This window comes from Bos mutus, chromosome 29 (assembly GCF_027580195.1).
Source record: "Bos mutus isolate GX-2022 chromosome 29, NWIPB_WYAK_1.1, whole genome shotgun sequence".
In the NCBI taxonomy this organism is placed as follows: domain Eukaryota; kingdom Metazoa; phylum Chordata; class Mammalia; order Artiodactyla; family Bovidae; genus Bos; species Bos mutus.
In genome coordinates, this window is record NC_091645.1 from 25,370,075 (window position 1) to 25,606,939 (window position 236,865).

The 236,865-nt window shown below is 40.0% G+C and overlaps 6 protein-coding genes and 2 pseudogenes across 16 annotated transcripts; 5 read left to right on the forward strand and 3 right to left on the reverse strand.

Moving 5' to 3' along the window:
- The first annotated feature begins 13,582 nt into the window (after positions 1-13,582).
- Positions 13,583-30,273, forward strand: SPTY2D1 (SPT2 chromatin protein domain containing 1). Its single transcript, XM_005900677.3, has 6 exons — positions 13,583-13,817; positions 22,959-23,073; positions 24,147-25,670; positions 27,254-27,428; positions 28,584-28,661; positions 29,603-30,273. The coding sequence occupies exons 1-6, from the start codon at positions 13,758-13,760 to the stop codon at positions 29,694-29,696; spliced, it is 2,046 nt and encodes a 681-aa protein (XP_005900739.2). The 5' UTR covers positions 13,583-13,757; the 3' UTR covers positions 29,697-30,273.
- A 2,603-nt stretch (positions 30,274-32,876) lies between these two features.
- On the reverse strand, positions 32,877-47,864 carry MISFA (mitochondrial sheath formation associated). 3 transcript variants are annotated; one of them, XR_011463117.1, is made up of 3 exons: positions 47,725-47,864; positions 38,203-38,694; positions 32,877-37,389 (listed from the first exon to the last, which is right to left on the reverse strand). XR_011463117.1 is itself a non-coding variant. In XM_070365256.1 (3 exons), exons 2-3 carry the CDS (start codon positions 37,886-37,888, stop codon positions 37,297-37,299), a joined length of 162 nt encoding a protein of 53 aa, XP_070221357.1. In that variant the 5' UTR covers positions 37,889-38,694; positions 47,725-47,864; the 3' UTR covers positions 32,877-37,296. The 3 variants fall into 3 exon arrangements, 1 of the variants encoding a protein (XP_070221357.1); XR_011463118.1 differs by having other exon boundaries at positions 32,877-34,719; positions 35,385-38,694; XM_070365256.1 differs by having other exon boundaries at positions 37,820-38,694.
- A 189-nt stretch (positions 47,865-48,053) lies between these two features.
- Positions 48,054-105,513, forward strand: UEVLD (UEV and lactate/malate dehyrogenase domains). Of its 5 annotated transcripts, none has more exons than XM_005900678.3 (12): positions 48,054-48,186; positions 55,795-55,879; positions 63,296-63,361; positions 68,804-68,967; positions 74,958-75,093; positions 75,797-75,915; positions 80,301-80,403; positions 87,650-87,820; positions 88,847-89,020; positions 97,918-97,981; positions 100,248-100,371; positions 102,129-105,513. In XM_005900678.3, the coding sequence occupies exons 1-12, from the start codon at positions 48,145-48,147 to the stop codon at positions 102,294-102,296; spliced, it is 1,416 nt and encodes a 471-aa protein (XP_005900740.1). In that variant the 5' UTR covers positions 48,054-48,144; the 3' UTR covers positions 102,297-105,513. The 5 variants fall into 5 exon arrangements, 4 of the variants coding, with proteins under 4 accessions (XP_005900740.1, XP_070221350.1, XP_070221352.1 ...); XM_070365249.1 differs by lacking the exon at positions 48,054-48,186 and adding an exon at positions 55,220-55,316; XM_070365251.1 differs by lacking the exons at positions 48,054-48,186; positions 68,804-68,967 and having other exon boundaries at positions 55,807-55,879.
- A 679-nt stretch (positions 105,514-106,192) lies between these two features.
- LOC102278814 (NADH dehydrogenase [ubiquinone] flavoprotein 2, mitochondrial pseudogene) lies at positions 106,193-107,825 on the forward strand (annotated as a pseudogene).
- Positions 107,826-108,196: 371 nt separating this feature from the next.
- On the forward strand, positions 108,197-149,893 carry TSG101 (tumor susceptibility 101). Of its 2 annotated transcripts, XM_070365252.1 has the most exons (11): positions 108,197-108,355; positions 113,203-113,287; positions 115,475-115,540; positions 119,017-119,180; positions 125,805-125,931; positions 126,035-126,061; positions 129,260-129,326; positions 132,093-132,184; positions 146,429-146,631; positions 147,858-148,097; positions 149,551-149,893. In XM_070365252.1, exons 1-11 carry the CDS (start codon positions 108,314-108,316, stop codon positions 149,638-149,640), a joined length of 1,203 nt encoding a protein of 400 aa, XP_070221353.1. In that variant the 5' UTR covers positions 108,197-108,313; the 3' UTR covers positions 149,641-149,893. The 2 variants fall into 2 exon arrangements, with proteins under 2 accessions (XP_070221353.1, XP_070221354.1); XM_070365253.1 differs by lacking the exon at positions 126,035-126,061.
- Positions 132,221-197,406, reverse strand: LOC102274105 (L-lactate dehydrogenase C chain). 4 transcript variants are annotated; one of them, XR_011463116.1, is made up of 8 exons: positions 197,132-197,406; positions 196,876-197,010; positions 191,190-191,307; positions 184,672-184,845; positions 180,495-180,668; positions 179,087-179,204; positions 151,309-151,417; positions 132,221-135,298 (listed from the first exon to the last, which is right to left on the reverse strand). XR_011463116.1 is itself a non-coding variant. In XM_005900683.3 (8 exons), the coding sequence occupies exons 2-8, from the start codon at positions 196,999-197,001 to the stop codon at positions 163,452-163,454; spliced, it is 999 nt and encodes a 332-aa protein (XP_005900745.1). In that variant the 5' UTR covers positions 197,002-197,010; positions 197,132-197,406; the 3' UTR covers positions 156,999-163,451. The 4 variants fall into 4 exon arrangements, 3 of the variants coding, with proteins under 3 accessions (XP_070221355.1, XP_005900745.1, XP_005900748.1); XM_005900683.3 differs by lacking the exons at positions 132,221-135,298; positions 151,309-151,417 and adding exons at positions 156,999-163,616; positions 169,949-170,072; XM_070365254.1 differs by lacking the exon at positions 132,221-135,298 and having other exon boundaries at positions 150,479-151,417.
- LOC138986208 (WW domain-binding protein 2 pseudogene) lies at positions 163,655-164,912 on the forward strand (annotated as a pseudogene).
- A 4,535-nt stretch (positions 197,407-201,941) lies between the features above and the next one.
- Positions 201,942-211,538, reverse strand: LOC102274962 (L-lactate dehydrogenase A chain). The gene is made up of 8 exons (XM_005900688.2): positions 211,382-211,538; positions 208,966-209,115; positions 207,368-207,485; positions 206,253-206,426; positions 205,417-205,590; positions 204,656-204,773; positions 203,282-203,405; positions 201,942-202,702 (listed from the first exon to the last, which is right to left on the reverse strand). The coding sequence occupies exons 2-8, from the start codon at positions 209,089-209,091 to the stop codon at positions 202,538-202,540; spliced, it is 999 nt and encodes a 332-aa protein (XP_005900750.2). The 5' UTR covers positions 209,092-209,115; positions 211,382-211,538; the 3' UTR covers positions 201,942-202,537.
- Between the last annotated feature and the right edge of the window lie 25,327 nt (positions 211,539-236,865).

Here is a 236,865-nt window from a genome sequence, read left to right on the forward strand (position 1 = left end):
CAGTTTGTTATGCTCCACACAGTCAAAGGCTTTAGCACAGTCAATGAAGCAGATTTTTTTTGGAATTCTCTTGCTTTATCAATGATCGGACGGATGTTGGCAATTTGATATCTGGTTTCTCTGCCTTTTCTAAATCCAGCTTGAACATCTGGAAATTCTCGGTTCATGTACTGTTGAAGCCTAGCTTGGAGAATTTTGAGCATTACTTTGCTAGCATGTGAAATGAGTGCAATTGTAGGGTAATTTGAACATTCTTCGGCATTGCCCTTCTTTGAGATTGGAATGAAACTGACCTTTTCCAGTCCTGTAGCCACTGCTGAGTTTTCCAAATTTGCTGGCATATTGAGTGCAGCACTTTAACAGCATCATCTTTTAGGACTTGAAATAGCTCAGCTGGAATCCCATCATCTCCACTAGCTTTGTTCATAGTGATGCTTCCTAAGGCCCACTTGACTTCCTACTCCAGGATGTTTGGCTCTAGGTGAGTGATCACACCATCATGGTTATCCTAGTCATTAAGATCTTTTTTTGTATAGTTCTTCTGTGTATTCTTGCCACCTCTTCTTAATATCTTTTGCTTCTGTTAGGCCATACCATTTCTGTCCTTTAATGTGCCCATCTTTGCATGAAATGTTCCCTTGGTATCTCTGGTTTTCTTGAAGAGATCTCTAGTCGTTCCCATTCTATTGCTTTCCTCTATTTCTTTGCATTGTTCACTTAGGAAGGCTTTCATATCTCTCCTTGCTATTCTTTGGAACTCTGAATTCAGATGGCTATACCTTTCCTTTTCTCCTTTGCCTTTCACTTCTTTTCACAAGTACTTTTAAAAAGACAGAAATTATAAAGATACTATTTAGATGTTTAAAAGTTAAATACTAGGGAGGCATCCAGAAGGATAGAGTATGGTTGCTTGGCAGGGGAGGGTGCACTCTGAAGAGTATGGGGAGGAGTGGATAAAAAACTATTCTTACTAAAAATAATCTTAGTATTTAATATTTACTAATTTTACGATAAAATTTAAAACCAAATGCATGCAGGCATTGTACTCAGTTACATCCAATTCTCCGTGACCCCATGGACTATAGCCAGCCATGGGATCTTCTGTCTACGGGATTTCCCAGGCATGAATACTGAGTGGGTCGCCATTTCCTTCTCCAGGGATCTTCTGACCCAGGGATCGAACTTGCGTCTCCTGCATCGCCAAGTGGATTCTTTACCACTGAACTGCCTAGGAAACCCTCTTTCCCTACTCTTATTCTAAAGGCCTGCACCAAGAGATGTTAGGGCCTAATTTCAGGGCCACATTATGGCTTTCATGGGCTCTAGGCACCTTTGCCTTCATGGTTCCCTTCCTGCACTAAAAATGTTTTTTAATTATATTTTATGACTTCACTGATAGCAAAAATGGATGCATGCTAAGTGGCTTCAGTCGTGTCTGACTCTGGGCAAGCTAAGATGGATACACAAATATTATGTATTGTATTCTTCTGTTCAGTGGCCATGGCAAAATACATGGCCTTTCTTCCAAGTAGGCATGGAGAGAGAACTCTTTGGTATCTCAATCTCTACTTTTAAGGACACCAGTCCTATGGGATTAGGATTGCACTCTCACGACTTCATTTAACCTTAATTACCTCCTTAAAGGCCCTATCACCAAATACAATCATATTGGAGATTTGGGATGAGTTTGGTGGGAGAGGACACAATTCAGTCCAGAACATTTATTTTTAAAAATATGTATTTATTTGGCTACATGCGGTTTTAGTTGCTGCACTCAGAATCTTGTAGTTGCAGCATGTGGAATCTACTTCCCTGAATGCATGCTACTCAGTCGTGTCCGACTCCTAGCAACCCCATGGACTGCAGCCTATCAGGCTCCTCAGTCCATGGAATTTTCCAGGCAAGAATATTGGCATGGGTTGCCACACCTTCCTCCAGGGGATCTTCCTGACCCAGGGATTAAACCCAGGTCTCCCGTGTCTCCTTTGTCTCCTGCGTTGCAGGCATATACTTTATCACTGAGCCACCTAGAAAGCCTGATCAGGAAACAAACCTGTGCCCCCTGCATTAGGAACTTGAAGTCAGCCACTGGACTACCAGGGAAGCTCCCATAACATTTATTAAAGCACCTTCTTTAACCTAAATTTTTTTTTTTTAATTTTGATTTTAGAAGAAATTAAGATATTTTTGGAGAAAGCAATGGCACCCCACTCCAGTACTCTTGCCTGGAAAATCCCATGGACTGAGGAGCCTGATAGGCTGCAGTCCATGGGGTCGCTAGGAGTCGGACACGACTGAGTGACTTCACTTTCACTTTTCACTTCCATGCATTGGAGAAGGAAATGGCAACCCACTCCAGTGTTCTTGCCTGGAGAATCCCAGGGACGGGGGAGCCTGATGGGCTGCCGTCTATGGGGTCACAGAGAGTCGGACACGACTGAAGTGACTTAGCAGCAGCAAGATGTTTTTATGTGCTCATGAAAAGACTATGGGCCCTAGGCATTGTACTCAGTCCAAGGAATACAGACTCCTGCTTGACTGGTTTAAGCCTTTTAATTTAATGACTTGGAAAACAAAGGTGAGATTGTGCTGACTGGGTTGTGGCACTCAGTAAAGCTGATAGTAGGGTCACACCCAGATGGAATCTCTGTTAACACTATAGGAGAGTGAGTGGAATGGATGCCAACAAAATAATCAAAAATATCCATTGCAGATGTGAACAATTTACAGAAGAAAAAGAAAAATGAATGGTTGATTAGCATATGAAAAGACTCCAGCTAGTAATGGAAGATAGGAAAAATAAGACAACAATGAAATATTTTTAACCCATCAAACTGGCAAAAATTTAAGTTTAATACTATTCAGATCTGATGTATAGAGAAAACAGTGCTTCAATATATTATTGATGGGAATCTAAATTGGTGCCCGCGTAGTAAGTCCCTTCTTCAGTCATCCAATTCTTTGTAACCCTATGGGCTGTAACCTGCCAGGCTCCTCTTTCCCTGGGATTCTCCAAGCAGGAATACTAGCATTGCCATCCTCTCCTCCAGGGGATCTTCCCTACCCAGAGATTGAACCTGCATCTCCTGTGTCTCCTGAATTGCAGGCAGATTCTTTACCACTGAGCTACTGAGGAACCCCATCTAAATTGGTAGGTAAAATTAAATAGTAGGGAGAACAATTAAATAGTGGCTATCAAACTTTTTATTGTGCATACACTTCATCCCAGCAATCCAGTTTCTAGGTATCTAAATATCTAACACAGGAAAACATGAGGAATATTTATTTACACATTAAAGCACATATGAGGATACTCACTGCAGAACTCTTTGTGATAGTAAAAATTTGTTAAAAGCCTTACAGTTCATTGCTGCTGCTGCTGCTTAGTCACTTCAGTCGTGCCCAACTCTGCGTGACTTTAAGGATTGTAGCCCGCCGGGCTCCTCTGTCCATGGGATTCTCTAGGCAACAGTACTAAAGTGGGTTGCCTTGCCCTCCTCCAAGGGATCTTCCAGACGCAGGGATCTGGAAGAATCCAGGAGAAACCTCGATCTCCTGCATTGCAGGCTGAGCCACCAGGGAAGCCCCTACATTTCATTAAGTTTGGTTAAATAAACTCTACAAAATACATACTATGAAATATGATTTTTTACTATAAACAATTAAAAGATAAATATGTACTGTTACAGAGAAAAGCTCCAAATGGCGTCATTTGTGCCCAGGACACCAAATGTAGATTTAATACCTAAACTAACTGTAGTTTTGACTTTTACCAGAAATGAAATCTTAACTAGTCTTTGGAATTTTCTGGTCGGCACACAAAGGTGACCTGTCACCTTTCCCTCGTCATTCCCATCCTCCTCCCGGAAGAAGAGGTAGTTTGCTTGATAAAGACCTTGCCCATTCCCCACCTCCCAAAAGTAGACATCCTGGCCTTAAATTTTTTTTTTCTTTTGCTAAGCACTGCTTTTAATAAAGCTAGTGGATGCGATGAAATTCCAGCACAACTATTTAAATCCCTAAAGGAGGATGCCATCAAGGTTTTGCATTCATTATGTCAGCAAATCTGGAAGACACAGCAGTGGTCACAGGACTGGAAAAGGTCAATTCTCATCCCAGTTCCCAAGAAGGGTAGTACCAAAGAATGTGCTAACCTCTGGATAGTCGCATTCGTCTCCCATGCTAGTAAGGTCATGCTTAAAGATCTTGCATGATAGGCTTCAGCATCATGCGAACCAAGAACTTCCAGATGTCCAAGCTGGGCTTAGAAAAGGAAGAGGAGCTAGAGATAAAATTGCCAACCTTCACTGGGTTATAGAGAAAGCAAGGGAATTTCAGGAAAACATCTGCTTCTGTTTCATCAACTACGTTAAAACTTTTGTGTGGATCATAACAAACTGTGGAAAGCTCTTAGAGAGAAGGGAATACCAAAGCATCTTACCTGTCTATTTTGGAGGGCTCCAAAATCGCTGCAGATGGTGACTGCAACCATGAAATTAAAAGACACTTGCTCCTCGGAAGAAAAGCTATGACCAACCTAGACGGCATATTAAAAAGCAGAGACATTACTTTGCCAACAAAGGTCTGTCTAGTCAAAGCTATGGTTTTTCCAGTAGTCATGTATGGATGTGAGAGCTGGACTATAAAGAAAGCTGAGGGCTGAAGAACTGATGCTTTCAACTGTGGTATTGGAGAAGATTCTTGAAGTCGACTGGGTGACTGAACGACAACATAGCTCCCTTGCCCCACCTTTCTTCCTATAAGAACTTTGCAGTTTGTGACGACCCTGCTTAGAGCACCCATCTATTCATAAGATAGGATTCTGCCTGATGGACTAATTATTGATTAAAGCTAACTAGATCTTCAAACGGAGAAGGTGATGGCACCCCACTCCAGTACTGGAAAATTACATGGACAGAGAAGCCTGGTAGGCTGCAGTCCATGGGGTCGCTAAGAGTTACAACTGAGCGACTTCACTTTCACTTTTCACTTGCATGCATTGGAGAAGGAAATGGCAACCCACTCCAGTGTTCTTGCCTGGAGAATCCCAGGGACAGAGGAGCCTGGTGGGCTGCCGTCTATGGGGTCACACAGAGTCGGACACGACTGAAGTGACTTAGCAGCAGCAGCAGATCTTCAAACTTACTTGGTTAAATTTTTTAACAATACTGGTATGAAAAGAGCTCTACAATGTATTTTAAACTGAAAAAAAAAATTTATATATATACATTCATACAAAGGATGATCTTATTTCTGTAAATATATCAAATCATGTTTCCAAATATACCTGTTCTAGATCTGTATTGATATGAAAATATTATATATTCTATGTAGATATCTATTTTGTACCCTAAATATGTGCATTACCCATATATTTTACCTTGGATATAATTGTGAATATAAAAACATATCAAAAAATCTCAAGCAACATGACTCTTCAGGTAAGGGGGAGGGGAAATTGAGTAGGGCAGATGTGGGCTTTTATATTATTTGAAATTTTTTCACATCAAGCATTGGATTCAAATACTATGCAAACAGGAGGTGGGTGGGGAAACAATGTTGGAAGGGATAGCTAGGGAGTTTGGAATGGACCTGTACACACTGCTATATTTGAAATGGATAATCAATAAGGACCTACACATAGCTTATGGAACTCTGTTCAATGTTATGTGGTAGCCTGGATGGGGGACGGAGTTTGGGGTGAATGGATACATGTGTATGTATGGCTGAGTCCCTTCTCTGTACATCTGAAACTATCACAACATTGTTAATCGGCTATACCCCAATACAAAAAAAAAAAGGTACAAATAAAAATCAACTTAAAATTTTTTTTAAACCCCAATACTGTGCAATACATGCATTTAAAAAAAAAAAGTAAAACAGTAACTGGCCTAAGGACATGTAGCCCTTCCAAGGCAGGGCTAAGATGACAGCCTAGACCTGCAACTGGCAAAGACAGTTCATTCCATTATTCCCTGTTCACACAATCTGATTTCCCTTCTCCCAATAGTCGCCACCCTCCTTGCACATCACCAAATGTCTTCAAATCCCAAAGTCATTTGTTCTTCCTCCCACCCCATTAGCCCCCGGTCACTGTCCTCCCCAGGTCACACTGCTGAAACTGCTTAGTGAAGCCCTGCCGTCAGGTTGGGTTTCTTTAATCACTAGAGGAACTCTGAGTGCTGAGACAGCTAAACACAGAGGCCTGCCCCGCTCAGGCCTCTGTCTCTCATGAATGGCAATACACGCACAGCTGCAATCATGCAGTGCTCCAGAGGGGCCACTCCAGACAAAGGCTCCTGAAAGAGTTACCTCCTGTTTGTAACATGACTCTCTGGAAAGGGGTTCATAAGGCTTTCCTCGAAGGCCATCTGAGGATCAAAGACATTCCTGTGTTTGAGTGCACATTATAAAGTGGAGATTGCTACAAAACTATTGGCTATTTTAATGTTTTGTAAAAATATGAAAAAAAAAAAGAAGATGGTGTATTTTTGAAAAGTGGTACATGTATAAGGAAAAATAGTCAAATGCTACCAAACAGAATGAGCTGGAAAGAAAACCTTCCTTCCATCCTCCCACCAGTGACTGACTTTTCCAGAGAAGCAATCGTCTTCTTTCTTTTTTTTAATATTTATTTATTTCTTTTGACTGTGCCGGGTCGTACTTGCACCATGTGGAAAGTGGGATCTAGTTCCCTGACCAGGGATTGAACCTGGGCTCCCTGCACTGGGAGCATGGAGTCTTAGGCACTGGACCCAGGGGAGCTGCAAAGTAATCATTTCTAACTCATCTTCTTGACCCCCATTCCTTCAGAGATAATCTTTATATATACAAGCATGCTGCTGCTCCTGCTGCTAAGTCACTTCAGTCGTGTCTGACTCTGTGTGACCCCATAGACGGCAGCCCACCAGGCTCGTCTATCCACAGGATTCTCTAGGCAAGAATATACTGGAGTGGGTTGCCATTTCCTTCTCCATATACAAGCATATGTGTGTATAATATCTATATTCACTATTTTTTTAACCCCAGCAGGGGCACACATTGCTCTAAATCTTGCTCTTTTCACCTAACACTTAGCTCAGAGTTCATTCCCTCTGTGTACATATATATCTGTCTTACTCTTTGTAAGGGCTGCATAGTTTTCCACTTGAAGGCTATACCAAAATGTGTTTAATTAGTCTCCTACTGATGGACATTCAGATTGCTTTTCAAACCATGATACAATGAGTAATGTCATTCAAGTGTCTTTGCACACACATGTGAATATTCTGGTAGAATGTTTTCCTAGAAAGGTAATTTTTGTGTCCGAGTAGTTGCATTTGAGATTTTTGACTGATGGGACTAGGATATTGTAGTAGAGCACGAACTGGAGCCAAGTGCTGGCTTATCCTCTTACTAGATGGATGAACCTGGACAAAGCCCTTAACCACCCCATCTCTAAAACCACAGTTTCTCCAGCTCTATATAGGACCTCCCCCATAGGGTTGCTGTGAAAATTCAATGAGTTAATATACGAAAAAAAAAACTGCTTAGAAGAGCACCTGGCGCATAAAAAATAGCACTAGCCTTCATTATAATTCTTTGTCATATTGCCTTCAAAGAGGTTAAAGTAACATGTTCCCACCATAGTGTCTTATTTCCCTAGCCCTCAAAGAATCCACCTGCAATGCAGGAGACCCCGGTTCGATTCCTAGGTCGGGAAGATCCACTGGCAAAGGGATAGGCTACCCACTCCAGTATTCTTGGGCTTTCCTTGTGGTTCAGCTGGTAAAGAATCCGCCCGAAATGCGGGAAACCTGGGTTCGATCCCTGAGTTGGGAAGGTCCCCTGGAGAAGGGAAAGGCTACCCACTCCAGTATTCTGGCTTGGAGAATTTCATGGACTGTAAGTCCAGAGTTGGGCATGACTGAGTGACTTTCACTCACCAACACTGCTCCTTTTTAAACTTCTGAATTTGTTCAATCTGATGGGTGAAAAGGGGATCTCACTGTGATTTTAATTTTTCATTTATTTTTTGTCCATGTAAAAAACTGAAGTATAGTATGTTGTATTCATGTGTATAGCAAAATGATTCATATATATATTAACATATTTTTCCCATAAAAATAGGTTATTACAAGATATTGATGATAGTTCCTTGTGCTACGTAGTTGGTCTTTGATGTTTACCTATTTTATACATAGCGGTATATATTAATCCCAGATTCCTAATTTATCCCCCACATTTTCTTTGTTTTCTATGTCTGTGAGTCTACTTCTGTAAGTTCATTAGTATCCATTTCTCTCTCTTTTTTTTTTAAGATTTCATAATTAAGTGATGGCTTCCCAGGCTCAGCTGTAAAGAATCTGCCTGCAATGCAGGAGATGCAGATTCAATCTCTGGGTCAGGAAGAGCCTCTAAAGAAGGCAATGGCAACCTATTCCAGTATTCTTGCCTGTGAAATCCCACTGTGGTGAGCTACACAGTCCATGAGGTCACAAAAAGAGTCAGACATGACCTAGTGACTAAACAATAATATAAATGATATCACATTGATTTAAATTTTCATATGAAAATTCAATTATGAATTCAGTGACCTTCTGAGTCTTATTCATACAGAGCTTCCTCACAGCATTTGACATTTGAAGCCTAGACCGACTAGATTGTCCTCTCTTCCCAGGCAAGTTTCTCTAGGGCCTCCTGGAATGCTGCACTCTACTCCTGTGGTCCTCCTCCTGCCTCTCTGATTGATCTTTTCCTAAATTAATTAATTATTATTTGGCTTCACCTGGTCTTAGTTGCAGCATGCGGGATCTAGTTCTCTGACCAGGAATCTAACCCAGACCCCTGCATTGGGATTTTGGAGTCTTAGCCACTGAACCACCAGGGAAGTCTTCTGATTGGCCTTTTACTGGCTCCTCTTACTCCTTCTCTCCTGGATTGGCTCTCAAGACCTTCTCAACATGGGTTTACCTATTTATCTGACTTTGTGTGTATTAGTTGATCAGTTGTGTCCAACTCTTTGCCACCCCATGGACTGTAGCCCACCAGGCTCCTCCATTCATGGAATTCTCCAGGCAAGAATACTGGAGTGGGTTGCCATTTCCTACTCCAGGGGGTCTTCCTACCCCTCAGAGTCAACCAGGGTCACCTTATATTCTTCTAAATACATCTCCCCTACTTGTTCCCTGAATGCTTTCATATGCTTTCCTGCCCCTCTGCCTTTGCTCATGTTTTGGCTGGAACTACATCGCCTCTAGAGTTGCCAGATAAAATACAGGACACCCAGTGAAATTTGAATTTCAGATAAACAACAAATTGCTTTTGGTGTTTCAGATAAACATTTTATTTGTTAAATCTGGCAACCCTACCCCCAGTACCTTGTGCCCCTAATGCAGTAATACTTTGTCTGACTAGATCATTGTATCTAGTGTTCACACAAGGACGAGAGCCCCTGCCTGGCAAGCTCTGGGCCTTTTCTCTCTGCACTGTACATAAGGCTGAGCACACAATGGTTTCTTAGGAGATACTTGCTGAATTCAGTGATATAAATTTTCTTTGGGTACAAGAAAACTTCCTTCCCTCTTATTCCTTACCTCATTCCCACATCCAGTAGTTATTTTTAGTGGTTTTTGAGTAACCATATATTATCTAATCCAAGCTCTCTTATGAAATTATCCTTAATTTCACATGTATTGGGTTGGCTAAAAAGTTCATTTAGATTTTTACATAAAAGGTTCATGGATTTACTGAAATATAAACAAGTGTAGTGACTTCCTTGATGATCCAATGGCTAAGACTTTGCACTCCCAAAGCAGGGGGCTCAGGTCAGGAAACTGGATTCTGTGTGCTGCAACGAAGACCTGGCACAGCCTAATTAATTAATTAAATAATTAAAAAAATAAAGAGGCAGTCTAGTACGGTGGCCAGTCTCTCACAGATTTAAATCTTGGCTCTCCCATTGACCAGTCATACAGTATTAGCTCGGTTATTTCATCTCTTTGAACCTCAGTTTTTTCATCTCTAAAATAGGATCAAGTACCTTGCCACAGGCACTGATGATTAAATCAAATATTATCATATTGAGTATTGAGGGCTTTCAATAATTTGCCCAAAATGTGATTTTTTAAAATGGTAGATCTCTTTTCAAATTGTGGTAAATTGACATAAAACATTATATAAATTTCAGGTGTACAACATAATAATTCAATACTTGTATATATTGTGAAATGATTAGCACTTAAGTCTAGTTGGCATCCATTGCCATCAGTCAGTTCAGTTCAGTTCAGTTGCTCAGTCGTGTCCGACTCTTTGCGACCCCATGAACTGCAGCATGCCAGGCCTCCCTGTCCATCACCAACTCCCAGAGTTCACTCAGACTCACGTCCATCGAGTCAGTGATGCCATCCAGCCATCTCATCCTCTGTCGTCCCCTTTTCCTCCTGCCCCCAATCCCTCCCAGCATCAGAGTCTTTTCCAATGAGTCAGCTCTTCGCATGAGGTGGCCAAAGTACTGGAGTTTCAGCTTTAGCATCACTCCTTCCAAAGAAATCCCAGGGTTGATCTCCTTTAGAATGGACTGGTTGGATCTCCTTGCAGTCCAAGGGACTCTCAAGAGTCTTCTCCAACACCACAGTTCAAAAGTATCAATTCTTCAAATAAAATTCTTTTCTAGTCCCATTATTCAGTTCAGTTTAGTTCAGTCGCTCAGTTGTGTCCGACTCTTTGCAACCCCGTGGACTGCAGCACGCCAGGCCTCCTTGGCCACCACCAACTCCTGGAGCTTGCTCAAACTCATGTCCATCGAGTTGGTGATGCCATCCAACCATCTCATCCTCTGTCATCCCCTTCTCCTCCTGCTTTCAATCTTTCCCAGCATCAGGGTCTTTTCCAATGAGTCAGTTCTTCCCATAAGGTGGCCAAAGTATTGGATTTTCAGCCTCAGCATCAGTCCTTCCAATGAATATTCAGGACTGATTTCCTTTAGGATGGACTGGTTGGATTTCTTTGCTGTCCAAGGGACTCTCAAGAGTCTTCTCATTCCCATTATAGATTGTTGCTTATTTCTGTCAACAACAATGAAATTGGGGGGGGGGGCACACAATACATCCCATTATAGCCAGGTACAGTCCTTACGTGAATTATTTTACAACAATCCTATCATTATTACTTTACTATCATAGATTAAACTGAGGTACAGAGAGAGATTAAGCACTTGCCTCATACAATACCTAGGAATCAACAAAACTGGCCCTTGAACCCTGATATCCATCACCATCAGCTTATGGAGTGCTGAAACGAGTTGGAGCTGGCCCAGCAAATGTTAGAGGTCACATACCAGGCAGATGGGATTATAGAGAAGGGGCCTGGAATAGAAGAGAGCTTGGTTCTTCTAACAAAATGAATCTATCTGATGACGTTAAAGATGAGGGTGCAGGTAGATCATAGCAGTCCTTTCAAGCCATGGTAGGATTAAGATTTTGTCCTTTATCCTAAGAACAATGGGAAACCATTGAAGGATGACTCTGCCTACTGGATAGAGAACCACTAGGAGAAAATTTTAAAATCTATGTTTTAACTTTTAATGGATAAGGAATCTGACATGTTAGTTTTTTCAATGTATTGATATTACACTCAAGCTTCCCTATAACCCACAATCCCATGAGGGTGAAATACTTGTAGAGTTGGCCTTCTGCAAGTGAACTATTTAAAACAGATTGATATGTATTTGCAAGGCAATATGACGAAGGTCAGTGTAGTCAAAGGTATGGTTTTTCCAGTAGTCATGTACAGATGTGAGAGCTGGACCATAAAGAAGGCTGAGTACTGAAGAACTGATTTGTGGTACTGGAGATGACTTGAGAGTCCCTTGGACTACAAGATCAAACCAGTCAATCCAAAAGGAAATCAACCATGAATAGTCATTGGAAGGACTGATGGTGAAGTTCCAATACTTTGGCCACCTGATGTGAAGAGCTGACTCACTGGAAAAGACCTTGATGCTGGGAAAGATTGAAAGCATGAGGAAAAATGGGCCAGGGGGAGGACAGAGGATGAGATGGTTGGATGGCATCAGCAACTTGATGGATATGAGTTTGAACAAGCTCAGAGAGATGGTGAAGGACAGGGAAGCCTGCTGTGCTGCAGTCCGTGGGGTCACAAAGAGTCGGACATGACTTATCGACTGAACAACAAGATGGCATAGGCTACCGTGGGCTATGCTGGACTCCCCAGATGGAATAAAAACCTTGCGAACTACAGTTCTGCCATTGGACAAAGATTTAATCTCAGGCTGTTTTTTGGGCAAACTTAAACAGGGAAATGTAGTCAGGGTCACACCTCAGCCTTAAAACTTAATTGGAAGAGGAAGATAGAGAGGCTTTGCCTAATACTTTTAAATAGCTGTATTGAGATGATTTTTTAAAAGATTTATTTATGGCTATTCTGAGTCTTCATTGCTGCCCACCGGCTTTCAATAGTTGCAGTGAGCAGGGGCTACTCTTCCTTGCAGGTGCGCAGGTTTCTCATTGCTTGTTGTGGAACACAGTTTATAGAGCACAGGCTCAGTTGCTCAGTGGCCTGTGGGATCTTCCTAGACCAGGGATCCAACCCCTGTCCCCTGCATTGGCAGTCAGATTTTTAACGAATATACCACCACCAGAGATAATTTACCCTATTGAGATAATTTACACACTGTAAAACTGACTTGTTTTAAGAGTACGATGATTAGTAAAAATATAGCCCAGCCATCAGTATAACCAGTCTTGGACCAATTTCATCACACTGGAAGATCCCTACTGCTTGGCTGCGGTGGATTCCCACCTATTCTTAGCCACAGCCAGTCTGCCTGATTAGTGTACTTTACACTAATTAGAAATGACCTTAGAGACCCCAAATAACCCTTAAGAGGAAGCCAGGACTGGACTCCCAACAAATGTGAAATTGGGCCATATATGTACATTTTGATCAGTGCACCAAATATATCCAGGCTGGGTCTGTGAGAAATTTCTCCATTCAGCCACTACACAAAGCACAGTTGGCTGCCCTACGTGGGGCTTATTATCGAAAATGAAGCAAAAGCAGTAAGCGGGCGCCTCTATACATCACACGCCTGTATCTGTGTAGGAGGTGACCACACACCCTATGCCGGGATGCGAAGAATCAAGCGTTCCCAGGACAGGGGACCAGTCGGTGTCGTTCGCATCTGCGCAGCCTGGCGAGTGCCTACAAACGCCTAACTGTAACCCCCTGCTCGAGACCTGTCGGTTCTGCTGTTGAGGTACCGCCGTCTCGGACCTGAGCGTCCAACCGTGACCCTCAGATAGCCGGTAGTAACGCCTCACCCCGCCCTCGCTCTAGCGCACAAGAGTGCACACGGAGCACGAAAACAGGCCTTGCGCCAGCGCCTCCAGGGAAGCGGCTCTTTCCGTTGGCCACGCCCCCCAGTTTACAGGTCGAGTCTCCTTGGTCCGGGAAGGGCTTAGTCCCGCCCCTTCGAGCGGACGCCAGCAGCCACGTACCACGTTTCTACGTGTCTCGAGCCTGAAAGCGGAAGTTACGCCAAAGACTCGCGAGGGAAGCGGCGGGCCTGAAAGGATACTGGCCTCTGGAGGAAAGTGGGCGGGCAGACGGCATTGGAAAGCGCCGGAAGTGGTCGTGCAGAGGAGGGGTGGGAGAGAGGCTGGCCAGACAGATCATTAGGCTGTTGCTGGTCGCCTCGGTAAGGCGCGCTTTCCCTCCTCTCCGAGAGGCTGGCCCAGTCCTCCTCCTCGACCAGAATGGACTTTAGGGAAATTCTCCTGATAGCTTCCAAAGCGCAGGGTGTCAACAACGTGCCGGTAAGTATCAGCCGGGGCGCGACTATAGGAGATCCTGGTCTTCAAGTTCCGAGTGTGTGGTCCTTGGAACTTCCAGGAATCAGCACACCGGCTCCAGGATAAGAAAGATCTGGACGCCGTATTTTTTCTTTTTTTACTTTTGGACATGTACTTCTGGGTACAGGGGGGTGAAGTTACTGGGGGCTTGAGATAAGCAAGCGAGTGCGTGCTGACGAGCGGATTTGGTTTGTTTCGGCTTAGTTACCCCTACAACTTGAACTTTGCGTTTAGGGTGTTTTAGAGTTGCGTGAAAGCTGGAGAGTAGAGCCGTGCCTGGCACGTAGTGGAATCTAATGCTCGTAGTTTCTAGCTTCGGCATAAACTTCAACCCAGAGGTTGGGGAGTTCAGGAGTATTAGGGACTTGGCCTGATAGTTTTTGAGCTGATTTTCCGCTGATCTTTGAGTCAAACGTTGTGTAGTTTCCCGAACAAGTTTTTTAACTTGTGTCCCCCACCCACTCAGCCAACCAGGTGATTGAATTATCACCTCCCTAGGAAGGGAGTGTGAGTGGATTCCACGAAATTTTGGCCAACAGAATGAGAGAAATAGTTTCAGTTTCCGTTTACCTGTGGTCTTCCAGATTAGTTGTTGTTTGAAATCTAGGTCCCATTTACCCTGTGAGGTTCGCTAATTCGCTGAGCGGTGTAAGAGTTCAGTATCTAAATGCGGTAGTGGTGGTGAGGGCCTGGTTTGCGAGGGTGTACCTGTTTTGCATAAACTAATCATTTCAGGATCCTCAGATGGTACCACAGCCCCAGCTGTAAACCGATAAATTGCATTGTGATACCTGCGGTTTGAGCGACGAGGTGTGGAGCTCAAACGGCGCTCTTTTTAAGTCAGTTCAACTAGATCTTACTGAGCTCTCATCATGTGTTCTGCATGTCTTAGATTTTTGTATACTTGCAATATTTTTTTTCCTCTCCTGTGCTCATTCTTTTACTCTTTTGAAGATATTGATGTAAAAATAACTGGTAAATAAAACCGATATTGGTCAGTTTATTGTATGTATTCGCATCCCATCTCAAATACTCTGAATGATCTTGAAGTTATGAAACCTTGAAAGACAGAATTATTTTCAGCCTCTGTAAATTTCCTAGGCAAGTCAATATTGGATCTAGTAGCATTTATCTTTGCATAATTGGGTCCATATTTCTTTCTACGTCCTCCTCAATTTCAGTGGAGGTCAAAGAAAGATAATACTTGCCCTGAAGCCCAGGACTGTGGAAGAATCAGAACCAAGTTAGTTGTTTCTTCTAAAAACCAAAGATCGCTGACAGAGAAGTACATATTTCTAGAGTGGGAGATTTCAAATTATGTCTGTATTTCAGAATATATACATTACTGATCTATGATTGGAATAACAAAGATTGGAAGCAGAAAGGAAAATGGGTGAATTGGTGAGGTCATTTAAAATTTAATAGATGAATATAGGCATATACTTCATGAAAGTATGTTTTTCCCTCCCACTCGCCCCAAAAGCTAGTGAGCCTGGAGGTTTCATTTAGTTATCAGCACTATAATCCTTATCTTTTTACTTCAGATAACAGTAAAACACAAAAGAAATTATTGAGGAATAGAGCAAGATTGTGTTAAATTTCATCCATGATCTTAAGTCATCTGATTGTTTTAAGTTATATTGTTTATCAGCTCCAAGTGAAGCCTTTTAGCTCACGCTATGAGTTCTGAAATCTAACATACTGCACAGTGTGAGAGTACTACAAAGCAAGTATCCTTATAAACCAACATCCAAGTCAAACAGCATCACAATACACACACACCACACACACGCACACACACCCTGCTTCACAAATACTGAGTTATCCATCCTTCTCTAGGGCTTGGTTTGTATTTCTCTTTTAGCCATCTTTGTCCCCACCTTCCATTTGGATCGTATCATAGTTGACTTTGAATTTCAGTCATCAAGTTCCTTTTTCACATCTTTGTTACAGAAAGGAAATATACTGGCGTTGATTAGACTAAAATCCAAGGGAGGCTAAAATCTGAAACACCTGTACAGCCACTTTGAACTCTTTATTTAAAGAAATGTCTACTATATCTGACTTGAAAAGCAATGAACAGTTCCCATTTGGGACAGCTTTCGTTCATATTGTTTCTTTTTAAGAGAAATAGTTATCTGTAAAAGATTTTGGTTAAAACCAAAGGAGGATTGCATCATGCCTAGAAATACCAGGCGTGCTGTCTTTTCCCAGTGGAAAACTGAATACAAAAAAACCCCACAGCTGATCAAGGTGATGTAACCAGTCACTGTTATTAGCTTTGTTTATATATAAAGGAGAAAAGATATTTTGGGTAACTTTACCCTTAATATTTTTCTCACTGAGTTCCTCTAGCAAAAGCAGGTTTCAAGTAACTATAATTGATGTCTTGTGGTGCACAAAGCAAGATACATGGTTTTTCTCACAGTCAGACTGAAAACTGTCCCAGGAAAGATACTGTAACTGTGGTGTGACCCTCAAATCAGAAAGTAAAGAGGAAGCCTTCATATGGTATTAGAGATATAAGGATTTGGGGGTCTGTGGACCCTTGAGGTGAACAGTAAAATGAGTCAGTTTTCCATATACATATAGCCACTCTTTTTTAGATTCTTTTCCCATATAGGTCATTACAGAGTACTGAGTAGAGTTGCCTCTGCTATATATGCATGCTCAGTCACTCAGCCGTGCTGGACTTTTTTCGACCCCATGAGCCTTCCAGGCTCCTCTTTTCATGAGGTTCTCCAAAGATACTAGAGTGGGTTGCTATTCCCTTCTCCAGGGGATTTTCCTGACCTTTAGATTGAACCTGGGTATCCTGCATTGCAGGTGGATTCTATACCGTCTGAGCCACCAGGAAAGCCTGTGCAATACAGTAGGTCTTTATTATCGATTTTATGTATAGTAGTGTATATATTTCAGCCCCAATCATCCAGTTTATCCCTCTTCCCCATTCCCTCTGGTAACCATCAGTTTGTTTTTTACATTTGTGACTATTTCTGTTTTGTAAATAAGTTCATTTGTACCATTTTTTTAGGTTCCACATTTATCATGTATTTGTCTTTCTCTGTCTTGACTTCACTCAGTATGATAATCTCTAGGTCCATCCATGTTACTGCAAATGGCATTATTGCATTCTTTTTATGGCTAAGTAATACTCCGTTGTATCCAATCCTCCTCTATCCACTTCTCTGTCGGTGGATACTTAGGTTGCTTCCATATATCTTGGCTGTTGTAAATAGTGCTGCAGTGAACATTGGGTGCATGTATCTTTTTTTTGCATGTTATCTTTTGAATAATGGTTTTCTCTGGATATATGCCCAGGAGTGGGATTGCTGGATCATATGGTAGGTAGTTCTATATTTAGGTTTTTTAAGGAACCTCCATACTGTTCTCCATAATGATTGTACCAATTTACTTTCTAATCAGCAGTGTAACAGGGTTCCCCTTTCTCCATACCCCCTCCAGTATTTATTGTTTATAGATTTTTTGATTATGGCCATTCTGACTGTATGAGGTGATATGTGATTGTAGTTTTGATTTGCATTTCTCTAATAATTAGTGCTGTTGAGTATTTTTTCATGTGCTTTTTGTCCATCTGTAATATTGCCCCACGGAGATTCTGTTCTCTTTCCCATCACTACCTAGGCAATCTCTTTATGAATAGTAAGGATAATAACAACAGCAATTAGCATTTATAATGCTTACTTTGTGCCAGGCACTGTTCTAAGCACTTTCTATATATTAATTAGTTTAATCATCATAGTAACCATATAAGGAAGGTTGTTTTACAGATAAGGAAACTGAGGTTCAGGGAGACGAAGAAACATTTCCAAAGTCACACAGCTAATAAGTGGCAGGGCTAGTAATGGCCGAGCAGAGAATCTAGTCCAGGCAAAGTGGCTGCAGAGTTCTTTCTTAATCATGACCCTGTGTTGAAAGAGGAGAGTCTATTGGAAATGGGGTGATGAGGAAGGTTGTCATCTATAAAGCCTGAATCCATCTAGTTCCCTACCCCCAACTCCAACCCAATAGAGCCTTAGGCAGCAACCCCGTTGTTTTTTTGATGACACTTCTCACTGTACAGTAAAGTCTGATGGGAGAGAAATTTAAAGGCTAAACTAACAGCATTTGAAAACTGGTGAATAGAGATTTACAGGCTGTTTGGGAGAGTGCCAGCATGGTTAACGGAAATAGGGTCTGAGACTGGGGGAAGGTTCTGTGATGGACTTGTTTGGAGTAATGGCATTGGCTAGGAAGCAGGTGGAAGTTAAGGAGGGGCATGTAAGAATGAAGTTAGAGCTAGAGATGAAAGTGTTGGGATTAAGTTAGAAGTGAGGCACATTGTAATAGGAAAACTTTTGCCCCAGAGTCAGGAGATCTAGATTCTAATTCAGTCTTTGCTACAAATGGTATGAGTGATAGCCAGTAAATATACAGTTGTCCTTTTGGGGCCATTTCTAACATGAGGTTGAACTAGAGACTCTGAGGTATCCATCTGAAACTATACTTTGTAATCAGGTATAGTTTTATAAACAGTAATAGTAAAATTTATATTTGACCTCTTAGCAGTCTTGAATAGCATGGTTTTTGGTGGTTTTATTTTCACTCTCTTAGCCACCCAGCTAAGCAAGCCTAATGCATATCAGTGGTTTTCCAGGCTGCATTCATTCCTTGACTACGATGTATTGAGAGGATTGTAGAAGTTGTATAGTCGTTAAAGTTAAGGATATATCCTTTGAATATTTCTAACTCTGATTTCTAACCAATGATAAATCTCTATATAAAAGCATCAGAATATTTGTTTTTTACAGTTACAACAATATATTATCTCTCGAGTAAAGAAGAACTTTCAAGAAGGAATTGCTGTTGATTCCTATATATTAATAACATATTTGGTGAACATGTATTTCCACACTGAAAACTCCTGATTTTCTTAATCTGACTGTGACAGTATGGTTTCAGTGCAAGGAACACGTATGTTTAAAGTGACTTAATGTTTTCTAGGTCTCTTGGCTTCAGAATCACAAATCTTGGCAGAATCTCTGATACTGCATTTAGATGGCATAAGCTTCACTGTTGTGGATCATTCACTGGGGCCCAGCGGAATGACTGAGTTGGCCTGCAGTGTAATAAAATGGATACTCTTAGGATAAAAGAAACTCTTGTCCAGCTGCTTTTCATGAAGCTCAGACAATGAAACAGCCTGGTGCCTTGAATCAGATTCAGAATTGATGGGTACATCTTGATGTGTTGCCGCTAGAGCTAAATGTGACCATCTGATGTGGGAGAAAGTGCCAAATAGTTCTCCTGCCTTATTAAATGGCATACAGTGTAATCCCAGCCTGAAGCTTTCTTTTAAATACGTGGTTCTCTGCTGGGCGCCCCATGATGGGGAAGGAAACTGTCTAATAAAATGTTCTATTATAGGAAATCTTCTAATACCAGGGTCTGACTGCAACCCCTTTTTCAAAAGTCTAGCCAGCTCAATGTTAAGAAGGTCTATAGTGATAGACCCAAGAGAAAGGAAAGCATTCGTTCACAGAAAACTTTGTATACATATGTTCACAGAGCCTTATTCATAATAGCCAAAAAGCAGAAACAATCTACATATCCATTAACTGATGATTAGATAAATGTGGTATAATCCATATAATGAAATATTCATCCAGAAAAGGTGTGAAGTACTGACATATGTTACAGCGTGAACTTTTAAAACATTAAGTGAAAGTGGTAAGATATTAATACAAAGGACCCCTGCAGCAGTTAGGGGTCTCCAGAAAGACAGAACCAGTAGGATCTGTTTTAGGAAATTGGCTCACATAATTGTGGGGACTGGCAAGTCTGAAATTTGTAGGACAGGCTGGAAACTCAGGCTGGAGTTAATACTGTAGTCCGTCAGGAATGGGATGTGAGTAAGGTTTGCCATCTATAAAACCTGAATCCGTCTGTCTACTCCAGCCTACTAAAGCCTTGGGCAGGAACTTATATTTTGTGATGACACTTCTCAGTGTCCGGTAAAGTCTGATGGGATAGAGTTTCTCACAGAAATTCTGGAGCAGATGGAGAAAAAAAAAGTTTTTTGAATTGGAAAATCTTAGATACTTTGAATAATCACTTATCTATATAGTATCTGTGGCTTCTAGAGTTTATTTTATGATGCATTATCAATCACTATGTGTATACACTGGGTGCATGATTTCATTTATATGAAGTGTCCAGAATTGGCAAACCCACAGAAGCAGAAAGAACATTAGTGGCTGCCAAGGCCATAGTGAGGGGAATGGGGAATGGCTGCTGAAGGGTAAGGGATTTCTTTTTGGGAAGGTGAAAATGCTCTGGAAATAGATAGTGGTGATGGTTGTACAACTCTGGGAATATACTAGTACACACTAAATGGGTGGATTTTATGGTTTGTGAATTGTATCCCATTAAAAATGTTTTAAAAAGATCACTGTCTCTGGAGGCCTAGCCCCCCTTTTTTTTCCTGCCCCAAATTTCTACATTTTGATCTAAATTTTGCCTAAGAGAATATTTTAATATTCTCCTGGTATCTGCCTTTGAGTGCATCAAGTTACAGAGGATGTAAGAAGCTATTAATTATGACTCAGCTCAAGTCAGTAAATAAGATCAAGCCTCATCAAGCAGGACCTTGTCCTACATAAATTGTTTCCCAGCAGACCCACGAAATAAGACACTTTATAGATTTATTGAATTCCTTCTCCATCATAGGGACAGGACAAGGACAGCAAAATTGTTGAGTTAAATGTGAGGCCAGCTTAGTAAGTATCCTTAAGGATTGGAGGTCTTTTTTTAAACAAAGCTGAATTTGAAATTGGCATGTGAATTGATGAAAATAGGTGTATACTTGGAAAGAAGCTCAGTGTAGCTTTGGTGTTCTCCGCTGAGTGACTCCGAGTTCCTGACCCCCCCTCGCTGCTCTCTTGTGCTCCACCTTTCCTGTGTTCATGCTCCTCCGCTGGTGTTTCCCAGAGTGCAGTACACATGGCTCTTGCGTCACCATGGTTTTAGGGGACTCATAAATACTTTTTATTCTCATAGATGCATATTTTTAAAATGATATTTTGATAGAATTTGGGAAGATATAACTAGCCTTTCAAGCCTGTCGTTTCATGAGTATTATTGCTTGAGGTAAAGGTGCAATAATAAGTCTTGGTGTTCAATCTACATATTTTCTTAAAATTAGTAAATAATAATACAGTTGGCATACTAAAAGGGCAAAAATCATGACAGTGATATGGGAGTGACTGAAGCTTACTAAACACGGTATTATACTATATCCCATTGACACTATTTTTCTCTTTTGGTGTCTGTATTTAGTCAAGAATACTTAACCCACTACCTACCTATTTAAGTGCCAGGTTAGGAAGAAAGATACAGACCTTGAAATCAAATTAGAAAGTACTCACTTGCTCACTTGAAATACCTAGGTAACAAACTAATCCTATTTTAAATAATTAACATTAAGATTGGTATTTTGGGGCAGGGGGAGCCCTGTATTAAGCTTCGATTTGGCAGGTGAATCTGGGCTATATAGTTGGCAGGGAGAGAAATACTTGGAGCTTTGGCAGCACAAATGCACCCTTCTTCTCATATATCTACCTGATGTGAGTGTGCGCCTCTGCTTATGAGTTTATGTGTCTTATGCAACTTGAATCATCTTCACAGTAGCCCTTCTGTTAAGAAAATGTGTGTTTCCTATGAATAAGACCTATGTTTGAGGTTCTTGTAACCACGGCAGATTTTATGTCTATATAATTAGGTAAGCAGTATTCTCTTTCTCCTATCTTCCTTTCCCTCTCCTTTGCTCCCTTAAACATTGGGCCAATCCACTATGGAAAGGGCCTGCAACTAAATTTACAAAGAGAGGGACTTGCTAAAGAATTTCACTGTGGCAGCCAAGGTGACTGAGAAAGGAATCTGGATGCTCTCTTGGGATTTCTCTGTGAGGGACGTGTCAGGTCTCAAGCATTGCCATCACTCAGGATTTTCAGGTCAGATTAGGGCCTGCTTTCTTGGCCAGCTGCTTCATGGGTAGACTAACTTAGCTGGAACTTCCAGCCTGTTTCAAGATGCCTTCTGTTTGGCAGCTGTATAGTAAGCAGGAGTCCTTTGGCTTTCCTCCAGAATTTCATACACATTTTGGGAGTCACTTTATTGGTTCCTTAGTAGCTCAATTTGTTCTCATAGGTTAACGTTTCTTTTTAAACTAGCACAGCAACAAGGTTGAGTGGATAAGAACGTCATCTGCCCAAGATGAAAGAAGGGCATTAAAAAATTCTTATTTCCTAGCCCGTAAGTTTAATGTGAGATGGTCCTAGAGAGTAATCATCCTGGTCTGAGTTATTAGCTCTGTTTAATTATACTTCTCTAATGATTATTCTAGTTTTAGTCATTTCCCAGTGCAATTGCATAAAAATCAAAGACCAGAGAAATACCATCTGTTCCAGGATGTTAGTACCTTGGGTGATCTGGAAACTTGTCTGAAATGATTTGTGTGGAGAATTAATATTTAATGAATATAGAGCTACACTTAAAGGTTACAGAGACTGGGACCCTTCTTGCTGCTTCGATTTCTTTGAAATGCCTTTTAGCTATGGTTTGCCACCTCCTTTGCCTGAGATCACAGTAGGATCTCGGTATTTAATGTTGTAGGCAAGATAACCAGTGTAGCAGCTGAAAACCACCTGGAGTGGGTATGCAGGAGGATAACAGTTGTGATAGTTTTTTCTACTATGGACTTGGAAACTTCTGAAGAAGGATACTCTTTTAAATCAGAATTCTAGAACAGTCTTTTTTAGTGGTGATTTTTTTCAATTCCCCCAGTCCAGGTACCTTTTTGGGAAAATAGCTTGAAAATGGTGTTTCTGTGAGTTGTTCATTTATGTATTGTTGAAGATGTTTAAAGAAACTCTACACCTGGAAATAGGCATATGTAATCATTTTTAGCCTGAAATTTTATAGCTGAGCTTTCATGAGGGTTATGTGGTCTCTTAATTATTCAGAATAGGTTTTTTTAGTCAACATTTAGACCTTTCTATTGTTTCAAAGTTAATTTTGTGTAACTCTTACTCGTTTTATTTTTAGAAAAGATACAGTTTGGCAGTGGGACCTCCCAAAAAAGACCCAAAAGTTAAGGGTGTCCAGTCAGCAGCTGTCCAGGCTTTTCTCAGAAGGAAAGAAGAGGAGCTCAGACGAAAAGGTATGGATCTATAGCCTTATTCTCAGTTCTAAAGTCTTCTGTCTTCACAGCTGGCTTGTAACTAACCAAGGGATGCTTGTAATATCCTAAGCGGCTATTGGATTTGTTGTGTATGTGTCTGAGTCAGCTGTATTTGTAGCATTATGTATGTTCTTATGTTGGTCATTTGTATAGATGTTTTCTTTTATTTCCTCTTCAAAATTAAAAGCTTTTTGGGAATAGTGACCATATCTTCTAGTTGATCATATTAGCAACTCCAGTAAGAATTCCATTCTTTTCCCTTGGTTCTTTTTTTTCCTTTGTACTTTTAATTGATGTGTAGTTGATTTACAATGTTGTATCACTCTCTGCTGTGCAGCAAAGTGGCTCAGTTATACACATATAGACATTTAAAAAATACTGTTTTCCACTGTTGTTGTTTGTTTGTTTATTTTTGTGGGCTTTTTCCTTTCTTTTTTTTTTTTGCCTGTACTGTACAGCCTGTGTAATCTTAGTTTCCCAACCAGGAATTAAATCTGGGACCACAGCAGTGAAAATGCTGAGTCCTAACCACCAGACCACAGGAAACTCCCTCTTAACCTTAGTTTTGAATCTGTTTCTACCTACTTTGTATTTTAATTTTTTTAAATATACCGAGTACTATCTAAAAGGTTAAAAATAGGGATAGTTTTTGAAAACCAGTAAACTCAAGCAGTAGTTGTACTTTATGCAAATGACAAGGAAACTGATTAAGTTTGAGTATCCATTGATTCATAATTAATGACTATTAAGTGGGTACTAATATTCTCTTAACTTGGTATATTTATTTAGTATGAACTATTTTCTATATTTAAGCTAAAAGCCAAGACTCTCTCTTGCTTAGTCATATAGAAAAACCCATATGTGATCCACTCATTGTGTAAAGATGACTCATTGATAATTGTTTGAATGACTTCCTCATTTGATTCTTAGAAGTTTTCAAATTTCTTCAAACCGTAGCTTGAATGTTGCTTGGTTTCGGCCACCTACTGATTTCAGATAAATGTACAGTTTTATCAAGACCTTGAAATAATGTGTTGTTTTGTCTTTTTCAGCCTTAGAAGAGAAGAGGAGAAAGGAAGAACTAGTGAAAAAGCGAATTGAGCTAAAACATGACAAGAAAGCAAGAGCTATGGCCAAGAGGACAAAGGATAATTTCCACGGTTACAATGGGATTCCTGTTGAGGAAAAGTCAAGGAAGAGGCAGGCAATGCAAAGTCACACTAGCCAGGGAACAGACCAAGAGTACGAGATGGAAGAAGAGGATGAATTCTTAGAATACAATCAAGCAGAGTCAGAGCAGGAGTACGAGGAAGAACAAGAACCTCCCAAAGTTGAAAGCAAACCAAAGGTCCCCCTTAAAAGTGCCCCACCAGTCATGAACTTCAATGATCTGCTCAGGCTGGCTGAGAAAAAGCAGTATGAGCCAGTGGAGATAAAGGTAGTGAAGAAGACGGAAGAGCGGCCCATGACTGCAGAAGAACTTAGGGAGCGAGAATTCCTTGAACGAAAGCGGAGGAAAAGGACACCTGAGACAGATGCAAGACTACCGCCAACCAGAAGAGTACCCTCTCAGAAAGAGGGTATGGGCACAAAGCTTAGCAGAGGCTCTGGAGACACGCATCCTCCTTGCAAGGGTACTGTCCTTCCTCATCCTGAGAAGAAACCCAGACCCAGCCCAGCTGATGAGAAACGCCTGCATTTGTCTTCGTCCAAATCCGTGCCAGGGGAGAGGACCAAAGTAGCCCCTGGCAGTTGCTCCCAATCCTCGCTTCATGAGGGCCGTGATAGACCTGTTTTCAATGGGGCTGGAAAGCCCCACCCCAGCACCTATTCACCAAGTGTCCCAAAGACTTCTGCTAAAGGGCCTCAGAAATCTGCTACCGAGCACAAAGCCAAAAAATCTCCTCCCCATCCTAGCCATTCCAGGCCTGGACCCATGGCCACTCCACACAATAAGGCCAAGAGTCCAGGTGTCAGGCCGCCAGGCAGCAGCTCCAGCTCAGCCCCTGGGCGGCCTAGCACAGGGACTGCCCGGCCCACGGTTAGTTCTGGCCCCATGCCCAAGCGCCAGAATGGCAGCTCCAACTCAGGACCCGAGCGATCAGTCAGTGGGAACAGGAAGCTAACCAGTGACTTCAGTCCCCCAGGACGGACAGTCAGTGGTACAAGTGGCCTTGGTCGACCTGCCAGCAGCTCAGGTGGCCCTGGGCGACCTGTCAGTGGCTCCAGTGGTTCTGGGCGACCCGTGGGCAGCTCTGGGGGCCCTGGGCGGCCTGTAAGCAGTCCACATGACCATCGACGACCAATGAGTGGCTCAGGCCCCCCTGGGCGGTCAATCAGTGGCCCTGGCCGGTCAGTCAGTGGCCCAGCTCCAACGGGACGACCTGTCAGCAGTTCAGGCCCTGGTAGACCAGTGAGCAGCTTGGGACCCGGGCGAACAGTTAATACCTCAGGTCCCCCTCTGAAGCCCAAATGCACTGTTGTCTCAGAAACAATTTCTTCCAAGAATATAATCAGCCGACCCAGCAATGGACAGATGAATGGAATGAAGCCATCCTTATCTGGCTACAGATCTGGTAAGATTTCCCCTTATCCTTAAAGTATTTATTTGTCACTAGGAAATTGGAAAGAGTGCTTTGTTTTACAGAACCAAAGATGCTGTGAATTCTGTGTGCTTTTAAATGTATTCTTGTGTTGATAGAATCCTGATGTTTCGTCTGCCCTGTGCCAGAGAGTTCCTTTAGTAACTATGGCTTGGAAAAGTCTTTAGAAAGAGACTTATCTGGGGCCCTGTTTGTTCACCTCTGTAATGTCTCCAAGTGCAATAAGCTTAGCTATGGAATTTGTATGATAGGATAAGTGTATATTGTATATGCCTTTTGTGGTTTGATAGGATAAGTATGTATTGTATGTGCCTTTTGTGGTTCAATGAATGAATTCATCTTTACCTCTTCATGAAGACTAAGTGCCTGTCTTCAGGGACTGGAGTGTATTTGTAAGCTTGAAGCCTTTTGGTGCATAACTGATCCCATCAAATATTGTTGAGCACCCATGATATGCCAGGAATGATTTCAGACTGTCCTTGTGTTTCTGTTCCTCAGAGTGGCCCTAAGCTACCAGTCCTTTAGGAATCTATTGTCCCAAGGTATGGGATCATTGTTGGCACCTATTAACTGCTAGATCATCGTATCTACACGGTAGTAAGGATTTGTTGAAGCACTTGTTAGACACCATGGAGAATATAAAAAGAAAGAAAAGATGATACTCCATGTGTTAAACTTGCTACTTTCGTCAAAACATTGGTTCTCAACCAAGGACAGTTTCGATCCCTGGTGAACATTTGGCAACATGTGGAGACGTTTTTGACTGACACAAGTGGGGTGGGCTGCTACTGCCACCTAGTAGATGGAGGCCACGGACGCCGTTACCCTTCACTGTACGGGACAGCTCCTCACAGCCAACAGCTGACCTAAAATGTCAAAGTGCTGAAGTTAAGGAATTCTGAGCTAAGGAGACAAGCCATGCATATTAAAAACAACTGTAGAACAACAAAGGGAGTGTCTATAATCAAGGACTAGAAAGCAGTTGTTCCCAGATACTAGTCTATTGATCAGTGCCTGTCTTTTGCAAAATTTTAAATCAGTCTTTTGGCAAAATGACAAAAATAAGGTTGGTGTGGTAAGTTTTTCCTTTTAGTCAGAGTTGCTCAGTTCAAACAATGATCCATTTCTGAGACTCTCATACTCCACTGGACTTTTAAAAACTGTAATGGAATTATGATAATAAATAGTAGACTGTTATCTTTGGTGTCTCTTTTTGGCAAGATTAAAATTTGTGTTCCTTCAGTGATTTGTAACTTTTTTATTTTCTTTTTAAGAAATTTTACTAGTCTTTTAAATCCAAAAGAATAGAAACTACTAAGCTAGAAAAATGTAACAGTTCTGGTAAGCCTTGGGACAGACAGAAATTCTATTCCTTGTTAAGTACCATGAAGCAACAGAGAGGATTGTAGTAGTGAGTTCACACTGGGGGCCAGCCTGCTGGCTCTGGTTTTTGAGGCTGCCATGTTAATGAGGTCTTAGTATCTCAGCTTGCATAGGACTTTGTTGGGACTATTACATTTTACTGCTCTTATAAATAATGGCCTTTCTATTTTTAGGTCCTCAAAGGCTTCCCTTTCCTAGTGGTTACAAAAGGCAGCGAGAATATGAAGAGGAGGAAGATGATGAAGAAGAATATGACTCTGAAATGGAAGACTTTATTGAAGATGAAGGAGAACCTCAGGAAGAAATATCCAAGCACATTAGAGAAATCTTTGGCTATGACCGAAAAAAGTAAGGATAAAGAAGATTTATTTATATATATATATATTTATATTTATTTATATGTGTGTATATATATATACACTTTTATTTTGAATAATCCATTCTATGGGGAAAAAATAAACATTAATAGTAGAGGCATTGAATACAATTCTTAATTAGGAATCCTTCAATGATTGTTTAGATTTACTTTTTTGGCACTTAGTATTTAAGAATTAATGCAGAATTATGTAGTTACTTGTATAAGGGCCAATAAGTATCCCTATTTAACTGTTGTCCTTATAAGATGTATATTTGATAAGAGTGAAGCAGCTTGGTATAGTAGATATGGCGTGGCTTTGAAATCAAAAAACCATCCACAGAGCTATGTTGAAAGTCTGATCTGACACCTGCTTTTCTTTGGTGTAAAAGCTACGCAGAAGTGTGGTTCCTGAACAGCACCATGGGACCAACAGCATTGACATCACTTGGGAACCTGTTAGAAATGCAGGCTTGCAGGCCCCAGCTTAGATCTAAATCCAGACTAGCTTTATAAGGTTCCCCAGTGGTTCACAGCAACCTTAAAGATTGAGAAGCACTGATGGAGAGGAAAAATTGGGGTTTAGATTAAAGTTCCACAGCTTACTAGCTGGATAAACTTGAGTCAGTTATTTTTCAAATGACACTTGGGAAGATTAAATGAGGTAACATACAGTTGACCCGCAACAGTGTGAGGGTTGGGGAAAATCCACGTGTAACTTAAGAGTCAGCCCTCTGTATGTATGATTCCTCTGTATACAAATTCCTCCCTCTCTGCGGTTCCATGTGTACAGATGCAACCAATTCTTGTGCCCTACTGCAGCATGAAAAAGAAATCTTTGAGTAAGAGGACCCATGTAGTTCATACCCATGGTGTTCGAGGGCCAGCTGTACGTGTAGTCAGCACTTGTTTTCTCCTTTGATGTCACAGATATGAGAAATTAGAAGGGCTCATATAATTTATCTTTACTTCAGAAACTCCCCTTTACCCAACCTCTGCCCATCCTACTCCCTGCAAACAAGGAGGAATAATCCTAAATATATGTTTGATTTAGTTATAAAGATGTTGGTTTTAAAAACAAGATGTAGTTCTTTTGGGAAGTTGGGTTTTTTATTTTTTCCTAACAACTTTGATTTTTTTCTTACCAGATACAAAGATGAAAGCGATTATGCCTTACGTTACATGGAGAGTAGTTGGAAGGAGCAGCAGAAAGAAGAAGCAAAGAGGTAAGTAAGCACAAGCTACACATGTGTGGAAATTCCTAAAAAATTCCTGTTCCCTGCTTCAGATGCATCCTTGGGAGCTGGGGCTTTCGGCCACTCAGTTTAAATTCCAATCCTGCTTGCTTGCTGTGGGCTTCAGACAAAGTAGCCTTTTAAATCTGCTTTCCCATTTGTAAGCTGGGAATGTACTGTTTTTCCTCACTGAGGTTTTGTGAGGATTCAGATCATGTGTGCATGTTGCGCGGTGCACCGCCTCACCCGTAGGCACACAGTAAATGCTAGAGCTCCCCACATCCCGCTGTTGCATGTTGTTCTTTTTCTTTTCCCATCCTTAACTCCCTGTCCACATGAGATACATCGCAGTCTTGCTGACCTTTACTGCCACTGACCTCAAGGACCCGATGAGGGATATTATATTCCTGATGTTGGATTCCTGTTTGACTATCAAACAAATAATCATTTCTTATGTAGGGGTAACAAGTGATTACTTCGTTTATAGTGTTAACTTGATGAAATAATTCACCTCATTCTCAACCCAAATATTAAACCTCTCTCTCCCTCTTGTCCTCTGTCCTCTAACTAGATAAAATAGCAAACTAGAGTGTTGGGAAGAGACAAGAATAGAATCTTATTTATTGCATAAATGTTTCTTGTTCTTTATTTTTTAAAGCTGATGAGATAATTTATATTTATTAGTGTAATGGGAATATTCAGGTGTTTTCTGTTGAGTTGTATGTAAGATCTTTTTTCCACTATAACTTGAGGCAGTGGTTCCTGGTAAAAAAATATTCCTGCTTAGTCTTGTTTTCACTGGTAAAGTCTTGAGGCCTTTTTAGTGCATCAGCGCATTCCATGTAAGCTCCCAGTTGAAATTTCAGTCTTGCTTTTTAAAGAACGTGGTAATTTCATGTATATTGACAAATACCTGCATTTTTTCCTGACAGCTTAAGATTAGGTATGCAAGAAGATTTAGAGGAAATGAGACGTGAAGAAGAAGAAATGAGACGTCGAAAGGCCAAAAAGCTGAAGAAGCGTTAGCTGCTGCTTGTATTTTTGTGAACTTCTGAAGACTGCTGCAAGGAAGTCCTGCCTTCAGACTGAAGAAGCCCTTACCATTTTAGAATTCTAGTTGGGTACTCAAGGAGAAGGAATGCATACTGTCATCTATCTGCAGGCTGTCGTTAGAGCATGAAGTATTTTCACATACTTTGCAGGGTGAAATCGTAATGCAGATGACATAATACCCAGTGAGTGCTCTTACGAAGTTAACTATTCACAGGAGCCAGCCTTGATCCTCATGAGCTATGCACTCTCATGTGGGGCCGCTCACAATTCAGCCAATCTTGTATTATTCCTTTGCTACTCTAAAAAGGAAAAGAAAGGATTGTTCCTTTACTTCCATAATTCTGCTGATGCGTGAGTACGGCGCTGCCTGGCTCCCAATCAGATTTGTCTTTTGATGAGGAACCTGGCCCTTCCAGGAATGCTGCCAGCAATAAAGTGACCAGTCCTAATCTCTATGTTTGGATTGAGAACTTGAAAATGTAGAGTAGGTGTTATAATTATATGGATGTCATTTCTGTGACTTTGAAAGTAAAAAGTAGAATAAATTGTATTCTGCATTATTCATGGATTGGATGCTGAGCATTCTTATTCACTAATTTAGGTGATTAGGCAATTAACAGAATTTTCCAAGTTAAAATACAAGTTATGCCATTTTTGTTTAAGAATATTCTCTTCCAGATTTTACTTTCAGATTTACTGTTTTGTTGGTGTAAAATAGACAAGGTCACTGTGCTGTTTGATTTTTATCTAAAAATTTCATTTTTATATTGAAGAAAAAATACTTATTTTATTCAAACATTAGATTTGGAAGAGTAATAGTTTCAAACTTAAGGAAGTGACATGTGAGGCTCCCCTCCGCCTCATTCCACTCCCCATTGTAAGGATATTTTGGAATTCAAGGTGCCCTTTGCCTTTTTGTGTTAATGACTCTATTTTTATCTTAAATTCTTTAGCGATTAATGGTAAAAAACCAAAAACTAAATTCATGTGTATCAAGGCCACCACTTTCTCTTTTTGCCCATGTTGCACTTTTATTTCAAACTATGCACTGTGAAGAGATTTTATCCCAGGTAGAAGAGGATGTTCCCTGTTCCTGTGCTTACTAGGCTGTGGAACATCTTCATTCTTACCTTTCTTCAAGTCGTATCTGTAGACTTGTTATATCTCTTAAGCCTCAAGTCCAAGCAATTCCAATCAGGCTGACCTAGGTTCTGGCTGGAGAGAAGCCAAGTCTCAAGGAAGGTCAGCAATAGAAAATGAGGTGTGATGATGCCAGAGAGCATGTGTCCCTGACTCTGAGTGGAGGACTGGGGACAATGGGACATAAGCTTGTAGAAAATTCTATAATAAACCTTGTGGCTGTCCTAAGCCATCCGTCAGTGGGGATCGGGAAGTAGGAGAGGTTATCCTACAAGATTTACTCTTCAAAAGATCTGAAAGTTGTTTTTGTGTATTCTTTTTTATCTATAGAGCTTGCTTTTTCTCTACGATGGGGTGTTATAGATAACCACTATTAATGATCACATATAACTGTTGAAACACTGGTGGCAGAAAAGCCTGTAGACTGCCTCTCACCTATCTCCAATACCTTTAATGATTCAAGAGTAGTGTGATATTCCATGTAATAAAACAGGTTTGGAACATTATTTCCTTTGCTGTCCCTTATGTGATTTTTTTTTCTGCTTCACAAGTTTGCTTGAATATAATATACATTTTAATATTCAGACTCTGAAATATGTAATTACAATCAAGTGCTTGTCATAGCTGAAAGATTTCTGGTGGCTTAAAGCTTACTAGCACTTTACTCAATGATATTGTGCAGTTACTTGTACAGAAAGGCACCATTATGCTAGCTAAAATTTACAGAACTTGGTAGAAAAGGTCCTTATGTGTAATCACTCGGGTTGCATTCTGCTATGATACAGATGTTGATTTCAGTTTTCCTCAGCATCAACATTATAAAAGCACTTCTGTATGTAGCTCATGAAAAGAAAAAAAAAAAAAGGTTCTGAATCTTTTAATCTTGGCCTTGTTTCCAAATCCTGTCTTCCACTTTGTTCTGTAACTCCTGACCACTCTTAAACAGCTCACAAATCTTTAAAGAAACTGGAATAGGCTGTTATTTTATCAAGGTTTACAAATTAAGTGCTTGATTTTTAATGTGTCTATCCTCTTTTGATTTTCAGATTTTATTAATATTTGAAGATGTGCCTTTTATTGGGTAATGTTAAGTCATGAATGTAGTAATGTTATTTCACTATTGTAATAATATTACATGATCATGGATGCAGCATTCTCAAACACGATGTGAAGGGAAAGTAGTTTTCATAAAACTCAGTAGAGCTCTGATTGCACAGTCCCACTTGCTTTAGAAGTTAAAGCAGGGGGCACTTTTTCTTTAAAAGCTACTTTCAGAACTTGTCTTTGTATTTTCTCTAAACTACAAATGCAATTATGTCCATTTGGAGGCCAGGGTACCACATGTCACAGGCAGCCTTACATGTGTGCCGTGAGAAGGTTCAAAGACTGTTATCAAGAAAGTCTATGGGAACTCGAAATTTCATTTTTTAATGTAATCCCTAAGATCTTCTCCAAGAAATAAATTACTGTTTTGTATTTTATAATTTAAAAGCAGCTATTAGTACACTTCTGAGATATAACAGGAGACCAAAACATGTTTGGAAAGAGAATAAATATATAGAGACTGGTTATTTTATTTTCAATGTGCTGAATATATTAGATTATTTATTTTGTGAGTGGATGTGATGAAATATTCAGGTGTTAGTGTATGATTAAGAGTGGGATATAGACTTCTTTGAAGTTATTAAATCCATGTCTTTTACATAATGGACAAATCAAGTTTAAAGAAACATTTACATAACATAGCTTGTTTTCTGGTGCTGTTGACCTGCAAGAGAATCTACTTTTGCATATACAGATAAAAGTTTTGCAATTATGTATAAAAGAAATTGTAGGCATTAAAAATATTTTATTGATATTTTCACTGGTTTGCATTTATTTAACAAAACTCATATTCCTTATTTCATCACCCTGAATATTATTCCAGCTAGAAACCCCAGCAGACTCATCAGACTTAGAGATGGGTTTACCTCCTTACACACACTCACACCTCTGTTCTTTCTCCCTTACACATTCTTGTCTGCTCAGCCCCTGCCACTGACACCTCTTCCCTCTCGCCCCACCAGCTTAGAGAACTATTCTGGTATTAGACCTACAAGTTAGGAGAACCGTTTGGAGATATAGTCAGGGAACAAGGGAAGAAGAACTGGGCATATAGTACCTCTTTTCAAGAAATTGAGCAGTTCCAACCCCCTATAATAAAAAGAGCCTGAGATAGCTGGGAAGATGAGTCCTTAGGAATATATGAGGCAAGTGGGTGCAGCCGTGAAGCCAGAGAATGTATGCACTCGGTGTAATGTGTTGACTCTAAGTCATACAAGTATAAAAGATACTAGTATCCTATTTCTGCATAGAAATTTTGAATTCACTTGTTCTATTAAAAAGGGTAATTCAGTGCATAGAGGCACTTAAAAATACTTTAGCAAACATATACTATGCTACTGCTAAGTCTCTTCAGTCGTGTCTGACTCTTTGTGACCCCATAGATGGCAGCTCACCAGGCTCCTCTGTTCCTGGGATTCTCCAGGCAAGAATACTGGAGTGGGTTGCCATTTCCTTCTCCAATGCGTGAAAGTGAAGTCGCTCAGTTGTGCCTAACTGTTCGCGACCCCATGGACTGCAGCTTACTGGGTTCCTCTGTCCGTGGGATTCTCCAGGCAAGAGTACTGGAGTGGGGTGCCATTGCCTTCTCTGATACTACAGTCATTAACAAAATGCTGTCTATATAACCAAAAGATGTGCTTTGTTGGAAAGGGTGCACTTCTGAACAATGAAACCATTAAGTCATCCCCAAGCAACCATAGAATGGGAGCAGTTCCATGTAATTTAAAAATATTTGCTCCTTTTAGATTTTCTTTTTTAGGGTCAGAAAGCTCAAACCAGTTTTAGAGGGCTTATTAGGCATATCCTAGGGCTCAGATACCCAGATTAATAGCATGAGTCTTATACACAAGAATGGGAACCTTTTCTGGGTCTCATGAACTCAAAACTGCATCCTGTTTAGGGCTGGGCAGTTAGCTTTTGTTTCTACTGGTGCTGCCAGGCTCAGCAGTGGTCACTGCTAAAAGAAAAGGCAACCGCTGGGCTATTAGGTGAGGAAGACATTTGAACCAAGGTGGTCAAGATCTTGGAAAACGCAGTCTCTCTTGCTCAGCTCTTTTCCTTGGCATATAAGAGCATGCCAAGGAGAGGGCCTGGATCTTAATCTCTGCTACACAGAACTGTGTGGGTTGGTAATGTACTCACTCCCAACTTCATTTTTGCCACTTTGTAAAAAGTGGCTAAGAGGGTTACTACAAGGATTAGAATGCCAAATAGTATCTAGCACCCAGTGTTAAAATCCCCTTTCCCCATATGGTGTAAGCTTTGGGTTCTTAATGACAGCTGTGAAAAGGCCACAGAGAAATAGCCCCACCCAGAGGACAGGCTTAAAGTTGCTTCAGTCTCTTAACTTTTTTCCACCCCTGCCTGGATCCTGGTCCTTGGACCCAGGAGAAAGGTATTATGTGGGAAACAGGTCTAAAGAGCTCTACGGAATTTCCTCAAGGGTACTGAATAGGGGGCAAATTGAACTAAGGATCTTAGTCTTAATGCCAGTTTTATGGATTATTAAATAGGGGACCCAATCCCTCCCATTCCCCCAACTACCTCCCCGCTCTCCATCTCCCTGTTTCGGGCTAACAGAATACCATGTCTTCATTCATCTTTAAAAGTGTGGTAACTTGTTACATAAAATGTGACAAAATAATGCGCAATTACTTTATATGTGACACCATCAGGAACTGTACAGCTGGGTGGGAAAGCTTCAGAGCTGCATCACTTCACCAGGATCATCTTTGCTTATTTCCACTGGGGTCTAGGGGGAGAAAATGAGATCAGGTGGGTCTTGACTAGTGTTGGCTAGGGTGTGGGGCTGCGGGAACTGCCCTCCTTCCCAAGGGCAGGCAGGGGTAGCCGTGTCCCGTTCTGCCTCACCTAATGCCTCTAAGCCCAGCTGCCACTGGTACTTAGCAGTGTGGGAGCACACAAGTAGTAAAGACAAACATCCAGGGTCTAACATAAGAGAGGAAAGACATTTGCCAACAGGACAGTTTTACAACCCAGTGTTTATGTGATGAGGGACAGTTAAGCCTGGGTTGCTGATGTGGGCTAATTTAAGAAGGGAAATTGAAGGCAGAGCATATGAAGTGTCCTGTAAGTACGAGAATAGGTCATGTCTGTCAGGCAGCTTTGACTCTAGACCTGAAATATCTTTACCTCTGTATCTCCAGCTTTTTGTTTTTGTTTTTGGAAAGACATTAAAGAATTTAAGAGTAAAGACTCAGGAAAGGATGTATAAAAGATCACATGAAAGGCACAGGGAACTCTCTCAACTCTAAACAGATAGATACTGAATAACAATAGAAGTAGGTGTGCTAGAGTAACTTTTTAAAATAAAGAGATTCTAAAGTTGGATTTTGGTGCTTGGTTCATGTATCCCAGGGAATACATTTTCAAAGTAGGAATAGAGAACACACTTACCCCTCCTGGGGGATATTTGTATCCCTTCCACATTGTTCCTGCAATAAGAAGCATCCATAAGACAACAATCATTGCAGGGCTTCTTAGCTGGTGGTGTGTGCAGAGTGAAACAGGTGGTTCTGGAAGGTGTGGTGTTCTGTTCCGAGCCCTGGAAACTGGGCTGTCTTCATTCAAGACCAGATGGTGGATGGCCCAGCATGGTAGCTCCTGGCTGGGGAGCTTCGTGGTCTAGTTTGACCTGAAGTGGCTCGCCATGGCTATCTGGGGGCCAGAGCTCGGACACCAATTGTGACATCAACTCTTGTGACCTTGAGGACCAGTCAGAGTGAGAAGGTATGGGACAGTTGGCCAGGGTGTCCGGTGTTTTGGGGCTAAAGAACTCTGAGTAGGAGGGCCCTGTTCTTTGATGACTGTGTGGTTAGGATCTAGCTGGCATCTTATCTTTATTAACTCATCACCTGCCAAAAGTTTGAATACCTGTTTTATGCAATCAGATGCACAAGACATTGCTGTGAACAAAACAACTCACTATGGATTAATGGGGAGGAGTGACTGGCTATGTACACTATAAGCAATTACTTAAATAACTTGAATAACTGTTGTTAGGCTACTCAAAGAAGAAAAGTCTTGCATTTTGAGAAATGGTACAGTTAAACCCTCATGATGCAGGGAAAGCCTCCTCTTGACTTTCCTGAGAAGGGAAGAGGAGGAAGATGGGCTATTCTGCTCATTTCATTGCTGGAGAAACTGAGGCACACACAATTTCAGTGGTTTGGTCAGGATCACACTGTGGCAGCGGCTCAAGCTAAATAGGCGCCCAGTGACTCCACCTGCAACCCCACTCCACACAGGTCTGTTGGGCGGATACTTTCATAGAAAATCTGGAGCATATGGCGAAAAAAAAAAGAACCCCATCATGCCCTGCTCCTAGGATACCTAGGGCTGGGACTTGCTTGATACCCATGCCTTCTGGAGAAGCTTCCCAGAAAACCTGCTCCTGTAATTGCATATTATAATATTAAGACTCTTAAGAGTTAAGTTTCTTTAACAATGGGAACATCTTTGAAAAAACCAGTCTGAATGAAATGGGGTGGGATTCAAGAAACCCAGGAGATGGTTTGCTAAAAGGGCACTGTTACTAATGTTTCCTATAGATAGGCTGGTCAAGTGGAGTGAATGAGAGAGGTCTTAAGTCCAGAGAGCTATGTTTCAGCTTCACAAATGGGTTGGTTTTTGTGGCCCTAGGTTAAGTAGGGGATCTATGGGATTGCACAGAGTCGGACACGACTGAAGCGACTTAGCAGCAGCAGCAGCAGCAGCATCAGCAGCAGGTAAGTAGGTAAGGTCATAGTCACCAGTAAGTCTGTTGACTAGTCCATTATTTGGCCTAGTTGTTAAGTTAGCATTTACTACTTAAAGTTAGCATTTACTAACTTGTCAAGTTTTGCATTAAATGCTTCACATGAATTTCCAACTGTAATTCTCACAAAAACAGGAAGATACTGGAATATCTCCACCACATGGATGAAGAAACTGAGGTTCAGAGAGATTAAACTTTCCTAAGGTCATATGGCCAGGAAGTTGCAAAGTTAGGACCTGAACTCAAATTTACATTAACTCAAGTTTCAGAATCTGCCAAAAGGGGCATTAAAAATGCTGGTCTAATTTATTATAGAGTCTGCACGGAAAAAATAATAGGTGGAACAGTCATTGAAAAGAATACCCAGGAGGTGTCGTTATTAAAAAATCTTTGAACCAGGGCTTGCTATCCTCAGCAGTGTTCCTCAAATTCTTTCCCGTTTCACAGTTCATTTTATTTTCCAGAGGAAAGTAAACTTTCCATTGACATTTCTGGGTGCTATCACGTTCTCTTGAAAGGGAGGAATCCGGCTCAACAGACTGTCACAGTCACTCAGAGTTGCAGATCTTCATCCAAAGGCTGGCTCCTCAGGTGTGTCTTGCTCTCCTGAACAACCCACCTCTCTTTCCACTTCAGAGTTGGAGGCTAAGGCAAAAAGAAACTTAAAGGCAGAGCTGGCCCTATTCATTGTCCCAGTAGGTAACTGCCCCTGAATGTGACTGGAAGGGCTGCTGAAACGTCCACCAATACCCACATTCCCTTTCCTCCCAGCAACCACTGATCCACTTGGCCTGAAATCCAGAAGTCAGGCAATGTCTCTAGCAGAGCCCTTACAGATTCCATCACGCTTTGAAATAAGCGGTATTAAGTAACCAAGGGGAGGGGTAAAGGCTTAAAGATGTCCCAATGGGATGGGAAGTAGCCTGGGAAACTAACTTTATTCCCACCACATCCTGACCTCTTATTAGTGGTGAGACTGCAACCATCTTTCCTGTTTGGTCAGAAATCCCAGCTGGGAGGGTGAGCCAGAGCCAAGACTGACTACCAAGAATTAACAGGCAAGGTCATTACTTACCACGAACTCTGGAAATGTGCCCAAGTAACATGCAAATCCAACAAAAAGCATCCAGCCAAGCACGATCATGATAACAAGTAAAACAATTTCTAAGACACAACTGCACAGTGAAAGACTATTCACCAAGATTTTGACAAAGGAGTGTGCTCATGAAACCCTCAGTTGGTAGAGGTCTCTCATGTCAGTTCCAGTCCTTAGCTCCAAAGCATCCACAACTCTCTAGTGGAGAAGTTGGAGTCTAGGAGGGCATTGTGACATCATGATGACATGGACTGGACCACAGAAGGTCAGAGAGACTGCCCCCGATGAGCAGTGAGCGGTAATGTAAGCTCTCTGAATGCGTTATCTCACGGCAACAATATGAGGTAGGTACTATTACTTACCACATTTTACCAATGAGAAAACTGAGGCTTACAAAGCCTAGTCAGTTCAGTCACTCAGTCGTGTCCGACTCTTTGTGACCCCATGGGCTGCAGCACTCCAGGCTTCCCTGTCCATCACCAACTCCTGAAGCCTGCTCAAACTCATGTCCATCAAGTTGGTGATGCCATCCAACCATCTCATCCTCTGTCATCCCCTTCTCCTGCCTTCAATCTTTCCCAGCATCAGGGTCTTTTCCAGTGAGTTGGCTCTTCGCATCAGGTGGCCAAAGTATTGGAGCTTCAGCTTCAGCATCAGTATTTCCAATAAATATTCAGGACTGATCTCCTTTAGGATGGACTGGTTGGATCTCCTTGCAGTCCAAGGGACTCTCAAGAGTCTTCTCCAACATCACAGTTCAAAAGCATCAATTCTTCAGAGCTCAGCTTTAGGTATGGTCCCAAGTGATCTGCATTAGGTTACACAGGTGATGCTCCAGATCAGGGCCCAGTTGCCTGTTAGGAAGTTGAGCTCTTTAGACTAAGACAGCAGTTGGGAAAGGTGCATTCCTAGGTCTATGACAACTCTGAATGAAACACAACTGAATTCTAGGAAAATGAGAACTCTTTATTTCTGTCCCTGCAACCCTTCCCCTCCCACCTCTCCTCATCATCATTTTATAGCATTCTTCAACACTTTTGGTCAGTTCCTGTCCACTAGTTCTGTTTTCCTGGCCTTCAAGAAGCCACAAGCATTTTTTACCTATTCTCACAAAAAACTCCAGTTAATCCTGTGGCTCCCTTCTTAACTGTCCTGTCTGTTACATTGCCTTTTATGACAAACTTCCTGAACAAGTGGTTCATAAAGCCTTTCTTTCCAGTCCATGCTTTGCTTCCACACTACACACCTTGACTTCTGCCCCAACCCCACTATCCAAATGCTCTCTCAGAGGTTACCAAAGATCTCCTTTTTTGTCAAGTTTAACGACCGCCCCTGCACTGACATGGTGGGTTCCTCCCCCCATCAGAGTTCTTCCTACATACACAGCCCCCTATTAGTCTGATATCTTTTCCATTATTTTCATGATTTTTTTAAATCATGAAAATAACAGGTATTCATTGTAAAACATGAAATCATCCAAAGATGTATAAAGAAAACTGTAATATTCTTCCTCTTCTTAGCTCCATGATGTAACAAGTGTTACAGTCTAGTGTGTATTCTTCTGCCAAAGACTTATCCAGGAGCTTGTGAACATCTTTAGACACACAAAGGGCTATACATATAGAGGTACCCAGGGATACACAGTGATACACATAGAGGGGTTTTTAGTGTTGTTTCATTAAAGGTGATCATACCACATATGCTACTACATATTGGGCTGTCCAAAAAGTTTATTCAGATTTTTTCTCTAAATTGTTACTGGAAAACCTGAATGAACTTTTTGCTAACTCATAACTGGCTTTTCTCCTATAACAATACATCCTGGGTCAATTGAGAAAAAAATCTAAACACATTCCTTTTTCCATTTCTAAGAAGAAGCTTTATTGAGGTATAAATTACATAGGATAAAACACATTCATTTTCAGTGTACGATTGATACAATTTTTAAAATGTATCAATCTTGTAACTACCACCACAATTAGGACAGAGAAAACTGTGATCATCTCAAAAAACTCCCCATACCCCTCTGAAGTCAATCCCTTCTCCCTAAATCCCTTGGTCCCTGACAACCACTGAACTTCATGTAAATGGAATCATAACCTTCTTCCACTGGCTTCTCCACGGGCTTCTCTCACTTAGCAATGACACTTTTGAGATTCACTCATGTTGTACAATAGTCAGTTCTTTCTCAATGAATATTATTCCACTGTATGGTTGTATCAGTTTGTCAATTTCCCTGTCAAATAGCATTAGGGTTGTTTCCTGTTTTGTGCTATTTTTTTTTTTTTTTTTTTTTACGTAACGAGGCGGCACGGCTGGGGCCCAGGTGCCTGCTGCTCCTGCCCGCACGCCTCGTCGCTCTGGTTCAAAAGATGCTCGGCAATAACTCCGTTTTGTGCTATTTTGAATAGAGATGTTATAAATACTTGAATATAATTTTTAAAGGGAACATAAGTTTTAATTTTTCTAGGGTAAATCCCAGGAGGAGGATTACTGGATCATGGGGAAAGTGCCTGTTTAAAAATTTCTCTATCACTGCTGCTGCTGCTGGCTAAGTCGCTTCAGTCGTGTCCAACTCTGTGCGACCCCGTAGACGGCAGCCCACCAGGCTCCCCAGTCCCTGGGATTCTCCAGGCAAGAACACTGGAGTGGGTTGCCATTTCCTTCTCCAATGCATGAAAGTGAAAAGTGAAAGTGAGGTCGCTCAGTCCTGTCCGACTCTTAGCGACCCCATGGACTGCAGCCTACCAGGCTCCTTCGTCCATGGGATTTTCCAGGCAAGAGTACTGGAGTGGGGTGCCATCGCCTTCTCCATCTCTATCACTAATTTTCAGCAATTTGATTTTGAGGCTGCTTTGTGTACATTTCTGCATGCTTTTCCTACCTGGGGTTTGGCGAACTTCTTGAATCAGTGTGTTTATGGTTTTCATAAAACTGGAGAAATGTTTGGCTACTGTTTCTTCAAACATTTCTCTGTCTCCCCAATTCCTCTTCTGTGACCCCCATTACATGTGGATTTTGTCCCACCACTTGCTGGTCCCCTGTTCATTTTTCTTCTCTTTGTGTTCCACTTTGGATATTTTCCATTGCAGTCTTTTTCAAGTTCAATCATCTTTCCTGCTAATCTTCTAAGCTTCTGTTAATCCCATACAGTGTATTTTAAATTTGATGTATTTTTCATCTCTTAGAAGTTCAATTTCTTTTTTTTTTTCAAATTCTATCTTTCAGTTTTCTCCATATCATGTTCATGTTTTCCTTTACATCATGACTGTATTTATGAGATTGATAAACATTTTAAGGGCCCATTTCTGTTACTTCTGGGGCTGTTTTGGTGGTGGTTTTTTCTTTGTCATGGATGATATTTTCCTGCTTCTTTGAATGCCTGGCAACTTTGGTTAGATGTTCAACATTGGGAATTTTACACTTGAGTGCAGGAATTTTTTGTATTCTGTTCAGTAGTGTTGGGTTTCCTTCTGGGATTCAGTTACGTTCTCTGAGTCAGTCTGGTTCTCTGAGGTGTGTTTTAAGCTCTGTGGTGGTGGATCAAGAGCAGCCTTTACTCTAAGAATGCTGCTGCTGCTGCTGCTGCTGCTGCTAAGTCGCTTCAGTTGTGTCCGGCTCTGTGAGACCCCAAAGACGGCAGCCCACCAGGCTCCCCCGTCCCTGGGATTCTCCAGGCAAGAACACTGGAGTGGGTTGCCATTTCCTTTTCCAATGCATGAAAGTGAAAAGTGCAAGTGAAGTCGCTCAGTCGTGTCCGACTGAGCGACCCCGTGGACTGCAGCCCACCAGGCTCCCCCATCCATGGGATTTTCCAGGCAAAGAGTACTGGAGTGGGGTGCCATTGCCTTCTTCGTACTCTAAGAATAATCACCCCTATTACTGAACTATGACCCTTCTGAACACTCTCCCTGATGCCTATGGTGTTAGGTCTCCCATTCTGTGGAATTTTCCACATCCCCAGCTCCCCCTTTGGGAGCTCCCAGAAGTGTTTGGCCTACTGCTTCTGGGTGGTTCTTGTTCCCAGCCTCACGGATTCTTTACCCCACGTATGCACAGACAGAACTCAGCCAAAGACTCACAGGGATCCCTGTGGAGATCTCCAGAGTGCTTCCTCTGTGGAATAACCTCTTTGCAGAACTCCACCCTCCAAGTTCCTGGCACTCTGGTTTCCTTGGCACACTTCTATCTTTCTTTTTGACTTGGCTTGGTTCGGGTAACCCATGTCTGTGCTGCAGGCTGAAAGCTGCCTCGATGCAGTAGGCTGGGGCAGCTGGAAGGCTCAGCTCTCGTTTCCTGTCTTTCAAAGTTCACGGACTGGTGCTGGCCCTTGTGCAAGACCTGAAAATAATTATTTCATATATTTTGTACAATTTTCTATTTGTTTATGGAAAGAAGGCAACTCCTGTAGAGGCTGATCATTCATAGACAGAAGCAGAAGTCTAACTTATTTTTTGTTCCTCTATAGTATTCTATGTGTATGTCCTCCTTCTCCCTTTCTCTTGCTCTTTCTTTTTTCTTTGTCTGTGCTGTGCAGCTTCCCCAACCAGGGATGAAACGTGGGCCCCAGCAGTGAAGGTGCCACTCCTAACCACTGCACTGCCACGGAGTTCCCTCATCTTTATCTCAGTAATAGATATATCAGGCAAGATCGAGTCAGGAGACAGAAACCGCAGTAATTTGGACAAAGAAAGTTCAACGAAAAGAATTAGTAACTAGGAACAGGAGATTAATGGAAGAGGTTGAAAGCTGTACATATCATAGGACCAGCATATATAGACAGCAGTCATCACCACTAGAACTGAGGCGAAGTATCCAAGCTAGGAGTAAACTGGAAAGAGTGCCTTCCCCTCCAGGGCAGAGATCCAAAACTTGTTAGAGAAGTGATGGTCAGGACCAGCTGGACGGTAGGGAAAATCCAATGAGCTGCTGTAGGCTGGAGCTGGTACACAGGGAACCACTCACTGAGATGCTGGTGGAGTCTGCTGGAAGTTTCCGGTAGCGGGAGGTGGTGGGGGGATGGTTTGTCAGGTTTACTGATCTTCAATAAGAATCTACCTTCTGGGGATATGCCAGTAGAATGGACTAGAAAGCCATCTCACTGTGGGCAGGGGGCGGCGCGTAGAACTGACTGACTACCATGGGGGCCACTGAAACTCAATGAGGAGGAGTTTACAGAGGGGCCACTGAAGCTACACAGAGTGAGCACCACCACCCCACTTGTACCCCTGGCAGCCACACAGTAGGACCAAAAAAGCACACTGGAGGGGGGAAGTCTCTTCCTCCTTAGTATCACCCTAAGCCCTCTATTGACAGAACTTAATATCAAGCCCACTAGCAAGGGGAAAATGCTTAAAAGGTCCAGTTTCACTATAGCAGAGCAAGCAATGAATGGTGGGCTTGGAACTGAAAGGTAATAAGCAAGCAATAGGCAAAATGTGCGTTTAGACTTCTTTTTTCCCCCAACTTTTTACCACCATAAACATTATTGTGATTGCGAAAAACAAAATTTCTTAGACAAATTTCTCTTGAGTATTGTGTTTTTTTTCTTCACCAGAGAAGGCAAAGTGACCCTCAAAAAGTTATGCTGCTTCAGACAGAGCATGAGAGGTTATATAAAATCCTTATAAAAAAAGAACCAGTTTTAGAAAGAAAGATTACAGTTTCATTTCACGAGGTCAAAGGACATTTGTGGCAGGACTGCCTGAGATGCAGCAAATGCTGTCCATCAGTGAAAACACCACAATCTTCACACATCTAAGAAGTAAATGACACTGTCCTCTGGTGAACAAAACTTCTAAATTTTTATGAGGTCCAATTTGTTTATTTTTTTCTTTTGTTGCCTATATCTTTCATGTCATATCCAAGAAATCACTGCCAAATCTAATCTTAGGGAAGTTTTTTTCCTATATTTTCTTCTAAGAGTTTTACTGTTTTAGGTTTTAACATTTAGGTCTTTGATCCATTTTAAGTTAATATTTGTATATGGTATTGCATAAGGATCTAACTTCCTTTTTGCATATGGGTAGTCAGTTTTCCCAATGCCATTTGTTGAAAAGACTATTCTTTTCCATTGAATGGTCTTGACACTTTTGTCAAAAATAATTGACTATAAATGTGAGGGTCTGTTTCTGGACTCTCTATTCCATTGGTGGCAAAGTTTAGTAAAAATTATAGAGGCAGAAAGCAGAATGGTGGTTCTCAGGGGTTGGAGGGAGGGAAGAATGGGAAGTTATTGTTTAATGGGTATGGCCTTTGTTTCATAAGATAAAAGATGTATGGGGACAGATGGTAGTGATGGCTATAAAACATTATGGATGTATTTATTACCACTGAACCGCATACTTAAAATGGGTAAGATAGTAAATTGTACATTATGTGTATTTTACAATTAAAAAAAAGTTTTTTTAAAAGTAAATGATAAGGATACATTTGTCTGATAGTCAGAATACCAAGGTTTTATCCCTAAACAATGTGTCTGGTAGGACCCATAACTATGAAAGCAGAATATAAACAGAGATCAGAAGCAGAGCACCAATAAAAAATATTACAATTTTAAACAAGCCATTCTTGTGATTTTTCCCAAGCTATAAACAAAGGTGCAGAATATACACATTACCCATTTCTTAGCCTGGGGGCTTTTTTTCCCCCTTTTAATATAATGAACATCTTTGCACAAACATCCTGGGTACTTTTATTTCTGTAAGACAAACTCCCCAAAGTGAGGTTAAAACTAGTACATATTTAATTTTGTAATCTTTTCTCCCTCCAAACACTGTCAGCAATATGTCTCTTATTCAACAGGATCTCAGAAACAAGGACATAGATAATAAATAGTTCACTAAACCCCAGTTTGCTCATAATAATAATAATATTATCAATAATAATTGATAAAAATTCCATCTAGGTGAATTCATGCAATAGAGTGCATAAAACTCTGAGCAATGTATCCTCCACGTGGGAAATGATAGCATGCGTGCATGCACAAACAGGCATAGGGTTCCTAGTGCCTGTGATCATCCACAGTGATTAAACCAGAAGAGAATTTCTGGTTTGAATGGAAGGCCTCTTTCATAAAAGGTTTTCATAAAAGACTGAAGAAGCTTGCTCAGGCCTTACTTCTAACTAGATAGCTTTTCCTTGATTAATGGATTTGTGACGGGATCTGTAAGACCTCAGAATCCCTGTAAGTTTCACGGTTCCTCAGGTGTGTTAGATCTGGGAGATGTGCTCTTAAGAGGCCTCATCCTTCAACCTTCTCACCTCCTACCTGTCTCCTGGCTTCCACTCCCCACCTCCTCTCTTCACAGTGAAGCAGTCAGACTTCTTTTACAACTCAGGTCATATCACTCCTCTGTTCAAAACCCTGCAGTGGTGTCCTCTTTTTCTCAGAGCAAAAGTTTAAGAAAAAAGCAGCCCCTGACATCTGAGAACTGGACTGACCCAGATAGGCCTCAGTGTTGCTAGAAGATGACTCACAGCCAAGCTTCTGTTATCTCCTGTTGGATATAAACAATCTCTCCGAACACTGACATCAGACAGCACAGACCATGATAAGATGAGACAAAACAAGTCCTTATCATAATTTCATCTAAGCAGAGACAAAAACAAGGTTATTGTGCAACCCAGGAAATATCAAACATCCTCTTCTCTCTGCTGATGTGACTACTGCTGCTTTACCAATTACAGCCTTAACCTTGCTCCCATTTGGCCATCTGAGAGATAATATTTATTGAGATATCCAATCTCAGAATTGTCCCTGGCTTCTGAAAACACCCAATCCAAAGTAAAGCTTTGATTCCTTAAGTCTTCTCCCAAATTACCCAGAGCCCAAATCCTGAAATAGGTTCTTTCCACGTGCTTACTCAGTCGTCCTGGCAGTTTTCCACAGTACCTGCTCCATTACCACAAGGAGGCATCAACCCTACTTGAGTATGGGTGTGTTCCTGATGGTCTCTAGCGGGACGGCACTACCAAGCTAGAGTCACAATTGTCCACAAAATCCCTTTAATGGTTCTCAGACTTTATCATGCATTAGAATCACCCAGGCATGTAAAGATTGCTTTACAACAGAAACTAACACAACACTGTAAAGCAGTTATACTCCAGGGAGTGAAGTCTCTCAGTCGTGCCCGACTCTTTGCGACCCCATGGATAGTAGCCTGCACCAAGCTCCTCTGTCCATGGGATTTTCAAAGCAAGAGTACTGGAGTGGGTTGCCATTTCCTTCTCCAGGGAATCTTCCCAACCCAGGGATCGAACCCAGGTCTCTCACATTGTAGACAGACGCTTTACCATCTGAGCCACCAGGGAAGTCCTTATACTCCAATTAAAAACAAAAGCAAAGAAACAAAAGACTGCTTGACCCAATCCCCAGGGTTTCCTATTTAAGTCTGGGGTGGGGCCTTAGAATGCATATTTCTGTAAAGATCCAAGTGATGCCGAGGAAGTCTGGGGACCATACTGGAAGGATCATTGCCCTAAACCATCTGTGGCTCCCCCGTGTCTTTGAATTGCTTCCTCACCTCTTCATTTGGCTTCAGCCACACTGGCCTCCCTGCAGTTTTGAGTTTCCCCAAGCACACACCTGTCTAAAGGCCCTGGATGTTCTGTAACACGGAATGCTTAGTCTGTCAGGGAGACCTACCCTTACCTTCTTACCCTGCCTTTTAAAAATCTATTCCCCACAACATGTAATCACTTCAACATATGGTCTCATTTACTTAGTATATTTATTGTTTTGCTCTTACTAATAAAAGAATGACATCCTGAGGACTGCCAATACTTTTGTCTATTTTGTTTACTTCTCTATCGTCAGATCTAGAAAAATACTGTAGGGGAGCAAAATTCGCCACCCTAAAATGTGTCCCTTTGGTAGGAGGATTAATTTACAATGATTATTTTTAAAGCCCAAGAGACTCAGGAAGACTCTCTGACCTTCCCCTAACTGTCTCAAAGGTTTTAGATAGAGGGTCTGTTCCCCAGTTAAGCTATCACCCGCAAGGAATATGAGCTAGGCGTGGTGGGAGTAACTGGGCAGAGCCTAGAAGTCAGAGTCTCCTAGGCTCTGCAAGGCTCAGCAAATATTTGTTTATCAAACATTTACTTTTCATCTCCATGTAAACTGTCTCCCCTTTGAGGTTTCAAACCACAATCTCCAACATCCTCTTTTGCAAAGGCAAAAGCTGAAGATGGTATTTAAGGTGGTGGCTTCAGCCATTATGGTTACTCACAGTTCTCCTGGGTCTCTCCCAGGTATACGTGTTATTAATTTTAGTCTGATTTTCTCCTGTTTTTCTGTCTGGTGTCAGTTTACTTTTTAGACCAGCGAGAAGAAGCTACAAGAATAGAGGAAAATTTCTTCCTCCCCAACAGTATCTAGTAAATAGTTGATGTTCAACAAAAGTTTGTTGAATAAATAAGTGCTCCTTCCAACCTTTCATCATCATCTACTAATACAGTCACAGTATTCCTACCTGTGGTTCTTTCTATAAATACAATCACCCTCCTGCCCACACAACCTCTTTATAGTTACAATAGGAAGCTCTGGAGACTGGCTTAAACCAGGGTAAGCTGGTAAGTAACTCATTCAAGCAGACCAAACAAGGCCAGCAAATTGCATCTCTTCGTCTTACGGCTCCAGATGACCTTATCCACGAATCTCCTACTTTTGTCTTCAAAATCTTTTTGTCACCTGACTTTTTCCCTCTTTCTGCCACCAGCGTGGTTATGCTCTGCCCCGCCCCGTCCCGCAAAGCCAACCCCTTCCCCCACGTTGCACAACCCTCACTCAGCTGTCTTACCTCCCAGTTTTAACAAGGTTCTAGACCTGTTCCGTTTTCCTGTCTAGCCCCCCCGAGGATTTGCTTTTGAAGTTCCATTACCTCTTCCTTTCTAAATGCAACTACAACTCGGGGGTCTTGATCTTTCTCCATACTCGGCCGAATTTAACACATCCTTCTCGAAACTCTCTCCCCAGAACAGCGCCAATATCTTCTACCTCCTTTACTGCCTCTCCTCGGGTCCTTCCTATTCCTTTCTTCACAGATGTCCCCGAGTTTCCCTCCAGCAAGCCGGGTCACGGTTCCGTGGGCGCTCACGGTTTTCCGCGGAACGGTGATCAGACTTCGGGCGGAGCTTGGCTGAGCCCAGGGGTTGGACGCGGGTGGACTTTCGAGCCTGGGAAGGGGCGGGGTCTAGGACCGCTCGGGAAGTTTGGTCCGCAGCAGCCTCCGTCCAGGGAAAGTGCGGAAGGAGATCCTGGGGCTGGGGTCGCGGAACCGGTCTCGCGGTCTTGGCTGGAGATGGAGTTCGACAGCGAGGCTCTCAGGCGACTCCTTGGCAAGGTGCGGGCAGCCGGCCAGGCAGTGTCTGGGACGCCGGGGTCCCGGGGCGTCCGCCCGTGGCTGGCCTACTTCCTCGGGGCGTTTACCGGCTTTTCTCGGGGCTCGGAGACAGGGTGGGCTGGCCTGAAGCCGGCTGCGGGGAATGGGTGCGGTGCGGCCGCGGCTCTGGCTCCCCCAGCAGTTCTGAGATCCCCCCAACCTCCACCCGCTCTTACACCTTCTCACGCCACCAGCTTCTCTCTGTCTCAGCGTCCAGCACTCGCCTATCTCTTTAACCACGCCTTTCTCTCAGCAGAAATGGCCTACCCCCACCCACACCCTTCTGTTTTTGACTTGAGTGTTCATTCTTTGGGACTCAGATGTTACTCCCTAGGAGACAGAATCACTCCCTCCTCTCTCCTTGCTTTCGGATGTATCGATTATCACATCGTGGAGTAATTATTTCTGTACAGACCTTACTCTTTGAAGGTGAACTTCATGGTGGCACAGACAGTGCCATATTTATTCCCTCATCTAGCCCTGTGCCTGACAACGACGGGGGTGCTGAGTAACTGCGGTAAATGAGAGACTGGTGTAGATTTGGGAATGAAAACAGGGTTGGAAGGCCCAGAAGAGATCCTCTTAACGTTGAAGTGTTGACTGGGAGGGCTGACCTAGAAGTCTGACCTGCAATTCTAGGACATGACTAAGGTCAGATTCCATGTTACACCAGGCTCTTAGTCCAGGCTGTCTGATTCGCCACCAGTGTACAATCTGAGGCAAACTTTTCCACCAGTTTCTTAGTTCAGTGATTCATAACGCTTTTTAAGACTTCCCTATGGGGAAAGCGTACATTTGTGACGTTTTTGTTGGGTTCGTGTCTTTTTAATTGAAAATTTTTATATGCCTGATTTGGATGATTTTATCTATTGTGACAGATGTGTAGGTCTTGTAGGAAAAGAAATATCATCGTACCTAGCGTTACAGGCTTTCTGGCTCCTCTTCAGAGAATGTTAAATTAAAAGAATCACTCTATCAAGTTTTTCAATGAGGGGAGCATGGTGTATTGTCCAGGGAGAAGAATTGCTGAAGTTGAGACGAGAAAAAAAAAAAAAAAATTCATAATTTTGGTGGGACTGGAATGCAGGAAAAAGATAAAAGAGAGACAGTGATTTTCTCAAGGGTTGGAGCAGAATAGTTGAGGAAGGTTTTTATCAATGCATAGGATAGTCTGGCACATTGGTGCTTAATAAATGTCTGTTGGATATATAAATTAAGGAAACCAGTTAGAAACAAGTCAGTCTAGCAGATATTTCCAAAGTTCCTTAGTCCTTGAAGTAGGCAAATAATATAACAACTTAATATTTAGAAATAATTTTAGTGCTGCAAATTTTGTGAACAGTACATTAAAATCAAGCAACTGTATGGAGAACGTGAAAAATCTTGAAAACAAAGGAAACCTTATAAATATTCCTGCGTAGATAAATATTCCAACTTCATGGATATGAAGATACCTGCTTTCTCCACGTTGATCTATAGAGTCAATGCAATTCCAATCAAAATTCTAACAGGGTATTTTGGGAAATTTTCAAACTGATTCTAAAATTCATTTGGAAGGACAAAAGGCTGAGAATAATCTTGACATTCGTATAGAAGATTAGGTGTGGGGCTTGCTCTACCAGATATCAAGACTAGTAATTGAGACTTAGTGTGGTATTGGTACAGGATAGACTGATTAACCAGGGGAACAGACTAGAGGGCTTGGAATCATGTTCACATATGTTTTGAAAATACTGTATAAAACAGAAGAAGCATTGCAGAAAACTACAGAAAGGAGAATACAGGGACAAATGATTATCCATGTTGGAGAAAATGAAATTGGACCTTACTAACTAACTAAAAATTCCCCTTGGATTAAAGATTTAAATATAAGAGATGAGCTTTAAAACATATAGAGATAAAATGGAGGAGAGAATCTTCATGAACTCAGAGTATGCAAACATTTTTTAAACAAGATGTAAAATACTCGAAGAGACTGATAAATTTGACTGCATTCAAATTAAGAACTTTTATGTATAAAAAGACACCATGAAGAGAGTGAAGAGGCAGAATACAAACTTGGTGAATAATATTGTAATGCATAATTGAGAAAGTATTGGTATCCAGAATATATAAATTAGCCTACATATCAATATTAAAACCAATACAAAATTGGACAAAAGGCATGAATAATCATTTTTTGAAAAATAAAAGAAGACAACAGGGAAATGAGTGTTTGCCCAATCCATTAGTAACCATGGAAAAGCAAATTGAGACCATGGTAAAACACCATTTTCTCTCACTATGTGGGTGACTTAGTTGCTCAGTCTTGTCTGATTCTTTGTGACCCCATGGACTGTAGCCCACCAGACCCCTCTGTCCTTGGAATTTTCCCAGCGAGAATACTAGAGAGGGTTGCCATTTTCTCCTCCAGGAGATGTCCCTGACCCAGGGGTCTCTTGCATTGTCAGGCTAATTCTTTACCACTGTGTCACCTGGAAAGCCCCACTGTTGGTTAAATGGTTATTATTTAACCATTTGGGGAAACAGCTTGGGCTTTTAAAAATTAATTTGATTATGTCTATTTTATGTCCTTCTACATCTCAGTAGATGGAGAAGGCAATGGCAACCCACTCCAGTGTTCTTGCCTGGAGAATCCCAGGGACGGAGGAGCCTGGTGGGCTGCAGTCCACGGGGTCGCTAAGAGTCGGACACGACTGAGCGACTTCACTTTCACTTTTCACTTTCATGCATTGGAGAAGGAAATGGCAACCCACTCCAGTGTTCTTGCCTGGAGAATCCCAGGGACGGGGGAGCCTGGTGGGCTGCCGTCTATGGGGTCGAACAGAGTCGGACACGACTGAAGCGACCTAGCAGCAGCAGCAGCACATCTAAGTAGATACCACAGATGATTCATAATATATGAAGCAAGAGACATTTGCAGAATTATTCATAATTCAAAATTAGAAACAATCCAGATGTTCATTGATGGAAAGATAGTTCTATATTCATTCACACAATGGAAAACACTACTCTGCAGCAGTGAAAATGAATGAAATATTACAACATGCAGCAATAGGAGTGAACCTTAGAAACATTATGTTCAGGAAAAAAGTTGGAGATTATATACAAAATTATATTTTAATTAAACCAAGAAGCAGCTAAGCAATAGAGAGTGGTATTTAAGGATGCACACAAATATGGTAAAAACTATGGAGGGGGAAAGGCAGAGGAATATGACTATACAATTTAAGGTAGGCAGTTGAATGGTTGAGAGAAGAAAAACCCAGACAGATGTGATGGGATTGGAAAGGTCTGTGCTGTCCAGTAGTATGGTAGCCACTCACCACATGTGGCTTTTTACATTCATCAAAATTAGATAAAATTAAAACTTGAGTTTCTCAAGTCACACCAGCCACAAGTGTCGGTAGCCACACGTGGCTACTGTATTCAATAGCACACACAATGATCTTTTCCATTATGGCAGAAAGTTTTGCTGGACAGCACTGGAGGGTAGGTTGGTTTATAAGTGTTTATTTTTCAAAATGTGTATATATGTACATACGTGTTTATGTGTGTGTATATATATATATATTCTTTAGTATATATTAAATACTAGGTTTGGAAAGATTTTCTGGTTCCCTAATTTCTATTTCTACCTTCCCTGGCTGAGTTACCTTGAACAGGTAACTTAACCTAGATTTGCTCACTCATAAAATAATAGGATTGGACTTAATTTGTAAGATTCCTTAATGCTTAATTTGTTTAAAAAAATGAAATGATGCCATAAAATACTCCTCAGTGTACAACACTTGAGCAGTGTCATACAAGAGTACTCTGATGTTCATAAATATCAGTCTACTAAATAAGCATATTGCAGTGGAGCAGATTAAGATTGAATGTTAGTAACTTCTCAGTTTTTCAGTCGTACCCATTTTTTAATATATAATTTTATTTATTTGTTTATTTTTGGCTGTGCTGGGTCTTCACTGCTGCACAGGCTTTTCTCTAGTTGCAGTGAGCAGGGGCTGCTCTCTAGTTTCGGTGCATGGGCCTCTCACTGAGGTGGCTTCTCTTGCTATGGAGCACGGCTCTAGGGCGCATGGGCTTCAGCATTGCAGCATGTGGGTTCAGTAGTTGTGGCTCCCAGGCTCTGGAGCACAGGCTCAATAGCGTGGCGTGGGCTTAGTTCGTGGCATATGGAAACAGGGATCGGACCCATGTCTCCTGCATTGGCAGGCAGATTCTTTACCACTGAGCCACCAGGGAAACCCCAGTCATAATGATTTTTATGATAGTATAATTGTTTTAGTTTTAGGATTTCATAGGCCAGTTTTCCTCTTTAGTTTGCTGCTTGCACCCTTTAAGCAAATGGCATTGTCTGAGGTATATCTTTATAGAATGTTACACAGACCTCTCTTAGGTGGTATAGGAATAGTAATGGATTATATGTTAATAGTCATGGATTATATTTACTATTACACTAAGAAGATACTCTAGTTCATATAGACTAAAAGTGACATGACTTTTTTTTTTCTTTTTTGGCTATGCTCAAGGCACGCAGGATCTTAGTTCTCCAACAGGGGATTGAACCTGGGCCCGTGGCAGTGAGAATATGGAGTCCTAACCACTGGACCTCTAGGGATTTTTCCGTAATATATATATTTTTTAACAGATAAAATAGATCTTTTTCATCAAGAATGAAAATCACCTATTTGACTAGTAATGGTACTTGGGTTTTCAAGCCGTAACAAAGAGTGCTTTTGCTCTTTTTCAACAGACTTTCGTATTACTTTGCAATTAGATCAATTCTAATATATATCCCTATGCAGCCATTGGAGAAGGCAATGGCACCCCACTCCAGTGTTCTTGCCTGGAAAATCCCATGGATGGAGGAGCCCGGTAGGCTGCAGTCCATGGGGTCGCGAAGAGTTGGACACGACTGAGCGACTTCACTTTCACACATTGGAGAAGGAAATGGCAACCCACTCCAGTGTTCTTGCCTGGAGAATCCCAGGGATGGGGGAGCCGTCTATGAGGTCACACAGAGTCGGACACGACTGAAGCGACTTAGCATGCAGCCATTAATTATTATATTCTCAGAGGATGTTAAGAATGTAGAAAACAGCATATAATATCAAATAGAAAACAAAAGAGAAATGATATGATTCATAATAAATGTGTAATCCAAGTACATCAGTGCAGCTTTTTGTACATTTGTTTAGTGTTTAGAACTGGGATGATTTCATTCACTTTTGATTTCACTGAATAAGGAACACTGAATCTGGGATTCATGTTTACCCTGCTGTAGTTTATACGGGTCGACCCTTTATTTTAGTGATCTTAGTGATTGATACCCCTGTGGATCATAATTGCTTTCTATATCCAGTCTACTTGTATGACTCTGTCTCTCTGCTGGCTGCCATCCAGTTAGCCTACATTTATTGAAGGCATGCTGTGCAAATTGCTGTGGGGAACATACAAAGATGAGTAAGAGTTTTCTGTTTTCAAGTTGTTAATAAATGATATACTTTTTCTTCTGTCAAATTTTTTCCCCAAAACAAAATGACCTTCTCCTAAAATGACCTTCTTTCTTCCCTCTGTTTTCCTATACTGTTCTGGGCTCTAACATGAATTGTAGACAGATCTTTTCCGAGGCCTTTCTGTAACTTAGATATGCTGTCGATTCATCATTTCGTGTCTGCACTTACGGTTGTACACACATTTCATTTAATACCTCACTTTTACAAATGTTAATCATGAGATTTTCATACTTTGCTGCTGAAGTTGTCAGGTGGTAGAGCTATATCTCTTGCACATGAAAAATTGATCTTGTACATGAAAAAAAAAGATTCAGAGAGAGGAAACAGGCTCTGTTGGAAGTTATTCTTGATTTTCTCCTAGTCACCTCCAGCCCTAGGCACTCACTAATCTGCTTTTTGTTTCTATGGATTTGCCTATATTTGTACTTTATATGCAAGTCATTTAATATGTGGCTTTTTGTCTGTTTTCTTTCGCTTAGTATGTTTTCATGATTTATCCATGTATATATCAGTTCTTTATTCATTTTTATGGGTGAATTCCATTTTATAGATACATCATACTGGACATTTGGATTGTTTTCCTTATTGACTTATAAATAATGCTGCTATGAACAATTGTGCACAAGTTTTTGTGTGGACATGTTTTCATTTTTCTTGGGTGTATGCCTCAGAGTGGAATTGCTAGGTCATACGGTAACTCTAACAGGTTTCCCTAGTGGCTCAGTGGTGATGAATCCACCTGCCATTGCAGGAGATGTGGGTTCGGTCCCTGTGTTGGAAAGGTCCCCCAGAAAAGGAAATGGCAGCCCACTCCAGTATGCTGGCCTGGGACATCCCACGGACAAAGGGGCCTGGTGGGCTAAGTCCATAGGGTCACAAAGAGTCAGACACGACTTAGCGACTGAGCAACAACAGTGGTGACTCTTCTTTAATCTTCTGAAGAACTGCCAGACGCTTCCACAGCAGCTGCACCGTTTTACCTCCAGCAGTGGTGTGTGCGTAGACGGTTCTGATTTCTCCTCATCCTCTCCCACATATTGTCTGTCTCTCTTATTGTAGCTTGTCTTTTGATTATAGTATGACTCTTCTGATTTTTTTGTTCTTTTTTAAGATTTTTGGCTGTGTTCTTTGAATTTCCATATGAATTTTAAGATCGCTATGTGAATTTTTGCAAATGAGCAAAAAAAAAGTCAACTGGGATTTTAATGTGAATTGTTGATCATTGAATCTGTTGGGGACTATTGCCATCTTAACAATATGAAGTTTTCTGATGTAGCAACAAGGGATGTCTTTCTGTTTACTTAGACCCACTTTAATTTCTTTCAACAATGTTTTGTAGTTTTTAGAGTCTGTTTTGCATCTTGTTAAATGTATTCCTAAGTATTTTATTTTTTTTTGATTGTTTTCTCAATTTCATTTTCAGAATGGTAATAGACTCTTAATATACTTTTTTTTTTTTTCATTTAATCCCCAGCACAAATCTAAGAGGTGGAGTGTAGGAGTCTCCTTCTTTTTGCCAATGAGAAAAGATCAAGGAAGTTAAATGATTTTACCCACAGGGCAACCAAGGTAGTGTTTCTGAGACTACATCTGAATGAATGAGGAGGCAGTTCTCTCAGCCTGACTGCAAACCCTTGCATGCTTTCTGTTCTTTCTTTGAAACTCAGTTATAGTACCAGGAAGGGAAATTCAAGGTATCTCAAGTGAATGAGGTATTCAGGCATGAGAGGTGGATCTTTAACCATGATGTCAGGAGTGTAATTTCATATAGATATTAAAGGCCCAGGCGCTGGGTTTGAGCTCTGGTTTCACTTGCTATCTAACTCAGCAAGTTATTTTGATTCTCTAGCTTTCGTTTTCTATAAAGTCGAGCAGTTATAAGCCCTACCTACTTCACAGGGTTGTTATTAAAGCAAATACTATTCATGATTGTAAAACTCAGAGCCCAGGGCCTAGCCCATAGTAAGTGTTCAGTTAAATGTTAATTTGTAATTATTCTGTTGCCTATAGTTTTATTCTTATTCTGTGTTCATTTTTCTCTTTTCAGTACAAGTTCAGGGATTTAACTGTGGAAGAACTGAAGAACGTAAACATGTTTTTCCCACATTTCAGATATTCCATGGATACATATGGTAAGAATCATTTACTCTAGTTTTTGCTCCATTATTAAACTATTAATTATTTGTTCTTAGAGAGCTATAACTGTGTTATAATTTCTCATTTCTCTCTTTTACCCCCTGATTCTGAGCTACACTTTATGACCTGTGGTTTTTAAGGAAACTTGAAGTTAATAAAATTTGTATTGTATTAGTTTCCTATTGCTGCTGTAACAAATTAGCACACAGTGTCTTGAAACAAATTTACTATCTTACGGTTCTGTAAATTAGAAGCCCAGCATAAGTCTCTGTAGGTTGGAAACATTGGTAGGTCTTAGTTTCTTTCTGGAGGCTCTGGGAGATTAAAAAAAGAGAAAAGGCAAAAAAGACTCTACCTTTTTTAGTTTCTAAAGGTTGCCCATATTCTTTGGCTCAGAGTCACTTTCCTCCATCTTTAAAGCTAGCAATTTGCATCTCTCTGACCATCCTTCACAAATCTCCACAGAAAGTGTTTTCGGCTTAAAAAAATTTTTTTTTTTTAATCTGTTTGGCTGTGTTGGGTCTTCATTGCTGCGCACGGCCTTCTCTACTTGCGGCAAGCAGGGGCTGCTCTCTAGTTGCGGTGCTTGGGCTTTTCTGTGTGGTGGCTTCTCTGGCTGTGGAGCACGGGCTCTGGAGTTCTCAGGCTTCAGTAGTTGTGGCGTGTGGGCTTAGCTGCCCCGGTCATGTGGGGTCTTCCCAGACCAGGGATTGAACTGGTGTCCCCTGTGTTGCAAGGCAGATTCTTACTGTCTGGACTACTGGGGAAACCCAGGTTCTCTGCTTTTAAGAACCAATTGTGGGGCTTCCCTGGTGGCTCATTGGTAAAGAATCTGCCTGCCAATGCAGGGAGCATGGGTTCATGCACCAAACTATTGAGCCTGTACTCTGGAGCCTGGGAGCCGCAACTACTCAGCCCATGTGCTGCAACTGCTGAAGCCCACATGCCTTAGAGCCCATGCTCCGCAAGAAGAGAAACCACTGCAGTGAGAAGCCCACGCCCTGCTACTAGAGAGTAGCCCCCACTGGCCACAACTGGAGAAAATGCTGTGCAGCAATGAAGGTCCAGCGCAGTGAAAAATAAATAAATAATGAAGAAGAAAGAACCAAATGTGATTAGCTTAGATCCACTCTAATCATACAGGATAATTTCCTCAGGGAAATTGTCAGGGTCCTTAACTTAATTGCATCTAAAAAAGTTTCTGTGCCAAGCAAGGTAATATATATATGTGTGTTCCAAGGATTAGAGTTTTGGACATCTTCAGAGGCCATTATTTTGCTTATCACATATATGGTTGCTAATAAATTAATAACGTTTTAGTTATCTTTTTAGCTTAATATAGAGTCTGGTTACCTGAGAAAGGTTTTACTTCTTCATCTTTCAAAATTTCTGACCCCAGTCCACACTTGGAAATCCATTTTCTATCATAATCCCATGTATACATAACTAAAATATTATGTACACTCTGGCATTTTCTATTCCATCCCATTCGAAAACAAATGGTGATTAAGACTGACTAAATTGATTTCAGGACTTATGAATTAGTCAAAGCACAGAGTTTTGAAAACTTTATATGAGTATGTTTTGTATTTGAATTAGCTTGAGTTAAGAAAATATATCGAATTCAGCTTCATGTATTGGGAAATTTGGGGTGTTAATTGAAGTATTTCTTAGGAATAGCTAATTTTTGTTTTGTTTTTAATTAATTTATTTTTAATTGAAGGCAAATTGCTTTACGGTATGGTGTTGGTTTCTTTTTTTTTTTTTTAATTCTTATTTATTTATTTAATGAATATATTTGGCTCTACCAGGTCTTAGTTGTGGCGTGTGGGACCTTAATTCCCTAAGCAGGAATTGAACCCAGGCACCCTGTATTGGGAACATGGAGTCTTAAGCCAATGGGCCACGAGGGAAGTCCCTGGTGTTGGTTTCTACCTAACATCAACATGAATCAGCCACAGGTTTACCCATGCCCCCTCCCATTTGAACATCCCTCCCCATCCCACTGCTCTAGGTTGTTGCTAGCCCCGTTTGAGTTCCCAGAGTCATACAGCAAATTCCCTTTGGCTATCTATTTTACGTATCAGTTCAGTTCAGTCGCTTAGTCACGTCCAACTCTTTGCAACCCTATGGACTGCAGCACGCCAGGCCTCCCTGTCCATCACCAACTCCCGGAGTTTACTCACACTCATGTCCATTGAGTCAGTGATGCCATCTAACCATCTCATTCTCTGTCATCCCCTTCTCCTCCCGCCTTCAATCTTTCCCAACATAAGGGTCTTTTCAAATGAGTCAGTTCTTCATATCAGGTGGCCAAAGTATTGGAGTCTCAGCTTCAACATCAGTCCTTCCAATGAACACCAGGCCTGATCTCCTTTAGGATGAACTAGTTGGATCTCCTTGTAGTCCAAGGGACTCTCAAGAGTCTCCTTCAACACCATAGTTCAAAAGCATCAATTCTTTGGTGCTCAGCTTTCTTTATAACTCTCACATCCATACTTGACTACTGGAAAAACCATAGCCTTGACCAGACAGACCTTTGTTTGCAAAGTAATGTCTTTGCTTTTTAATATGCTATCTAGGTTGGTCATAGCTCTCCTTCCAAGGACTAATTTAATTTCATGGTGGTGGTCACCATCTGCAGTGATTTTGGAGCCCCCCAAAATAAAGTCAGCCACTGTTTCCCCATCTATTTGCCATGAAGTGATGGGACTGGATGCCATGATCTTCGTTTTCTGAATGTTGAGCTTTAAGCCAACTTCCTCACTCTCTTTCACTTTCATCAAGAGGCTCTTTAGTTCTTCTTCACTTTCTGCCATAAGGGTGGTGTCATCTGCATATCTGAGGTTATTGGTATTTCTCCCAGCACTCTTGATTCCAGCTTGTGCTTCTTCCAGCCCAGCATTTCATGTAAGTTAAATAAGCAGAGTGACAATATACAGCCTTGACATAACTCCTTTTCCTATTTGGAACCAGTCTGTTGTTCCATGTCCAGTTCTAACTGTTGCTTACTGGCCCGCATACAGGTTTCTCAAGAAGCAGATCAGGTGGTCTGGTATTTCCATTTCTTTTGGAATTTTCCACAGTTTATTGTGATCCACACAGTCAAAGGCTTTGGCATAGTCAATAAAGCAGAAATAGATGTTTTTCTGGAACTCTTTGATCCAGCAGATGTTGGCAATTTGATCTCAGGTTCTTCTGCCTTTTCTAAAAGCAGCTTGACCATCTGGAAGTTCACGGTTCACATATTGCTGAAGCCTGGCTTGGAGAATTTTAAGCATTACTTTACTAACATGTGAGATGAGTGCAATTGTGCAGTAGTTTGAGCATTCTTTGGCATTTCCTTTCTTTGGGATTGGAATGAAAGCTGACCTTTTCCAGTCCTGTGGCCACTGCTGAGTTTTCCAAATTTGCTGGCATATTGAGTGCAGCACTTTCACAGCATCATCTTTCAGGATTTGAAATAGCTCAACTGGAATTCCATCACCTCCACTAGCTTTCCATTGTTTGTCAGTACCATCTTTCTAGATTCCATATATGTGTATGAGTATACGATAATTGTTTTTCTGACTTACTTTACCTGTATCATAGACTCTAGGTTCATCTACCTCATTAGAATTGACTCAAATGTGTCCCTTTTTATGGCTGAGTAAATGCTCAAAATTCTCCAAGTCAGGCTTCAACAATATGTGAACCATGAGCTTGCAGATGTTCAAGCTGGTTTTAGAAAAGGCAGAGGAGCCAGAGATCAAATTGCCAACATCCGCTGGATCATGGAAAAAGCAAGAGAGTTCCAGAAAACATCTATTTCTGCTTTATTGACTATGCCAAAGCCTTTGACTGTGTGGATCACAATAAACTGTGGAAAATTCTGAAAGAGATGAGAGTACCAGACCATCTGACCTGCCTCTTGAGAAACCTATATGCAGGTCAGGAAGCAACAGTTAGGACTGGACATGGAACAACAGACTGGTTCCAAACAGGAAAAGGAGTACGTCAAGGCTGTATATTGTCACTCTGCTTATTTAAGTTATATGCAGAGTACATCATGAGAAACACTGGGCTGGAAGAAGCACAAGCTGGAATCAAGAGTGGGAGAAATACCAATAACCTCAGATATGCAGATGACACCACCCTTATGGCAGAAAGTGAAGAGGAACTAAAGAGCCTCTTGATAAAAGTGAAAGAGGAGGGTGAAAAAGTTGGCCTAAAGTTCAACATTCAGAAAACTAAGATCATGGCATCTGGTCCCATCACTTCATGGCAAGTAGATGGGGAAACAGTGGAAACAGTGTCAGACTTTATTTGTTTGGGTTCCAAAATCACAGCAGATGGTGATTGCAGCCATGAAATTAAAAGATGCTTACTGCTTGGAAGGAAAGTTATGACCAACCTAGATAGCATATTCAAAAGCAGAGACATTACTTTGCCAACAAAGGTCTGTCTAGTCAAGGCTATGGTTTTTCCTGTGGTCATGTATGGATGTGAGAGTTGGACTGTGAAGAAAGCTGAGTGCCAAAGAATTGATGCTTTTGAACTGTGGTGTTGGAGAAGACTCTTGAGAGTCCCTTGCACTGCAAGGAGATCCAACCAGTGAATTCTGAAGGAGATCAGCCCTGGGATTTCTTTGGAAGGAATGATGCTAAAGCTGAAACTCCAGTACTTTGGCCACCTCATGCGAAGAGCTGACTCACTGGAAAAGACTCTGATGCTGGGAGGGATTGGGGGCAGGAGGAGAAGGGGACGACAGAGGATGAGATGGCTGGATGGCATCACTGACTCGATGGACGTGAGTCTGAGTGAACTCCGGGAGTTGGTGATGGATAGGGAGGCCTGGCGTGCTGCGATTCATGGGGTCGCAAAGAGTTGGACACGACTGAGCGGTTGATCTGATCTGATCTGTACCACCTTCTATGGTGGCTGTATCAATTTGCATTCCCACCAACAATGCAAGAGGGTTTTCTTTTATCCACACCCTGTCCAGCATTTATTGTTTGTAGATTTTTTCATGATGGCCAAAGAATAGCTAATTTTATGTGTGGAAAGAAATGATTAGATTTTGGCCCATCTGTTTCTTGCCTTTCTTGAATAACACCCTGGCATCTGGTACATAAATGCCTGGGATGGGGGATTTAACAGCTACTATTTGTTGAACACCAAATATGTTTCAAAATGTTTTATCTATATTATTTTACATACTCTTTTACAACCAGAACTGTGAGGTGAGTATTATCATCTTCAGTTTTCAGAGAGTTTAAATAACTTGCTTACGATTACACAGCTAGTTAGGCATGGGCTTAGAGCTTGTACTCGTGTTCATCTTGCCCTCTGCTTAAATAATAAATGTTCTTTTATGATGTCTTCCTTCATCTTATAGATTTAAAGCTTTGTTGTACCAGTTAATTCTTTATCTCTTTTCTCTCATCTAGAGAAATGAGCTGTGGTGCCATTAAACCCTCAAGCTATAGAATTAATATTGCCAATGTACATTTTGTTACTGAAGACAGTTTTGGTCATGTATTATTATAATCATTTCTCTTTTGGCTTTTTGAATAATTTGCTTGGACAATGACTGTAGTTTCTGTACCACATTTCCAGATTGTTCTGTGTCCCTGAGAAACAATCTCTGTTCTACTCCTCTGTCCATTTTAGTTTTTGCCTGAGAGTGACCCCTTCACCTGCTGTTATTTTCCACTCATATAGTTCAAGGTAAATATGTGTACTTATGTGCACTCTTGGCCTTGAGTTTTCTGTTAGCCTAGCTTTTCCTCTTCTCCCTTTCTGATAAGTCATCAAATCTATTTAGACTTTTTTCTTACACTGCCCAAGTAGTATAGTTAGCTACTGAGGTCTTAAAAGGACCTTGTTCTAAGGCAGTTTGACAGTTAGAAACCACATGTAGTGTTTTCTGTATCCAGGTCAGAAAATAGGGCATTAGCTGTCCGTCAGTGTGTTCCAATTATTGATGGATAAGTTGAATCTTCAGGAATGTGAAGACTGAAAAAAGGTTGAGAATAATGGAGTTTGAGAAGTCAAAGATTATTAGTAATCTTTCTGAAAGGTCACTTTCAAAAATAAAACCTTTTTTTCTGATTATAAAATTTATAATCTGATATCTGAAAGTGATTGTTAACTGATGTTACTTAGACCTGACAATTATATGATAGCGTCCACACATTTTATAATCCTTTATTTATAATGGGTTTTCACATGGCCTCATTTGATCCTTGTGACAACTTTGAGATGCAGTCTTTATTTTACAGATGATGAAACTGAGGGTCAAAGAGACTAACCAAAAGTCATATGCCTCTGTTGCTGGAAGTAATCAATAAACAGTCTGTAATAGGAATAGAAAAGAGTTTTATTTTATTTTATTTATTTATGCCTGTGCTGGGTCTTCATCGCTTTGTGTGGGCTCTCTCTAGTTGCGGCGCGTGGGGGCTGTTCTTCGTGGCGCGCGGGCGTCTCACTGTGGCGGCTCCTCTTGTTGCAGAGCGCAGGCAGGCCTCAGTAGCGGCAGCACTCAGGCTTGGCAGTTGTGGCTCGAGGGTTCCAGCGTACACGCTCCCTAGTTGTGGTGCACAAGCTTAGTTGCAGTGCGCCACGTGGTATCTTCTGGACCAGGGATCGAACCCGTGTTCTCTGCATTGGCAGGTGGATTCTTAGCTACTGAGCCACCAGGGAAGTTCAGAAAGGAGTTTTATTCAAGCCAAGCTGAGGATCATAGCTTAGGAGACAGCCTCTCATAAAGTTTTGAAGGGCTAGTCTGAAGAAGCATGGTTTTTAGCACAGTTTTATATGTCAGAACAAAGAACATCAAATGTGACAGGGGTTCATTGCTTCAGGGTTTCAAAAAAAACATTCGTGAGCATACACACAGTGAGTCAACATGGCCTTGACACCTGTGAAGGGATTGATCACTGAAGGAGTACTAGCATTGATGTTTTAGGGAAGAGGGGCATTTATCTCTGTCTTCAAAACAAACATTCTTTGCTTCTGGACAACGTATCCTTTTCTTTCACTGTTAAAACAAATTTAACACGATGTATGTTTAAGGGGCCACAAAACTGGCTATTCTAGTTAGCATAAAGCTTAAGTTAAATAATGTATGAGCCAGGATGACTTCCCCATATCTCAAAATGTAAAAGTTTCTTCCATCACCTCTAAGTAGGAAAGCAGGCCAAGAACTTGGGATTTAATATCAAAGTCCTGTGTTCTTTCACCTACTTGCTCTGCTTTCTAAGAGAACATCATTTAGTACTTTGCCCTTGTCAATGTATTTACTGATTCGTAGATTATGGTATTTACAAATTTTGTGTTTCTGTATGTGTGTATGTACATGCATGCACATTAATAATACAGTTCTTCCTACTTCTGATTGCACTTTTTGGGACTTTTTTTTTTTCTTCTAGTTTTCAAAGATAGTTCCCAGAAAGACCTACTGAATTTCACTGGTACTATTCCTGTGATATATCAGGGTAAGTATGGAAGTTGAGAAAATGTGGGAATTTTCTAAAAGAGCAATTTAATTAGAACTTGTATTCATTTAGTTCCATAACATTCTCAAAGTACTTTTTAAAGAACATTTTAAAAAGCTGGTTGATTTTTAATTAAGTAATTATTTATTTTTAATTAATTTTTTTGGCACACCATGTGGCTTGTGGGATCTTCATTCCCCTGACCAGGAATCAAATCCTGGCCCCCAGCAATGGAAGCCTGGAGTCCCAACCACTGGACTGGCAGGGAATTCCCTCACTTAAAATGTAAATGATCTATACTGAACCTTACTGGATATAGCAGAATGCTGTCCCAGAGAAGGAAGGCCTAGGTGTTAATATCAACAAATTCAATTCAGTTCAACAGATATTTATTTATTGAATGTCAGCTGTCTGCCTACTACCCTGTTAGGTTTTGAGGTACACAAGTGATCTGGACAGACATAAGCCTGTGCTTGTGAAGAGTTTACTCTGCTTTCCATAGCAAACTGCAGGGGTTCCACCTTTTTTTCCCATTGTATGTTTTGTTCCCCTTCCTTTGCCTCTGTATGATGTAGCATTATCCCTATTCTGTAGGTGAAATTGAATCCTGGTCACGTGGTTTATCTGAGCCCACATAGCTGGTTATCAGACTGGAACTTAGAACTCCAATAGGAAATTTTTAAAACACAGAGCCCATTAAAACTCAAAAAAAGCAACACATTTTCAGATGACCTGACAGGTTAAAATAGTTAAGTATTGGCCTAAATAGAAAAAAAAAAAAATCACTAACTAATCACTAACTAAATCACTATTAATTCATAGTTCTTAGCAACCCCTGTGATTTCAAGGGTAGTTGCATATCGACAGAGGAACTTATGGATTTAAATGAATCATTGCTTGTTAAATCATGTAGGGAGGTAACAAGAGGGCATAAAAGTTATCTTAAAATGTTACTCGCTGGCCCTCTGCATCTTCCTGGAGCTGTAGAGTCATTGATTCTGATGCTAATAGTAATTCCAAGGTAGTAATGTAATACGTTTTCATTTTGTAGTACACCCTTTTTTTCCCTTTTGCTTTTGACTAGAATTATATCAACTCCTTGTGATGCACACTAGTTATTTCTAAGCTGATAGGAGGAGGTCAGAGTGTATTATCTTTCTCGTCTGTAAAGTGGGCCAATGGTAGAGCTTAACTCTAGAATTTTGAGGATTAAATATGCTGCTCTTAAATAAAGCTCTTGGCTTTTACAGTTCCTGGCACATAGTAAGTGCCCATTATTATTTCTTGCCTTTGTTGCTCTCTTCTGGTTACTAGTTTTATTAATGTAATAATACATACTGGGCTTCCTTGGTAGCTCAGTGGTCAAGAATCCACCTGCCAGTGCAGGAGACACGGGTTTGTTGTCTCCTCAGGGAAGATCCCACATGCTGAGGACAGCTAAGCCCATGCCCTACAACTGTTGAGCCTGTGCTGTAGAGCCTGGGAACTACTGAGCCCATGTACCACAACTATTGAAGACCAAGTGCTTTAGAGCCCGTGCTCTAAGAGAAGCCACCTCAATGAGAAGCCCGTGCACTGCAACTGCTCACAGCAATTAGAGAAAAGCTGTGCAGCAAGAAAGACCCAGCACAGCCAAAAATAAATAAATAAAAAATTTTAAAATAGAGGCCAAGTCTTATCAAATAAAATTTTTGAAAATACATGTTTATGCTAAAAAAATTCAAACAGTTGAGAAAAGATGAGGTTAAGCTTATATCTAACCTCCCATTACCCAGTCCTAATCTGCAGGTAAATCTTCTGTTGCTATTTCCTAATATATACCTGCAGAAATTTTTTGGATTATTTCTTATCCCTCCAGATTGTGTCAAGGTTGTGATACACTTTTTCTTCATTCACCCATTCTTTAGAGATGTGTATCATACCCATCTGAACTTTATTTACAGCTAACTCAAATTATTTTCTTATGATATAATTACTTTTAATCCAACGACTTTACCAGGAGTTCTGAATCTTCGGTAATGAATTACTGAAAGTAAATGGGCAGGCTAGGAGGCAGGGCATTTGCTGACAAAAAGGAATGAGAAAGAAGGAAGAAGGGCAGAGAGAATACCAGTAGTGAAATCTTACAAGTTCAGTTCAGTTCAGTTGCTAAGTCATGTCCGACTCTGCAACCCCATGGACTACAGCACGCCAGGCCTCCCTGTCCATCACCAACTCCCAGAGTTTACTCAAACTCATGTCCATTGAGTTGGTGATGCCATCCAGCCATCTCATCCCCTGTCATCCCCTTCTCCTCCCGCCTTCAATCTTTCCCAGCATCAGGGTCTTTTCAAATGAGTCAGCTTTTCGCATCAGGTGGCCAAAGTATTGGAGGTTCAGCTTCAGCATCAGTCCTTCCAATGAATATTCAGGACTGATTTCCTTTAGGATGGACTGGTTGGATCTCCTTGCAGACCAAGGGACTCTCAAGAGTCTTCTCCAACACCATAGTTCAAAAGCATCAATTCTTCAGTGCTCAGCTTTCTTTATAGTACAACTCTCACATCCATACATGACTACTGGAAAAACCGTAACTTTGACTAAATGGACCTTTGTTGGCAAAGTAATGTCTCTGCTTTTTAATATGCTGTCTAGGTTGGTCATAACTTTTCTTCCAAGGAGCAAGTGTCTTAATTTCGTGGCTGCAGTCAACCATCTGCAGTGATTTTGGAGCCCTAAATAATAAAGTCTGTCACTGTTTCCACTGTTTCCCCATCTATTTGCCATGAAGTGACAGGACCAGATGCCATGGGAATCAGGCTCACACGTGCTTTGTCATGAGTGTGATATTAAAATGCATAAATACTGCTGGGGAGGGGCATTGATGGAGGCAGCAGAACCTTGATCAACCAGGAAGATAACTTCAGTAGACATTAGTCTCCTTTTCTTTAAAGGGTAGCGATTAACATTAGAAAATGGCTACATTGAGATTGGGACTACCACTCCAAAACAAAAAAATTGCATGGCCTAAAGAGTGGCTTGTAAATGTTTGATTGTGATCCACAATAAGAAATACTTTTGTATGCATAGTTATATATGTATATAACTAACATTCCATACTACCTGCCATTGTATTTTTCTGTTTGATTCCATTTAAAAATTTTATTGTTTGCAGTCCACTAAATTAATTTCACAAGCTATTGATTGTGACCAGCCTTTGAAAAACACTGGTCTAGAGTATATAATGTTAGAGTGAATTCTGGAGGAATGTGACGATGTGTCTCAGTACTTGTCAGTCATTTTGTGGTGCTGTGATCACATGACTTTATAATCATAAAGTTAAGTTTGGACCAACAGCTGTGTCTGTTCCCATACTGTAAGTACTTAGGTGCTGTGTATGGTGTCTGGTGTAACTAGACTTATTGTGGTGATTATTTTGCAGTATATAGAAATATTGAATCATTATGTTGTATACCTGAAACAAATGTGTTATATGTCAGTTATACCCAAATAAAAACAAAATTTTAAAATACTTCAATAAAGTTAGAAGAGGAATATGGTTCTGAGAACTGCTGATATAAAATAGTAAAAATCGTACCAGGACATTACTATTATGTACTGACTTTGAGTCCTTTAGAATTACATGGGAAGCTTTTAAAAAATGTTGTCCAGACCTGGTCCCATTGAATCATAAACTTGGGGGGCAAGGACTGGGTATTGGTATATTTCAGAGTTCCTAAAGAGTTTCTAATACACAGGCAGAGCTGAGTATCATTGTGCTTAGGGGAGAAGGAAGCAAGATGAAAAAAAATAGAGGATTTCCTTAGTGAGAAAAGATTTCTTCAGTAGAGGAGACAACTTTTTATTTATACCTTGCTTATTTCCAAAATGGGTTTGAAGAAAATTTAAAAAATTGCCAAACCATCATGGTACTTACTGTCCTTCCCATGTGGCTTGGTGGTAAAGAATCCTCCTGCCAATGCAGGAATTGCGGGTTTAATCTCTGGGTTGGGAGGATCTCCTGGAAAAGGAAATGGTAACCCACTTCAGTATTCTTACCTGGGATCCCATGGACAGAAAAGCCTGGCGGACTGTAGTCCATGTGGTCGCAGAGTCAGGCATGACTTAGCAACTGAGCACAACATGGTACTTACCATGTCATGTACTATTCTAAGCATTTTATGTACCTTAGTTGATTTTATCCATAACAGTCCTATGAAGTAGGAGCTTTTATTACTCTTTTTTGTATAGGAAGGAATTGAGGCACAGAGGAATTAAGTAACTTGCCTAAAATCCTATAACTAGTAATGTGTGGAACTAGGATTTGAACCTAGGCATTCTTGCTCCTGAGCAGCCGTGTTTGAAATACACTGAAAAACATATGCAGTAAGACTATGAAAGCAGGAACAAATATCGGGAGATCCAATGGAAGGGTTAAGGTAATTGATCAGATTTCTAGTTTAAGGTTAGTTTTTGCACTTGAGTTTAGCTTTGGGCTTCCTCTAAACCAAAGCAATCAGAGATTTTGGCTCTCACACCTGACATGAAGAACCGATTCACTAGAAAAGATGATGATGCTGGCAGAGACTGAAGGCAGGAGAAGAAGGGGATGACAGAGGATGAGATGGTTGGATGACTCAATGGACATGAGTTTGAGTAAGCTCCGGGAGTTGGGGATGGACAGGGAGGCCTGGCGTCCTGCAGTCCATGGGGTTGCAAAGAGTCAGACACGACTGAATGACTGAACTGAACTGAAATGAGGCATGATGTACATGGTTATATAGCATGTTACATGGTACATGTACATGGAGGAGCTTTCACTTTGATTCCTATCTCTGTGCACTAAAATTTAAGAGCCACTGAACAAGGTGACTGTTATGGTTATTTTCAGCTCTGAGTTTTGTGTATCTAACCCAGCTTGTATATTACAGTATCTTTAATTAATGAGCACCTTGAGGGCTAGTCTCAAATTCATCTTTCATTTATTCATTCATTCATTATTTATTTATATAAGAAACTTTTATTGAGCATCCAATGTGTTAGGCACTGTAGTAGGGAACATGGAAATGAATAATATATAGTCGCCTCTAGACATTTTTAGTGTTAAAGGGGAAATAGACTTGTAGACAAATAACTTGGGTGGAGCAAAGAATGTTACATAGAGAAAAAGTTGTATCCCATACTCCTAGTATAATAGGTCCTATAAATATTTACTGGATTGAATTGAATAAGCTGGCCATTGTCTTGATTAATTTTCCTCAAATGTTATGCTGGTCCTTTAATGGAAACGTATTTCCGACGTGAATGTGGATGAATATCGGGAAATAGGCCTCAGTTTACATAAAGCCTTTACCTATATATTTGACTAGACTTGTGTCTTAAAATGCCACGTAGCTATACCGTAAATGTAACATGTGTGCTTTTCATTATTGTTTGAAGATGTGTTTGTTTTGTCTCAAATAGGTAATACATATAACATACCTATTCGTTTGTGGATTTTGGATTCTCACCCTTTTGCTCCCCCCATTTGCTTCTTAAAACCAACTGCAAATATGGGAATCTTAGTTGGAAAGCATGTGGATGCTCAAGGCAGAATATACTTGCCCTATCTCCAAAACTGGAGCCATGTAAGATCAATTTGGATTTTCTTTTGAAAATTTTTATTTTTCTGAATGTTTATCTTTGATACTGATGGTACAAATAAGTTACTGAATTTTCTTTCAGTGATATTCTTCTTTTGGTCTTGAAAAATAATTTGAAATTGAACTCCCTGGGGGTCACCCAAGTCCCAGCACCCTGGTGACAGCAGCCTGCTTGAATCTGCTCTCTCCAAGTCTGGGAGCCAACCATTGTTTACTCCCTGTCTTTTTACAGTAGTTTGCTGTTTGATAAAGCAAATGAAGAACTATTAGCAAAATATTGAGGCATTATTTCCTAGTTCCTCCCTTGTAAAGATTCTTGTGTAATAGGTATATTTATTTGTAGCTTTGCCTGTTTTTAACCTTTATGTAAATTTAATCATATTGTGTATAATCTTCTATTACATGCCTTGTTTTAACTGAGTGTTAAGTTTTAAAAATTCACCCCGATGATTCATGAAACTAGTTTATATCTTTTATAAGCCCTCACAAGGACTTCCCTGGAGTCCGGTGGGTAAGACTCCAAGCTTCCACTGCAGGGAGCACAGTTTCAGGGCACTAATCCTGCGTGCCATGGGACACAGCCAAATAAATAGATAAATCAAAGTAAAAAAATAAAAAAATATGGCCTAGGTTTAAAACACAAAACAAAAAGAAACCCTCAGATTACGCATTCTACATATTTCATCTATCATTATATTGAGCGTTTTTCCATATTAGACAGTATTTTCAAAACACATGGTTTTTAAATGGTTGCCTGATGATCCAGCATTAGGATATTGCATGATATATTTGTAGATTGCTTTGTTAGAAATTTAATGATGAGCATCCTTAAATATAAATATTTGTAAATATAAAATGTTTGTATATCTTATAAATCTTTAATAATTTTCTAATGATAAATCTCTAGGAATGGAATTATTGGATCAAAGTTTTAAAATGTTTTGAAGGCTATTCTTATATTTTCCTAAATTGGCTTCCAAGAAGTAGACACAATCTGTGATTCTGCCATTTATAGAAATCAGCGAAGGAGGGTATCTGGTTTATAGCACCCTTGCTCTAAAGGGTGCTGTAAAAGAAGGCATTATCTTTAAAACAAAACAAGCTTTGGCTTATCCCTATGGTTCATTTATTATTATTACTATTTATTATGGATACAGAATATGCTCTCAGTTTTGTAAGTAAAACTTTTATGAAAAGAATTTATAATATATTTGTATATACTGAGAAAGTTGTAGGACAGGGATATCAGAGAGGAGTGAGGTTGAAGTATAGGGTGGTGGTAGAATTATCATTTCTTATTTTGTATATGTACTGTAAAAGGGTGTGCAACTGTGGATGCATTTCACTTTGTTTTACGGTTTTCTGTATTTTTCATAGAAAGAAAACTTCTAAAAAGAAGGAAGAAAAAGAGTAAGAAAAGGAAAAGATTCACACCAAATTGTCAGTAGTGGAGTTTAGATGGGGAGTTTACTTGATGAACTTGTAGATTATTTGTGTTGCTTGGTGATTTAAATAATAAAATTACCAGTTAAATGTGATGAATTCAGTTCAGTTCAGTTGCTCAGTTGTGTCTGCCCCTTTGCAACCCCATGGACTGCAGCATGCCAGGCTTCCCTGTCTATCACCAACTCCTGGAGCTTGCTCACACTCGTGTCCCTTGAGTCGGTGATGCCATCCAAACCATCTTATCCTCTATCGGCCCCTTCTCCTCCTGCCTTCAGTCTTTCCCAGCATCAGGGTCTTTTCCAATGAGTCAGTTCTTTGCATCAGGTGGCCAAAGTATTGGAGTTTCAGCTTCAACATCAGTCCTTCCAATGAATATTCAGGACTGATTTCCTTTAGGATGGACTTGGATCTCCTTGCAGTCCAAGTGACTTTCAAGAGTCTTCTCCAACACCACAGTTCAAAAGCATCAGTTCTTGGCACTCAGCTTTCTTTATGGTCCAACTCTCACATCCATACATGGCTACTGGAAAAACCATAGCCTTGACTAGATGGACCTTTGTTGGCAAAGTAATGTCTCTGCTTTTTAATATGCCGTCTAGGTTGGTCATAGCTTTTCTTCCAAGCAGCAAGCGTCTTTTAATTTCTTGGCTGCAATCACCATCTGGAGTGATTTGGGACCCCCCCAAAATAAAGTCTCTCACTGTTTCCATTGTTTCCCCATCTCTTTGCCATGAAGTGATGGGACCAGATGCCATGATATTAGTTTTCTGAATGTTGAGTTTTAGGCCAGCTTTTTCTATCTTCTCTTTTACATTCATCAAGAGGCTCTTTAGTTCTTCTTTACTTTCTGCCATAAGGGTGGTGTCATCTGCGTATCTGAGGTTATTGATATTTCTCCCGGTAATCTTGGTTCCAGATTCTGCTTCATCCAGCCTGGCATTTCTCATGATGTACTCTGCATATAAGTTAAATAAGCAGGGTGACAATATACAGCCTTGATTTGGAACCAGTCTGTTTTTCCATGTCCAGTTGTAACTTGCCTCTTGACCTGCATATAGACTTCTCTGGAGGTAGGTAAGGTGGTCTGGTATTCCCATCTCTTTAAGAATTTTTCAGTTTGTTTTGATCCACACAATCAAAGGTTTTGGCCTAGTCAATAAAGCAGAAGTAGATGTTTTCCCGGAACTCTCTTGCTTTTTTGATGATCCAACGGATGTTGGCAATCTGATCCCTGGTTCCTCTGCCTTTTCTAAATCCAGCTTGAATGTCTGGAAGTTCTCGTTTTATGTACTGTTGAAGCCTGGCTTGGAGAATTTTGAACATTACTTTGCTAGTGTGTGAGATGAGTGCAGTTATGGGGTAGTTTGAGCATTCTCTGGCATTGCCTTTCTTTGGGATTGGAATGAAAACTGACCTTTTCCAGTCCTGTGGCCACTGCTGAGTTTTCCAAATTTGCTGGCATATTGAGTGCAGTACTTTGACAGCATCATCTTTTAGGATTTGAAATAGCTCAACTGGAATTGCATCACCTCCACTAGCTTTGTTCGTAGTGATGCTTCCTAAGGCCCATTTGACTTTGCATTCCAGGTTGTCTGGCTGGCTCTAGGTGAGTGATCACACCATCGTGGTATTGTGGGTCATGAAGATCTTTTTTGTACAGTTCTGTGTATTCTTGCCCTCTCTTCTTAATATCTTCTGCTTCTGTTAGGTCCATACCATTTCTGTCCTTTATTGTGCCCATCTTTGCATGAAATATTCTCTTGTTATCTCTCATTTTCTTGAAGAGATAGTCTTTCTTATGTCTAGTTTTTCCCATTCTATTTTTTTCCTTTATTTCTTTGCATTGATCATTGAGGAAGGCTTTCTTATCTCTTCTTGCTATTCTTTGGAGCTCTGAATTCAGATGCTTATATCTTTCCTTTGCCTTTGGCTTCTCTTCTTTTCTCAGCTATTTGTAAGGCCTCCTCAGAGAACCATTTTGCCTTTTGTGTTTCTTTTTCTTGGGGATGGTCTTGATAATTGCCTCCTGTGCAGTGTCATGAACCCCCATCCATAGTTCTTCAGGCACTCTGTCTATTAGATCTGATTCCTTGAATCTATTTGTCACTTCCACTGTATAATCGTAAGGGATTTGATTGAGGTCATACCTGAATGGTCTAGTGGTTTTCCCTAGGGCATGATAAAAATTTGTTAGTTGGAAGAACAAAATTGATGTCTTAACCTTAATGCTTAGTTTTTTGGTTACTTGAGAAATTGGAATCTTATCATGTATTTATTTATCATGTATGTTTCTTCATTTTTGAATTGCCTATCTCCTTCATCCATTTTTACTCTTTTAAACAAAAAACTTTTTTTTTTTTTTTACATCTGTGCCCTGTTGTGTGAACTTATATTCCCTATTTCATCTTTCTGGTTTACTTTGGCATCTCTTCTCATAGTTTGTTTAATAAATACTCAGAGGTAGTTCTAAAATCTAGTCAAGGTTGTGCTTGGTTTCAGTTCAGACAGTGTTAATTTCACTTTACTCTTCTGAACCTCTTTATTATAAGCCAAAACTAGTCTTACATTATTTAAATGGCCCTATTTAGAAGAGTTACATTTAGGGGGAATGGAGGGATAAATTAGGGGTTTGGGATGAACAGATACACACTACTATATATAAAATACATAGAGACTTCCCTGGTGGTCCGGTGGTTAAGACTCTGCGCTTCCAATGCAGGGTCAGGGAATTAAGATCCTACATATAGTGCTGTGTGGCCAAAAAATAAAAATAGGTTAAAAAGATCTACGGGATAGCACAGAGAACTATATTCAATATCCTTTTTTTAATGTTTATTTATTTATTCATTTTTGGCTGTGCTGGGTCTTCCTTAATACAGCGGTACTCTCTAGCTGCAGGGCCCGAGCTTCTCGTTGCGGCACCTTCTCCTGGTGCGCACGCAGCACAGGCGCGAGAGCGCACGGACTTCGGTAGTTGTGTAACGTGGCTAGTACTTGCAGCTCCCGGGCTCTAGAGCACAGGCTTAACAGTTGTAACGCATGTGCTCAGTTGCTCCATGGCATGTGGGGTGTTAGCAGATCAGGGCTCGAATCTGTGTCTCCTGCATCGGCAGGCAGATTCTTTACCACTGAGCCACCAGGAAAGCCCTATATTTCAATATCTTGTAATAAGCTATAATGAAAGGCATCTGGAAGAGACTAGATAGATAGATATACTTATGTCTATAATCTATCTGTATATCTATATCTGATTCACTCTGCTGTATACCTGAAACTAACACCACATTGTAAATCAGCTATATTTCACTTCAAAAAAGTATGAGTTATGATTTAAAAAGTACTGCATTAAGTCCCACATGCAGTTTAAATTGTATAGTATTAATATGATTGTATAGTGTTTTGGAGCTAGAAGGAATCTGGAGGTCACTTAGGCTAAGGATTGCAGACATTTTCCCCAAGAGAGTCAGTGTGCAGCAGTAGGCCTACGGAATTTTGTTTGAACAGCAAAGAGGTTTTGTTTTGCTTTGTTTTGTTATGTTCTTAATATAAATTTAAGTGACTGTACATGTACTCTTTCCAATTTGCCACAGTGACCATCTCCCCAAATTTTCTTACACTTGACAACTTCACATATTATATTATCTGCTTGGTCTTTAAAAGTATTTAAGTGTTTTTATTCTAATGGCTTCTTTGTCTTTATAAAGAGTGAAACTCAGATCGAAGAATTAAGCAATTTTTAAAATGAGCAAACCACTTTAAGTATTCCTTATAATAATAATAAACATATATTTTACACTCAAAACAATTTGCATACATTAGCTCATTTGTTTCTCATATTTATTGGAATTTATTATTCACATTATATTACTAATAATACTGAACCTCAGAGAGGTTAAGTGCATTTCATTAAGGTTGTTTTACCAGTTCAAATAAGCAGTAATGGATTAGATAAGTATTTTATGAGCAGTAATTTTCTTATTTGATAGTGGCTGTATAGGACAGTGTTTTGTTTTTTCATTTGGGAAATAAATGCTAAAGTATTTGGGGTGAAGGCGTGTTGTATCTTCAGTTTATTCTCAGTTGGTTCAGAAAATAGAGGAAAAGGCACTGAGAAAGCACATGAGATAAAATGTTAAAATTTGAGCAATCTGAGTGGAGAACATATGAAAATTCTTTGTACTATTCTTTTGCCAGCTTTTCTGTAAATCTGCAGTTATTTAAAAATAAAAAAATTTTAGGAGGGCAGATAGACAAGACTGTTCCCACATACAGGTACTCTACTACTAAACACATTTATACTGTTGTTGCAATTTTTGGAGATGTTTTAACACTTCTCCCTGTATTTTTTAATTTAAAAGAATTAAGTTTTCCAGTTAAAAGTACTATGTAATTTTTGTATGGGTTTGTATGGGTTTTCAAAAAATGAGAGCATTAATATTCTTTCGGCTAACTCTGACAGTGTATAGATTAATAAGGTGGTATTCCTTAGCAAAATCTCTGCATAACTTTTCCCTTTGTGTGTTCTGTAGCCTAAATCTGTCATTGTTGGATTAATTAAAGAAATGATTGCCAAATTTCAAGACGAACTTCCCCTGTGTTCTCTTTCATCATCTGACGAGGCACGGCAGGTAGACTTGCTAGCCTATATTGCAAAAATCACTGAAGGTTTGTATTTCTGTTAATAATAGCGTTATGAGTTTACAGTTTCTCACTAATATCCTTTATTCTCTGCTATTTGATTTCTGTAAATAAATACATACTTGTGTATATACATAATTGTGTTGGATCAAAAAATTCCTATATATTTATCATAAGGTTTACCATATAGTTCCAATGAATATGGCTTCTTAAAATGTAAAAGATTACTTTTATTCTGACAGATAAAATAGTTTGTTTTGTTCAAAACCACTTGATATATATTAATGATCCCAAACCTTTTTCATTATATGTGTACATAGCTTTTTGCCTCGTTCAGTATATTGGACCAGAGAATCTGTGATTCTCATTGTTTTTCATTGAAGACAAAGGAAAATAACCATGCTTGCAACAATTTAGTAAGTTTTAAACATTTTTTTGCATTGTAGACTAGAGCAGGAAGAGTCACAATGTTTTTCAAAATTAGGAAATCTTATTTTTTTCAAGCTTAGAAAGACCTTTTCTTTTTAAAGTGGTAGCCTCTGCGTAAAGTATTTAATATGAGATTCCTGTCTTCCTTGCGTTTCATTTGTTCAAAAATATTTTTGAATGCCTGTATGGAATGCCTAGTACCATCTTTTCTGTCCAAGTTATTAAAGTTTGGGTTTATTTTAAATGCTAAAAAGACTTTTGATATTATTTTTAAATTATGATAATCTGCTTTTCTTTTTAGGTGTCTCAGATATAAATTCAAAGAACTGGGCAAATCGTGAGAATAAAACAGTCAATAAAATTACCGTGGTTGGAGGTGGAGAACTGGGAATTGCCTGCACACTAGCAATTTCAGCCAAAGTACGTAAGCATAGTGGTTATAAATACACGTCATATTGCTACACTTTTAGGCAGTTTCTGTTTTAACACACAAGAAATAATAGCTTCATTTTGTCATGTGGGAAAACCTCATTTTGCCTTAAAATATATTTAGTAAGTTGACAAAAAAACAGCTGAAAGCTCTCATTAGTAATGTTGTTTCATAATTAGTAGTTAGACGTGGACTAGGCTTTGAAAACCTGGTTTGAACAATGGGCTCATCATCCTAATCCAAGGGAACCTCAGGTTGACACTCATCTGACTTAGTCACAAATGCTTTTGTGTTTTCTGAGTCATGCTGCTTTAATTAAACTCTATTTAATATAATACTTAATTTAGCTCTTTCCAACATTAACATTTTCTTAAATTGCCTTTTCTTGAAAGTGTAATTACTCCACTTTCTTTTAGGATCATAGTTCCTGATTTGATATTTTACAGTGGTCTGAAATTTGTCTATTTTTTCATCAATCCTTTTTTACTGGATCTTTTCTATATAAATTATGTTTAGAAAGGCTTAAATCTCCCTCCAGGGAAGTTGAAAAGACCCTCCCCAGCCCAGTATCCCCAGTGTCGTGGTAATAGCATGTCTGTGGCATTTGAGCAATGTAGCCCAAAATAGACTGGCTCTCCCTTGATGTATTTGTTTGGTAGCTGGTATTTGAGTTTCTGTTCTATTAAAATTTGATTGATTGACATGTAAATTCGTCTCTTTCTATTTAAGATTCACTTATGTCTTGGAGGTAGGTTCTACTTAAGCAAAGAGTGAAATTGTATCCAGGGCACTAGAAGATTTTAAAAGCTGACTATTCAGGACAATATATGCTAACTTGTAGCACATTATAGTTTCATTTCCTCCATCCTCCATTTGAATGCACTCCTCTTCTTAATTGGAATTTGAAATGTTTGCAGATCTTTTGTTACTAAATAGAGTATTTCTATAAACATTGCCTTAGAAGTTGCTTATTTTCTTGTCTGAATTTTCTTTTAGGTGTACAGAATCTCAGAAGTAGTACTGTGAATCAGAGGGCATGAATAGTTCTTATGGCACTTACTATATATTGCTAGATTGCTCTTCAGACAGGCAGAAGTAATTTATGCTGCTAATAACAATGTACACATCAACCTCATTTTGGTATCCCTAACAGTACTGAGTTTTATCGATTTTACTTGCTTTTGCTAAGTGTCGGAAAAGGCAGTGGCACCCTACTCCAGTACTCTTGCCTGGAAAATCCCATGGACGAAGGAGCCTGGTGGGCTGCAGTCCATGGGGTCTCTAAGAGTCGGACACGATTAAGCGACTTCACTTTCACGCATTGGAGAAGGAAATGGCAACCCACTCCAGTGTTCTTGCCTGGAGAATCCCAGGGATGGGGGAGCCTGGTGGGCTGCCGTCTATGGGGTCACACAGAGTTGGACATGACTGAGGCGAGTTAGCAGCAGCAACAACAGTACTGAGTTGAGTACTGTTTTATTGATTTTATTTGCATTTGGTAAGTGTTTAAGAGTTTTATCGATTTTATTTGCATTTGGTAAGTGTAGTAAGTGGGCTTCTCTGGTAGCTCAGCTGATAAAGAATCCTCCTGCAATGCAGGAGACTCTGGTTTGATTCCTGGGTCAGGAAGATCCCCTGGAGAAGGGATAGGCTACCCTATTCTTGGGCTTACCTGGTGGCTCAGATGGTAAAGAATCCACCTGCAATGCAAGAGACCTGGGTCCGATCCCTGCATGGGGAAGATCCCTGGAGGAGGGCATGGCAACCCACTCTAGTATTCTTGCCTGGAGAATCCCCATGGACAGAGGAGCCTGGCAGGCTGCAGTCCATGGGATTGCAAAGAACTGGACATGACTGAGCGACTCAGGACAGCACAGCACAGCACAAGAAGGCCCCTTAAAGTCATATTAAATGGTTAGAAGTCTCACTGTCAGTATTTGTCTGTGAACTGTCTAGATGGAAAGTTTTTTTCTGTTTTTCCTTTTAAACATTAGTATTCTGAGGAATTCCCTGGCATGCCAGTGGTTAAGACTCTGCACTTCCAATGCAGAGGTATGAGTTTGATCCTTGGTTGGGGAACAAAGATCCCACATGCCCATGCGGCCCAAAAAAAGCAAAACAAAAGGAAAAAAAGTTAATATTTTGATACGAGGTACAGTATTCAAATAGTGCAACAATATTCCACTAGTGCAGTAGTAGTCATAATAATGGCAGTCGTTGTAATGATGGTCACAGCAATAACTCACCTTTACTAAATGTTTGCTAGGTACCAGGCACTCACCTAAACACTTGATTCATTTTTGCAACAACCTTATGGCTTAGGTACTGTCATTACTGTCGTTTGACAAGTGGAGAAACCAGGGCATAGGGAGGTTACCCAATTTGCCCCAAATCATACTGTTAATAAAAGGAGCCAGGGTTTGAGGCTGGCATTCTGTTTATGGATCCTGTATTCTAGATCCTTACTACCCAATGTGTGGCGTTGGCATCATCTGAGATCTTATTAGAAATGCCTAATCTCAGGCCCTGTTCCAGATCTGCAGTTTAAAAGTATCCCTCATGATCAGTGTGCTTCACTGATGTATTAAATGATGACCTCTTTCTTAAAGGTTGAGAAGCTCTAAGTTAGGAGAGATGCCCAGGTCCTTTACTTTTTGGAAAAAGAACTCTCACAAAGGTAAATTGACTCTCAGGAGTTTCTGTGCCGTCATGAACAGTCAGCCCACCATGGCTCCCAGGGAGCTGTCTACTGCATGTGGAGTAGTTTCCATGAGATCTCTGGGAGAGAAAACTGCATGATAATTGGTTCTGTTTTAGCTCTATGTCTATTATCTGTTTTCTTTAGAGAAACTTGGCATTAATGTTGACTTTCATGCTAGAAATGACCAAATGGTGCTAAAATAACCAAATGCTAAATGACCAATGGTGCTAAAATAGACCAAAAAAACACTCTAGATTCTTTAGAATGGGAAGTTATGAAAACAAACTCAAAAACAACAGCAAATATATTGAGTGTACTGTGTCATCTTTATTACTCATTATCCCATCCAAAGAAACCTGCAATTTGAGACTTTCTATTTAAACCCTTTTCAGTTCAGTTCAGTTCAGTCGCTCAGTCATGTCCGACTCTTTGTGACCCCATGAATTGCAGCATGCCAGGCCTCCCTGTCCATCACCAACTCCCGGAGTTCACTCAGACTCATGTCCATCGAGTCAGTGATGCCATCCAGCCATCTCATCCTCTGTCATCCCCTTCTCCTCCTGCCCCCAATCCCTCCCAGCATCAGAGTCTTTTCCAGTGAGTCAGCTCTTCGCATGAGGTGGCCAGAGTACTGGAGTTTCAGCTTCAGCATCATTCCCTCCAAAGAAATCCCAGATGGCTGCGATCCAAAAGTCTACAAATAATAAATGCTGGAGAGGGTGTGGAGAAAAGGGAACCCTCTTACACTGTTGGTGGGAATGCAAACTAGTACAGCCACTATGGAGAACAGTGTGGAGATTCCTTAAAAAACTGGAAATAGAACTGCCTTATGATCCAGCAATCCCACTGCTGGGCATACACACTGAGGAAACCAGAAGGGAAAGAGACACGTGTACCCCAATGTACATCGCAGCACTGTTTATAATAGCCAGGACATGGAAGCAACCTAGATGTCCATCAGCAGATGAATGGATAAGAAAGCTGTGGTACATATACACAATGGAGTATTACTCAGCCATTAAAAAGAATACATTTGAATCAGTTCTAATGAGGTGGATGAAACTGGAGCCTATTATACAGAGTGAAGTAAGCCAGAAGGAAAAACACCAATACAGTATACTAACGCATATATATGGAATTTAGAAAGATGGTAACGATAACCCTGTATACGAGACAGCAAAAGAAACACTGAAAAAAAAAAAAAAAAAAATCCCAGGGCTGATCTCCTTCAGAACACAGTTTTTGGTTAAGTCAAAGGATCACATCATTCAAGTGCATGATACTGCTTTCCTGCTTGCATACCCCTTTTGTTGCTGCTGTGTTACTTCCTTCATGAGAGAGTCGTAAGGCCTATGTGTGTTTTTCTGTGGGCTTCCCAGGTGGTGCAGTGGCAAGGAATCTGCCTGCCAATGCGGGAGATGCAACAGCTCAAGGTCAGGAAGATCCCCTAGAGTAGGAAATGGCAACTTGTTCCAGTATTCTTACCTGAAAAATTCCATGGACAGAGAAGCCTGGTGGGCTACAGTCCATGGCATCACAAAGAGTTGGACACAACTGAGGACCTGAGTAGACACACACACACACACTCTTTAGCTGTCATCTCTGAATAAATTTCAACTGAGTAACTGAGCATGTTCAGTGTAATACTGTTCTTTTTCTTTTTGCACTGTCCAGGGCATTGCAGACAAACTGGTCCTTTTAGACTTCTCAGAAGGGACTAAAGGAGGGATGATGGACCTTGACATCTTCAACCTGCCTAATGTGGAGATCAGCAAAGGTCTGGCTATTCTGCTTCAAAGATTTGTGCCTTGTTCGCCTCTGTATTTGAGTCAGTTTTTCTGTACGTTATTTTAGGGCAGTTTCAGGTTCAGGGTGCTGTTGGACAGAAGGTACAGAGGTTTTTTTCTGTGTACCTCCTGCCTTGTACATGCATAGGCTCTGCATTGTCAACATCCCCTACTTGAGTAGTACAATTGACAGACCTCCGTGGACACATGATTATCATCTAAAGTCCATAGTTTGCATTAGGATTCACTCTTCTCTGTGTATTCTATGAATGTGGACAAATCAAACATGTATTTACCATTATAGTATCAACCAGTATTTCACTGCCCTAAAAAGTCTCTGTGTTCTGCCTGGAGTCCTAGAATTTTAATGCTGAAGGCATCTTGAAGATCACTTAGTCCAAGTCCCTCAGTTTACATATTAGGGAAACTAAGATTCATATAAATTAAGGGACTTACCTTAAGTCATAGAGAGATTACAACTAATGATGTTAATAAGAGATAAGCAGATAACATTTGTATTGGTTGGAAAGATTTATTCTTGGTATCTGACTCACACCTTAGTATTAATTATTTTCTCTAAATGCTTCCTTTTTCATAATACATTGGTTAACAACACTGTTTTTAGAGTTAGACAGATTAGGCTTTGCATACTAGTTTTGCCATTTGCCAGATTATATAACTTCTCAAAGTTCAATCTTATTATCTGTAAAATGGGAATTAATATATACCTCTTGGTATATAATGAAGTGCTATATATAGCAACTCCTTACTTGGTGGCAAGCACCAAACCCTATGTATATTACATACATTGTTAAATAGATGCAAATCTTTTGAATTAAAAAATTTTTTAAAAAATTGAATTCACATTGATTTCACTAAAAATATATTGTTAAAGTGAATTTTAACAGGAACAAAAAGAGAATTTATATCATTAACAAATGAAATTTAAAATGTTAAAAAGTAATTTTTATTTCTTCTTTTTAACTCAAAAGATTTGCATCTATTTAACAATGTATGTAATATATTAGTATAGACACATATATATGTAGGTGAATATAAATATGATTGGGGATTAAAATTACTTTATTATCAGGGATACATCATCAAAAAAACTGGAAGACCATTGAACTAGAGAATGTTTAGTCTCAGAAACCAGGTTATAGCTATGGTCAGTCAGGTTGTAATATGTTATAGTTGCTTAGCTTTCCTTTGCCTTTCCTTACGCAGGTCTCCAGTATTCTTAACCATATTTTCCAAGTGAAATAATGAGACATATGATTTCACACGCCTGAATGTACTAAGAACCACAGTGGATCAGAAAAGTTGAAATTGTACCTATAGGTTATAAACATTGGATATAGTAGTTGTGGCAAGTCTCTTGATCCCTGTAGGATACAAAGCATTTATTTTCCTTCTCTGGAAAGAGTACAATAGTTGCCTTAATGATCATTTTGTAGGATCCTTTGGGGAGCTGAGTATTCTCTTGTGCCTGTCCTTTCTAGGTACTGAAGTTCTTAAGGGACCTCTTAACCCTTCCAAATCTCTCCAGGAGAGACTGCTTAGTACATGGACCCTAGAGGTTATGGGGCCATTTAGGACCTGAGGAAATTGTTTCTTCCTGTGTGTCTCATTAACCATCAGTAACAATTGTTTCAGATAATTGAAAGACTACAATCCTTGGAGTAGATATATGGTGTTTGGTGCTGGCCACCAAGTAAGGAGTTTTGAATGAATGAGTACTATTTTGGGGTAACTTTTATGTTCCCCTTGTTAATTTTGATTGCATAGTCCTGATAACAATTTAATTACTATTATATGAAGTGATTTAATGTTACTAACATCTCAGATACCGTCTATGATATGGAAAAGCACATTAATAATTATTGTAAGCTGCAGATGGTGATTGCAGCCATGAAATTAAAAGACGCTTACTCCTAGGAAGGAAAGTTATGACCAACCTAGATAGCATATTGAAAAGCAGAGACATTACTTTGTCAACAAAGGTCCGTCTAGTCAAGGCTATGGTTTTTCCAGTGGTCATGTATGGATGTGAGAGTTGGACTGTGAAGAAAGCTGAGCGCCGAAGAATTGATGCTTTTGAACTGTGGTGTTGAAGACTTGAGAGTCCCTTGGACTGCAAGGAGATCCAACCAGTCCATTCTAAAGGAGATCAGTCCTGGGTGTTCTTTGGAAGGACTGATGCTAAAGCTGAAACTCCAATACTTTGGCCACCTCATGTGAAGAGTTGATTCATTGGAAAAGACCCTGATGCTGGAAGGGATTGGGGGCAGGAGGAGAAGGGGATGACAGAGGATGAGATAGCTGGATGGCGTCACCGACTTGATGGACATGAGTTTGAGTGAACTCCAGGAGTTGGTGATGGACTGGGAGGCCTGGCGTGCTGCGATTCATGGGGTTGCAAAGAGTCGGACACGACTGAGAGACTGAACTGAACTGAACTGAAGCTCATTTTGACATTTTACTAGTGCCCCATCATGACAGGCATTGATGATCATCCTAGAGTTGTACTTTGCTCCATTTGGATTTTTTAAAATAGCTGCTAAAATACTTTGGAGAAATATATACATATGTGTATATGATCCTGCAAATGTCCATACTATATATATGTAAACAAACAGTGTGTGCATAGACTAAATCTGGAGAAACACTGAGGGAACCATTAAAAGAGTAGTTGCTTTAGGAGTCATATTGGGGAAACTGGTTCTGCACTTGATTTTGCACTTGATATTTTTATCCCTTTTTTTTCCTATTGTGCTAACATACATGTACATAAATTTACATTAGTGACGGTCAGCACTTTCACAGTGCTGTGCAGCCATCACCACCGTCTAGTTCCAGAACATTTTCCTACCCCCGAAGGAAACCCACCATCCCTTAAGCAGTCACTCCCCTTTTTCCCCTCTGCCCAAGGCCCTGGCAGTCACCGGCCTGTTCTGTGGACCTGCCTTTAATGGAAGTACATAGCATGTGGCCTTTGTGCCTGGCCTTCTTCACTTAGCGCAGTGTTTTCAGGGTTCGTCCACATTGTAGTGTGTATCAGTGCACCCCTCCTGTTTATGGCTGAATAATGTTCTGTGGTGTGGATATGCCACATTTTATTTATCTGTTTATCAGTTGCTATACATTTGGGTTGCATCTTTTTGGTCTTGTGAGTAGTCCTGCTATGAGCATGTATGTACAAGTATTTGTTTGAACACCTCTTTTCAGTTCCTTTAGGGATGTCCCCAGAAGTGGAATTGCCAGAACATATGGCAATTCTGTGTTTAAGTTATTGATGAATTTATATTATCATTTTGAAGATCATTGTTAACAGCACATAGAGATCTAAATACTTATATTTCTTGAACAGCTTCTTAATAATACTCCATTGGATGAGTATCTTCTATTGGTAGACATTTAATTTTTTGTTTGTTTATTTTTTGGTGATTATAAATAATGCTACAGAGAACATTGTAATGTAAAAATCTCTATGTATTTCTCTACCCAGTAGGATAAACTAGAATTACTGGGTCAAAAGTTGTTTCTATTTATGTTAAGTAAAATTTTTCTTTAATTTTGGCTGTGCCTTGAGGCATTCAGGAAATTAGTTCCCAGACCAGGGATTCAGTGCTTACCCTCTGCAGTGGAAGCACAGAGTCCTAACCACTGGTCTACCAGGGAATTCATAAAAGGTGTTTTTTAAAATATATATTTTTGAGTTGTACTAATTTATACTCTCACCAGCAGTGTAAGAAGGTTCCTGTTTCCTTCTTGCTGATTTCTTTTATATTAAACAGAGCTAATAGAATAATTATCCTATGATATTATTTTGATTATGTCATTTCCTGGCTGATGACACTATTATGTTGGTCTCTTATCCCTTAATAATAATTACAGATGCCATGTTTTTTCAGGGAATCAGCAATATATTCTAGCTAATTTACATGTATTCATATCCCATTACTGCTCTTACTTTATTTTATAGTTTGCTCAGATTGTGGCTTTAGTCACACAGTAAGCAGCTGAGCTGGCATTTCAAATGAGTTTGTTACCAATTTCTTATGATTCACTCCAGAAATAAATAGTCTCTGGATACATAAGCAAAATGTGTGTATGGGTATGTCTGTGCCTAGAGAAAAAAATGTTCAGTAGTTGAATATTCGGAGAAGGCAATGGTACCCCACTCCAGTACTCTTGCCTGGAAAATCCCATGGGTGGAGAAGCCTGGTAGGCTGCAGTCCATGGGGTCGGTAAGACTCGGACACGACTGAGCGACTTCACTTTCACTTTTCACTTTCACGCATTGGAGAAGGAAATGGCAACCCACTCCAGTGTTCTTGCCTGGAGAATCCCAGGGACGGGGGAGCCTGGTGGGCTGCCGTCTCTGGGGTCGCACAGAGTCAGACATGACTGAAGTGACTTAGCAGTAGCAGTTGAATATTATAAGTTGTTGCTGACGACATAGGGAACAAAGTAAAATTTGCTCAATAGTCAGCGGGTTATAGGTTGATCTCTTGTGTGAGAATCACCCGTGTGGTTTTTAAACTTACAGAAGCCTGGTGTCCACCCCAGGCCTATGGAGAGAGTGAAAGGCTTTGAAGCAGGAAGCCTTTCTTGCATTTGGTACTGCTCTGTTTACTTCTGAGTCATCCTTGAGGGTGAGGGCATTTCCATCATTCGAAGTAGAGGAAGCTACAGGAGGAAAAGAAAAGAAAAGAAAAATCTTGGCAAGATCGGTTGGGGCCTGTCTTGGTTGTAGAGTCATAGTTCAACCGTTCACTGATATTTAATACTATGGACAAGCTCCCTTGTCCTTCCAGATATCAATTTCCTTCCATTTTATGAGAGTATAGGACTGAGTTTCAAAATATAGCATAATGTTTATCAGCACTCTGAAGCCAGATTGCCTGGGCTTGAATTCTGACTCTGCTATTTACTAGCTCTATAACTTTGAGCAAGTTAACTAAACTTCTCTATGCCTCAGACTCCTCACCTGTAAAATGGGGATGATATGGACCCCACAGTGTGTTGTGGATTACATTAAGTGAGTACATACATGTCAAGGTCTTAAAACAGTACCTGGCACATAGAAGTGGTATTGAAGTGTTAACTATATACCTTTCACTTCTAATGTCTTCCAGTACTGAGATTTAGACTCATCACCAGGTTTTTCGTATGAGCATTAGAATATAGGAATTAAGAATACTCATGAACAGACATAATTAAAATCTAGGACTTCAGTTTTTTGGATCTCTACCCCCATAATTGTGTCAGAATATCAACTGAAATTGGATAATGCATCTCACAGACACATAGCACATAGGTTCCCTTCTGCAACTTGTTTAGAAAAATGGCCTTAAGAGGCTTAATTAAGACTGTAAACCCTGGAATCTATTCATTGTCTCACTAGGATGCTAATAAAGATTTATACATGTTGACTGAACTGGTATCTCTCTATTACTTTATTATTTTTCTGCTGTTACTGATGCTGATAATTCTGGCCACTGTTTTGACATGCAGTTACTGCAAGACAATGCTTCCCTGGTGGCTCAGACAGTAAAGTGCTGCCTGCAATGCGGGAGACCTGGGTTTGATCCCTGGGTCGAGAAGATCCCCTGGAGAAGGAAATGGCAACCCACTCCAGTACACTTGCCTGGGAAACCCCATGGACAGAGGAGCCTGGTAGGCTACAGTCCATGGGGTCATAAAGAGTTGGACACGACTGAGCGACTTCAGTCTCAGTTTATTGCAAGACATACTGTGTTGTAGAGAGTAATGCAGTTGTGAAATCGCTTAAGTGTGCTTAAGGGTCAGAGGCATGAATTTTGAACAGCTTTTTCTACGTCATAACAGTTGCTTATATGTAAGTCCCATTCATTTCAGTTCAGTTCAGTTCAGTTGCTCAGTCGTGTCCAACTCTTTGCCACCCCATGAATTGGAGCACGCCAGGCCTCCTTGTCCATCACCAACTCCTGGAGTTCACTCAAACTCAGTCGATCGAGTCGGCAATGCCATCCAGCCATCTCATCCTCTGTTGTCCCCTTCTCCTCCTGCCCCCAATCCTTCCCACCATCAGAGTCTTTTCCAGTGAGTCAACTCTTCACATGAGGTGGCCAAAGTACTGGAGTTTGAGCTTTTGCATCATTCCTTCCAAAGAACATCCAGGGCTGATCTCCTTTAGAATGATCTCCTTCAGAATGGACTGGTTGGATCTCCTTGCAGTCCAAGGGACTCTCAAGAGTCTTCTCCAACACCACAGTTCAAAAGCATCAATTCTTCGGCGCTCAGCTTTCTTCACAGTCCAACTCTCACATCCATACATGACCACTGGAAAAACCATAGCCTTGACTAGACGGACCTTTGTTGGCAAAGTAATGTCTCTGCTTTTGAATATGCTATCTAGGTTGGTCATAACTTTCCTTCCAAGGAGTAAGCATCTTTTAATTTCATGGCTGCAATCACCATCTGCAGTGGTTTTGGAGCCCAGAAAAATAAAGTCTGACACTGTTTCCACTGTTTCTCCATCTATTTCCCCTGAAGTGGTGAGATCAGATGCCATGATCTTCATTTTCTGAATGTTGAGCTTTAAGCCAACTTTTTCACTCTCCTCTTTCACTTGAACCTAAAACCAAGATACTGGACTTCAGCGTAAGGAAAAGTAGAAAATGAGCCAACACTATTTAAAGATCTTCAAATCATTTTTTTCCTCTTTGGAGTAGAATCCTTAATAAATAAAGCAGATAGAAGCAGCACTGCACTGCTTGCAGAGGTCAAAGTAAATAGCATGAAGCTGTGCCTGCCAGCCATGTTTCTACTTTTTACTATTCCTGCATGGTCTCTGAGTCACTTTCAAGGAACTGTAGGACTCCTAAACTTAAGGTTAAAAATCAGTGATGTAAGTGATTATAGGTGCATTCTGCCTATAGCATATATTTATTTTTTCTAAAAAAAAGTGGGAATTATATAAAAACCCAAATCCCTCCCTGCTTGTAAAGTCTGGATCCTGTAATTTATTTTATCTTTTCTGCTCTTTCCTCCCTTGGGATACACTGTTGCTTCTAATTCTCTTTCTGGAGCAGATCTCAGCATTTTGTATCCTTCCTATGGAGACAGGGTTGATCTGGAGGCAACTGCTAAAAGCTGTGTAATTGTAGAAAAGAAAAACCTGATCATCATGAACAAGAACTTGGTTAAAACCTTTATCTTGAGCTCAGACTGTTTCTTTTTATTCATTAGATTTGTCTGCCTCTGCTCATTCCAAGGTGGTGATCTTCACAGTCAACTCTCTGGGTAGTTCTCAGTCCTACCTCGATGTGGTGCAGAGCAATGTGGACATGTTCAGAGCCCTTGTCTCTGCTCTGGGACATTATAGTCAGCACGCCATCCTGCTCGTTGCATCTCAACCAGGTATAAAGTTTTATTCTAAATGAATTTGATGGCCCAGTTCCTCAGTAGAATTGCCATTTCTCATAAAAGTCATAAAACAGGGTTGTAAAGGGACAGCTGGAGTCTTCAGTTAAATTGCTCTTTCGATGAACAAGGCAGTGCTTTCCACATCCTGTCAGCCAGTCACTACTACTGACTGGCATTAACTAGAAGGCTACAACTTACAATTTTTTATGCAATACTACTTTTAATATATTCCAGGTTGTTAGCCATGCCTTTCTCAGTGAGAAAACAGTTAAACGCCTAAGAGAAAGATGCAATATCTTATAGGAAGGGTCTTTTGTTAACTCTGAAGCGTCCTAAGATGCTAGTGAGCACACCAGAGTGGATTTTTAACATTAAAATTTTTATTTTAAATTGTTTCTCAAATTACTTGAGAAACTTTTTCAAAGGATTAGATGGTACTGGACTCAAATGGGTGAACAGATTTTTTTTTTTTTTAATGTTCCCACTAGAGGAGTATGATAGGCATTTCACTTGTTTTCTTACAGTAATTGATTGAAAGATGTTGGTTTTAAATTCCTGACACCTTTTTGGCACAGAATAAAAAAATGGTTGTGTTTTTGTTGATAATGCTGTACCACATGGTGGTGGTGTATGAGCCAGTGTTTTAATTTCAAGGTAGAAATTCACCTTAAGCTAGATGTAAAAGAGAACTTGATCAATGAAAAAATTTATCTTCTGGTTTTCTATACCCAGTTTTCATCTTTCATCCTTAACTGCTCTAGGACATGATCTGTTTTCCACTCTTAAAAATTTATATTTAATACAAATTTATGTAAAATGATGCTGAATACTTGTTAGTTGTTTTTAATTATTAATTAAAATAAATTTATATAATAATAAATAATGCTTCCAAGTGCATGTAAGATCTAAGAAGAATGTATAAAGGTTTTGATATACTTATTAAAGTATTTTGTTTAGGAACTAGCCTAGAAGTATATATTAAAAAATAATTTATATTTTCACCTTGTATGTAATATTTAGTGGAAATCATGACCTATGTGACTTGGAAACTGAGTGCATTTCCTGCAAACCGAGTGATTGGAATTGGGTGCAATCTGGATTCACAGAGATTACAATATATTATTACAAATGTTTTGAAGGCACAGACTTCAGGAAAAGAAGTATGGGTTATTGGTGAGCAGGGAGAAGACAAAGGTAAGAAATACATGTTTATTAGTTATATTGCTAATTGATATCACCGGAGGCCATGGTATGCATATGTGCACAGTTCTGGGGACTCCACTTGTGGAGCCTAGTTGGTTTTCCTTCCACATTTGAGTGCCTTTTGTGTGTGGGGCCCTGTATTGTGAATAAACTCTACAAATGTGTCATTCTAATTGTATTTACTCTTGTAAATAAAAGGCAAGACTCCTTAGTTTATGTATTTTTATTTTTATATTTTGTATTTGAATTTCAGCATCCAGGATGAATTTAAAAGTTTAATTTTTGGGAGAGCAACATTTAAATAAACCTTAAAGCATACACAGGTCTTCCTTGGTGGCTCAGACGGTAAAGAATCTGCCTGCAATGCAGGAGACCCAGGTTCAGTCGCTGGGTCTGGACCATCCCCTGGAGGAGCATGGGAACCTACTCGAGCATTCTTTCCTAGAAAATCCCCTGGACAGAGGAGCCTGGCAGGCTACAGTCCATAGTGTCGCAAAGAGTCAGACTTGACTGAATGACTTTTACACACACGTAAAGCATGTACTCAGAGGTTAAAGCATCTGCCTGCAATGCTGGAGACCTGGGTTCGATCCCTGGGTGTGTGACTTGGAAACTGAGTGCATTTCCTGAAGATTGGGAAGATTCCCTGGAGAAGGAAATGGCAACCCACTCCAGTATCCTTGCCTGGAGAATCCCATGGACAGAGGAGCCTGGTGGGCTACAGTCCATGGGGTCGCAAAGAGTCGGACACGACTGAGCGACTTCACTTCACTTCAAAGCATGTACAGAACTCTTTCCTTTACTTTCCCATCCTGCAGTCTTGCTTACCTTTCCTAAGTCCAGACTTTCTCCCTAGGTGTATACCTCCTGTCTCTTTCTCACCTTTTAAACAGAATATTCACTCTTTATTTACCCTTATGGCCCCGACCCTTTTTTTCTTTTAACCAGCTACTTGCTCTGTGCTCTGTCCCTACCATAGAAACCATTCATAAAATCTAGTCCCCCTGGATTTGAAAGCCCTTTTTCCTATCCCACAAGATTGCTTTCCCTATTTAATTCAATAATCTCTTTTTTTTCTTTATTATTTCTCTCATGCTGTAAAGTCAGGTTGGTCTGGTAATAAAAGTGCACTATCCTAAGTTTGCTAATTTTCATTCATTTTAAGCAAGTATATCTACTCACTACTGTAAGATGCCAGTGTGATCCAGAAGAGGCACAGAACACAGCCTCTGCCTTCGCCACTCTTAAAAATTATTCTGGGGGCTTCCCTGGTAGTCCAGCGGTGAAGACTTTGCCTTCCAATGCAGAGGGGTGCATTCAGTCCCTGGTCGGGGAGCTGAGATCCCACATGCCTGGGGCCAGAAAACCAAGACATAAAATAGAAGCAATCTTGTAAAAAATTAAAGATTTTTAAAATGGTCCACATCTAAACATCTTTTAAAAAATTATTTTAGAGTGATAAGATAAAATTTTTTATAAAGCTATTTTGGTTGACATTAAAAGTATAGGGCACTCTTTGATTAAGGGCCAGAATGAATATATTTTAGACTTACAGTGCTTAGACATTTATGAGTGAGCATTTAACATGGGTTGAAATGACTGGAGAAAATTCTGTGCAGGCCATCATTGAACTGCACTTTGGAAGAATGAATAGGATTCAAATAAATAGCAAAGAGTCAGAGAGACATTCCAGGAATGGGAAAACAGGCAAAGGCACACACTTAGGTATGGCGTGTTCATGGGATAAAAATATCTAGACTGCTTGTTGCACAGTTTCAACCAGATAAGCTTGGTTGATAACTCATTGATAACTCATTTTGGAGGTATTTTTTTCTTGAATACCTGGTAAAGGGTTGGAAAGATTATCAGGAAGAGGGGAGCTATTAAAGGTATTTGAGCATGCGAGTGATATGTTGAAAAGGTACTCTGGAGGAAATTAATCATTGCTTCCTCATTTAAAGTGTATTGTTGTTCCAGTTGCTAAGTCGTGTCTGACTCTTAAAGTGTATTATTACTGCTTTATTCATCCTATCGGTGCTGAGGGGTAGAGCACATTGTAGAAAAGAACTTCTCTGCCTGTGAGGAAGTGATCATTTAACTCAAGAACTGGAGGAAGATTTAAAATCTGTATGAATCTGCACTGGCTACCTAGAAAGTTCAACGCTAGAAAGACTCAGGCAATAGAATAAACCTTTATAAAACCTGACTATGTGATTCAAGCAGACATAGCTTTTCAGGCCCAAAATGCTGACACTAAAGACTAATCAATAGAACAAGAATAGGGGAGCAAGTAAGAACTTGGAGCAGATGTATTTGAGTAACATGTCTAGGGATGCAAATAAACCCAAGACCCGAATTGTTACTCACTATTGCCATTTGAGTTGTGGTCCATGTTGATCTCTTGCTTGTCTGATTATTGTAAATCTCCCAGTTAATTTGCTCTTTTCCCTCTTGTGTACCCTCTAAATGATGCCAAATTAATAATGATATTAGCTAAAACTTACAGGGTTTGCAGTATGTTTCACATATTAATTTAGTCTTCCTAAATCACATTCCTCTTTTCAAAAACTTTCACAGGCTTCCTCTGACCAAATCATTCAATTCTTTTACTTGCCATTCAAGTAGTCCCAAAATACAGCCCTAATCTTCCTTCCCAGTTATAGTTATGAAGGCAGTCATGTTGTTAGACAGCTGGAAGCCACTCAGAGGGTCATTGATTACAGTTTGTGGTAGGGAGTCAGCAGTGAATGCGGGAATAGTAGGAGTGACCGCTCCAAGAGCCTTTTCAGGTCAAAGAAGGACTAAAACCAGGCCTTGTGCCTCTCGGCCCTGCCCCACAGCTTTGCTTCAGCCACAGGCATCTTTGCCCATTGTGTTTACTTTTTTCATAATCCCTTCTCCTCCTCACTCAGCATATTCAAACCTTATTCTTCAAGGTCTCAGTCAAGTCCCTCTTACTTATGCTTTGAAGTTTTTCCTGATCACATCATCGCACAGATTCCTTCATTCGTTTGAGTTAAAAGCTTTTGCTAGCTAAATGTAATTAACCATATATTGTCTCAAGATGTTTATTCTTTTGTAAAGTTGCTGTTTATTCTGATCCAATTTGAATTTTGTCTGTGTACCTTCTCCTTATTTAAAGTGTAAATTATTAAGCTGTTCTTTTAGTTGAAAAAGTCATATTCACATTGCAAAACAATTAAATAGTACAAAAAGATAATGTAGAGAAAAATGTCTCCCTTCTATGCCAGACACCTAGTCCCTCTCTCTAGAAACAATGCCACCTTTTAGAAATGTTCTGTGTAAGGACAAGCATATGAAATATACATCATTCTCTACCTTGTCTTCTTTCTAATTGTTATGACTTGGAAATGACTGCATAATAACATATATAGATATCATTCATTCTTTTTAAGTACTGGAATACCAAAATGTAACCAATCGCCTAAGTGATAATTTTTGAATTAATAAGAACATTTTACATTATGGTTATATGAGTATCTCAAATTGTAAAGAGAAAATAAAGGATGGTGTGACTTGATAAGTAAACCTAAGACACTTTGCTGACTGCTGTTGGAGCCGCATAAATGAATAAAGACCCTGTCTTTAGGCAGGTTAGAGACTGATACAGAAAGTGGCTGTAATAGGCAGTATTGATGAGCCTTAAGAGAGGTCCAAGAGAAGTAGGGTAAAAGCACAGGAACTGGGCTTCCCTGGTGGTCTAGTGGTTCAGATTCTGCCTTGCAACGCAAGGCACACCAGTTCCACCCCTGGTCCAGGAAGATTGCACATTCCTTGGAGCAGCTAAGCCTGAGAGCTGCAACTTCTGAAGCCCTCGTGCCTAGAGCCCATGCGCCACAAGGAAGAGTAGCCCCCACTCCCTGCAGCTAGAGGAAGCCTGCATGCAGCAGTGAGGACACCACAGCCAAAAAATAAATAAATGAATAAGTAAATATATATTTTTTAAGTACAAGGAATGGAACTCTCAAGTAGGAACTAGAAATAGATGTAGATGGATGTGAATTGAGATTACTTAAATATAATTTATGTAATATTTGATACATAGAATATATATAATGTATATATTTGTTTTAAAACATAGTTGACCAAACATTCATGGATCCATACTCAATTAAGAACATTATGAATGCCAGGGAAGCTATTTATGTACTCCCCGACCCATCTCCCTAAGTCTAGTCTTGTCTCATGTTCATGCCCAGTCGTGTCTGAGTCTTTGTGAGCCCATGGACTGTAGCCCACCATGCTCCTCTGTCCATGGAATTTTCCAGGAAAGACTGGAATGGGTTGCCATTTTCTCCTTTAGGGGATCTTCCCAATCCAGGGATCGAACCTGCATCTCCTGCATTACAGGCGGATTCTTTCCCACTGAGCCTTGGACTGCTGTCAGGTCACTTTTTTATCATGTCTTCTACTTTGTTTCAGAAATAATTACATCCACTGATTGGTGGGTTTCCCTGGTGGCTCAGACGGTAAAGAATCTGTCTGCGATGCAGGAGATCCAGGTTCCATCCCTGCATTGGGAAGATCCTCTCTGGAGGTGGGAATGGCTCTAGTATTCTTAGGTTTCTCAGGTGGTGCTAGCAGTAAAGAACCCACCTGCCAATGCAGGAGACATAAGAGATGCTGAATCGATCCCTGGGTGGGGAAGATCCCCTGGAGAAGGACGTGGCTTACCGATTCCAGTATTCCTGCCTGGAGAATCCAATGGACAGAGGAGCCTGGTGGGCTACAGTCCATATGGTTGCAAAGAGTTGGACACGACTGAAGTGACTTAGCAGGCACACATGCACTGATAGGTAGTCTTCCCTCGGATTAGAGGCTCCCTCTGCTGGTTTTCCTCTGCTGGGCTTCCCTGGTGGGAATCCACCTGCAATGTGGGAGAACCTGGGTTCGACTCCTGGATTGGGAAAATCTGCTGGAGAAGGGAATGGCTACCCACTCCAGTGTTTTTGTCTGGAGAATCCCATGGACAGAGGAGTCTGGCAGGCTACAGTCCATGGGGTCACAAAGAGTCAGACATGACTGAGTGATTCACTTTCTGCTGGTTTCATGTGTAGACACCAGTTGGTTATGTCTTTGTATTGGTGACACCATAGCAAAATTAGAATTATTTTTTTATTGAGTGCTTAGTGTGTGTATTAAATGCTTTGTAATCTTATTTAAAATTTAAAAACACCCCAAAAAGGAGGTGGTGGTTTTTTCCAAATCAATATACAAGGAAGCTTAAGACTCAGTGAGTTTAACAACTTGTCCAAGGTTACACATTTAGTAAGGGCAGAACTGAGATTTGAACCCTGGGTTTGACTGCAAAGCTGTACTTTTTCTTGCAGTGACTTAATTAGATAATTTCTCTTAAGCCTTTAGTATATAGTGTCTGGCACAGATTAACACTCAGTAAACGGTAGCTGTTATGACAGTGATCAAGATGGAAAGATGGTGAGGAATAGAAAATTGGCAAAGGGACGTGGAAAACTATACTTGGAAATAGGCAACATTAAGATTTAGAAACAGTTACAAGAATAACAGATATGTGTAAGTAAAATTATTCTCTTTAGTTATTTCCTCTACAAATGACAATTACAGCATAACATGGGGAAGAATTCTATGACATGTAAGACCCTTTAGGATCTGTTTCCTGCTTCCTTCCTGGGCCTCATCTTCTGCCATTCGGACAAGCATTTTATGCTAGTCACATGATCAACTTGCAGCTTCCTGAGGGGCTCATGCACTCTCATGCTTCCTTGCCTTTGCACCTGATACTTGCTTTCCCTGAACATTCATTCACTTGGCTAAGTCCTGCTTATCCTTCAAGACTGGGCTTTAGTGCCACCTCTCCCAGGAAGCCTTCCTTAATTCTCCAGGTTAAGTAAGCTCATGCCTCTGTTATACTCCTTATCACAGTGCTACAATTGCATGTTTACCTGTCTTCACCCCACCAGACTGTAAACTCCTTGAACTTGGAATGGCCTCAGTAAATATGTTTTGAAATATTTTGAATGATCCTGATACCATCTTTTTGTAATCATAGGTCATTGCTGTGCTCCACCAAATTAGTTACATGTGATTTGGAGCTGCGTTTTTAGCTGTGATAGTGAATTCATGTAAAGTGCAGGTAACTTCTTCAAGTGGTGTTTTAGAAATCCAAGGACTGGACCTCAAGACAGTGTTAGCTCATCTGCTGTGTGCATCAGTCTTACCTAAGGGGTAGGTGTTATGTTTAAGGGAAAAGAAATATCCCATGGTCATTTTTTATTAAAATTTTTGGGATCAGAGGATTACTATTCTTAAGGAATAGAATCAGAAAGATAAGGATTGATTAGATGCAATATTTGAAAGGGATCCTTAAACTAGGATAAATATGCATTTAGGAAGTGTGAACGGTTGGGCAATAAGTGAACAAAAAATGAAATAATTAAGTCTATCTAAACTTAACTGAAAATCCTGACTGTGTCAGAAGCAAATTTGAGCATAGTGAAGCTTTCTCCATCTCTCTGAACATTGTTTTCTCATGGCTCTTAAAAGTCTAAACTCAGAGAGGAAAGATGAAACGTGATTATGTTTGTAATAATAGCAGTAGTACTCATAATTAAATTCCAGACTTCCTGGTGTCCTTTCTTTTCCCATACCTACCTTTCCCTTTTTATTTATTTTCCCAACGTCTGTAAACGCTCGTTCATCTAGCAGACTATTCTCTGCAATTTTCTGTCTTTTGTGAATATACTAATGTACCAAACTTTTAGAAAATAATTCATGTATAGTCCTATTCAAGTGAAACATTAAAAAAAAGACCCTTATTAATTTGTCCACATGCATTTATATTGTTCATGTAACAATTTCTGGTTTTGCTTTTTTTACTTAATATAAAAACTTCTATGACCTTCAGTGGCTGTCATTGACATAGACACTGATGCTGAGGTTTTTTGTTGTTGTTGTTTTTTTTATCTTAATTAACCGAACCAGAGATGCTCAAGTGTCTGCCTGGAAGCTGCTACATTCTTTGAGGACTCCTGAGGATCTCCCACAAATAATCCAGTCTGTTACAGTGAAGGGGGTAGTCCTCAAGAGCTTGCCGTGGTACTACTGTGAACTTCATTTCTGTCAGGGAGTAATGACTTCCCTTCACTTCAGCCTTCCAAATGTCCTGAATTCTTCTCAGAGGGAAATCTTTGTAAAGTCAAAGCCATAGTCATCTCCCAAAAGGGGAGATACAAAATCCCATATACCATTCTATTCATCTCGATAGTGTTCATTTCTTTTCTAGCTCAATCATTCTCTCTCTTGGGTATCTTGAAACTTAAAGATCTAAACTGCAATCTCTAGTGACCCCATTAACATTAAATAATAAGGGAACCATAGAGAAAGATGAAAACTGATTTTTAATATCTACAAATATATATGTATATAAAAGCAAAAAAAAAAAAAAACTTCTAAAACTTTTCCATGTTTTCCAACTTAACCGTTCCAAGTATGTTTTGCTCTTTGTTTAACATAATTATGGATTGTATGTGAGGTTGGTTCTCTATTGCTTCTTGTGCATTCTTTTGGTAGAGAATCTGTGCCAGAGGACACAGAAGGACACATGATCCCTGCCCCCTGGAAGCTTACAATCAGTTTGAGAAGGGAAGGTGTCCTTTGTTGCTGATGCTGAGAAATCACTAATTGGCCTCATTTTTAATGCAGTTTAGAAGAGCTGTGGGAATTCTCTGGCAGTCTAGTGGTTAGGGCTTGACACTTTTACTGCCAGGGGCTGGTTTCAGTCCCTGATCAGGGAACTAAGATCCTACAGGCTGCACGGCGCAGCAGAAAAATAAAACAAGAAAAAGAAGACTTGTATCTTAAGTGTAAAATATGTCTTACATATCTGAATGTATTTCTATTTTGCCTACCCAAAGGTTTGTATCAAAGAATGTCTTTACAGTGATGAGAAATCAATGACTATTAAAAAGGTTTCAGAATGTTACTTTAAATTTCGTATTAAAGTATGGTATAAATATCTATTTCACATGTATAGCTTTGAGTTTTTAAATTGTTTTTATAAACGGTTTAGTGAGAGGAAATGGAAAACCCAAATATGCTTTTACAAAACAAGACCCTGCTCTCTGACACCTGTGGAAGTCTCATCCAGAGTGTATGTGCTTAGTTGCTTAATCATATCTGGCTCTCTGCAACCCCATGGACTGTAGCCTGCCAGGCTCCTCTGTCCATGGGATTCTCCAAGCAAGAATACTAGAGTGGGTTGCCATGCCCTCCTCCAGAGGATCTTCCCAATCCAGGGATTGAACTGAGGTCTCGCCCATTGCAGGCAGGTTCTTTACCACCTAAACCATGAGAGAAGCCCAAGAATACTGGAGTATGTAGCCTATCCCTTCTCCAGGGGATCTTCTTGACCCAGGAATCAAACAGGGATCTCCTGCACTGCAGGCAGATTCTTTACCAGCTGAGCTACCAGGGAAGCCGTAGGTGACCAAATTATTTGTCATCTGGTGATAGAAATTAGCCTGTGTGGTTCCTAGTGGAGCAAATGCCAAGAGCTTACAGCACATGGGAGCCTATTATACACTGCCTGCTGAGAAAATCTTTCTACTCAGTCAGTAAAATGGCCCAGTGTTGAGAGAGAACAGGTAACAGGCTGCAAGTAGACTTTGGGATCATGTTTTGAGGGAACTACAGCTGTATGCCTTCTCACCCCAGGCAATCAATACAGCACATTTAGTGCTACCAGTGGAAGTATGCAACTCTATCCAGAAGGGGGGAAATGTTTATGAAGTTTGATATAGGTACCCTTGACTGCAAATGATCCTTTATCACATCTTCCTCCTAAGAGAGTTATTGACAAGATAATAATCAATTTTTCATTTAATTTTTAGTGCCCATATGGAGTGGCCAAGAGGAAGTAACAAATCATGACTCTCAGATGCAGCTGTCCAACAGGTAATGCTGAATGTAGATTTGCATGTATCCAACTAAAAACCATACACTTCATAGCTAACATAATGGCTATTTGCATGGCATGCATTTACCAGGCTTCTGCAAATAAAACTAACTAGTATGGACAAATCCAGAGTGCATGGGAGCAGTATTTTCTGTTCTTCGATTTCTTATCTCAAAGTAGATCTAAGAGTGTTTTACAAGCCTAATACTTAGATACGAAGTTGACTTTTTAAAGGGTGGAATAGACTCCTTATTTGTAGGCAGTGATTTACCACTTCTATATTTAAGATATAGGATCTTGTATCTGAGGATATTGGCTATTTTCTTAAAAGTAGAGGAGAATTGGCCCATACCACTTAAAAATCAATATGTATTTATTAATCCTAGTTAAATACATTTGGAAATTAGTCTAATGTAGATAACCCCCATTATAATTTCAGGTAGAAACCAAGTATAATGCACAGATCCTTGACTCTTTTGTGTTTATTCAGAGGCCTTCTAGGGGTCTGGACCCCATAGGTTGGACTCTACATACTATATATTTTCATGCCATTTGTTGTTTTACTATCTCATAATATAACAATTCTGGTTCAGGTGATTTTAGCTTTTTAAACCTTCAGTTTATGATTTTTAGACTGTAACAACTGGAAAGAATAGCCTTATATTGAGAATAGTAATATGTTGTAGAATCCATTCTAATCTGCTTCTCTATATAATCCTGCATTTATAGCTTTCAAGAGGAATAAATTCAAACATGTTTGTTTAATTTGTATAATTTTTAATTAGTTACAAAAAGAACGTATGCGCTTATAAAACTATGTTTTAATTAAAGTATAGTTGATTTACAATGTTGTGTTAGTTTCTGGTGTACAGCAAAGATAAAGCTTTAAGTACTGCAGATGTCTATAAAGTGAAAAGCAGGGGTAATTCCATTCTCCAGAAACAGCCACTATTAACAATTTAGCGTCCATGTGTCCAAACGTTGTTTTCTCATGCTTCTGCAAGGATTATCATCATTATTGTTGTTTTTATAATACATTTATGCTATTCGTATTATCCTGCAACTTACTTTATTTCCTTAATAATAAATGTTGGATATTTTCCCATATTTTACACATAAATGTACTTTATGTTCTTCTCAAGATCTATATATGGTCCTACATTTGGTAGTGATCTATTTAATAAGTCCTCTTTGGATGAATTGTTTCCAAAATTTTTTCTGTCTCCAATAAGGCAAGCATACTTGTATGTATATCTTTGCATAGTTGAGCATATTGCTATAGGACAAATTCCTAGAAGAGTAATTTGTAGATCAGTTCAGTTCAGTCGCTCAGTTGTGTCCGACTCTTTGTGACCCCATGAATCGCAGCACACCAGGCCTCCGTGTCCATCATCAACTCCCGGAGTTCACTCAAACTCACATCCATTGAGTCAGTGATGCCATCCAGCCATCTCATCCTCTGTCATCCCCTTCTCCTCCTGCCCCCAATCCCTCCCAGCATCAGGGTCTTTTCCAATGAGTCAACTCTTCGCATGAGGTGGCCAAAGTACTGGAGTTTCAGCTTTCGCATCATTCTTCCCAAAGAACACCCAGGGCTGATCTCCTTTAGAATGATCTCCTTTAGAATGGACTGGTGTTTCTAGATCAGGTGTTGCCAAATCTTCCTCTTAAAAACTTGGATAATTTTGCACTTTGAACAGCAATTATGGGAATGCCAATTTGTCTGTAGCTTCTCCAAAAGTAGTTATCAGTCTTTTTGTGAAAGTCGCTCAGTCAAGTCTGACTCTTTGTGACCCCATGGACTATACAGTCCATGGAATTCTCCAAGCCAGAATACTGGAGTGGGTAGCCTTTCCCTCCTCCAGGGGATCTTCCCAACCCAGGGGTATTGAAACCAGGTCTCCCGCATTACAGGCAGATTGACCAGCTGAGCCACCAGGGAAGCCCATTAGTCTTTTTATTCTTTGCCAATTTTGATGGGAAAAATTAATGTATTTATTATTTTAGCTCATATTTAGTAAGTATTAGTGGTGGTAAGCATCTTTTTATATTATTAGGCCATCTGTATTGACTCACTGTGGACTGCCTAATATTTTAAGAAAAGCTTAATTACTGGGCTGTCTGTTGGTTTTCCTAACAATTGTCATATAACTCTTGTGTCATAAAAATATCTAATTAATACCTTATACATAAGCTAAAACTGTTTATACATATTTTGTGCATTTTATGAAATCATGATTTGTCTGTTTTATTTTTATAACCTAGGGCCATGGAACTATTAAGGGTAAAAGGTCAAAGATCATGGTCTGTTGGACTATCAATAGCTGACCTGCTTGACAGTATTGTGAATGATAAAAAGAAGGTCCATTCTGTATCAATTTTAGCAAAGGTAATTGCTATTCTCATTCTCTCATCACAGTTTTAAATATTTATATTATTAATATAACAAAAAAGTGCTATTCACACTGTAACCTGGAGTCGTGAGTACCACCAGCTTTCAGAGTAACACATGGGAGAAGATAGTTTGGTCTAACCCCTATCTTGCTTGGCTATGGGAAGTCTGGACTTCTACAAGGTTGCCCTTCATCCCCATTAATTCTTGGAATTCCCAAGAAACATTTATATATTCCATAAACTTCTGGTTGTCATTTATCTCCCCAGCCAGCCAGGTCACCCCAGGCTGACATGCCAACTGGTCTTAGCTGGTCATCAGTCTGTTTCTCCAGTTCAGGTTGTCCTTTACTGCTTTATTCCAAGTATAAAGTTCCTAAAGCACAGCTAAGATGAGGCCCAAATGCTTAATCAAATATTCACAAAAACTTAGGAATACTGGAAGGGAAATAAAACATGGAAGGGAAAACTGAAAACAGGTCACCAAATTTGACTGCCCTCAGAGCCCATGTTAACCCCTCCACTGGGAATCCACTCTAACAATCTTTTTTCTTTCTTTCTTTCTTTTTTGAGAGTTTGCTTTATTATTATTATTATTGTTGTTGTTTTACAATAGAAAACAAATAGCTATGCTCTCAGAAAAATGAATTTAAAAAGAAACAAAATCACAGAAATTTATTAACAGCATTTTAAAAAAGGCTTTTGAAAGATTTATTGAAATAAATTATCTCAGCCTAAACATTTACTCATCACTCTTTTTTCAGTTACTTCTCAACATTTTAAGAACTTTGTTATATAAAATACATTTAACTTTGCCAATAATGTTAGATAATACTGGGTTCTTCCCCAAAAAGACTACTATAAAACTATGCTTTCAGACATTAAAGAAAAACTTAATCCAGGAGAACATAAATCTGAACTATGTAACCTATGCTTGCATGTTTCATATCCTTCAAGTTAAATGCATCAAGGATTTGAAAAAGTTCAGACCTGGGTCAGCTCCAAGGCAGGTGGACACAATATCTTAACTTTCCATGTTTAACTAAACCAACAGGAACCAAGTTATGAAAATGAGGGTCTCCAGGGAAGAGAGATATAAAAAATATCTTTTATTTCTTCAATAAAACCCTTCAAAATTTACTCTCACATTTCCTCCAAAGATCAAATCCACAACCTTTGGCATTGCCTAATTTACTTTACCAAGGAATTAAAACCATGAACCAAAGCCTGATGCTTAACGCTTTCAGTGCTGACCTTCCCCATGTCCAGGACAGGGAATGGGGACAATGAGATACAGAGAGGAGAGGACAGACAAACAGGGTATACCTGTGAGACGCAGGAGCACCAGCGGTTATGGAATAAAGCCAGCTTTGGATACGGAGCTCAGAAAGTTAGCCCCTGGGATGCAACAGGTCACGTCCTTTCACTACATCCCTGGGCTTTTCCCCTCTCTGCTCCAGGTATCAAACCAATGACAGTCTTTTTTCTTTACCTCTATCCTATTACCCATATTGCAGGGTGCTAGCTTACCTCCCCATAAAGGGAGTATCTTTGACCAAGTTCTTCCCATCTCACAAAAATTTTCGGAAACAGTAACTGGAGTTCATTTAGAAAATAAATGAACAAAGTTTTTTAAAAATTCAGCTTGTATCACTTTGTAGTGCTAGGACCATAAAAGGAAGAAAATATCCATATTTATGATATTAACTTTTTTGCAGTGATTCAGCTCTAATCCTATTTTTTTTTTCCTTTCAGGGATATTATGATATAAATAGTGAAGTGTTTTTAAGTTTGCCTTGCATCCTTGGAACAAGTGGAGTGTCTGAAGTCATCAAGACCACAGTGAAAGAAGAAACAGTGATTGAGAAACTCCAAAGCAGTGCATCCTCCATCCATGGTCTCCAGCAACAGTTAAAACTTTGATTCTAAAGTTCAGAGTTACCTGAAAGGAAAGTTTAATTTTACCAACACATATATATGGGGTGGAGAACTTCTCTATCTTATTATTTATCCTTACAAACTGCTTGGTTAAGGTCAGTGGTTCTTGGTTGGCTTTGTAATTTAAATCCTTAGGTAGTTAGATAAGAAGGAAAAAAAATCTAATTTTCTCTGTTCTTGAGATTATCTATACTGTTCTTTAAACCTAAGCAGAGATAAACATTCATCTGCGATATACATCATTTAAAAATTACGTATCCTCAATTAGCACATTCAGCACTTGGGGAATATTTAAAAAATCATACCTTTTTAAAAGAAAATTACCCTGTAACTGTTACAATAAACATCATAAGCTGAAGGCCCAGTAAGTATTTCAGAATCTGTGCTAGCTCTACATTCAAAGGATCCAGTTTATGCTATTTACAGTTCTTCTTTAAAATAATGTTGGTAACAAGCATAATAATAAACAATAAAGGGTTTTGTTTTCCCTCTTCAAATTAATTAGCTACCAAAAAAATAGAAAAGAAGTGTGCACATACTTTTCTTTGTACACATACTTTAATATAGTAAAAAGGAAAATGAAAATTTTAAATATATGAACAAGAAGTGTAGTTTAATATCCAGCAGGACTGTCCTTTCTGCAATTTTCTATCATCTCTTCTGGCCTATATAAGATTTCCAGCATCTCAAGAACACACCATGCCATAAGTAGAACCATAGAGACATGCATATTTTTAGTGGAAATAAGTTATGAATGAAAGCCAAGCATTTACTTTAAAGCTAATATATGAGGCTTTCATAAAGGCATTGGTCTTAATGGGGAGAGACTGATTGAATGGGCTGATTGTTCTGAGCATATTCTTTTAACTACTGAAGAAATGATTCACGGTGCATCCTTTAACTACTCCTGAAGAAGTGATTCAGGGTGCACCATTATGCACCCTGAATGGGTGATGGGTCAATAACATCTTCATATGTGAAAGACAGCATATTATTAGGAATGTGACACATAACTAATAGCAGCAGCTAGCATCAACACTTCCAATATTTCAGGTAGTGTGATGAGCACTTTATTGTTTTATTCCTCAGGATTATTTATTAATCCTCACAGTAACCCACTGAGGTAGGGACTATTATCATCATTTTGTAGAGGAGGAAATTGAGGTTTAATGCCCAAAATCTCATGACTAAGGGACACTTATCCATACAACCTCTACTTTTTCTAAACTCTAGAAGAGGAAAAAGGCCTAAGAGTCAAAACAGTTACCACAAGACCCTAAAGCTGGGGGTCTGTACTCAGATACTCTCATGTAGGGGCTTTTTTTCTTCGACATATTTTTTAGAAACACTGATTCTTTGACTTCCCTTAGTAAATAGCTTGGTCGGGGGTGGAGGGTGGGGCACATACTGTACGCACTGAAGTAGGTGTTTAGTTATTTAGTCGTTCAGATAGTCTAGACTTGGAGGCTGCTATGCACCAGGTGCCGTATGAGGCACCGCAGATACAATGGTGACAAACCCTGGACTAGGACAGGCCCCCATGGTGCTTATAATCTAGCACAGGGACAAACCGCACAAGTAAATGTGCAGTTCCAAGTGTGGAACATGAAGAAGTCCCAGGTGCTTTGAAAGCATATTACAGGTGAGCCTAAACCTGGTCAGTGAGATGGGAGCCAAAGGATTATAAGAGCAGACACATTTTAGGCAGAGAGGAAGTAGTTAAACTAATGCTGATTTAGCATAATAATGGATGCTTATAATAATGAGCTTAAATCATAAAGGTGAAATTTATTCAATGTTCCATGAAAAAAGAAAAGTACTTAATATGCTTGGAAAGGTGTAAAAACATTGGACATTTGAAGAAATGAGTATTAGTTCTGTGTAATTTCACTACATGAATAGGTTATTTTGGTGTTAATTGTAACAGTGCATCCTCACTGTCCTTTTGTATGAAGTAGGAAAGTAAAACTAAAAGGACCATTGCTTGTGTTTTTATACCAGCCTTTTCTAATATCAGATACCTAATTATGCTCTTGAAAAATAATTACAAGATACTGTATAAACAGAGGAATTGCTAAGAATTAACTGCATTATAAAAAGACCATGTCAGTACAATATTTACTGACTGTACTGTTATTCCAAGAACTGTGTTAGAATGAGTAGTCAAAGGTGAATAACAAAAAATTGGGGGGATGGGGTGGGGGAGGGAATAAAAAAGCAAAAAAAAAAAAAGATGAATAGTTATAGTCCTTGCCCTGCAGAAGCCCACAATATAGAAGTAATTCTATCACATATTTTCTTTTTTTTTTCATCGCAAATCGTTTAAGCAGCACTGTTCTAGAATCACTACAAGTCAGGCATACATATACCATGATATACCATGTAACTATAGGCAGAGCCAGTGCAAAATAAAGAACACATTAAAATAAACATTCCAAGTGAAAGCTCAGAAGTAAGGTATCTTTAACTTAACAATGCTCAAGTACTTAAATGTTCTTATGAGAAAAGCAGTGGTATGGTCTAAGCATGGGAAGTAAAGTAAGTCAAGTCAAGTCGCTCAGTCGTGTCCGACTCTTTGTGACCCCATGGACTATAGCCCACTAGGCTTCTCCGTCCATGGGATTTTCCAGGCAAGAATACTGGAGTGGGTTGCCATTTCCTTCTCCACACATATTTTCTTGAGTGTTGAGTCAGTGATGCCATCCAGCCATCTCATCTTCTGTCGTCCCCTTCTCCTCCTGCCCCCAATCCCTCCCAGCATCAGGGTCTTTTCCAGTGAGTCAACGCTTTGAATGAGGTGGCCAAAGTACTGGAGTTTCAGCTTTCGCATCATTCCTTCCAAAGAACACCCAGGGCTGATCTCCTTTAGAATGGACTGGTGTTTCTAGATCAGGTGTTGCCAAATCTTCCTCTTAAAAACTTGGATAATTTTGCACATGTAAGTTAAGACGTAGTACCACCACCATCTCCGTGTGAATTGGTGATAATTTGACATTCATGATGGCTTCTGTTAACCTTCATTTTTTTTTTCATCTTTCCAAAATTATGCATTCCTTCTACTTGTTATGTTTTAATGGGGCTTGGATTAAAATGCTTCTTTGATACTGTAACAGAGATAAATATTTTCCAACTTACACTGTATCAAATAATTATTCTTAAATATCAAGAATAATGAATAAAATAAATTTTGACTTGAAAATTACCAGGAGATTCCTAATTTATTGAGTGGAAGGAAATTTATTCAGATTGAAGAGAAAGAGTCTTTCATATGATTCCTAAGTCCTCAGGATATTTAGTTACTTCATTTTAAGTGGCTAAACTGCAAAATGAAGAGAATGGATTTTGTTATTTTCAAACTTTTAAAAATGATTTTTAGCAAAACCTTTTGAAAAATATATAACCTACATTCTTCCAATTGATAAAAGCAGAGTTGCTCTAATTGAAGGTGCTTCTGGCTAATAAGCTGTGTCTCTAAGAATAGCTTGAAAACCACATATTTTTAAGTGACAAAGAAGAGGTACAGGAAAGGATAGACTGTCCTATAGTTTGGTTTGACTGAAGCTGTATGCTTAACTAGTATAGTGTCCAAAGAAAGATACCTGTTAGAATAGAATATTTTATGTGTGTGTGTTGGCAACAATATGGAATGATGCTTCCACGTATCTTTACTTAGGCCTTCTTTGTTTATGTGACCTTCATTTAGATGCCAATTTAGAAGAGAATTAATACTACAGCCTGTTTCTCAGTAGCACAATGCTAAAATTATCCAAATAATAATACTCCACACCCCCTCAAACCCAAGTGCCCTGAATGGCATTGTTCTTACAAAACCGGTAATGAGGTGCAATAATGACTAATATAAATGACCATGAGGAACTTTTATGGGTAGTAGAAATTCAGTCAAGAGTACCTATTCTTGGGCGTGCATGCTATGCGTGCCGACCGCTCGGGACCGTGCCCGGTGAGGCCCGAAGGCCCGCAGTTTGGCCAGCCATATTCCTCTCCGCGGCGCCCACTGGGGAAGACATATAAGAAATTTGCGTAAGACAGCTGTTCAGAATGGAGCTGGAGGAGGCTTATTTGTGCACAGAGATACTCCTGAGAATAACCCGGAAACTCCATTTGATTCCACACCAGAAAACTGTAAGAGGATAGAGGCCGTTGTGAGAAACTACTCAGAAGGGCATAAGGCAGCAGCTGTGCTTCCAGTTCTGGATTTAGCCCAGAGACAGAATGGATGGCTGCCCACCTCTGCTATGCACAAGGTTGAAGAAATTTTACAAGTACCTCCAATGAGAGTGTATGAAGTATCAACTTTTAATACAATGTATAATCGAAAGCCAGTTGTATCACATTCAACTCTGCACTACTAGGTCTTGCCTGCTCCGAAACTCCGAAAGCATACTGGAGGCCATTCAGAAAAAATCTCGGAATAAATTTGGAGACAACACCTGACAAACTTTTCACTCTTATGGAAGTGGAGTGTTTAGGGGCCTGTGTAAATGCACCAATGGTTCATATAAATGACAACTACTATGAGGATCTGACACCTAAGGATATTGTAGAAATTATTGATGAACTCAAGGCTGGCAAAATCCCAAAACCTGGGCCAAGGAGTGGACGCTTCTCCTGTGAGCCAGCTGGAGGTCTTACCTTTTTAACTGAGCCACCAAAAGGACCTGGGTTTGGTGTGCAAGCAGGCCTTTAATTTATATTCAGCTGTAAATACGTCGGTGGAGAAATAAAATATGAATCTCCTATTAAACTTTTTATATTACTTGTTCATTTCCATCTGTGTACACCTTGCTTGTAACCTAGCAACTTACAGCTGTTAAGTATCATGTCAGAATTCCAGAGCACCATTTTCAACTGCCTGTTCACTTTCATCAATGTTAGGGTACTGTGAAATAAAAATTCTCTCAAAAAAAAAAAGAGTACCTACTCTTGCACTGTACAAGACCATGAGGACCTAAAGCTGAGCCTGATTTCAAAGACGTGCATTTTTATAGTGGACAGGCTGGTAGACACACCAAGTCTAAGGAAGAAATTACCCTGTATTATCATCCATGTCGGGCACAGTGGAGTTCTGACCTGTGAATGGTGAATGGTCTCTTGTAAAGAAATTACTGCCTGGCTTCCTGTGAAATGAGAGCTCTGCACTTTGCCCTTGTGAATGTAATATGAAGCTTAAAAATGAAAAACAACCTGACAACCAGAGACACCCTGGGCATCGCCTAATGCAAGCCTTTCCTCTGAGTTGGAAAAAACAAGCCCCGAGCAAGCCGTGCTGCTGCTGCGTCGCTTCAGTCGTGTCCGACTCGGTGAGACCACATAGACAGCAGCCCACCAGGCTCCCCCCGTCCCTGGGATTCTCCAGGCAAGAACACTGGAGTGGGTTGCCATTTCCTTCTCCAATGCATGAAAGAGAAAAGTGAAAGTGAAGTCGCTCAGTCGTGTCCGACTCTAGCGACCCCATGGACTGCAGCCTACCAGGCTCCTCCATCCATGGGATTTTCCAGGCAAAAGTACTGGAGTGGGGTGCCATTGCCTTCTCCGAGCAAGCCGTGCACTTGCCTGCAATTGTCAGAAGGGTGAGTCAGTGGCAGAACAGTTTTCTGACTCCAGTCCAGTCTTCCCACTTGACGCATCAGTCATTAAAGCTCACTGGAAAGGTATTCCTACTTTTTACCCTCCCTGCACCTGCTCTTTTAGTGTGAGGGCAACTGTGAAAGAGCTCCCGATCTTATTATCCCGGCTCAGCAATTCCACGCTAGGAACGGGTTTCTCTGGACCTGACCTAGGCCGTCAACCCCTACCCACGGCCGACCCCGGAAGTGACGTAAGGGAAGCGGAAGCGCTGGCGTGGAGGCCGACTTCCTGTTGCTAGAGGCCGGGGGGGTGGGGGGCTGGCTGGTCCGTGTGCGGTTGTGTGGGGCGGCCTGGGGCGGCCCCGGAGCGGCTGACCCTCTGCCTGCAGGGAACGGAGTCGCGAGGCGGCCGCCATGGCGGGGTCGGAGAGCCAGCTCAAGAAAATGGTGTCCAAGGTGAGGCTGCGCCGCGCTCTCCTCGGCGCACACCCACCACTCCCCCCAGCGCCAGCAGGGCCTGCCCGACCAGCCCACCGAGCCCCCCAGGCGGGCCCGAAGCCCTGGGCTTCCTCCGGCCGCCTCTGCTGCCGCCCGCGCCTGATGCCTGTCGCCCGGGGCCGGAGTCCCGGGGCCGGAGCCGGCGGGGGGCGGCGACGGTCAACAATGGAGCGGAGCCGAGGCCGCCTGCCACCTGCCGCCCGCCCTCCTCTTTTCGGGGAGAGAGTTTGGAGCAGTCTGTGGGGCAGCATAGTTTTCTTCAACACAAGGAGGGGGTTGTACTTAAAACTCGGTCTTGGGCACCCCCTCCCCTCTTGTCCCAGCGCTGGCTCTTCATTCGTATTCGCCCTTCCCTCCCGGCTTCCTGAGGTGGTGTCCTTTTCAGTTTGTATTCTTCACGCAGCTCAATAGCCCACCCCGCGGGAAATCGTAACTGTTGATTGAATTGGCTCAATTATAAATAGAAACGTCCTGAGAAGCTCATTACTTCGGGTGAAATAGAATTCCATTACCATTCCAGAGTCTTTGATTGACTCAGAGTGACTCCCTTTTAATTGTATGCTGCTTATAAAGCCAGTTTATTTACTTTGAAATTTTTAATCTAAACAGTTCAAGACCGGTGTGGGTTTGTTTTTTGGTTTTTCTCCTTTTCTAAAAAAGTTGTATTTTTTAGTTGTATTTAAAGCCGTGAATTATTTTAACAACTGCTAAAAATATGGCATCTGATACCAGAGTGAATTTGGTGCTTTTTGGTTTGTTTGTTGCTTTGTGGTTTTTTTTTTTTCAGTTTATCAAAGCTAATTAATGGGAATAAGATGTATGTGAAATGGTTGAGAGTTGAATATTCTCCAGTTAAACAGGTTTAGCTTTAGATACTTTTGTCAAAATAAGAATGGTAGAAAGTGGAGTAGTTTAAAACAATTTTCAGTATTATTAAAACACATTATTATGTGTAAATTTATTTCTTTGAAAAATATACTTTTTTACCCAGTAAAATCATCCCTATAGTCTTTGATTGAAGAGCAAATAATCTCTAAGGAGAAATTAATGATCTTTGAAATAAAGCGAGCTACTCTTTGATTTTTCAAATCATATCTTCTAGGCTTCTGATTTTCTTTCTTTTTTCTAATTAAAATATAGTTGATTTTCTTTTGATATAGTAAACTTATCTTTAATTGCAGAGAAAGTTTTAGGGAGCCTTAGAAAACTGTGGCCTGGATCTGTGATGTAGCATTTAATTTCTTGAAGTACATTATTTTATATACTGTGTAACTGAAGGGTGTCTGTTCCATACCATTTAAAAAAACCCTTTAATTGATTACATTGTCCTTAAAGTTTATTCCTTCATGTATGTATATCAAACTATCTATATATAAGGACAAGAATATTCAAATACTGGTTTGGAATTGTAGAAACCATAATTAAGTTTCCTAAACTTTCTATTGAGGAACCTGCCTTTGAAGACAGAGGCAAGATTTCTTTAAAAGATATTTTATACCTACACCTGCTATCTCCTCCCTCCATCCTCTATATCCTAAGAGCAAAAAAGGACATAGTTTGGTGGAAACCAGCTCAATACTGTAAAGCAATTATCCTTCAATTAAAAATAAATTTTTTTTATAAAAGACATAGAGCAGAGGTGGGAGAGAACATTTGTCTTTCATCTGGTTCTTGACCCAATACCTGAAAAATTGAGTCTCTTCCAAGTGGTGATGTCACTTCTGATTACTGGCATCTTTTCTGTCCAGCTTGTTAATAGATAGATACGTAGATATGTAGGAATAGTAAGTAAGATAATAGAACCTGTTTGTGGAGTTTTTTCCTTCTGGTGGAGGATTAGCTTCAGTTATCCTTTCAGTTGGATGTGGCCCAATGAAGGAATTGGCAGCCAGGACCTGGGACACATTGCTAGGGTGATGGTCCTTTACTCTTAATCTGACTGTGGGACTTCCATCACCCATCGTATTACTTTGGGCTACCTGCTTTGACATATATTTTTTGAAGTATAATTGACATACAACATTATATTATCTTTTTATATATTACTACAGTTACTTTTTTCCTTAGAGTAACTTTTAGCTTCCAACTTAAATATAGCTTTTAGTTTAACATCCTTTTCTGTCATCATCTTTGTAGTTAAGAGAGGGTATATATATACTGTTGGTCCATCTTGCTTTACACAAATTATTCAGATTTTTCATACAGACAACTGTCTGTATTCTTTCATGCTGTATGTAATAGCATTCCTATCAGTGGAGTCACTGCCAACGAGTTAGGAGAGAGCTGATACATTAGCAATTGTAATGGACTTCACACTGTTTTATTAGATTCTAGGGATACAGTAATGAACAGATAGAAAACTCTATACCTGTGGAATGTAAATTCTCATGGAATAAACAACTCAGTAAGTTCATTAAATAGCATGTTGGAGGATGGTAAGTGCTTTGGAGAAAAGTAAAGCAAGAAAGGGTGATAGAGTTCTCAAATGTGAGGATAGGATAGGTTGCCGTTTTATAGAATAGTAAAGGAAGGCCTTCCTGAAGTCTGTTTGATCAGAAACCCTGAAAGCGGTGAGGAAGCAAACTGGAACAGTCTGGAGTAACAACATTCCAGGAAGAAGGAAGAACAAGCTCAAGGGCCCTCTTGTCATGCATGATAGAGAAACAGCAAAGGGACCTAAAGGGGCTGGACTGGAGTGAGGAAAGGGAAACAGTGCTGCTAAAGAAAGGAGTGGTAGATTTTGGAGGGTCCTGCAGGCCACTGTCAGCATTTGGGCATGTCCTTGCAGTGTGGTGGGGCTGTATTAACAGCATAGCTCAAGCTGCTGTACTGAGGCTAGACCGTAGAGGGTTCAGTAGGGATAGCCACCTCTAAAAAGGCTGTTGTATAATAATAACCTACGTGTGGCTATGAAGGTAGTGTGAAGTGATCAGATGCTGGAGATTTTTGAAGGTAGAACTAACAGGATTTTCTGACAGACTCGCTGTGGGTGTGTAGGAAACCAAGGCATCCAGGATAATGTTGAAGTGTTTGTGCTGAGCATCTAGAAGGATATGGATATGGAAGAATGTAAGAGAGGTAGAGGGAGAAGGCTATGGCACCCCACTCCAGCACTCTTGCCTGGAAAATCCCATGGACGGAGGAGCCTGGTAGGCTGCAGTCCATGGGGTTGCTAAGAGTCAGACACGACTGAGTGACTTAACTTTCACTTTTCACTTGCATGCGTTGGAGAAGGAAATGGCAACCCACTCCAGTGTTTTTGCCTGGAGAATCCCAGGGACGGGGAGCCTGGTGGGCTGCTGTCTGTGGGGTCGCACAGAGTCGGACACAACTGAAGCAACTTAGCGGTAGCAGCAAGAGGTATAGAATTGGGGGGAAGACGAAGGGTTCAATTTGATCATGTTATGTTTGACTTTCATTAGATATCTAAGTGGAGATATCAAATTGGATATACATGTCTGGAGTTCAGGAAAGTGGAATTTTTAAATTTGGAAGTTATCAGTGTATAAATGGTATTTTAAGCCGTGCATGGAGGTCAACACCTGAGTAAGGTTAGACAAAGAAGATCAAGGACTGAGCCCTGGGGCTCAATGAAATTAAGATCAAAGCTTAGGAGAAGAGAAAGAACCAGCAAAAACACTTGAGAAGGGGCAGACACAGAGAAGAGGAAAAAGAATGTCTTGTTTCTCCTTTTATTTTTGTTTAAAATGTCCAAGAGTCCGTCCTTTTCTGAGAGTTATTTCATCACTACAATATCATTTCTTCTTTCTTTGAAATATTTAACGCTGATTGTTTTTGAAGTTTTCTTCTGTTCCTTTCATTATTGTTATTCTTAAAAGTGAAAGTCGCTCAGTCCTGTCTGACTTTTTGCGACCCCATGGACTATACATTCCATGGAATTCTCCAGGCCAGGATACTGGATTGGGTAGCCTTTCCGTTCTCCAGGATGTTCCCAAGCCAGGGATAGAACCCAGGTCTCCCGCATTGCAGGGGGATTCTTTACCAGCTAAGCCACAAGGGAAGGCCAGTAATACTGGAGTGGGTAGCCTATTCCTTCTCCAGTGGATCTTCCCGACCCAGGAATCAAACCGGGGTCTCCTGCATTGCAGGCGGATACTTTACCAACTGAGCTGTCAGGGAACACCCATTTTTATTTTTAGTTCCTTCTTTTATGTTTGTTTAGGTCTGTGACATGCTTTTTGGAGACTTTCTTTTTGGAATAGCTGACTCTTCCTTTTTAAGAAGAGAAGCACTAAAAGCTGATTGAAAGCTTTGTGCGCGTGAGTGGAGCTTGTCAACTGAAGCTTCAGGGTGTTGTGAACGTATGGAGATTCCCATTTCCTGGTTTCCTAGGCTGCTCAGAGCTGTAAGCAAGGTTCGTAGGTTTCCTGGACTTGAGTGGCACAAGGCAGGGGTATGAGAATACAATACAGCACATGATACATTGAGAAAGAGTCGGTATTGACAGTAAATGCTGGGACGGGGAAAGACTGGTATGGGCTAAAGGGAAGTCTGGAACAGAATTCATTGATAGGGAAAGAGATGTCAGCTAGGTCTTTGAAGATTTGATTTGGTGGAAAGCATATTTTAAGTTGGAAAAAGAGCTAAAATGAAGGTAAAGGTTTGAAGAGGTGACAGAGAAAGCTACTGGGTTCTTCAGTCTTTATTTAATTGTTATTGATTAGTCAGAACCATTATACTTTAAAGAAAAGTGCTATTAAGAAAATAGTTTTTAAAAAATTGAACTAGCAGTATAATTTGTGTGTTGGTTTTAAACTAAATACATTTTAAATTTTCCTTTTCAGTACAAATACAGAGACCTAACTGTACGTGAAACTGTTAACGTTATTAGTTTATACAAAGATCTCAAACCTGTATTGGATTCATATGGTAAGTTTATATATAAAAATATTAAGTTGTTGTTTTCTCTTTTTGTTAATAATTGTAGGTTTTCCATTTTCCTTTTAAGTCTGTTGGTTCTTTTCATTGTAGGACTGAGCCTTTACCTAAAAATGTGTTGGGGGGATAGGAAATTACAAGATCTAATAATACCATCTTATATTTGTTTAGTTATTTTAAGTTTTAAAATACTACTCTAACAAAAATGGTGCAAATTTAGACCTAGAAGTGATGTTATAGATAATATAGTCCATCATTTCCAGAAATATTATCCATAGTTGTGAAGAATGTTGCTTTGGGGGGTGGGGAGATGGAGGGGATTCTGTAGTTAAGTTTGAATACTTACAGGTTAAACAAAATTAAATGGGTTTCTTTGGAGCAAGATTTCTCAGAACCTTTAATATGTTTATGTATTTTGTCTTACCAAGAGGGGAGAGAAGATAATACATTGTTCAGTATATTCTAGAGTTAATTAGTGAACCGTTTTTTCTCTCTAGAGCATCTCTTTGTATTCTTAGGAACACATTTTGTAAAATTCTAGACTATTCTTTTCATTTTATAGATGAAGAAAACACGTAAAAACTGTTGTCCTTAATTCTGGTGTAGGTGACGGTTTGTGTCCACTCTCTATTGAGATAAAATGAAGTTGTGATTTAAGTAAGAAATGACAATATTTAGAGGTGTTTTTTAATAGTCTTTTTGGCCCCACCGGTCCTAACATACTCTCTCCAATCCCGTCTCCTTGTGGACAAGGTACCAGGGCCCAGGGAAACCATGCTGCCTTGTGCCTGTAGAGAGGCCCCTGGCAGGGAGTGCAAGGAGCTGAAATTTGTAGCTGAGACTTGCTCTAAACTGTACTCACCCCAAGGGCTTTGTAAAAAGGATCCTGGTAGAGAGGTGGGAGGCAGCAGAGAGGGAATCGGCCCTGAATTTCCTGAGCAGTCATGAACCGGAAGTCCTCTCTCACACGAGGGCCCAGCTCTCCCTCCTGTCCACGTGCTGCACTGTGGTGTTTAGAGCTGCAAAAACTCATCTTTCCAAAGTTAGAGTTACTTTTAAAATGGCTTCTCTGGGGGAATAAAGTGACTAAGGCTAGAAAGTTATGGTAAGTGTGTAGTTTTTATTGAATACTGAAAGAATAAGTGATCAAAATTGACAAAGACTGCAGCCTCATTGAACAGATCTTATATAGCTTTGTGTGACTGGACCAAGTCTAAACCATTATCATCAACATGCTTTTAGAGTAAATATAATCCTAGAATTTAATGAAGTAGTCTTTTTAAAACACAAAATCAGAGTTAATTACCTCATAGGGTATAAGTGTCAATAGTAGATAAAAGAACTGAGGTCAACAGTATAGTTCTGTGTTCTTGCACTGTACAATTATAGCCCTTTCCCATGTAGTACAGGGTTAATTCCAAATTGTTGCAAATAATAGCTGTCCATGGAATACAGATTATGTACCCTAGTTATTCAATCAATTATAGATAGGAAAACTTGTGTGATGTGAGAAATACTTGTATTAAAAGATGTCCATATTTGTGAAAATCTTTTTTCCTTTTTATTACTGTGGGATACTACATTGGGATTGAAAATGACAGTGAGTGGGAGTGAACATCTGAGAAATCTAAAATTTAATGCTATTAGGTTAATATTTGTGGAAGTGAAAGCATTAGTCGCTCAGTCGTGTCCCACTCTGCAGCCCTATGGACTGTAGTCCACCAGGCTCCTCTGTCCATGGAAGTCTCCAGGCAAGAATAATGAAATGGGTAGCCATTCCCTTTTCCAGGCGATCTTCCTGACCCAGGAATCAAACCCAGGTCTCCTGCATTGCAGGTGGATTCTTTATCATCTGAGCTACCAAGGCAGCAATTAATAGTGATTTTTAAGTAATCTTATAATCATGTTGGTTGAAGACCCAGAGCTCTTATTTATTGATACTATAGCATTCACATATATTTTCCCAAGTAATTCATAGTATCTTTACTCTTTCAAAAGCTGATTCCACTAAGTGAATCAACAAAAGATTATTTGTTATTGGACAAAATGTTTGAACATTAGCAGGTTTGTCCCTTTCAAGAGTAGTAATGCATTGTAGCCATTGTTTCTGAAAGAATAACTTACGTAAGAGTATCTGTCAAAATGCTTATTGATTAACTCAGTATTCTCACCTTTCAGTTTTTAATGATGGCAGTTCCAGGGAACTAATGAACCTTACTGGAACAATTCCTGTGCCTTATAGAGGTAAGTGTCTTATGTGATTTATGTTTCTAGCATAGATGCATTTTAATTCATACTTAGTTGCCAAAGAATTGTAAGTAAATTAAGCTTGCTTTCTCATGACTTTCATGATAATATAGACTTTCACTTCTAATTGAAGTTCATTTGCCAGCAGCACCTAATATTTTCGGCTTCCTTACAAAGCTTCCTTCCACCACCACCTTCCTTACAAAGATATATCAAGTATGTGCCTAGGAGCACTGGAGAGTTTTGTTTCAGAGAATCTTAGAACTAGAAAGGGATCTTGGCTGCCTCCTAGTTCAGCCTCCCACCCTATTCAAACTTACCTGACAATGGGAAGCTGTGTAATGTAGTGACTAAGATAGAGGCTTAACAGTCAGGGCAGAGTAGGGTTTTAGTTCTTGCTTTGTAATCAATTAGCTTTGTGGTGAATCTTAGTCACTTCAGTTGTATCTGACTCTGCGACCCCATGGACCATGGCCCTCCAGGGTCCTCTGGGATTCTCCAGGCAAGAATACTAGAGTGGGTCGCCATTTCCTTCTCCAGTGATAAAGTATGAAGTGAGTGAAGTCGCTCAGTCGTGTCCGACTCTTTGCAACCCCATGGACGGTAGCCAACAGGCTCCTCCATCCATGGGATTCTCCAGGCAAGAGTACTGGAGTGGGTTGCCATTGCCTTCTCCAAGCTTTGTGGTAGTGGTCATCTATAATCTATAGCATTTGTATAATGGTCCTAACTCAAAGAATAATTAATTTGTAATAATATATATTGTAAAGGACTTAGCTCAGAGACTGGTATATAATAAAGAGGTACCAAAATTAGCTATTATCTATGGTTGTAATGTTAATGAAGGATAATTACATCTCTTAGCCAGTCAGCCACCCTTTGCTAAAATACTTAAAGCGATAATGGAGCATTCAGCTTCATAAGCAGCTGTTCTGTTTTTGTTGGTTGTTTCTTGTGACTAGTTAAGGCCTGTAACCTACCCACTGATCTTATATAGTACCTGCTATGCGTAGGGGTTAGGGATATAAACGTGAACAAAAGATGTACTGTCTCTGGAAGAACATACACAAATAGAGGAAATGGGGAATAAATAGATATTTATACTATTCTATACCTGCTATAGAATAATAAAATATATGCTGTGAGATTATAGAGGAGAACAGGAACATACAGGAAGGTCATCCAAGAAATGATGTTCAAACTTAATATTAGGGATGAGTCAACCATTCAGAGGGAAAAAACACTTGGGCATCAGCATTTCATAGAGCAAGTATGAGTAAAATGCAGGATAGCTGACTTTGCCTTTACCCCAGGAAGTAAGCTCTGGTGAGGAAATAGGTATGAGTGAGAGTAGGAGGCAGAAAACTCGTATAGACATAATTAAAAGCATTATTTTTTCTTCCAGTTTTATTGAGATATAATTGATAATAGCATTGATAAGTTTAAGGTATACAGTGAAATGATTTGATTTCATACATCAAAAAATGATTACCACAGTAAGTTTAGTAAACATCCATCATGTCTTACAGATACAATTAGAGAAATAGAAAAAAAATATTTTCCTCTTGTGATGTGTACTCTCAACTTTCATATATAACATAAAGCAGTGTTCATGGCATTTATCATGTGGTACATTACTTTCTTAGTACTTATTTTATAATCTGGAAGTTTGTACCTTTTGATACCTTCCTATAATTCACCCTTCCCCCCAGCCCTCACCTCTGATAACCACAAATCTGATCTCTTTTTCTATGTTTGCTTATTTGTGCGTGTATGAAGGATAATTCACCTATAACACTATGTTAGTTTTTGTTACACAACACAGTGATTTGATATTTTTGTGCATTTCAAAGTGATCATTGTGATAAATCTCGTTACCATCTGTCACCATACAAATCATTACATAATTATTGACTTTCCCCTCACTAATACATTTTCATACCCATGATTCATTTATTCTGCAGCTGGAAGTTTGTACCTCTTGATCTCCTTCACTTATTTCTCCCTCCCCACTTTTCCCCCGTCTGGCAACTGCCTTTTTGTTCTTTGGATCTATGAATCTGTTTCTGTTTAGTTTTGTTTGTTCATTTGTTTTGTTTTTTCAATTCCACTTGTAAGTGAGGCCATACTTTATTTGTCTTTCTCTGTTTGACTTATTTCAGTTAACATAATACCCTCTGGGTCCATCCATGTTGTCACAAGTGGCAAGATTTCGTTCTTTTTTATGGCTCAGTATTACTTCATTGTGTATCTGTATACCACATCTTTATCCATTCATCTATTAGTAGGTACTTAGGGTGCTTCCATATCTTGGCTATTGTAACTAATGTTGCAGCTTTCCAAATTAGTATTTTAATTTTCTTCAGATAAATACTCAGAAGTAGAATTGCCGAATCGTATTTTGTTCTGTTTTTCTGTTTTTCCTTTTTGAGGAATCTCCATACTGTTTTCCATGGTGGCTGCACCAGTTTGTATTCCCACCAACAGTGCACAGGGGTTCCCTTTTTTATGTGCATTTTATCTAAACTAAACCTCTGTTCCCTCACCATTTTTTTATATGGCATAGTTCTTAAGCCTGAGTAATTCTGGAGAAAGCATCATTTTCACAAAGCAAAGAATTCTAGGTGGTGGAAATAAAGTTATGTTTCATGTATTAAGATGTACCCTTGTGGGGGTTGGGGGGGTCATTGTAGAAGTACTTTTGAATAAAAAAATAAACCCACAGTCCTATCACTGATTTTTTTCAAGTGAAATGTATATATATATACTTTTACGAAGTACCACTGTTTCTAAGAAGGGGACATATATCTGAATTGTTAGGTGATTCAGATGATTGCTTGGGACATTGGGCTTTGAGCTTGGTAAGAAAAGTCTTTGATTTATGTTCAGTATATTAACTCTATTGGATCCTTTGAAACACTGTTCATTTTGACTATATGTAGGCAGATTTCTCAACTGAGAGAGATTCTATTTCATAAAGCAAAGAGAAGGAGATGACATCATTGATTTTGAAACTACCTCTGAAAAGCCATTCATTGGTCAGGCTTTTACCAATAGTTACCATCTGTTTGACATTTGGGTTAGGTTTTACACAGTCTGACTTTTGGCATGGGAGTTTCAAGTCCAGTGTATATCCCTTTCTGGTAGAACGCCATTGTCTCTGGTCTTTCCAGGAAATTTTAGTAACTGAAGTGACAGAAGTCAAATAATAAAGAATGCCTTGAACCAAAAGATAATTTGTGAATAATATGTTTACAGCTGTAAGCTCACACTGGTAGAGTAGTGATCAGTTAACTCCTTAATCCAGCTCTTGTATTTTACAAACTGAAGATTTGAGAAATTGATCTTAAACAGACTTTGAAGCATAAACTATTTGTTGTGATTTTTTTCTTTTAAAGTGTTGCTTAGTTGTAGCTCTCTCTTGCTTACCTACTAAACCATTAGAGTAACTGAAGTTTCTCTTTCTCTTTCAGGTAATACATACAATATTCCAATCTGCCTGTGGCTGCTGGACACATATCCGTATAATCCCCCTATCTGTTTCGTTAAGCCTACTAGCTCAATGACTATTAAAACAGGAAAGCATGTGGATGCTAATGGGAAGATATATCTTCCTTATCTACATGAATGGAAGCACGTAAGTATTAATGGTGTTCTGTGAATTTGTTGTATATTTTGTTCACTAGCATCTACTTTATGTTAACATTCAAGGAGGATAAATTCATTTAAGATCACTAATCACTGAGCTTGAAAAAGGCTCTTTGAAAGAAACATGTCTTGTATTTTTATAGAGCTTGGTAGTTACAGAATACGTGTAGTCACTATTTTGTTTGCTTGAGTTGAACCTTTAAGAATAGATAGAATTCACATATGGGGAATACATTTTAAAAAGTAGTATTCTTTGGCATGTATTTGTGAAACTGTTCAAATCTCATTACTCAAAGTGTTCCAGTCAAGAAGTAATAGGAAGAAACTTTTGATGGTTTAGCTCTGACAATTTCTATCCAAAATATTGCTAAAAAAGCCAAACAAAGTAGAACCAACATCTGTGGAATGCTTTGCAGAACTGTGAGACAATTAGGACTTGAAGGGCCAAGATCCTATGAAGAAGGAAACTGCAAAAAGATGAATCAACCTTCTGCCAGTTTTCCCTAGGAGTATTTACTGATTCTTGGTGCAAGGTGAGAGGCTGAGAATCTGGGCGGAAGGCCTTAGCTAGAGGCAAAGACTGCAAAGTTTCTAACAGTCTCCTAGAGCTCAAAAGACAACAGTTGTTGCTCTGTCTGCTAGGTACCCAGTATTTTAGGAGCCAAGAATTTAGGAGAAAAGGAAGCTACAAAGAAGTGAGCCAGATATAATCTGAGTTTCCCACTCAAGACATTTGCAGAATTCCTAAATTTCAAAGACACGATGTTAAAAAAGCTAAGCAGAGAGCCTCTGAAAAACACAGCCAAGTTCTCAGCAGTCTTAGGTTGTGGGAGCAATAGGAGTTCGAAACCTTATCAAGGAGGATGAGAGAAGTCGCTCAGTCATGTCCAACTCTTTACAACCCTATGGACTGTAGCCTACTGGGCTCCTCCATCCATGGGATTTTCCAGGCAAGAATACTGGAGTGGGTTGCCATTTCCTTCTCCAGGGGAAGTTCCCGACCCAGGGACCAAACCCAGGTCTCCTGCATTGTAGGTAGACACTTTACTGTCTGAGCCACAAGGGATGGGTAGAAGTAAATACCCTAAATTCTTAGTTGGCATGCTGGAGGAACACACCCTGTGAGTGAGAACTCAGGGCAGAATGAGCCCTGTAAAACTCCAGCCTTGAATCAGCTCAGCCCCTGACTATATTAAGGTGATTTTCCACACTTATCTGCCAGCGGTAAGATAAAGTGAACTTTGGCTGGAGGAAGATAGTATATAGAACCTGTGTAATTATTCATGAACAGTGTCAAGCATACAATATAAAATTATCAAGTACATCAAGAGATAGGGCATAGAGTGGGGGAAAAAGACACTAGAAACAGGCACTACCCTCAGGTAACCCAGTTATCAGACAGAGACTTGAAAATGATTATGACTAATGTGTTCAAGGTGGAGAACTATATTAGGTATAATTATATTAAAAATGAACCAAATAGAAATCTTAGAACTGAAAAATAGAATAATAGAAATTTTAAAAAATAAAAAAACTAAAATTTAAAAAAAACTCAATAGGTGGGTTAGTAGCAGATTGGACTCAGCAGAATAGAGAATCAATGAACTGGCATATGAATACTTTATATTTTTAATGCTAGAGATCTAGAAATAAACCTTACAAAAGATGTACACATCTATTACAGAGAAAATTTTAAATTTTATTGAAAGACACTGAAGAAGACTTAAGTCAAAAGAAAGAAAACCTTATTCATGGATTGGAAGATTCAGTATTTTTATATATAGACTCTTCAGTTTGTAGTATATCTACAAACTGAACTGTTTTCCTAAGAGAAGCTTTTGTTTCTTTGTGTATTTGTTAATTTTGTGAACTTGATAAGCTGAATCTAAAATTTATATGGAAATGCAAAAGATTGAGAATACCCAAGAAGAATAAGATGGAAAGGACTTGCCCTATAGATATCAAAATGTCTTTTAAAAAACTAGTAATTAAGGTGGCTTGGAATTGTCAGAGAAGTATTCAAATGGATAGATGGAACATAATAAATAACCCAGAAAAAGATCCACTGTGCAGGCATATGTTGGAGACATTGCAGACTTGATTCCAGACCATAGCAATAAAGTGAATATTGCAATAAAACGAGTCCCATGAATTGCATGGTTTCCCAATGCATATAAAAGTTATGTTTACACTGTGCTGTAGTTTCTGAAGTATGCAATAGTGTTAGGTCAAAAAAACCAATGTTGATACCTTCATTAAAAAAAAAAAAACTATTGTATACTATAACAAACCATAATAGAATATGAAAAAGAATATGTATAATTGAATCACATTGCTATACAGCAGAACTTAACAGAACAATGTAAATCCAGTATACTTCAAAAAAGTTTTTAAAAAATATTTTAAAATATTTTAATATTGTTAAAAAATGTTAACTATTATCTGACAACACAGGGTTGCTACAAACCTTCAATTTGTAAAAATTGCAGTATCTGCAAAACACAGTAAAGCTAAGCACAGAAAAAAAAAAAAAGTTATGCCTAAGTATAAACACTTAATGTATAACAGTGATGGTATAAAAGATCACTGGGAATAAGATTAAGAACTTCAGTAGTGGAGTTGGGACAAATTCCTATTTGTATCGTATACAAAAATTAATTTCAGATAGATTGTGAAAAGCAGAAAAGTAAAACTTAATATAGGAGACTGCCTTCATGATCTGGTAATAGGTGGGGTTTTTTTAAAGAAGATTTTGCTATAAAGGAAAAGACTAAATTTTACCTTGAGTTTATGCAAATTAAGGACTTCTGTTCATTAAACACACATTAAAAAGTGTGAAAAGACTAACCATAAACTGAAAGAATATACTTATCACCTACAGTATAATATCCAGAACATAAAAATAACTTTGGGAATTATAAAAAGAAGGAAGCCCAATAGAAAAATAGATGAAACTATTGGATAAGTATTTCACAAAAAATCCTAATGGCCAATAAATATATATATAGAAAGATTTTAATCCTGTTAGTGGAGAGGGAAATATATAATAATTTAAAATCATGAGATACCATTACATGTCCATTAAATTTTCACTCCCAGTTGACCATACCAAGAGTTAGAGAGGATGTGGAACAAAGAGAACTCTTAGGCCCACTGATGGAGGTTTACACGGCTGCTCGAGATCAGTTTGGCTTCACCTGGTAACGTTAGCTGTAAGTGCCCGAGCCCTGTGTCCTAGCAGTTCTACGCCTTGGTTCTGCTTTACACTAGAGCAGCGTTTCTCAACGTCAGTGCTGCTGGCGTTGTGAGCTGGGGGTTGGATAATTCTTTACTGTAGAAAGGCTGTCCTGTTCATTACAGGATATAGGATCCCTGCCCGTTATCCACAAGATGCCAGTAGCATGGCACAGTTGTGACAACTGTAAATGTCTCTGCTGCTGCTAAGTCACTTCAGTCGTGTCCGACTCTGTGGGACCCCATAGATGGCAGCCCACCAGGCTCCCCCATCCCTGGGATTCTCCAGGCAAGAACACTGGAGTGGGTAGACATTTCTAATATTCATTAGGAGGCTAAAATAGCACCCCTAGTTGAAAACCACTGCACAAGAGTAAACCTTGCACATATACACTAGGAAACATAGCAAGAATGTTCATGACGACATAAATAGTCCATATGACTGTTAGCAGTATAGAAGCATGAATAAAGAAGTTGTATATTCACTTAGTAGAATACCATACAGTGATCAAAATGAATTTATAATTATATTCTTGAACAAGAATGTATCTTACAAACATTGCTGAAATAAGTCTGAATAGAATACACAGTTTGATTTAATTCATATGAAGTTCAGAAATAGGAAAAATAAACATACTGTTTAGAAAATTGTTTATAAGATATACTATGTTTAAAGAAAAGAATGATTATCCACTAAGTCAGAAAAGTGGGTAACTATAGATAGATGGGAATGCAGTCCAGAACTTAGAAGTTACTGGCAATCTTCTGCTTCATAACTTGGATGATGGCTACAAAAATATTTCCTTTATGGTTTCTCTTTAAAGTTACATTTGTTTTATACTTTTATCTATGTATGATATATTCCGCAGACCTAACAAGACATAACAGTAGCTAACTTTGGCATGGTATTCAAGGTTATATCATGGAAGATCCTGATTTTTAGCTACAAATTTTGTCCTTTAATAAGCAGTTGGGAGTCATTTTAGATGTTTGAACAAGAGTAGGGTATTAACTACAGTGATTATCAGGTATAATATCTGAAGTGCACTAGATAAATAAATTAGTTTTCTGACTGAAAAATCACTAGTTGCTCTAAAACATTCTAGAGACTTAACACTAGAAATTTCTTGCCCACACAATAGTCCACTGGGAGTGTTCCTTGCTGGCAGCCAGCTTTCCTTCACTAGAGCTTCAGGCGCCAGGCTCTTTCCAGTTTGTGGTGCCACCACCTTCCAGGGCTTCAGAGTCCTCTGCATCAACGAAGACAAGCAAGGAGGGACTAGTGAAGGACTGCCTTCCTTATGCACCTTGGCTTAGAAGTTAAATCTCTTCTGCTTATGGTCCGTTAGTAAAATCTAGTTGCAAGAGAGACTGGAAAATGCAGTTACTGCATAAACAACTGATTCTCAGCAACAACTCTGTATTAGGGGCGAGGAGCATGAACTTCTATAGAAAATCCTCTCAATCATAGCAAAGAAGTAAAACTAGAAGCCACACAGAAGGCTGTTGCAGGAGTCTAGCATACAGAAGATGAATGAGGGCTGCTGTCATTTATCTTGATCTTACCAATTGCTTATTAATCTTAATTCTGAACATATATACTGCTTGGAATGTAAAATTAACCTTTTTATTGTTTTCTGGAAAAGCAAACAGAAAGGGAGAGGGAAGGAAGCAGTTTTGCTCTTTGCAGGTTTTCAATAGGAAAGCAGTTTTATAAAGATATGTTTCAGTTGACCTTTAGGCATTTGAGCTAAAATAAACTAATATTATTGCTATTTTTTTTGGTATCCTTCCTGTATTATTCTGAATTAGTCATTTGTCATTCTGAAATATTAATGACCTGTTGCTTTATAATAGGCCTGGAAGTAGATATAAACAATTCATTTTCCTTCCTTCAAGAACTAACATGAAAGGAATGGTATGATAATTAAAATAAACCTTATCTTGACAAAATGATGGTTATGAGACTGTATAAATGAAGTAGTTATTCATACTACAACATGAGTGAGCCTTTGAAATTAATATGCTAAGTGAAAAAAGTCAGACACATATTATTCCATTTACATGAAATATTCAGAGTAGGCAATCCGTTGACAAAATAGATTAGTGGTTACCAGGGGCTGGAGGGAGGGGGAAATTGGAAGTGATCACTAATAGGTACAGATTTCTTTTGAGGATGATGGCAGTGTTCTGAATTAGATAGTGATGATAGGGGGAAAAAACCCACTGAACTGTATACCTTTAGATGGTAAATTTTATGCTATATCTCAGTTTTTAAGTTGCATGATTTTAAAATCATTTTATGAGTTAGTTTGGGAGTTTTCTTGGACTAAAAGTAAGAGATTAAATTTTGTGGTTCTCAACAGCAACCCCACACACACACCAGCCATGATCTCTAGCCCACTCTCTTCAGTGCTACACAGATACTTTACATGCTTGCTCCCAGCCTCAGCGTGTAAGTTCACAGACATACATAAGAAAGATATTGGACTAGTGAGAATCAGTAAGTTTTCATAAGAAGCTTTCTGAAATGTTATCTGTTGTCATTGACCATATTTGGGACAGAAGTAAAAATTGATGCTTAGGAAAGTTGAAAACAGGTAGTAAATTCTTCTCTTAGGAGAAGGAAAGTTATGAAGATGGTTAGCTGATCAAGATCATTGAGTAATCCTTCAGAACTTGATGAACTCATGAATAAAGTATATGAGATGAGCTACACACAAAATATAGTAAGGGGTGGAAACGGGATCATCAGATAAGTCAGTTTGAACGACTTTGCCTAGCATAGTTTGTCTTAAATTAGTGATCAGTAGATATTTGAGAAAAAAGTTTAGCAGCCTTTATGGGATACAGCACTCTCTTTGTAACTATGGTATTAGAAGGAAAGATCCTTTAACAATTTGTATCTTCTGTACAACAATCTAGTAATTTCTAAGATGGAGTCTACTTATAATTTAAGAAATTCCAGTACTATCTTTAATAAAAATTAGTTGAGGAACATGTGTTTTCAAAGGCCTTAAATAATATTTGTGACTAGTGCTTACATCTGTACCTAAATTTGTACCAGAATCCTTAATTTGTTCTCTGGAAATATAATAAATCTTGGTTAGCTGTATGGAGTCACATGAAGAACACTACTATCTGAATTTTGCAGTATAGTGCTTTTGCTAGTGCTGGTTTTCTATACATAAAACAGCAGCCTTGCTACACATAAATAATAAGAAATCACATAGCTCTCTGTTAATTAAATGTAATTTTCACATTTGGAGTCCTACAAAGAAAATTGTGGAGCTAAGTTGAAAACAGATAACTAGCCAGACATTTCCTGTTTACCAAAAATTAAATCTGTAACTGCCTTAAATTTGTTTTCCATTTTTAGCCACAGTCAGACTTGTTGGGGCTTATTCAAGTCATGATTGTGGTGTTTGGAGATGAACCTCCGGTCTTCTCTCGTCCTACTGTTTCAGCATCCTATCCACCATACCAGGCAACAGGGCCACCAAATAGTAAGTAGAATTGAGATTTGATTTTCAAACTCATATAAACTAAAGAAAACAGAAAATCTTGTGAAAGAATTTTTTTTTTAATGACTTCCCTTTGCTTTTTTAGCTTATCAAGTTAGTGGATTTTTTGGAGGTATTCTGAGGCCCCACATCTGCATGTACAGATTCCCAACAAAGACTGGCATTTGGGCTTTCGTTTGTGGGTAGAAATCTAACTATGGGTGTGCTGGATTCCAAAATGGAGGAGAAAGAATGCTGGAATAGAGCTGGAATTTTTTTTTTAATTATGCATGCCATGGAATAGCTTTATTTGATCAATTTGGAGGCAGATACAACTTGAAAGGCAATCTGACCTCTCCTTTTCTTTGCAACTCCAGGATCAGTGTTGTAGATAATAATTATAAAATCAACTATATCATTCATGTTCAGCTATTCTGGGTATACACAATGACCTTCTAGCTCTCAGCTTTCTTCTCTTGAGTACAGCCAATTCATTTTACTTTGAGTCCAGGGGATGGGGCATGGAGTCAGTATCAATTCTCCCCTAATTGGTGTACATTATCTCTATTATTTCGGGTATTTTTTTTTTTTAATAATTCTTACTGATACTTTAAAATCACCATAGATAATTGAGAGTTGGTTGTACTTGTTTTGATTTTACTAAACCTGTTTACTGTGTTTTGAGCTGTGGTTTGTTTGTTTTAACAGACTTTGTTTACTATTATAATTAACCAAATTTATTTGTCTTATAAGTTAGATTACATAAACTTTCATTTTCCTTCTGCTGAAAATTATCCTCTTCCTCTTTAATTCATTCTATCTTGAGTAGCATCTTGACTCACAAGCTGAATGGGAATCTAAGAGAATTTCCTGAATCCTTTTCCTTCCCTACTTTCCCAGAAAAAGTTTGGTTGTAGCATTTTGTAGCTCCTTTAATAAAGTAGATTCTAGGGATTCTTTTGGTCCAGAAATTTGTTTTCATCTTAATAAATTCTGTTGATTTTAATATACAAGATTAATCTTGCCCATCTAAGTTTGAAATGCCAAATATTTCCTAGCTCGTCATTCATATTTATTTGCTCAAATAACACAGCCAGTGACCACTCAACGATAAAGGTAAGAAAGTTAGTCTCCTACGCAACACATTTTTCCTAAATTTCTTCTAGTTTTATATTAACATTGGAAGTGCAGCACTCTAGAAAGAGAGCTCACTAAATAGATTACTGTTACAGTTCCATTTTGTACTCACTCACTGTAAATCACTAAACAGTCTAGAGCTAATATATGTGAATTACTCAGAGACCAACTTACTGTCTACCCATTACAGTTTCAATACTTTTTATACATTTAAATAATATTCTTTATTATTAGGTATGACTGCAAAGAAATGAAGGTCTAAATTCTGTCCTACACATAGATATCAAGTAATAGCCCACAAATTTGGATCCATACTTAAATAAATACGATCTTCTAGTTGAAAAATTATGTACTTCTATTATTATTATCATCATTATCTTTAAATATTTTTGATCTTTGGTAGAAGTCACACCAAAAAAGTGTGCTATGGCCAAACCTCATTTTTTTGACAGTAATAGTCAACACTTAATCAGTGGTAACTGTGAGACACAGCTAAACACTTCGTATTAGTTCTTATTTAATCCTTATATATGTTATGCTTATTTGTATTCCATTTTATTTTAGCCCTGAAATTATTTCATCTCATTATCTGCTTCCTTATCAGTCTTGGACTCAGATAACTTTTGTTGTTTCCCAAAATCAAAATTTGAAGAGTTTGGTCAAATTAATAGCTTTGCAGAACCTTAGAAAAGGAAAATTACTTATGATTATGAGAAAATTGCTTATAATGGTGAAATGTCGTTTATATGTGTGCAAGAGAAACTAACGTGGAGAGAGAAACTAGTAAGTGACTGTACATGTTGCTGATACCTAACAGTGGCCGGCCTCATCATTTGATGTTCATAAAGATCAACCGTGTTTTGACCCGGGAAGAAGAAATATTTTATGAGATTTAGCAGTTGTTACATTTTGGAAGGTGTTTTCCCTTTCTGAAATAGCATTAAACATCATCCTTAGCTTCATTTTTCTTAAGAAAAAATTTACTTCTGACACCTATAGATTCAACTTAACAAGAACACTATGAACACTGATACTTGGAGATGTAAGCTCAGCAACTCTGATAAAGACTTTAAGGCCTGTAGTCAGAGCCTAGCAAGCTTTTCCCATCTACTTGCATTATGTACTCCAAAAATTTATTTCTCGAAGGTTCTGCCTCTCTTCAAGCCTTTGTATACTAGTCATCTACTCGATCACTCTTCTTTACCACCATGTCCTATGTTGAATTAGCTACCTCCTATACGATCCCGTATATAACACTCTGTACTCACCCTGTCATAACAACTTGTCCCTCTGTATTGATATTCCTTTGTTTATCTCATAAGACTATAAGCAGCTTGAGGCCAGGAAGTCTTTTTTTTTCAATCTGATACCTTTCATAGGAAGGCACCAAAATATTTATTGATTGAATTAATAGCTAATTCATCATTATATTCAGTGAGAAAAATTTCACTGAGGATAATTTGATTCTCAGACAAGTCATTTCCAGTTAAGGCTGAAATTCTCTTTTTCTTCTTCAGTGTTGGTTAGCTTCTTGGCACCACTGACTAGCTTCTATATCATTAGTGTTCTCTTTAAAATGTATATAAAACATTCTTTAAGCATACTAGCTTTGAACCCCTTAGTATTCCCCCTTAGTATTTCCAAGCTTTTGTTTGTTTTGGTTTAACTAATTGAGGTGAGTATAAGTTTTGTGTAGGACTTCTTAATAGTAATCTGAAGTCTTTTAAAATCTTCACTCAAGCCAACAAAACCAACTGTGCTAATTGGTCAACATAATCTTGTAAGAAATATCAAAAGATATCTTAGATATAATAAAGAGGTCACTTTGTAAGAAGCTGACTTTAGACCCCTTCCTCCAAATTCCAAACTGAATTGACTCCTGTCTCTCAGATTGTAGGCTCCTTTGGGCTTAAAGAGCTAACCAAGTTGATCTGTTGGCCAGTTATTCCTTGTTGGGATTGTCATGTGTGTTGTCATAACTCATGTTTAATGCTTTTAGAATTATGTGATTTGAAGATATTTATTAGCTGTAGTAAAGAACTAATACGGATGGAGTGTTTGTTTTTTTGGCAAGATTTGAATTCTTTACCTGTATGAAATTTTGCTGTGGTTTGATGGTGATGTAAGTCTTATTTAATAACCTGTATATCCAGGACTGTGCATATTATTTTAAAATGTTAAAATTTATTTTTAGCTTCCTACATGCCAGGCATGCCAAGTGGGATTTCTGCATACCCATCCGGGTACCCTCCCAATCCCAGGTAATGAAAAAATATCTTTTGAATAATTGTTTTAGAAATTCTGTTAGATCTAGAATAAAATAATGGGTGCTAACTAGGGCATTAAAGTAAATTTGGTTGCAATTTAATGGAAGGTAAAACTCAGTTTATTGGTGAAATTTTATGGTATGTACATAGTTGAACAGGAGTTTTTTCCATTCTAAGGAAATGCAGCTCTATTCTATTTACAGAGAGAAAAGGAATGGGAAATGACGATAATCTTGATTAGTTTTGGACCTTGAAATCTTTGCTTCTTTACTTTTGAGAACGCTGTATATCCGTTGTAAATAGCTGAAAGGTTAGTGGAATACTAATTATGATGAATTCAGCCATGGAGAAAAATATTTTAATATCCTTTTTAAAAAACTGACCTTTTCTGTAAACTATAGGGAATGAATTAATAGTTCATATGATGGGTTCACTCTTGTCCCCATGATATTTATTTATTCAGTTCATAGACTACTCTTTATTCAGTTTATTGCCAACCTTTATTACCCATATGATGATAATATTATAGAAGTAAATTAATAGTAAAATCAGTCTGTGAATAATACATGTGAGAAAAATCAGTAAGAAATAATTATTAACCCATGTTTTAAATGTGTCCCTGTTTCAGTGGTAGTCTAGGAGTAGTGTCCACTCCTTGGGGTTAACTTAGAATCCAAGGTAGTCTTGGGACTAGCTTAGAATGCAAGACAGGCCTGCACTTGGTGCCTAGAAGAAATTTACAGCTACTAGAAATTAATAAGAATTACCAAAATTTTAACCCTCAATTCTTCTCAGCTTCAAAAAAACCTCACAAATAAATGCAGCCAAATTTCCTCAACACCTGCCATAAATAAACATATGTATGTACATATATAATATGCCGGCTCTTATAAGTTAAATTTAGCAAGCATATTTATTTGGGAGCCTTTCTTAGTTCAGGGACTAGCTTAATAAGGTAGTAAATATTCTTTTACATTTAGATGAGTAAGCAGAGACTAGATGAACATCCATCAGAGACAAGAGAGAGAGATTCCTGTGGTTGTTATATACAGTAACAGGTTATCAGTTTTAGATTTCTTAAGGCTGTTAATTTTCTGATTAAGTTACAGAAATGGAATTTTGTCTGAAGCCTTTATAATCAACAGTTGCTAGTAAACTAGAATGAACTTCAGGTATATAGGGAATGATTATTAGAAGCACAGTAAGGGAATGGACTTCTGAACAATAAAGCCACTTCATAAAAGACTCGTAGATAAAAATGAAGGCTGAAAATATTGACTGTTGACAGAATGTGAATCATATTCACTTAATCTTACATAACCTTCAAAGTGTCTTTTGTAAGGTTATTGGTAAGAAGTTGCTTTTTGAGGCAGCTATTTTTCAAAGATTTAATGGAGTTGTGTGTGTGTGTGATACAACTTTTAAACATGACATGCTATGAGTTAAGGGTAACTTTATTCAAATTGGTATCTATATCTTTCAGCATATGAAAGGTCTTGGCAAAAGAGCTTGAGAACCTCTTTCCCTTCTCCCTTTATCCTAAAGGAGAGTTAATAAGTCAGTGACTCAGGAATCTGTATTTTTAAAACAGTGAATATGAGAGTATTTATTCTTGTTGTAGAAAGTTGGACTAGATAACCTCTAAGGTCTCTTTCAAATTTTAAGATCTTTTGAAAGTTTTATTTAGCACCTGCAGCATGTATACAAGGGAATTAAAAAATATGTCAAGAATAGTTGTTTCAGTTTTGGTATATATACTAGCAAGCATGTATTATTAGAAAGAGTTTCTGATATCAGAAAAGACAGAAAATGGTAAATACTGTGATAAACTGAGCTTTAAAGGAGAGGTCACATCTGATTTGGAGGTGGGAGCTCAGAGGTGGCTTCATACATGAAGGAACTGATTTATGAGGATGACCTTAAGAAGAAAAGAAAGCATTTAGAGGTGGCTGCTGCTAAGTCACTTCATTTGTGTCCAACTCTGTGCGACCCCATAGACAGCAGCCCACCAGGCTCCCCCATGCCTGGGATTCTCCAGGCAAGAACACTGGAGTGGGTTGCCATTTCCTTCTCCATTTAGAGGTGGAGGGAGCAGCAAACAGTAGTAGCATTTTATAGCTGAGAGGGAACTTACTAGTCATCAAGTTCAGCAGCTCATTTATGTAGTCACAGCTATGATATGAAAACAAAAAAAAAACCCAGCAAAGAATAAGGAAACACCCTAATATGGCAGGAAAATACAGGATATGAGTAGGAGAACTGAAAAGAATAAAGGTGCAACTTTCATGGAATATGAGTACTACATGCTAGGAAATCAGAATGGAAAAGTTCTCACAAAATACCTGTTGCTTTCAGTTCTGATATTGTTGGATGGCCTTTAGAAAAACTCAAGTTGCTTTCTGCTACTGTGAAGGTGGCCCTCAAATAACCAGGGCCAAGGGACTTCCCTGGCAGTTCAGTGGTTAAGACTCTGTGCTTCCGCTGTAAGGGGCATAGTTGATTGGGGCACTAAGATCCTGCATGCTGTGGGGCAAGAAAAAGCAAACAAAAACCACAGCCAAGCAAGAGTATTTCATTAAATCCAGTGTCATTAATGGAATTTCTGTAGAACTTTGCTTAAATAGACGACTGTAACTCTAAAACTGGAAAGTCATTAATTGGTAAAACAACAGAATATCCAACTTAGCTTCCTGGGGTTCTTAAAGATTCTGTAGAGTTTGGGCCATCACAGTATTTAATGTTTTCTGTTCTTTTCTTTAGTGGTTACACCGGCTGTCCTTACCCACCTGGTGGTCAGTATCCTGCCACAACAAGTTCCCAGTACCCTTCCCAGCCTCCTGTGACCACTGTTGGTAAGTACCCTTCAAAATTGTGTTTCTGCTCAGAAGGAAATTCAGTCTCCTGTTGTGAAAAGTGCATTTCACTTTTCTTTTTTATTGAGTAAGTTTGACATGTAACGTTGTGTAACTTTAAGGAGTGCAGTCTGTTATTTTGATAGATTTATATATTATAATGTGATTACATAATTATTGTACACTACTATATTCTATATCCATTATACTGTGCATTAGATTACTATGGTTTACTGCTGCTGCTTTTGCTGTTAGTCACTAAGTCATGTCTGACTCTTTTGTGACCCCTTGAACTGAAGCCCACCAGGCTCTGTCCACGGGCTTTCCCAGACAGGAATACTGGAGTGGGTTGCCATTTCCCTAGGGCATATTCCCAATCCAGGGATTGAATCCACATCTCCTGCATTGTGAGGAGGATTCTTTACCACTGAGCCACCAGGGAAACCCCTATGGTTTATTACTTGTTACAGATTTTTACCCTTAAATACCATCAATTTTATCACCCTCTTCCCATTTCACTTTTATATGTGAATTGTTAGAGTACTGTTTCTTTTTAGAGCTAAAGCTCTTAATGGTCAGTGCCCTATACTCTAAATCTTAAAGTGATTTATCATCATATAAATGAGCCTTCTACCAGAGCATAGAAATAAATTTGACTGATTCTATCACTTTTTCCTGTGTTTTTATTGGTGAACCTTGTATATGTTGAACTGTCAAAAGATTCTTAGGTTTTCCAGCCTGGTTATATGTAAAGATAAATGTGCATTTTTAGGAGAAGAAAGCACCATTGGGAAATATGAGTGGGTCAGGTAAGACCTATTATTTCTGACCAGTAGTTCTTGCTTTTTTATATTGCTTATTAGTAGAGTTACCTGAAATGTAATTTTCTTCAGCTGAGAAAATGAAAGTGATACAGGAACTTCTGCAGACTCCCACCACCCTTCCTGACTATCTACTACCACCTGTACCACCGTATTTGCCTTTTCCCTACTCTTAAAGAGAATGGGTCTTTCCCATTCTATTGTTTTCCTCTCTTTCTTTGCATTGTTCATTTAAGAAGGTCTTTTCATCTCTCCTTGCTATTCTTGAGAACTCTGCATTCAGTTATAAATATTTTTCCCTTTCTCCCTTGCCTTTCACTTCTCTTCTTTCCTCGGCTATTTGTAAAGCCTCCTCAGACAATCACTTTGCCTTCTTGCTTTTCTTTTTCTTTGGGATGATTTTGGTCACTGTCTGCTGTACAACAATGTTATGAATCTCTTGTCCATTGTTTTTCAGGCACTCTTTCTGCCAACTCTCTTTGGCATCAGTGGTTGGGGCATAGACTTGGATTACTGTCCAACATTAAACCATTAATGTTAAATGGTTGCCTTGGAAACAAACCAAGATCATTTTGTTGTTTTTGAGATTGCACCTAAGTACTGTATTTTGAACTCTTTCGTTGATCATGAGGGCTACTCCATTTCTTCTAAGGGATTCTTTCCTACGGTAGTAGATATAATGGTCATCTGAATTAAATTCGCCGGTTGTCATCCATTTTAGTCCACTGATTCCTAAGATGTTGATGTTAACTCTTGCCATCTCCTGCTTGACCACCTCCCATTTACCTTGATTCGTGGACCTAACATTCCAGGTTCCTATGCAGTATTGTTCTTTACAGTTTTGGACTTTACTTTCACCACCAGACACATCCACAACTGAGCGTTGTTTCCGCTTTGGCCCATCTGCTTCATTCTTTCATGGAGCTAATGATTGCCCTCTTCTCTACCCAAGAAGCATATTGGACACCTTCCAACCTGGGGGGCTCATCTTCTGGTGTCATATCTGTTTTGTCTTTTCATACTGTTCATGGGGTTCTCGTGTCGAGAATGCTTAAGTGGATTGCACGTCTTCCTCCAGTGAACCACGATTTGTCAGAACTCTTTACTATGACCCATCTGTCTTAGGTGGCCCTGCACAGGACGGCTCATAGCTTCAATGAGTTATACAGGCCCCTTTGCCATGACAAGGCTGTGATCCTTGAAGGTATCACGTCCATGATTCCTACTTAACACTCTGATTTTGGCATCATCCTTGATTTTTCATCAGGAACCTGTTGTTTTCAGAATATATCTAGAATCTGATCATATCCAGTGCTGATCCAAATCACCGTTCTCTCATCTGATTTACTTCAAAAGCCTTCTTCTGTCCTTAGCCCCATATCTGTTTTTAGCATAACAGCTAGAATGAGCCTATTAAAAGATAAATAAATTATATCACTTCTCTACTCAAAACCTTCCAAGGTTTTGCTGTTTCGCTCAGAATTCATTCCACATTTCTGAGGCTTAGAAGCCCCTTTAGGATCCTGCTTTCCTCCCCATTACTTCTGACCTCATCTCCGACTCATCTCCTCCTCCTCTTGCGTTTTAGAATTTGTCCATTGCCTGTTTCCTTTGCAAGGAGTAGTCAGGCCTACCCTGACCAATCTATTTCTCACTACCACCCCGCACACGCACACGTATACAAACATGTGGAACATCTAGAAAGTTCATACAGGTTTTTCTGTAAAATGGGAAAAGTCGAACGACCTTTTTGGCCAACCCAATAGATCTTGTGAAGTTTACTTTTCTATTACATTTTCTGATAGATTGTAACCATCCTGATATCTGTTGTAAATATCCCTCCCTCCAGCAAAAATGTTTTCTTCAGTTGTTTTCGTCATTGATACATTCTAATTATTGAGATTCTAGTGGCATTGGTTTTGTTTTTTGTAATACAGGTCTTTTTTTTTTTTTTTACAGTGTGATTTTATTTATCTGTGTTTGACTGTGCTGGGTCTTCATTACTGTGTGCAGGCTTTGTCTAGTCGTGGTGAGCAGGGGCTGCCCTTCGTTGTGGCCACTGGCTTCTCACTGCGGTGGCTTCTTGTGGAATACAGGCTTGAGTGCACAGGCTTCGCTAGTCGTGGCACATGGGCGCAGAGGTTGCGCTCGCAGGCTGTAGAGCACAGGTGCAGTAGTTGTGACTCACTGGCTTAGTTGCTCTGCAGCATGTGGCATCTTCCTGGACCAGGGATCAAACCTGTATCCTTTGCATTGTCAGGCAGATTCTTATCCATTTAGCACCAGGGAAGTCCTACAATGTAATTTAAATGCTTGGGTTAGAAACCTGATGATGGGCGATCCTTAATCCAATAAGCAAAACGTACTAATTCCTGTTAAGTTCTCCATTTGGGCTCAGGCATGATCAATAAATTAATAGTGCTGTTTGTTAACCCCATATCATTTCTCATTGGGATGATGGTATCTGATTTGTAGAGAACCTGTTTCCAAAGATCTTTTATGTTAACCTATTTCAATGCAATAGGTATGAAGCATTTTATAGCTTAGAATAAATGACATCCATATAATGAGAAATAGGAATATGGGGAAAATGGTATATTTTGAATTAAATCTACTGTTTGTTTTTAGAACAAGTTATCAAAGCAATATTTTATTGTATTTTAAGAGTACTTTCTTAGAAAGTCTAGAAACAAATTATCATTCTATGATTATCTAGAATATCCATTAATGTATGTTGCTTTTTACCCTTTGTTGCTTGTCTGCTTGATTTTTTTCATCATATTTTTGTAGTACATTGTGAAAAACACTCTTGAACTTCAAAATTGTCATAAAGGAAAGCAGAAACATTAAAGTATCATTTGAATATAGAGTTCACAAGTAGTCAGCATTTTCTCAATCTGCCTGTGGTCCTCAGGATTTGTACTATTAAGGCATGAGAAAGAATTGATGTGTTTATTTATCTTTTGTGGAACCTGATAGTTTAAAGATTTGATCTTATGATATAAAACAAAGACTTGTTTCAAGGCATCATTAATTAACTCGTACCTTATTATTAGTGTGGATGCTTGTGCAATATTGAACAATATAGAAGTAAAAGAACCACTTAAAATGAATTGATAGAGATTACTTTTTTTTAATGCAACCAACACTTTTATTTGCCTTTTTTTTTTTTTTTTTTTTTGGCGACATTTATTCCCAGACTGTAAGTTTTTGTTTCTTCCGTTTCTTCTGGGATATCTTTTTCTTCCGTGCAACCTCTTCTTCTGGTTTTGAAACAGTCTATTCTTTTTCAGTTAGGATCGTTTCAGTGTGGCAGGGAGAGCTCAGGTACTGCTTGATCCCCCTGTGAGCTCTGTAAGTCCTGACCCGCATTTTGGGGGCTTTGTTCACCTGGATGTCCTCAGTGAGCAGAGAATCTACATCTAAGCCCTTCAGTTCAGCTTTACTCTCTGCATTTTTGAGCATGTGCAATGAAAATTCAGCACTCTTTCTGGGCTGTCAATCCTGCATCCAGCCCCAGTGTTTGGCCTGTGCACACCTACCAACTCCAGTGTACTATTGACAACAGAATGGCACACGTCGCTTCTGTAGAGTGACATCCTTCAGATACTTGGCTTTTTGGCTATGCGTACCCTTAATGGCCTGGGCAGTTTCACAAGTGTTCTTAAAGGGAACATGAAGATTTGAACTCCTTGGTTTGCTGGATTTTGTGGGGTTTTCTGGGTCAAGTGAATAGCACATCATTTTTAGAGGTCACCTTAGTTAGGCTGCTTACTGGAAGAGGGAGATTACATTCTGTATAGCAGTCTCTTCTGAAATAATACAGAAGACTGAGGATTGATGCAGATCTTTGGACTTAAAACAGCTCTTTCTGACTCCATTCCATGTAGATTTTGAACACCATTTAAAAGAAAATAAGAGAATTTGTTTTGTCATCTCATTTTATACCTTTTTGGTTACCTCTCAGACAGCTTCTGGCCTAACCTGACCTTTAAAACTACATTCATGAGATTGATGGTCACTGAGGGCATTGACTTGGAGAAGGAAATGGCACCCCACTCCAGTACTCTTGCCTGGAAAATCCCATGGACGGAGGAGCCTGGTAGCCTGCAGTCCATGGGGTCGCTAAGGGTCGGACACGACTAAGCGGCTCCGCTTTAACTTTTCACTTTCGTCACTGGAGAAGGAAATGGCAACCCACTCCAGTGTTCTTGCCTGGAGAATCCCAGGGACGGGGGAGCCTGGTGGGCTGCCGTCTCTGGGGTCGCACAGAGTCAGACATGACTGAAGCGACTTAGCAGCAGCAGCAGAGGGCATTGACTAAACAGTGACAGCAGCTGTTGAATAATGAAAAGCCTTTTGATGGTGCTTTTCTATCAGGTCTGGGCAACTGTAGTGATATTTTAATACATTTATATAATTTAATGAGGGAGAAATTATGATCTGTAACTTAAATTCTTCCTTGAAGTTCTTGTAAAATCAGGTTTATTTTTTGGATGTCATCTTTGCACTTGACTATCAAAAACATTTTATACTGGAAGATCAGTGGGAAAAGATGAGGAATTTGGATGGTTTTCCTGAGATTTTCGGCCCATTATTTGTTAACAAAGCATCAGAAGGAAGGTGAACTTTCCTTGATATCTAAAAAATCTTAAAATTTTTAATTTCTGTTTTTTCAGATTGAAGTATATATTTCTTTAAGACTCAAACATTTTTATTAGGACTGGGCATATAACTTTTATCAAGTTGGGATTGCCAAAACTATAAGAGAACTTGATCTTAAAGGCTTAAAACTACTTGACCATCACCAAATTATAAAGAATAAGTTTAGGAGACAACATTAGTATTTGTTTGTTCTAATAGCAGATCCCAGAAAAAAGCAGAAGCAGGTATGAATATATGGTCATTTGTATGTTTTCAGGGCTGAAAAACAGGCACCTTGAAAAGCTTTGGTCCCCAGCAGGGCATTCCCATGGAGAAGGCCAAACTGTTGGATAGCAAAGAGTGGCGTGATATGGACCAGTCACTCCCACCTTGATTCACATGTAGCACTCTGTCAGACTGCGGCATGCTGGGGGTGCACGCAGGTGGCTGTCTAGGAGTGATGAAGTTGTTGGATATGACAGTCCAAATTAAGAAAGATTTAAGATTTATCAAGCAAATGTTCAAGAATGTTACTGAAGTGTGGTCCCATATGGTACCCAGAAAAGTATGGTGCCACTCAGTGAAACCTCTGCACGTTTTGAATATACATGTGAAGAAAGTCCATCGACACACTGGCTCCCTTATGAAGTTCATTAGAGGATGTACTGTCAGTTCATCAAACACACACATACATACACATACCACCTTTTCTTTATCTGTTCATCTGTTTTTTCAGTTGAAGTGAAATGAAAGTTGCTCAGTTGCTTAGTCGTGTCCAGCTCTTTGCAACCCTGTGGACTCTACAGTCCATGGAATTCTCCAGACCAGAATACTGGAGTGGGTAGCCTTTCCCTTCTGCAGGGGATCTTCCCAACCCAGGGATTGAACCCAGGTCTCCTGCACTGCAGGCAGATTCTTTACCAGCTGAGCCACAAGGGAAGCCCTTGGTTTTTTTCAGTTATTTATTAATGTGGTCATTTAGTGTATAATTACTGAGTGCTTGCTACATGCCAGGACTAAGAACCCCACTGGGAACAACACAAAGTAACTTACTGCCTTCATGGAGTTTGCATTCCAGTGAGGGAGGACAGGAAACAAACTTACAGAAAATACTCAGTGTGCCAGGTGGAGATACCCAGGTGAATACCATCTAGAAACATTCAAATTGAAGAGGGGCACAGGAAGACCTGGAGGGGGAGGACTGACTCCTCTTCTCACCTCCTTTACATCCACCTTGCTTACACCACTGGCTTTCTGCAGCCCCCTGAGCAGCAAACACCCTGGTTTGCTGTTTCAACCCCATCTGTGCTCTGCTTGCTTGTATGGTGATCTGGAGATCTATTCACTGCTGTTACCTCTGCTTGAAGAGTTCTCTCCAAGCCTGGAAAAAGGCTTCTACACCTTATACTTTGATGTGGGAGTATGTTTCTGGTTCAAGGAACAGCAGCGAGGCCAGTGGTGTTAGTTAAGGGTGTGTGGGGAGATGGGGTTGGAGAGGAAACAGCTGGCTCAACTAAGTTCCTGTGGGTCAGGTTGAGGCCTATGGCTTTTCCTCTGTGTGAGCTGGTGAGCCATGGGCAGGCTTGGAGCAGAGGAGTGATCTGATCTGATTGATGTTCTAACAGATACCTCTGTGCCAGACCCTGGGAGGGAACGGTGGCCTCCTTGAAGAGGCCATTAAAAGACTCCAGGTCTGAGATGGTGGCCTGGACCTGTGTGAGGACAGAGGAGGTGGTCACATGTGCTGAATAGGGGTACCCATTCATCTGTTGATGGATGCTGAGGTTGTTTCCGTATCTTGACTATTGCAAATGATGCTACAATACATAGGGTGCATATATGGTTTTGAATCATTGTTTTTGTTTTCTTCAGAAAAATACCCAGAAGTGGAATTGCTGTGTCACATGGTAGTTTTATTTTTAATTTTTTTTGAGGAACCTCCATAGTGTTTTCTGTAGTGGACGCACCAGTTTGCGATGTACGAGGGTTCCCTTTTCTCCGCATCCTCACCAGCACGTGTTCTCCTTTTGGTAACAGCCATTCTGACTCTGGCTTTGCTTGCAGCGCCCTGAGGGCCAGTGGTGGTGAACTTTTCACGGCATCTGTATGTCTCCTGCAGAGAAACGGCTGTTGAGGTCCTCTGCCCGTTTTTTATCAGGTTGTCTTTTTTAATCCTGAGTTGTATGAGTTCTTTGTATATTTTGGATCTTAACCCCTTATCAGATATATCATTTGCAGGTATCTTCTTCCATTCAGTAGGGTGCCTTTTCGTTTTGTTGATAGTTTTTGCTAATTAGAAGCTTTTTTAATTTGATGTAGTCCCATTTGGTTTTTTCGTTTGGGTTTTTTTGGGGGGGAGGTGCTTTTTTTTTCTTTAGTTTCCCTTACCTGAGGAAGCATATCCAAAAAAATGTGAAGACCAGTGTCAGAGTATACTGCCTATGTTTTCTTTTAAAGTTTCTTTCTTACAGTTGTATTTAGATATAATTGACATATAGTACTGTATAAGTTTAAAATGTACAGCGTAATGATTTGACTTACATACATCATGAAATGATTACCACAGTAAGTTTAATGAACATCTGCCATCTTCTATAGATACAAAAGGAAAAAAATACTAAAAAAAATAAGAACTCTTTAGGATTTACTCTTTAACAGCTTTCCTATATAGCACCGTTGATTACATTAGTCATGTTGTATGTTTCATCCCTAGTATTGCCTGTGTTTTCTCCTAGGTGTCTTGTTTCAGGTCTTACAAACATTTAAGTTTAATTCATTTTGAGTTTATTTTTGTATATAGTGTGAGAAAGTAGTTCAGTTTGATTCTTTTACATGAAGCTGTCCAGTCTTTCCAAAACCACTTACTGAAGAGGCTGTCTTTTTCCCGTTCTGTATTTTTGCCTCCTTTGTGAGAGATCAATTGACCGTGTGAGTGTGGGTTTATTTCTGGGCTGTCTGTTGTGTCCCATTAATCTTTGTGTCTGTTTTTATCCCAGCACCATAGTGTTTAGATTACTGAAAAGCTTTGTACTATAGTTTGAAATCATGGGGCACGATACCTCTGGTTTTGTTCTTTAGTATTATAGACTTTTTAATTGTGCTCCTTCACAAAATAATCTTAAGGAATGACTGATTCTGACCCATTTTTTTAAGGATGGAATCTGTCCCTCAAATAATTGGCCTTTGTGCTTAAACCTTGCCAGTAGTATCTTTCATTATTATGATAGTAGCACCATTTTTTTAAAATAGTACTTTGGTATCGTATTTTAATAAGGTCTGTACTTAACCTTCATTTTTGAATACTTGAACTGTTCTGTAAATTAATTTAAATCTTTTTTTTTGCTGTGTTTATTTTCAAGAAGTGTTAACCTGCTCATGTTTTCCTTTTTTCTCATTGGTTGTGGTTATAGAAACTTTAGAGTATTGCTCTAATAGTATTTAAAAGATTAAAAAAGAAAAATTAAGGTCCCCTGATTTCTTTGGAAGAAAGTTCCATGACCTGCCCAGAGCCTGGCCAGTAGTATTAGAAGCTTACTTGTTCATAGACTATAAATAAAAAGCCCTTTGTAAGCAGCTTAATGAATTTGCTTGATTTGTGTTTAATAGCATAAATCAGAGTGACTTTGCTCATATAGTTGTTTGAAATGTTTCTGTTTCAGAGCAACCTGTTTTTTTGTTTTTATTATAAAAGGAACTAACATGGGCTTGATCCAGTGATCCCCAGGGTCCTCTTGACCTAGTTTCTGAGTAGATGGTCAGTAAGTTTCTGTTTCAGATTGCTTAGGCTCTGTAATTTGCTCTGTAGCACAAATGCCATTATTACTGAAGATGATTATGTGAGTCTTGAGCAGGTAACATCAGAAGTAAAAATGCTGGGGGGCAAATGACTCACTTTTGCTGGTTAGATGTGAGGTCAGAAAAGTTACTAGTTATTTTGTATTTTTCCTTGGGGTTACCATGGATTCTTTCTCTAATGAGCTTTTTTTTGAGTTGTAGAAAGTAGTGATCATCAGTAAGTATTGTTAGGAGATAAATAAAACTGATTATCTTTAAATGTTTAAAAAATGGTTCTAAATCAGGAAGGCCCAAATTATTAATTGAATTATCAGATTCACTGAGTAGAGTATTGGTTTCCTAATAGTAGAAAAATTATCTCACTTCTTAAGCATTAAGGTTAGTGATTGAATCCTATCTGACAATTAAATGAAGTTTTGTTTAGGATTGTTTCTCAAAATCTGTGTTACCTTTTCAATTGCTGCTAATCTGGAGTTGTAGAAAGGCACGTCTGAAATCTGATTCTGCATGAGTAAAGGTCAATGTGTAGGGACTTGAGGTTTGGCAGTTTGCCATAAACTCTTATTAATCCAAGGCTCATTATAACAGAAATTAAAATTTCTCTTAAGACATTTGAGAAGAAAAAAAGATTTTTTGAAACGTAATCAGGAAGAAGAAAAGAATTTTCTACCAAACTTTTTTCTTACTTGTTTATATAAACAATCTTTTTTTTAATGTATTTTATTATTTTCCATTTTTAATAGGATAATTGCTCTACATTATGCTGGTTTCTGCTATACATCGTGTATCAGTCATCACTGTGTGTATATATCCCCTCCCTCTAGAAGCTCCCTCCCACCCCCCATAAACAATCTCTTTGTCATGGTTCATTTAATTTTGAACTTTAATCTGGGCTTTTCTCTTGGCGTTCACATTTCATAACTTAATTACAATTCATTTCTTCTATTTAGAAAGTTGATGGATGTTAAAATGTTCACATATATTGAACATATCTTAAAATGTTCAGATACACTGTACATGTCTCTGTGTGATAAGGGAGAGGACTAGGTCTAGCCTTGGCATTTCTAGGCTCCTCGGGTGAACTGTGACCTTTCTTGAAAGCCAAGTGACTGCTGCCTCAGCTTCCTTCTCATCTTGAATGTTAGTGGCTTTAGCTGGAGAGTTATTTCAAAGGACTTATTTGGTCCTGTACGGTAGCATTTCATTTGCCCTAATGTATTTTATAAGAGAAACAATATAAATTCCAGGACTTAAAGTTTTTTAATTGGGCTTTGAAAATTTAGCATCAGTATAACTTGATCCATTTTAATATAATAATTTTACCAAAGTTTGTTGATGTGTCTATGTGTAAAACATCCAGACTAGTTCCGAGAAGACCCTTAAGTTTGTACTAGTTCAGATCATTTCTGCACAGATATTGGGACACTTTGACAGCATGTGATTGACCACATGTTTGAATGCCTAACCATATTCATATCATTTGGGTTCCTAATCTCTCGGAATAGTTTTGTTGTATCTCACAGGAATCATAGTAACGTTTCAGATGGGCGTAATAAGAAAGTTCTTTCAGAAAAAAGTTTTAAAATTCCTATTGTTAATGCATCTATCATAAAATGAGGGCTTAGTGGAGTACCATCTCTACTAGTCATTATTTTGTAAATCACCTTTTGAGCACAAAATTCTAAACTGTTGTACCCTTTTTTGCTGTCACTTAGGACTTAAATAAATTAATGCAATGTGAAAAACTAGAGATTTTGATTTGGTATAAATTCTGTCCAAATAAAGTCTTTTTTTCTTAAAGTCTTCTTTAAAAATTGAAGTAGAGTTGGTTTATAGTGTTAATTGCTGCTGTTCAGCAAAATGACTGTTATGCATGCATATACACACGTTGTTCATTTTCTTTCCCATGATGCTCTGTCACAGGATATTGAATATAATGCCCTGAGCTGCGCAGTAGGACATCCCCAGTTGGTGTCTGCTAACCCCAAACTCTCAAGCGTCTCTCCCCCACCCGCCTCCTTGGCAGCCACCGGTCTGCTCTCTGTCACTGATTGTGTTTCATTGATAGGTTCATTTGTGTCACATGTGAGATGTAAGTACTGCCATCTGGTGTTTGTCTTTCTCTTTCTGACTTCACTTCGTGTGAACCTCTCATTGCGTCCATGTTGCTGCAGATGGCATTATTTAGTTCTTTTGTGGCTGAGTGGTATTGTTGTATATATACACTGTATCCTCTTTATCCACTCATGTTGATGAGCATTTAGGTTGCTTCCATGTCGTGACTGTTGTAAGTAGTGCTGCTGTGAGCATTGGGGTATATGTTTTTTTTAAAACTATAATTTTTTCCAGGTATATTCCCAGGAGTGGAATTGCTGGATCATATGGTAATTCTAGTTTTAGTTTTCTGAGGAACCTTCAAGCTGTTTTCCACAGTGGCTACACCAACTTACACTCCCACCAACCGTGTAGGGGGTTTCCATTTTCTGCATACCCTCTCTAGCATTTGTAATTAGTAGACTTTTTAATTTGACTGGTGTGGGGTGATACCTCATTGTAGTTTTTTCATTTCTCTATAATAATTAGCGATGTTGAGCATCTTTTCACGTGCCTATTGACCATCTTTATTCTTCTTTGGAAAAGTGTCTACTTAGGTCTTCTGCCCATTTTTCAATTGGATTGTTTTTTTATTGTCAAGGTGGATGAGCTGTTTGTATATTTTGGAAATTTAAGCCCTCATCGCGCTCATCATTTGCAAATATTTTCTCTTATTCTGTGGGTTGTCTTTTCATTTGGTTTATGATTTCCTTTGCTGTGCAAAGGCTTGTAAGTTTGATTAGGTCCCATTTGCTTATTTTCGTTTTTATTTCTATTGTCTTGGGAGATTGACATTAATTTAGGTCAAAAATGTTTTGTCTAAAACAGCTAAATCTTTAAGTCATACTGAGAGGAAAGCAGGTTGTCTTCCTGAGAAAGGGAAGTGAGTGCTTTTGAATAGTGAGGAGTCAGGCACATAATTAAAGGATTAGGATTCTTGTTCCAAAGCAGAATGGGAGAAGAGAGTGGAAGACTCCCATCTGGTAGTTTCAGTCTTTGAACATGTTCTGAGGACTTTTGTTTTTGTTTTTTTCTTTTATGAGAAGATGGTAAAAGAGGGCTTAGGGCTTTAGGAAAGAATCCAAAGGATCAAGATTTTAGTTTATGTTATGGCAGACAAGGCCTTTGGAAGATGCCTGGTGATCTGACACAATGAGAGAGAGGCTGTCATGGCAGACAGCCTGTGTTCAGGACTAAGAGATGGGCAAGAAGTTAGGACTGAGGGGAGGTACTCATGGGAAACAGGAGTGGAAGAAGCAAGAGGTCAAAGGTACGAGAAGGAATAAGTGGAGATACGAATTGGTGAATTCTGGGAGGTTGCTAAGAGGTGTCTATACAAGAGGATGTGAATAGAGAAGTGGTCACTGAGGAAGATTATGGGAAAATTTGAGGGGAATGAGCCCAGAGATGATACAGTAACTGTAAATTGATGAGAACGCTTTGGAAAAGTCAGGTATTAAGAGGTCAGGGATATGAAAAATAAGACCTCAAGTTACCCTCTGGCTTTACAACTCTGAATTCCAAAGCACACATCTGAAAGTTAATAGTTTTGCTTCTCAGAAATGTGAAATAATAAGCTGACATACTTCTATAAAATTGGAAGTAAATTCTGAAAAGCATATATGGATTTATGTGGTAATAATCAAAAATATTAATTGCCTCTTTGTAAATGCTGGAGTATGGGTGCTGTTTGGGTGCTTCTTAGCAGGACGTTCCTAACAGGAAAGAGGGAGACTTAGCAGGAGAGTCTGATGGTGGGCTTTTCCTTTTACCGTATACATGCAGTGTCCTTAGCACAGATGGACGAAGGACACTCCTCAGGGAAACCTGGCCATGGGAGATACTGTTTTTGCTCATTTTCACTTGCAAGAAGAATAGAACCCAAGTCACAAAAAAACAGTTCTTCTGTGGTAGAAACAAAAAAGGGGGGGAAACAGAACTGTAGACTTAGACTCTATTTTTGAAACCAGTAACATCTGTTCTTTCCTGTTCTTTTGGCAAAGGAATAAACATCTTACCGAAAGGAAGCCGTATTAACCTGTACATTAGTTTAAGGAAACTGCCCATTCTCAATCTTAATGGCCTCTAGAGTGGGTGGTATCTTTTCTCTTCAGCTTAGCAGTAAAGCCTGAGAATGGACTTGACCTGAATCAGATGTTTTTCCTTGTTATAAATTTGTTGTTCCATTTGTTGGAGATTTAGGGATCTTTGTAATCTGTAGGGATATCTGTAGGGGCTCTCGATGAGCCTCTGTCTCATTGAGAAAATAGCTAATTGTTTGGGCTGTAAGCCAAGAAAGTGGGTAAATATGGATAAACAGTAATCTCAAATTGTAGTACTGGAGAAGACTTGAGAGTCCCTTGGACTGCAGGGAGGTCAAACCAGTCAATCCTAAAGGAAATCAACCCTGAATATTCATTGGAAGGACTGATGCTGAATCTCCAATACTTTAGCCACCTTTTGTGAAGAACCAACTCATTGGAAAAGACCCTGATGCTGGGAAAGATTGAGGCAAAAGGAGAAGCAGGCAGCAGTGGATAAGATGGTTAGCATCACCATCTCAGTGGACATGAATTTGAGCAAACTCTAGGAGATAGTGGAGGACAGAGGAGCCTCCACTGCAGCCTCCCATGCTGCAGTCCCATGGGATTGCAAAGAGCTGGACACGACTTAGTGACTGAACAACAAGAAGTAACCTCTCATGGGGAGAGTATTTCTGAATCAGCTCCTGTTCTAATGTTATGTTTAATGAAGTTGCAGCATACAACATTTTCTTTCTTCACACTTTTAAAGTGTTGACTCGTATTTTGTCCTGTTCTGTGATGATTCCCGTGAAAGGAATAGAGAGAGGTTGGGAAGTAAGCAAGCGTTTTGCCTTTTCCGCCTGCAGGTCCCAGTAGGGATGGCACAATCAGTGAGGACACTATCCGAGCCTCTCTCATCTCAGCGGTCAGCGACAAACTGAGATGGCGGATGAAGGAGGAGATGGATCGTGCCCAGGCAGAACTCAACGCCTTGAAACGAACAGAGGAAGACCTGAAAAAAGGTCACCAGAAACTCGAGGAGATGGTTAATCGTTTAGATCAAGAAGTAGTAAGTAACTCATTGCATAACTGCACTATCTTAATTGTAGCTATGGCAAAGTTTCCTGTATGTACTATGGCTACCCTGGGTACTGTGGGTATTAGAGTTCAAACGATTGTACACAGTCTTTAAGCACTTGAACATAGCTCCTATACAGCTTGTTAAAGAACAGAGCCTGTGGTTGAAATACATTCTTTGACTGGGAAGTGGATGTATTTTAGAGGATTTTTCGCCTGCACCTTCATGCTGAGGGATAATGTTTTGACCCATAGGAGGACTGTTTGAGTGTTGATGTTACCAGACGGTTAATCCAGAAATAAGTATTTGAGAGAGTTCTAAGCCATGATAAAGATCTGCAGACCTGGGGTGCAGACTTAAGGATCAGTTCTTTTTTGTTTCCAAACATTGTTTGAACTATATGTAAAGTATCTTTGGTATGCAACCTTTAGCTCTTCAGCTTTCTCACATTTTTATCAGACTGCTGTGCCCTGAAGAGTCAGTAGAAGTCAGCCCTGTGCCTTCTTTTGTTTAAAGATGTAGAGGCACTAGCTTAATTTGAACACCAGCTTCACTCTTCACTTTCATTCTTGTGAGGGAGAATCTGTTCCAGTAAGTGTGCATTTTTGATGAAAGGATAGAGAGTTTATTGAGTGTTTGAGGGCTTTGGAGAAAGTGATTGGTATGTACACGTTAGTCTAATAAATGGTTCTGGGGTGTAAAACGCCCTTCTTGACAGTCAGCTATTTTCAAATGAGGGAAGTGGCACCCGTACAATTCAGAGCCTGCAGCCACCACCTGCTATATCTTGGGACTAAGATTCAAGTGTTTGTGGGGTTCTGTGCATTGAATTGTCTGTATAGACTGGGGAAAGTTCTTCCTCTGGGGCAATGTCCACTTGTTTTGAAAGAAGGGCTTCTTTTATGATTTTAAGAAACCTCCTCTGGAAAGTGTCTTGTGTGATGGCTTAGTTTGCAGTATTTATCACTGGTAAGTGACAGGCTTATCACTGCCGCCAAAAGTGCTCAGCTTAGCATCTCCTGTCTGCACTTAGCATGTTAGAGCACACCTTATCCTCTTTGAAATGTGTTGTATTTGAAACATGAATCTCATCCATGAGTTGTTTAAGCATTGTTTTATTAGCAAGTCTGCTTGTATGAAGTTGAGTTGTAGATGTCTGACAAATGGATAATTACAATTAGTGTAAAATCATCATGCTTGGACTGTTCTGTTTTCAGGCTGAGGTTGATAAAAACATAGAACTTTTGAGAAAGAAGGATGAAGAACTCAGTTCTGCTCTGGAGAAAATGGAAAATCAGTCTGAAAACAATGATATTGATGAAGTTATCATTCCCACAGCCCCACTATACAAACAGATCCTAAATCTGTATGCAGAGGAAAATGCTATTGAAGACACTATTTTTTACCTGGGAGAAGCCTTGAGGCGGGGAGTCATAGACTTAGATGTCTTCCTAAAGGTATGTCTTCTTCACTCTGCTTTCCAGAGTTTCGGAACATGTTTTAGAACCACTGTTGCTGAAAACCACAAATAAGAGGGTTTGTCTGTAGGGGATGAGTTAAAATTCTTTTTCTTTCCAAAAGCGAGCAGGTGGGGTAAATGGCTATGAGCAGTGTCTTCCCACCTGCAGAGAGGACTGAGGATAATCTGAGTATGGGAAGAAAAGTGGGCTTGGTGGCTGCGGTTCCTGCCCCAAGGCGGCATCAAGCTGAATGTAATTCTTACTGCTGCACCCGGGTGGATCGCAGGCACAGTCAGATTTCCATTCTTTCAGGTCACACCATCTAAATTAAGATCATTGACTGCGCCATCCTTGTTGTTGCTTTCTTTTTTCCCTCTGTTAAATTTCTTAGACTTGCATACTTTTATACCTCTTTCCCCTTGTAGAGTATGGGGCTTGCCCTGCTAGCAATAGAGCCCTTCTAAATGATTCCAGGCTTAATGCTACCATACAGACGTGGAAGATCTGTAAGCCAAGTTTGGCTACTGTTCTCTGTTGGGTCATGAAGCGCATGGCTTTAGGGATAACAGCCACCCTTTGGATATTCAGTACAGCTGCTTCTGAGGCTTCAGTGTGCCTGCGAGGCTGGTCAGGTTGCCTGCTGACCCTGCCTGTCTCACTGTGAGTGTATGGCCAAACCAGTCTTGGACCTGGTAGAAGCATATGAACAGCTGGGACCCAAGAGAGGGCTCCCTTCTGTACACTGGCCTCTGCTTGGGTGGCATAACTGAGGCCAAGATAAACATGGAGAGGTGAGGAAAGGATGCTGTTGCTGGGCACTGGACCAAAGGTGGCCTGGTGCTACTCATCCCTGCACTTCACCTTTTTTAGCTAAGTAGTGACAGTCAGTTCTAAAAGTTTTTTGTTAACTTTTGTTAGGATCACAGTACAAGTTTCCCTGGCATCTTGGTTGTCTCAAGATGTAGCTTGAACTGAGCCAGATCCTGCATGGGGGTGCTTTCCCTGTGACACATTGTAGGGTCTCAGAAGACTACTTTCCTGAGTACAAGTGTGTTAGTTGGTCAGTTGTTTCCAACTCTTTGCGACTTCGTGGGCTGTAGCCCGTCAGGCTCTTCTGTCCATGGAATTCTCCAGGCTAGGGTTTTGGAGTGGGTAGCCATTCTCTTCTCCAGGAGATCTTCCTGTCCCAGGGATTGAACACGTTTCTCCTGCACTGCAGGCAGATTCTTTACCATCTGAGTCACCAGGAAAGCCTCCACAGGTTCCTTAACACAGCCTGCCAGCATCAATCTGGTGAGGTAACAGCCACATAAAATGTAGTATTGGGCTCCAAAGGAATGTTGATGAGTTTAGGTTTCCTGACTCCCACTAGGTTACAAACTGTCTGCTAGTTTACGCCTGGACCTGGATAAGAGCTAGTCTAAACTGTTTGACTTCTTCCCCCTCACAGCATGTACGTCTTCTGTCCCGTAAACAGTTCCAGCTGAGGGCACTAATGCAGAAAGCAAGAAAGACTGCCGGTCTCAGTGACCTCTACTGACTTCTCTGATACCAGATGGAGACTGAACTCTTCTAAAGTATTCTTTTCTTCTCTTCCTTTCTCTTATATCAGTAGGTGCCCAAAATAAGTTATTGCAGTTTATCATTCAAGTGTAAAATATTTTGAATCAATAATATATTTTCTGTTTTCTTTTGGTAAAGACTGGCTTTTATTAATGCACTTTCTATCCTCTGTAAACTCTTTTTGTGCTGAATGTTGGGACTGACTATGCTAAATAAAATTTGTTGCATAATTTTTCTCTTCTTTACTGAACAGAATATATGAAACAAAATAAGTGAAACCTTAGTAAAGTTCAGCTTCTAATTTAGCAAAGTATAATGTCCAACATGAGTTGAAATTTAGTATTAATCTCTAGCATATAAAGTGGATTCCACTCAATATGGGATATAATACATAGAAATCTAAATGTTCAAATGTTTGGATTTGAATGACTTTTTCTGTGAAAGGTCCTCATATCCTCCTGCCAATTCTGTGTAGTTTTTTTCCTTTTCAGACCTGACAGAACCATAACTGTTTTCATCATGAAAGTAGCACAGTGGCCAGTGCCAAGCTACACATCTGAGAGTTTATGTTAACTCAGCAGGATGCCCTGGCCACAGCTGAGGAGGAAGGTACAGTGTACACTGCCTGTCTGCACTTACTGTCATTTGCAGCCAGTCTCCCTGGTGAGTGACTCTGGGTAAGACTGTGGTCACCCATATGTCCCATATGTCCCATAGAGGTAACCCAGCAGAACAGTGTTCTCTGTCAGGTGAGAGCTGGCAGGTTCTAAAGAAACGAACGTTCTAATTTAAGATACTTTTAAGGTATGTAGGGTGTGAAGCAATCTTTCCCAAGAGAAGAAAGACCAATTTTGTCTCATCACTGAAGAATTTATAGTTTAAATCTTAAAAAATTAGAATCCTCTTGTAAAAATTATCAGAATAAAAACTAACAAGGTTTAATTCAGTGTCAGGATTGAAGCTGACATTTATATGAGTTATTTTTGGGTAAATATACTTTTATTTTTACATGGTAGAGGAAGTTACAACTTTATTACAGCATATAAATGAACATGGATATATCAGCCAGCCAAAACAAAATAATTGCCCACAGTCCACTTCCTATAAGGAACTACTTTAAAACTTCTGTTACTTTATTCCCAGTGATTTAATTCTATTTTACTTTACCCTCTCCCATTCAGACTAGCGGAGGCTTCATACCTGGGCCCCAACTTCCCCCGCCCCAGGAGACTTAACTGCTGATATCTGTGACCAGTGCTGATTTCTTAGGTTTCTTCTTGGACCAATTGAAAACGTTTAGATAACAACTCAAAATAGTACAAGACCTACCCACACAGTGGTTCCCAATGTTACTAGATATTTATAGAGCTAGTTCACTTAGTTAAATAACAAAGATGCAATAAGACTTACTTTCATCTAATCAGATATAGTAAGACATATCACACTAGGCCAGGAGAAAGGTCTACAAAGGTAGGTCTCTTCCTCCTCTACCACCCATCCCTTTGTCTCTCTTCAACAGCAGTAAAGAATATATTATAGGAAGAGGTGCTTCCACAGAATCAACTTCAGGAATTATCCCCCATAAATGCTCTTTTATCTCATTTTATGTTGATGATACACATTTTTTCAAACATAAACATCCTACCTTATTCATGTTGGAAACTGGATGCACTCCTAAGACTGTTCAGAATACTTGCTGTTATATCAGCACAGATAGGGCAGCACCCCATTTCTTTTTAGTCATCTCACAGCCACTGTAGATTTGGAAGAAATGATGAACATAAGTACATGACTAGCTGGGACCCAAGAGAGGGCTCCCTTTCTGTACACTATATGTGTCTTTGAACGTCAATATGTGGCAGCCTGACAATGCCACAAATCTGAATTGTTTCCATCAGTAATTTTTCCTAGGAATTTCTTACAGGACTTGGTTATTTAAGGTAGAAAAGAGTTATGAGGATAAGTGAGAGTTACGAGACCTAGAAATTAATGTGAAATCAATTTTACTATTAACAGTAAAGAATTTATAGCAACAATTTAAAAATATATTCTTTTAAACAAGAATTTAACAAATAAGTGCCTACAATATGGTAGACACTGGGTTAGGTTCAGAAAGGAGCAAGAAAGACTTAGTCCCTGACTGCTTAAGAGTTTATTATCTGGTGAATATGATCACACAAAAATAAAAAGTGCTAATGAAAAAAAAGTATCGGAGACACAACAACGTGTACTTAAGGGACCCAAATCTCATCCCTGTGGCACAATTCAGCCTTATAGCTAACTTCCAAGGTACTGAAGATGAAAAACTAACATATTGCCCTGGCAACCACTTCTTTGTGGACATTGCCCTACTACTCAGATCTTTATCAGTTCCTTTATCTGAGTTTAGATCCTTCAGAGAGACCCCAGTAATGTTCACCCCAATTCACACAGAAACTAAGGAAAAGATACCCCCAAATCCATTTATTACATAGTGTTATATATAACAAGTGTTTTGCTTTTTTTAAAAAACCTTAGCAAAACTGTTACAATTGCCCTGAGAGGTTTACAACTAGGAATTTTTAGCAAAACTCAACAAATTCAGATGTCTAAGCCCTATCCCAAATCAGCTAAATGTAAATCTTCAGGGATGGAGCCTACAATTTGATCCTCTTGGCAGAGAGACACCAAACAAAAAAGGGACAGTTTGAAATGGCCAACTATAAGTTAAGTTTTAACTTTTATCACTTCAAGTCCTTTTCCATAGCCAGGGTTTGTATTAGATTTCAAGGGTTCTTAGCCAGAAGAAACTAAGATGGTAATAAGGACTGCTATCATATTAGCACCCCTTCCTCCTCTTCCCTTTAATTTTCTCCAGGAAATAGAATTCATGTTAACTGAATTATTTCTGACCTTTCTGAACTAGAGTATCCCAAGTTAAATATAAACTACATTTTGTTTCATGCTGTGTTAATAAGAAAGCCTTATACTCTTAATCATACATACGCAGGATTATGGTAACATTCTCATTTTTTTTCAAACCTGTATTTCTGGTAAGTTATTATAAAAATAATTTGCTAAAATTTTAAACACTACTCAAGGGCCTAAAGTAGGATAAAAGTCCTTTTTCCCCACTCAAGAGGTATTTTGTGATTAAATATATGATCAATATAGTCTAAATATATTTCAGAGTGCGTGCATAGCTCAGTGGCATTTTTGGGCTTACCACTCCAGTCTCTGTGCTCTAAAAGGTCAAAAACCACAATAGCTTTCAGACTGGACACCAAGCCTCTGCCCAGTCAAGAAACAGAAAGGAGCAGGCTGCTGCTGCTGCTGCTAAGTCGCTTCAGTTGTGTCCGACTCGATGTGACCCCATAGATGGCAGCCCACCAGGCTCCCCTGTCCCTGGGATTCTCCAGGCAAGAACACTGGAGTGGGTTGCCATTTCCTTCTCCAGTACATCAAAGTGAAAAGTCAAAGTGAAGTCGCTCAGTCGTGTCCGACTCTTCGCGACCCCATGGACTGAAGCCTACCAGGCTCCTCCGTCCGTGGGATTTTCCAGGCAAGAGTACTGGAGTAGGGTGCCATCACCTTCTCCAGAAAGGAGCAGGAGCAGTGGCCAGATCACTGCTCGGTGACAAGCTGCTCCCAGTAACAAGAGTTTTTGGGGAAATGCTTTTAATTTCCATGCTACAAAGTTAAGATAGCCACTGACAGAAAAAGTTCTCATCTTAAATGATAAACTTTTTTACACTTACCTAAATTAAAACTGATAAGTCTGATGTTTCATGGAGGAAAAAAACATAGTTCTCTATCCAGCTCCAGCTGTGTACCATAGTTTCAACAATATTTACCCAATAAGAATAAATTATGAAAAACTTTTGTTGCTACTCCTCTTAGCCTCTTGTGCAAAAACATATCCATTCATTCCATAAAACATTTAAGAAATAATATTCCTTTGTGAAGTCTTTGAAATAATTTTTGTCAGGAATAATCCATTTAGATCAAAAGCTTAGCTGAAAGGGAAACAGAAACAACTAAACATGGAATATGACTGCCCCTCTAGACAAGGCAAACAACTTGACACAGTCTGACGTTTTAAACGCTTTTTTATCAGGGTTTTTTTCTTCTTGAGTTTAAAAAGTAATTATTAGCCAAAGGTTAGTGGAGATGTAGTAATGGAAGACAAAAGAGAATTTTCAACAATAAAAAAGTATTAATAAGGATGAGTACTATGTAACAAAATATGAAACAATCCAACAGTATATAATAATAATGAACCAAGACACAACTCATGAAATGCCCTCAAAATATATTGGAAAAAAAACTAGGAAATGCTAAATGGATTTGATTAACTACTTTTATCAGAGGTTGACAGATCATTAAAAATTAGTAATTTAGTAAAACTAAATAGTAAAGTCAGTAAGTGTGAATGGATACAGAAAGATGATACAATTAAGTCCATACCCCTCCCCCAAATACATAAAGAACATTTATAAAGACTGTCTGTTACCTGGGTCACAGTGTACGCCTTAACAGATTTTAGAAGGTGAATGTTAACCCACATTTCTGTGATCTCAATTCAGCTAAGTTAGAATCAACCACAATATAACACATTTTAAAATGCTTCAAGGCTAAAAGCATACTCTTAAATGACTCACTGAATCAAAGAGAAAACTAGGAGTTACAAAATGTTTATAACTGATAGTAAAAGTACCACAAAACAAAATGTGGTACTGTTAAAATTTATATTCTTAAATGCATTTTTTAAACAAGAAAGATTGAGTATTAATCATAAAGTAAAAGGAAGTTTTTATAAATGAGCTGAAAGTGGTAAGATTAAAAATACCAGTATCAATAAAATAGCTAATTCTTAGGGAGAGGAGGACTAATAAATTAGAAAAATAACTAGCAATACTAGGGCACAACATCCCCAACAAATAGGAAACAGAAGAGGTCAGGACAGATACAGTAGAGGTTTAAAAACTCATAAAACACGTGCCAGTATATTTTAAACCTTGGACAAAAGGGACAACTCAAAAAATAACCTCAAATGACTTAAGAATGGAAAATCTGAACAAATTACATTGATGAAGTTTTATCACAAATCTAGCCCTTCACCCTTCGAATTGTTTTATCAAAATTTCAAGAACAGTTCATTCTTATCTCAGGCAACCTATTTGATTAGATAATAGGAAAAAACTTTTAGTGGGGACATAGTAAAACCTTGACACCAAAACTGAGCAAAGAGCACATGAAAAATAGTAAATATTATTTACACAGATACACACATACTAAATAAAATATTACAAATGGGGTTTTTGAAAAATAGTTCATGACCAAGAAAGTTTTACCCAGAAATGCAAAGATGGTTCAATATCAGAAAGTCTATTAATATATCACACCATATGAGATTTAAAGAAAAAGATCATTGGAGTTGTAGAAAAACCTGGTGAAATTCCAAATGAATTGAGTTTAATAAAAGTAAATTTCAACAATCTAGGGAGAAAAGGAAACAACCTGAAAAGGTATCAAAAATCCAAAATAAGCATCACAAATAATGAATAAAAATTAGAAGGATTTCCATTGCAACCAAGAACAAGACAAAGATACCCACTATCACTGTTTATATTTAACATTTTACTGGAGTTCCTACAGCCAGTGCAGTAGTACAGGAAAAAGATAAAGGTCTTATATAGAAAAAAGGCCTTATTGGAGGTGGTAGATGTGTCTAGCAGAAAATGTATACACATACCTCTTTTATTTAAAACACAGCTGCATAAAACTATAAAATTTATTTTTGGGCCTACAAGATACAGAAGGTATTTGACTACAGCAATCCAAAGCAGGAAGGGAAAGACACTAGTAGAGCACGGAAGTGACACCAGACAGTAACTCATATCTAGACAAAGAAATGAATACCAAAAAATGAAAAAGTTAATATAAAAAAAACTACATTTTTTCTATTAGCTTCTACAAAAGACTTAAGATTATATAAAGCAATTGTAACACTTTATTACATTTTTAATACATATAGACATATAAAACAACACAAAAGTGGTGAGATACTGAAGCTATAATGGAGCAAAGTTTCTGTATTTTATTAGAATTAAGTGTGCAAAATTATGAAGTATGTCCTGGAACTTTACGCTGATATTGTAACCGCAAGAGAAAACCCTAAAGAAAAAAAGATCCTCAAAAAACAGAATTTAAAATGTATTAAATATATTGTCACTCTGCTTATTTAACTTTGCATATATGCAGAGTACATCATGTGAAATGCTGGGCTGGATGAATCACAAGCTGGAATCAAGATTGTGAGAAGTATCAACAACCTCAGATACGCAAATGATACCACTCTTAATAGAAAGCAAAGAGGAACTAAAAAGCTTTTTTATGAAGGTGAAAGAGGAGAGTGAAAAAGCTGGCTTAAAACTCAGCATTCAAAAAATTAAGAGATCATGGCAACCAGTCCCATCACTTCATGGCAAATAGAAGGGGAAAAGTAGAAACAGTAACAGATTTTATTTTCTTGGGCTCCCAAATCACTGTGGATGGTGACTGCAGCCATGAAATTAAAAGACACTTGCTCCTTGCAAAGAAAGCTATGACAAGCCTAGACAGCATATTAAAAAGCAGAGACATTACTTTGCCAACAAAGGTCCGTCTAGTCAAAGCTATGGTTTTTCCAATACTCATGTATGGATGTAAGAGTCTGAGCACTGAAGAACTGACGCTTTTGAACTGTGCTGTTGGAGAAGACTCTTGAGAGTTCCTTGGACTGCAAGGAGATCAAACCAGTCAATCCTCAAATAAATCAGTCCTGAATATTCATTGGAAGGACTGATGCTGAAGCTAAAACTCCAAAACTTTGGCCACCTGATGAGAAGAGACAACTCACTGGAAAAGATCCTGATGCTAGGAAAGAGAGGGCAAGAGGAGAAGGGGGCAACAGAGGATGAGATGGTTGGATGGCATCACCAACTCAATGGACAAGAGTTAGAGCAAACTTTGGGAGATAGGGAAGAGCAGGGGAGCCTGATGCACTGCAGTCGAGTCTCAGAGAGTCAGACACAACTTAGCATCTAAACAACAACAAATAATTAAAATGACACTTTAGAAACTATCCCCTTAAGGCAAAAAAAGAGTAAAGGACAAATCAAGAAACAGAAGACACAAGACATAGAAAAATAGCAAAATGGCAGGCACAAATCCAAACATTAAAATAACATTAAATGTGAATAAACAAGCCATTCAAAATGCAGAGATTTTCACACTGAATAAAATGAGATCTATACTGCTTTCTAGAAGAGGCACCTTTTTTTGAGTACTATTTTCCAAAGCCTTTGAAAAGCACTAAACCCATCTTCGCTTGTTTGCATCCAATTATGAGTCTATATATGTCAAATTGGTGGAGGACCTCTGAGTTGAACACCAAAGCAAAGTAATTTGATGAAAACAAGAAACTAGGGTAATGGATAGCCTCTGTAAAATTAATAGAGAAGAAAAAAGTCTGTAAAGAGCTTCCTTGAAGTTGTGATAGTTAAGAACTGTGGCAAAGAATCTCAGGCCAAGGATGTCATCAAGGAGTATTTCAAATTTAAGAAATGACAAATAAAAAACTTAATCCTGTACCTCAGAAAAATTGTAAGAGAAATTTAGAAATACCGAAACAAATGAAAACAAAAACACAACATACCAAAATGTATGGGGTGCAACTTATACAGTGCTTAAAGGGAAAAACTCAGCGCCCGTTGGGACTTCGCTGGTGGTCCAGTGGCTAAGACTGTGCTCCAGTGCAAGGGGCCCAGGTTTGATCCCTGGCTGGAGATCTAGATCCCATGAGCTACAGCTAAGAGTCCGCTTGCCGTAACAAAGATCGAAGAGTCTGCATGCCACAACTAAGACCTGGTGCAGCCAAATAAGTTAATTTTAGAAATGCCTGCAAATGCCTAACAGAAAACAGGAAAGATCTTAAATCAATAACTATCTTAAGAAACAAGAAAAAGAAGAGCAGCCTAAATGCAAAGAAAACAAGAAATAGTAAAGGCTAGAATGGAAGTAAAAAATAGAAAGTCAGTAGAGAAAATTAATGACATCTTCCTAGAGAAGAGGAAATCATTCATTTTCACTCATCTGGTGCTTAGCATTTACCTGGCATACAGAAGCTCAGTAAGTTTTCTGAATAAGTAGATTAAAATATAGGGCCCTTTCCAACTTTAGAATTTTATAGCTCTTTAATCAGGCAATGTTACTTGCAAAAAGGAATCACTACTATATATTTCTAGCATGCTACATTGTTGTAATAAAGGTGGGAAATTATATATATGTATTTGCAAAAGAAACTCTAGAAGATATACAGGAAATAGACAAATGGTTTCCTAAAGCGGAATTTAGGGGATGGAAACAGAATGAAAGTATGACATATGCATATCTTTTTATATTACTTTTATTTTTTAACCTTGTGAATGTATTACCTTTTGAAAAATAATGTTGTAGATAAGTACATATTATCTTTAGTATATATCATTAAAATTTGCACTGAAAAAAAACCTAATGATTTGAGCTAGTACTTAGAAATAAATGATCAAGTATCCATAATTAAAGTACATGTCCAGCTTATACTGTTGGATCTTTTTCCTGTATTCTAATTAGTGGAACTTCAAAGTCAAGCACTTTAGACTATAACTTACTAGCCTAGAAGTCAAAACTGTATCACAAGGAAAAGGTTGTTGCTTAATGAGATGCCAGTGCTTTCTAGATGCTCTGAATTAGTACAGAGACTTAGTAGCATGGAGCAGAATTGACAAAACTACCTTCAAAACATAGTTTTTAAAATGCTCTGTAGAAATGAGCACACACAGCACTCAGATTATAATATCATACTCTTAAGAAAAGGAATCAGGCTCCCTGAAAAAAAGGCTGATTTATGATCGAGGCAGGAAATATATGAGATGAAGAAGCTGAGACATCTTACATGCCAGAAACTAAGGAAGTGCTCAAAACAAAAATTCTATATTGATTGGAGGTATGTCAAAAGGACACAGTTGTCAACTGACAGGTTGCACACTTTTTTTCTGCTACCTATTTCTCCACTTGTTCTAGTGAGCTGAGTTTCCTAGTCAAGCAAAGGGGTACCTCATACTGTTACTACATGAGTGAAAGTCAAATACCAACCTGCTTTCACATAGAGATGTTTCTAACACAGAGGATACCATCATAAGAACTATAAAAAGCAGCCCCCCTCTGGATGGAACAATTAGAAAACAGCACCTGTTGCTCTGGGGTAAGCCAACAGGGCTGGATAGGCCCCCCACTCACCTCTTGAACTAGATGCAACCTGCACAACCACATGCAGTGGACTTGCCTGCACCTGAGGAAAGTTGGCTTAACCCAATGGCACAGAATGAATGAATGAATGAATGAATGAAAATCGCTGAGTCGTGTCCAACTCTGCGACCCCATGGATGGTAGCCTGGCAGGCTCCTCTGTCCATGGAATTCTCCAGGCCAGATTACTGGGGTGGGTAGCCTTTCCCTTCTCAAGGGGATCTTCCCAACCCAGGGATCGAACCCACCAGGTGTCCTGCATTGCAGGCGGATTCTTTACTGTCTGACCCGCCAGGGCTCAGAGCACATAACTTATCTGGAGAAGGGGGAGAGGAGGCAGACTTTTAATAACTGCTTTTATCACCAGGTTAAGTCACGTAGTTAAAAGGAGTTAGAAATTTCTGAAAGGATATTACTGTTTTTTGTTTTTCATTCTTACATAAATAAGTATCTGGTACTTCACTAGAACACTACTGTTCTATAGGCCCTGGCCAAAAAAATACAATCCCTGGTTGTCTCCAGCCCACTGGGAAAGAAGCCACGCGCAGAACATGAGGCCTCTAAAAGAGGACACAAGTCAGGGTGAGTCAGGGCCTTTGGTAATCTCAGAGCCACCAGCCAGATTCCAAAGAGGGAGCTCAAGTGGTTTTTCTGGGACACTCTACTTGAATTATTGTTCAATTAGTCAACACAATAGATCTTCAAAAGAGAACAATTAATTAACATGATAAGGAGGTGACTTCATTCTTTGGACTGTATGTCATAATTGTGTTCTGACAGCCTTAACAAAAACAGCCTCCATCATTTGCAGGTATGAAGATAATTCTCCACCAGGCTGTTTATTTTTGCTGGAAGACAGTAAGAGATTGACAGGCTATAAATGACACTTTTTTGTTTTTCATTTATTATGTTTACAGGCTTCACTGCTTGAGTCAAGATTAGGCTTGTTAAATGGTTAAAGGAAAGTTTATTAAAGCAGCTTTCTAAAATATGTATATATTTTATTTTAGAATAATAAAGTACATGAAGAGAAGTTTTCTGGTTTGTTCATAATCTGTCAAAAATTGAGTTATTTTGCTGACGTGGTAACTCACTTGAGGACCTCGCCACTTCTGAAAATGCCATATACCTACCCACCTGCTTCTTCAATGTGTCCAAGCACCTGACAGACTTGATCAGAGCTGAAGCAGCAAGCGACTGACCGCTCTTGAGCAACAGCTGCTTTCCTGGGGCTATAGCTGACTGTGCTAGGAAGCAGCCATGGAGCAAGGCAGCACAGGCAGATGAAAAAACTTTCTCTTTAAAGGCAACGTACTCAAATGGCTCTCTGGCATAGCTAATTTCTATTATCACGTATTAGCTTATATATGATCCCCTAAGCTTAATTTTTTTTCTTAAGAGGCTGATTGCACTGACTTGTTGAGAACGGTGTACAACTTACTTTTAGTAAGATGCTGACTGCACAGGCCGTGGCAACCAATCCACTTCCTATAGTGAAGCTCTTCCTCTTCTGAAGTTCATACTTGATGGTGGCCATCCTGAGGAAAAACTGCAAAGCCTCTTCCGATTTGGAATTGGTCTGTAGTGAGAGGGGGCATATACAGAACTCCTGGGCGCCAGTGGGGAAGGAGGTGCTGCAGACACTTAGGGAATGATCCAGAAGACAAACCAAGTGGAGGAGGAGGAAAAAGGTGCAGTAGAGAGGAGTTAAGAGGGAATGAAGGAAGGAAAAGGGGCTGCTCCACCAAAAATGAGACTTACCACTGGGAAAGCTCTTCCTCCCATTTGCCCTCCCCAGCTCTTAGCTCCAGGCTGGAGCCCAGCATCCATGGGGAGTTGACAGGCCCCAGGCCAGAAGGTCCAGGCGCGCAGTACCTCGGCCCACCTTCAGATGGATGCAGAGCCAGCCTCCCCTGACCGGCAGGCATACCACCAGCCCGCAGGGAACACGGAGTCAACGCCAGGAAACAGAAATTCACTCCCACAGCCCCCCATTCTCCCACAGGTGCACGTGACTCCCGCAGCCCAACTCCGGCTGCCCACGCAAGAGGAAGAGGAAGATGGAGAAAGCTGGCAGAAGCTCAGAGGACAGCCGCTGGCTATTGAGGCTGTGCGAGGCAGTGGCCAGCCCGCGCACAGCTCGCGGTGCCAAGGACCCCTGGAGCGGGCGCTGGCCACTCAGCGCTGAGGCGGCGCGCCCGCTGCCTGCCACCTGTGCGGCCTGCAGGCTGAGGCTTCTGGCCGGCGGGCTTCAGAGGCTCACTGGGCTCCAAGCGCACGGGGTGAAGCAGGCACGCTGAACCAAAAGGCCTCGGCCATCACACACAGCATTCCTTGCCCAGAATCCAGCTACAGGGGAGCCCAAGTCAATTTATTTTTAACAAACCTTGTCTAAATGTATAGGATAAGTAAGGGCTTTTGATTCTTGATTCAGAAAGTTCCTCTGGAGAATGGAATGGCTACTCACTCCAGTATTCTTGCCTGGAGAATCCCATGGACAGAAGAGCCTGGCGGGCTACAGTTCTTGGGGTCAAGAAGAGTCACGACTGAGAGACCAACACTGTCACTTTCACTTTTTCACTGGGAATTTTTCACCAGGGCTGTGGGAGAAAGGAATCTCAGGGCTACTTTTTACCACCCACAAATATGAGCTGAAGTGAAGTAGAAAAAAATTTTAAACCCTCTGTATGCAAGAGATTTTTTAAGTGAGATGCAAAACTAAGACTTTGATCAGGGCAGTGCTAATTGATAACCATAGACACAACTGATAACCATTTCTACAACTCATTATTTATGAAGTCTGTTAAATGTAGAATATAATAAAATCCCCCCTCATTCCTTACTTCTCCCACCACATTCTACTTGACTGTTTTCTAACGCACTTGTGAATCATAAAACATAATACACATCTGACAAATTCTTTTATAAAATGCAGGGCAGTGTTTCTCAACCTTTTTATTTTCATTGTCTTTTCCTCAAAAGCTTTTTCAGACATTATCCCTAATAGTTCAGCTCCCTCACCCGTCCCCACATCGTCAAATTAAGTATTATAGAATGAGATTTTTGTCTGGTAGGCCTGAACTTTGGCAAGTCAAACCTTTGTAATATCAAAGACTTTTCACCAACCTCCTACCCAAGAACTAATTTTCACCCCTTGGGACAACAATGGTCCAGTTGAGAACACACAATGTAGAGCAATTTTATTCCCTAGAATATTCCCTGTAGAAAGTATATTTTGCAGCTTTTTTTTTTTTTTAAATCTCTGCAAGGTTTTCCTAAAATGAAGTTTTAATTTGGTATACAAGAGGAACTTTAAAAAATAAAAAGACAAACCCACATTAGACTCCCCTCCTCCCCATCCTAATGAAACTCTCACTCACGACCATATTTTGTACATTCAAGGGAAGAGGTGAAAAAAAAGGAAAGAGAACAAAATAATGGGAAACCAACCACATTCTGTAGTAGATGACTGAAAGCTATTAAATAGCAAGAATAACAAGAGAGTGAACCGTAATTCTCTAACCAAATGGGTTTGCCTCCACTAGAGCCATGTAAGTCCTCAGGGCCTGTATATATGCCTTCTAATTTTCCCACTGATCCTGTCCTAATTTATAAATTACCTTGGTCCTGATTTTTCAGTTTTTGTTTCATTGTCTATTTCCTATAGCTGCTTTAAATTCTTTGTGGAATCAAGGAAATATATATTTTCGTATGAAGCACATGTACTCCTAACATTGGACACCAAGAGGGAGCTACCAGTTGACTGTTTCAAGCATCCATCTATAACCAGTTAGATGAGGTACCCTAAATCTCCCTGTGAGATACTTGAAGGCAGAAATCATGTCATACTGACCTCATAACCATAATACAGCAAGCAGAGTAGTAGTTTGCTAAATTAATAACCTGGTCTAAACTCCCTGTGTGGTATTTTAACAGTGGGACCAAATCAACTATTTGAGTTTATATTAATTGCTATAATACTTGCAGGGTGAAGATACCTCATTTAATTTTTTTTAGGCCATAAAGTTTTATTTCTATTTTCCTTCTGATATACATTGATATTAATTGTAATGATTATATGTAAATGCATGAAGTTACTGAAGCAATATAAAGTGAATATGCTGATGTCTTAATGGAATAAAGCACAAGATGAAATTTCAATACTAGAAATCCCATTGTTTTATGAGAAGAATCATAAGCTCTGTATAAATGGACTATTATACATATTCTAATAAACCTGAAGCCAACTTTTACATTTATGACACATTTGTACAGGTTGAGCCCATTAGAATAGAGCTATAAGAGATTCCTAAAGGGGAGAAATTCTTTACCATTTCCTTTTTCTAGTCTTGAGAGACTGGAGTTATGTCATAGGTCCAATATTCTTTTTATTTTTTACAGATCAGGTGAGAATACTTTCAAAATATAAATATACAGCCTACTATCTTCTGTTCTCTAAAACACAGAACATTAAAAAGTTTTAAAATTTCAGGTCTTTTTGGACATTCCAAAGTGTGCTTGCACTCTTCTTTAAAAGGGCCTCCTCCTCAGAATTCAAGTTAACTTTCACAACATCTGAGACACCATTTCGTCCCAAGACACAAGGGATACTGAGAAAGATTTCTTCTTTTATTCCATATGAGCCCTAAAAGGCAAAATTAGGTTATTATTCAGTAATGTGATATGGAAAAGCTGCTACGCAAGAGAGCTTCAGAATTAGAATATACAGAGAGAATATGGAACTCAAGAAGAGTCACTGAGGGCAGTGGAGAGCATACCACCAAAAGCATCCTAATGTCTTAAGACCATGTAAGAACTTGTGTTTAATGACACAAAGAACATTCCAGAGGACTTCAAAGGAACAAAGAAAGGCATTGTCTACTTTACCCCTAACCTTTGTCATATTTCTGTCTAAGGGAAAGGATGTCATGCAGTCTGATGAAGGACTATGCAGCCTGTGAGATCTAGCAGCCTGTGTTTGTTTTTTGGTGTAAAATAAGAGAACAGTGAAGGCGGAAGTAGCTAGAAAAGCTCTGCTCTGCATAATCTCTATACCAGGGGATGCCATTAAGTTTGGACAACAGGTGCTAACAGGTGGCTTCTCAAGTTTCCAGAGGTAGAGCCTAAGGGTACAAGGTCCTCTCACATGCCCAGCAGGGTTTATGTAATCTCCCTGCCAGTCACTAATGGAATGCACCCCTGCCCTCTTGGCTGGCACCTGACTTCTATCCAGGTCCTTCAATGATGGACAGGGCCATGGAATAGGTGCAGCCATGGCCACCACCCTATCCTGGGGCCATGGAACCTTCCATCAGCAACCCTGATGTTCCCTCCAACCCTGGAGCTGAAGCCAAGGCCATAGAGGCAGCTGCCAGAGCCTATTACAACCTGGGTAACTCACACAATGCCTACATGACCACACACCAGCCTCCACCTCCTCCCTGGAAGATAAGAAGACTCAGTAGATCTCACACCTCTGCCTCCCACTACCCATTGCATTTTCCTACCTCACCCCTTGGGGTTGAACATAGGGTTGGAGGCGGCAATGGGAAGGTCTTGCTCTTCCTCCAAATCTGACTGTTAAGTTACCAGGAACTAGCACAGAGCAAGGGAAGAGGCTCCTTGACTCTGGAGTGGTGCCTCCCAGCTTCCCCTGATAGCTCAGAGTCTACTGGCACTACTCAACCAAGCCTCCCTCTCACCATCTCTGGGGCTCTCCTCAGGAGCTCAGTGTTCCTGTTTTATTCTAGTGGCCCACAGAAGGACTCCCTATCCATCTCCTCCACTGCAGTCCAACTCCCTCATTTTGGTAGCCACGTGATACTCACCCTCATGATTTCCTCAGACTAGTTACATGTCTTCTCCTGGCAGGGTTCCCCACCAGGCTCTACTCACATTCACTTCACTCTGGTCTATGCCTAGCCACAGAAGGCCACTGGCCCACCAGACTGCCAGCGCACATTCCCTTCCCAGTCACATTCCAGCTCCAGTTACACTTACCTCCTCCCACTTCCCTTTCCTGTCCGTGGTCCTTCTGGTGCTACCTCTGTGTAGCACAATGCCTTTTGGAGCTTGAACATGAGCTGCAGGGGTTGGTTGGGTGGCATCAGGAAAAAGGCTAGTGTGGCTGGAGCAGAAGCCATTCTCCTTCCCTGCTAGTGATTCAGGAATTTGTTCCCTCTACTTTCACTGTCTCTCTTCCTATAGAAGGGGCTTCTTAGAACTGGAAATGCATGTCCATCCCACTTGGGGGCTGCTGGATGGACTGGAAATAAGGGCCCTACCCTGACCTATCCCTGTGTGCTGACCATGACCTGCTGCCAGCCCCTCAGTCTACCCTCTTTCCCTTTAAGCATCATGCCTGGCTGGCAATATGACCCCTGGATGCACTGAAATTTGCTTCCTTTTCTCCTAGACTGGCCATGAAGTGAGGAAATGGTTATTTAAAGAGAATTCTCTATTTATTGACCAAAAAAAGTCAAGTTAATATAATAAATAAACTCTATTGCCAACTTTATTTGCTGAAAATGTGAATAAAAATGAACTGGGAAAAAAGAATAACAGCATACAAGTGATTCTGCTCTTAATGTCAAATGTTTAAGTATTTCCTATAAAATATAACTCATCTATTGATTTGTTCAGTAGTGACTAAGAAATTCCCAAATTACTCAATCTTTTTTGAGGAGCCTTCATTTGATACCTAACTCTTCTTCAGGAGCCCTCTAGAGGTAATTGCTTATTCTCCCAGAGCCCCTTGTATCCTCAAAAGAGGAACAGTGTGTGGAATCACTCCCGTCTCTTCCAAATTATTAATCCCTTGCCCTCTTAAAAAAATTCCCCCTATTTTTTGAGGCTCATCTTATTTAGCTCTTCTCTTTCTAATCACCATCTCCAAACCTATTGAGTATTTCATGTTATTCATAAAAGACTCTAACACCTAATAATCTTCCCTCTCAGTTTCTGCTCTTATCCTTGGTGATGTCATTGTCCATGTGGATAAATCAACCAATTCCCTTTCTTTCCAGTTCCTTGTCTTCTTTCTTTAGTTCATGAGACCTTCTCTTCCCACCCCAAGTATCCCACTCTGAACTTTGTTATGAGATTCTTCCAACTTAAGATTCATTTCTTGGGTCCATTCTGTAACCCTTTTGCCATACTCTAAGACCCTTTGCCTATTTTAATTTTTAGCTTTTATAAATATTTCTTAAATCTTTATTAATCATTTTCTTTTGTAATTTATTCATTTGTATGTATATAATATTTAAGGGCAAAGGTCTTGAACTTGACAGTGACCCTTTAGTAGAAGGTCAAACTCATTTTTAACGTGTAGAAACCAAAACTACCTATATCTATCTCAGTCTTCCTCTCTCTCCTTAACACTCCTGAAATAAAACCCAAACCCCAATGAATTCAGCTATTTCTCCATTCCTACACTCAGATCCCTAGAGAAAAATGACACAACAAAGTTGTTAATATGTTAAAATTAATGCTTTTCAATCTCAAATGAGTCCACTTGATAGAAATTCTGCCTTGATTCCGTTAACTTCTATTTCTTATTATCTACAACAGTGATTTCAAATCTTCTCAAACATCTGACTTTTCTCTATCTCCCTTGACTTGTAGCAGATGATTTTGTCTCCTTTCACTAAAAAGATAGACATCATCAGATGCTTCCAATGCCAAACTTACAAATCTGTGATTCACTGTTTTCTTTGTTCAGTTCAGTTCAGTTCAGTTCAGTCGCTCAGTTGTGTCCGACTCTTTGTGACCCCATGAATCGCAGCACGCCAGGCCTCCCTGTCCATCATCAACTCCCGGAGTTCACTCAGACTCACGTCCATTGAGTCAGTGATGCCATCCAGCCATCTCATCCTCTGTCGTCCCTGTCTCCTCCTGCCCCCAATCCCTCCCAGCATCAGAGTCTTTTCCAATGAGTCAACTCTTCGCATGAGGTGGCCAAAGTACTGGAGTTTCAGCTTTAGCATCATTCCTTCCAAAGAAATCCCAGGGCTGATCTCCTTCAGAATGGACTGGTTGGATCTCTTTGCAGTCCAAGGGACTCTCAAGAGTCTTCTCCAACACCACAGTTCAAAAGCATCATTTCTTTGGCGCTCAGCCTTCACAGTCCAACTCTCACATCCATTCTATTAAAACAGATATCTATTCCTCCTCATTCCTAGGTCTAATATCCTCACAAATGCTCTGCTTATTAACCAACACTCTCTCTGCTTATTATTTCTATCTCCAATATCTTCTTTACGTCTTATCTTTTAAAAGAAAAAAACTTGCCTTGCCCTGATTTTCCTCCCCAATTACTGCTCTATTTTCATAGTCACTTACGTCAAAAGAGCTGTTTACACTGGCTTTTGGGCTTCCCTGGTAGCTCAGATGGTAAAGAATCTGCCTGCAATGCAGGAGATCTGGGTTCAATCCCTGGGTCAGGAAGATCCCCTGAAGAAAGGAATGGCTGCCCACTCCAGTATTCTTGCCTGGAGAATTTCATGGGCAGAGGAGCCTGGCAGGCTACAGTCCATGGGGTCGCAAAGAGTTGGACATGACTGAGTTACTTCCACACTGGCTTTAATTTCCCCAGCTACTTAAGAGGTTCTGTCAGGTGGAAATGATTTTGCCTCCCAAGGGACATTTGGTAATATCTGGAGACATTTTTGATTGTCAAAATTGGTATGTACTGGCATCTAATGAGTAGAGGCCAGGGATGCTGCTAACATCCCACAACACAAAAGTCATCCTGAACAATGAAGAATTACCTGGTCCGAAAGTCAATACTGCCGAAGTTAAGAAGACCCTGGTGTTCTCCAATCAGACTTTTTCATTCCTATTACTTTATTAAACATCTCCTGCTAAGGCTTTCAATGACATATGTGACTGTATCTTCCTTGCATTTTCAAACCCTCTTTTTACATGACTTCACATCAATCAACAACAGAAAACCAATCCTTTCATCTTTAAGGCATCCTCCTTTCACTTGCTTACCATGGTTTTGTGTTCTCTTGGTTTCTCTTTTAACTCTGGCCACCACTTAGTCAGCTCCGTGGACTCATACTATAAACTCAGCTTTCAAAACTGAAATTCCTCAAGACTCAATCGGTCTTGTCACTTTATACTCTCTCCTTAGGCAAGCTCATTGAAATTCATGATTTCAGTTACCATGTGTAAGGGATATCTATTGTCTTTGCCTGTCAAGTATCTCTTTATCTTTTTTTTTTTTAGCACAGAACCTCTCTTTTCCTTTCAGTAACTTCCTCTCCCTAACCGACAAGTATCATGGGAATGGACAAGTAATCCCCAAAAAGCCAATTATCAAGAAATTAATATGGGCAATGGAGAGGCAGGGTAGTGCTACTGTCGGCTCTAAGCATGCCATCTTTGTTGCTCTATGAAAAATGTCCACAGGATATTAATGCCAACAAGAGTGAAAAGATGAGCAAAGATTGTTTCGAGAAAAAAATAGCTTTGAGATTGAGATTGAGAGAAAAAATAGCTCTAATGATACAATTTGAGCATGTGGTTCAGGCCTCCTTGGCATTTCTGTTACATGAGTTAACATATCTTCTTTTGCCTAAGCTAGTTTGAGTTGGCTTCTGTTGCTTACCGTTTTCATGCTGATGATGCTCCCATTTATAACTGCAACCCAAAACTCTTTCATGAATTCCAGAAGCTTGTACCCAACTGCCTGTTTTTTCAGACATTACAAAGGCACCTCAAATTCAATTTCTCCCTAATTGCAAACATGATCTTCAAATCTGATTCTCTTTGAATATGCCTTCCCTCAGTGGATTATACTACCATTTAACTGTGCAAAACAGAAATCTAAAAATGACCTTTGTCTCCCTCATTTGCCACCTCACTCCATTACCAAGACCTATGAATTTTACCTCTTAAACACAATGTATCTCAAATTTGTCCCCATCTCTTCATCTCTGCTGCTGCTGCTGCTGCTTAAGTCACTTCAGTCGTGTCCGACTCGGTGCGACCCCATAGATGGCAGCCCACCGGGCTTCCCCGTCCCTGGGATTCTCCAGGCAAGAACACTGGAGTGGGTTGCCATTTCCTTCTCCAATGCATGAAAGTGAAAAGTGAAAGTGAAGTCGCTCAGTGGTGTCTGACTCTAGTGACCCCATGGACTGCAGCCTCCCAGGCTCCTCCGTCCATGGGATTTTCCAGGCAAAAGAACTGGAGTTGGGGTGCCATTGCCTTCTCCGCTCTTCATCTCTACTACTACTTTTTTCTGTAATACACAGCCTCTTCCCAAGTTTACCCACCTATACTCTTGTCCCCTTCAAATTTGTTCTGTCTATCACAACCCCAGGAATCTTTTTAACAACAAAAACAAAGACTGTAAAACCAGTTCCTTTCTTAAGTTCTTTGGTAGATTTCCATAGCTCTTATGGTAAGGACCCAAACACCTTTATAACATTTATAAGACTTTCAGTGGCCCAACCTGCCTACTTCCCCCAGCCTTATCATACACCTCCCTATGTTCCCTTTGCTCTGTGCATTTCAATAACTGACCTTTTTTTTCCTTCCAGATTCTCAAGTGTCCTCTTTTTATATCTACCTCAGGTCCCCTTCACATGTGTTCCTCCCTCTGCTTGGAATATTAGTCCAGCCTTCCAAATTAACTCCTACTCATTATTCAGATTAGGTCACATTTTACTTCCTTAGAAAAGCTTGCCTGCCTGTACCAAGAATGCCCCCTCCCCAGAGCAGTTAAATTCTTTTCTTGTATACTCTAAGAACTTCATAGTTTGTCATCATGGCACTTAACAAAATGTGTTATTATTTGCTTTTGTAACTGTTTTATTAAGTTGCTATCTTTCATTAAACTCTATAAGGTCAGGGTTTCTGACTGTTTTGTTCACCAATATATTCTCAACATTTTGTGTAATGACTGGCACATAGTAAGGACTCAGCATTATTAAAAGAATGATAAGTGAAGATTCTATTTAAGCCTACCTTCACCATAGTGGATACTGGATGCACTCTCCTAAGATTTTTCAAAATTGATTTTACCAGATCTGTCACAGACAGTCCAATACCCCAAGAGGTATACCCCTTCAGCTTGATAATCTCATAGGCACTACAGTTGTGGAAAGTAAGAAAATCAAATTCATGAGAATTGATTCAGAGAGAACATATTTTTCAAGCATCCATTCTAAAGCAACCTATATGTCAATAACACTCTTAAAATTTTCTTAGAGATCTCTTCTTGAAATTATCTCTGAATAGGCAATAAAAATTTCTATATTATTCTCATAAACTTCATTATTCACTGTAAGTAGTAATTTATCTTTTGTTTACCATAAAGGCAGAGAACTAGGTCATTTGTGCCACTCGAAATGAAACTTAGCTTCAAATTTTTGTATTTTTGCTTAAATATCCAAACATAGAATCTGATCACCTTGAAAGCATATATATCTTGCTGACCACATAAAATTTTTAAGGTGTCAATGTAACATTAAACTTTATATAATTTTAAGTTACATATTTTCCCTAAGGATATATTATTAAACCAATAATATATTAAAGCATGGGGAAATGTTTTGATATTTTGTCAAAGGAAAATAGCATAATCCTAAATATTATGTAATTTCTTATCTCAGGCTTGTAAAAAACATAATGTACTTTTATAGGAACTTTAGAATTAAATCAATCCACCAAATTATTACATGATTATTTTTGAGTAACAGGCTTACAGGTGACCTCTTCTTTATGCTTATGAATTTTCTTATTTTCTGTAATAAATATGTATTTTATTTTTGCATTGCCACCAATAGCAATCTTGAGTTTGGATTGACAGTAAAACTTAAAGGACAAAGACGTTTTAACTTAGCTCGGATTTTATATATTTTTGAGAAAAGGATCCAGGACAAGAAACACAGAATGTACAGCATCATTATTTGTATCAGGGGTTCTTGCAACCACCTAGGCACAGTTTCAAGGCTCCAGGACTGCACACAACACACTCAGTAGCAAATGTATCAACTCAACATGGACTATACTTATTGTGGTGTCCTGTGATTTGACTATCAATCCAAAACCAGGGCACTATTAGAGGCCGTGAAGATTGGTATCAAAATTAAGATTAACTTTCAGACTCTCAATATAACCAAGACTTTGTGGGGTAAGTAAAAAAAAAAAAAAGGAAAGGAAGTTTAGCCTAGTGACTGACTGACTGGTGGTGTTTAAAGCTGAAGAAAGCTATGCCTTAGGTAACTGAGAACAAATCTTAATAGTGGAATCTGGAGAAGAGGGTTCAGAAGAAAATGGCTAAGAACATAATCCTTTAGTTGTTGTTAACCATCCTAATGAAATTAAAACTGCTGATATAAAAGGGAAAATCAAGAAAAAGCAGTTTTAAGGCAAGTATTTTAAGACAAAAACTGACTCATATTGTAAAGTAAATGCTCCATTCAGAAACTGGAAGGACATCCTATCAAATCATGTTGTCACTCCCCTGCAATTGTTAGTTAGGCACTGAAAAATTAGAGCTGAGTAATGTAAGAGTTGAGTTGTTTTAAGGAAAGTACTAGCAGTATCCTGAGGAGTCTTTATAACTATAGACCCTCTGCTAAATGAAAAAGGGGTAAATAATTTAATTTTGGACACTGCATGGTTAAGGACTAACTGGAATGAGTATTGATCTGTAATGTGTTGCAGTATTTGGTATTCAGATCACACAGGACTTCAGTGGAAAATGTGATCTTAATCACTATTCCCTTACAGCAACAGTGTTTCAAATGAAAAAGAAACTAACAGTCCCTGTAGAACAATTATCAGGGACTGGGCAGACAAAAGTCCAACAATGCAACATCCCTATAAAGATGGGTTACTCCATGAGGTCTGGAAACCAGTCTTGGCTAAAACACGTTCCTTAGTGTCTAGGTTATAGTTGTCCTGCCAGATCAGATAGATTCCTGCATTTACTGGGAAACAGCTCCCAATAGCCCCTATAATGGGAAATATATAGTAGACGGGGAAAGGGACATTTTTGTTGAGAATGATATGAAGTGATTCTGTAATATTAACATACATTTCATTTGGTAGGCATTAATTTAATCTCTTATCCAAAGCTATATGGCATAACAAATGTTTGTAGGTCCTCTTAAGAAAATTTAAGAAAATAAAACATACCACTAACAACCATCAAAGAAAAGATATTTTTTGGATATTAACCTGAAATTTCCAATTGATGTGGGAATAGTTTGACCAGAAGAGGAAATAAGTTTGGTTCAGAGAAACTGAACACATAATTAAATGCAGCTATCAAATAACTTTAATAAGGTACAAATGATGGTAAAAGGAAAAATAAGATAGTACAATTAATTAAGAATTATCAAAACATCTGGTGAGGGATTTTGGTTACCTATTTGATCTTATACATTCTGGTGATTATAGGTATAAAAAGCTTGTTTTTTTCTATGTATAAAATATTAGGACATGTTTGTCATAAGAATTATGAGCAATATATAACACAAAGATAATCACCCAGGTCATGATGAGATATCAAGGTAAATGCAGGAAAGATGGCTTTGAGTATGCTTTTTCACAAAACAGTTGTCTAGGTTTAAAAACCTAGGTGGCTCAGATAGTAAAGAATCTGCCTGCGGTGTGGGAGACTCGGGTTTGATCCCTGGGTTGGGAAGATCCCCTGGAGAAGGGAATGACTACCCACTCCAGTATTCTTGCCTGGAGAATTTCATGGACCAGAGGAGCCTGGAGGGCTACAGTACATGGGATCACAAGGAGTTGGACACAACTGAGCAACTTTCACCTTCAAGTACTGGAGGGTTCTAGGAAGATGGAGAGTAGGGAGCACCAGGAATCTATCTCTCCACCTAGACAATAAATGCAATGCCAGATTCTGTTTGATATAACTTTTGGGGAAACTCTGGAGTCTTCTGAAAGCTCAAAACTTCCAAGGGAAGGCTTGTATATTAAATTGTGGTTAATTTCAGCTCTTAGCACAGTAGCAGCTGTTCACATGTACCCAAAGCAGCTTGTGCACAGCCTGTGAAAAGGACTCTTTTCTTCAAATATCGGAGATCTGTTTTCTAATGAATGATTACTGCTTCTGATAACAAAGGTGGAGACAAAGAGGGCAAAGCCATTATTGTTTCATCTCCCCACAACTATTGCAAGCTTCTCCCCTTTTTATTCAGGTGGCCTCTAGGGAATGTAAAGAGCAAGTACCCTTTTCCTCTTCCCTTAATATTTCTTTTTTCCACTTAGGAGCCAGACACTGAAGACCAGAATATACAAAAGCAATTGCATATTTTGAGGAAATTAGAAAGTAACCACCTATGTGCACAGGCTTAGAAACAACATCAAAGACCATAAGATTACAACTCAGGCTGGTCCTTGGCACAAAAACAGCTTTCAACAATCAAAAACAAAAGCAATACCAACAAGAACAAAAACTCAGCAAACCCTGGGGACCGGATAGATTCTGATTTCTAAAGTTGCCACATTATTAGATTAAAACATCCAGTTTTCAACAACAAAAAAATCACAAGGTATACAAAGATACATGAAAGTACAGCCCATTCAAAGGAAAAAATGAATCAACAGAAACTGTCCCTGGAGGAAAAAAACTGATGGCAGATATACTGGACAAAGACTTTAAAACAACTGTCTTAAAGATGCTCAAAAAACTAAAGGAAGCTATAGTGAAAGTCAAGAAAATGATGAGTGAACAACATGGAAATACCAAAAAAGAAACATAAAACCTAAAAATAAACCCCAGGCCCCAAATCCTAGAGCTGAAAAGTACAATAAGTGAAATGAAAAAAAGAAATCACTAGATGGATTAAACAACAGATTTGAGCAGGCAGAAGACAGAATCAGCAAACTTAAAAGACAGGACAATGCAAATAACTGAGCCTGAGAAACAGAAAGAAAAAAGTTTGAAGAAAAGTGAAAAATAAGATCATCACCAGAAACTTTGGAAGCCAGAAAGTACTGGGAAGATATATTTAAACTGATAAAAAAGAAAACAAATGTCAATCGAGAATCTTACATCTGGCAAAACTATTTTTTAAAAGTGAGGGAAAAATTAAGACATTGCGAAAGAAATAAAAGCAAAGGGAGTTCATCGCCACTAAACCTGCCCTGCAAGAATTAGTCAAGGCAGTCCTGCAGGGTGAAATAAACAGTAATTTTAAGTCATGTGAAAAAATAAAGATCTCAATAAAGGTAAATGCATGGATATTTATAAAAGCTAGTAATATGGTAACAATAATTTCTACTTCCACTTTTTGTTTTCTGCATAATTTTAGAAACTAATACATTTAAAAGAACAATTGGTCAAAAAGGTAGTATCACTGTGACTTTGATATGTAACTCTCATTTTCAAATTTAAGAAATTGCATTTAAAAGAATTATTAATTTATATTTTTGGGCAAACAGTGTATAAAGATGCAATTTTATGATATTAACAATCAAAAGGGGTGAGGATGGAACTATGAAGTAGCAGAGGTTTTGTACATTACTGAAGTTAAACTGGTAGAAATTCAATTAAAAGTATTATAACTTTAGGGTGCTAAAGGTAATCCCCCATGGCAACCAGAATAAAAACAGCTATAAGAAATAGCTGTAGGATATATACAAAAGAAAATAAGAAAGAAATTTAAATATTCCACTATGAAAAATAAACACAAAACAGTAATACAGGAAATGAGGAACAAAAGCTCTAGGGCATATAGAAAACAAAGAGCACAATGACAGAAGCCACTCCTTATCAGTAACTACTTTAAATGTAAATGAATTAAACTCTCCAAGCAAAAGAGATTGACAGAATGGATAAAAATACATGAACCAAGTACAAGCTATCACATGAAACTTATTTAAAAGTAAGTAAAACCAAAGACACAAATAGATTAAAAGATATTTTATACAAATAGTAACCAAAAGAGAGCAGGGGTGGCTATACTAATGTCAGACAAAACAGACTTTAAATCAAAGAGTTTACAATAGACAAATAACATTATATACTAACCAGAGGTTCAAGAAAATAAAACAATAATTATATAAACATATATGCATCTAATAGCAAACCATCAAAATACATGAAACAAACAGTGAAGATATTAGGAAGAAATAGACAGTTCTACAAGAATAATTGAAGACTTCAATACCCCACTCTCAATCAGAAAGTAAGGAAAGAAACTGAGAATTCAACACAATAGACCAACTAGATCTAGCAGAACACTTTACTCAACAACAACAGTATCTGTGTTCTCAAGTATACATGGGATATTTTCTAGAGTAGACTAAATATTATGCCACAAATTAAGTCTCAATAGATTTAGTTCTTTTCAGTTTTGAAGAATATTCATTTATTTGGCTGCACCGGGTCTTAGTTGTGGCACATGGATCTTCAATCTTCATTGTGCATGCAGGACCCTTTAGTTACAGCGTGTGAACTCTTAGTGGCAGCATGTGGGATCTAGTTCCCTGACCAGGGATCAAACCTGAGCGCGCTGCATTGGGAGCATGGAGTCTTAGACACTGGACCACTAGGGAAATCGCTAGTCTCAGCAGATTTAATAAGACAGGCATCATAGTATACTCTCTGACACAGCAGGGGAATTTAGAAATCAATAACACAAGTAAAACTGAAAAATTCACAAATTTGCAGAAATTAAAAAGCACACTATAACAACCCAATGGGTCAAAAAGAAATCACAATAGAAATTAGGAAATATTTAAGAGATGAATGGAAATGAAAACATAAGATAAAACTTATTAGACAAAGAAAGCAGTGCTAAAGGGAAACTTATAGCCAGCCATATATGCTTACACTAAAAAGCAAGAAAGATGTCAAATCAACAATCTAACATTACAACTTAAGGAACTAGGAAAAGAAGAACACATTAAACCCAAATCTAGCAGATGGAAGTAAATAGTACAGATTAGAGTGGAAATAACAAAATAAAGAATGGAAAAACAATAAAAAAAAATCAACAGTTTTTTGAAAAGGTCAACAAAATTGACAACTTTTAGCTAGATGGATTAAGAAGAAAGAGAGAAGACTCAAATTACTAAAATCAGAAATGAAAGAGAAGACATTATTATTAATTCTAAGCATTACACAGATACCAAAGAAAGACAAAGTCACTATTTTTTTTTAAATTAAAATAGTTAAAAAGTGGCGGCGGTGGGGGGCAGACGGGGGAGAAAGAGAGAAAAGAAAAAACTACAGACCGTTATCCCTTACAAACACTGAGGCAAAAATCCTGAACAAAATACTAGCAAACTGAATTCAACAGTATTTAATGGATTATACACCATGATTCAGTCCTAGGAAGCAAAGATGGTTCAACATACCAAAATCCACCAATGTAATATACCACAGTAAGAGAATAAAAGAGGAAAACCACACTGTCATTACAATCGACACAGAGAAATTATTTGATAAAATTTATAACACTTTTTCATGATAAAAACACCTTAGAAGCCAGGAGTAGAAAAAAATTACCTCAACATAATAAAAGCCATATATGAAAAGCCCATAGTGAAAGTTATACCCAATGGTTAAAAACTAAAAGCTTTTCCTTTAAGATCAAGAATAAGGCAAAGATGCTCACTTTTGCCAGTTCCATTCATCACAACATTGTAAGTTCTAACCAGAAAATTAAATAAGAAAGACAAATAAAAGGCATTCAAATTTGGAAAGGAAGCAATAAAAGTACCTCTACTTATAGATGACATGATCTTATATACAAAAACCATGAAGATTCCATACACACAACAACAGCAACAAAAAAACTTTTAATAAACGAATTCAGGAAAGTAGCAGGGAGAAGGCAATGGCACCCCACTCTAGTACTTTTGTCTGGAAAATCCCATGGACGGAGGAGCCTGGTAGGCTACAGTCCATGGGGTCGCTAAGAGTCAGACACGACTAAGCGACTTCACTTTCACTCTTCACTTTCATGCATTGGAGAAGGAAATGGCAACCCTCTCCAGTGTTCTTGCCTGGAGAATCCCAGGGATGGGGAGCCTAGTGGGCTGCTGTCTTTGGGGTCACACAGAGTCGGACACGACTGAAGCGACTTAGCAGCAGCAGCAGCAGCAGCAGGTAGAGTCAACATTAAAATACTGCATTCCTATTTAATGACAATGAACAAGCTAAAAAGGAAATTAGTAAAACAATCCCATTTACAATAGCACCAAAAAAAGAGTACTTCAGAATTAACCAAGCAGGTAAAAGACTTGAACAATGAAAACCACAAAACACTGATGAAAGAAATTAAAGAAGACATAAATAAATGGAAACACGACCTATGTTTATGAATTGGAGACAATATATTTTTTTAATTTATTTATTTTAATTGGAGGTTAATTACTTTGGAGACTTAATATATTAAGATGCTAATACTACCCTAGACCATCTACAGATTTAGTGAAATTCCCATAAAATTCCCAAGGATAGATTTTGCAGAAGTTGAACAACTCACCCTAAAATTCATATGGAATCTCAAGAGATTCGGAATAGCTAAAACAACCTTGAAAGCTGAAGAACTCACACTTTCTGACCTCAAAACTTACTAAACTATAAAACTACAGTAATCAAAATTGCATGGTACTGGCATCAACATAAACATATAGACCAGTGAGATAGAATAGAAAGCTCAGAAGTAAACCTCCATATCTGAAAATCTGTTCAACTGGTTTTCAAAAATTGTGCCAACATCACTGAATGGGAATAGGGCGGTCATTTCAACCAACGATTCTGGGGAAACTGGATATCCACATGCAAAAGATTAAAATTGGACCCTTTCCTAAAACTATTTACAAAAACGAATTCAAGATAATCAAAGATCTGAATATAAGACCTAAAACTATGATACTCTTACATGAAAACACAGGGCAAAACTTCATAACATTGCACCTGGCAATTTCTTGGAATAGAACACAAAAGGCAACAAAAGAAAAAACAGACAAAAGGACTTTATGAAAATTTCTAAGTTTTGTACATCAAAAGACACTATGACTAGGGTTTTAAAAAAGAACCTATGGAATGGAAGAAAATATTTGTAAATTGTCTGATGAGAGATTAATATCCAGAATATAGTAAGGACTCTTAAAACTCAACAACCAACAAAAAATCCAATTCAAATCTAGACAAAAGACTTGAATAGACATTTCTCCAAATAAGATACACAGACGGCCAAATAGCACAGGACAAAATGCTCAGCATCACTAATCAAAGAAATGCAAATCAAAACTACAATAAGATACCATCTCACATCCATTAGGATGGCCACTGTCAAAGAGAAAATAACAAGTGTTGGTGAGGATGTGGAGAAATTGGAACTTCTCTACAGTATTGATGGGAATATAAAATGGTATAGCCACTGTGGAAAACAGTATGGTGGTTCCTCAAAACAAAGGGCAAAGGGAGAAGAGGGCATCAGAGACACTTGGACAGCATCACCGATGCAATGGACATGAACTTGGGCAAACTCCAGGAGATGGTGAGGGACAGGGAGGCCTGGTGTGCTGCAGTTCATGGGGTTGCAAAGAGTCGGACACAACTGGGCGACTGAACAACAGCAGCAGCAATTTCACTTATGGGTATATACCCAAAAGAACTGAAAACAGAGTCTCAAAGAGATCTGTACATGCATATTCACAGCAGCATTATTCACAATAGCTAAAGCATGGAAGCCAACCAAGAATCCATCAAGAGATGAATGAATAAGCAATATGTGGTATGTTTACATACAACAGAATATTATTCAGTCTTAAAATGTAAGGAAACTCTGACATATACTATAATATGGATGAACCTTAAGGACATTATGCTAAGCAAAATAAACTAGTCACTAAGAGACAAATACTGAAGGATTCCACCTATATGATATACTTAGTCAAAATCATAGAAACAGAAAGTACTTACTGTCTTCTTTTCTGTTTGAAAAATGTCCTCCAAAAGAAAGCTATGCATTATGTGAGTCCAACTTTGGGAATTTTCAGAATGTTATTTACCTCACAAAAAGCAAAAATCAACTTTTATATTTTTTGTCTGTAAAATATGTTGTTACAACTGATTATTAAGGTACTAAGAAAGCGAATAACTAATGTTACCTTCCAACAACTTCCTTATGGATATTTTTCCAAGAGTCCTTGTCTGAATCACTTCCTAACTTAGGGTCTAGACTCTTCAGAGCAACACCAGCAACATTTACTCCACTCCATAAAGGCACTAAAAGAAATAAATCTCATAAGGAACCGTTCTTCCCAATACTTCAGTTGTTTAAGTGCAGTGGATTTTTTTTACCCAGGTGTTGGCTTTATCATATTTTATTAATTTATACATATATGGTAAGTTTAGTGTGGTTTTTAAGAATAAAGTTAGGTTCCTACCTTACACCATATATAAAAATAAGTTTCAAATAGACAAAAGAGAGAAATGTAAAAACTAAAATTATAAAGTATCATAAAATATGCAGTAGAATTTATTTGTAATTTGTGGTAAGGAGGCATGTTAAAGCAAGATACAAATATAGAATACACAAAGAAAATAATCTATAAGAAATTACAAAATATTATAAGAAGGCAAAGAGCAATAAATTAATATCATACTATTAAACCATACAGAGTTTTTAAAAAAATAAAATCATGGAATATTAAATGGGAGAAATTAAAACATATCTGGAAAATTATTTTTAATGATTATTGTCTTTTAAGCTAAGACAATAACAGAAGCCAACAGGTGCCAAATTAAGGCACTGGTCAAAAAATTGTGTTTAAATCAAATAAAAAATACTTATTATACTATGACCATTGAAGTATGAAGAAAAGAGAAGTACTTACTTATTAAATGTTTTGAAAAAATGGATGATTGAATAAAGGAATAAATGGTGCCTATTCTCAATGGATCTACTGGCATTATGGAAAGAAGACTGATACACATCACAGAATTAGAGAGCATTATAAGCATGAAGTTCTAATTGTGTAGCAGAGATTAAATGTTTAAGTTAGGAAAAGAGCCAAGACATATGACCTAAGTTATAGTTTAAATCACACATTAAAAATTTTTATTTCTGTGTAAAGTCAGGGAAAAACAAATCTCAAGAGTCACAAAGTAGATTAATGGTTGCCTGTGGTTAGGGCAGGTCGTGAGTGCAGGAATGGGAGTTCTTGGGGGTGATGCAAATTTTCTACTATTAGACTGTGGTGATGGTTGCACAACTTTGTGAATAAAAATGCAGTGAATTACACACTTTAAATGGGTAAAATTTATGGGATGTGTATTATATCTTAATAATTCTGTCCTTAAAACCACAATGAAAGTGCTCCAGACCAAAAAAAAAAATTGAATTTTAAAATAGCTATATGCTCTATGCACTATTTTGTGTGAGGTAGCTAAATCAATGCCACAAAAGACTGAAAGTTAAGGAAAACAAACAGTAAAATGCCAACACTTTAAGGACAATAAGCATTATTAAAGATGAGAAGTGCGATTATATAATTGTAATGAGTTTACACTTACCACTAGAATCACCATGTTCACCAATAATCCAACCATGGCAGCTGGAGGGATGTACACCTAACTTCTGTCCAATTAGGTAACGGAAACGGGCAGAGTCTAGATTACAACCACTTCCAATTACACGAGTTGCAGGTAAACCACTTAACTTCCAGACAACGTATGTCAAAATATCCACTAGGAAGAAAAATTTCTTGTTAGAGAAAGATTCATAGTAACTTCTTCTTACAATTTGATTTTCTGAATAGACAGATCAATTGACTTAGAGTCAAATATAGATTCATTAGAGTTCAAAATGAAGCAAGTCAACAAAGAAAAAAAGATAATCTCTCAGATGGATTTTAAAAGATTAAATGATTCACCATCAGAATTTTAAAATGAAAGATTCTTTTTTGAAATAACATATATGCCTCTGTATATTTAATGATCGGTGAATGATCTCTTTAAGATCACCTAGATTTTTCCTCTCCATCACCACGGCCTCATGTAAACTATCAGAGTCTCCTACTTAGAATAAAGCCACACGCATGCTTAGGATTGTATGCAGGTGTGTGCATGCTCAGGAAAAACAAGAGAAGATTGTAAACTTTAGCTCTGTCTAACCATGAGGTTCTATGAAAGCAGGAAGTAAAGGCAAAGGCACAGTTATAAACTGCCTGGCTAAGTATTGAAGGCATGCCCCAACTTGTACACAGAGCCCTGCAGCAAAGACTGGGAGGTATCTTTCGGTTCCAAGAATTTAAGGAAAGTTTTGTCCAATCAATGGCAGATCACTAAACAGATGAAACATAGACTTCTGGGTCCACATATAAGAAAAAACACAGACTTCACAGAATTAACTCATAAAAGTCACAAAACAAACAACAAGCTGATGCAGAGCAAACGCTGAGAAGAAAGAATTTCATTTACAGAGTTTCCCTATTGTACTTTTTTAATGTTCAAGTTTCAATAAATTATGAGGCATGAAACAAAATAAGGAAATACATATCATACAAAGAGAAAAAAACAACAGAAACTGTCCCTGAGAAAGCCCAGGCATTAAACAACTACCCTGTCTTCAAGTCCACTGATTCTTCCTTCTGCTTTCTCACTCTGCTATTGAGTCCCTCCAGTTAATGTTCATTTAACTTTTTAACTTCAGAATTTCTGTTCTTTTTAAAAAAATAATATTTATCTATTTAGTAATATTCACCATTTGGTGAGAGATCAGACTAATTATTTCCTTTAGTTCTTTAGACATGCTTTGTTTTAGTTCATTAACCACAGTTAAAATAGTTCATTTAAAATATCTGATAAATCTCTATTCAGTTACTCTGGCTAGAATTTCTAGCATGATGCTAAACAGAAGTGGCAAAAGCAAGTCTCATTGCCTCATTCCTGGTCTTAGAAGTAAAATCATTCAGTCTAGTACCATCAAGTATAAGGCTAGCTGGGGTTTTTTCATAAATATTTTTTTATGAGGTTGAAGAAAATTCCTTTCATTCATGGGTTAGTAAATTATTTTTTAAAATCATAATTCAGTGTGGAATTTTGTTTACTGCCTTATCTGCATCTATTAGCCTTTTATCATTATATAATATTCTGGTCTGCAACAATAATTTTTGTGTTAAAGTCTAATTTATGTGATATCAGTATAGCAACTCCAGCTCTCTTTTAGCTCCTATTTGTATGCAATATCTTTTTCCATCATTTTATTTTCACTTTACTGTCTTTTTATTCTCTTTTGAATAAAATTTTTTTTCAATTTTTATTAGAGTATTCTGTGTGTGTGCTCAGTCCTGTCCAACTCTTTGCAAGCCCATGGACTGTAGCCTACACCAGGCTCCTTCTGTCCATGGAATTTTCCAGGCAATAACACTGGAGTGGGTTGCGATTCCCTTCTCTAGGGGATTTTCCTGACCCAGGGATTGGATCTGTTTCTCGTGTCTCCTACACTGGCAGGCAGATTCTTTACCACTCCACCACCTGGGAAGCCCCTTTTTTGGAGTATAGCTGATTTACAATGTTTTGTCAGTTTCAGGTACACAGCAAAGTGAATCGGTTATACGTATATCCACTCCTGGTAGATCACTAAACAGATGAAACAGACTTCTGTGTCCATGTATAATAAAGAATACAGACTTGATAGAATTAACTCATAGAAGTCACACAAAACAATATATATATATGTACATATATCCACTCTTTTTAAGATTCTTTTCCTATATAGGCCATTATGGAGTACTGATTAGAGCTCCCTGTGCCATACATTAGTGCTTATTAGTTGTCTATTTTATGTGTAGTAGTGTGCATACATAAATTCCAATCTCCCAATTTATCCTTCCCTCCCCGTCCCCTGGTAAACCGTAAGTTTGTTTTCTACATCCGTGACTATACTTGTTTTGTAAATAAGTTCATCTGTATATGATATGTTCATCTGTATATGATAAGTTCACAGCATATGATAGGCTTCCCTGGTGGCTCAGTGGTAAAGAATCCAGCTGCCAGTGCAGGAGACATGGGTTTGATCCCTAGGTTGGGAAGATCCCCTACAGAAGGAAATAGCAACCCACTCCTTTATTCTTACCTGGGAAATCCCATGGACAGAGAAGCCTGGCAGGCTACAGTCCAAGAGGTCACACAAGAGCTGGACACAACTTAGTGACTAAACAACAATGCATAAAACTTACATGTCAATTATATACCAATAATTCTGGGAAAAACAAAAGTATTGTGTACTTTGGATGGGTGTGGTTTATCATCATAAATTTGCTAAATGACATTGTTTTAAAAAGAAAAAAAAAAGGAAATGGTATGGAAAGGTCAGTTTTCGTTCCAATATCAAAGAAAGGCAATGCCAAAGAATGTTCATACTACTGCACAATTGCACTCATCTCACACGCTAGCAAAATACTCAAAATTCTCCAAGCCAGGCTTCAACAAGTACATGAACCATGAACTTCCAGATGTTCAAGCTGGATTCAGAAAAGGCAGAGGAACCAGGGATCAAATTGCCAACATCCACTGGATCATTGAAAAATCGAGAGTTCCAGAAAAACATCTACTTTTGATTTATTGACTATGCCAAAGCCTTTGACTGTGTGGATCACAACAAACTGTGGAAAATTCTTAAAGAGATGGGAATATCAGACCACCTGACCTGTCTCCTGGGAAATCTGTACGCAGGTCAAGAAGCAACAGTTAGCACTGTACATGGAACAACAAGACGGGTTCCAAATCGGAAAAGGAGTACGTCAAGGCTGTATATTGTCATCCTGCTTATTTAGTTTACATGCAGAGTACATCATGCAAAATGCCGGGTTAGATGAAGCACAAGCTGGAATCAAGATTTCCGGGAGAAATATCAATAACCTCAGATACGCAGATGACACCAACCTTAAGGCAGAAAGCGAAGAAGAACTAAAGAGCCTCTTGATGAAAATGAAAGAGGAGAGTAAAAAGGCTGGCTTAAAACTCAACATTAGGAAAACTAAGATCATGGCATCCGGTCCCATCACTTCATGGCAGATAGATGGGGAAACAATGCAAACAGTGAGAGACCTTATTATTTGGGGCTCCAAAATCACTGCAGATGGTGATTGCAGCCATGAAATTAAAAGATGCTTGCTTCTTAGAAGAAAAGTTATGACCAACCTAGATAGCATATTAAAAAGCAGAGACATTACTTTGCCAACAAAGGTCTGTCTAGGCAAAGCTATGGTTTTTCCAGTAGTCATGTATGGATGTGAAAGTTGGACTATAAAAAAAGCTGAGTGCTAAAGAATTGATGCTTTTGAACTGTGGTGTTGGAGAAGACTCTTGAGAGTTCCTTGGACTGCAAGGAGATCCAACCAGTCCATCCCAAAGGAAATCAGTCCTGAATATTCATTGGAAGGACTGATGCTGAAGTTGAACCTCCAATACTTTGGCCACCTGATGTGAAGAACTGACTCATTGGAAAAGACCCTTGATGCTGGGAAGATTGAAGGCAGGAGGAAAAGGGGACGAAAGAAGATGAGATGGTTGGATACCATCACTGATGCGATGGACATGAGTTTGAGTAAGCTCTGGGAGTTGCTGACGGACAGGGAGGCCTGGCGTACTACAGTCCGTGGGGTCGCAAAGAGTTGGACATGACTGAGTAACTGAACTGAATGGAAATATCATCCTTATGCAGTTAAAGGGAATAGAAAAGACTCACCTGGATTTGAAACAATAAGCATCTTACAGTCAGGACTATTTTGGACTATGGCAGGAATGACTGACTTCATGATATCCACATTACGTTGGACCAGGTTAAGGCGACTTTCTCCCTCTTGCTGCCGTGCACCTGCTGTAATAATAACTAATTTGGAATTTGCAGATACAGTGTAATCTAAAGAAAGAAACAAAAGAAAATATTTGGATCAAGACTGCCATGATCTCTGTGCCTTAATTCTTTAAAAGTCTATTGTATGGTGATGGTATTAAAGTACTTCACTACTGTCATGGCTCACACTTCCAAATGAACAGATTTTCCACACACTAATGTTATCTTAGTCACGTCTGACTCTTTGGGATCCTATGGACTATAGCTTGCCAGGCTCCTTTGTTCATGGAATCCTCCAGGCAAGAATACTAGAGTTGGTAGCCAATCCCTTCTCCAGGAGATCTTTCTGATGCAGGGATCAAATCTGCATATCTTGAATCATAGGTGGATTCTTTACTGTTTGAGCCACCAGGGAAGCCATGAAATTAAAAGACGTTTGCTCCTTGGAAGAAAAGTTATGACAAACCTAGACAATGTATTAAAAAGCAGACACATCACTTTGCTGACAAAGGTCCTTATAGTCAAAGCTAGGGTTTTTCTAGTAGTCATGTTCTGATGTGAGAGTTGGACCATGAAGGCTGAGCCTTGACGAATTGATCCTTTAGAACTGTGGTGTTGGAGAAGACTCTTGAGAGTCCTTTTGAAAGCAAGGAGATCAAACCAGTCAATCCTAAAGGAAATTAACCCTGAATATTCATTGGAAGGACTGATGCTGAAGCTGAAGCTCCAATACACTGGTCACCTGATATTAAGAGCTGACTCATTGGAAAAGACCCTGACGCTCAGAAAAATTGAGGGCAGGAGGAGAAGAGGGTGACAGAGGATGAGACAGTTGGAAGGCATCACTGACTCAATGGACATGGGTTTGAGCAAACTCAGGGAAATGGTGAAGAACAGGGAAGCCTGGCATGCTTGAGCCTGCTCATGGTGTCCATGAGGTTGCAAAGAGTGGGACACAACTGAGTGACTGAACAACAGTGTTACCCAGTATAACCTGAAGGAAATCTTGTCACTAATGATTTACCAATGTTCACATGATTTAAAAAAACAAAATAATAGAACCTACCATCCCTTTTAGCCCACATTTCTATTTTTTATTAAAGCCTGAGGCAATGCAACTCAACTCTCTGGATTCTTAGAAATACCATATGAATCAGAGGTTTAGAATTCTGAGAATTTATGTGTGTTTGAGGATTCGAAGAGTGAGAATGTATAACAATTATTGTGAGGGGCTATGCTTAAGATCATAAAAAAGTTCTTCATTCACATAAGAAAATTAACCTTCTAAATCTGATGACCAGTTGTAAAATATTTCACTTATAAAGCCCAACAACACGATGTTCAGTATCCCATATTGGACTTTTTAAAAAAGTATTATAGGACTTCCTTGGTGGTCCAGTGGTTAAGAATCTGGATTCCTTGGGCTGCCACCCACGTCCCTTGGGGCTGTGCACCCACCACATAGGGACTAGGGTCCGGTGCAGAGAGTGCTTCATCCTGGAACACAGTGTACAGCCCAGAAAGGAGGTTGCCCCCTCCCCTGACACGCACAGCATGGTTCCTGGGAACCTGGTGCTAAACCATTCCTAGAGGACCTGCTTCTGGGTCTGGGTTTCATACGTAGCAGAGCGGCTCCCTTACAGCAATCTACTGAAAGTCAGACCTCCACATAAGGGTTTAAAAAAAAAAAGAAGAATCCACGGTCCAATGCAGAAGAGTCAGGTTCCATCCCTGGTGTGGGAACTAAAACCCCATATGCCTGGGGCAACTAAGTTCAGACACACATTAAAGATATCATTCTATTGTTTTCAGCTCTCACTGCTACTATTGATAAGTCAGTCTGCCTCCCCCTCCCTTTTCTGTAGGTAATTTGTTTTCTGATCATTTTAAAATTCTCTTTGTTTTTAATATTTTCTAATTTCACAAGACTGTGTCTAGATGGGGATTTTTATTTATCTGTCTTGAGATTATTTGGCTTGAATCCATGGGTTGTTTTTCATTAGTTCTCCAAAATGCTGAATCAAAATCTTTTCAAGTATTTCCTCTGCCTGATTCACTCTTCTAAGTAGTATTTTACACTGTCTCAGTCTATACGCTATGATTCTTAACCTGTCATATTTTCTCCTTCTTGCCATCTTCTGGGTAATTGCCTTAGATTCACCACTTGTTTCTTCAAATATGTCTGCTCTATTATTAAATTTATTAATTTTTTATTTCATTCCATTTCACATTCAGAAGTTATATTAATATCTGGTTATTTCTAAAAATCTGTTCTTTTTCTTATAGTTTCCTATCTTATCCTGATATTTTCAAGCTTGCACTTTATTCTTTAAATAATCACAGTTAAATTATAATTTGTTTTATAATTTCTCTATCAGAAATCTACTGCGGCCTCTGTTGGTTCCTGCTCATTTTTTCTTGTAGATTTAATTATTCATACTGTGAGATGTTTACCTTCCATGAAACTTTATTTGGGGAAGTTCTTTGAAGCCTTAAATAAAATGTATTTCCTCCAGAGACTATCTTAAGATTGCTAAGCTTTTATTGGAATTAAGGGCCAACTTGTGGCTCCAAATCCTTAGCAGCCATTTCCCTCTTTTACTAAAGCATTTCTGAGACAGTCAATTTTACTTGTAGTTCCCAGAGATACAGAAAAGGGAATTATTTCCAGGTCATTCTTACATTAAGAAATTGGCAAATTAAGGCCAGCAAGCCAAATCTGTTCTACTACCTGTTTTTGTAAATAAAGTCTCATTGGAATATAGCTACACCCACATGCTTATGTATTGTCAATGGATGCTTTAATACAACAGAAGGGCTGCAAGTTTTGACAGAGACTATGCTGCTCACAAAGCCTAAAATACTTACTATGTGACCCTTTACAGAAAAAAGTTTACTGATCCCTGGTGTAGTCCACTGGGGTCTTGCTTTATGGGGTTATTTCCTATGCACCTCCTCAAATTAGGCTGTCTCCAGTCTGCTAACTCCTTTGAGGCAGGGAAAACCAAAATTCAAGTTCCCTAGGTTTGGCTAACACTAGCTAGTGAAAACTAGCAACAGTGCTGTTTAACTCTACCATTTCCTGCCTTCATTCAGTCCCTGTTCTGAAAATGTCTTAACTTTATTAAGAGCTTATCAATTCTTTAAGTATTGATATTTATTCTTTCATATTTTTTGCAGAAGTTTTGTTATTTATAGCAAAAGGATTGATTCAGGTACTTATCTTGCCATATTACTAGAAATTAAAAGCTGAATGATTTTTAAAAGTATTTTAATACAGGAGTAGCTTTTTAACTTGACTCTGCTCAACAAATTCAACAGATTAACTGATGTAAAACATACTGATACCCAAGGTATATTGAACACTCTCAACTATTAATAGTAGACTTCTAGTATGTCTGTATACTTCTGTGCTTGTGAGTTGCTGCATATCAAGAATTTGTCATGTTTCTACCCAAACATATTTAGGCCAGATATATTAATTACATAATATGACATAAACCACTAGAATATGAAGGAGAAAGAAATACATAGTAAACACGACATTCAGGATTAAGATGTGAATAGATTTAACACAGAGAATGTGTCAAGTGAATTGGTAATGTTTTACTTCTTTTGCTATGTGCTGGCTGCATTGATGTTTGTTATACTTAAGCTCTAGCTCTTTTTTATGTCTCAAGTATTTCATAGTTAATTTTTTAATGACTGTTACTATGAAAATTAAGTTGAATGCTTTAGAAAGACATGTTAAAATAAAGCTGTTTTAAAATCTTTCTTTTAAGGCAGTTCTATTTCCAGTTTTTTAAGGAATCTCCACACTGTTCTCCATAGTGGCTGTACTAGTTTGCATTCCCACCAACAGTGTAAGAGGGTTCCCTTTTCTCCACACCCTCTCCAGCATTTATTATTTGTAGACTTTTGGATCGCAGCCATTCTGACTGGTGTGAAATGGTACCTCATAGTGGTTTTGATTTGCATTTCTCTGATAATGAGTGATGTTGAGCATCTTTTCATGTGTTTGTTAGCCATCTGTATGTCTTTTTTGGAGAAATGTCTATTTAGTTCTTTGGCCCATTTTTTGATTGGATCGTTTATTTTTCTGGAGTTGAGCTGTAGGAGTTGCTTGTATATTTTTGAGATTAGTTGTTTGTCGGTTGCTGCCTTATGATCCAGCAACCCCACTGCTGGGCATACACACTGAGGAAACCAGAAGGGAAAGAGACACGTGTACCCCAATGTTCATTGCAGCACTGTTTATAATAGCCAAGACATGGAAGCAACCTAGATGTCCATCAGCAGATGATTGGATAAGAAAGCTGTGGTACATATACACAATGGAGTATTACTCAGCCATTAAAAAGAATACATTTGAATCAGTTCTAATGAGGTGGATGAAACTGGAGCCTATTATACAGAGTGAAGTAAGCCAGAAGGAAAAACATAAATACAGTATACTAACGCACATATATGGAATTTAGAAAGATGGTAACAATAACCCGGTGTACGAGACAGCAAAAGAGACACTGATGTATAGAACAGTCTTATGGACTCTGTGGGAGAGGGAGAGGGTGGGAAGATTTGGGAGAATAGCAATGAAACATGTAAAATATCATGTAGGAAACGAGTTGCCAGTCCAGGTTCGATGCATGATGCTGGATGCTTGGGGCTGGTGCACTGGGACGGCCCAGAGGGATGGTATGGGGAGGGAGGAGGGAGGAGGGTTCGGGATGGGGAACACATGTATACCTGTATGGATTCATTTTGATATTTGGCAAAACTAATACAATTATGTAAAAAGTTAAAAATAAAAATAAAATTGGAAGAATAAAAAAAAAATAAATAAATAAATAAATAAATAAATAAAAAAAAAAAAATCTTTCTTTTAGTTATGAGAAATAAAAATGAAGAAAAACCATAAAAATTTATTAGCATTTTGTGATTAGACTGCTTCATGAGTATCTTTAAACTAATTATAGTACTTTAAAGAAATAGAAATGATTATTACTGGTATGCTATTTAAAAAAAAAAAAAACTGCAAAAACTCCAATCAGCTGAGCCATGCTCAAAGGTCTTACCCTCCAATCAGAAAATTAGCAAATGAAGTTCTTGTACATTTACATGTTTCAGGTCAACATAAAATTTTATGATGGTTCTAACAGGCACTTACTTTTAAAAGTAAGTAATTGGGCTCCAAAATCACTGCAGATGGTGATTGCAGCCATGAAATTAAAAGACACTCCTTGGAAGGAAAGTTATGACCAACCTAGATAGCATATTGAAAAGCAGAGACATTACTTTGCTAACAAAGGTCCGTCTGGTCAAGGCTATGGTTTTTCCAGTGGTCATGTATGGATGTGAGAGTTGGACTGTGAAGAAAGCTGAGAGCCAAAGAATTGATACTTTTGAACTGTAGTGTTGGAGAAGACTCTTGAGCGTCCCTTGGACTGCAAGGAGATCCAACAAGTCCATCCTAAAGGAGATCAGTCCTGAGTGTTCTTTGGAAGGAGTGATGCTAAAGCTGAAACTCCAGTACTTTGGCCACCTCATGCGAAGAGTTGACTCATTGGAAAAGACTCTGATGCTGGGAGGGATTCGGGGCAGGAGGAGATAGGGACAACAGAGGATGAGAAGGCTGGATGGCATCACCGACTTGATGGACATGAGTTTGAGTGAACTCCGGGAGTTGGTGATGGACAGGGAGGCCTGGTGTGCTGTGATTCATGGGGTCGCAAAGAGTCTGACACAACTGAGTGACTGAACTGAACTGAACTGAACCACTTTCAGTTCCAATCATGTTAGACAAGAGGGCTTCTAGTAGCAAGTAAATCTGTTGAATCACATTACCAAAAAGCACACTGTATATACTACTTTATGATTAAATAATTATTTAATTATTAGTTGGCCAAAACATAATGTTAATGCTAATTGGGCTAAGCTCTCCATTTCCTCTTCTATAGCTTCAAACTATACCCTGAAACCTGGTTGTCTAAAAAACCGGTTAAAAAATATAGATACACATATGAAAAAAAACAAGAATATAGATAAATGTATCAATAATATTACAAAAACTATTTGAGACTGCATATCTTTGGGAAAACATATATAACTGAATGACAAGCTTAAAAAGCATTTATATAATACAATGTCAGTTGTGTAAAAAACAAACGAATAGAAAAAAGTAAAGAAATACACAAAACCATTAACAAGAGAGATTTTAAAAATTTAATACTGTTTTTATATTTATCAAATATTCTCCAATCAGAATGGAATGTTCTTTGTTAAAAATATTAACCTTCTAAATTATATGTCCTAATTACAAAGGTGCTATTTTAAATTTTATACTTATTGACAACAATTTGATAGACTTCACTATTTTTTTTAAGTTTTGAAAATAATTTTATAAAACTAACCTTTTCCAGAGACAATCTTTGGAGTGTTAAAGAAAAGACTGCCATGCTGAAGATCCATTGTTTCTCCCTTCAGTTTGTCTGTCACAACATCAACAAGGGCAAGCTCATCAGCCAAATCCTAAAATACATGAAAGGTCTGAATAAAATGTTCCCATTTCAATTTTAAGAGAAAAAGAAAAAAGTTTATGTGGTTATTTTATAATCAGACTTCCCTATAGCTCAGATGGTAAATAATCTGCAAAGAAGTGCTACATTTTTGTAGAAAAAGTGGTATAAAATAATAATTCTTTACAGGAGTTCTTTGGTGGCCTAGTGGTTGGGATTTTGGACTTTCACTGATCCCTGGTCAGGGAACAGAGATCCTGTAAGCTGCAAGGCTTGGCCAAAAAGAAAAAAAGTCTTTTAATGTGCCAATACTTTGGCCACCTGATGCGAAGAGCTGACTCATTTGAAAAGACCCTGATGCTGGGAAAGATTGAAGGCGAGAGGAGAAGGGGATGACAGAGGATGAGATGGTTGGATGGCACCATCGATCAATGGACATGAGTTTGAGTAAACTCCGGGAGTTGGTGATGGACAGGGAGGCCTGGAGTCCTGCGGTTCATGAGGTCGCAAAGAGTCGGACACTACTGAGCAACTGAACTGAACTGAATGTAGTAAAGACACCAGAAGTTAAGGTAAACAACAGAATGCAGCAAAAAGTATTAATTGTTTTGCCTTCAAGTAATTGTTAAGTTTTTTAGAATTGTTTTTTCTCCCCACTTCAGATAACATCTTTAAAACAAACAAAAACTTATGAAATCCTTTCAAAGGATTTTATTATATTTAACCCTTATGCCTAATTTCTGAACTTGAAGCTGTTTTTTAGTATGAATCCTTATGGCCAAAAATGAAAGGTAGGCACCTCTGGGAAACCACTTCATGTAGCTTGGTATATTACAATTAACATTAGCCCTCCAACTTAGGGGTAGGTAAGTAACCATACACCCAGACCCAACCAATTGTTTCATCCTTCCTTCTGGACTCAGCAGTTACTTCACAAATGGGCATACGGCCCAGGCATAACAAATGAGCACAGTGTCTGTGAGCTTAGAAAGTGGAAGTGAATTCTGGCCCTTTCACCTCCTAGGCATGTGACCAGGAGCAAGCTCTTTAACATATATGCTTCAGTATTTTCATCTATAAATGGAGATGATAACAGTACCTGCCTCCTAAGGTTGTTATAAAGATTTAAAAATACCTTTAAAACATTTAGAGAGGTGAAAAGCTTAACAATGAAAACTACAAAACTGCTGAAACAAATTAAAGAAGAAACAAATAAACAGACATCCTATGTTCATGGACTGGAAGATAAAGTATTATTAAGATGTCAATACTACTCCAAGCAATCTTCAGATTTAATGCAACCACTACAAAATTTGTTTCAAGAATTAGAAAATTCCATTCTAAAATTCTTATGGAATCTCAAGAGACTCTGTATAACCAAAACAATCTTCAAAAGGAATAAAGAAGGTGATCTCAAGCTTCCTGATTTCAATATTTATGACAAAGCTACAGTAATCAAAACAGTGTGGTACTGACATAATGAGACATATAGACCAATGGAGCACAAGAGAGTCCAGGGGGGAAACTCCCACATATGTGGTCAGGTATTTTTTAACAAGACTGCCAGGATTATTCAATAGGGAAAGGACAGCATTTTCAACAAATGGTATTGGGATAACTGCACACTCACATGCAAAAGAATAAGGTTGGACTGTTTACATTATACCATAGATAAAATTAACCAAAAATGGATCAAAGAGCTAAATGTAAGCCCCAAAACTATAAAACTCTTAGAAGAAAAGATAGAGGGAAAACTTCATGACATTAGGTTTGGCAGTGATTTTTGGATATAACACCAAAAGCACAATAACAAAAATAAAAAGATACATTGAACTACAAAGTCAGAAAAAGAAAAACAAATATTGCATGGTAATGCATATATATGGAATCTAGAAAAATGGCACATATGGTACATATGAACTCTTATTTGCAGAGCAGAAATAAGAGACACAGATGTAGAGAACATATGGACACCAAGGGGGAGAAGGAGGTAGGATGAATTGGGAAACTGAGATTGATATATATACACTATTGATACTATCCATAAAATAGATAACTGATGAGAACCTACTCTATAGCACAGGGAACTCTATACTCAGTGCTCTGTGGTGATCTAAATGGAAGGAAGTCCAAAAAAGAGGGGCTAGGAATGACAGTCAGGTAGGAAGGCTAGGGATCCCTAAGGGGCAGGAGGAAATAAACTGCAAGTGGCAGACGTTTTTCTCTCTCTTCTAATCCTCGGAGAAGGCAGTGGCACTCCACTCCAGTACTCTTGCCTGGAAAATCCCATGGACGGAGGATCCTGGCAGGCTGCAGTCCAGGGGGTCGCTAAGAGTCGGACACGACTGAGCGACTTCACTTTCACTTTTCACTTTTCTGCATTGGAGAAGGAAGTGGCAACCCACTCCAGTGTTCTCGCCTGGAGAATCCCAGGGACAGGGGAGCCTGGTGGGCTGCCATCCATGGGGTCGCACAGAGTTGGACACGACTGAAGTGATTTAGCAGCAGCAGCAGCAGCCCATATCAGCTCTGATTTTGTAGAGTTAAGAGGAAAGAAAGATCTTGATAAGTCAGTCTGCCTCCCACTCCCTTTTCTGTAGGTAATTTCTTTTCTGATCATTTTAAAATTCTCTTTGTTTTTAATATTTTCTAATTTCACAAGACTGTGTCTAGATGGGGATTTTTATTTATCCGTCTTGAGATTATTTGGCTTGAATGTCCTGTGTTGTCGGGACACTTGGTTACACCTGAACTTAACTTTGAGCTGCTAATGGCTCAACAAACCAATGCATTTTTCTTATGGAAATATTTTTCTTAAGCTATGTTAATGAAACTATGTATTTGCTTTGGAATCTGCCTTTCTTCAAATGGGTTCTGCCTAAGAAGTCAAGCGGGCCTTAGGAAGAAGTACTGCAAACAAAGCTAGTGGAGGTGATGGAATTCCAGCTGAGCTATTTCAAATCCTAAAAGATGATGCTATTAAAAGTGCTGCACTCAATATGTCAGCAAATTTGGAAAACTCAACAGGGGCCACAGGACTGGAAAAGGTCAGCTTTCATTCCAATCCCAAAGAAAGCAATGCCAAGACTTTTCAAACCACCACACAATTGCACTCATTTCACAAGCTAGCAAACTAATGCTCAAAATTCTCCAAGCCAGGCTTCAACAATACGTTAACCGAGAACTTCCAGATGTTCAAGCTGGATTTAGAAAAGGCAGAGGAGCCAGAGATCAAATTGCCAACATCCACTGGATCATAGAAAAGAGCAAGAGAATTCTAGAAAAACATCTTCTGCTTCATTGACTATGCTAAAGCCTTTGTGTGAATCACAACAAACTGTGGAAAATTCTTAAAGAGATGGGACTATCAGACCACCTTACCTGCCTCCTGAGAAATCTGTATGCAGGTCAAGAAGCAACAGTTAGAATGGGACATGGAACAATTTGAACTGATTCAAAATTGGGAAAGGAGTGTGTCAAGGCTGTATGTTGTTATTCTGCTTAACTTATATGCAGAATACATCATGGGAAATGCCGGGCTAGATGAAGCTCAAGCTGGAATCAAGACCGCCAGGAGAAATATCAATAACCCAGATATGCACATGACATCATCCTTATGGTGGAAAGCAAAGAGGAACTAAAGAGCCTCTTGATGAAGGTGAAAGAAGGGAGTGAAAAAGCTGGCTTAAACCTCAACATTCAAAAAACTAAGATCATGGCATCCAGTCCCATCACTTCATGGTAAATAGCTGGGAAACAATGGAGACAGTGACAGACAATTTGTTTGGGCTCCAAAATCACTGCAGATGGTGACTGCAGGCATGAAATTAAAAGACACCTGCTCCTTGGAAGAAAAGTTATGACAAACCTAGACAGCGTATAAAAAGCAGACAAAGTAGTCAAAGGTCTGGATGGTTTTTCTCATATCCAGTCATGTATGGATGTGAGAGTTGGACCAAAAGAGCTGATCACCAAAGAATTGATGCTTTAGAACTGTGATGTTGGAGAAGACTCTTGAGAGTCCCTTTGACTGCAAGGAGATCAAACCAGTCAATCCTAAAGGAAATCAGCCCTGAATATTCATTGGAAGCTGAAGCTCCCATACTTTGGCCACCTGATGTGAAGAGCCGACTCATTAGAAGAGACCCTGATGCAGTGAAAGATTGAAGGCAGGAGGAGGAGGGGACGACATACAATGAGATGGCTGGATGGCATCACTGATTCAATGGACATAAGCCTGAGCAAGCTCTGGGAGATGGTGAAGGACAGGGAAGCCTGGTGTACTGTAATCCATGGGGTGGCAAAGAGTCAGACACGACTAAGCAACCGAACAACAAAAATGTATACATATAGCTGATTCACTCCACTGTACAGCAGAAACACAACACTGTAAAGCAACTATATTCCAATAAATTTTTTAATTTAAAACTTGTGTGTATCAAAGGACACAACCAACAGAACAAAAAGGAAACCCAAGGAATGGGTGAAAAATTTTGAAAGTGAAATGAAAATCACTGAGTCATGTCCAACTCTTGGCAATCCCATGGACTATACAGTCCATGGAATTCTCTAGGCCAGAATACTGGAGTGGGCAGCCTTTGCCTTCTCCAGGGGATCTCCCCAACCCAGGGATCAAACCCAGGTCACCAGCATTGCAGGTGGATTCTTTACCAGCTGAGCCACAAGGGAAACCTAGTATTTGAAAATCATTTACCCTAATAAGCAGTTAATATTTAGAATATAAAAAGTACTCCTACAACAACAAACTCAACTTAAAAATGGGCAAAAGATTTGAAACAGACACGTCTTCAAAGCTATACAAATAGCCAACAGGCACGTGGAAAGATATTCTGGAAATAGTAAGGAAAATTAAAGGACTTCCATTGTTATTTTATCAAATTAGGTGCTTTTGTTTTATAATGAGCAGGTAATGCTTATATAATTAAAAAAAATGTAAGTATAAGCCATTGGGAAATATGATTTTCATACATTACTCTTCAAGAAAGGCAAAGTGATGAATTACTTTAACAGAAAACGTTATATTAACAAAATAATGTAATAAATGTTTCTATGAATAAATTTAAATAGTCTGACTAAACACATATGTGTGCTTAGTCACTCAGTTATGTCCAATTCTTTGCGACCCTTTGGACTGCAGCCTGCCAGGATCCTCTGTTCATGGATTTTTTTCCAGGCAAGAATAGTGGGATAGGTTGCCATTTCCTCCTCCAGGGGATCTTTTCGATCCATGGATTGAACCCTGGTCTCCTGTGTCTCCTGCATTACAAGTCGATTCTTTACCAGCTGAGCCATCGGGGAAGCCCGTAATATTAGCATTATTTTGCTAAGGTTACATTTTAATCTTAACAAAAATAATTTAATCAGTGTGTCTCCTATGAATAAATTTACACAGCCTGGCAATGCTTCACACATGGTAAACTCTAAATAAATGTTTCTTAAGTAAAAAATCAGGTGATACTTCTTTGCTGTCAAGGGGTTAACCCTGCAACCCTGCGCTCAACATCTACAAGACCTATCAGTGCTCATTTATTTTCAGCCGCAGTATAAGCTTATCACTTACCTTCAGCAAGATACAAATCGCACACGCCATGCCTACAGCACCAGTTCCAACAATGGTGATCTTACTCTGGGAGACTTCATCTTCCTCAATTAGATTCTCAATAAGCTGCTCCTTGACAGATGACATTTTGAGAACCTGATAGAGATAATGTAATTTCAGAGGAAGCAATCTCCCTGAACTAATCACTCTAATATCTATGAAAGTACCTCTTGAGTTTGCAGAATGTCAGAAGGGGGAAGCCAAAGGAAAAAAATACCTGCTCGCCAGGTGTGGAGGCGTAGAAAACCGACGAGTGTATCTATCAGTGTTAGAGACTGGGGCACCAAGAAGTTTTTAAAACGTCTCCCTGCCCCAAGCCACCACTTTCGCTCCAGTCCCAGTCACTCACAAACGCTTATCTTGTGGCCCAAGGCCGGAATGCACAACGCACGACCTTTAAGTCGCTTTTTAAGCTACACCACGAAAACCTACATAGCTATGTGAGTAGACGCGTGAAGCCCAGCGACCGTTACTGTCTGAACCGTTAGGCAAGCACGCTCCTACGCACGCACGCCTCTTCTCCGTCAGCACACAAGCTCCGCCCCATGGCCGCCTCGTGCGCAGGCGCATTGGCAGGGGCTTGGCCTTTGGTGTGAGTGGGTTCGTGAGTACGTGCTGTCGTGTTGTCGTAATCTTCGTGTAAGGAATTTTAGTTGGTCTCAAAGACTGTGCAAGAGAGGGATATTGGTGTGTCGTTTCATTTCCTTCGGCTGGTCTAGGCCTCAGACTGATTTAAAAGCTGAAACTTCGGAGACCAGACCCACCTGGGGGGCAAGGGGGCAAGCTCGAAGCCTTCGTGGGAAAGAACTCTCAGGCGAGCACCTCCTGTTCACCAGTGGGCCAGCTAAAACTAGCATCCTGAGGACGATGCTTCGAAATGCTGAATTGAGAAAACAAGGTGGTAATGAAAAGGGCATGGTTAGTGTTCTAAGGTGATTTTAATTTATGCGAGGAATTTATAACTCACAGGTTGGGACACAACCTCACCTGTCATCTTTTGTCATCACTTGCATCTGAATCCCTTTTCAAAATATAAAAGATAATCCATTTTCTGTATAAAAGCTAGTAGTTTTTTTTTTTTTTTTTTAATGTAGTTTAGATCATGCAGTAAGTCTGCTTAAAATCCTTCAATGGCTTTCTGATGCACTTAACTAATTTTTACTACAATCTAAGAAGTGGTCAATACGTGGCCTCCTTTCATCCCTCCAACTTCTCAAGACACCACTTCCTTCCAGCTTTTGGACAGCTTTTTCCCATTTCAGGACTTTCTGCTGTTGCGTATGTCAGCAAAGTTCTTCCCCAGTTCAGTTCAGTTCAGTCCAGTCGTTCAGTCGTGTCTGACTCTTTACGACCCCATGAATCGCAGCAGGCCAGGCCTCCCTGTCCCTCACCAGCCCTTGTCAAAAGTTGGTTCCTCATTTTCAGTTTTGAACAAAAACGGCAGTTCCTCTAACTTTCCTTGACAAATATATCAACTACCATTCCCCTCCCAACATCTCTCGTTTCTCTTATGGCACTTTTCACAACCTATTACTAGCCCCAGGCAAGGGCTTCTCAGGTGTGGCAGTGGCTACTCAATCTGTACTACTACTTGGCTTGTTTACTTCCTTCCACAACATCTTCTGGCCCTTGTACCTCATTTACTAGAGACTGTGAGATAGTGCTGACTTGGATGTCTTCCAGATCCAAGCTCTACACCTGCATGCCAAAAGAAGTGTCATTTTCATAGTGATCAAACTCCTACTGTAGGTGAAGAAAGAGGCTCTTCATACCTGCCCAAGGCACATATTCTGAACATCCCCTTTGCTTCTCCTACCAACTGGCGACTTATTTTAAGATGGGGCTAAGGCCTGCTTTGTCCACTTCCCAAGGTTATTAAAATGAGATCATATTCCATTAAAAACAATCAGGGCTCCTTGCAGAGTTGGCCTACCCTTGCCTAGGGCAGGAAGATACATGGTGAACATGGAACATGTAATGTGCCAGAAAGTAAGGAAGCTTTACGAGATTAAATCTGAAAATTCATGAAATATTTAATCTGTTAAGCATTTTGTCATGTTGATATTAGCTAATTTATTGTGTGAACACGAAATAAGGGTAAATATGTTTTTTTAAAAGACTGCATCAGAGTCTACAAAAGGGTATAGGAATAACTTCATATTTCTTTGGGGGGATAATTAACAGTTCTTAGTGGTAATAGTTGCATAACTATGTGAATCCATAGAACTATACACTTTAAAAGAGTGAATTTTGTGCTGTGTAACATATCTTAAGGCTATTGAAGTCTAAGGAAGGCAAATCCTATTATAACAGCTAATTGTAAGGCCTATGTAGGCTCGTCTTATCCTTCTACATTTGAGACCCATTAAAAAACATAGTTCTCTTAACTGTCTCTCAAATAGGAAAGTTTGGAAGTGATGACCATAACATTGTTCTAGTTAACCTCTGGAAGTATGGTTTTTAGGCCTGAAGAAGGTCATAGTTATAGAAATATTTTGAGGGAGATCTAAAGAAAATTTTTGAATAGATAACTACCAGGACTATTTGGTTTAAAATTAAGTACCACAAGATGGTTGGATGGCATCAATGACTCAGTGGACATGAGTTTGAACAAACTCCCAAGAGATAGTGAAGGACAGGGAAGTCTGGTATGCTGCAGACCATGGTGTCACAGAGTTGGACACAACTAAGTGACTGAAAAACAGTTGTTACTGGCCTCCAGAGTGAAGGTTCTTACAAAATCTCCCCCTGTAGTGGCACAGAACCACTGCTTATGTTCAGTTGGCAAGTAATGTTTTTTACATCTGTGTATAGGGTGTTACCTTTCTTTGGGATTGGAATGAAAACTAACGTTTACCAGTCCTGTGGCCACTGATGAGTTTTCCAAATTTGCTGGCATATTGAGTGTAGCACTTTCACAGCGTCATCTTTCAGGATTTGAAATAGCTCAACTGGACTTCCATCACCTCCACTAACTTTGTACTGGTGCTTTCTAAGGCCCACTTGACTTCATATTCCAGGATGTCTCTAGGTGAGTGATCACACCATCTTGATTATCTGGGTCATGAAGCTCTCTTTTGTACAGTTCTTCTGTGTATTCTTGCCACCTCTTCTTTATATCTTCTGCTTCTGTTAGGTCCATACCATTTCTGTCCTTTATCAAGCCCATCTTTGCATGAAATGTTCCCTTGGTATCTCTAATTTTCTTGAAGAGAGTCTTTCCCATTCTGTTGTTTTCCTCTATTTCTTTGCATTGATCACTGAGGAAAGCTTTCTTATCTCTTCTTGCTATTCTTTGGAACTCTGCATTCAGATGCTTATATCTTTCCTTTTCTCCTGTGCTTTTCACTTCTCTTCTTTTCACAGCTATTTGTAAGGCCTCCTCAGACAGCCATTTTGCTTTTTTGCATTTCTTTTCCATAGGGATGGTCTTGATCCCTGTCTCCTGTACAATGTGAAACTACTGTACAATTGTACTCATCTCACACTCTAGTAAAGTAATGCTCAAAATTCTCCAGGCCAGGCTTCAGCAATATGTGAACCATGAACTTCCACATGTTCAAGCTAGTTTTAGAAAAGGCAGAGGAACCAGAGATCAAATTGCCAACATCCACTGGATCATTGAAAAAGCAAGAGAGTTCCAGAAAAACATCTATTTCTGCTTTATTGACTATGCCAAAGCCTTTGACTGTGTGGATCACAATAAACTGTGGAAAATTCTTCAAGAGATGGGAATACCAGACAACCTGACCTGCCTCTTGAGAAACCTGTATGCAGGTCAGGAAGCAACAATTAGAACTGGACATGGAACAGACTGGTTCCAAATAGGAAAAGGAGTACGTCAAGGCTGTATATTGTCACCCTGCTTATTTAACTTATATGCAGAGTACATCAGGAGAAATGCTGGGCTGAAAGAAGCACAAGCTGGAGTCAAGATTGCCAGGAGAAATATCAATAACCTCAGATATGCAGATGACACCACCCTTAAGGCAGAAAGTGAAGAGGAACTAAAAAGCCTCTTGATGAAAGTGAAAGTGGAGAGTGAAAAAGTTGGCTTAAAGCTCAACATTCAGAAAATGAAGATCATGGCATCTGGTCCCATCACATCATGGGAAATAGATGGGAAACAGTGGAAACAGTGTCAGACTTTATATTTTTAGGCTCCAAAATCACTGCAGATGGTGACTGCAGCCATGAAATTAAAAGACACTTACTCCTTGGAAGGAAAGTTATGACCAACCTAGATAGCATATTCAAAAGCAGAGACATTACTTTGCCAACAAAGGTCCGTCTAGTCAAGGCTATGGTTCTTCCAGTGGTCATGTATGGATGTGAGAGTTGGACTATAAAGCAAGCTGAGCGCTGAAGAATTGATGCTTTTGAACTGTGGTGTTGGAGAAGACTCCTGAGAGTCCCTTGGACTGCAAGGAGATCCAACCAGTCCATCCTAAAGATCAGTCCTGGGTGTTCATTGGAAGGACTGATGCTGAGGCTGAAACTCCAATAGTTAGGCCACCTCATGCAAAGAGTGGACTCATTGGAAAAGACCCTGATGCTGGGAGAGACTGGGGGCAGGAGGAGAAGGGGACGACAGAGGATGAGATGGCTGGATGGCATCATCGACTTGATGGACATGAGTTTGAGTGAACTCTGGGAGTGGGTGATGGACAGGGAGGCCTGGCATGCTGCGATTCATGGGGTTGCAGAGTCAGACACAACTGATTGACTGAACTGAACTGATAGGGTATTACCTATGTGAATTGTAGAGTACCAGTTATGATTAGCACTATAATCAAATTATCTCATAATATTTGAGGGCTTAGTATATTAAAATGATTACAATGGAAATGGTAACAAAACAGTCTAGCCAATCTAATCACACCCTTAATATGTTAATAAAGTCTCATTATTAGTAAACAGTACCCCTTAAAAAAATCAGTGTAGTATAGCCCAATAACCCAGTGGCTCCCATTTATGTAATGAACAAATAACAGCTTTATGACTTTGTATCTTAATTAACAGAGTAGTCACTGTTCAAGCTTTATTTATTGTTTTAGTTGGTATAACTTAGTTGGTTGCATTATTTATGTAATTTTCCCTTTTTACATTACAAGGCAATGTACACTATTCTGATACATACAGTACATAAGATTCTTTAGAACAGTTATGCACATGGCATGCAATACTGGATTTGTACATTGGATCCCAGGAAGTGATCAACTGGAGGGAAAAAAGTTGGACTAGGCACCTTGGCTAAAGGAACCAGAGATTATATTACACAGTAAATACACATCTGGTTTGAAGGGCAACTGTAGCATCTGCAACATGGGCAGTGGTACCTCTTGAGGAAGTTGAATTATTTGACAAACCAATTTAGGACCACACAAGGTAAGTGCCATCCAGCATCAGGGTACAGCTGCAAGGTTTCATGAACCATTCCTTGCCATCCAGCAGGGTTTTATGAACCATTCCTATTTCTAACATTAGGAAATTGATTTTTTCCTAGGCTGTCTTAACATTACTGTTTTAATCACAGATCAGATATAAAGGACAATATGAATTACAACCTCCAACTAAAATCCTGTGTAGCCTAGACAGTGAAGTGATACAACATTAGAAGACTTTAAAACTGCAGTTCTTTCTGGATCCCCCAAAGTGTATCTGCACTCTTCTTCAAACAGGCCTCTTCTTCATGAGTCAGAGTCACTTTCACAACGTCTGAGATTCCATTCTGTCCCAAGATGCAAGGAACACTAAGGAAGACATCCTCTTTTATTCCATAGAGACCCTGAGGATGAAATGAAAAATATTTTATGTTTTTCCTATGCATTCTGGGATCTCCCAAGACTTTCTATTCTCTACAATCATGAAGCTTACTTAATACAACTTGGCAAGTAAAATTTCTTCCTAGATTTTCACTTAGGATGTAATGAACAGTGTAAAAGAAAGTCATTAAAATAGCAGCAAGACTTCCATTCTAAAAGAAAATCTATATTATTGCTATTACCCCTCATACTTTCCAATTTTTATTGTCTGACACTTTGGTAACTTTGAGCGTGATTTCTATTTTTCCCCAAAGGAGAAAAATTTGTGTCTTTTATAGTCTTCCACTCATCAACAAAATTGAATCAAGTTTTTCAGTCAACAGGTCATTATTAAGTAGCTATGTGTTAATAACCACAGTACTAGTAGACATTAATCCTAAAGCTCAACCATGTCTTTTCAAAAAAGAAAGCTGCAGGTGTACTAATTTCACTCAAATCAATGATTGAGGACTTACCTTAATCTAATTGCTTTCTGAAATGAGTTTAAAAAAAACAAAACAGGAAATAACGGCATTCAAGTACATTTTACTACATAGACCTACCTTAATCATGGTGGAAATCGGATGCACCCGCCTAAGATTCTTCATTATACTTTCTGCCAAATCGGCCACTGACAGTCCAATGGCCCAGGATGTGTAGCCTTTCAGTTTGATCACCTCATAAGCACTGTAGGATAGCGAAGGACAGGAAAAAGTAGGGTAGGAGGAACAAAGAAAAAGCTTTCACTGAACACGTGCTTTGTAAGAAATCACTGATATAATAAGTAATACTATATAAATAATAAAGTTGCATTATATACCTAAGTATAACCCTTGCACATGTATGCCAGGATATCATGTATGGGGATGTTTACAATAGTACTGTTGGTAATAGCAAGAACCTGGCAACAACCCCAGTGCTCTTCAACGGGAGGATGAATAAATTATACATAGCTGTCAAAACAAACAACTATGGCTCAGGCAACAAAATAGATGATTCTTATAAAGGCAATACTAAACTTAAAAAAGCAGATCCGAGAAGATTACATATTGCATGCTTGACTTGGGATTATCTCAGGAGTGTGTATGTGGGGGTGGGGGGTTAGGCGTAGAGAGGTAAGTGGGACGAGCACAGAATCCACTCATTTCCAAGCACCAGCAGCCTAAGAATTCCAATTCAACAAACACTACAGTTAGTTGACAGCAACTGTCAACATTTCTTGGGTTGGATGATGGGGTGACAGGTTTTAACAAATACAAATCAGAGGGCCTTGCTTAGACCAATCATGATTCATTCTTCAATTCCATAGACCTGAGGTCTACACATGGCTACCTTATTTAAAGTAAATAATGCCAGTAAGTTGCAAGTTTCCTTATTTGAACAATTTCTAACAGTTAATTATTTTTTTGTACCATGATGAATTTGTATCTTGCTTAAAACTTTATAATCTGAGTAAACAAGCAGCTAGTTGTATTTCTATTCATGATTATAAGAACTTAGATTAAAAAATTCTTATTCCTAACTAAATCAATGATACATGCTTTTGAAGTAAAGACTGAATCTCAAATCAGGTAGACTTGTTTTATATCTTCGTTTACAAATACAGGAAGAATTATCATACTATAAACTGTAACATTAACACATGCCTGCAATATCTAATACCTTTACCTGTTTTATAGTACGAGTTTTAACAAGCTTTAGAAAACAAGTTTTCTGACAGTTACCAAATGCACAGGTTATTAAACTTTTCATCTTTTATCTTTCTGGCCACGTGCAGGGCTCGCCAGATCTCAGTTCCTCAACCAGGGATGAACTCACAAGTTCGGCAGTGAAAGCTCAAGTCCTAACCACTAGACAACCAGGGGATTTCCAAAACTTTTAATTTCTTAAATAAAAATAATAAATTTTAACCTGTTACAAACTATGAGATCTATTACCTGTCAACCACTTGTTTGTGAACCGCTTTCCACTGTTCCTTATCTGCATCAGTGCCTAATTCAGGGTGTAAATTCTTCAGGGAGACACCAGCAACATTCACTCCACTCCATACAGGCACTAAACAAAAGAGTACAGAATATATTCACTCCCAAGCACTGCCTAGCTGACCAGTAATTCTGACCCATTCTCCAAAAACTGTGTTTTCTTATTTGAGGAAGATTATCCCCTTTTGGTAGGTGGTCAAGACTACCAATACTTTTAGATTTTCTCTGATTAAATTATGTAAAGCTAAGAATTTTCACTGTATGCTAATCTGCTTTTTCCTAATGGGAAATATTGAGACGGGATATTATGAGATCATAAGAGGAATTTTCTTGCCATAGGAACCGAGAACTCTGCACAAATTATAACATCTTTCAACTGTGATAACAGATTTTTTCTCATACATTGCATTTGGATCAGCTGACCTTTTCAGGACAAGCAGTTTGCCTATAAACAGCTGTGATATTAAGAACTATCATCTTATTTAATATGTTCATTGTAATAAATTTCATTCCTCATCCCTTATACCAAAATATGTCACACAAAAATGGCTAAAATCTTTAACAATTCTAGCATATAATTATACCAAGAGATAAGATTTCTGGAAACCATCTACCCTAATAAATGGATATCTGATTTAGACTCTGATTCAGTAATTATACTCCTGTCAATTTTTTTACACAATCTTTTTACAAACAATAAAAGAAGTCATACTTACCACTAGAGTCACCATGCTCCCCAAGGATCCACCCATGGCAGCTTAATGGGTGAACTCCCAGCCTCTCCCCCATGAGATAACGGAAGCGAGCTGAATCCAGATTGCAACCACTTCCAATAACACGGTTTTTGGGAAAGCCACTTATCTTCCAAGCCACATAGGTCAAAATATCGACTGTGGAGAAAACATTTAGGCAGAGGTATTATGTAAATTGGGCTTTCCTGGTAGCTCAGAAGGTAACAAATCTGCCCACAATGCAGGAGACCCGGGTTTGATCCCTGAGTCGGGAAGATCCCCTGGAAAATGGAATGGCTACCCACTCCAGTATTTTCGCTGCAGAACTCCATGGACAGAGGAACCTGGCAGGCCCCAGTCCACGGGGTCGCAAAGAGTTGGACACAATTGAGAGACTAACATTTTCACTATGTGAATCATGAGCTAATGACTGACTACTCAAGATTCATGGCTCTGTATAGATCTTGGTATTTATCATGACCAATCAATATTTCTGTTAATATTTTTAAGCCTCTGTATTGTGTATAACAAATACATTAAGAATTCAAGAAGTGTAGTTTAATGAAAATAAGTTGTGCATCAATAACACATTATTCATAATTATTCCTTATCCAAGGTCTTCCTAGGCAAGTTACAAATTTTAAAGTGCCAACTACATTAAAGACTTTGTTTCCCCTTGATGTTTTAAATGTAACTATTTTACAAAAACACAAATTCACTCTCAGGAGGAAAATGAAAAATATGAGAAATATATATAGATTATGATACATACTATCAGTTTTACTCTAGCTCATCTATTTTTATGCCATTAAAAGTCTCACCTGGATTGGAAACAACAAGCAACTTGCAATTTGGGCTGTATTTTACAATATTAGGAATGATGAATTTAAAGATGTTCACGTTACGCTGGACCAAATTCAGACGGCTCTCTCCCTCTTGCTGACGTGCCCCAGCTGTGATAATAACCAGCCTGGAGTTTGCTGTCACATTATAGTCTAGACAAAAGAGAAACAATAACTAGATTAAGGCTTTTAAGAAAACTCCAGCAAAAATTTGTTCCATTAACTTTTTAAATGGACAGTTTTATCAGGGTTTTGTGTATGTGGCATATATATGCCCAGATTCCTTTACTTTTGGAGTTTTATCACTGTGGCCACTTACATGGTGGAAGACTACACCGACACCTTCCTTGTATTATGTAAGTAGGTTGTGGCTTTATATAACTATGACTGGGGGGAGCTGAAAGGAATCACATTTATTTCACACTCATATCAAATGAGACACACCCCAATTTTTTGCCGCCTGAACTTAACACTTTTCCATATTCCTATTTCTACTTAATTGTGGTCATATCAGCTCAGGGATGGGTTTTTTTTTTAAAGCGGAGGCAACTTCACACTTATCAAGCATGTCTTGCTTCTATATATCCTGTGGCACAGTACGGTTAATCCTGGGTTGAAGACAATGAAACGAGTAATCTATCAGATAAATGGTCAATGGTTTTCAAGTGTTAAAACAGACTATTTCGGCCCATGTCCGTTTCCTGGCTGGTGCTTGTAAAGTGTGACAGGGTCAAGCCAGGAATATCTGAACAGGCTCATTTACCCCGGTCTCTACCTTGTGTTAGTGTATGAAAGGAAGTAATGGAAGTAAGTGTATTTAACTATTTGAAGCAATGTGGTAAACTATGAACCCAAGAAGCTTTGCTAGTTATATTATAATTCAGATGTTTTCCACATCATGGACAAACTGGATTTTCATTTAAAAACACTTTTGGAAATTCAAACATTGATATCTATAGATACCAATGCAAAATTGTTCAAAAGGCTCTCTTATCCTGTATAAAGAAGAAGTCTTTGAAGAACTGATAGGATTTTCAAGCCTGATAAAGAATTAAGCCTGACACAGAATGTAATATAAATTTGCCAAAATCAACCTTTGCCAGAGACAATTTTTGGTGTTCTAAGGAAAAGGCTGCCATGTTGGAGATCCATCATCTCTCCCTTCAGTTTATCTTCCATGACATCAACAAGAGCAACTTCATCTGCCAAGTCCTGAAAGACATAAAATTTTAGTTCAGTGGAAAATAGCCATTTCCAAATTTTTAGACAAGCATGAAAAATTTCCATATTTCTGGTATAGGAGAATTCTGCTACTTTATCATCAGTACGTACCTTAAGTAGAGGTAGGCTCCCATTAAAAGCTCACTCATAGATGACATATACATAGGAAAAAGAACTGACCCCTTCTCTCATTGGAGCACCCTTGGCAAGAGCTCCACCACCACTGCACAGAAGCAGAACACTGAATTTGCAGTGAGTACCCCCCCGTCATGTAAAACTGCTCTATTTAGTCTCTCGAATTCAGTTTTACACATTGATTTTAGGTTGTTAGTCATTAAATAGATGATACCAACTAGTATTAAGGCCTAAAAAGTGGTATTCTAGATCATTCCCTGGTTACATGTTTTCCATATGTTAATCAACATAAAAGTTTTACTTATAGACAGATTTGTGCATTACAAAATGTTGGTGAAAAATATCCTTTCAAGTGAACCTACAGAAGTTCATAGGTGCATCTCAGACAAGGAGCACCAATAATAGCTTTAATACAAATGGAATGTGGACTATCAAAACCAAAGAGATTATAAGAGCTGAGGTGCAGATCTACCCCTAATCATTTACAGTGTAATAAGTGGTCTGCCAGTTACTCTTAGCCACACCTGAGTTAGGGGGCATCACAGAAAACGACCACAGGTGGTTCACTGGTTTGGGAGAAATAAATGGCATCAATGTCTGATCCAAATGAAGACTTTGAATAACATGTGGTCTCTTTTAAGAACACACACAGCAACTTTTGTGATTACAAGACCTTTGCAGAGCTCATTTCTGCCTTCAGTCCCTTCTCATTTCAGTCCTTTTTGTTCAGAATCCAGAATTCATCACTTCACTTTCTTACTAGTAACTCCAAATCTGAACTTAAAAATATTTTAATATTGTAAGCTCTCTCAATTTCTTTTTAATACAAACCAGGCTTGAATGCTATAAAAAGTGTTTTTTATTCATTCACAAATTTTTTCTAATTAAATGTTAGTTCCACTATTGATACCAAAACTGCTACCCAAGGAGCGGGGCAGATGGGATTACTATGGGCAAAAGACTTCCCACATTGTTTAATTTTACCATGTATATGCATCAATTTCAATTCAAAAATTACTTTTAAATAATTTTAGCTTGCTTAAAGGCATAGACTCTACTTTTTCATTTGTAGGCAACTAACGAGGTTAAATAAAGCACAGTGAATTTAAGGAACTGGGTTTCCAACCTAGAAACCTTTAATTTTTGTAGTTTAGATAACCCTTTTGGTTTAGCATCAGGTTTTAAAAAGTTTGTTTCACATGAAGTTCTTTCAGTGAGTGCGTAAGCTTATATATTTGTATATACAATGTGATAATGCAATCTTGGAGAGTAAATGGTAGACGGGTGGAGTCAAGGTATCTTTAAGGGACTTGCAAAGTGAAAGGCTCTCACTTACCTTCATTAAAATACTGATGGCACAGGCCATGCCAACAGCACCAACCCCAACAATTGTAATCTTATTCTGGGGGACATGTTCTTCCTTAAGAAGATTCTGAATCAGCTGATCCTTGAGAGTTGCCATCTTGGACTTAGACCCTAAAGGAACCTATAAGGGAAAAACATGCCCTGTCACTTGCATCCTTCCGAAAACTGTTCTGAAAAAGCTTCTTTTGCTTCTTTTTGGGATACCTGCCCCTAAAAATCACAAGAAATCACTAAAAGCGGGGGAGGAGGGAAGAAACCTACGAAGAGACAAAGAAGAACTGAAAGGCCTAATGCCGGGCTCTGGTCTTGGTATAAAGTTCCTCACCTTGGCGTGGAAAAATAATACTGAAGTTTGGGTATAAGTATAGCCTCCTGAAGGCTTACTCATCTTGACTTATTAACTCCAAGTGGAGCTAGCCTTTCTTCAAACAAGATCGCTATAAGCCGCCGGCCCACCTTGGGCTCCTGCCAAGCCCTTAAGGACCACAGGTACAGCTCTACTCCAATCCCCAGGACTCTTGCCAAGCACTGCAAGGACCACAGATACGTGCATAAAGCGGCTCTAACCGCCTTCACACACTAGCCGGAACGCGTGGGAGCTCTGCTCATGCGCAGCTCTAGTTTTCGCCTCCCTGTCCCCAACCCCCGCCCAGAAGAAGCAGTGAACATCCAGTGGCCAGTGTGCAGGGGCCCGCGGAGTTTATGCCCCGCCCAGACCCGGAAGATTAGCGGCCGCCCCTCCCCCACCCAGGCACCGCGCCGCTCATCTTGTGCGCAAGCGCACTTCACAGCGCTGGGTGGAGGCCAGAGCCGTGTGCCTCCGCGCCGCTGGCTACTGAGAGGTGAGCGCTAGCCCGGACAGCCCGGCGCTGGCTTGCAGAGCCCCGCCCGTAAGCGGACCTGATAAGGAGGGAGTCTACTGCTCTGTGGGTCTGAATGAGCTCGGAATCAAAAGACTTTTCCAGACTGAACTCGTGCTCTGAAGCACACTTGTTCGTGAAGCCCGGCTGGCTGCCTCCCCGGCCTGGCGCGCTGCCAGAACCAGAGTTTAAATCTTGATACCAGGCACCAGGGGCTGTTAGCCAACTCACATGGAGGCACCTCGCGTGGCTTCTGCGGTGATCTTAGTTGCAAAGGCGTGAGGACTGATATAAGGAAATTTTGTTACTACAGGGAATGTAGCAGTAGCTGCAGAGACCCCTAAAGTTCATCAGTAAAGTTCCTCTTGGTGGAAGCCTCGATTTCCAGAGCCAGGGAGGTGGGGGGTGGGGGGTAGGGTTGGGTAGGGGTGGTTCTGCGTTCACTGGAGAGATTTTCATAGATTGCATCCCGAAAGCACTACGTCTAATCTTGACACTGCTCCAAAGGGCAAAAATATCTGAGAGGACTTACAGGCAGGCAGCCCAGAGTCACCAAGCTGGAATCGAGTCTCTCCTGACAAATCACTGCTATTTCTAGACAGCCCTGAAAGGTTTCTGCAGCCCGGCAGGGGGAAGGGAGTGCTTTCTGCAGACACCTCCTGGTTTCACCAAAACCGAAGCTCTGGGCTCCAACGCTCCCTTCAGTGTGGGGATACGGATTGGAAGTGGAGCCCTGGAGAAAGAGGGTCTATCTCCCCCCAACTCTGCCAGGCCCTCACTGTGACCTTAGAGATGCCCTAATCGGCCTTAGGTTCCCCGTTTGTTAAAAGGAGATGAAGGTACCAGATAATCCTCCTTTGATTCTACTGAGACACGGGAGAGCTGGTACCCTTTCTCCTTCGTATTTATATGCACCACGTCTAGTTCAGCGACCGATACAGCGGCAGCTGCTTAACAAAAGTAACTTGCGCCAAGAACTCCTTCTCATCTGCAGGCAGCGGCTGCCCCAAGGAGCCCACCTCCCAACAATGCCAGGATTACAATGCGATCCGAGCGCACCCAGCGGCTTTCCAGCTTCCGGGAATCCGCCCCAGACTGCTGAAGCTTTTTCGGTTCCGTGGACTCCGGCAACCTGACTTCGAGCTCCGTGCGGCTTGCTCATTTCAAGCCCGGAGGTGTACTCCATCCCCCAATCCCCCCTCCCCAACCAGTCGTCTCCTATTACGTCTGCATCTACCCGGACCTTCGACCCCAGGTTAGGTGCGACCACCTCCTTGGTTCCCCAGCCCGGCCAGAGGCCATTGTGCCCACTTAGAGCAGCAGCAGCCGTTCAGGAGCCGGCCCCCGAGACCATTTGGTAGTGTGGGGCCACCGCCCAGGTCTCAGGACTATGCCCTTTGGAAGCAGCGCCTACACCTCCCAAGAGCGGGGACCCCCCTCCCCCCCCATGGGCAGCGCCTGGGCCAGTGAAGCCTAGAGCGATCGCCCCTTGCCCTCGGGCGCAGAGAGCGCCAGGCCGGACCGTACCGGGAGTGACCGTCGAGCGGGCGGGCGTCGGAGGCGCACGGCGTGGGATCCGGACTTGGCTGCAGCGGCTCCGGTACTCGGAGTGGGGCGCGGGAGGGGCCTTAAATGGAACCGCGAGGCTGACGTCAAGGGGGAACCGGGCGGACGTGCGAGAACCCACGTGTGCGCTGGGGTGGGGGCGGGCTCCCAGCCGGGCTGGGCGGTGAAGATGCCCCGGCGGCGCGCGCAGGCGGAGGACCCGCAGGCGGGCCGACCCACGTGCGCCTAGACTTCAGAAGGACTGAGCAGAGGTGTGCTATCTCTGGCACAAAACACAGAGCCGTAAGCCGGGATCAAGCCGACCCTCCATTTCCTCTTCCATAAAATGTGGAAGTTACTTTCAAGGAAGGCTCAACCTGAATTTTTGCCGCAGTTCCCCACTGCCCAACTTCTAGCACATAACCGACACTCGACAGAATATTTGTTGAAAAAAAGAAAATTCTTAGCACAGCGTCAGTCTACTTAACCCAAGTCGTGTGATTTCCAAAACGTGACCCTGCCTGTCCCCCAGGGCTAAAACTTGCAAGTCTCACAACTCAAAGTAAAACCTCAGCCTCTTGATTGCACTCCCTGCTGCCCTACCGGTCAAGCACCTGTGTCCCAGCCACGCCCCAGAGCAGCCTAGGTTTTATGTTTTTAACGTGATATTTTTACCTCCAGCCTTGGCTCACCCTGGTTCCTGGCCGGCCTTCCTCTGCTGTCTCTTTCAACTGTACCCATCTTCTCACCCTCCCCCCAACCTCACACACCCACAGAGTTGGTATCCCCCTCCTGTCTGCTTGCACCACACCGGTCTGTACATCCTGCCAACCGCTTTGCAGTAGAAGTGTGTGTGTGACTCACCTGTCCTACCTGCCCATGAATGTTTTAAGGGTATAGGTGAATCCACTTCCTCCATGCACCTGGGGCACCGATTAATAGCCGCCAGCTGTGAAAAATATCCCTACTGGTGAGTTCCTTGGTTTTGAAGGGAAAACTCTAAGCTCAGCTCCAGAAAACAGGGCAGCTTTCTAGCACATCCTAACAGTTTCCCCGGGCTTCCTAGGTGGCTTAGTGGTAAAGAATCCACCTGCCAGTGCAGGAGACGCGTTTGATCCCTGAATCAGGAAGATTCCCTGGAGAAGGGAATGGCAACCCACTCCAGTAGTCTTGCCTGGGAAATCCCATGGACAGAGGAGCCTGGCCAGCTACAATTCATGGGGTTGTAAGAGTCAGAGATGACTTAGCAACTAAACAACAAAAAACAGTTTTCCCACCACTCCAGGAGGCTCAGGAATCTAGTCTGTCTTCCCAAACACACAGCTGGAGGGACTGAGGGCCAGCCACAGGTTCTCCAGGGTTCCTCAGGGCAGGGCGAATTGCAGCAGTGTCTGTGGTTCATCAGCCTTTGCAACAAGGGGCTCATTCAGCCAGGGCTGGGCCCCTGCCTTCCTATCAGTGCAACCACAGCTGTCAGTAGGAGGGCAGAGCCTGGAGAGCAGAGGTTAGGCTGGGAAGACAGGAACATTCAACAGTTGGGCTTTGGGACCACCTCTGAAGATAATCTAGGCAGAGAGTTTGCAGTCCTCTAAATTAAGGTGTCCAACAACAGCTCATTCCAAGCACAGCTTCCCTCTGTTTATGTAGAACTGGAGCTTCTATTTTATTCTACAAATATGAATCAAACAAGTACTGTTTACTCAGCACCTCCTGTGTGTCAGGCAGCAAGCTAGACAGTCCCCATCCTCATCTTCACTTTAATTGTTTGGAATAGACATAATTATCCTGATTTTTCAGATGAGAAAACTGAGGCACAAACAGATTACTGGTTTTGCCAAAGTTCTACAGCTAATCATTGATTTCAGCTGGCACTTTAATCCAGGCTGAGACTCCAAACTAGGAGTTTTTCCTCTATAGGATGTTGTCCCCCTCCTGCCCCTCAGTTCAGTTCAGTTCAGTCACTCAGTCGTGTCCGACTCTTTGCGACCCCATGAATTGCAGCACGCCAGGCCTCCCTGTCCTTCACCAACTCCCAAAGTTTACCTAAACTCGTGTCCATTGAGTCGGTGATGCCATCCAGCCATCTCATCCTCTGTCGTTCCCTTCTCCTCCTGCCCCCAATCCCTCCCAACATCAGGGTCTTTTCCAATCAGTCAGCTCTTCGCATGAAGTGGCCAAAGTATTGGAGTTCCTACCCCTCACCCCCCACCAATTCCACAAAGGCCAAGAAATCATATAGGGGAGCCCAAGCCAGTCCCAGGTTCAGAAAGTTCAGAGTTTCCAGTGAGAGGCAGTGGGCGTCAGTGGGTGTCTCTGCCCATCTGCTTGAGCCAAGACATGGGTCTCTGATCCTCATGGGACTTACACTGCTGACAGTCCGACTTCTCAGGCCTTTGGCTGGGACTGGGATGCACACCACCTGCTTTCCTGGATCTCCAGCTTGCAGACAGCAGATCGTGGGACTTCTCAGCCTCCATAATCGTGTGAGCCAATTCTTTACAATACATCTCATTTTATATATAAATATTCGCTTTCTCTGGAGAACCCTGACTAACACAGAATCCTGACTAATGCAATCCAAACACAAGAATTTCTGTACTAAAGTCAAAGCTGAGGGTGGGGCAGGAAACTGTTTCAGAAGGCAGAACAGACTTTTCATCCTGACGAAGTGGTTTTTGGGGGGGGCAGGGGCAGTTTCTTTAAAAGGGAAAATCTCACAAAGAGGTGATGTGATCAGGGGACAAGCTGGCTGTTGAGCAGAGAATGGGTGCTGTTCCGCATCCAACCTAAGATTTTCCTAAAGTGACCTTGGCCAGAGAATGGTGTCTACCCAAAACACATGTCATACCTTCATCCAGTAAGTATATATTATCTTCCTCCTCAAGAGCATTCAGTGGCCCCTCAGTCAATGGCCTCCAGAATAAAATCCAAATTCTTTGAAAAGGCTCAGTAGAGTTTCTATGATCCAAAGCCCACATCCCCTCTCTGGCCTTATCTCCTATTTTCCTGCATGCCATTCCCAAGGGTACTTACCACATTCCCCAAATATGCCACTGACTTCCACCTAGGCAGTTCCTTCAATCTACATAATCCCCCTTGCCACCATCCCTGCCCACCCAAACCCCATACCTCCACAGGTCAAGTGCTGTTCCTTTGGCTTTATATTAAATTAGTTCTTACTTCTGTGCATCTCTTTCTGGGATTAGATTGTAAGCTCCTAATGGGCAGAAACTTTCTCATTCATCTATCTCCATATCACCAGCATTTAGTTTAATAAATAAATATATTTCAGATTACATGCCTGCTATGTAAAGAGTATCATTATAGGCGCTGGGGATACAAAAATGAATAAGACAAATTTATAAGGCTTCTCCACAAATTTAATGGAGAAAACCAACAGCATCCCACTCAGTAATTAAAGTGCAAGATAAAATGTAGCATTGACACAAAAGAGGTAGAAAGTAATGTTCTAGCATTCAGATGAGAGACAGGTCCTTTGGCCAGGGATACCTGTGAGGGCTTTCTGGAAGAGGTAGGATCTGAACTCAGCCTTAAAAAAAGAGAGAGAAAGAGAGAGAGACTTGAACCGATGAAGATCAGGTGTTGAAAAAGCAGAAAACAAATGCCTGGAGTCAGGAAATCCAAGGTGTATCTGGTGAATCTTTAGCTTTTAATGTCAGGATAAGAGATTTGGCAGTTTGCTTTTTTGGTTTTTGGTGGTCAATGGAAGTCACCGAAGTTTTGGGGGAATGGGAGAGATGGGGTGAAAGCAAGACGGTTGAGAGGTGATGGTTGAGGGCTGAGTAAGGGCAGTGTTGCATATACACAACAGAAAATATAGGACATACACAGTTCCAACCAACTCTGGACGAAACATTCACTTCTCTAACACACTATGCATGCCCCCACAGCCCCTCTGAAGACTCACTGACAGCCTGATTTTTTTTTTTTCCACCTTTTCCATGGCTACAAAGCTGATGACTTTCCAGAGTTGCAGGGTCCAAGATGCAGATTGCCTTATTGGTCTCCATCTCTGACAGGCCAGGGCCTGCTGTGTATGTGCCACAGCGGAAGCTCCTTTCTCTGGGAAGAGAGCAGGTGCCTCCCTGCTCATGAAGTGGGAGACCACTTTACATCATCCTCCCAACCCCGTCTACTTCTCTCATGATGGGAGTAGCAGCTGAAGACTCTGCCCTGACTCCTCAAGTTCTCCTGGGTGCCATCTCTTCTGGAACCCTGATGGCTCCCTACCCCAAACTCCTTCTCCCCTCCTTCCAGCTGGGTTCACCCTCAGGCACTGGATGCTGCCTCTGTTTCTCTTTTTGAATTAGACTGTCATTCCCTCCAGAGTTCATTCCTCACTTGACTCCCTAATAGAAGGCCCTCAGAAACTCCTGATTCCCTTTGCTGTATGCAAAACGCCTGTGTCTCCCCAAAAGCCATGTGTTGAAAGCTAATTCCCAAGACACTAGTATTTAGAAGTGGGGCTGTTAGGAGGTTATTAGGTCATGAAGGTAGAAACTTCATGAATAGAGTTAGTGCCCTTATAAAAGAGACCCTAGAGAGATTCCTTGTCCTTTCTGCCATGTGAAGACACAGCGAAAAGATTGCCATCTATGAACTTGAAAGCAGACCCTCACTAGAAACTTGCCATTACCTTGCTCTTAAACTTCCAAGCCTGCAGAACTGTGAGAAATGTTTGTTGTTTATAAGCCATTCAGTCTATGGTCTTTTGCTATAGCAGCCTGAACAGACGAAAGCATTACCCTTCTAGCCACTTTCTACCCCAGGAAAGAGATTAGACCTGTGTCCTTTTATCTTCACACTCTCCTAGCAGGGATTTATCGTTGTTGTTGTTCAACCCCACGGACCGTAGCACACCAGGTTCCTCTCTCCTCCACTATCTCCTGGAGTTTGCTCAAATTCATGTCAGTTGAGTTGATGGTGCTATTTAACCTTTGCATCCTCTTGCCTGGTGAACCCCATGGACAGTAGGAAGAGGCAGGGAGTTAGGCCTCAAGTCTTCCATCCCATTGATGGATTCCAAGGCAAAGACTCACCAGAATGTAAGTGGCTTCCAAACTGAGACCTTCAGAAATTGGTGCTGCAGAGGGAGTCCCAGGACCTCTCCAAGCCAGACAATTCTCATTGTGACGGAATGTGCCCCTTATCTAATCACAGCAGGGGAGAACTGTGGGAACCTTTAATAGCCTTTCCCTCTGACAGGTTGGATGGCAAGGACAGTGACAGTCATGGCTTTAGTGAAGATGAGTGAGTGGCCTGATAGAAAGGCGACACTGACCTGGGGCTCTCACTCCAGCTTTTCATGAAGATATCGTGGCAATCAGATTCCCTCAGTAGTCCCAGCATCCCTGACTGTAAACAGAAGAGGGTCTGTCTCTTTCAGTTCAAACATCCAGGGAGGCTCAGAGCTAGGGAGTTGAGCCTCCACACACACCTTCATTTTTACAGTTTTGCTCAGGACTCAATGACAAGGCCCCCTCCTACTTTGGAAAGTGATTGGGGCTGCTCTGGGACCGGAAGCAGACATTCAAGGCTCCTGGCTCCACTTGTGGTAACAGGAAATCCATGCCTGGCACTCTCTTGTCCCCATAATAGTTCCAAAATGGGGTCCAACATTCCTAAGGCTCTGGTGGGTACTGGATTTGTTAATAAAAACAGACTCACAGGGCTGTGAAAGTGAATCACTGATAACAGGAGCCCATCTCTCTTTGATTCCTGGGTAGATGTTTCAAACCTTTAAACCTTACCAAATGGAGAATTACATTCCAAAGCCTACCTCAAAGAAGAAGAACAATTTCCTCTAAAATTCCAAGAGGATCAAGCCAATTGTAAATAGGAATATGGCCAGGGAAGTTTATTGGTAATTTCCTGGGGCAGGGTGTGGGAAATGAATGGAGGTATTCTTGTCTGTGCAGCTGCTGACTGCAGAGCACCTTCACTGAAATTTTGGTCCTAGGATTTTGCTTAGGCACTCATCTAGCTCCACCTCACAAAGCAGGGTCTTCTGGAGAAGGAGCCCCTCTGCCCTGTCATTTTAGCCTGCTCGGAGGACACTGAGCTGAAAAGGTAGACCCACCTCATTTTTCAAGGGTACAAGAAGGGAGCCTGGGATTGTGTTGAAGGCTTCCCTGGTGGCTCAGATGGTAAAGAATCCACCTGCAATGCAGGAGACCCAGCTTTGATTTCTGGGTCAGGAAGATTTCCCTGAAGAAGGAAATGGCTACCCACCCCACTGTTCTTGCCTGGAAAATCCCATGGACAGAGGAGCCTGGCGGGCTACAGTCCGTGGGGTTGCCAAGAGTCGGACATAATTGAGTGACTAACACACATGCTTGTGTTAAGAAGAACAGAAGAGAGTTCCTTTGAAACCCAGGAGGGACCAGAGGCCACAATGGGTCCAGATGTGGAGAAGGCCTCCCTGCAGCTGGATAAAGCTCGTTGGGTCCTTCTTTTATGTGTAGCTTGTGGGAACGGGACAGGCTTTCGTATTGATTCTCTCAAGGTTTTCACCTCAACCAAGAGAGGAAAGCAGAACAAGAATTTTTACCTCTGTCTCACTGGTGACACTGCCCAACCTCAAAAGTGTAACCACTTCAGCCCTCATAGATGGAAGGCAGGCAGGTGGATTTCAAACTCCTGCCCTAGTCTTCCTTCTCCTCCACAACTCTGTGCCTCAGTCTTTCCTGGGGTGGCTCACTGACTGGAGAGCAGTTGACCCTTTGCTCCCTGAATATCAAAGGGTGACTGTGATAAATCCTCTGCAAGGTACCCCATCCAGGGCTGCCGGAAGGTCCAGATGGCTCACCTGCCCCCAGGGCTGCTTCAGGGCCCTTGCTAATAAAGCCTCCCTCTTCCTGGGGCTCCATTAGCCTTGCACAGTCCACGTGTGTGCAGGGTTAAGCCGTGCCCTTTGCACAAACACACTTGCAGTGTCAGGCATCTTAAAGGACATGTTAACTGAGCTCATCTACCAGTTTTAGCCACAGAAGGGATGAAAGCTTAGTAGAGGCCCTCGCAGCTTTGGCCCTCCCTTACCCCCTGAATCAGAGGGAGGCAAGCCCCTCACACGCACACACTCTTTGCTTACACGCTCAAATAGGATGGGCCTACAGGGAAGCCATCATTACGTGTTGGGGAAGTAGGGCTGGGAGAAGGGGAGGGCAGTGACATGCTCTTGACCCTACTTTAGTGTTTCAGGGTGTTGACTAAGAAACAGGAACCTCCCAACCAGTCTAGCGCTCTCTCCTCTGCACCAGACACCACAGCCTTCTCCACCAGCCTGGGCTCTTTCCCAGCACTGTGGGTGTGGCTCCACTCCCAGCTCAACTTCTGGGGTTTTTCCACTGTACCAGAGCCTCTTCCAATAGCCCTGTCTTGGATTGGCAGCTTGACAGAGAGACCTCACTCTGCAGGAGGCCACACCCCAGCCATTAAAGTCAGAGGATTGGCAGGAGGCCATCTCAGTGGAGCACAGTTCTTGCAGAGCTCCCACACTCAGCCTCCTCTGCAGCTCCCTCAGCTGCAGGCTCATAATGTCACAGACCCTTCCCCTCAGCTGAGCTAGTTCTCAAGCAACCAAATTTCTCCTCCTCATTTTCTTAAGGGAGGCTGACTGTCAGCCACAGATGGGCACAGGCTGTGCCAAGATCTCCATGGCAACCAGAGGCCCCTGTTTCCTGCCTTGGGCGATGATCCAGAGCCAAGACCCGTGGAGGGCTCCCTTGCAGACCCCAGTGGGGCTGACTGTTGCTGTGGGCCCATCACACCCTGCTGTCATTTCCTGGAACTTAGGAACAGCCTAGGGAGGAAGCCCAGCTGAGTTTCCCTGGAAGACTTCAGACCCATTGGGAGTTCTCTGAGAAAAGTCCTGGAACGGGGCAGGCTGGGAAGGCTCTTCACTGGAATCCACCCTCTCCCTCCCATTGATTTCTCAGGGCAGACTGTGGGGCTTCTGGTGGTAAACCTTCTTTAGGGTAATGGGTGAAAGTTGACAATTTCACAGTGTGCTAGTTGGCTTTAGACTTTGCTCTCCCTGGCAGAAGGGGTGCTGGTGGTGGACAGGAGACAGTTTGCAATGGATTAGGCAACAATCCCAGATCCTTGCTACCCCCACCCGATAAATGACCTCTGAGGCATTTGAGGACCTGGCAGGATCTTAACCAGGTGGGTGTTTATCCATGTGGAGTCAAAGACTCGAGAGTGAAAGGGATGGTGGGGTGGGCACCCCGGGAGCATAAATGGAGCTGAAATTCACCACCACAATGTCAAGAACTGGGGAGGCTTCTTCCTAGAGATTCCATCTCCAGGAGAAAGCCAAATCAGAATGCAAAGTAGATCTGTGCCTAGTTCAACCTGCCTTTGCTCTCTGCCCTCTGCAAATCTCCGGGAGGGAACCTGAAATTCAGTTGTGTGGATACTGTACAGGCACGGTTCACAGCCTTCTCTGCTCCCTGGGGGATTCCTTCTCCTTGTCAACTTCTTTTCCCAGTCTCGGGGGAGGGGAGTTTGGTTTTGCTCATCTTGTTCGTTGGGCTTTTATAATGCAGAATCAATACCCAGTTGGGGAAGATTCTGTGGTTGGACTGGCAGTGGAAAGAAGGGTTGGGGTCTACAGGGTATTAGTCTATATAATAAAGAGAAATAGAAAATATCTCAAGGAAATTTTGGAGGCAGTGGAGGTGGGAAATTGGAAGAGAGTTGCCCTAACTTCTGCTGACTGATGAGAGGAGATTTGACAGGACAGAGAATTCATGGTCAGTGCTGCCATGGACATCACCATCAATCTCCCCTCTCACTTTGCCAAAGGGCAAGTCTCAGGTTTGAGCTATTTGGAAATTACTTGTGACTGCTGAAGGGTGCTTCCTAGTCAGTGCTAGGACACTAAACCTCGTGGATCCAGACTTTGTGAGAATTGTAATAATAATCACTCTCATGTTTCTGGAATACTTAATATGTATGTACCCAGCAGTCCTTTTTGTTGCTGTTGGTCAGCCGCTCAGTCGTGTCTGACTCCTGCGACCTCCAGGCTCCTCTGTCCATGGGATTCTCCAGGCAAGAATACTGGAGTGGGTTGCCATGCCCTCCTCCAGGGGATCTTCTGGGCCCAGGGATTGAACCTGTGTCTCCTTTACCATCTGAGCCACTTAGGGAAGCCTCCCAGCCCTCCTACTAAAACCTTTAAAGGCATTGTTTGATTTAATCTTCCCAACTGCCCTGTGGAGAGGGGAACATCATTATTCCTATTTTCCAGAAACAGAACTGAGTCACAGGAGGTAATGACACTTGCCCAAAGTCACACAGCCAGATGAGCTGTCACCTGGCGTCGAAGGCATGAAATCCGGGTGGTGTCCAGGCAAGTTTTCTGCAGGGAGGCCAGGTACAGCAAGCACGATGGGGAGCTCCTCTCTGGAAATTGCTAGGCTGCGCTGAAGAGGGCTCTCTGTGGAAGCCGCCACCTCTCACTGATCCAGCAAAGCAGAAAATCCAAGCTGTCACGAGGCATGGCTCCATGGAAGCTGCCCCTCCTCGGCTCTGAGCGTCAGGAATGTGCCGGGAGCTAACGTGATCATCTAGGACAGCTCCTGTCAGCCTCTTGTGAGTCCTGGGACTGATGCATGGGGGAACACACGGCCCAGATTAACCCCCTCTGAGGAGGGCCCTGTCTACCTTTCTGTCGAGGCCTTTCAGAATGCAAACATCCCCTGGCAAGCTCCCAGCACTTGGAGAGTCCTGAGGGACAAGGAGGGGCAGATGGCACAGCCTCCATCTGTACTGCCTTCCTCTGTGGCTCCAGACTTACTGTCCCTCAGGAAGAGGGTCTCTGTGGGAGCCTCCGGTTTGGGAGTCAGTGGGTTCGAACCACCCTTCCCACAGGAAGCTCTGACATGATTCCATCTGGACAAGTCACTTTCTAAACCTCATGCCTCGGTGAAATACGAAAAACAGTAGTACCCACCTAATAGGTTTAAGGCCAACAGAATTACTTGGCACAAGGAAATTGCTCAATAGGCCATATTCCTATCTCAGGAAATGAGCTGAGGAGAGAGTCGAGTTTGTGGTCACTGGTCTGACAGTGTGTTTTATCTACTTTGGACTCTAATTGGTTCTGAGCATTCTTCTTGGCCCTGCGCCCAGGCATAGCTCGACCCTTTCCTTAGGTGAAGCTCTTCCAGAACCTGTGCATACCTGCCTTATCCAACCTTTTTTTTTTTTTTTTAATATACTTTATTACCTAGTACTACAGTTGGTTGTATATACAAGTCTGGGCTGGTCAGGGAGGGACTACAGTTTTCCTAATTTTTCTGTGCATAATCCTTTAGCTTATGATGCAAAGCATGTGGCTGTTTCTGGCCACCCCTGGCCATGCTGCCTGGTCATTGCCACACACCGGCTGGTCTCCACCCTTTGCATGGACCCAGAAAGGCAGCCTCTGCCCATGAGACCCTGGCCTCCCTCACTGGTGTTTTTCTCACAGTTTGGAAAGGCACACAGCCATACAGTGTCCAGACAGAGCAGCAGTGTAAGGCCCTTGTCTCCAGAGGACAGTCATGCTGGTGTCTCTCCCTCAGGGAGGCTCTTTGCTTTGGCCTCACATTGCCCTGGGTTTGATTCCTGGCTCCGCCACTCACTGCAAGAACTTGAGCAAATTACGTCCTCTCATGGAGCCTCTGTAAAATGGGGATAGTATTATTTTTCATAGGTTGTGAAATAGCTTTAAATGTAAAGCTCCCAGCACCCAGTAGGTCCCCAATAAATATTAGCTTCCTTTTCAATTCCTGTGGGGCAATCGGGAATGTTGAACTGAAGACACTTCCTAGGGGCTTCCTTGGTGGCTCAGATGGTAATGACTCTGCCTGCAATGCAGGAGACCTGGGTTCAATCCCTGGGTTGGGAAGATCCCCCAGAGAAAGGAAAAGGCAACTCACTCCAGGTTTCTTGCCTGGGAAATCCCAGGGACAGAGGAGCCTGGCGGGCTACAGTCCATGGGGGTGGCAAAGAGTCAGACACCACCGAGGCGCTAACACTAGGAAGCCCTCGAGAGCCCCGGGCTAAGAAGAGAAAGGTCGCCGGGAGCCGGGGGAGACCGATGATACCACCTGCCTCCCCACCTGCGCTGCCTCCTCTGAGCAGGAGCTGGGCCAGGGCCATTCTGAGACAAGTGAGCAGCCTCCCTGAGGCCAAGAACCAGACACTCCAGCCAACTGTCGGGTACCAGCCCCTCCATGTGCTCAGGCTGCATCTCAGAGCTACGGGAGCAAAGGTGCCAAGGAGGGGAGGTCTCTGGGGACAGAAACACAGATAAGAGGAAGGCCGTCTCCACAGGCCTGCTTTGCTCTTCTAGTTCCCACACTCGGCAGACACCCTCTTGCAATGCACAACTGGCCAACTCCAGTCAGGCTGGAAGGATTTCTGCACCCATTCCACAACAACAGACAGACAGATGCCCACACCGGACAATCTTAGTTTCCATTCCAGCTGAAGGAAGAGCACAGGGCCTAGGGCTTTTTTGGGAAAGAAATGTGTTTCTTAAGTCTTCTTTCTGAATCATGTAGCACTAGCCAGCTGCAACTGAGCAGCACTGGTGTTCAGCAAATATCAGTCATTGTCACAATGTTTGCCATTCGCAAACAGCACTTACACCACTCTATTCAATGCACTTCCCTAAACTCACTGTTTTACACAGTCTCATCCTTAACAAATATGTGCCTGATAAACCAGTTTCGTTTAATTTACAAAAAAGTATATCACTGGTTTTAGAAAAGGCGGATGAACCAGAGATCAAATTGCCAATATCCACTAGATCATCGAATAAGCAAGAGAGTTCCAGAAAAACATTTATTTCTGCTTTATTGACTATGCCAAAGCCTTTGACTGTGTGGATCACAATAAACTGTGGAAAATTCTTCAAGAGATGAGAATACCAGACCGCCTGACCTGCCTTTTGAGAAATCTGTATGCAGGTCAGGAAGCAACAGTTAGAGCTGGACATGGAACAACAGACTGGTTCCAAATAGGAAAGGGAGTACGTCAAGGCTGTATATTATCACCCTGCTTGTTTAACTTATATGCAGAGTACATCGTGAGAAACACTGGTCTGGAAGAAGCACAAGCTGGAATCAAGATTACCGGGAGAAATATCAATAACCTCAGATATGCAGATGACATCACCCTTATGGCAGAAAGTGAAGAAGAACTAAAGAGCCTCTTGATAAAAGTGAAAGTGGAGAGTGAAAAGTTGGCTTAAAGCTCAACATTTAGAAAACTAAGATCATGGCCTCTGGTCCCATCACTTCATGGCAAATAGATGGGAAAACAGTGGAAACAGTGGCTGACTTTATTTTTCTGGGCTCCAAAATCACTTCAGATGGTGATTGCAGCCATGAAATTAAAGACGCTTACTCCTTGGAGGGAAAGTTATGACCAACCTAGACAGCATATTACAAAGCAGAGACATTACTTTGCCAACAAAGGTCTGTCTAGTCAAGGCTATGGTTTTTCCAGTAGTCATGTATGGATGTGAGAGTTGGACTATAAAGAAAGCTGAGTGCCAAACAATTGATGCTTTTGAACTGTGGTGTTGGAGAAGACTCTTGAGAGTCCCTTGGACTGCAAGGGGATCCAACCAGTCCATCCCAAAGGAGATCAGCCCTGGGTATTCATTGGAAGGACTGAAGTTGAAGCTGAAACTCCAATACTTTGGCCACCTGATGCAAAGAGCTGACTCATTTGAAAAGACCTTGATGCTGGGAAAGATTGAAGGCGGAGGGGAAGGGGACGACAGAGGATGAAATGGTTGGATGGCATCACCGACTCAATGGACATGGTTTGGGTGAACTCCAGGAGTTAGTGATGGACCGGGAGGCCTGGTGTGCTGTGGTTCATGGGGTCACAAAGAGTCGGACATGACTGAGTGGCTGAACTGAACTAAACTGATATCTCTATCTGATCCTTACTCAAGCCCCTGGAGGGGTGCTAACCACACCGTAGAAAACACTGGGCTAGTGGACACCTAGCAGTTGGGTCATGTGACAAGCTCATACACACATCAGGGGTAAAAGCATGAGCTCAGTAACTTTGCTGCTCTATCACAAGGACCTGAAGATAGCTCCTAGGGGTTTGGGTTGTGGACAAAGAACCCAAATCACTGGCCAAATCAGTGAACAAAGGATGTCGTGGCCATCAAGTCATCAGCCACTGTAGCCACTCCCAACAGTGCACCCTGAGCAGATGAAAAAGAATAGGATGCTCACACCAGACAGCTGAGGTGCATGCCAAAGGAATAATTTCATTAAGCCCAGACAAAGTGAATCTTCCCATACAAAGTGCTAAATTCATTAACTTCAGATATTTGTTTTTTTCTTTAATTAGCAGAAATCTTTTCGTGTTCAACTACCTGGTTTGTTTTTCGCAACACTCCTATATATCCTGCCTCTTCCCTTACCTGTTCAGGACAGTCCTTCAGAGCTGAGAGTCTGTCTCTTGGGCTTAAGTCTTCAGTATGTCTGCTGAATAAAATGTAATTCTCAAGCTTTTTGGTTGTGCTTTTTTTTTTTTTTCCCTCCAGTTTAAAGCAATCATCTTATGGGGCCTCTAGTCATGAAATGGTGAACATTCATCTTGATTCTAAAACCAAACCACCAAAATTCAATAATGACTCTCTGGTTAAACATGGTGGGTTGAACTCACATGTTTATCTTAGGTCCTTCCCTAGATCCCACTAAAGTAATGGGAAAAGAACATACAAAAGTATAATCATACAAAGACCCAGAGACTGGAAGAGGAGACAACCACAGATGGGGTCTGCTGACAATTGTTTAGAAGGTTGAAATCAGCGTGACCAGCACCAGATGAAATTCAAGTGTTCACAGAGGGGCGTGGAGAAGAGATGGAAGCTGATTTGCCCTGCAAAACACTTAGATGGGCTTGGGAATTGGAAGGAGTGCAGTGTGGGGTTGAAACAATGGATATGAGACTCTTAGACACCCAGATTCCTATCTCTATATGTGCAACAAAATGACTGCCTCCTGCCTCCACCCTCACTGAAAATAGGGGGTCTATTTTCTGGGGAAATACAATCAGGATGAAGTACAGTGGTGAGAGGTACTGGCTAAAGACAGGGGCACAAGAGCATGTCTGCATACAAACAGAGAAGCCCCTTCTTGAGGCAGTTCCCAGAGAGTTAGTATGAAGCTTATACTCCCTAGAGACATGGAGCTCCTTCTCTGGAGAGATGAATGGCCTCAAAGAAAAGTTCCCTAAATACTGACTTTTGAGAGACTCAGGTGGCAAAGCTGCCTCCCGTTACCCTCATGGAAGCCCTTTATAGCCCTTTGACAGACCTGTCTGTGCACACTGAGCTTCTAACCCACTTTATTTTATTTTATTTTTTAAACAGCAACTATTCATTTAATCAAAAACTGTGATACAGCCATTTTGAAAGATACAGGTGAGGCAATGTGCATGGGGGAATGTATACGAGAGCTAATATTCCCATCTTCCATAGTGGGAAGTCAATTGATAATGTATAAAAATTTTAAATTAACAACTATACTACCAACTCTTATCTAGAAATCTGGAGGGAAATGTCAGAGGAAACAGCTTTAAAAACTTAAAGTATAAGCCTAGGGAATAGGAGAGAAGGTAGTTTGCTTTTATTTTTCTGAGTATTGTATTATTTGACCTGTAAAAATGATATACATGCTCTTGTGTGACATAAAAAATAAGTTTTAAAAATGTTAAGACTGTGATAACAAAATGGAAACACAACCTCTACTGGCAACTTGGCTATTATTTTGGAAGCAACTTCTACTCTATAGAAAAAAAAAGTGGTGAAAATTACTTAGGAGAAACACTTTACTTAATTTCATTTTGAAAATTTATGGGAGCTGGTGGTAGAAATGTATAATATAGGGATTTCTTGAGAACAACCCACTTTAAAGCAACTTGCTCAAATAGAAGTGCCAGCTGAGGGGTTTTACAGTCTGTCCAGAGTTTGGAGTAAAGTAGCCACAGGAATGTTAGAAGATGGAGCCAGCTGAAAACTGCATGCATGCTGCATCACTTCAGTCGTATCCGACTCTTGTGACCCCATGGACTGTAGCCCGCCAGGCTCTTCTGTCCATGGGGATTCTCCAGGCAAGAATACTGGAACTGGAGAGGGTTGCCATGCCCTCCTCCAGGGGATCTTCCTGACCCAGGGACCAAACCTGCTTCTCTTACGTCTCCTTCATTGAGAGGGGGTTGTTGTTGTTGTTGTTTTAAGCGCTAGTGCCACCTGGAAAGCCCACTCAAAACTGTGGTGAAGGACAAACGGTTGGTCAAGAAAGGTACCCTGGTTGGCTGTGGTGCAGGACATCTTTTTTTTTTTTTTTTGACATCTGTTTGGCCTGCAGGTTCACTGTCCTCTTCTCCATCATGCTTTGGGCTCTGAGGGGCTGACCTGAAGGACACACACAGTAGCGGTACCCCCTCCCTCTGCCATCCCTGGAGACTGGGGGAGAGGGCGAGTGAGATGGAGCCCTCCATGTGGGACTGAGCTGTCTGTGTCCCTGGACTCCTGTCTTTCCTGGTAACTACTTCTTTCTGTTGCCCCATCAGGCCTAGGACTGGTAACTAGGATACCACACTACAACTTAGGGTTTCTCTGCCTGCGCTGCACTCTGCCTGCACCTTGGGAAACCGTACCTTTATTAATCTCTTCAAATTACCCAGCTTGAGGGTGCCATTTATTTCCTGCCAGGACTCTGACTGGAAACACCAAACAATATTTACATTATCAAAATGTGAAAACTGACTACTGATTACCAGAGGAACCTGTGGAATAACTATATTGGGAAGCTGGAGAAAGGGAAATGGGAACAATGGTATAAGAACACCAAATCCTTAACTGCCATAGTAGTAGTGAATAACAAAATTGATAAACTGAGAATGGAATAATATAAGCTAAAAGAGTTGAAAGTGATGACTTCTGTGAAGAGGGAAGTTGATGGACATGATGTTTCGGTATGTACCCTTTATGCTTTTGATTTTTTAGATTATGAGCACGTATAAATATGCAAAAAATTTAATTTTAAAAAAGTAAAATGTCAGGAGAAAACAGGACAGTGAAAACTCTTTGAATTCTTCAGAGGACCTGGTGCATAATGGTTGCTTAGGTACCAACAGCAGAGTTGAACCCTATGTGGCTCTCCTTTAGAGCTTCGGGTCCCCAAGAATCTGTCACTGCTCTTCAGGAAAATGTGCTTGACAGTGTGTGTGGCCTGATAGCAGGGTGGGGAGACAATAAGGCGATTAGGGAGAGAGGTCAATAGTTCGCAGCTGCATAGATTTGCTTTGAGGAGCAGAGCCTGAATCTTAGCTCTCCACTCTCAACTAGGAGTCAGGGTCTTTAGGCAAGTTATTTCACCTCTCCATTCCTCAGTTTATTAAGTCCCATGAGGGCACAGTCTATTATAACCATCATCTTTTCCTGACCAGAGACTTTATATAGTGGGGGCTGTAGACTGATGCATACTAGGAGCTTGATAAATGAGTGAATCCTTAACTATAAAGAGGAACACATTTGAGTCAGTTCTAATGAGGTGGATGAACCTAGAGTCCATTATACAGAGTGAGATAAGTCAGAAAGAGAAAGACACATTGTATATTAATGCATATATATGGAATCTAGAAAGATAGTACTGACGATCCTACTTGCAGGGTGGCGAAGGAGACACAGACATTTTGGACACAGTGCTGGAAGAAGAGGGTGGGAAGATATGAGAGAATACATTGAAACGTATTTATTACCATATGTAAAATAGATAGCTGGTGAGTTCGATATATGACTCAGGGAACCCAAAGCCAGTGCTCTGCGACAACTTGGAGGGGTGGGATGGAGAGGCAGGTGGAAGTGGGGGTTCAAGAGGGACAGGACATATGTATGCACACCTAATGCTGATTCATGTTGATGTGTGGCAAAAACCATCCGAATATTGTCAAGTAATAATCCTCTAATTAGAAAACTGTAAAAAAAAAAAAAAAAAAACTGAGTTAATCATAAGGATTAATTAAGAATGTACATATAACATGGCAAATGTTTGGTAAATAGATCAAATAAATATTAATTTTTTTCCCTCTTACTTTCTGCCACAGTTCCCTATCAATGTTGATATCAATCAGCTTTGAGCTGAAGTCTGATAGAGGTAAATAATAATAAATGGTATGAAGAACAATTATTGAGTCTTTAATTTTTGCCTTGCAAGCTTATATTAGCTTATTCAATTTTTACTTCCTAAGTACTCTTATTATGCCCACTTTACAAGTGAGAATGCTGAGGCATAAGCAGTGAAGGCCGAGTGCGGAAGAATTAATGCTTTTGAACTGTGGTGTTGGAGAAGACTCTTGAGAGTCCCTTGGACTGCAAGGAGATCAAACCAGGAGATTTCCTAAAGGAAATCCATCCTGAATATTCATTGGAAGGACTGATGCTGAAGCTGAAACTCCAATACTTTGGCCACCTGATGCAAAGAGCTGACTCATTTGAAAAGACCCTGATGCTGGGAAAGATTGAAGGCAGGAGGAGAAGGGGACAACAGAGGGTGAGATGGTTGGATGGCATCACTGACTCAATGCACATAAGTTTGAGCAAGCTCTGGGAGTTGGTGATGGACAGGGAAGCCTGGGATGCTGCAGTTTGTGGGGTTGTAAAGGGTTGGACACGACTGAGCAACTGAACTGAACTGAATGGCATAGCTAGTAAACGGTGGACTAGGATTTGAACACAGGAGCTCAGCTTTAGAGCTTAAGCACTTACTCATTTACTAGATTGTCAACAACCTATTCATGTAACCCAGAAAATGGATCACTATCAGGTTTTTCAGGAAATTCCTTCTTGACTAAGCAATACTTGTGATATGCTACTGTCCAGACAACAAAGTCACCACTTTTGGGTCTGGGGATGTGTTCACTGAAGGCTGTTAGTGACCTTGTTTTGAAGAGAAACCCATTCATGTATTTTATCAAGCCTCAAGGTTGCTCTCTTGCTAACTTAGCATATCTTCTTATTCTTTGATCCCAACATCTTAAAAAAAATAATTTTATTTACTTATTTTTGGCTGTGCTGGGTCTAGTTGTGGAGGGCGGAGGCTACTCTCTAGGTGCGGTTTGAGGGCTTCTCCTTGCGGTGGCTTCTCTTGTTGCAGAGTGCAGGCTCTAGAGTGCTGGCTCAGTAATTGTGATGCATGGGGCTTAGTTGTTCTGTGGCACATGGGATCTTTCCCGTCAGGGATCGAACCCGTGTCTCCTGCATTGGCAGGCCAGTTCTTTACCACTGAGCCACCAGGGAAGCCCCCAGCTTCCTTTTTCAAAATATTTTTTTAGTGAAATATAGCTGATTTACAATGTTGTGTTAGTCTCACGTGTATAGCAAAGTGGATCAGTTATACATATGCATATACCCATTCTTTCAGATTCTTTCCCCATATTGGTCATTATGGAGTATTGAGCAGAGTCCCCTATGCTATACAGTAGGTCCTGATTAGTTATCTATCTTATATATAGTAGTGTGTATATGTCAACCCCAACCATCCATTAATCCCTCCTCCTGCTTACCCCCTGGTAACCATAAGTTTGTTTTCTACGTAGATTCCAACTTCTGTCTTTAAGAAAAAATCTTAGCAAGTAGTTAAGATATAATACGCTGTGCTTCTTTTCCCATTCCCACGAATAAAAAAAAAGGAAAGTTTTCTTCCCTAAATGTAAAACACAAGATATGAAATGACACATTCATTTCAAACAAATTTTGGATTCTAATTTATAGTTTCTTTTAACTTACAGTTGTCCTTTAATCTATATTTTACATTTTACATCCCAGGAAAGAATACAGAAACATTCTCTTCAGGTTCTCAAAAGACTGGAAAGAGTTTATTTCATAAATACTGCAACTGAAGTGTGCAATTAGTTATAAGCAATTTCATATAGGTAATTTGGAGAATGCAGGGCACCACTAAGAAGTGAGTATTAATAAGTCTATTAAAGATAAGCCATGAAAATTAGTTTTGGGGGGCAGTTTTGGGTGGGGTAAAAGTACAAAACTAAGCACCTTTACTGTTCATTGAGGGAATTTTCTTCCATTCAGGTTTCTAAACAAGGAACTTAAGAAGATGTTGCCTTTTACTGTGTGGCTCAGTGAAAACCTATATCAGCAGACACTCACCTGACACATATCAAGTGTTGGACTCTGTCCCAAGTGTCCTGTATACTCTGTTATCCTCACGGTAACCCTACCAGCTAAGTGCTACTAGCAGTTCAGTTCAGCCGCTCAGTCATGTCCGACTCTTTGCGACCCCATGAATCGCAGCACGCCAGGCCTCCCTGTCCATCACCAACTCCCTGAGTTCACCCAAACTCATGTGCATTGAGTCGGTAATGCCATCCAGCCATCTCATCCTCTGTCGTCCCCTTCTCCTCCTGCCCCCAATCCCTCCCAGCAGCAGGGTCTTTTCCAATGAGTCAACTCTTCGCACGAGGTGGCCAAAGTATTGGAGTTTCAGCCTCAGCATCATTCCTTCCAAAGAACACCCAGGACTCATCTCCTTTAGGATGGACTGGTTGGATCTCCTTGCAGTCCAAGGGGCTCTCTCAAGAGTCTTCTCCAACACCAGAGTTCAAAAGCATCAATTCTTTGGCACTCAGCTTTCTTCACAGTCCAAGTTTCACATCCCTACATGACTACTGGAAAAGCCATAGCCTTGACTAGACAGACCTTTGTTGGCAAAGTAATATCTTTGCTTTTTAATATGCTATATAGGTTGGTCATAACTTTCCTTCCAAGGAGTAAGCGTCTTTTAACTTCATGGCTAAAATAACCATCTGCAGTGATTTTGGAGCCCCCCAAAAGTCTGACACTGTTTCCACTGTTTCCCCATCTTTTTCCTATGAAGTGATGGGACCAGATGCCATGATCTTAGTTTTCTGAATGTTGAGCTTTAAGCCAATTTTTTCACTCTCCTCTTTCACTTCCATCAAGAGGCTTTTTAGTTCCTCTTCACTTTCTGATGAACTATGATGAAATATGATAAACCTGATGAACTATGAACGGAGGTTCGTGACATTGTGCAGGAGACAAGGATCAAGATCATCCCCAAGGAAAAGAAATGCAAAAATGCATTGTACAGGCTTTTTAGTTCCTCTTCACTTTCTGATGAACTATGATGAAATATGATGAACGTGATGAACTATGGACGGAGGTTCGTGACATTGTGCAGGAGACAGGGATCAAGACCATCCCCAAGGAAAAGAAATGCAAAAAAGCAAAATGGTTGTCTGAGGAGGCCTTACAAATAGCTGTGAAAAGAAGACAAGCGAAAAGCAAAGGAGAAAAGGAAAGATATTCCCATTTGAATGCAGAGTTCCAAAGAATAGCAAGAAGAAATAAGAAAGCCTTCCTCAGTGAGCAATGCAAAGAAAGAGAGGAAAACAACAGAATGGGAAAGACTAGAGATCTCTTCAAGAAAATTAGAGATACCAAGGGAACATTTCATGCAAAGATGGGCTCGATAAAGGACAGAAATGGTATGGACCTAACAGAAGCAGAAGATATAAAGAAGAGGTGGCAAGAATACACAGAAGAACTGTACAAAAAAGATCTTCATGACCCAGATAATCACGATGGTGTGATCACTGACCTACAGCCAGACATCCTGGAATGTTAAGTCAAGTGGGCCTTAGAAAGCATCACTATGAACAAAGCTAGTGGAGGTGATGGAATTCCAGTTGAGCCATTTCAAATCCTGAAAGATGATGCTGTGAAAGTGCTGTACTCAATATGCCAGCAAATTTGGAAAAGTCAGCAGTGGCCACAGGACTGGAAAAGGTCAGTTTTCATTCCAATCCCAAAGAAAGGCAATGCCAAAGAATGCTCAAACTACCGCACAATTGCACTCATCTCACACGCTAGTAAAGTAAAGCTCAAAATTCTCCAAGCCAGGCTTCAGCAGTACGTGAAACGTGAACTTTCAGATGTTCAAGCTGATTTTAGAAAAGGCAGAGGAACCAGAGATCAACTTGCCAACATCCGCTGGATCATCAAAAAAGCAAGAGAGTTCCAGAAAAACATCTATTTCTGCTTTATTGACTATGCCACAGTCTTTGACTGTGTGGATCACAATAAACTGTGGAAAATTCTTCAAGAGATGGGAATACCAGACCACCTGACCTGCCTCTTGAGAAACCTGTATGCAGGTCAGGAAGCAACAGTTAGAACTGGACATGGAACAATAGACTGGTTCCAAATCAGGAAAGGAGTACGTCAAGGCTGTATATTGTCACCCTGCTTATTTAACTTATATGCAGAGTACATCATGAGAAACGCTGGACCGGAAGAAGCACAAGCTGGAATCAAGATTGCTGGGAGAAATATCAATCACCTCAGATATGCAGATGACACCACCCTTATGGCAGAAAGTGCTACTATAACACTCAGTTAATAGATGAAGAAGAAACTGACGCACAGATTAAGTCACATAGCTAGTGAGCTTCGCAGTGGGACTTGAGTCCAACAGTGTAGGTTCAAAGTCTGGGCTCTAATGACTCTGCTACACCATGGGTCTGCCACTGCTGAGGCGGCAACTCATCCTGGGAGGGCCTGATATAGCACTCCTTTTTTTCTGCTTCTTACATCTGTGGGTCTTGGGTGACAAGAATCTGATTGTACAAGTAAAAATTCCAAGGAATTTTTGTATTCAGGCCAGACATAGCCTGTTCTTATGGATAACTGGGTACCAGAAGTAGCACACTAACGGGGAAGACCAAAATTCACAAAATTTAGCTTACATAAAGGGGACCATGAGGGGATTCTCTAAGGAGATAAGCCCCCTGTCAGGGTTTATCTTAAAGGGTATAAGTGTGTTCACAGGTGTTTCTTTGCTAGAAAAATCTCTGTAGGCTAGAAAAATAATTTTAAGTGCATGGAAAAAAAAGTCTTGGAGAAAATGCACTAAGCACTACCTCAAGAGACTGAGACTTGGGGGTAAGGATACAGAAACATTTTCTATTTTATATGTATCAGTACTATTCAAACCTTAAACCTTAAAAAATAATACTTTTGTAATTAAAAAATGGACATTAATGGTCAGTGATCTTTTCATTCCCTTTTCACTATTCAGTTCACCACTCAGCTACTTGAACCAGAAAGATATACATTTGAGTAAAGGTGGTCTGTGAATTCTAACACCTAGTGAACCTGAATTTGACGTGCTGCTGCTGCTGCTGCTAAGTCACTTCAGTCGTGTCCGACTCTGTGCAACCCCATAGACGGCAGCCCACCAGGCTCCCCCGTCCTTGGGATTCTCCAGGCAAGAACACCGGAGTGGGTTGCCATTTCCTTCTCCAATGCATGAAAGGGAAAAGTGAAAGTGAAGTTGCTGTGTCGTGTCTGACTCTTCGCGACCCCATGGACTACAGCCTACCAGGCTCCTCCATCCATGGGATTTTCCAGGCAAGAGTAGTGGAGTGGAGTGCCATCGCCTTCTCTGGAGTTTGACATGAGGGGAGGGCAAATCCAGTGAGCTAAGTATAGACATTTCTGTAATTGCAACTAGCGTATAGTTGAGTCTTGTTTTTCAATCCAATCTGACAGTCTTTATCTTTTAGAGTGTTCAGTCTAATTGCTAAGGTGTGTGCTAGGCTTCTCAGGTGGCTCAGATGGTAAGGAATCTGCCTGCAATTCAGAAGACCTGGGTTCGATCCCTGGGTAGGGAAGATCCCCTGGAGAAGGGAATGGCAATCCACTCGTGTTCTTGCCTGGAGAATTCCATGCACAGAGGATCCTGGCGGGCTACCATCCATGGGGTCACAGAGTCAGACACAACTTAGCAACCTCCAAGAGGATGGGTTTAAGCCTTGCTTAATACCATCTTGGGCTTCCCTGGTGGCTCAGAGGTTAAAGCAACTGCCTGCAATGCAGGAGACCTGGGTTCGATCCCTGGGTTGGGAAGATCCCCTGGAGAAGGAAATGGCAACCCACTCCAGTATTCTTCCCTGGAGAATCCCATGGATGGAGGAGCCTGGTGGGCTACGGTCCACGGGGTCACAAAGAGTCGGACACGACTAAGCGACTTCACTAATACCATCTTGCTATTTATTTCTATGACTACAGATAAGTAAAATTTAAAGATTAAGCCAGTTTTACCTCATGCGTCAGCCTACTTTTAAAGATAGTTTTTCTTTTCTGGTCACACACAGGGCTTATGGGATCTCAGTTCCCTGACCAGAAATCAAACCTGGGCCCACAGCAGTGAGTGCCAAGATTTAACCACTAGGCTGCCAGGGAATTCCTGTCAGCCTATTTGTTATCCATCCCAAAAAACAGCAGGTTACTAGGTGGCCAGAGAGGCTATATAGGTTTTTCAAGCTGCATCGTTAGGGGAAATGGGAACACCTGGACCTCTGGCTCCACCTCAACAGGTACAATTAATTCCATGTTTGTCATATTAGGGGTTCTGGGAAAGACTTATGAAAACGGACTCTGCAGGTAGCTCCCAAAGTCTTTTCTGTGACTTAAATACACACCCGATTGAGGATATGGACTACAAACCAAGTCTGATCATCCTTGAACCAAGTTCTAGGAACTGCTCCAGCTCTGGATAATTAAAGAGCTGAAAATAACTAAGACTCCCCTGGCCTCAGGAACTGGAAGAACAGCTGAGTCTTGAAGAAGCTAAACTGGGAAAGGGCAGAGGTAATGCACTGAGGAATCCCATGCAAGTTCTGACACTGGAAACAGCAAACCTAAGTTTAAAATGGGCAGCTTTCCATCCCAGGGCCACTCTGGCTCCAGACGACATATGCACCAATAGGAAATCAGTTTCTGGATTAAACCCTCGGCCTGGATGAGTGGGTTACCTTTCTCAGTTATGGATGTTTGAGCAATCATTTTTTTCAGATTGAAGCAGGCAACACAAGGTATCCCACTCATTTTGTAGTGTAAGTCCAAAGTAAACTAGACTACTGTTTTTATGCTTTTTTCCAGGAGAAACTCATTCTTCTGGGGCACAGCATGCCTTCCCTATGCTGACATTTTGTAGCCTTCCAGGCTAATGGGCCCTGCTAAGCAGACTAATACCATAATGTGATTTGCCTTAAAACCACCACGCAGTAGAACTGGAGGCAGAAATGACCAACAGGGTAAAGGAAAAACTGGGCAAGAAAACCCTGGGCTGGGGAATAAAGGCTTCCAACTTCACCACGAAGTGGCTACTGGAGTTTAGCAATCTAGGGTAAGCCCTGCCACTTACTGGGGTAAATTGCTTAACATCAAAGCCTTTTCTAAAGGTGCTTGGCACAGTGCTGATTTATCACGGCTCTCAATTACCAGTAGCTGCTATCATTTTCCACAATGGGAAGGTGGGGTCATGGTAGGCCTGAACAGCTGCCAAAGTTCAATTTGAAAGGACTCCAAGGATCAAGTATATCAGATGTTAGCTGGACTTGAAACTGAGAGTTACCTTTGGTGAAATCTCTTGTTAAGTCCTTCATTCCTTATAAGACTTCATATCTTCCTATTTATCAGAATTCCACTTAATTTGGACCTAGTTTTCCAGTTTGGATTGTTCCAAAGTCTTATGTAGGTTTTGGCATTTCTAATTGCTAGACTTTTTATCTACAAGCCAACCAACCGTAATTCCCTCACAAAAACAATTTATGCTTAAAATTTTCCCCAAGATTCACCCACACCTAATGGGTAAGGTCTGAACTTTTAAAAATAGCTCTTAGTAAAAAAAAAATCTTATTGACTTGACTGCACTCGGTCTTTGTTGAAGCATTCGGGATTTTTTGTGTGTGTGGCATGCAGATCTTCAGGTGCGGCCTGGGAACTCTTAGTTGCGGCCTGTGGGATCAAGTTCCCTGATCAAGGATGGAACCAGAGTTCCCTGCACTAGGCTTGCAGTTTCAGCCACTGGACCACCAGGGAGGTCCCAAGACCCGAATTCCCTACCTTGGCATACAAAGCCATTTGCAACTTGAATTAAACTGATTTTCTTCCGCCTCTTGTCACTTTCAACTCTCCAACACTATTGCCCCAAAATGCCTTTCCTTTCCTTCACACCTTCATCATGCCCTTCCCTCTTCTATCTTCAAGGCTGAGCTAAAATGTCACCTCTTTAGTGAAGCCTACCCATTTCCCCAATGGTTTCTTCCTTCACGTTCCATTATACTTATCACTTAATCTTTAACAGAGAACTTACCCGAGACATACTCTTTCTTCTATTTCAAACATTTTTTGATCTGCTCCATTGCTATTGCTTATATAGTTGTGACAATCATACATTTGAAATGTACTTTGTAAAACTGTAAGTTATAACACACCATCACTATACTGGTCTGGAAGAGAAACGGCGGGACTGAAGCAGAAGAGTGATGTTGTTGCTTTCCTTTTACTGGTTCGAAGTCTGAACTGGTTT

Excerpts from the sequence above, each read along its gene's own strand:
- SPTY2D1 (XM_005900677.3), top strand. The coding sequence starts at position 13,758 with ATGGACTTTAGGGAAATTCTCCTGATAGCTTCCAAAGCGCAGGGTGTC. Across the intron at positions 27,429-28,583 it reads TTTGGCTATGACCGAAAAAA|ATACAAAGATGAAAGCGATT; the intron begins GTAAGGATAAAG and ends TTTTCTTACCAG. Across the intron at positions 28,662-29,602 it reads CAGAAAGAAGAAGCAAAGAG|CTTAAGATTAGGTATGCAAG; the intron begins GTAAGTAAGCAC and ends TTTTCCTGACAG.
- LOC102274962 (XM_005900688.2), bottom strand. The coding sequence starts at position 209,091 with ATGGCAACTCTCAAGGATCAGCTGATTCAGAATCTTCTTAAGGAAGAA. Across the intron at positions 207,486-208,965 it reads CCATCAGTATTTTAATGAAG|GACTTGGCAGATGAAGTTGC; the intron begins GTAAGTGAGAGC and ends TATGTCTTTCAG. Across the intron at positions 205,591-206,252 it reads GCTTGTTGTTTCCAATCCAG|TCGATATTTTGACCTATGTG; the intron begins GTGAGACTTTTA and ends TTTTCTCCACAG.
- TSG101 (XM_070365252.1), top strand. The coding sequence starts at position 108,314 with ATGGCGGGGTCGGAGAGCCAGCTCAAGAAAATGGTGTCCAAG. Across the intron at positions 119,181-125,804 it reads ATCTACATGAATGGAAGCAC|CCACAGTCAGACTTGTTGGG; the intron begins GTAAGTATTAAT and ends TTCCATTTTTAG. Across the intron at positions 148,098-149,550 it reads ACTTAGATGTCTTCCTAAAG|CATGTACGTCTTCTGTCCCG; the intron begins GTATGTCTTCTT and ends TCCCCCTCACAG.
- LOC102274105 (XM_005900683.3), bottom strand. The coding sequence starts at position 197,001 with ATGTCATCTGTCAAGGAGCAGCTTATTGAGAATCTAATTGAGGAAGAT. Across the intron at positions 184,846-191,189 it reads AAAGATTGTCTCTGGAAAAG|ATTACACTGTATCTGCAAAT; the intron begins GTTAGTTTTATA and ends TTCTTTCTTTAG. Across the intron at positions 179,205-180,494 it reads TGAACATGGTGATTCTAGTG|TGCCTTTATGGAGTGGAGTA; the intron begins GTAAGTGTAAAC and ends TATTTCTTTTAG.
- UEVLD (XM_005900678.3), top strand. The coding sequence starts at position 48,145 with ATGGAGTTCGACAGCGAGGCTCTCAGGCGACTCCTTGGCAAG. Across the intron at positions 63,362-68,803 it reads TATTCCTGTGATATATCAGG|GTAATACATATAACATACCT; the intron begins GTAAGTATGGAA and ends TGTCTCAAATAG. Across the intron at positions 68,968-74,957 it reads ATCTCCAAAACTGGAGCCAT|CCTAAATCTGTCATTGTTGG; the intron begins GTAAGATCAATT and ends TGTGTTCTGTAG.
- MISFA (XM_070365256.1), bottom strand. The coding sequence starts at position 37,888 with ATGATCGTGCTTGGCTGGATGCTTTTTGTTGGATTTGCATGTTACTTG. Across the intron at positions 37,390-37,819 it reads GCACATTTCCAGAGTTCGTG|CCTCCAACTCTGAAGTGGAA; the intron begins GTAAGTAATGAC and ends TTTTTGCCTTAG.